The 256682-nt window shown below is 42.8% G+C and overlaps 1 protein-coding gene across 1 annotated transcript; it reads left to right on the forward strand.

Annotated features, from left to right (window-relative positions):
* The first annotated feature begins 13944 nt into the window (after positions 1–13944).
* IGF1 (insulin like growth factor 1) lies at positions 13945–138550 on the forward strand. Its single transcript, XM_088467868.1, has 4 exons — positions 13945–14007; positions 18361–18517; positions 131262–131443; positions 138250–138550. The coding sequence occupies exons 1-4, from the start codon at positions 13945–13947 to the stop codon at positions 138307–138309; spliced, it is 462 nt and encodes a 153-aa protein (XP_088323994.1). The 3' UTR covers positions 138310–138550.
* Positions 138551–256682: the final 118132 nt, after the last annotated feature.

Here is a 256682-nt window from a genome sequence, read left to right on the forward strand (position 1 = left end):
AGTGCCCCAGTTCATATTATGTAACAGCATAGTGCCTTCTAGTTCATATTATACCACATTACAATGAGCAACATTACAGTGCTCTCCAGTTCATACTGTGCTAGACTATAGTGCCCCAGTTCATATTATGTAACAGCATAGTGCCTTCTAGTTCATATTATACCACACTACAATGAGCAACATTACAGTGCTCTCCAGTTCATATTATGCCACATTACAGTGCCCCCTTACCATTATAACATCCACTACACACACCTCTCACTAACAATGGAATGTCTCCACATTCATACTGGGCAACAGGTCGGATCCAATTGCTTAGAAGGCATTCCCAGGAAATTGGTATGCAACTACAGTATATCACCTGGGCCTGGGGTCCCCTAAGCCTTTGGGCCACATAGCAATGACACCTCCTACACCCACTATAGCTACACCCATGGTCAATCCTCACATGTGATTTATGTATATGATGTAGAGAATGAGAAACTGTTAACCTTTTTTGGGTACTGGCGGGAGTGTCACAATCCTGGCTAGTTTTTACCTTTTGAGACTTACCGCTGCCAGCTGCTCCATGGATCTGTGGTTGTAATTCCCCTGGGAGATCTGCTCTGGCTGAATCATGCTGGCTGTGACAACCCTGTGTGTGCAAACTGCTCTCCCGCTCACACTGATTAATCTGGGAGCATTGCTAGTCTTAATTGGAATCACAGGTGTGGTCCTGATTCTCAAGGGCTGCAGAGATGATTACTCCCTCTGCATGTTGTGCCTTGCTCCACTCTGAATGCCACTGCCAGACCACCAGTCTGTATCCACCAATCACTGCCAGACTCTAGGTATATAGATCCTCCTCTAATAGCACTCTGTGCTTGAACATCTTGTTACGTCCTGTGGTGTACTACTTGTGATATAGCTGTACCTCTGTGTACCAGTATGTCCCAGGCTCCTGCTGGTTCCTAGACCAGTGTTATTCGTAAGCCTGCTGCGTTCAGCTATCCATGCTACCATTTCTCACCTACGGCTCCCAGGCTGCTCCAAGTAGCTTCCATGCTGCTAGCTTCTCCACACGGCTCCCAGGCCTCACCAAGTAGCTTCCATGCTACCATCTCTCACCTAAGGCTCCCAGGCCGCTCCAAGTAGCTTCCACACTGCCAACTTCTCCACACGGCTCCCAGGCCGCACCAAGTAGCTTCCACGATACCATCTCTCACCTACGGCTAGCCGGGCCGCTCCAAGTAGCTTCCACGCTGCCATCTTCTCCACACGGCTCCCAGGCTGCACCAGGTAGCTTCCACGCTACCATCTATCACCTACGGCTCCCAGGCCGCTCCAAGTAGCTTCCACACTGCCAGCTTCTCCACACGGCTATCCTGTCTCTCCACGTAGCCACCCAGCTACCAGCATCTACCCACGGCTATCCAGCCACTCCACGTAGCCACCCAGCTACCAGCGTCTACCCACGGCTATCCAGCTGCTCCACGTAGCCACCCAGCTACCAGCGTCTACCCACGGCTATCCAGCCGCTCCGCGTAGCCACCCAGCTACCAGCGTCTACCCACGGCTATCCAGCCACTCCGCGTAGCTCCCCAGCTACCAGCGTCTACCCACAGCTTCCCAAGCCACAACAAGTAGCTTCCACGCTACCATCTGTCTGCAAGCTCATCTGCTGGTACCCCGACCAGCTCAGTCAGCCTACCTGCCGGTCCCAGTCCAGTCCCTCCAAGTTCCTTCTGGTCTCATTCCAGCATCTCAAGTTTCCAATTCCAGTCACTCATCACCAAAGGCAGTTCTCACTGCTACCCACTTCTTACATTAAAAGAGCTATTCATATTACCCATGGTTCCAGTCCAGCCGGCCTCCAGTGATTCCAGTTCATCACCTGATACAGGTAACTCACTAGCACCAACTGTGACAGGGAGTCTGGCAAAGAATATCTTCCTTAGAATAAACAGATGAAATGTTGCCATAAATACCCTCCAAAATTTGTTTCTCTTTAGACAGGAGGAACATGATCGTATTTCTCAATATTATTTTGAGTTTGAATGGCCTAGGAACAGAACCGGTTCTAGACCATGTGGAGCCCAGGGTGACAATTTGCTTTGACACTTCCCCCACCCTACTAAAAATGAGCAATCTAACATGCCGGCTCTCTTTTAACTATATGAGATCAACATTGTCCTGGGTCAGCTGCTATATTGAGCAGTTCTCATAGACCAATTGAGTATTTGGTCTGGTGTCCCACATTACATTGTATCCATTGTGATATACTCAGCAATAAACATTGAGGCATGGCTGCTCTCTCAGCGCTCGTCATGAATGTCCAGCTTATCATGCAGTATGACATCAACTTGACCAACATTCTGGGACAAAGGAGGAAGACTCCTTCCTCCAAACTTTTATATATGGAAGGGCCATGACCTTGACTGGCAGTTAATCAATGACTGCACAAGTGCGGTTGCTCCAGTCTCACAGGCTGTGTTTGAAAAATGACAATTGGGAGCCGATTGGCTGGCACCTTATCACTTTTCCCTCTTCACTTTTCACTTTTCCTAACACTGCTTAGTAAATAGACCCCCTGGTCTGGAAGAAAGCCAATTATCAAGTTTTTGGGTATGTTGCGTATGTACACATCCCCAAGGAGAAGAGACATAAGCTGGACCCCAAATCTGCGAAAAGTGTCATGCTTGGATGCTGCCAAGATAGCAAAAGATAGAGGAAGCTTTTAATCAAGAGATGTTACATTCAAATGGTACAGCACCACTCAATAAGGCTGGAATTTTTGTTGCAGGACAAGTATGTGCCAATGGATATGCCAGCAGCTGGAAACATGCTTGAAAAAAAACTTTGAGCGTGGACATCCAACCACAGAAAAGAACTTCTGCAAGATCAAATAGTGGAAACCCACCCAAAAGATATTATAAGTCTGTCTCTTAAAGATTTCTATGGTCTAAAACAAAGTAGTCCTTTTTGGTACATACTAGATGCTGCACTATAAGAAATTTACTTTGTGCACTTGAAGTCTGATCATTGTCTCTACCACAAATACAGAGTAGAGAAACTCTTTCTGATTGTTGTGTATGTGGATGATCTGCCACTAGCAGGCCAAGAACAGCACATCACAGATGTCAACCAGCTGTTAGGACAAAAATTAAAGATAAAACACTTAGGTCCTGCACACTACTTGCTAGGCTAGAGAATCATTCAATATCTAGAGAAAGGGATCAAATCCATTATTCAGCAAACCTACATTAAAAATATACTCAAAAAGTATGACATGTCAGCAAACCTACATTAAAAATATACTCAAAAAGTATGGCATGTTAGATAAGTATAGCATGGCAATCAATAAGCACTCCCATTGACAAGGTACCAAACTACCTAAAGTCATGTCACCAATGAGCAAAAAGGAAATAGAAAAGCTGCAGCAGAGCTGAGAAGTTATGCAAATGCTGCAGGCGGTGTCTTGAGTAATGAGACACCCATCTCCAGATTCTCAGAACCGCTGCAGGCGTCCAAAGAAGCAGCATCAAAGAAACATCGCGACCATTGGGACAGTGAATCTGCATCCAATGCAATCACTGGCTACGGCACTCCCTCAAAATGGTGATGACATGACTCAATTTTCAACAAAGCTCCCCGTCTCCACCCCCAAATTTTAGCATTTTGTCCATCGAACTGCAAGTTACTTCATAATGCGATCATCATCGCAGCAGTATTGCAACACATGTGCACTGCTTCTATGATGCATGCGCAGTTCTCTAAACATTGGTCATTTGTGACTGAATCTATACTGCATCCACCTATGTATCAGCCGCTCAGTCAACAAAGTGTACATACATACCAAATTATGGAAACGCATGTTTTGTGTGCCCCTGCAGTACATTAGTACTTTACACAAAAAACGATTTTGTCCAACTCTATTTGATCTCCCACATATCCAAAAGCAGCAGTAAAATTATTACATGCACTAGGATAGCAAATAGCTCAATGGGATGGAGAGGCTCTTGAGTCCAGGTTGTTGAAAGATTGTTTTCGGTTTACAATTTCTCTAATCATAACAGAAATGTGGAAAATAATCATTCATATCTACCGTAGATATAATGTGCTTGGTTTTCACTTTCTTGGCCTGGTGTCTGTTGTTCTTATTGAGCTGCCCCACTGCACAGTATTGTTGGCCTAGCACCTTTCGCTTTTCTTAGGTTCTGCAGTCATCTGACTACTGATGTCACATAGGTGCCAGTTTTGAATCTGGTCTGGCTATATAAAACGTGTATTGTGCACTGCTCTCTGACAGCACCCGCATGTTACAGGCCTTTCCACCAGATACAGATAGACAGCAAAGTCGAAATGTCCATGAATGGGGTCCTTGATGAACACTGGGGTCTGGTAATCTGTATGCCTCTGATGGGCCAGTGCTAACATTGATTGACAATTGAGTTATATCTTGAACGTGACATTATCATCAGTATGCTGAATATGATTAAATTGACCTCTCCTCCCGTGATATCTCCACCTGCTATTTTCTTCTGGATGTCCCAGCACCTACTTAACATGTCTGAATCTGAGCTCTTCATCTTCTCATCCTACAGTGTCCTGTCTTCCTATCATTTTACCATCCTTTGACAACATCACCATCTGTTCAATTCCACAAGTCTACTATCTAGGAGTTATCATCCACTCCATAATCTCTTTCAAACTTCAAGTTTAGGCCATATCTCAGTCTTGGATCTTCCACCTTTTAGATGTCTCCAGGATCAGACCCTTCCTCACCCTGGAGGCAAAAAAAAAATCGTCATCCACTCACTTGTCAACTCTCAGCTACATTATTGAAACCTTCTTTTTTCTGATGTTCCAGACTCCTGCCTCTCTACATTCCAATTAAATCATCAACGCTGTTGCTCGATTCATCTTTCTTTCCAATCAAACTACTTTTGCTTCTCCTCTCCAGGCTGGCTTCCTTTCCCTTACAGAACATGGTTCAAACTCCACCAACTCTGTAAGCCTGCTCCCTGATACACTTTAGTACAAGAAGGCAGTGACTTTTCATACTTATTATTTCATGAATGCCCACATGGATTTGCATCACAAAACGGCAACTTCTATGGAGCAATATCTTGTGCCTTCCGATGGGAGAAGCTGGGTGGATTTGAGTGTTATCTAACAATACACCTATTTTAACAGCCACATGCAAATCCTACAGTAGATTTCATTTTACGGGATGAGATTATTAAAGTGATCCATGTTTTCTATAAGGAGTCACAACCTATGTTCTACTCACAAACGGACTTGATTTTATTTTGTCATATATTCTGAGTGGACAGAGATTATGACTATTCCATCAAAGCCATGCACTTTTGACCTTCTATGTCACGTGGGAGTGAACACTTTTTCCCTGTACAATTCAAAGAAAAACATACAAATGTAGAAAAAATATATATATATAATAATGACAGTCCCGGTGTCTCCTCACTCTTAAAATTAATTTAAGACTTTCAATTTAATAAACCTGAGAATTAATATAAACAACAGTATTTCACAAGAAACATGTTAGCATTGAACCTAATGAAGGGAGTGACCCTAGAGAGGTAAAAGGTTGAAGTCTCAAGTCATATTTTAACTGTTTCCACTGACTGTATTTTCAGATGGACATGCAACCTAGCAACCTTCTTTTATTAGGATGGTTCCAAGAACCAGAAAGTGGTGTTAAGTGAACAATGTGTTTGTAGGACAATATCAGATTAGTTTGTAAATGACCGATCATATGTATGATATTGTATCAAAAAAATAATTTGCATGTTGATTAATATTATGTTTTGCTTTCTGCTTACGTTTAACCCATGGGCATAGCCTGAACTTTGTGGGCACCACAACAACATTTTGAAGGTGTCCTCATGCCAATGCTTCTAGAGAGACATTTCTTTACAGCAGTTGTCAATTTTGTGCCCCATAATAGTGCTCTAGTTCATTTTCTGAACCATAGTAGTGCCCTAGTTAATGTTATGCCCCATAGTAGTGCCCACGTTTATTTTATGAACCATAGTATTGCCCTAGTTCATATTATGTCATATTGTAGGTCTGCCAGTACACAGTATGCCACACAGTGCCCCCAATTCACATTATGACATACAGTGTCCCCAGTTCATATTATGCCACATTACACTGAACCCTGTTCAGAATATTCCACACTATAGTACCTCCAGTTCATATTGTGCAACATTAGTGCCCTCAATTTCAAATAATGCCATATTACAGTGCCGTTCATACTGTGCTACACTATAGTGCCCCAGTTCATATTATGTAACAGCATAGTGCCTTCTAGTTCATATTATACCACATTACAATGAGCAACATTACAGTGCTCTCCAGTTCATACTGTGCTAGACTATAGTGCCCCAGTTCATATTATGTAACAGCATAGTGCCTTCTAGTTCATATTATACCACATTACAATGAGCAACATTACAGTGCTCTCCAGTTCATACTGTGCTAGACTATAGTGCCCCAGTTCATATTATGTAACAGCATAGTGCCTTCTAGTTCATATTATACCACACTACAATGAGCAACATTACAGTGCTCTCCAGTTCATATTATGCCACATTACAGTGCCCCCTTACCATTATAACATCCACTACACACACCTCTCACTAACAATGGAATGTCTCCACATTCATACTGGGCAACAGGTCAGATCCAATTGCTTAGAAGGCATTCCCAGGAAATTGGTATGCAACTACAGTATATCACCTGGGCCTGGGGTCCCCTAAGCCTTTGGGCCCCATAGCAATGACACCTCCTACACCCACTATAGCTACACCCATGGTCAATCCTCACATGTGATTTATGTATATGATGTAGAGAATGAGAAACTGTTAACCTTTTTTGGGTACTGGCGGGAGTGTCACAATCCTGGCTAGTTTTTACCTTTTGAGACTTACCGCTGCCAGCTGCTCCATGGATCTGTGGTTGTAATTCCCCTGGGAGATCTGCTCTGGCTGAATCATGCTGGCTGTGACAACCCTGTGTGTGCAAACTGCTCTCCCGCTCACACTGATTAATCTGGGAGCATTGCTAGTCTTAATTGGAATCACAGGTGTGGTCCTGATTCTCAAGGGCTGCAGAGATGATTACTCCCTCTGCATGTTGTGCCTTGCTCCACTCTGAATGCCACTGCCAGACCACCAGTCTGTATCCACCAATCACTGCCAGACTCTAGGTATATAGATCCTCCTCTAATAGCACTCTGTGCTTGAACATCTTGTTACGTCCTGTGGTGTACTACTTGTGATATAGCTGTACCTCTGTGTACCAGTATGTCCCAGGCTCCTGCTGGTTCCTAGACCAGTGTTATTCGTAAGCCTGCTGCGTTCAGCTATCCATGCTACCATTTCTCACCTACGGCTCCCAGGCTGCTCCAAGTAGCTTCCACGCTGCTAGCTTCTCCACACGGCTCCCAGGCCTCACCAAGTAGCTTCCATGCTACCATCTCTCACCTAAGGCTCCCAGGCCGCTCCAAGTAGCTTCCACACTGCCAACTTCTCCACACGGCTCCCAGGCCGCACCAAGTAGCTTCCACGATACCATCTCTCACCTACGGCTAGCCGGGCCGCTCCAAGTAGCTTCCACGCTGCCATCTTCTCCACACGGCTCCCAGGCTGCACCAGGTAGCTTCCACGCTACCATCTCTCACCTACGGCTCCCAGGCCGCTCCAAGTAGCTTCCACACTGCCAGCTTCTCCACACGGCTATCCTGTCTCTCCACGTAGCCACCCAGCTACCAGCATCTACCCACGGCTATCCAGCCACTCCACGTAGCCACCCAGCTACCAGCGTCTACCCACGGCTATCCAGCCGCTCTACGTAGCCACCCAGCTACCAGCGTCTACCCACGGCTATCCAGCCGCTCCACGTAGCCACCCAGCTACCAGCGTCTACCCACGGCTATCCAGCTGCTCCACGTAGCCACCCAGCTACCAGCGTCTACCCACGGCTATCCAGCCGCTCCGCGTAGCCACCCAGCTACCAGCGTCTACCCACGGCTATCCAGCCACTCCGCGTAGCTCCCCAGCTACCAGCGTCTACCCACAGCTTCCCAAGCCACAACAAGTAGCTTCCACGCTACCATCTGTCTGCAAGCTCATCTGCTGGTACCCCGACCAGCTCAGTCAGCCTACCTGCCGGTCCCAGTCCAGTCCCTCCAAGTTCCTTCTGGTCTCATTCCAGCATCTCAAGTTTCCAATTCCAGTCACTCATCACCAAAGGCAGTTCTCACTGCTACCCACTTCTTACATTAAAAGAGCTATTCATATTACCCATGGTTCCAGTCCAGCCGGCCTCCAGTGATTCCAGTTCATCACCTGATACAGGTAACTCACTAGCACCAACTGTGACAGGGAGTCTGGCAAAGAATATCTTCCTTAGAATAAACAGATGAAATGTTGCCATAAATACCCTCCAAAATTTGTTTCTCTTTAGACAGGAGGAACATGATCGTATTTCTCAATATTATTTTGAGTTTGAATGGCCTAGGAACAGAACCGGTTCTAGACCATGTGGAGCCCAGGGTGACAATTTGCTTTGACACTTCCCCCACCCTACTAAAAATGAGCAATCTAACATGCCGGCTCTCTTTTAACTATATGAGATCAACATTGTCCTGGGTCAGCTGCTATATTGAGCAGTTCTCATAGACCAATTGAGTATTTGGTCTGGTGTCCCACATTACATTGTATCCATTGTGATATACTCAGCAATAAACATTGAGGCATGGCTGCTCTCTCAGCGCTCGTCATGAATGTCCAGCTTATCATGCAGTATGACATCAACTTGACCAACATTCTGGGACAAAGGAGGAAGACTCCTTCCTCCAAACTTTTATATATGGAAGGGCCATGACCTTGACTGGCAGTTAATCAATGACTGCACAAGTGCGGTTGCTCCAGTCGCTAGGCTAGACAGTGATGGCGAGGTGACTGCAGCTGCTCTCACAGGCCACAGTGCCCTGGGCAGTAGCCCTGCCAGTCCACCCCTTGAGCCGCCCCTGTCTAGGAACACCAAAATGATGTGATAAGTATAGACGTGAGTGACCGAATGCAAAGAATGAATCACATGCACTGATCCCTTTTAATGTTTTATTGAGCAAAATAAACATAGTTTTCAACAACACTACCTTTTCTTTTGCCTTTATATTCACTTAACACCCTTAGTTACAATTTGCTTATCTCTGTGCTATAATCTCACACTAACTTTTATTAGCCTTGTTTTGTTTCCTTGCTCTTCTATTCACGTACTCTATGGTTGCTTTCTCACTTACACTTTTACTCTGTTCTGTCTAACTTTCACTTTCTCAAACTGAACCTTTTTAGGGGATGGGTATGAAATACAGATGGCTGAATAACCTAACCTCCCCCTGGTGGTGCCTAACTCTAACCCCTCCTTCCCGTACCCTAAACTTAACCCTCCCGGGAGGGGGGGGTACCTGATCCTAACCTCCCACCTGTGGTGCCTAGTTTTAACCCCCCTTCCCACACCCTAAACCTAACCCTCCCGGGGGGTTCCTGATCCTAAGGACCCCCCTGTGGTGCCTAACCCTAACCCCCCCCTCCCTGCTGCCTAACCTTAAACCTCTTCAGGGGGTGCCTAACCCTTATCTCCCCCAGGGGGTCCCTAAACCTAATCCCCCCTCCCGACAGCTGACACCTAACATGCCACACTTACCTTAATTTGGGATGGTGGCTGTTGGGATTTCAGTGCCGGGCCAAAGATAGGTGTCTGGCTTTCAATTATTATTATTTATTATTATTCTTTATTTATATGGCACCACAAGGGTTCCGCAGCGCCTCACAAAGTACATTAACAAATGAGAAAACACATAAAACAGCGACTTGCAGTACAAGACAATATAAAATAAGAACATAGTTTATAAACATTGTTGCAGCGATCATAACACTCAAAAAAGCAGCAGGGTGTCAGCTACCAAGTGTAAAGAGCCCTTGTGGAAAGTTTTGAGTAGATGATTGTATGAGTGAGGGAAGGAAAAGCACATAAGGGAAGAGGTCCCTGCTCGTGAGAGCTTACATTCTATAGGGGGGGGGAGACAGACAGGGGTGACACAGATAGGGTAGACAGTGAAGAAGAAGCATGTAAGCAGCAGGTTAGGATGACAGCTGGAAGGCTTTGAAGTAGTGAGTCTTGAGACCCCGTTTGAAGATTTGTAGAGAGGTGGAGAGTCTGATACGGAGAGGGAGAGAGTTCCAGGGAAGGGAGCAGCACGGGCGAGATCTTGGAGGTAGGAGTGGAAGAAAGTGATCAATAGGCAAGAGAGGTGGGATACATTTGTAGAAAAGGGAGGGAGATTAGTGTGATGTAGATGAAGGTGTGGTAAAGTGATAGGGAGAGGAGGGTGGGTGCTGAGCTTAGTGGTGGGGTAGTAGGACCATTGTGGGAGAGAAAAGAATGAAAGAGGAGTAACAGGAGAGGAGGGGGAGGGAAGCAGAGGGGAGGAATACAGATAGAGGAGGAGAAAGAAGGGGAGGAGACTAGGGGGAAAGGATAGTGGTGGGAACGGGGCAGAATAAAGGATTAGGTAAGCACAGAGTAAAGTTATAATTTGAAGAAAACATGGTCACGGTGTGGATGAGCTAAGAATAGTGTATGTGTGAGAACGACAGTGTTGAAGGTTTTTAAAAAATGCTGGTGAAAGAACACCGTTCGTGAATGCATATGCTTGATGACCAAAGTTGTGTTTTTTTTTATTGAGGGGATTAAATGTGATTTTAAGGGTTTTGAAAAAGAGTAATAAAAAAAAAAAAAGGTCAAAGTTGTGAAGCTAGGCAAAAGCAATGGTAAATCAGACCATATATGCAAGGTTTAGAGTTTACTTTGCATTGGTTAAAATAAGAATTTAGGCCCTCATTCAGAGCGTGCGCTCTGCTCAGAGCGTACGGCTCCATTTTCATGGAGCGTCCTCCTGGACGCTCGTATAGCTGTGGGTCACCACCCACAGGCTATACGAGCGTGCTTTGTGATGGCCGCGATGGTCGAGACCATCGCGACCATCGAAATTGCGAGCCGGAGCCTGCGGTTGAGGTTTTCAACCGCAAGCTCCGGAGTGATTTTGGCTCTATCAGAGCCAAAATCACTCCCACTGACATCACTAGTGATGTCAGTGGGCCGGCTTCTGACGGGAGGCGTTCCCGTGGGAACGCCCCCGTCAGGGAGGCACGCCCCCGGCACGCCCACCAAAGGGGACGTGCTGTCAATCAACATTGACAGCACGCCCCCTTTGATCGGACACAACGAGCGAAGGACTTTCCTTCGCTCGTCGCGTCTGGTGCATGCGCACGACGGAGCTCCCTCCGTCGTGCGCATGCTCAGTGCATAACATCGACCCACTTGCGAGCGGACAGCCGCTCGCGAGTGGGTCTGAATCAGGCCCTTAGTTTTTAGTGAAAAAAGAAGCAGCACAAATAGTAGCAAGTGAGATAATGTCTATGCAATGATCAACCAAGGAGTTCAGTGTTGCATGTCCTGGCAGGCAGCAGATATTTGTTCTGAAGAGAAAGTGAACTCACACTTGATGCTCCATAGGTGTCCATATGCAGTATTGATAGCAGTTTAGTTGTGTTTGATGAAATGTTCTCCTTCTGTTCTCCTTCGGTTTAACGCCGGTGTAACGCTGAAATTTTCCATAAAATCTATTTTGCACTTGTGATTCTGCATTTAGGAGTCTGCTAACTCCATCCAAGGCTAAACAGCCTACTGAATGATATTTAAGTAGAGATGTAGCCAAGTGTTCATCCTAATTAATGACAACCCCCCACTAGCCAGCCAATACAGACCCAGCAATAAAATGGCTTAAACAAACATGTAGCACATACCAAACATTTAGGACTTAAGATCAATCATGTCTACACACAATCTAAAGACTAGAGATAGTCCTTATGACAATTTAGAGACAATAAAATATTATAGGACTACAGCAGACTTCAGACTAATAATTGCTGATTACCTAAATATATAATTCAAATGAAACAGCACATCAGAAGTAATGTTCCGCAGCAGACTTCAGATTAATAATTGCTGATTACCTAAATATATAATTCAAATGAAACAGCACATCATAAGTAATGTTCAACATGTTGGGATTCCGACGGCTGACATCCCGGCCACCGGTAAATTAACTACATCCCCTTTTATACATGTAAGGGCTGACAAACAGTATCACCCTAACGTGTACGAAATCAGGTCAGGATTACGGCCACCCAGATTACCAAGTTCTGGTGTAACGAGGACAGAGCTTACTTAATATTAAACTCATAATTAATATTTTATCACTCTGCCCGTTATACAATACACCCTTGTAGCCAACACCTACATAGAAGTGGCCACAGGACCCCAAATCTCTTTAGTACAATGGAATCGGTATGATTCACCGCCGGACCCATGAGGAGGAAATCCCGATCATAAAAGGTAAGTATATACTAACCTATTTCTACCCCCTAACCCTAACCCTCCCTTAGAGGTGCCTAACCATAACTTTTCCCCCAAGTGCCTAACCCTAATCCCCCCTTCCCCGTCGCCTAAATCTAAGTCCCCCAGGGGTGCCTAATGCTAACCTCCCCTTCCCCTAGCCTAAACCTAACCTCCCGGGGGGAGTGCCTAACCCTAAATCTCCCCCGGGAACCCAAAACCTAAAAAGGCTATCTGCGCTCGGCGCCCAACGTCCCTTCGATGGGGTGCCGGGCGTCGGGCTCCCGGCGTATGTCTAATGACAGGCATCAGCATATCGACGCCTGTCTTTAGACCCTTGCCGGGATATGACAGTCGGGAAGCCGGCTGTTGGGATTAGGTCCGCCGGCTTCCCGACTGCATACCTGTACAATATGTGGCATAAACTATTCAGGCTTTTGAGCAACCTCTATGTAGGGTTAATCTTCTGTACAGTAATCAAAGGTTATCCCCAAACTTAACTGGAAACCATAATGACAATGGACAAAAGTCACAGCATACCGCTATAAAGCTATATAACTCAATGGTTAAACATTGAAATGCAGCTAAATGCTGTACAATATAAATAGAAAAAAAACAGCTGACTTGAGCTTTCATGCACTAACTCAGTTAAGGGATTTGAATGACATCATAGCCTGTGAGCGCATACTGACGACCAGCTGCTATTATTTAAATGATGGTGTTATGTTGTTTTATATACAATGTAGGTTCAATATTTGTCAGGCGTTTATTTTTTCTTGGAAAAAAAATCTTACATTTCTCATGGCAAATAATGTGATTTCATATGGCAACTTATTACAGTAATATTTATAAAAAACAACAAAAAAACCCATCTGTTATCCTATCAAAGAGTTACCATAACATGCTGCATGTTGCAATAAAAATACATTTAAAGTCATCATATTTTCCTCCTGAACTTTTATCACTGTGTATGTCAAACAGCCTGAATTGATTACTTGCAGAATATCACCTACAACATGCAAGCTTCATGGGAAAAAGATGTGAGGGCAGGCGGCAGAATGCAAAGCAGCAGACTCCTTTTTTTTTCTACTATGTCACCAAAGTGCATTCTTTTAAGTAAAAATAAATATGCAGTCCTGAACTGCTAAGGTATGATGATGTTATTTGTCAAGCAGCCCAAAAAAGTCCTCGCTCAGAAACTTGCCAGAAGAGGGAGAGAGAGAGAAAACAACTGTTCTCCCAGCTGTTTCCTGTCTACAGTGTCTGTGTAAATGTAGATAAATGTGAGGATTTTCTGTAAATCCTTCTTCTGTTTGCTAAATCTGACTGTCACTGCTCAAATCAGAGCAGATCCTACGCAATGGAGTAAAGTCCTAATATTCAAATGTGACATAGCACTGAATATCTCTCTGGATTTCTTTTTTTTTCTTGTTATCACAGCTAGCAATCTCATTTGCAGACCCTGTACTTAAAGAAGCCATGGAAAAAAACAACTGTCTCTCAACACAATTATTTAAGTGCTACTTTTGTGATATCTTAAAGGTAACTCCTGTCTTATTTCATCTATTTTTTATTATTATTTCTTAAGAATGAAAAATGTTGCTGTGCCTCTTTTATTTCTGAGAATGCTTAAAGTAGGCACTGATTTTGCCATTAAAAAATGCTGAATATGCATTTTTTTTGCATGTTATCCACAATTGTTCATTTTAATTTTTAGATTTATATATATGTATATATATATATATATATATATATATATATATGTGTGTGTATATATGTTTATATATATATATATATGTGTGTGTATATATATATATATATATATATATATATGTTGCTCATGTACTGTACTGTAAATATTATATAATATATGCTCACTGCTATGGGCAACGTGATTAATTGACAATTAAATGGTTTCCATGGTATTACTGTGCATAGATTGCAATAATTTTGCATGAATATCATGCAATGTGTTACACCTGTGCAGAAGCATTTACTATTTAAATTATGCATACACTGTCTTGGCAGGTGGTCAAAGCTTTTTCCAATTAGTTATCAACTTTATGTCTGGTGCAAACTCTTTTCAAATAGAAACATCTACTGTAGATCTCTCTTTTACAATATTTATGATTTTTGTATTTGTTTCATTTGTGTTCTTTAGTGCTTACACTGTTGCCTGGAAAGCATTTTCACCTGCCTTAAGTGTAAGTGCAAGTTTATGATAGTGAAATAGTTAACAGAACAGTCTCTTAGTACTTGATATTCCCTGAAAGCTGTGAAAATACTTGCAGATGTGTGATTTAACATCATTTTGTAATTATTCACCCTGTTAGTGGATCATTTCTACTGCTCACATTCTAGTGGTTTCAGAGGAGCTGTTTGTTTACTGCAGTGAGTGAAGAGTTCATGTGCTGTATTTTATATTGTAAGGCTTTTATTCAGCACCATTTATATCTTTTGTATTTAAATACATTTATGCATATTTGGTCAGACTGAATTTAGTGACCTTTCTAGCAGTTGCTGGCCAGGCTTCAAGTTTCCTTTCTCAGCATAAAAAAGTTTATAAAAGCTGAAGTTTTATTTTTTACATAGTTGGAATGCACTAATGCCATTGGATCAGCCACTGCAAGTATTCGCTTTAGGCCCTAATCCATAAAACATGTGATCACTGCCCATTTGTAATTTATTTGTTTTAGGCACAAAGAACGCGACAAACATATTGTAGTGATAATTAAAAAAGTCTTTGATGTTGGTTGCCAGATTTTTATATTTTTCTGTGTATTATTCTTTGGTTAGAATCTGAGTTCATAATGTTTAAAGCGAACCTTTCATTTTAGCAAATATTTCCTTTCATTGTGGGGCAAGTAATAGAAAAATCTAGAGACTAATGACCAAAAACGCATGACTTCAAAAGTCTGACATGGTAGAACATGAATGTACTGTTCTAGATTGAGGATGTATAATGAAGAAAATATAGAGTGAACTGTGTAGAGTGTTGAATGTGTAGAGTATAGAATGTGGAAAGTTTAGCTCTAGAATGTGTAGAGTGTAGCATCTGTAGTTTAGAATGTGCACCATGAACAATGCAGAATGTGGAAAGTGTAGTGTATAGAATGTGTAATGTAGAACTTGTAGAATACAGTGTAGAATGAGTAGAGTGTACAATGTGTAGTATGTAAATATGTAATATGTGTATTATACAATCATAGACATAAGCAAAAGCAGGGGAGTTTCTGGTTGCCTGGAAACCCCCCTCCCCAGCCCACACCATGACCACAATAAAAATACCATATAATATTAAAGCTGCATGTTTTTAAGATCCCCTCAGTGTCACAAATGAAATAATTAGCACCACCTGTTGAGCCACTAATGAATACACTTGTGCACCAACTAGTACCCCTTTTCCACCAAAATTCCGGGTATGACCCGGAGTTGGAACAGGGCTCCTATTCGGATCAGACCCAGAATTTAGCCAGCGCAGACTCGGGATATTCCCGAGTTGGTGCCGCTCACACCGCAGTCGGGTCTGCATACACCCGGCTTTTCCGGCATGAAAGTGGATGCTTGGAGATGACGTCATCTCCAAGCGCCACTGAAGCCGGACCAATCGGCCGGCTTACGGCGCACTGCAGGTCATCAAGACACGGAGTGCACCGTACACACAGCAGGGTTTCACGGGCTACGCCCGTGTTAAACCCTGCTAGTTACCTGGGTTGGATTGCCGGGTCACTCGACCCGGTGATCCAACCCTCACCCCTTTTACACCAAGGAGCTGCCTGGGTTAACCATGCAATAACCCGGGTTTTAGCTCCGGTGTAAAAGTGGTATTAGAGATCTGGAAAACATGCATATTTTAAGCTGGTGCACTGATATAGACCATCAATACGGTCAGTTGTTGATACTGTATAATTATTCATTATCCAGTGCATAAGGAGGCCAATGTGTACATATATGTCCAGGGCAGTGTTAGGTACTTTTGATGCTCCCCCAGACTCCCGAACTTGCTCAATGATCTGGAATGGTGCCCACATCTGAAATAAAAACATTCAGCTTAGGCAGGATGGCCCTACTGCCACATTTAATGGCTTACTGTGATCGCTGGTTCTATATATGTCACAATTATTACATACACTATACTTCGTATTATGCATATTGTAGCTGGTTAAGTGCTAATTATGTCCTCTTCATGGACTAGCCACAATCACTCTAAAATCAAGCATATGGAAATCCTGCATTTGCCCCATACAATGTAAAATGTGTAGTATGTAATATGTGTATTATACAATGTAGAGTGGGTGGTGTAACCTGTGGAATGTACAGTTTATGCTGAGTGGGTTTCCTTCACCATGTAGTATAACTCAGACAATTACAGATGGCAGAGCATATGAGGGAGTTAGGCTAAGTCTACACAGTCTTTCTTTCAGACATACAAGAGGGAATAGGAGCAGGTATTATAAGAGTATATAAAATATGTTATAATTTCTCATTCTCTTTCAGACTAAGAAAATGTCAGACATGGCTTTACAGAGACTAACTAGTAGTCCTGAAAGACTATGGTATGCCAAAAACGACACCAAATTTAAGTGCCTTGGTCAATTAGTTCTAATAGTTGTGGTTAATACAGTACATTAGCTGACCCCTCTGCTGGGGTAACTTAGGTTGAATTAAGTAACTTATGTAAATAATAGTACACTTGTAATTAAGGCTATTTGTTTAGCCGAGGACAAGTTTGTGCAACTGGGAAATAATGAAAAAATCAGAGAAAAAAGCATTTAGTACCTGGCAAAATGGGTCATACTTAAAGTTAAAATTCATCTGTTGGGGAAAGGTCATTGCAGTAACAAGTTGCATTGCACATGACACGGTCTTCAATTATTTGCAAAGTTAGAGGCCACCTTCTTCAAGTTTTAGTGCCAGCCAGGTACCAGCCACTCCCAGATAGACAGAAAACTATGTGGAATGCTATTCTGTGTCATACAACATCAGCAGCAGTCAATACACCAGTCTCTCAGGTAGCTGTAAGCCATAATTGTTTTCTGGACCTGTGAAGAGGGCATTCCTGGTATAACCATGGGGAGAATGTAACAGGGAACTGCTGGTATGATTATATATAGATACTGTAAGAATTATACAGTTACTAACTTTCCCTAGTTTCCAGAGGTGCTCCTAGATTGTAAAGAGTTGTCCCTCGAAATCTGTGTTTTCAGGTTGGTCCCTACTGTATTTTTCAACTCTGACTGAGGAGGTTCATCTAGACTGTGAGGAAGTTGATGAGCTTTGGTTCACCTGCTCAGTGGGGAGGTATTTCTGGAAATAATTTTAAGATGTTGCCAACTTTGGAAATTGCTGTTATACTCGTGGCCCTGCTTGTATAATAATACTTTGCCAATGCCGATGTATCATTAGTGGTAAAATGTGAAGGCACTGGTCTAAAATTCATGTGTTTACAACAGTGTTATAAACATGGAAGGGCACAGCTAGTACTATCAAGTACAGAGCATGGCTTCTATAACATGTCAAAACTGCTAGCATAAGCATGAATGGGCACTGGTAATATATTGTAGAAAACTAGCAGTATATGGGGCACCTTTGGTATAACATTGTGTGGGGCACTATCAGTTTTAGAAGAGTCCTCAAGTCTTCTATCCTAAGTAAGCATGAGTTTTTCTCCAGGTTGTCCAATTGTGTTTAAGAGGGAGTTTTTTTTGGTAATTATCTATTATCTTAATTGTTAACCATTTATTAAATAATTATTAATTATTTTACAGCAAAGTATGTGAAATGAGCAAATATTACTCAAGTACAGTATATTGTACAGAATAAAAACTTAGCCACACATCTAACCATTAAGGAAGGTTAATGCTATTATATGTAATTTTTATTATTATTTTGCAGGTTAAAATGCACACGATGACATACATCCATCTCATCTACCTGAGCTTATGTCTACTCACCATAACCCATTCAGCAGCGGCTGGTCAAGAAACACTCTGCGGTGCTGAATTAGTGGATGCCCTTCAGTTTGTGTGTGGAGAGAGGGGCTTCTTTTTCAGTAAGCTATTTTTTCTTATTTTTCTTTACTTTAAATTAAAAGACTACAGTATGTAGGCTAAATAACATAGAAAGCTTAGATGGACCCATTAGGGAAAACATGACTGAGAAGGGCTGCTAAATGTGCCCTGTAGATTGGATTGCTAAGCAGTTTTGTAGTGGGTGACAAGTACAAGTAAGTGGTCCATGGCACCACGACACAAGTCCACTTTTACTATAATGTGATTATGGAAAGTATGCATTAGCAACCCATAGTGTTGCAGAAAGTTGGGCGGTATCTACAGATCATTGCTGCAATGCTTAGCATCTGTCACTGTCAGTTGAGTGCAAGTAATTGAGGGCAGTTTTTAGTAGAGGGGAAGGAGACTGGAAGAGGCCAAGAGCTTTGGAAGCACGGGACATGACCCCATCAATACGTGGCCACACCCCCATCATTATACCAATGAAATGTCCTCATTTTATGATACCTTGATGAATGAATTCAAAATTGGGGTGTATTTAAAAAATGTTTCTATGGCATAAATGTGTTTTAACTCATAGCAACCATTCAGAAATTAAAAGGAAATGTCTGTTGCTATGGGTTACAGACTTGCAGTATGTTTGCAAACATAAAGTTGTTACTGCATATAAGCCTTATTGCTTTCAGGGACATGCATTGCTTTCTTTTACTTTTTATTTTCTGTATATTAAATAAGAGGGTTCCTGGAGCCCTAGCCTTATTGACCCTTAACAATGCACATGCCTTCAGTAAACCGTGTCTGCTGCTCCTTGTTATCATTGCTTTTCCATGCGTGTATATTTTAAAAGAATGCAATAACCAGGGGTTAAAGTGGGCAAGAACGGGGTGTAACTGAGTTCTGTCACCTCCGCCATGTCCCTGCATAGAAGTCCAACAGATAGAGAGCCACTCTGTCTGGCAGTGGACGTTTCCAACTCCTCGGTTTCCAGCTCCATGTTCCTCCTCCTCTGCCAACGGCCACCCCTCCTGTCACTCACTTAGTGGGCCTGCATCCTGGCCGCTCCTCCTGCGGCACTGCGTATACCATCGCCGCTGCTGCATAGTGCACTGAGGAGCTGCGAAGAGGAGCAGGAGTCAGGGCAGGCATGAAGGTGAGCTGCTGCTAGAGGGACATGTGGGGGGGGATAAACTGCTGGAGGAAGAGGAGACACAGGGGCAATGAGCTGATAGTGAGGGACACAGGGGCAGGGAGCTGCTGAAGAGACACAGAGGGATGGTTTTGGAATGAAGACCTGGCAATGGCACTGGTGAGATGCAGGGGGGGGTTGATGCTTATGAAACTCATGAAGATGGTGCTGAAGAGACAGTGGCGGATGGCATTGGAGAGATGCATTGGGGATGAAGCTGGTTAGACACAAGGGGGATGAAGCTGGTGAGATGAAGGGCGCTGATGAGTAGCAAGGGAGGTGGCAATGTAGAGTTGCAGGGAGATAATGCTGGAGAGATGTAGGAGGATGTTATCTCTCCAGTGTAAGAGATATAGATGACATACTGTAGAATATTTTTTTTACTTTTTACCTAACATTGTAGCCTCATTTGATGCCAGGAGTGCTAAAAAAGCATCTTAAATGTATTTCACACTGTCATAGCCCCCAGGCCCCGGGCCATTCAGTTTAAAATTTCCTATACACAACAGTGTGTGTGTTTGTGTGTATAAAGAACAGCTTTCACATTTGTTCTGGCCTCTCAGAGTAGCTCTGCTTAGGGTGTGTGTGGGGGGGGGGGTTCCACCACCTCTCCAGGATCACTTTAAGCCCTGGCAATAACAGTGTGAAACTTTTTAACCACTTGCCTAGCATGGTCACATCAGATGTGTCCACACAAGGACATGTAAACACAGCCACACTTCCACCAGTGTATACCCAGTGGCTGCAGAGAGGAGAAGCCACTCGGAAAATATACCAGCGCTTCTGCCCCCCCTTCCTCCCAAATATGTCCTGATTAGGGATGAATATTGATTACCAGATATATGAGAAATATTCATATACCTGTCCGACACTATTAAATATTTTAGTCTTATTGGCTCATTTGATATATCATCAGGAACACTTTTATTGCTGTTATACTGTATATCGTTCCTGGACCAGAGCCTCCTCCTGCTGGACAGGGTACAGAAGGGAGATCCTAAAAGGATTAACCACCAGTGACTGCAGGAAGGCAGTCTTCCTGTAGCCCATGTTCAGGAGCATTAGGTAAGCTGTGACATTCCTTCTTTCCCCCCGGCAACAAGCACTGCCTGTGGGCGGCTGTGAGAGGCAATCGTGATAGGATCACCCACCAGCCTGGGATGTCTACACTGCAGCAGCCTGCCTCTCCTGCTCCCTCCCACCCACCAAGCCAGCAGTCTTGGGTGATCCTTAGGATTTCACTGTAAAGTTTTTTTTTTTAACTGTATAAAACTATATTTTCCAAAAATGTCCCCAAAATTGTTGAATTTTTGAAAATGATCAAATAATGTTAATAAGAGTTATTTAACTCTTATTTGGTATAATTGTATTACAAATCTGCATATTTGTTAATTAAATTATATTAACTCGGGTTTAAATAGCTATCATTTGCATAATGTTTTAATAAAAATTGGACAAATTTGGGAATATTTTTGGAAAGAATATTAGCCATTTAAGTGGTTAAGGGCTGCCAGAGGTTGGAATGACATGCTACTAGACAGGGATAGGAGAGAGTGGTACGGCTTCATATATGCTTCATATATGCAGTGTAAAATCCTTTCATTGTACAGATGCCAAGGCAATACTCTCCACTATGTAGCCTCTGCTCACCCTTCACTCTGACCTGAAGCCCATAACTCAAAGGATAGACCTTGAATATTCTTTTTTGTTTGCAAGATAAATATGATGTTCACTTATGCATGTAGTAAACATAATTATACTTAATTTATGCTCTTCTTTACCTGATATTTCATTTAAAGCAATGTACTGTACATATCTTTTAGTCTGTTTGATGGCACCTTATCAGCACTTCAGCACTCATGTTCTATTATGATACCACATACTTACTTTTTCCAAGTGCAGCTAGTTTTACTGGAAGATAAAAGTATTTGTGGGCCAAAATGGTGGAGGAATGCAGATGGATTGCAAATGAAATGATAATAATGTTAGAAGCGCACCTTAATGTGTATGCATCACACCACCCCCTTTTATTCCAATCACTAGTGCAAATGGCATTATTATGGTCAAGACTTACACCTATTCCATGCTCGGTGCGCAAGAGATATGACCCTCAACAAATCCCAACTCAGATACGGTACAATTCTAGCTACACGCTCACTACATGCTCACAAGACACCCATGACACTACCACAAGAGCATTCTCTTCCATGAGTCTGCCCAGTTGCTGCCCAGCAATGCCCATTCACGAAAATGGCTGAGATCTGTCTGACCTAGGTCCCCTGCAGATCTGCAAAGATGCATATGTTGGCTACAGCACTTGCACATCAAGTGATGTGTGCTACTTAGAATCAGGTCCTATGTCTATAATGAATCTGATGGCACATGACATACCTTCTGTGTAACCTTTTGAACAGGAAAGCTTCTGAACAAAGCGCAGATATATGATGTGATTAGGACTTAGGAGATCTATTTATAAAGCTTAAAATTACAGTCAATGAAAACATCTTTATTCTAATATTAAAGGGGATTGGTACGGGATGCTGGCGCTCGGGATCTCGGCGGTCAGAATCCCGATGCTGGCATCCCGACAGGGTTAGGATACCGAAACCTGTCAGTAGGTATTCTAACCCTCCCCCTCTACCTACCCTAACCCTCCCTCCCCGGTGCCTGAACCCAACTTTCCCCACTAGTGCCTAAACCATACTTGCCTACCCTCAGGATTTGTCCGGGAGCCTCCCAAAAATCGGTTGCTGCTCCCGGTCCCCCGAAAAGGCAGACAAGCCTCCTGGCAGCTGCTGACCCCTCCCTCCCCCGAGGTTTTAAGAGAAACCTCCACAGCGGGGAAAGCCGATAACACGATTCAGGCTGAATCACGTCATTTTTGCCCCTCCCCTGCTTCACAATGCCGGTAACCTCGACATTGTGTAGCGGGGCCAAAACTACGCGATCACGTGGCAATGCCCCTGCTTCACCCACAAAACTGTCTGGCCACGCCCTGCTGCAATGCCAATCTGGCTGCTCCCTCCCGGAAAGGGCAGCCAGAATGTCGGCAACCCTGGCCTAAACCTAACCTCCCCTCCTAGTGCTTAAACGTAACCTCCACCTCCCCACACCTTGTGCCTAACCCTAACTCTCCCTCTAGTGCCTAACACTCACTTCTTAACTTAGTGTCGGGATCCCGGTGCCGGAAATTCTGAGCGTCGGAATCCCGACAGTCGGATATTGACTGCATCCCCTATTGAAGAAGTGGTTATGGAGATACAGTATCTGCTGCCACTGGCGTCACAAGGGGGGTGCGGGCAGCACCCGGATGTCGCCAACAGAAGGGTGACACCAAAGTGCTGGCTCCCCCTCAGTGACAGTAGCCGGGTGCTGCATTACGTGCGGCACTCGGCTCCTAGCACAGTGAAGGGGCCGGCACTTCACACAGGCTGGTCACCCTCGGTGAGCAAAAAAAACAGGTGTTCGGGGCAGGCCGTGAGGCCACGCCCCCTAATTTGTCAGCGCGCGGACAAACCTGCCGCACCGGGTGCACAGACAGGTAGGGACACCACTGTCTGCTGCGATCCCCCTCTTAATGATCGCAGCATCAGTCCCTATAGAGTTCTAGGGGACTGTGATTAATGCCCCACTTATCAAGCTTCTAAAATTGTAGCTATATTTTTCAGGTCCATAATGAATATTATAATAAATAGGCCCTTATAACATTTTGTCTTAAGTTTATCACAGATATTTGTTTGCCGGGCTCAGGAATCATTCACACATGCATACAATTCCAGATCTAGCCTAAATCCATTCTTTATAATTACATATGAAGATTTTTTTAGCGCCTGATTCAGAGGCGCTCGCTCTGAAGCAGGGCGGGGGGGGGGTTTCAGCCTCCAGGCCACTCGCTAAGGTGTGGGTTACCTCCCACAGCTTTTGCGGGCGGCCCGTGGTAGGGACTCAGCTCTCGCAAGCCCGAGTGGACTTCCTGCTCTAATAGAGCAGGAAGTTCACTACTGACATCACGAGTGATGTCAGTAGGGCCGCTCACAAACGCCAGGCGTTCCTAAGGGAACGCCTGCATTTCAGCAGCCACCCCCCCTCCCCGTCTACAAAATGGGGCGAGCTGTCAATCAACATCGACAGCCGCCCCATCTTGTAGCGAGACCCGTTGCGACGGAGCTGCCGTCGCAGTACGGGTCTTGCGCATGCGCACGCCGGAGGCGGTGCATGCGCAGTCGAGGACAATCGACCCGCTTGCGAGTGCTGTGCGCTCGCAAGCGGGTCTGAATCAGGCCCTTAGATTGGTAAGTGTCCAAATCATACAAATACAAATAAGCATCTTCAAGCACAGCATCTAAATATATATGTAATGTAACAGTACAGATGCATAAAAAAACTAACATGGAAATGATTACCGGTATTAAGATATGTGCATGCTTTGCAACACGCACATCTAAAAAGTGAATATGTGAGAGGGATCTTGGTATTCATAGTCACTGACTCATGGCCACTGTAATTGTAATTTTTCACTATAAACACTGGTGAATTTTCTGGTCCAGAGAGGACTATGAAAAATGTGGCGGCTATATACTTTTAAAGCGGGCTCATAACATAGCCAATAACTTTAAATGTATAGCTGTTTATAGAATTCATTAACATCTGAAAGAAGGTGATAGGTGAAGAGCTGCAGTGTGAAACTACAGAAGTACAATGTGTGTATGTAAGCAATCAGAGATGCAGAATTGGCGTTATTTGGATGGGTTATTTCCTAATCATTATTCATAGGGATCCTTACATACCTGTTTCATGCCTGCTTACAATAATGTATTAAACACAGTGGGCCTGATTCTGAGTCGCACATAAGGGCCTGATTCACATTTGGGAATAAAGGGACTAAGGGCCTGATTCAGACCCGGTTGCTCTGACAGAGCCGCTCGCTCTGAATCAGGGCCGGGTTGTTGTTTTTTTTTAGAACGGCCTCCTGGCCGCTCACATAGCTGTGGGTGACCACCCACAGCTATAGCGAGCGGCCATGATGATGGTCAAGACCATCGCGACCATCGGCTTGCGACGAGAACCTTGTGGTAGGGTCTCATGGCCGCAAGCCCCAGAGAGATTTTGGCTCTAACAAAGCCGGAATCTCTCCACTGACATCACTTGTGATGTCAGTGGGGCCGCCCCCAAACGACAGGCGTTCTCATGGGAATGCCTCCATTTGGGCAGCCACCCACCCGGCCCACCAAAGGGGGCGAGCTGACACTCAACATTGACAGCTCACCCCCTTTGTTGCGAGACCCGGAGCGGGTCTCGTGCATGCGCACGACGGAGCCGGCTCCGTCTTGCGCATGCGCTGTGGGCCACCATCCAACCTGGTTGCGAGCGCTCAGCGCTTGCGACCGGGTCTGAATCAGGCCCTAAGTCAGCATTTCATGCAAGTGCAATGCTGAACACAGATTCCCAATTATCGGGAATCTGCGCGTGGACCCATTCTGTGTGTGTCATTTATGCCTCTGCCTGATTGACATGCAGAGGCATTTAAGGGGCGGTGCAAGGGTGATGCAGTTTCCTGGCCTTGCAAGCCGGCCAGTCTGAGGTCCTGATTCAGCAAGGAATGCACGGATGCAGACGCATGTATCTGGCCGCTGCGTGAATATGCCAATGAATGCATACGCACGGCAATCGCAGCAGAATAAGCAGACGCCCAGGACTACGTAATACCACCCAGGGGTACCGAGAGGGGTGGGGAGCGGGTACAGATTACCCGGGCCCGGGCATCCTGAGGGGCCCATCGCGGCAATGCAAAGCTTTTTTTTTCCGGGAAGGGGGCGTGGTCACACCTCCCTTGATTAGGCCACGCCCCCTGTTACCCGGGCCCACCGCTGCTCTTGGCGGACCTGATACCAACCACTTCCCTTTACTTGTGTCCTCTATACCTGGCAAGACGGCAGAAACATCAGTAACATCGAGAACCAGGGGCAGAACTATGGGAGACAATGGAGGCACCTGCCACCGGGCGCCACCACTTAGGGTGCTTATGGGGGTTATCCTGCAAATTTACTTTAGTAAATAAGTTTAATAGAAACAAATTCACATATTCTATATTAGTGTTTTTGTGTGTAGATAGATACATAGAAGGATAGATAGATAGATAGATAGATAGATAGATAGATAGATAGATAGATAGATAGATAGATAGATAGATAGATAGATAGATAGATAGATAGATAGATAGATATGCACCATATAATTATTTTCCCTGTTTTTTTTAGGGGGGGGTGCACCAAATTATTACTTACCTCTGGGTGTCTGGGGTGAATTTACGCCACTGTCGAGAACCATCAAACCCATACGCACAATAGTGTTTGACCTGACCCTCCCGTAGACATAGCGAGACTTCCTTTGTGCAGCTAGCCGCAAGGGCTTAATTATGCACGCCCCTGAAACCCCGTCCTAACGCACAGGCACGCCTGCGTTTACCTGACCACTGCACCATCACCACCCACAAAAGGCACTTCCTGTCAATCAAATGTCCCTGGGCCTGGGGACTCCCTGCGTACGCATACTCCATCCACTGACCAGTTCACGCACGCACACTGCATTGCATATGCATGCGCAGAGGAAAACCATCGACAGAATGCGTGCGTCTGCATCTGTGCATTCCTTGCTGAATAAGGCCTTGAGTAAGCTGAGACTTACTCAGCTGGCCGGCGCTCCGGCGCCGTCCACCATCGCGACCATCGACCACTGATGGTCGCGATGGCGTTCCCAGCCTGCGACTTCGGTCACAGTGCTGGAATCGCAAACGCAACGGGGGTGTCATACACTTCCTGCTGTATTTGCTTATTTACAATGACGGAACTGCAAAGTTGCCTGCGTGCAGCTTTGCAATTCCGTTCCAACCTGAATCAGCCTCGGAGTAAGAGAGAGCAAGTAACTGTGTAGCTGGACAAACCATGTTGCAATGCAAGGGGTGCAAATGCATACAATATTATTGCATGTGGGGTAAATACTAGCTGCTTTTGCATGCAGCCCACAAATGCTGGACAGCTTTATTTTTACACCGCAATTTAGTTTTCAGTTTGGAGACACCCCTCCCAAATCTAAATCTCTGTACATTTTAAATCTGCCCCACCTGCATTGCAGCCTGGTATTACCAAGAGTCAGACGCATCTACATGACCACACTTCCAGCAGCCCTTCGGCTGCAAGAGCAGACGCCATCACTGGTAATGTCACTTACACCTGGTGCAGAGGATCTGCCTGATAGTGGTTTGAAGTCTGCATATGGTCATCTCATAGTAGGTCGTAGCTGTGTACGCTCCTATGACACTCTCAAAGGACACTTTTCCTATATTTTGTGTGCTTATTGCTGCACTATTACCTCCCAGTAACATCCTTTTATACATCGGTGAGAAGCGACTAAAGATGTGTACAACTCAGAATAGCTCATAGATACTCTAAGCTGTGTCACATGATCAGCTTTCTCAAAATCATGAGATGTGACCACATTTGGGATGGAGTAAATCAGGCCCAGCATGAATATATTTTGGTTCAGAACATGGAGAATATAATGCAACCATACATTGTTGCCCTAAGTGATCTTAAATATCACGTTTTATTCATCAAGCCTAATCTCAAAATTCTTTCCCTAATGCCTTTTACATGCACTTCTCCTCTTCTCTTATAACCACCTATTCCTTTTTCATCCATCTGGGGGATGCCATTACTTCTGTGTTATGCAATAGAGATGTGGAGTCGGGCACTCCCATTCCACTAGAACCTCAGTCTTGTTTTTAGTGCCTTGGAGTAAGGCACTAGCTAGGTCCTAGCTTTTAGTTAGGTTTATTTTCTTTATTTTGATGTTTGGTTTGGGTGCTTAGTTCCTGGCAACAGGCGACAAGCACTAGCAGAGTGGGAGTTAGATAGAATAGAGGTTTGTGTGAACCCTGTATCCCACTCTAAAGACGACCCCTGGGAGAGTCACCAAACTATATTGTCCCTGGGTCTCTCTCCATTCCAGTCACCAGACACACATCTGAGGGGACCGCTTGCAAAAAGGTAAGCTTTATTCATTTTATATGTAAAATATCTTATTGATGTATTTGCTGCCTCCTGGCACGCTGCTTTCAAGCAAAGTGGCCGGGCATGTTATTACTCACATGGCTGCAGCTGTAGGGCCGGCGTGCTTCACACTTCCCCAGGCTTCCACAGCACCCGCCACTTTCAAAAACCCTGATGGTTCCTCCTGAAGGACCGCCAGCTGGGATTAGAAGAGCAGCAACAGGCTGCTGGCTTTTGTGGGAGAGAAAGATAAGTGGGGCGCTGATCAACATAAAGGGTTCAATTTAATAATGACAATTAATTACAACACTCAATATACAATGAAGAAAAAAATAATAAAAATAAAAAAATGCTAAAAATAAGAAAACAAAGATTCTAAAGCATAGTGCATTAATAAATAATAATAATTTTATAAAAATTAAAAATAGAAAATTAATGAATGTGAAATGACATATAATATAACAATTACAAGATAAAAACAGTCAAACAGTATAGAATAAATTTAGCTTGCACCACTACAATATATGGTACTATAATGATAACAATGCTTCAACCTCTGAAGAAATATTTCCAAATGAAGCTGCCTGCAACGCAGCATCAAGAAAAAAAAATACTATAATTATGTATCTGTTTTTGAATAGCTATAGTATCTAGTCATTGAGGTATACTCCCAATGGGAAGGAATATTAAGTAACCTTTTGATGAAGCACAATGTTTTCCAGAAAATGGAATATAAGAAAAAAAAAAATATATATATATATATATATATATTTATATATATACATTGTATTCATACAAAAAACAGTTCCAAGCAAACAGCTATATTTGCTTGTATATAGAAATCCCGAGCAAATATATATAAGAAAACTGTGGATGAATCCAGTTCAGACATTTATAGTGGGTAAGCCCGTAAAGCTTTAAATCTGGGTTTGCCGATATAGGCCCTCATTCAGAGCCACTCGCTAGCGGCAGTACGCTCGTTCCGAGCGATGTTCGCACATCTGCGCATGCGTACGGATCGTTATACGCATGCGCGAACCAGTCAGTGCGGCCGAAATTCATGTGCTCGCAATATAGCGAATGCCTGCTATTTTGAGTGACAGAATGATGCGTATGTGGGTGGTAACAGGGGAAGGTGCTTGAAAACGGGGAGTGGAGATCAGAACGCAGGCGTGCTTAAAGGTCAAAACGGGCGTTTTATGGGTGTGCATAATTAATACAGCAGCATCATTGACCACGTCACTGGGTTATTTTATAGCCAGAACTGCTCGCAAGATTGTGGTAGCAAAAACCAACCACAAGAATAGCGAGCAGTTCATACGCTGGTCGATGTACTCGATTAATCTAATAAATAGCGGACATGACGTATGGTGCGAGCGGCCAGGGGGCGTTTTTAACAAATAAACGAGCGTATGTTTTGCTCGCTCGTTCAGACTTAGAGGTGTGAACAGACTGCAATTTGCGAACGGATCATTTGAATAGCCACCCCTTGTTTTTGAACGAACGACCGCAAATAGCGAACGGCTCTGAATCAGGCCCATAGTTTTCAAGCGACATGCATGTAATTTAAGTGGTTGTCTCACTCAGGGGCATATAAAGCCCCAATGAAAATCCTGTGTGTTGTGCCCGGTACTGTGTAATTGTACAACACAGCCTGCAGTGGTAATTACCAGTCACCATACGCTTTAAAAATATATCGGCAAACCTGAACTGGATTCATCCAAAGTTTTCTTATATATATTTGCTCGGGATTTCTATATACAGCATTAAGCAGCACACCAAATATAGCTGTTTGCTTGGAACTGTTTTTTGTATGCTTCATCAAATGGTTACTTAATATTCCTCTTAATTTTTTCTGTTATCAGAAGCAGTGGTTATAATTAAAAAAAAAAGAAAAAGAAAAATCCCTTCTTTGTCTTTATTTTTTTTCAAACAGTGCTACACTTTTATTCCAGAGGAATTTAGGCAGCTATCTGTATTGGTTAGAGTTGTCTTTCTCTCTCAGTATGGAGAAGCCAGACAAGGATTCCAAAAAACAGGGATCAGTCACTTTTATACTTGTAAAAAATGTGATAAAAAGTTGCCAAAAGGTTGTACGGACCCAGGGTCGCTCTGGAGTTCACAGGGGAATTCATTACCGGGAAGTTCGGCTGAACAGTTAGAGATGCCTGTTTGGGCCAGGTCTATGGCTGAGGTCATTGGTGAATTACATCACTCTCAGACAAATTATATGTTACCCTGTGCTCAAGTTCCCAAGAAGAAGGGGAATTGGATTATGACTGGGAAGACACTTCAAACTAGGAGTGAGACCCCCATTCTGATTCAGGAGTTTCTCTTTTGATAGATGCGGTCAGGGAGATTTTGCATCTACAGGAAACCGCTATTCCAGTAGCTAGTTCAGTTTATTTTTTTTAAGCGTAATAAGAAATGTGTCTGTTTTCCCAGAATTTTCACATTTTGAAAAAATATTAAAAGAAGCCTGATCAAAACCTGATTCCAAATTTCGTATTCCGAAAAAATTTAAGAATCTTTATCCCTTTTCGGAAGAGGATACCAAGCTTTGGGAAATTCCTCCCATGGTGAATCTCCTATTGCTAGGTTGGTCAGGAATACTGTTACTCCCACAGTCTGTGGGGGCGATTCAAATGTTTTTTGGGCGTGCTAATTAATGAGCGCCCACTTTGATATTCAAATGTTCAGGGCGCTCATTAAGTATCGCCCTCTTCACCGACTAAAATGGCTAAACCCGTCTTAATTTCTGGTTAGGGCGCGCTATCTGTGGTTAGCGTGCCCTAACCAGGGTGTTTCAGACACATTTCTGCTCGCGCACTTCTGAGTGTGTGCAGAAATCCCAACGCCGGCAGCTATCATGCCCTGACAGAGCAACAATTGAATTGCTCTATCGGGCGTCTTAAAAAAAAAAAGCAGCCAGCAGAACATTTGAATCGCCCCCAGTGACTAGTGAAGCTTCTTTGCACTGTTGGATGTGGTACGTGCGTTACGCATTTACTTAGATCATACTGCGTCTTTGAGGTTTACGGATTCTCTGTTGGTGTTGATTGATGCACCAAAAAGAGGCTGGCCAGCCAAGAAAGGATCCATCGCCAGATGGGTCACTTCTGCCGTTCAGCAAGCATATTTGTCCTCAAATGTGATGGTTCTGGCCTCCATTCGGGCCCAGTCGACTCGTGCTGTCGGGGCAGGGGCGTTTTAAGAGAGGAGGGGGCCCGTATGCACTCCTCGTGCAGGGCCCCCCCCTCTCTCCCTGGTGGCTGGCAGCTGACTGACGCAGCTGGCCAGCCACCGGAGCATTACTAGACTCCGGCCACTAGAGTGTCCCCGGAGTCTACTGCGCATGCGCAGAATGCGGGAAAAATGGCCGTGGTGGCCATTTTCTGGCGTTCTAAGCATGCGCAGTAGACTCCGGGCACACTCTAGTGCCCGGAGTCTACTGCGCATGCACAGAACACCGGAAAATGGCCGTGGCGGCCATTTTTCCGGTGTTCTGAGCAGCAGTGACATCCGACGCAGGACCTCGGACAGGTAAGTTAAAAAAAAATATGGGTGTAGTGTGTGTGGTGCAGGGTCCCCCTGGACCCGGGGGCCCGTGTGCCCCACACACACTGCACCCATTATAGATACGCCACTGTGTCGTGGTTTCTTGGGCTGTATGGCATGGTGCCTCAGTTGAGCAGCTATGCAAAGCAGCTACCTGGTCATCTGTACACACTTTTACAAAATTTTACAGCTTCCATACATTTGGAGCGAGGGACGCCAGTGTTGGGTGGAAAATTCTTTGAGCGGTCGGTTCCGACGCTCCCCCCCCTTAATTGGTTTACTTTGATATATCCCAGAAGTAATGGCATCCCCCAGATGGATGAAAAAGGAAATTTGATTTTTAATCACCGTAAAATCTCTTCCTTGGAGTCCAGGATCCCTCCTTTGTTTGGTTTCATACCTATTGGTTTCTCAGTTCTTTTGTGGGTATTTCTCAGGCTTTGTTAAACATAGACTGAGGTTCTAGTGGAAGGGGAGGGGTTATATAGGGGGTGGGAGACAGTTTTAATTAGTTAGTGTCCGACTCCACACCTCACTACTCATAGAACAGAAGTAATAGCATCCCCCAGATGGACTCCAAGGAAGAGATGTTACGGTGAGCAAAATTCTTATTTTTTCCTGTGCCACTATCCACCTATAGAATTCCCTACCAGACCTGATCACATTATCCCCCAGCTCCCCACCACCACCACTTTTGTTAAACAGCTTTTAAATCTTTAAATGATCTTTGGAAACTATCACAGTTTTACTTCCTTACAACTTTCACACAATCTGTACATTGCATTACTCTTGGTACTCTTTTCTCAGTTGAGCCCTTTCCTTACTAGATTGTAAGCTATCTCATGGGCAGGACTCTTCCTAACCTTTACAAATGAATAATAATATGTAGCATGGCAGCAGTTTGTCATTAAATTATATTTAATGTGGGTTTATTATGATCATCCAGGGGCGTCGGAAAGGGGGTTATGATGGTGGGGGCAACATACAATTGTTTCGGTGTTAATCGTTTTAGCACAGTCACTGCGTACAAAGAAACAATGGCGGTGACTTTACCATACAACTCTGAATCAGGCCCACAGTACATACTAAGCCTTGGAGAGAGATAAAGTGGATGGATTACAGGTGTTTGAAAAATGACAGTTAGAAACTGATTGGTTGGTACTTTATCTCTCTCCATGGCTTAGTAAATAGACCCAATAATCTTTTATCCTAAACTCTATTTCCCAAACTTTCTGAAATCCAGAAAGAAAGTAAATGACTGTTACTAATGCTACTGTAACACCAAAGAGTTCTAGATCTATAAGATACTTTCTAGTAAAATACTTTTAATTTATAAACATAACAATGCTTCTGAGAATTTTCATGTATGTCACAACTGTTCTTGGAAAATGTAATTGCAATGCAATGATTTTTTTTTTTTTTTGCTGTGAATTTATTTTATCTGTAATCTGACAGTTTACATGGGATGTTTGAAGTATGAATCATACAGCATAGGGTCAAATGAAGGACTCAATCCATTTTGTTTGCTAAAAAATAAAACAGCTGCATATTTATTTATTTAAAAAATGTTTATAAAGGGCCAGCACAGTATTTGGGGATGAGCAAAAAGGGCAGGAGACTGAGGGTCTCATTCAGACCCGCTCGCGAGCGCAGGACGCTCGCAAGCGGGTCAATGGTACCCAAATGCGCATGCGCACGATGGAGGGAGCCCCGTCGTGCGCATGCGCAAGACCCGGATAGCGACAGCCAAGCTGGTGCTCCGGGTCTCGCACCAAAGGGGGCGTACTGTCGATGGTGAGTGACAGCACGCCCCCTTTGGTGGACGTGCCGGGGGCGTGGCTGCCAGACGGAGGCGTTCCCATGGGAACGCCTACCGTCTGGGTCCGGCCCCACTGACATCACTAGTAATGTCAGTGGGAGTGATTTTGGCTCTGATAGAGCCAAAATCACTCCAGGGCTTGCGGCAGCGAGACCCTACCACAGGGTCTCGTCGCAAGCCCGATGGTCGCGATGGTCTTGACCATCGCGACCATCATCATGGACGCTCGCATAAGCTGTGGGTGGTCACCCACAGCTATGCGAGCATCCAAGAGGCCGCTCCATTTTCAGGTAGGAGGGCCCTGATTCAGAGTGAGCGCTCTGGTCAGAGCGTCCGGCTCTGAATCAGGACCTGAGACACCAGAGCCCTTGCCACTGTGTAAGGGATCACAATCACAGGCTGAGACTTGCCCAAAAAAAGGCCTGCATTTGAGTCGCTACTCTCCTTTCCCCGTTGTTGCCCACAAATGGTCCCTGCCTGTCAATCACCTAGTGAATAAATCCTGACTGTGAGCGACAACGGTAATCCATCACAGTAGAAAAATCATCAGCCATTTGTGAAAACATCGCCATTGTGTGCAACTCTGAATAAGGGCCAGAGTGCATTCTGGTACTGCTGGTGAGAAGCATACCAACGCTGTCCTAGGAGTGTAATCTTGGTCTTAGTATGATCGCCTGTACACACAGCACGATGAACAGATATATCTATATTGTCATTCACAGTACACACTGGCTGACGGGCACACAATATATTGGCCGATCAATTGATCAGCCAATATATCTGCCAGTGTGTACCTAGCTTTAGACATAATGACAGGGCCGTAATGAGGGGTGTGCGACCGATGCCACCGTAAGAAGGAGTGCAGAGCCCTGTGGGCGGCCATGCAACTCACTCATGGCCCATGAATCAGGGTGCCTGGAATGGCGTAATGCGCTCAGGGGGCATGGCTGGCACAGGGCGCAAAAGAGCCCCATTACTGTGCTGCATGATGGTCACTTTTTGTTCATGGTTGAAACCACATATAAAAAATGCCAAAAACATATTCTCTAGCCGCATAGCACATTAGAACATATTTGAAAAAGTAGGTTCAAAGATGGTAAACAATTGTACATGAGCTACTCTAGTGTGTTTATAATGCATTACTTAAAAAAAGACAGTGAATAGAAAGGGATCAGATCACATTAGACAAGACTACTTCTGTAGAAGATGTTACTTATTTGTTCCACAAAGGAGCACACTTCTGACACTCCTTGTGAGAGGAGAAGGGCTCAGATCTGCCACCTTCTTGGTTTCTAGTAGTCACAGATCAAAATCTTATCAGTCACAATGAACATATATCTTACAGGTTGTATTCAGGGGCGTATCTATAATGGGTGCAGGGTGTGCGGGGAACATGGGCCACTGGGTCCAGGGGGGCCCCGCACCGCACCGTACACCCTACACCCATAATATTACTTACCTCTCCCACGTTGGCGTGGAGGTCCGGTGCTGTAAATCAACTGTAAAATGGCCGCAGCGGCCATTTTCCCGCCGTTTGCACATGCACAGTACAGGGAAAATGGCCGCCGTGGCCATTTTCCCAGTGACCTGTGCATACACTATAAACTTTGGGCACACTCTAGTGGCCAGAGTCTATAACTCTGGCGCTGGCCGAGCACGGCTCACTGCGCTGCCGGCCGCCGGGCAGAGAGGAGGGGGCCCATGTTGGAGACTGCACACGGGCCCACTCCTCTCTAGAAACGCCCCTGGTTGTATTTCTTCTAAGAAAAGATTAGCCACATTTTCAGAACTGTTCTGTGAGACATTTGCCTCATTTTGCATTTAGCCGTGAAATGTTGCATGTTTTGCCGCCTGAGTTTGTCTTTAAGTGTTTCCAAACCTACCGCAAATACGCCACTCTGCTAATTAATTGAACATCTCATCATACCAGCTCAATTGGTAGACCATATATATTTCAGTATATTCAATTTGAGTCTTGTCGCTTATGGGCGGGATACAGTAAGGTGAGAAATTCAGTCAAACCCCGAAAATGCGGGTTTGACCGCATTTCTCATATGCACCAAGCCCTAGAATGTGATGCACTCTGGGGCTTGGTTGCGGTGGGTAACGCCATCTTCCTGATGGTGTTACCCATAGAAGCCTATGGGCATCTCTCAGCAGAGAGCTATGAGAGGGATCGAAATGGATCCCTCCCAGCACCCCCCACGGCACGTGCCTCCTTCTACGCATGCGCAGAAGGATGCCGGAGGGGCATCTGGGTCATAGACCCGGAAGTCCCTCCATCGCAAAGGGCCGCTCTTACCGACAGAGCAGTCCTTTGTGAGGATCGTCATGCATACCAGCATTACCAGCGCCGTCATGCATGCGATGACCGGCAGAATGCATCACATCGCGAGTGCGATGTGTTATGCATCCCGCCCATAGAGATGTGCGGTTCAGATTTGCTAAAAACACACCTGAACTTTGGGGGTCTGAGTTGAACCGAGTTCCGTCTCAAATCACTTTTGGGTTTCCAAGTAGAATAGAATCCCAGCACAGGTCTTCTCATAAGTTTGGAACTCTGATCTCAAAAACGATTTTTGAGTTTTGGATTGCATGTCAACTGGTCCAAATTACATGATTTTAGCTGTTTTTATAAATTTGAAAGAAATCCAAAACTAAACTAAAACACTTGATCGTGGTTTTACCAAAAGTAAAAAACTGGGGTCCGCATATATCTCTAGTTGCTTAGCACCATCTCATCTAACTAAGCCAAGCCTGGCATTTCCCACACTGACTGAATATAGATCCTGGTTGTGCCGTATTTTCTATGTGCTGACCTCCAGCTAGTAAGTAACCCACACTGCACTATTTTATTTAGTACCTTGTTTGTTATCTGATCCTGGATACTAATACATGATTTTTCTGCATTGAATCTGTGCCATCAAGTTCTTATTCCTCCTCCTATGTATATTATCTGTGTGGTGTCTCAGAGAACAAGTGGGACTACATGGATAAGACCTATGGGTATCTGAGTGCTCCTATAGCTATTCTACTGTAAACTAAGGCAAAGGTAGCAGTTTATAGTAAAATCTCTGCAAGGGATAGTGGGCCTGATTCACATGTGGACGGTATTGCACAGCCTCAAGGAAGCGGCTGTGTACTGTGCAGTACCGTGAACTAAAATGCAAAAGCAGCAGAAGATGTCTGTAGGAAATATGCATTTGTGATCAAAGTGCAGCATCCGTAGATGCTGCTTTAGATCACCATCGCGACCATTGGTGCTGCCCTTGGCCAGGAGGAACACCTCTGCCATATCTAGGAAGATTGTGTCTGAGGACTCATACCCTGGGCTTGGCACGCCAACAAAATGGGTATGACACCGCCACCCAGTTTTGTAGAAAGGTCCCAGTTGCCGCCCCCCAAACACGACATGATGCAGCTAAGAGGGGACTGCAAGTGGTCATGTGCAGACCCCCAAGCATCAGATATGTATGCAAACCATTAGGTTTAAGTACTTATCTGCATCAGGGGCCTGATTCAGCAAGGAACGCACGGATGCAGACACACGCACCCAAGCGCTGCAAGAATATGCTAGTCAATGCACACACACAGAGGCCGCAGCACAAGATGCAGACGCCCAGCCCCATATTAAGCCACTCATCTCCCTTTACTCACAGCCTAATCAGCACGCAAGATAGCGTAAACATCGGTTACATCGAGAACTATAGGACTCATTAGCATAATAGTGGTTGACCTGACCTGCTGCAGGATTTGTCCGCTCCCTGTGTACAGCTTACGGTATTGCTGCGTATGCCGCCGCACTGCCTTAATTATGCATGCCCCTATAATGCTTTATAACGCCTGCGTTCGCCTGACCATCCCACATCACCACCCACAAACGGCACTTCCTGGGACTGCGTTCGCACTGTGTGTAGTCTGCGTACCGTAACCCGATCGTACTGGCTAGTTCGTACACACGCAGTGCAATGCATGCGCAGAGCAAAACCATCGGCGAAGTTTGTGCGTTGTCTCTTTTGCATTCCTTGCTGACTTGTGTACTAGTCACCAGAATTGACATCTGCATAGGTTCTTAGTTACTGTAAACAGGATTTTACATGATATACTGTACAAGTAATCATAACTGGAGTCTGCAAGGTACAGTATACTAACTATCAGAATTGTAGATTACATGGTGGTATACTAATCACCACAATTGGAGCTTTACATGGAATACTACATTCCAGAAATAGAGCTTACTTGGCATACTAATAACTGAGTTATTCGGTTTTACTTGGTTATGTTCGGATCTCAAAAATGGCATTTTATTGGCTATCTGGCTCTCACACATTTTGGATAGCCAATAAGATAAATCCAAACTTGCGCTAATTTGGCAAAATGTACTGAGTAAAAACTGAACCAGTCCTCTCTCTACTAATAACCAGAATTAGAGTTTACATGGTGCAGTATACTACTCACCAGAAAGGGATCTTATATGGGGTAAATATAATAGCCTGCGAACTACAGGCATCGGTGAGTCCCGTTCGTGACTGCCTGATGTTTTAAAGTAACAGTCATTTAAAAGGCAAAACCAGGTTGATTTTGCTTTTTAAATGACTGCTACGTTAAAACATCAGGCTCACATGGCACTCGTCAATGCCTGTAGTCAGCAGGAGGATATTACATATACCCCATGATATACAAATCACCAGAATTAGAGCTTACATTGTATATTAATCACCAAAATTGGTTTGTACATGCAGGGCTGGATTAAGGCTTGTAGTGGCCCCCTCCAAGCCACCTGGAGCCTCCCCCCACCACCACCACCACACCACATGGAGCATATCCACCTCCCCTCCCCCTGATTACTCACATCCCGTAATTTTAGATGTTACAAGTCTTGGTTCAGCACAGTCAGTGCTGCTGCATGCAGAGTGGCTCGGGACACTCTCTGCACTGTATGCAGCAGCACTGACTGTGCTGCTGCATTCAGAACACAGAGTTGCAGCAGCTGAGCCCAAATCCAGGAACAGGAGACGCTGGACACTTGTTCTTGGCAGCGTCACATTGACCCTGTGTGGGTACCCCTCTTTGTCTGGGGACCCCGGGACAACTGCCACTGTCGCTCCCCCCCCCTTAATTCGGCCATGCTTACATGCTATATTAATCACCAGAGTTGGAGCTTACCTGGTATACAAATAACCAAAATTGGAATTAACATGGTATATTAATCTACAGAATTGGAGCTTACATGGTGTAGTATACTACTCACCAGAATTGGAGCTTAAATGGAATTTTTAATCTTCATAATAGGAGCTTACATGGTATATTAATTAGGGATGTGCGCCGACCCCGTGTTTTGGATCTGTATCTCCCTTGGTTTTAGATTTGGATTGGTTTTGCCAAAACCGCCCTTCCGTGTTTTGTTTTTTGGTTTTGGATCTGGATTGTTTCTTTAAAAAAATCATAAAAACAGCTAAAATTACATAAAATGGACCTGTTTTTGTTCCTACAGTATTATTAACCTCAATAATATTTATTTGCACTAGTTTCCAGACAATTTTGACCACCTCATAGCTCACTATATTGTTTTCATGCAGTTTAGGCCCAAAATTTGCACCAGGCTAGCTGGCTGTCTAAGCTAAGCAGCAGCAGTGAGCATCACAAACACATGGCAGTTCAACTTCCAACATGGAACATCAGGAAACAAATGTTTTTATTATTCAAGAGAGGCCTGAGGGAGTTGGAGTTTGTATGTAGTTGAAGGCAGGGAAAGGAAGGGTTGATTGGTAGTAAATTTTATTTAATTTTTTTATTCCGAAGTAAATTTATGAGGAAGAAGCGGAGGGGAGGGGAGGAGGCATTAACAAAAAAATATTTTACTCATTCATATCAGTCCTTGCCCCAGAAGAATCCTTGAGCGCAATACCTGCTGCTGCTGCTGGGAGTGGATTTTCTCATCCCAGAAGGTGACCAGGAAGACTTCCCAACCTGTACAGGGACATTAAAAAAAACATAGTTAGTTAGTGGCCTCCAAGCTGCCACTTACCCAGAACAAAGATATTAAGGGGTAAATTTAATTTACTAAAGTGAGAGAAGTGATGTTGCGCCATAGCAACCAATGAGATTCTACTTAACATCATTTACCTAGCACTTTCTAGAAGATAATAGCTAGAATCTGATTATTTGCTTAGGGCAAGCAACATCACTTCTAAAACTCACTTCTAAAAACTCTCACTTTAGTAAATTAAATTTACCCCGGCCTTACATTGTGTCTTTTTTGAGACTCCTGCGCCTGCTTCTGTGGCTAGGAGTGGATTTTCATCCCAGAAGGGGACCAGGAAGAGTGCTTTCCAAAAACAATTGACTGTTAAATAATCATGTGCAAACCTTCCGAAAAATCATTTCCCAACCTGTACAGGGACATTAAAAAAAACATAGTTAGTGGCCTTCAGTTCAAACTGCCATTGTACCCACTGTCCACTTAACCATAGCAGATATTGTGGACAAGTGGAACAGAGCAGCAAATGCAACATTTAAGATTTAAGGTTTAAGTCTTATGTTGTGTCTTTCTTGAGAATTCTTGAGCGCCATGCCTGCTGCTGGGAGTGAATTTTCATCCCAGAGGGGATGAAGACATTGCTTTTTCTTCCCAACGGACACAGATCTGACGTAAATAACTACTGGCAGGAAAAAAAGGCAATTTGGAGGCCCTCACACAAAACTGCTTTTGCTTTACTTGAGCTGCCCACCTTCAAGTGTGTACTCAGAAAAAGGTTTCAGCACAGCCGGGTACCTTGTCAGTGATCGGCCTGAGACTACATCCCCAAAATGTGGAAAAGATTATGTCTTTTCCGATGTGAACAAGCTCTCCAGTGAAACGCGCATCATCATCAGCCAGCGCCGGTATTGCAGGTCTCATTAGGGTGCCCATGTGACCCGGCCACTGGCGGCTTCACTAGTCTGCATATCGGGAGATTGCTCCCGCACACCCCACCCTTGGTTGCTTACCGCTTCAGGATACTAAGGTATTTCTGCCGGCTCTCTCATCCCGCTCTCCCCGGCGGCTCTGCCCTGCACTGTGGTACACACAACAGGGGGACACCGGAGTTAGTAGGGACAGCAGACACCGGCTCTATGCTCTCCTCTCTTCCATCTCCATTATTTATACTCTGCACTTAGGGGGTCTCTGTCTCCCTCTGCTCCGTCCAATACCATCTGGTAAACGGAGATAGGGGTGAGAGGTCTTCCCTCAATTAAGGCAGAGTTCTGTTATAAATTTATCTATGTTATTTTTTTCAGATTATTTAAATATACCTTTCATAAATTTTAATAGCAGTGCATTGCATACATGTTATTGTTAAATCAATATGTGCTCTCACTATATATATTCAGTGTGTAAAAATTTCAGGGCACAGTTCATTACAAAGTATCTTATGTGGTGATTAATATCACACTGTATACATACTACTGATAAACAACTATGTTACCATTACTGGATGTACTTAATGTGTTACAATTACAGGGCACTGCTTAAAATAAATTTTCTATAAATAGCATGATTCATGTACATGTTAGGGATTAATAACAATTTTTTTGAGAGAGGATTATAATTATTGAGCAGAACTATTCAATATTGTTATTTTATATGAACAATTATTTTCCTTTCTCCTGACAAATTACAAGGGTTAATTATGAGGGTGTGATTGGTCTGCAGCATACTAACCACTTCTATATACGAACTATGACACTGGGAATGTATACTTAACATATATATAAGAATTTTTGTTGGTGATTAAATTATATGTTAAAAGACCTGATAATTGGCAATAATACACATGCTACAAATTGATATAGGACAGATTGTTTCAGTGGTTTAAATATTTCACTTTATTGTTCAAGGTAAAAAATGTATTGAGCCATATATATATTTTTTTCAATATAAAGAATATTTTTTCTTCTTTAATTAATTGTAGTAATATATGTGCGTATATTGTCTGCATATATGTTGTGTTTTGTATGTATAAAATAAGAATTTTTTTAATATATTTAAGTAAAAGTTATATTTTAAACAAAACCAATTTTTCTCATATAAGAGTACACCAACCCAAGGAAAATTCCTTATGTTGAGTCATCTCTATATGATTGGACACTCTACATATAAGTACTTTGTACTTTTCCTATGGTGCACCACCAGCTATATCTAACCAATAGGGGATAACACCCACTAGAATTGATGAATAATCTGGTTATGAAATTATTATAAGTGTTTAATTCAGAGTTAAATTCTATTTGTTCCTGTGAGGATTCTACAAACCCTTCCCCAGTGATGGTAATCACCAGAATAGGAGCTTACATGGTATATTAATCACCAGAATTAAAGCATACTTGGTATACTACTCACCAGATTTGGAGCTTACATGGTATATTAACCACCAGAATAGGCGCTTACATGGTATACTACTCACCAGAATTGGAGCTTACATGGTATATTAATGACGAGAATTTTAGCTTACATGGTATATTAATCACCAGTATAGGAGCTTACATTGTATACTAATCACCAGAATAGGAGCTTACATTGTATACTAATCACCAGAATAGGAGTTTACATTGTATACTAATCACCAGAATAGGAGCTTACATCGTATGCTAATAACCAAAATTAGCTTTTACATGGTATAACAGTCATAAGAATTGGTATCTGGATGGTATACTAGCTCTTGAAATATGATTAGCATCATACATTAACCAGCAAAATCGGTGTCTGAATGGTATACAAATACCAGAATCGGAGCATGTTAGGTACAATATACTATCCAGAACAATTGCTGTCTGCATTATATACCAGTTACCATAATTGGTATCTGCTTGGTATATTAGCCACAATTTTTTTTTTGTCCATGGCATATTATTTCATAGAATGGGCCATTAGCAATTGATTTTCTGTGGCACAGTAGCCTTTAGAATGGGCAAATAATTATATCTTAGCCACTAGTATTTGATTCTCCATGGTACACTAGCTTTTAGTATGGTCAACTGTATAAACATATCTTAGTCACTAGTATTTGATCCTCCATGGTACACTAGGTTTTAGTATGGGAAACTGTATAAATATATAGTAGTATTTGTTTTCGCCTGGTACTGGTACACAAGTCTTTAGAAAGAAGGTAACCATTAGATGCTGGCCACCAGAAAGGGACCTGGTGATTTTTCTTTGTTTAAAATATAAAATAAAAAGGTACACTGCTCCCTCTCCTCCCCCTCACCCCCTTTACAATACCACCTTTACTTACCATCAGGCATATACCTTGCAAAATGTGCATTCATCTTTATTATTACTTATAATGCCACTGTTATAAGTTAACACTAGTTGTATCCTGTGAGTTAAGCATACGGTGTAGAAAGGAACACTATTTTACATATACCCAGTAGATGTATCCATTGGGTGGCTTTTTTGTCAACATCCAGTAAACTGGGCTGATGTACCAGATTAATGTGATGCTAAATTGAGTGGAAAATACTTCACAGAATGATTACTTGACATGATTATTTAAACTACTGTCAGTTTTATTCAGATTTAACGCATTGTTTAGTCTCTCATTGGCAAAAGTCATCTAAAGAAGCACTTGGCAAGCTTTGAAATGATTCTTGGCACAAAGACTAGTTTTACTTTTCCCTAGACCGAAAATACCAAGAAAAACCCTTACATTACTTAACTTCTGGCAATTTACCCTCAGCAATTGGACACAAGCTTCTGCATATGGTCTTATACCCGTTTCTGACACAATTAATTGCTTTGATTAACCGCTTTGGTCGCTGGGTCAAATTATACAGTTGACAGAGACCACACAGTATTTTAATTAAAATCATTTGCCTTTCTGGTCATATACGTATATTTAAGTGACCTGCATAGTCAGTATTTTAGTGGAAAAGGCTCAATATTACACATGTGGGAAGCAAACATTAATAAACTGAACCCAGTGTTACAATTCCCTTTGTACATTCTGTAATTCTGCTGTAATTCATGACATGAAGAAACATATATCAAAAAGACTGAGGCAACAAGAATTAAGTTCTTATTAAGTACTTTCCAAGGAACACTGGAAATAAATTTTAATGTTGTCATTCTTTCCTGGAATGTGAGAACTGTAATGTGCACTGGTATGGAGTGTAACAGACCTGGTGGAGAAAAGCTCATTGCATTGCTGAACTATGATTATACTTAAAGAAAGTAGGACGGGAAAGGCCGGACCTGGTGTATATTGTTTTATGTTAGATTAGAATTGAATTAAAGCTCTGAAAAGCTCTGCTTTCAATTATATCATTAGATTCAGTTCTTTGTGTGTACTTCCATGGAATATAAATATAGATGAGCACTAAACACACTAAACAAATATCTGCATTCTACTGTACTTCTGTTCTAAGTATTACCTTTAGGAATGGACATCAGTGATCATTAGTTAGCCACCAATAGTAAATAGTTTTGCCACCGATGGTTATTTACCACTGGTGAACATTGGCCACAGATAGCAGGCCTGGTTTGCGCATACTCAGTTGGAGGCCATCGATGATTTCCAATGGTTAAAAGTCATCAACCAACAATAGATAACCCGCCATCCCTAATTACCTTCCTCTTTCCAGATAGTTGCAACTCATCCCACAACTGTAGATCAATTATCTAGTGGGATCTGCCTCTGTGTATGAATCAGTTAGTCCACACAGTGTATTTCTGCCAAGCCATGAGTCTCTATATGTTCTGCTAGGGAATCCCATATCTCCTGATGTGACAAATTGCTACAGAAATGTGAGAGAGAGAGAATTATGGACATATTTAGTTATTAATAAACACTAAAGTTACAGTATGTCATGTGTATTCATCAACTCATTAATAAACACATTTTGATATATAGTAATGTTAAATAATTGTTTTACTTACTCTTTAAAGCATTTAAGAAAATTAACTTAAATACATTTGAGCCTGTTTTATAACATGGTATCAAGAGCAGTGATATACTCTTACCCATAGGTACTGCTCACATATATGCCTGATTACTACAGTATGAGGTACAAAACACTGTAGTATGAGGCACAAAACACTGTTTCCCTGCTTCTTTTCCAATATGGTAACTACTGTCCTGCCAACTTTTTAGGTTGGGGAATCAGTGCAAAAGAACAGGCATGACAATTGACAGCAGCCATTTGTCACAGGGCTATGTCCAGTACTTCAACTGTTCTCTTCCTCTAAAACCACATTTTGAATGCTGCACGCACCATGACCAGTGTGAGCGGTATAGCAGGGCTGTGGTGAATGGCACATACTTTCCAGTGCTAGAGGGACAGAGCTGTCATGATAAGTGCAGAAGGACAGAGCCCTCAAATCTGGACAGACCTGTGTAGATCAGGAGAATTGGGAGATATATTATTTTGATTCTAAGTGCTACCTATACCTCAATGAGTCACTAATTTAGAAACCTCTTTATTAGTGTTTTGTGCAAGAAATGTAATTAAAAAAATAAAATATTGTCAGTTTTTTGTTCTATCTTTGAGGAAAGACATTTCTGTGGAAGACAGGGAATTGATTTACAGAGAACCGGACCAGCACATCTCTACTGTAAATCAATTATCTGTCTTCCAAAGAAATGTGTTTACCCAGACAACCGACAACAACCATATTTAGAAGTTCCAAGTAGAACAGAGTCCGAGTTCGGAATCACCTTGGAGTACCGAGTCAAACCAAATCCCGGTTCGGATATTCCTGCGGTACGGAACTCAGATTTAAAAACTAAACTCAGGTTTTAGATTGCATGCTAACAAATCAAAATGCCGTAATTTTAGCTGTTTTTTTAATAAAAAAAAAACATACAGATCTAAAACCAAAACCAAAACACTTGGGGGTGGTTTTGCAAAACTGAAACACAAAGATTGATCCGAATACAAAACCTAAACCAAAACACAGGGTCGGCGCATATTTCTAGTTTACACAGAGCAAGCAGCTCAGTGATTTCTTGTGCTCCCTCCCCACTCCTCTCCCCTTTTTACCTCAAACCAATGTACATGTATTATTTTCAGGGGCATGCATACAGTGGGTGCAAGAGGTGCCATTGCTATGGAGCCAAAGGCTAGAGGCCCACCACTGGGGCCTGACTCCTCAGTACCCAGCTCGCATTAACTTCATTGCAGATCAGCGCGCTATCAACAGGTGGACAGTCTACAAACTCCTCACCACAAAACTATTGTATTCAATACAGTGTGCTGAATGCACTAGATCATGGCTTTTAGCTTGTCGACTGTCTCTTTCTTCCAGCCCTCCATCTATCAGCAGTTTTAGCATATAGAGCAGAAGGGGAAGAAGAAAGCAGTTGAGGTCATGGAGCGCTGTAACCAGGAGCTTGCCAATGTGAACTGGAGGCACTCTAGCATTATGTGAACTGGGGCACTGAGTGGCATTATGTGAACTGGGAGCACTACAATACAGTAATATGAACTGAGAGCACTACAAAGTGGCATAATGTGAACTGCACCACCATAAATCCTTGTGCTGTTACCACCTTCTCATAAAATAAGTGGAAAAAAAAATGTTCTATTCTTTGAATAAAGCATTTTCTATGATCAATGTGTTTATTATGCTTTGTAAATTTATTTTTTTTACATGTTTTTATTTCATTTAACTATGTGGAACTTAGGGCCTGATTCGGACCCGGTCGCAAGCGCTGTGCGCTCGCTACCGGGTCGATGGTGGGCCAGTGATGGTGGGCATGCGCGAGACCCGTATAGCGACGGGCACTCCGTCGCTCTGGGTCTCGCAACAAAGGGAGCAAGCTGTCGATATTGAGTGACAGCTCGCCCCCTTTGGTGGGCGGGCTGGGGGAGTGGCTGCCCAAACTGAGGCGTTCCCATGTGAATGCCTCCGTTTGGGGGCGGCCCCACTGACATCACGAGTGATGTCAGTGGGAGAGATTTTGGCTCTGTTAGAGCCGAAATCTCTCTGGGGCTTGCTGCAATGAAACCCTACCACAAGGGTCTCGTCGCAAGCCCGATGGTCACAATGTTCTTGACCATCACGACCATCTTCCTGGGCACTCGCTATAGCTGTGGGTGGTCACCCACAGCTATGCCAGCGGCCAGGAAGCTGTTCTAAAAAAAAAAGCCCGGCCCTGATTCAGAGCGAGCGCTCTGTCAGAGCGTCCGGCTCTGAATCAGGCCCTTAGAACCCAAGTATGGGGCTTTCAGTCGGGCTGCAAACGTGTGAACCAGCTAGCTTTGTACATATGCGTAATCCCTTCAGACTGGCTTGGGAGATAATTTATTAAAGATCATATAGTGACAGCCAGTAAAAGCAGATACTATTTGTGTATTATCACAGAATTGTACTTACGTACAGAGATTGTGTGACCACTAATACTGTTTCAGTAGCAGCCTCAAAACATTAGCTTGCAAACTCTCTGGCCTTGAGCGAAGGTGTTACTCAGGATACCAAACATCGCAAAGTACTGGAAAATACAATATGTATGCCATTTTATGTAGTTTGAATACAATGATCTAACTATCCTAACAACAGACAGCAGTCAGGTTTCATTGTAACTTATGGACAGAAATGTGTTCTGTTGGATAAGTCAGTGACATATGGGAATAATTATTCTCCAAGTGTTATTAAATGTCAGCTTTTGAGAGCAGATAAAAATTGTATTATAAGAATAAATTGTTCTATCTCACTATGGGGCAGATGTACTAAGCTCTGGAAAGTGATAAATTGGAGAGTGATAAACTAACAACCAAATAGCTCCTGGGTGGGATGTACTCAGCATCGCTTCCGCGATGAGGTACATCCCGTCTGTCTTCGGGTACATACCGCGGTTCATTACAACAGTATGTACCGAGAACTTTGCAAAGGACAGTTTTCCCGATAAAAGCTGTCCTTTGCAATGTTGCCGGGCAGAGGGACTTCCGGGTTTAACACCCAGAAGTCCCTCTGGCGTCCTTCTGCGCATGCACAGAAGGACGCCGGCCGCGGGGGTTCAAGGGAGGAATCCGATCGGATCCCTCCAAGCCTGGAGCGTCCCGATAAGAAGCCCATATGCTTCTATTGGGTAAGGCCACCTGAAGGTGGCGTTACTCATCGGGATGAAGAACCGGAATTCATCGCATTCCATGTGCTTAGGGGCAGAAGTATCAAGTTTACTTTCGTAAAAACTGTTTATGCATTAGATGTCTCAAAAATCGGCCACAAAAATTTTGCCAAGAGTCACATTTTTTTTTTTTTTTGGAAAGTAATATTTTTTTAATGTGCAATTAACAGAACTGTGAGTCTTTAAATACAGTTAGTGGGAAGCATCTCTCATCTCATTCAACTGACATGAGCAACACCCCTTTATCTTTACTGGCCCAGCAAAGCAGTACGTCAGCCCTTGAAGTATTGCTAAGCTGCCTCTGCGAAAGTTCATTGATCGCAGCAATAAAAAATATATGAATGCATATATGAATGCGATGAACGGTGATGAATAAAAAATCTTTGTAATTCACAATCGTTATAAATAGGTCACAAAGGGGGTCTATTCATTATGTTAATTATCGGGATCCCTGCGAATTCATCATTGCTCTGGCGCGGAGATATCATATCTGAAAATCAGCTGTCTCCCCGAACTTAGCACTGCTGAGTGTGACTTGGCAGTGTTAGTGCGTCTGCATAAACTAGAGTGAACAAAAGACCTGGCATCTGGCGGAAGGAGCCAGACAGGGGCGGAGGTATCTGAAAAGATCCCTCTTCGCAACCCAGGACTCCTTCCCAAGGCGAAGGAGCATGTTGCGGAGGCAAATGCCATCTGAAGATGGTGAATGCTCTCGCAGTCAAGCTCCGAATATATTATATTTTCAGACTCTGATAAATATAGGTCCCATACTAGTATATGGGGACAGCGGGCCACATCAGGAGAGAAAGGTAAGCAGGAGGTATATTATATGTGATATCTCCTGAGTTACCTTTATTATGAATGGCACCAAAACTTAATTTCTACTAAAGCAGATGAAAATGTTTATTTTCACCTGCTTTTGTAGAAATTAAGTGATAATGAATAGACACCTACTGTAAGAGAGAAAACTATATGGGTAACATGAATTGGCAGTGAAACAAATGTGTATGTTCCTTAACACATAAAAATGAGTTATTTTAATATCTTTCAAAAAAGTTTTCTAGGAATTGCTCGGAAACCCAATATAGTAATTATACAACTACTTGCAATAAGGTTGGAAAAACGATTGGCATGGAATAAATACTTCTTAGATCCAATTTCTTTATTTTAAAAAATTGACGTAGTTTTGATATAAATTAATTTATCTTGGCCTAGTATTTTGGTACTTTTCCCTCTAAAAACTGTACTTCATGTTAATGCCAAGATAAAGTAAAATATTGCAATTTATGATTCCCTGTATATATAAAAAGACATTTCCATTTTAGCATAATTTCTGATATATTGCTTTTTCTTCTTCTTTAACCAGTCTTTCACAATATTAAATCACTAAAGGCATGATAACTATCAGGGACTTACTAAGAAAGGAGGGGCCCCGAGTGCATTCCCCTTCCGGGCCCCCTCCTCTCCCGCCGGAGGCCGCCACCGAACTGTTAGCACTAGTCTATGCCCCGAGTCTACTGCGCATGCGCAGGACACCGGGAAAATAGCGCAGCAGCTATTTTCCTGGCGAATTCCCTACTGTGCAAAACGGTAGGAAAATGGCTGTGGTGGCAATTTTCCAGATGTTTTGTGTAGCGCTGCTCCGGCCGACATGGGACATCAGAGAGATAAGTATAAAAAGTATCGGTGCAGGGTGCAAGGTGTGGCCCCCTTCCCCGGACCCAGTGGCCCATGTGCACTGCACAGCCTGCATCCATTATAGATATGCCCCTGACAACTATGGTACAAGATATTGATGTGTCAGAATCAGTGCATCACTTGGGGATGTGGGCTGCACCAGGTGACACCATCCGAGGGGATGACACCAAAATAGCAGAGCTGCTCTGCTATTTTTTTGTCACCCCCTCGGATGGTGTCACCGAGCAGCAGTGATGGATGATGCGTGCATACGCGCATCATCCACTGTTCTGGGAGAGGCTGGGGCTGCCCAGCAACTCCTGTAGGGCTGAACAAGCCCCCAGCATGACACAAAGCAGTCACGCCCCCAAAATACTGGTTTGTGACGTTTTGGTGTTCACTAAACCACTGCCAATTTCTTACGTGTGCTTTCGGTGTGCAAAAACTTATCCATGCCGCACCAGTTGTTGCTGCATGTAGCAATGCTACTGGTCAGAATACTATAACAGTGGCCACTTTATCTCAATTATCAGCCTGCCCCCCCCCCTCGAACCATACTGTATTTCATGTAGAAACAGGACATTTTTTGTTAAGTAAATAAACCTAATTTTATGTTTCAAAACTAAGGAACCCCCTAATGGTAGCTCCTCAATATAAGGTTTTAGTTATAGACAACATTTTTTAGAGACTGACACATTTTTTATATGTTACCAATTATTACGATGGTTCCCAAAAGCAGTCTCCATGGATATCTATTGGGACTGTGATAATGGCCATTATTTTAAGATAGCATTAGCCCGTTTTAGCCTATGAGCTACTGTATAGTAAATTCTTTTGGAGATAGATCCAAAGAACCTCTCACCGGTAATCACACATGCAAAGACTGTTGACCATGCATGAACATAGCTGGGCCAGGTCTGGGAAGTAAAGTGATCACTTTACTCTTTAGCTTTTGCCAGAACAGACACTTTTCATAACCCATATCTCAGTGTGACACCCAATGTTAAATTCGAGGGTTGGGTTTGGGATCCCGGCAGTCGGGTTGCTGGGGGTCATAATACCGACAGCAGCATCCTAGCAGTCAGAATCCCGACCCAACTAGGTTAGTGTCCTAACCCTAACCCTCCCCTAACTCTAACCCTTCCCCACACAGCCTAACCCTAACCCTACCCCCCGCAGCTTAACCCTAACCCTTCCCCCTGCAGCCTAATCCTAAAATTCCCCTAGTGCCTAACCCTATCTCCTAACCATAAACCTAACCCTCCCCCTAACCCTAATACTTACCATCTGAATGCTGGCGATCGGGATTCTGGCACCAGGATTCCAACTGCTGCCAGTATTCTGAAAGTCAGCATCCTGACCGCCAGGATGGTAACTAAATTCCGCCCTGCATATGCACTGATCAGGATTGTAACTATTCATGTCTTGCACGCAAGTTTTGTTAAATAGGCCTCAAAATATATGAATCTATGAATAAATAATGTATTATTTATCCCCTTTAAATACATTCAAGTCTTTTTCTGACCCAGCCTGGTATTGTGATACTGGTGGATGGGTATATAAATTGAGAATCTCAGGGATTATGTTGTGGGAAAACTTACTGGAGGGATAACAATGTATCATTGCACCCTTAGCAAATGATTTAGCAAACTTGCTGAATACATTTACAGCCCATAACTCCTTAGTGTCACACTGTTGATTTGAAAATTCAGATACAGATGTATTTATAGACAGATAATAATCCTTGGTCGGAAAGTGTTATTTTTAGTTTAAGTGTGTGTCAACTCTTAGTAACTCTAAGCATGTCACTACTGAGTAAGTGGCAACTTGTTTATTTTTTATGTTATCTTTAGCAATCTTAATATATGATTTTACATCAGTAAACAGGCGGTTTTGCAATTATGCAAATTTTGGCATGGCAGTGTTTCAGTTCCAATCTAATTTTGCCATTTCTACACACTGGGGCTCATTCTGAGTCGGAGGCAAAGTGGCTGTAGTTACCAGCAGCCGTGGAAGCCTGATTTACTACTTTATGGTAATGTCAGTATCCATTCATCTAATACGGGGGTTCATGCGCGTACAAGTGAAAACCAGTGCCAGTCCCATTGATTTTACGCCAGCCACCGTACCCGTCATCATTAGAATCTGCACTTGCATCAGCCCTATGTTAGGTGGAAGAGATCCAGCAAAAACAGGCTTCCATTCCCTGTACTCACAAATAAGACTGGGACGGAGATTTAGGTACTGTACACACCCATGGCACTCACATAAGTCAGCATGGTTACATGTGATTGCTATGCCACCTCCCAGTTCCAACCCCAAAACAGCCAGATCCAGCTAAGTACCAACCAACTCAGAATAGGACGGGCATATGCAAAATGTGTAAACTCACATCTGCGCATGTGCTGTATGCAATGACTGGCTGTTTGTGCATGTGAAGAGAGACCCAGCCTGGGTATATGTAAATTCACATTTTGCAGAATTGCTAATCAATGCATAGGGCTTGAACAATTATGGGCTGCAACTATTAGATAGGTTCATGTCTGTCTGCATGAAGTTTTCCACCGAGAGGTCTGATTTATGGTGCCAGCCGCCCTAGGCTAATGCTCCTATCAATGTTATATTCAGCGGTACAGTTCTGGCTAGCCCCTGGACACACCCTCAATAAACGTAGTTTATATGTGAATGCCCTGTTGCCACCCAGTGTGATACTTGGGGTAATTAGCTTGGTAGACTAGTGTCAGTGGTGCAGTGATTAGGTGCAGAATCAGACTCCACACAAGGCATTCCAGTAAAACAAATGAACATGGTGCTTTACTTCCAGCATAATCAGGAAACAAACAGAAAATAACAAACGCCTAGCCCTTTCTTAGGACACTAGCTTACTTCTTGAACCCTCTCTACAGAAGCAGCTACTCTGCATGAAAGTCTATCACAGTCTCTGAGATTGGTGGTCCTTCCTGCCACATGCAGGACTGGACACTCTCCTCCTGGTTTGGTATAGCTTCCTTAGCTTGTTGGTTGCCGCCTCTCACAGTCTGGCCTGCTTCCTTGCTCAGTCCCAGAGTTGGATAACCTTCCCTGTATCTCAAATGTCTAGGCTCAGGCCTCCTGGCCCTCACTGGCTTGCTAGCACAGTGAGCTCTGTCTGACTGGTCTGCCTCAGTCCTCCCTGGACTGAGTTCACTCGGCAGCCCTTACACCTCTTCCCAGAATCCTTTTCTTCTCTGTGTGGGTGGATCTCTCCTGCCCCACACAGAATATGCTGCTCAGCAGTGCCATCTCTGGTGATACTGCCACATAGTTACTCCTATTCATCCACAAGTGTACTGTAGATGCAATTGAGATGCATATGACTTAAAATACCCCATAGATGCATAGGTTAGGCTACAGAGCATGCATCATGCTACAAATTGCATAATTCATCTGCAAAACATTACAATTCTACATCAGTCCAAAAGTTGTAACTGTCCCATCAGAATCAGGACAATTGTCAGACTCTCTCACTCTCTCATACCTTTTCTTGTAGCTTTCACTAACTGCTGTGAGTTTATTAAGTCTAGTTGCTGCTTTATTGAATCTCTACAGGAGCTGGGCACCACCTGATATGCCTGTCAGACTGTGGTCCGCAGAGGAACCATGGGGAGGGGAGGAAGGGATGGGTGCAGGGTCGGACTTGTCCACAGGGGTACAGGGGAAATTCCCGGTGGGCCCCACAGCCTGAGGGCCCCAACCCCTCCTCTAGGGGTCATGTTCCAGGCTGTACACTGAATTGTACATTGTTACTCTATTAGAGGGTCAGTTACCTTGTGGAGCAGGACCACTGAAAAACATTGGTTCTTGGTTTTCGTCTACAGAAACAACACCAATAATTGCATAATGGTTAGCCAAGCAACTGTGGTGGCTGGCCACACCCCCTCTGGTGGATGATCACACCCCTTAAGCATGGGCCCCTACTACTGCATTCCCCCAGTGGGCCCTTTATGCCCCAGTCCGAAACTGAATGGGTGTGCTCCACGTCTGTAAGCACTAAGATTTGTGGTGTTGAGACAGGAACAACAAATACTTGCTACTCTCAGGGGTATATTTACTATATTGCGGGATTTTAGAAGTGGAGGTGTTGCAACCAATCAGATTCTACTTAACATCTATCTAGCACCTTCTAGAAGATAATAGATGGAATCTGATTGGTTGCTAGTGGCAACATCTCCATTTCTAAAAACCCGCACTTTAGTAAATATACCGCTCAGTCTCTTTGTAGGACCCTGCCAAGATAACAACACCAGATAGATAGAAGTCTGTTTTTCCAGTTGTTGAAATGTTTGGCTAGAAAAACTTGTATGGCAATAAGTATGCACAGAATAATGGAATGGCCATGTTTCACCATTTGCATCACTTGTATATTTCGTCACATTGCCAATCTTGGTTTTTTAATTAAACACTTTAAATGAGATTTAAAAAAAAATTATAATGCATTAATTCTAAACTATTCTTCTGTACAAACTACAGGCCCCCCAACATGATCCCCTCTACTTTGCACCTGAAATTTCAGCTTAATGTGCCTAGGCTGAATTACTTGTTGTGAGAGGTGTGATGCTGGGTACACACTGGCCGATATATTGGTCGATTAATTGATTGGCTAATATATCAGGTGCCCATCAGCCAGTGTGTACCAGTGATATGTCTATGAACGACGTCGTTCAGACATATCGCGTCGGTTGTGTAGCACAGCCGATGGCAGATATCTGTCCATCGTGCTGTGTGTACAGGCAATCAGCCGACCGCCCGTACACTTGCAGCGGCAGCCGCGAGGAGGGGTCGCGACCCGCTGACAGACAGAATATTATAGTTGTTCAATGTGTATGCTAGGTATGTACCCAGCTTTAGATCAGCACTGGTAACCACAATAATAACTTAAGTGAAACATTTGGGAGCAGGGCCTTTTTTACTGGATGAAATCGGCAATGCTTGTTAAGGCTATAACACAGAAGTCAACACAGGAGTTACTCAACCAATTTAAGTTCAAAGCAGGTATCACCTAAAAAAATCTGGTGACTCTGCACATGACAGTAGGCATGTCTCTTCCTATTCACAAGTCCAAGAAAATTCCCATTATGGGCCAGATGCAAAGTTGTGGCACGTATCTTGCGTATTTTTTCTCCGTGTATGTGCAGGAACCTAGTGTACAGCTATGAGTTATGCAGAGTCATACATACTGAGTTTTTCTCCTGCACATGTACTGTACCTGCTACAGCTGGACTGTACCTGGGCTTTCCAACCTCAACAAAGCTGAGAGAGGGCATACGTACATGTAATTATGCCTGTTTTCAAACACATATTTTGAACCAGATGCCAGTGCTCACTAGTGATGATGATGATGATGGCTATGAAACAAGAAATTCAGATAGGGGTGGTCCGGGCGCAGAGATGCATATAACTCTGCATATAGGTGAATATATAAATTAGTTTCATGCATGCAATGTGGGAGCAACTGATCTGCATTCAACTTTGCATCTGTCTCTACTGTATGTCTACATTGAATACTCTGACATGACTCAATAACAGCAAATACAAAGTAAAATTCACTAAAATACAACTTTAACAAACTGCATGTTTTCATGTGCTTTGTGTTGGCAGATGCCTACAAGCTAGTAGGTGTATAGCGGATGTGAACAAGGAGGTTAGTTCACACGTTGATTCCCAGCAGCTGATTTGCAGGACCTAGGTCTTTCAATTTCATTTTTTGTCCTAAAAGTCTCTTTACATTTTCACTGTGACTTTCTTGACCAGATAGTAGCAAATCATCCATGTACACAAATATAGCTTTCCTTCTATCATATTGTTGTATAGTCAATGATCTGTTTCTGATCATTCAAAGTCCATTTCTAGCAACACAGTGTCTAGTCTGATGTACCAACATCTGCCACTTTGTTTTAATGTTGTTACTTAAACTACAGACTATTTAGTATGGTAAACAGTAATGCTGCATACTAATGTCTGTAGTATGACACAAATAAATGCAATTTTAAAGTCTATTGCTATATGTTTTAATCTGACAATTATAGTAGCTTTACTATTTAATTATTTTTATTATTTTAGCTATAATTACTATCTGTTTAGCTACACATCCCGATATAGCCATTGAGGATTACATCATATTTGATTGAGCGCTCGTTGGTTTTTAGCACAATTATGTGATTATTTTGCTCTGATATCCTATGAGGTTAGTGGTGACCTCACCAACAAGTTCTCCCATTATTGCTATCAGTATGGTCATTTGAGCGCGCCTGCCATTTGTACAGTCAGTTTTGCTTTTTCTAAACTTTGTGGCTCTGAGAATGCAATATTTACAATTTCCTCACTATACCTCTTTGGCTTCCCTTTGTTATGTATTGTTGAATTTCTTATTTGCCGTTGGCTTTCAAGGTTTAATGTCTCTTGGTTAGAAATATTGGTATTCACTGGTAGTTCAAGCATTATACATTTCTTAGGCACTTTACAATTTGACTTATGAAATGTGACATCTTGGGATTTAACAAGCATTTTGTTAGCAATGTCCCAAAGTCTATATCCCTGGCTCTCAAGACAAAATTCAATAAAAAATACAGTTTTGCGATTTGTAATCTAACTTGCGCCTTTTTACTTTTGAAATATGTATATAAGCTTTACAACCAATTACTCTTAAGTGACTTAAGTCAGGTTTCTTATCAGACTACGCTTTAATCTGTGTTTTCCCTTTCACTGCAACAGTGGATGCATTGTTCTTTACATAAACCACTGTTTGAACTGCCTCAACCCATAATGTATTTTCAAGGCCAGTATTATTCAGCATTGCACGGGTTGTTTCCACTATAGTACTATTTGCAAGCTCACTTACAGCATTTTGTCCAGTTATTTATAACATGGTTAGCTGATGCATGATCCCATATTTCTCACGAAGTCCAAAAAACTTTTGCTTTTGGTACTCTCCTCCATTTTCAGGTCTTAAAGTCTTTAGTTTGTAACCTGTTTTGAGTTTTTACTAAATTCTTGTAGACCGCAATTTTGTGTATTACTTCACTTTTGCTCTTAGGTAGTACACAGGGGTCATCTTTGTAAATTCGTCTATTCATCTGCTAGTGTCATGAAATACACATGTGGCCACATACATCTGGCCTCCTTGCGCGTTAAACAGGCCTACTAGCTGCGCCATGCTGTGATGCAGGGCATATTTTTGTGTGACTTTTTCCCCTTCAAATGCGTCTTAATCACACAGCAATGTGAATAGGACATGCAAACAGCTTCTGCTTATTCAAATGATATGTGGCATGCCTATATTCTGAGTGCGGCTGCGGGTGTATCTGCCTGCAAAATGCTACGTTACAGTGTCAAAGCCGCTGACACCTTTTTTAATCAGTGGAAGCTGCTTGTGCATCCTATTCACATGTGCCATTAAGACGCATTTAAAAGTTGCATGAAAAGTCGCACGAAAAGATATTCAGCACTAATGAGTCACACGGCACTCACGTGTTATGAGTAATGCGACTTGTAACAAACGGAGGATAGATGTATGTGGACAAATATGTACCTAAATCCACTAAATGATTCATGTTCTATAGGACCACACACAGTACATATGCGTGCACCAAAAATAGTGGTGCCTCAGCTCTAGTTGCTGATTTCAGGAAGGGGCATTGGGTTTGCTTCTGTCCCACTCCGAACGTTCGGAATTGCTTGTTTGAAGTTTTTGTACGTTCTCATATCCTAACTGTCCCAATCGCCTATGCCACAGCTACATAGTTTGACTAGAAACAGCAGCAGCCAATGCTTAACACTGTTAGTATTTAAGACATAGAGTTGCTGACATTGGGTAGCAATAGCTATTATTTTCCTTGTTGTTATTGCGCACACAAAACACTTGCCTCTGAGAAGTTGATTTTGTAGTTTTTCTTCTCAAGTATACTGATGGCGAATAAGTTAGTTCCAAGGTCTGGTACAAATAAACTTATTTAATATTTGTGACTACAGTTTTGCCTTTGATTTTTAGGTTCACTGTAATTGCCCCGATTTTAGATAATGTGAGGACTTTGTCCCAGAGTCCCTTGACTGTGATGGGTTTACATTCACTCAATGAGCTGAACCATTTTTCATTGTAACTAAACTGTCTAGTGACCCCTGAGTCCATATACCAGCAGTCTCTCCTATGATTGTCTGCTATGTTCAAAGCTGACTCGCTTTTGTTATAATGCTTATTTTACATACCACTTTGGTCTTTTAGTCTGCAATTGGAAGCCTTGTGCCCTACTTTGTGGAAAATAAAGCATTTGTCCACAGGTATCCTGGAAATGTAGCAGCTTTGTCCTTACAATATCAGTAGTTAATGCAGTGGTATTTGACTCCAGAGAATCAAATTCTGGAGTCAGGTATAGCCATAGTGACCTCTTCCTTGACTCCAATTGGTGCCAATTGCTTGGTGATGAATAACATCTTATAGATGTATTTATTCATGTCCTTACATTTTCACTTAGTTTAGTCCTGTACAAAGTGCATCTGAAGTTTATTCTCCTCATAAGTCCCTTATCTTCGTAAGCTGTTTGTAGGGCTACCAACATGTCCTTTGCATTTGCCTTCCCATTGATGATGGAAAATACTTGCTGTTTATCAGCTAAGCCAATGGTTCCAAATACTCTATCCACCTCATCAGGATTTGAATTGTCTCCTAGAAAAAGCTCTAGATACAGAGCGAAATGCATCAACGAAGGGGTCAACTATCTCTATACCACTCACGTGAATCCAAGGTATCCTTGCCAAGTCACCACTAAAAGCCAGAGGATTGTTTTTAATACAAGGACTCTCAATGCCCGTGCAGAGGAAAGTTCTCACGGAGAGGTGGACCTGGTAATCAAGGTGTCATTCACAATGCAAATGTGCTGCTTACACTGATGCTGCGGCTTCCTACACTGCCAGAGAACTTGTACCAGGAGTGTGGAGCATGTACTAATAGATCAGCTTGGGACACCCAGTGCGATATGCACACATGCTGACTAAGCCCACTGCACATAAAACTCTGCCCAATACAAACATATAACGGGTAAGAGAACTTATCACTCTGGCTATATTGGCTGGTGAGTGGATTGTTAATATTTGTACATCTATATCTCGGATTGTGAGAGCCTTTTCTTCTATTATAAATGAACATTTAAGGTTCCTTGGACCAATAGGACTAATACTCCATGTAGAAAACATTGAATCATGAGTGGTATTAATAATTGTTAACAATTATTTTTATCAGGATAACTTTTACATTCATACTATTGTAATGTTTCATGTGTTGTTAGCGTGATATGTGTTGATATTAAATATTTATTTTTATTGAGAGAAGCCTTGTTTTGGATATTCATTCTTAGTCAAATAATATTATAATATATCTATAATTATATTTATACAATTTTTCACACCGGTAGCACAGTCCAATACATATACTATATTAGTGAGCTTTCCTGTTTTGGAATCAGACGGTACTGACCCATTGGAATTGCAGCTACACAGGTGGTCAAACCAAGCGCAAGGATAATAGTTGTTAGGTTCTAACATACTATACTTAAGCTGGGCATACACGTCCAGACCGACAGACATTTTATCTTGCACAGTGTATTAGCCTGACATCTGCACTCCGCCCCCGGGGGAGGAGACAATTCCCTGTTCCTTCCATGGGAAGGATACACAGGAAATGTTTCACTGTCAGCCGAAGCTGGGCATACACTTCCCGATGCGGCCGACATTGTACTCTTAAATATCGCATCGGACGGGCATGCTGGACAATCCGGCATGCCCGACCAAGCGATATTATCCCTCGATACAATTATCAGGGCGATCATCGGATATCGGGCGGATCGCCCTGATAATTGTAGCATGTATGACCAGCATTAGAGTAGTTCTCTGAGCCTTTTAATTTTATGAAGCTGATACTTGCGTTTGGAGAATACATTTTCACCTTCAATACAAAGCTGTAATCCTGCTGAACGTGTCTTTCACAGCTGCAGTGCTGTTCCCATAACCTATTGGCAGATGCCTATAACTTGGTAGGTATGTAGCAGATGTGAACAAGGAGGTTAGTCCACACATTGCTTTTGATAAATGGGTTTCAGGCACTTAATAAGATGCAGTGTATATAATACCTTTAGTGTATCTTTGATACTGCACAAACCACTTGAGCTGGTTTGCAGAACACTAAAGCTGAAATAAGTTTGTGCGTATCTTTGCTTTTATAATCATAGAACTATTGCATGTAAAAAACAAACCTTGTATATTGTGTCAAAGTGGACACACAAAGCATCAATCTGTAGTTCTACAGAATAAAGTAACTTTAATAGTGACAAATGCATGCCATTACTTAATGGTTATGTGTGGAAATGTTATAAATTAAAGTTAAACACAGATTTGAAGTCCCAACCAAAGCAAATCACTCTCCAAATTTATGAGCAGAATTCTCAGCTGTGTCAAAAAGTACATTGCAAACCTGTTGTAATTTGCTTGGCAAACATAGTGAGAGTTTTATAGCTATATTTAATCTGGAACTGATAAAACATCAGGACCTGTGGTTTAGGAACACCAAGGGAATAGATTTGCGCTTCAATTTATGACTGAAGTTTTTAATCCTGCTGAGCTTGTTTATGTAGAAGAGATTTAAAGATGCAGGACCAGCTAAAATGTACACTTGGGAGCAAAATGCATTTGTCTTTTGTGGTATTCATGTTGTTGCGTGATGTTATGCAATAGGATCGTGGGAAGTCTTAGTTACTATACCAGCTACCATTTTTAAGGCCTATGCTTTCTAATACAGTAGGCGTATGGTAGGATGGATATTTTTCAATACCTGTTTTTAAGATTGTATGTTTTATAAAACTATTTACATTTATTTCCTTGATACATTCTAGCAGTGTAATCTTAAGGACTCTTTCCACTGATGGTATGTTAGGATAAAAAATAAATCTCTTCCTTTCTGAGAGGTTAATTTTGACTTGGAGCTTGCCTCTCATAGACTAGATCAGATTTTCACAAACTCCGCCATTACAGTCCAGGTTTTAAGGACATACATGTTTGAGGTCAGGTGACTTAAAGGCGGAGATTGGGAAATTCTGCACTAGATATTAACTATTTCTTCCAACTATGTGACAAGTCACAATTTGAGATGTTTTGTCTTGTTTTAGTCATCAATTAGAAGGAAAACAGATTGTTGTTCTTGACCGCTCTGGTTATTATGCCCATTACCATGCCCCAAGACATGGCTATAATATAATTAGTATTACATAGCATCACATCTTGTATCATCAGAACACTTTATAACATGGTTTGAATTTGTTGTGCACAGTGCTGTGCTTTGCTATTAATAACAATAATAATAAATATTATTATTATATGTTTGTAAGTTACCATAGTGCTTTGTATTGGAAGTCAGTCAGTCGGTCAAGCAGTGCATACATAAAACAAGGTGTGAGAGTCCATAGTGTGGAAGTCAGCAAATCTGTAATAAAAGGATGGGTTTTAGAGACGTTGAAGACAAGGGGGTATATTTATAGATTATCAGTTTTTTGTGATTTCACATTCGATTTGCTTTCGGTTTTCATTCGATTTTGCATCTGGAGATTCACTAAAGGCAAAACTGAATGTCAAATTCAACATAAAACCGAATCCCACTCAATTCTCACTCAAAATTGAACATAGGCAAAACATCGGTACTTTTACATAGACCAACATACAAATCCCACATTTACTAATACTTGATTTTGAAAAGGAACACCAAATCGAACTCAAAATCGAACTTCAAATCCCCAAAATAATAGACCTGCTTCATGTTGGCGATTTTAGCATGAGCAGGCATGAATTACACAGATGCATGCACAGTTCAGTGAGATCCGTGCATACTTCTGTGTGTAAAAAGTTTGAAAAGTATTAAAATTAAAAAAAAAAAGCACAACCAGCACCAGGCTTTTCTGAGCCGGTCCTAGTTGTGAAAATATTATGACAAAAAATGTAGGGGTCCCCGATATTTTGCACAACCAGCACTGGGGTCAGTGAGCCGGTCCTGGTTTTGGAAATACGGAGGACAAAAGACATAGGGTTCCCCCATATTTTCCAAAACCAGCACCGGACTCTTTCAAGCGGGGGTGTAATGCCACAGCTGGGGTACCCTTTCTACAGGTCCCCTGGCAAAAGCATTATACCTGACCACTAGTCAGCCTGGGCCGGGGATGCATGGGGACCCTTCCTCCACTGGCTGGTGGGTGCTGGGTTGATTGTGTGTAAAAATAGATTAAATAACATTGTCTTATACAGAAGAACTAGAGGTTCCAGCAAGCCTCCCCTGTATGCTGGTACTTGGAGAACCACAAGTACCAGCATGCAGGGCATTAAGGGCCCCCTGGTACCCCTAGTTCAGCTGCAAAAGAAATATTAAAATAAACACAGGACACACACCATGAAAATAGAACTTTATTACACTGCCACTCACACATACTCATCTACAATCCCGATACACATCCTCATCTCCATGTAGGCATTCACATCTTCCTAAAATAATAAAATGTGAAGTCCTGTCCCACAGGCATAAGTACCGTCCTCTAAGGATGGTAATTCCCAAATGTCAGCTCAGCCGCGGCAATTCACTTAAAAATGTATGGGCTGAGCATTCATTGGCTGAGAGAGGCAAGCCTCCGCTTCTCTCAACCAATGAACGGTTCTCACTATTGAAGTCAATGGCGAGAACCATTCATTGGCTGAGAGAAGCGGAGAGACAGGGATTTCCACATTCACTTTGATTCGATTTCAGGTTAGGTAAATTGAACATAAAACCAAATGCAAAATCGAACTGTGATAAATATACCTCTATAGGAGAGTCTAATTGGTAGTTTCACGAAGTGTTATAAGCGGGTAGCACTGCAGGACAAGAGAACTATTGTAGATGGGAGTAAGAGGTGATTAGCAGAAATGAGGTGTGGGTCAGGGGTAGAGCTGAGAGGTAGAGTATTTTGAGATGAGATTTGAGATGTATTAAGGGGTGTTGTTGAAAGCTATGCAGGTTAGGGGGGAGTCATTTGAATTGGATTCTGGATAATACAAGGAATCAGTGAAGGGTTTTTATTAAAGTGCAGATTGAAAAAGCAAGAGAGGAACGCCAGTCTTGCTGCAATATTTAATATGGATTGATGTGTGGATTGATGGGTGAGGGGCATGCTAGATAGGAGAAGACACTAGTCAAAGGGGAGGTGATGAGAGTGGACAGGAATTTAGTGAGTGCCTGTGCCAGCAAAGTACATTCTCTGTCAATATTTCAAGGGTGGAGGGAACAAGACTCAGGGAGAGGCTGGATGTGAGGAATGAATTAGTGTAACATCCAGGAGGCAGGCTTGGCAGACTTTGGACATTGTGGTGTTAATGAAGGAGATTTGAGCGCAGGCAGTGACTCATATGGCTGTAATATTTTAGCTGAAAAAATTGTAAGGAAATATTTTTTCGCACACACACACACACACACATATATTGTCACCATGTAGATAATGACCTGTGGCAAAGATTCCCCCTTGTACCAGATATGGGGATCAACCTCATTACCATAAGTGTCATAGAAGAAAAAGGATGCAAGGTCAAGTTCACAGAGGGCAAGTGTGTTGAATAAAAGAGGGACTGTGATAGCGACAGCAACTCAGTGCCAGTAACTATAAGTCCTAGACAAAAAAAGTGTTATGCAATGATGTCTTCTGATTCAAGCCAGTCTATGGAGCTATGGCAAAGGTGGCTAGGCCACCTAAGGTATGATAATGTCCAGAAACTCCTCGATGGGATGGTGATGGAAAAAGTCCCTTCCCATAGTCAGTAACCAGAACTGAGGCACCGCTAGTATTGGTGCATACAGACTTGTGTGGTCAGCTGGAGGGGAAATTGATAAGTGGATTCTGATATTTTCTGATATTCTTTGATGACTTCACAGGAATGACACGTTTATTTCATCAAAGCCAAAAGTGAAATAGTAAACAAAATTGCAGACTACAAGAGACTCAAACAGGTCAGAAGCTAAAAATCTTAAGATCTGACAATGGTGGGGGACTACGAAAATAAAAGTGTAGTGGTCTTCCTGAAGAAATATGGCATTGAGCACCAGCTAAACATTGAATACACTTCAGAACAGTATGGTGTCAGTGAGCATGTGGACAGAGCACAGACTATGCTGTGACGCAGACTTAGAAAACAGTCAAACTTCAAACATCTCAGTTTTTGGGTGCATAGCATATGCATACATACCTAAGGAGCAGAAGCATAAGCTGGGTCCCAAGTCAGTGAAATGTATCATGCTTGGATACTGCCAAAAGAGTAAGGGATACAGACCATGGGACATTACGAACAAAAAGCTTAGAAAATCCATGGATGTGGTGTTCCGTGAAACAGTGCCACCTAACATGAAGCTGGGACAAGAATCACAGCACAAATTTGTTATGCTGGAAATGCCAATAGCTGGAAGCATGTTTGAGTTAGAGACTGCCAGCATGGATGTCCAATCACAGTGCAGGAGTTCTGTGAGAAAAAATTAAGGAAAACCTCCTAAGAGATATTATGTAGAGTTTGCAAATATCGCTTTCTGTGAACCTCACAATATCCAAGAGGCAATGTCAAGTAATGACTGTCAGGAATGAAATTCAGCAGTAGATAAAGAAATGGCATAATTAATGACAATGATACATGGACTGAGTCACCTCAATACAGTCAAGAACAAGAGCATCTTTTGTAAAAAGTTAAATGCAGACGGAAAGGATATACACAGAAATTCAGGATTTACTGGTTTGTGGCAAGCTATAGTACATTGCGTTTAGCCATTGCCATATCTGTGAATGATTTATTGATGTACCAATTAGACTTCGATTCAGCTTTCTTAAATGGAGAACTAGCTGAGGAAATTTATATGGAACCTGAGCATTCAAATGTGGATATGTTCCAAAAAGGAAAAGTCTGTTGAAAAAAGCTTTGTATACAGTAGTCTGAGGCAGAGTGATCATTTTTGGTACATTAAGCTAGACACTGTACTAATAGAGTTTTTACATTCAGAGAGTAATCACTGACTATACCGTAAGATAATAGAGCATAAATTGTTCATCATATATGTGGATGATCTGTTGCTAGCAGGTCAACAGAAGCACATAACCAGTGTCAAGTATCTGTTAAAACAGAAAATCAAGTTATAAGACCTAGGGTCTGCACATCACTTGTTAGGCTTGAAAACCTTACAAAACTTGAATACAGGAACTGTCACAATTGATCAACAATTGCTAAGTATGTGATTTCATAAGCAAAACCAGTCAGTACGGCCATTGACAAAAGCACAAAACTAACAAAAGCCATGTCACCAACAAGCGAAGCAGAGATGGAGGATATAAAGAAAGTTCCTTATCAGAGCGCTGTTGGACGTTTAATGTATGCAAGCATTGGAACTCGTCCAGACATCACACATGCTGTGAGCCAATTTGCCATTTACTCTGGGAAACAACATTGGATTGCAGTTAAAATAATCCTAAAATATGTAAAGGGTTCAACTTACTTGAAATTTAAGTTTTCAAAGTCTAGAAATTCTGAATTTAAATCATTTTGTGATGCCGACTGGGTTTCAGATGAGGATAACTGTTGTTCATACATCTGATACCTGTTTGTACTAGCAATCATAGCCATCAGCTGGGCAAGCAGAAAGCAACCCACTATTACCCTATCCACCACTGAGGTGGAGTACATGGCACTTAAAGGAACGGTCAAGGGAACCTTATGCTTAAAGAAATTTTTTAGTTAAGTCTTCTGAGTCAAGATGAGACTATCAACAATGAGTGTGACAACATTGGTGCAATTGATTTGTCCTAGAGCACCAAGCACCATGGACGGTACAAGCACTTTGCTATGAGACATCACTTGATCTGTGAGTTAGTGAAGAGAAATGCTGTTAGTATAACCTTTGTAAGTGAAGATAATGCCACTGATATGTTAACAAAAGGAATGGATGTCACAATTCTTAAATGTGTTCCTGAAAAAATGTGGACTGGAATATGTTTGAAATGTTTCATTGTTTTATTGATTTATTGCAAAACTCCATGTTTCTAGATACAGGTGGACTTTTCTGAGATATGTTCAATTAAAGTGTAATGTTTTATGTGATCAGATACAGCTCTGAGTGAGGGGGGTGTTAGAGAGAGGAGTGCTCTCCTGCACTGTCTCCATCTCCTCTGCCCTACACTCTGGGCACTAGGACCTGGAGTCAGTCAAAGGCGTAACCTCCTACCTGAGATGCCACTTGCATGCACGACCTGGCGCACACCACTGTGTAAGAGTGTCAGAGTACTGCACACACGGGCAGTGATTAGCTCCTCCTACAGTATAATCTGCATTACTGCTGTTGTGGCTACAGCAAGAGACCACCACTGTGTACCGCTGTTATAACTGTGTGTGTTGCCACTGTTACCAATAAACCTGCAAACCTGGTTAAGGACTCTCTGTGTGGACTAACCTCTTTGTCACATTCAGTTGGTTCCTAATGAAAACTCCCAGGTTCTACAACAATAGGTCAGATCAATATATATTAACTTTACTTCAAGTGCTTTGAGGTGCATAATGGTGGTAGTATGAGATGTTTACTTGGACTTCCTGTTTTTAGGTGCCAGGGTGCAAACACCACTGACATTATTCTAGTTCCTACTTCTTGTTAATATCACAGTCTATTGTATTTTCTGATCACTCCTCACATAAGAACAGAAATGGGTTATTTCTGTCCTTTCTCTGAGTTTCTCAATTTATCAGTCTAAAAAGGATTTTTTGCTGTGGGAACATGTATGGCAAACAGCCATAAATCTAAGATCAGCTTTGGTCTGATTTGGTACTAATAACTGCCCTTAAGCTGTAAATGTCTCAGGAGATCCTGACAGAAGAGGTTCTACATCCACTGATAAATGTCTTCAGATAGTGTCCCACTTGCTGACTCTTCATAGCTGTGAGTAGCAATGGGTGTAAGAGCACATCACCGCATGTATTGCTCTTCCCAGCCAGTGCTCAGTTACTAGGCATGCATCAGAGCTGTTAGTAGTTTGTTTTACTATCATGTGATCTCAGCCTTCTGGTTGTGCGGCCATATATTCATTAGAGATTGCTGATTGGCTGCCTGTAGGCCTACTTACATTAGTTGTGTCATGGCCTGTCAGTTTCTAGTTGTTGCTCTTGGTTTTTTTATTTGACCTCTGCCTAGACCTTGACCTTGTTTTGGATTATACTGGCACCCCTACAAGCTACTTGCACACACACATACCACCAGATAGTAAAACCAGAAGTAACCAGAAAATATTACTGCATCAGGTCAACTCTTACCAGTCCATCCTATTGGGTCCCACAGCACTTGGACGTACTGCTTTGTTGTCAATGACCCAGGCCCTTAACAGATATTATTACTTGCAATCCATCAGTGGCTTCTGAATAAGCAAAGATGAGGAGTAAGGGAATTATATAAACCTGTAATTTAGAATATAACTGGCAGCTGGGCTTATGAGGCCAGTCAGTGTACAGTATGTAATATGCTGTATGTGTACACTTGGAGCAAGCAAGAGTACAGTATTAGCAATATAGTCGTCTGGCCCGTACAAAATATTAATGTCTACAGATCATATAAAGGAAATTAGCTGAGACATGCTTTAATGATGGGTTTTATTCCATATGTGGAATTCTTCATCAACAGCTACTTCATGAGCAAATGTTTGCTGCTTATTTTTTATCCACTCTTTTTTCCAAAGGATATATTTTACTTGGCATAGGTGAATTAGTGACTCACAGCATGAAAAGATTCAGCGGAAAGCTACTGAAAATGGATTTTATTCCCTTGAGAGTATACAGCGAAACATGATATTGACATTAAAATGGCTTTTCCTTCATGAGATGCTGAGTACTATCAGTCGATGCTCACATAATGTAACATTCCTTGGTTTTAAACATGTGAACACGTGTGACGTGTACATTGCAGGTGAGAATTCTCAAGCACTGTCACATTTCCTAGTCACTCTTTTATAACCCATCTACCATTTTCATCATCACTTGTATTAGTGCTGTGTTTCCATCCTCACAGTGAGACAGGAAATCCCTATTGTGTCATTCTCCATACTTTCCATCAGTAATGCTGTAGATGGAATTCAACATTAAGACTTTCTGAGCAGCTACACTGGTGTTTTTCCATCTCTCTTCTTGTATGTTTCTTAAAACGTGAATACTGGGCTATGTTTCATTTAAAGGCAAAATATACATAAATAATATATTCTGTTACCTGTAAAAATGGAGATTCTGCTGTACTTTCCGGTATACTTGAAATAACTCATCTAAGCCCTACTCATGGCATCTTTACTAATAACCACATGGAAATTATTCAACCTAAACTCAACAATTGCTTAAATGTTTATATTGTGCACATAACAAATTCTTATAACATTAGATAAAATAAATATATAGGAAGTGTAAATTGATCAAACTTCGCCTCTACAATTTTGCTTCACTAGACCCAACTACAAATGCTATTTTATGGCATCACATCTACTTTTGCTCAAATGCACTCATGTTGTATGTATTTGTAATGACATGGATTCTATTCAAGATGGTGACAATTACAGGGGGTGCAAAAGGGTATCATTTCCAATGGGAGGAATCGGGCAGATGATCAATGATGTTCCTTGTGGAGTGGGGATTAGGCTCATGAGCACAACTCATTTTACACTTCATTGGAATTTAGAGACCTAAAATTGATGGATGTGATTATTTAAATGAGCTCGTTATGTCGAGAAGGAGCATTAGAGGATGTCCCTGTTTTAAGGGTCAGCACCCATTGTTTTCCTCTCCGTTAACCCATCACAATCCATGGATATGTATCATTTTCACAGGTGAAATAGGTTTTATCATTATGAAATAGGTTTGAATTCTATTTATTTTTAGCCAACCATTATGCTGAATAATTTGTTTATTTAAAAAATAAATATTTATTCAATATTCATTCTACCCTATAAAATAAATTGGATAGCCAAATTCCAATAAGGCAAATTAGGCTTCAGAAAGTGAGAAAACTGATAAAATCAACAGCTATAAATAAACTCTGAATTCTAGAACAGTTATAAATAGTGCCATATCTATGTATTAAATGGTTCTTCCCGACCACTGGAATCCTGAAAGAAAGTAGCGAGGTTGGGGGGTGTTAAGGGTTAGGGTTAGACACTAGGGGGAGTGTTATGATTAGGCACTGATGGGGGAGAGTTAGGTATAGGCAGAGGGGGGGGAGGTTAGGGGTAGGGTTAGGGGTTAGATACACTTACCTCGAACCATTGGGATGGTAACCTAGTCGGGATGCCGGCACTGGAAGACAGACGGCACTCCAGAAGCTTGGTGAAAAAAAAGTGTATATTCCATCAACATTCTGGGGCTCGCAGCCCCTTCTTCAGGAAACACATAATCATAGTGATACAAACAGTGAATAAATAAATATCTTACCCTATCAGTGCCCACCAGCAGCTCCTGCCCGAACCCACCATCAGCGTCCGGCTCGTCCACTTCCGGTCCATAGCCAGAGGGTTAGTGGGGAATCTCATAATCCTTCCTTTTAGTTGTTAAATGTAATAAAATCCCTCAGTGCAGTTAATCCCAAGAGACAAGGAAATAATACATAATACATAGGGGGCTCATGCCAAGTTTGGTGTTTACCAGTTTACTAAATGTAAAATATGCAACCTTATACTGTGCATGTCCACAAAAAAATGTCACCCCTACATCCATATGCGGCTTGGTGCATGCACCTATTGATGCTTGGAGAGTCAGGAAGGTGTGTGTAAAGGCAGTCCGAACAAGGGTATATTCACCTAATTGAGATCTGAAGCAGACACGGATGGAGATATATACACACCTATCCGTAGTGTGTCCCTTGTGAGTGACTGATAGCAAATACTCATTGGTAATGATGGTCTAGCTAGCTACATCTGATTGACTGATTGCAGATTGACCTCTGAAGCTGAAAATACTGTCTTTATTCATTGTGACTTTATTAAATAATTTTATGAAGGCATTTCAGAATACAAATTTTTGCTAGTTACATTCATGAGATTATACATACTGTATTATATAGGATTTTTAGTTAAATCAAATCTAATAGGGATTTATTTTTTATTTTTCTCTGTCAAAACAAATGTTAAAAAACTGTTGCACTAATGATTTAGTAGGTTGTAAGTATGTCTACTGTTTGTCTGACGTAATTCTGGTACACGTGTTACTGGTGCTCAGCTGGATCCATCTTTTGATTCCTCCAACTCAGCATGTGGACATAAATACTCTATTTTTATGAGCATCTGACTTGAGCATTTTTGAAATTCATATGCTACCAATTCAGCATCATTCTCATTTTATGTGAAATAATGTTGCAAATTCATACCGTTATTTCCTTACTTACTATACCCTGAGCAGTACAATTATTTTTTGTTTATGCATTCTTTTTTTTTTAAGTGGTTTTATATATGAAGGTTTTTTTAAGTTTCTAGAATTCTTTTTGCACTGCAGAGGGATTCGTGCCACTGTATGATGAATGGATGAACGAATGATGGTCGTATGCGCTTTTTTGAATAGTATTTTTATATTATTTGTAGAGGTATAATGTGGGGTCATTTAAACATGCAATAAGACATGCACAGATATCTTGTTTATACTGTTTATACTGTACAGATTTTCTCACAAGAAAGTCCACTTATCATTAAAATGTGAGAGAGCTACAAAGGGTCTCAAAGAGGTTGAACCAGCATAACATGGAATTTAAGGAAGAGGCAATTGAGCAATCGCTCTGTGATACAAAGATGCTAGAGCTTTGTCACAGCAGATTTGCTGCTTGTATTGTAGCTGGCGTGATTGCACTGTAGCCTTTCAGCTGTTCCTTTCATTTTGCCAGTTGCAGTGTTTGAGCTTTTGTCATGACCGTTTCCTCACACATGTAATCTTTCCCCGCACATTTTTATCCTTACTGCAGCTTTTAAGTATTACAAATATTATTAGTCTTGTCAGCTTTATGACTATAAATTTATATGTCATTATAAAGCATTTTTCATGGTTGGCAAACAAATCATAAAGTAAGCCAAGCATGGACTGTGATGAACATGCATTTTTGCTACAGAACTACAGAGGTCAAATAGGCTACAGTTACTGTTTATTTCTTTCGGGAATTGCGTAACTTTCTTAATATGTCATTGCCCATAAAATGTAATCTAGGGCAATTTCATTATATGTTTCATAGTTTGAAGGTTTCCAGGATTCAAAGAAGTATGAAATGAAACTTTTAATAAATAATCTATAAACAGGTCTATATATACAGCGGGCCGGGCATTTACCAAGTGCAAAATGGCTGTTCCACAGTTGTTCACCCTCTATGCTCCTCTATTTTAATTTAGAATAACACCAGGGCATATAGAGAGAGAATGGACTCTTGAAGTCTAGTGAAAGTTATTAATACAAGTGGTGTGTTTATTCCAATTCATGTATCAACCATATCCTGAAGCGCTTTACAGAGAATATTTATCCTTTCACATCAGTCCCTTCCCCAGTGGAGCTTGCAATCTATATTCCCTACCACATGTACACGCACATACTTACACACTAGGGTTAATTTATGTAGGGAGCCAATTAACCTAACAGTATATTTTTGGCGTGTGGGAGGAAACCCACGCAAGCACAGGGAGAATATACAAACTCCACACGGTTAGGGCCTTATAGGGAAACTAAATAGTTAACTAAACAGCTTGTTTATGTAAGTTCTGTGGCATGTAGTGAGATGCAGTCATCCATCTTATTGCTATAATACCACAATATCCATCTTAACATAGGTTTTCAGAGCAAGTTGAGGAAGAACAGAAGTTTGCACGTGGATGGAGTGAATCATCATCATTGATTATTTGTAAGGGTGCAACGGGTTCCTGAGAGAGTCATAAGTAATAATTACCCCTGCCCCATTGGAGCTTGTCATCTAAATTCCCAACCACACACAGACAGACAGATACACACACGCTAGAGTACATTTTTGGCATATGCCAATTAACCTGCCAGTACTGTATGTTTTTTGACTTTATGAGAGGAAATCAGAGTATCTAGAGGAAATCCACACAAACCTCACGGCTTTCTACAGAAAGTACAGGGCCCCCATACACGGTGAGATTCAAAGTTGATAAGATCAGTTGTACGATTTCCCTTGAAATTCTTCATAAGACGTGGTCAAATGGTGTACGATTGATCAATAAGATCATAGGATAAGATGCATAGAAGTGTATCACATCGTACACAATCAGTTGAGATCTGTGATCCAAATAGACGACGGCGGGGGCGCGCATCGGGGTCGCAGAAGACTCAAAATACAACTATTTGCAAACAATTGGTCTGTCCAACCTGTAGAAACTGCCAAAATTGTGTTAAAAATCGTCCCGTGTATGGCCAGCTTTACTTTACAAAGCAGTGTGCAAGTCAAGATTATTTTAATAAGATAAATATGCGGAAAGGGTGCATTTTTAAGGGTGTACTTAGGGTGTGCTGGGCTGCAGTGGGAGACTGCTGCAGCTGCTGAGCAGCAGCTGCAGCAGTCTCCTATGCCTGTGGGGGAGAGCGATCACACTGATCACTTTCATCCCAGCTTTGTGCTGGGCTGAGGGGCTCACAGCGCACCCTCCCCAGCTCTGCAAAGTGTTGTTTGGGGGGGTTCTTTGCTCAAGGGGGTGTGGCCACACCTCCAACGATTAGGCCATGCCCCCTCTTCACCTGGGCCCGACAGGGCTCTCTACGCCCCTGTCTGTGGTAAAACCAGACTGGAAACACTTGAACTGGAATGTTATGGATTGGAACCGTTCAGATACAGATTACCCAGACCCTTCAACATGACCCATTCCGCCAGATACAAAATGCTCTGCTCCTAGACTTCCTACCACACCTTTAACATCAACTAACTAGTTCAACACAGGTGACAGCAACCATAAATTAGGTGGGAAGTCCAGGAGCGGAGCATTTTGTACTTGGTGGAAGAGGTCATGTTGGAGGTTCTGGGGTTTTCCAAATGCTTGAAAGTGTGGCCAGTCCATGAAGAGAACATAATTCACAAATAGAAATTAACAAGCTATAGTATGCCTCACATAAAGTGCAGTGTACGTAATATTAAGTGAACTGTGCCCTTTTCATTTGCTGACCACAATCTCTCTGAAATCAAGCATTTGAAACCCCCCCACCCCCCTCTAGAAATCCTGTGTCTGCCCATGAAATTGTCACTTGAATCCCCACTAATAGTTTGTGGAAGCTACTCCCAAGAAGAGGTGTGCTCCATGATGTATGTTTAGCAGACTATAGAGAAGTAGCGGTGCACAACACAGGTGTGCACTATTAAAATAGCCTCCAGTGTTTATATGGTATGTTAACAAATAAAAGGTAACAAGCATGGACAGAGTTTCTTTTAAAAACAATTGTGTCATTTTCTGGCTATTGCTGGATTTAAATAATCTATATAATATTCAAATAGTGCCAAAACCACCAGCAATGAATGGGACAGGTAATACATGTAATACATAATCGTCCGCATTCGGCACTTGAAGAGGTCACCGCTCTGCTATTCTTGAGAAGAGAGTGTGGCATTTTTCCAATTTTTTTTATTTTTTTAGTGGAACCGAGCGATGCTTGCACCTGCTGACTAGAACAGACCCTGCACTAAATATGGACCTGATAGCTATGTGTGGCATTTGATTATAGTTATTTCAAATTTACATATATTTGATTGTTTTTTCTGGGCACACTCAGCGAAGTACATTCCAGATTTCCATCATCCTAGGCCTGTCAGTGATGAGAAAGTGTTTAAAATCAATATTGTGCAAGCTAGTCTTTCTTATTGTGTGTGTACACTTCAAGAAAATAAAAAGAGCAAATGCAAAAGTCATTGGTGTGTGTAGCTACTCATTCACGTAGGCAACTGTGTACATTAATGTACTTTAGACTAATTGTGAAACAGCATGATGTCACCTGTGCTCTGTGTGCTAAGTGACAGAATGTTGTGTTTGGTCTGGATTGTCACTAAATTCTGCACGTTTCATGTGTCCTGATTCCCCTTTATAATGATGAAAGCCAGAAAAGCAACAGACAATGGGGCAGATGTATTAAGCTCTGGAAAGTGATAAAGTGGAGAGTGATAAACGAACAACCAATCAGCTCCTAACTGTCATTTTTCAAACACAGCCTGTAACATGACAGGAACGGAGTGGCTGGTCATTTATCATTCTCTACTTTATCACTTTCCAGATCTTAACACACCTGCCCCAATGGGCCTAATTCAGAATGGTAAGCGTATGCCGCCACTGCTGCATCTGTGTACGCAGCTGCTGTATGAAAATATGCAAATGTTGCAAGCGCCGAGGAATGTATTGAGACGCCTACCTGTGGTTCGCAAATCCCAGCATATGCGTACAAAGATGCATCGTCGGTAGCAGATTCTTCGATAATCTGACTTCTGAGTAATAATGTTGGGGCCTCTGCGCACTGGAACGGACTAAAGTGTTCAGGGTGTGCTGCAGATAAAGTCACCCTGACCTTAAGCAAATGAAATAGAAAGGTAACACCGCGCTCTACCCCTTCTGTGTGATGACTAAATAATAAATGAATACAGGATGTGAACTGATATAAACACACTTTTAATTCCAAAAATGTGGGTGAGGTGAGTATAATGAATCAGGGTATACACGTTATAGCAAACTTGTGTTCTCATGTAAACGTGTCTTCACAATTAGTTGTGTTGGTAATCCTATAAAAAAAAGTCTTAGTGTACACTACTACCCAATGCAATAATATGAGATAACATTGGTGGGTGGTAGGTAAAGTTCTGCTTAATAAAAGTCTCTCTGACTAACACCTGTGTGTTCAAGTCTGCCCATGTGAGGTACCTTCACTTCCTTAGTTGAGCAGCGTTCTGCTTTCCTTGGCGTTGTGGTGCACCTCTTCTTTCTTTGATGTTGGCTCTGGTGGGGGGCGGTGGGGGCCCGGTGGCTTCAGCCCGGTCTTATGGTAAACCTAACTCGTGTGGCTACCTCTACCAATAGTGGTGTTCCCTGCGGATCACCTTGTTAAGGTTCACATTGGGGCATCTATCTGTGGAGGTGCCTGGCTCTGGATGTCGTGACCTCCCTCCGGTCCCTATTAGGGGTCCGTGGTAGGTTTCTCCTTCTGGCCCAAGCGGTGCGCCCGCCGTCTGTTCCTGATCGCTTCCGGGTCCCGATCATGTTACCGTGAGTCCTAGCTTCCTCGATGCTGCGCTGCCCGCAGCTGACTGTTCTTAATAGATATGAGATAGCATTGCTCTGGTGGGTAAGTGTCAATGTCCCAACATGTTTCGACCCTTGGGCCTTCCTCTGGGAATGTGACTTCTGAGTAACCCTATGGTGGTCAGAATAGCCAGGTGTACTGAGGCGCTGGAGCCATTTTTCTTGCATACAGGATCGCAGACGCATGATGTGACATACCCCTAATAATCGCGACACTCCTGCATTCTTTGCTGCCACTCCCCGTTACCTCCCCCAAACGCACCCTGACTGTGCATTACACTGCAAGCAAAAAGCCGCTACTATGGTAATTCTGTGATATACACTGTACACCTAAAGATGGGTGATACATAGAATAAAGCAGATGTTAGGCTAAATGTACAGGTTGAATCCGAAAGTAAATGTCCTGACCATAAATAACAAAGAAATGTAAGTTCAAATGGCATTTATTTTTCAACATAGTCTCCATTTAGTTTAATACACTTCACTTCTCCCACCGATGCTCCAACCTCTTGATTCCGTTCAGGAAAAAGTCCGGTGATTGGTCCTCTAACCAGTTCTGTACAGCAGTCATGACATCATCATCAGACACAAAAGTCTTCCCAGTAATGTGTTCTTTGAGCCTTGGAAAGAGGAAGCAGTCACTAGGTGCCAGATCTGGTGAATAGGGGGTAAGGTCAATCAATTCTAATGATGGCTCGTATGTCAGAATGTCCATTTTTCAACTTTTAGTGATATTGTACCGTTTATTATTCAATATCTGCAAGTATAAGAGAAGAATTGTGCTGTAATTTTCCACAGTGTTCTACTAAGACCTCTAGTACATACATACAGAAAATCAATACGGGGCGACATCTGCTACTACATCACCATACAGGCTTTTGGATCCACCCTTGTATATTCACAGTGAAAAATTCAATGATGACAATTATACACATACATTGCTATTTATGTAAAGATAATGAAGGAATACTATACCAGTGTTGGGTGTGGCAGTCAGGGTCCATAACTAGGGTAGTGCGACCAGTGCAACGGCACAGGGCAGGGGGCACTGTTCAGGCCTGTCAATTTTCCTGTTTAATATCATTCTCACTTGTAGCTTCCTCCTCTTTTATCCACAGCATCTCCTGGCTGCTCCAGGAGTACCCCTATCTCTTCCCAGGCCCTTCCCCATGAGGCCATGGTCCTTTTTCAGGTGCACTATCTTATGTCCCTATTTGAAAAATTGGGGGGGCGCCAATGTTCTCTCTGGCACAGGGCAACAAAAAGTCTAGTTACGGCTCTGGTGGCAGTTTTGCATTTAGTTGCACTATTTCTTAGCTAATTCATGATGTTTTTTTACTTTATTACTGGCTTTATTAAATTCACAGTTAAAGCATTTACTTACATGAATCCATGCAAAAACTAGGATGACTATATCATACCCCTAAACAGTTCATATAGTCATTTAGGAGTATTCCAGATTTGCTATAAGAGTATATATTTTTCACATACACAAATTGTACACATCTCAACACACTTTTCAGTACATTATAAAATAATGCTCACTGTATGCAAATTTTGGGTTCCGTATATTTGGTCCATATTCATTATGTCAATGCTCATTATGTCTATCACTAATCCTTAACTCTAACCCCTAAATCTTAGCATAACCCTAACCCTTGCTCTAATGCTAATGTCGATGTTTCATATGTCAATATTCTGTCAATGTCTGCTTTTTCCAGTTATCGACATTCATGATGCCAACATTTTAACCATATCAACATAACTGTCGGTATTCTGATGTTGACCTTATGAATCTGACATTGTTACTGTCACTTTCTATACAAAATGTTGACAATGAAAAGATCTACAATGATTTGGTTGACACCAGAAAGTCAACATAGAAATAAGGTCAACATGACAAAAGGTCGACTCAACATACTGACTGTCACCGGCAAATTTCACTAAGTGAACATCACAAGTATAATATCATACAGCATTGACAAAGCCAAACATACACTTCTTGAAGCCAATGAAAAGTTTTTATATACATTAGACCCAGACAGTTGGGAGAAAAATTTTTTCCTAGCAATCTTTATTAGAGGTAAATTTCACACTATAATTGTAGTTTTGTAGAATACTATTTGCAAATCTTGCTGACTACTACAATTTATTTGACAACACCATGGTTCCAGCCAAGACTTTAAGACAAAATGACTATTCCATCATACAGGAATGTGTAAGAGTGAGTTATTCCAAATAAACTGTATTTAATGGTGCTGATATGATTAACATGTCAAATGCCCTGCAAATCGCATAGTGGATAGTATGTTGAGATCAATGAATTTTAATCGGAATGTTTTACAGGACCCACTGGCAGGAAAGACATCTAAGTATGAAGTTTCATTCCACCATCAGATTCACCACATTTATAATTCATTTAAATCTAATTAGGCCAAGCTATAGACAGTGATGCACTGAGCCAAACCTCTGCTGACTTCAATTGTATAAATATAACTGATCATGGGCACCACTGTATTACAAACACACTAACTGATTTATAAGTCACAAGTGTTTCCATGGAGCAAAGTGTTCAGTAATGGATAAATTGTTTCCAATAATGAAAATGACTTTTATAATAGCTGGAGAATGTTTAATATACAGTATAATGTATTTATACTATGTGTGTAACTATGCAGTAATTTGGGCAAACAACATAATAGAATGAAGGAAGTTTTTTATATGAGGTGATATCTAGGAATGTTTTGCTTTAGTTGACTCTAAAATATATTTCTTGGTAGAAAGCTTTACCCCAGTGTGATGTTAGTTATTGTTTAGTCAGTAAACACAGATAGACTGGGCAAGCAAAATAAAACTATCTTGCCAGAGGAAAAGCACATAGATATGTAGATCCCTATATTTTGAAACAGAAATTTGGAACATGAGGTTTGTTCAGTCCCTAGAACAGGGGTGAACAACCAGTCAGAGACTAAGGGACACAAATATCTAGAAATACCGCACAGAGACATGCCCTTTAAACCTATTCACATGTGACCACCCATCATGACCTCAGAGGGTCTTAAAGGTTCTTTTAATGCCCATCAGAATTCCCCACAAACATTCAGACCTCCAAACATGTTACTAGACCAGTGGTCAGGGAACAGGGGTAAATTACCCCACATGGGGTAAAAATGAAATTCCTGAGGGTAATGGACGGACAGCCGGGCATGCATATGAATCATTCTATAATGATTGATATGCATGCCCGGCTGTGCCGCAGGGAGGCTTTAAGTCGGACGCCCGCTGAAATGTTATTACCAGCGGGCGCCCAGCTCCTTCCCTGCAATGCCGCGTTAGCCAGAGGCTGGAGTTCTCTTCTGAACTCCAGCTTCCGGCTCTCTCCATGCGCACTATGGGAGAGACGTCATGATGTCTCTCCCATAGTTCTGAGGAGCAGCCGGGCGGCAAGGACGGCGGCGGATGCAGGAGCGGGGATTAAGGTAAGTGTTTTTTTTGTACAAGGGGCACTGCTACAGGAGCATTATATGGGGGCACTACTACAGGGGTATTATATGGGGGCACTACTACAGGGGCATTATATGGGGGCATTACAGGGGCATTATATGGGGGCACTATTACAGGGGCATAACTATGGGGGCACTTCTACAGGGGCATAACTATGGGAGCACTACTATATGATTTCCTTCCTTTCAAATCAAAGGGGTAACGTCGGCGTATCTAAATATATTTTGGGGTAAAAGGTAAAAAAGTTCCCTGACCTAGACCTGTACTAGACTTTCCTACTTGCCTCTTACATGCTATCAGGCCTGCCCACATACACTGTTCATGCTCATCAGATGTTTCCAGCCTCCTCACATGACTCCCGACCTCCCTATCTATCCCTAGCCTCCCCACAAAACCCCACATCTTCCCATATGCCACCCACGCATCCCATTGTGTGTCATATTGTACATGACCTTCAGACCTCCCCGAATGATATTAAAGCTGATCACATTCCCTTACATGCTCATCATACCTTCTCACATGCCCCTTAGACTTCTTCATATCCCAATCAGACTTTCCACATGCCCCTTAAAAGAGCATCAGACCTCTCCACATGCCATTAGACATACCCACATGCCCCTTACATGCCCTCAGACCTACCCACATGCCCATCAGATCTCCTTCATATGACCATCAGACATGCTTTTCACAAGTATCCAAATTCCAGACAGTCAGTGGTGGCTTGGCTTTACTGAAGATGTGTATGGAACTCTGAGATCTTCATTTGCCCATTAAAACCAACATAACCAGCACTTTGGAAACACCAAAATTGGAGAGGAAGAGTTAGGCAGAATGAAATGGTATAATTTAAGCACAAAATCATTGTAGTGTGCATATGGGAATTGTTTTGGTTGTATTGGTGTTGCTATGTACCTCACGTACAGATGTGGCCTCATATAGTGTAGCTTTGATCATGCCTAGTGGGCATCTCAGCCACGCCAAGCATCTTTCTCGCTCTAAGTAATTGTGTCTTTTTCACATAAATAAAACAGCTCTGAGCAACAAAACTACTTTGCTAGATTGCACTGATCAATTTGATGTGTGACATTTGTAGATCTATGTGTGAATGAGTCTGAATCTGTATACAAAGTTCTCATGCCAAGTTCCGTTGTGCTTCATCTGCGAATTTGTACGTGCTTAAAACGAACTCCTGTGCATTTAAAGTCGCAGTCCAGTATCTGCAGTTCACTTTCAGTGGTGTTTCGCTGCATCTGCGGTGCAAATAAGGTGCAAACTATAAAGAGAAAAATCAAACATTACACCTCACGGAGCGGTTCAGTCATGACGTATGGTGGATTGACGCTAGGTGTATGAGGATACATCTGTATATGGATGTTGACTGTGCTGATACAGGTTTCAGGTTTTGGATGATTCTGTGACACAGGATATGGTATGTTCTCAGAGCATCAGTTCTTAACCCAGGCAGAGGATGACCACAATATTCTTTTCACTAATTGCTGGACTAAGCACAGTGTGAGTTCTGTATTGTACAAGGAAAAAGGTCTGTTCCTTTGACAGCCCAGAGGAGAGATGAACTACATGTCAGCTGAAGTTATTAACCATTGGTCAAGCCAAATCTAATCTGATTTGTTGTCTCAGTGCAGTATACCCCTGTCCCAGACCATACAGTACCCAGAAGCAAGTGGTTCAAGGGGGATACGTTCAACCATCCCGGCACATGGGTTCTGGCGGTCAGAATGTCGGTGCCAGAAATTCGTCACTTGTCAGAATCCCGGCACTGGCATCCTGACCGTTGGAATCCTGAATGTAAGTGGCGGGGCTAGGGAGAGGGTTAGGGGTTAGATACTGGGGGAGGATTAGGTTTACGGTGCGGGTAGAGGAAGGTTAGGTTTAGGCATTGGGGGGAGGTTAGGTTTAGACACTGGGAAGAGAGGAAGAGGGGGAGGGTTAGCATACCAACCGACAGGCGTCCGTATGCTAACCCTGTCGGGATGCCGGCATCTGGGTTTTGACCGCTGGGAACCAGAACGCTGGCATCCCGTACCCATCCCGTTCAAAGTACCCGTGAAGGAAACTGGTGATGACAGCAACAGGGAGCACTTACATGATAAGTGTCTGGTGGCCAAGTAAAAGTAATAGTAGGAATGATCAGTAATGTCAGGTTACTGACGGAAAGTGAACCTTCAAGTAAATCTACAAATTCAGCAAAATTAGATTTTTTTCTGGATACTAATTATTTAGCATGCAGACTCCTTGTGCTTCACTAGAAGGGGAGTAATATATTAAATAGGGATATTACAGATTCCCCCTTTATACAGCTAGTTCATCTACCAGTACCTTCTGCTCCATTAAAAGCACAAACTAACAAATTAAGTGAACTGCGCTTACAGAGAATGTATACATGATATAACACTTGTTGCAATATGGCAGCACCTGTCTGAATAATGTACCAAGGACAAGGCTTCTCTAAAAAACTTCAGTTTATTACAATCAATACATAAAACTCACTAGCATGACTCACAACACTTAATAAGTATAGTGCACATAAGCTGGCTCTAAATCGCCCAGTTAGTATACTGGTCAAGAGTTGATGTTAACTATATAAGATTAGCATATGTCCAAAATCCACAGTAATTTGTGTTGTTCTTAGTGGATTTATATCTCACCACCAGAGACTTGTACAATTTAGTGCTTGCAAAGCCCGTATCAGAGTGTCCTTACCCTTCTGTAGATTATTCAGTTTTAGTAGCCACAGATGATGGTGGTAAGTGGCTGTTAATCATCTACTGCTGTAGCTCCAGAGTTAGCCACGGTCCTGTACCGGCACATTGATGTATATTAGGTCCGTACTTCAGGGAGACCAGGGTGCAGGGGGTGCAGCGGCCGCTTGCTAGCGCCCGGTCAATCTCTCCGTGGCTGCTTGTTTGTCCGGTCTGCTCAGGGCTTACTTCAATAACCAAAGGTGCAAAGTGATGGGCTTGGGTGGGTTGGATATCTCCCTCTAGTCTAACGATATTAACCCTTGCGTCGACGCGTTTTGCTCCACGTTGTGAGCTTTTTCAAGACAAGGGTTAGTGGCTCCTAATCGTCCTTATAAGCCCAGGGTATAATTGATAAATTCCCCACAGGAGGGGCAGTTTAGTTGATTGCTGGTTACTTTCAGCTGTGTAAACTGGCTCACAAGTCTCTACTTGATAACATGGATATTTATTTCTCATACATTTGATTTATTCAAAGAGACATAGTGATCACAGTTAATCTTTACTCACACACGTGTGAATAAATTCTGCACATACACATATAAGTGAGCAAAGAAATCTTTATCATACATTAAAAACTGTTTTTAAAACTGTTTTAAAATACTCAGAGAAGCCTTGTTAACAGGCATTTCATCCTAATCTCTTTGTAAATAATAATAAATTAAAGAGAGAGGTAGTTGCATAAAAATAATAATAACAATAACATTGTAGGTATTTAGTGCTGTAACTATTATATCTTTATTTTTGTATATTCATATGCAAACAAATAAACACGTAAACACATAAATATGCTTTTCTGCTATAACCAAAGTTATGAACACCTTCCAACCTCTAATAACTAATGTAAACTCAAATAATGCTTGACTAGGTCTCCCATCCTCAGCTTGACCAATGCTTAGCTTTCCAGACCTGACCATTGGTTCTAGGCTGAGTCCCCTTGGGGCTTGATTGGAACAATTCAGAATTGTCCTCCCATACAGATAACATTATGGGTAGAATGTATCGATAAAAGTGAAACCCAACTAAACTAGTCCATCTACATTATGATGTGTTGCTCCTCTTCCATATAACTCCAAATGCTAAATAAGTATGGAAAGGCAAGAAGAAAATGTAATATCAAGCAATACTAGTGGACTATCAACCTTTATGTAGGCCCTGCTTGTGTGCTTTTTCACATTGTGCAGGTTTTTAAAAATGGTCATTGTGGATTTGGGGAGGGAGTGGTGGAGGTGAGGAGGAGGGAAGGGCACATTCCTTACATAACCTGAGTTGCTAGTTTTTACATTAAATAATACATTAATTTAAATAGTTCCATGTGCCCCCTATTTGATTGGAGTACAGAGATTGTGGGAAGATTGTGTTCTTTTACTTGGTATAATAATAAGCTTTGTCATGAGTCCACTTTGGATGGACCACCAGCTCCACAGGTGGTGCAGTCAGTAAAGGTATATCTCAAGATTCTAAAGAGAGCTATATCGTAATTATGTATGTAAGTCAAAAAACTACTACACTGTAAGTTTGCAATATCTGCAGCAGGTAGATAGAACAGCCACCTCTGCAGAGTATATTATCCATAAAGACAAACCACTTACCAGTTCCAGTACTTAAGTTATTCTTTATGAGGTATCTTCCAAGGTATTCATCTTTTGGGTACATGGGAGTGCAAGGTGGCAGATGACCATGAGTTTATTGTTATGGTTTTTCAAGGATTTACAGGGAAGTAATATGGAAACAGGAAAATAATATGACTACAAATGGTTATTCAGTAAATATTTTTCTGAACTTTGCTATTTTAGGCCAAATTAGTAAACCGTCAAAGTTTAACTCTATTTATATTAAAGACCTTATATGCGACAATACCAGTTATATGACCTTAACTTGAACTGACTGGCAACGTTTGCATTCAGGATTTTGCAACACAAATATTAACAGTATTATTTCACAGACTGCCATCCTCATTCCTCGCCAAATGACTGCAGTACATGGTGCAGTATTTAGCAAACAAAAAAAAAACCATTTAACTGCCACTAAATAGGTCTTATGTAAGCACTATGGATATTGGGGTCCTCTACTTGTTTCCCCCTAAAGATTCAATATCCTTATTAGGTTTAATTCTATGTTCGCTTTCAAAACTTTATATGTAGCAAAAGGCATAAAGTATTATGGGTCTATTTACTAAGCTCGCTCTGAATCAGGGCCGTCCTTATCTTTTTTAAGAGCGGCCACTTGGCCGCTCGCATAGCTGTGGGTAACCACCCACAGCTACAGCGAGCGGCCAAAATGACCTTCACGACCATCAGGCTTGCAACGAGACCCTTGCGGTAGGGTCTCTTTGCCGCAAGCCCTGGAGTGCTTTTGGCTCTATCAGAGTTAAAAGCACTCCCACTGACATCACTAGTGATGTCAGTGGGGCCAGCCCCAGACGGTAGGCGTTCCCAGGGGAACGCCTCCGTCTGGGCAGCCATGCCCCCGGCACGCCCACCAAAGGGGGCGTGCTGTCACTCGCCATCGACAGCACGCCCCCTTTGGTGCGAGACCCATAACAATGGCTTGGCCGTCATTATTCGGGTCTCGCGCATGCACGCGACGGAGCCGCCTCTGTCGTGCGCATGCGCACTTGGGCAACATCGACCCGCTTGCGAGCGGGTCTGAATCAGGCCCAGAGTGAAAGTGATAAGGTGCCAGCCACTCAGCTCCTAACTGTCATCTCACAGGCTGTGTTTGAAAAATGACAGTTGGGAGCTGATTGGCTGGCACCTTATCACTTTTCACTCTGTCTCCTAACACTGCTTAGTAAATAGACCCCAGGTGTTAGCTATCGAGGAACTTGGCGACTAATTCCGAGATCGAAAATTGGGGAACCACCGCAGATATCTGCATTTCAGAAGAATGACTACAAAAAGACTTTAATAAATAGGCCCTGCAGATAAACACATGGCTACACTAATAGCTTATTTTCCTTCATCAGCAAAGGAAGAGGGTATGAATTTTACAATCTTGGGCCCCCATTTAGTAACGAGTTTTATCACCAAAACGATTGATAAATTTCACTGTGTATGATAAATGGTGCTCCAGCCAATCAGCTCCCACCTGTCATTTTTCTAACAGCTGACAGTTGGGAGCTGATTGGCTGGAGGACCATTTACCATACACAGTGACATTTATCACTTGTTTTGGTGATAAAACTCGTTACTAAATGGGAGCCTTGGTGTATAACAGATTGAGGCATTGGGCCTAATTCAGAGTTCCACAAAATTCTGTCTGCCTGGACATATGTGACTTAGGGTAATTATGGGTGACCTATTGGTCTCTGGAGAAGTTAGAAGGCATCATTTTAAAAAAGTAATGTCCATTAATCAAATTATGTGAAAGCATCTACCTACGTGACATACACTTGAGAAAGGTACAGTACACAGTAACAAAAATATGTTGTGTGCAAAACGGAGGATCGGTGACCAGCTGTCGGAAACATTACTTTCCAATAATAGGGGTCTATTTACTAAGCAGTGTTAGGAGAAGTGAAAAGTGAAGAGTGATAAGGTGCCAGCCAATCAGCTCACAACTGTCATTTTTCAAACACAGCCTGTGAGATGACAGTTGGGAGCTGATTGGCTGGCACCTTATCACTTTTCACTCTTCACTTTTCACTTCTCCTAACACTGCTTAGTAAATAGACCCCATAGTTTGGGACATTTTTATGTATTAGCAGATTTTATATCTGGATAAGTTGCTATGCAGATTTTAACCTTATTTTAGGTGATACCAGTGAAAAATTATTTGTTTTTAAAAGGATAATATAGCTGACGTTTTTTATGATGAAATGATAGGCTCTTCTGCATATACAACTTTGAAAGGAAGGAGAAGATACATGTATGTTATGTGAGTTTAGTAAGAATAATTATATTTAAATGTCCTTTCAAGGCCATCTGAAATCTATTACTAAGAGATTTTAACATTGGAATTTATAGAACACGTGAAATTCTGTCTTTGCACGAAAAAAAGGAAGTCTTATTATTTTATTATTTGCATTTTGAGATACTACACTGTTATGTTTTTTGTTTTATCACACAAGTTTATGACGTTATAATTAAGAAATTTATGAAAGGAAACTTGTGAATTGATGTAAGTGACAATGCATATTGCACTGTTTCTATATGACTTCTTCACAAAAAAATTGTACATAGGCAAACTCACCAACCGGTTCACATGGCACAGACCAGCATGTGGCTTGAAAGCAGATTGATCATGTTTATTGGTAACGTAGGGGTCTATTTACTAAGCCGTGGATGGAGATAAAGTAACAGCCAATCAGCTCCCAACTGCCATGTCACAGGTTCTTTTTGAAAAATGACAGTTAGGAGCTGATTGGTTGGTACTTTATCTCCATTCACTTTTATGTCCATCCAAGGCTTAGTAAATAGACCCCTATGTCACCAATAAACCTGATCAACACAATTGCTGCTCAACAGTCATTTCGGTCTACAACAAATTTTCATCAGGTGTGTGTGGATAGATAGATAAATAGATAGACACCTTTATTCAGCAGATATACTGTATACATTTTAATATATATATATATATATATATATATTATCATTTAACAGCAGGTACACTCCTAATGCCTGTAGTCTGCCGTGCATGTGTTATCTCTCCAGGATAGCCAGCACAGTTCATACTTGCTTGTTTTGATATGACTGCCAAATGTGAAGCATATTTTAAGAATACATCTATGTGAATTACAGCTTAATATAGTATTTCCACCACCAGAAGGAAAAATATAGCAATACAGTATGTTTGTCATGGAAATTGATAATAAAACAAACAAGTTTGCCTGCTGTCAGCATACATTTGATAATAACCTCTTCATGGCTACATAAACAAGTGGTGTTGGGCGCTGGCATCTCGGTGGGTAGGAAACCAGATTGGGCGTATCGTATGCCATTGAGTTGAAGCACCAGCATGAATTCCATGTTGTATTAGTGGTCCTAGGAGTGGCTGCTTAGACTTGTACTTTTTAAACTAACAAAAGATAATAAGAAAGCAAAGGGATTTGAGAGAAGGGAAAAGAGCCAAGCATTTGACGTATACCAGTAATAAAGTTTAACCACACAAGGAAAAAATCAGATCAGTCTTAGTCAGGGATAAGTTCTTTAATATTTAATTGCAGGGCAACACACTTTAAAAGGGCTTCACAGAACACACAAGCTTTGTGGGCCTGGGCTTTAATCTACAAGTGTTTGTTCTTTGACTGCTACCCAACATGTACTTGAAATTGAATATCAGGCAACAGCAAAAAAATGGGAGGACAGCTTATTTGAGGATTGAAAAAATGACCTTGTGTTTATAGTTAAAGGTATATATGGCTGCCAGAGACACAAAAAGACAAATCCTCTTAAAGCTTTTAACTTTATATTGGAAGTGAAATATAAATTGTTAAAATAATCCTTGATGAATAAATTGTATAGCTTCTTCACAGATAGTTCATTGGCATCAATCCATAACATCTGCAGAGAATCTATGGGTCGGAGCTCGGATTCCTGGCAACAGTGACTCATCTTTTTTTTTCTGCTGTCATAGACAAAAACGTTTTTTTCCCTCTGTTGAACAGCAAAAAAAATGCAATTGCGTCCTTGTTGTATAAAAAGAAATGGCTGTATTACCAAAAAAAGGCAGCGATAACACTGCAATCAGCAAATAATTATAGAAATTTTTAAATTTTACTGTATGTCAGACAACCTTTATTAAGTTACTAAAGAACATTGTAAGGGATTTTTTCTTGTTTGTAAGTAAACAGGTGTTATAAATAATTGTGTACAGAGATTATACATTGGGGCTGGGTATGTGTATATATTCAAGCATGTACTCAGTCGTACGTACCGCAGCTGGGTGTAACCAGGTGGTAACTGGATTTTGGCACATAACTGTAATGTGGACATGTACAGTAGGTGGAATTGTAATCCATTCATAGTTGATTGTATGCAAAGGATAATCTTATTGCAGACGGATGGCTTGCACCAAAGAAAGAACTGATGTAAATGCGTGCTGATAGTGCATATATCTGTTTTCACAAGCTAATAGATTCTAAAGGGACAGTGACCCTACTGGGAATTTCATAGAACGCAATAATATACTTGATTGAATTTATCAAACCTTATGAATTTTTGTACCTTATAAAGAAAGTATAAATATTTCTTGGTATTATATTTGTATGTTTAAGAAGTCTACAAAAAAAGTCTCTAAAACTGTTTTTTAGTTGTAACATTACATTGTTATGACATTTATCCATAGATAGTCTTTGTTATAGCTTTTTATCCCTCAGAAGAATCCTGAGGCTTATTTAGCGTTGGCCATACATTTTTGTTTATGTGTATTATACGTTTTCCTGTACTGCATATGTGCACTAAAATTGTGTATCGTTCAATATTGCCTCCTAACAAAAAGAGGAGGTGGAATAGGAGTGGATAAGCTGAGTATAGTAAGGACATGTTCAGATAATTGCTACACAATCAAATATGGGTGATTCAGCAGATATATGTATTTTAAGTCCTGGAGTAAGAATACATGATGATGATGATGATGGCAGTTCTTCACAGCACTATCTAGCCACTTCTGATTGGCTCATCGCATATTGACCTATCCAGTTTACACTACTTAATTTGTAAAATTATAATAGGCTGTGGATGTCTATTTGCATTAATTAATTGACATTACCATGTGGATTACTGCAGAAAATTACATTCCCTTTTGATTTTTAAATGAGGAAACAAAATATGTTTGTATTTAATTTAATTTGTGTTATGATCAATTTCTAATAACTGTCAAGACAAAATTCTCTCCTGTATATATGACACATCATTATCCTTTGCATAGAAATAAGTTAATGCAACTTTGTTTGATACTAAGGGATCGATCCAATTAGGTGCGAGTCGCAGCCAGAGTAAGCACGGCTTTATGGAGCACTTATGGTACTGCCAGACTCACAGATTTTTGTACATGGCCCCATAGGACTGCAAGCAAAAATGTGCGAGTCCTGTGTGAGATCGGGGCGCGAGGGGGGCAAATTGCGGTGCCATTGCTGGCATTTCTATGCCATTATAATACCAACTTGCCCCCTTCACGGCTAATTGCATTGAGCTCTTCCACTGTTAAGCAGCACCTCCACATCTCTGTGGTATTGTTGGACATAGTATACACACTTGTTACACCTGACGTATGCCTGACTACTTATTTTGAACTTAACTAACATATGCACCATAATACACTGTTTTTCTGTGCATCTATGCACATGCCTATGACTGGAGTTCAGGAGCACCCTCCTGTAGAGATAATCTTATAGTTGTATAGCCAAGAATGCCACACTTTCTCTTTAAATCTGAGAGAATATAAAAATATATGTTCTTTTATTATCCTTTATTTATATGGCGCCACAAAGGTTCTGCAGTGCCTTACACGGTACATAAATGAGTATACAAGAAAAACAGTTATTAGCAGTACAAACAATGCAGGACATGGACATGGTTAATAATCATAGCTGCATAACACAAGCAGCAGGCCCTCAGCAACCAAGTGTTAGGTGCCAATTGGGGAGTTAGGAGTACATGATAGTATCAGTAGGGGAAGGAGTAGCACGTGAGGGACGAGGGCCCTGCTCTCAAGAGCTTACATTCTAAAGGGGAGAGGCAGACAGACAGGGGCAACACAGATGGGGTAGATATGTAGTGAGGAAGGAGCATGGAGTAGTGGGTTAGGATATATGCTGTGGAAAGTGTGTGTTTTAAGATGACCTTATGTTATGTCAAACTTAAGTTGTTCATTCATCTATCTCTATAACAAAAAATAGATTTTATTTATGTGCTATTTACATGAGAAATGTACAAAATAAAGTTGTTGCACTTAAATTTTTGTCTGTTACATTATAGCATCTAAATACATCCTGATAAAGATGCAGCTATTAGGATGTCCCGCCATCCTAATAGTGAATACTTTTGTCCCACCTGTTAGGTGCAATGCCATGCTCCTGTAAATGGGTGCTTCTCACATGCTAGACCCAGGCCCAGGATTTCTCTTGGCTGCTCCGGAGGTGACAGAGAGTGGAGGAACAGGAAAGGTGGGGGAGAGAAGCAGAGGGCTGAAAGGGAGACAGAGAAGAAAGGGGGAACAGCAAGTGGAGGAGACAAGAGGGGTAGGATAGGGGTAGAAAGAGTAGGTAAAGCAGATGATTATGTGGGCACTGAATAAGGGGGGTGCTGGAAGTAAAGGTGTTCATGCTGTGGACGAGGTAATAAGTGAGATGAAAACTGGAGTGGAGGCTGTGCGATATAGAGACAGTATAGGTAAATGTAGTTACATTTTAAAAATATAGGTAAAAGTGATGCCAGGGGCGCTTTAAGAGAAGAGGGGGCCCATGTGCAGACTCAGTGCGGGCCTCCTCCTCTCTCTAGCGATGCCGCGGAGGCCTGCGGTTGCAGTAGATCCTGGCTTAGTGCCAGAATCTACTGCACATGCACAGATCTCCAGAAAAAAAGGCCGCCACCATTTTTCCAGTGATTTTTGCTGCTCTGCAGCTCCGGCACGGCGCTGCAGAGCAGCAGTCTGAAAACAACGGATGGGTAAGTATCAGTGGCGTAACTATAAATTTTGCTCCCCCATGCCAAAAAAGTTTCAGGTGCCCCCCCCCCGCCCAAAGATCAAACACACCCAAAGACTACGTTTAAGGTGTGTGGTTACATGATACAGCAACGTGCCTTACACATTATGACACACTAAGTAATGCCACTTATAACACAGTGTGCCACACCGGAATACCCCTTACAACACAGTATGCCACACCGGAGTGCCCCTTACAACACATTATGCCACACAGCAATGCCCCTTACACATGCCACACAATAATGCCACATATAACACACAATGACATACAGTAAAGCGCTTATAACAAATTTATGCCATGCTGTAATGCCCCTATTTCACATTATGCCACACTGTAATGCCACATACAACAGATTATGCCACATACAACACATTGTGCACACAGTAATGCCAAATACACATATTGCCAAACAGTAATGCCCATTACATCCCACCCTGACAGATCTACTTCACCAACCCTCCTTTCTGCTCCTGCCAGTCCGTCACCTCAGCTCAAGACAGGTTGAACAGTTTTTATGTCCGTGTAGAACCAGATTATTGGGAACATAGTTTATAACCTGTAAACTGTGTATCAGATTAGAGCCCCTTATACAGTGCCCCCTGTAGTTGTGCCCCAAAATGCAATGCCCCCTATACTAGTGCCCCTTATGCAATGCCCCCTATACTAGTGCCCCTTATGCAATGCCCCCTGTAGTAGTGCCCCTTATGCAATGTCCCCTGTAGTAGTGCCCATTATGCAATGTCCCCTGTAGTAGTGCCCATTATGCAATGCCCCCTGTAGTAGTGCCCCTTATGCAATGTCACCTGTAGTAGTGCCCTTTATGCAATGCCCCCTGTAGTAGTGCCCATTATGCAATGCCCCCTGTAGTTGTGCCCCTTATGCAATGTCCCCTGTAGTAGTGCCCATTATGCAGACAGACGCACGCTTGTCGCTGCTGCTTTGAGGACAGTATCATATGCAGTTACAGTAGACTTGTCAGAAATTGTTGGCACGTCCTTCAGTCCGGACCAGATGTCCAAACCGGCCCTTGACTTATGACACAGGCGCACGCTTGGCGCTGCTACTGTGTTGATGCACATGCGACTACATCACACACAAGTCACAAACACATAAAAAAATAGTTTTTTATTTTTTGGAGCACTTTGAGGGTTACACCACCCTTTAACAGACAGACGCACGCTTGTCGCTGCTGCTTTAAGGATGCAGGTGCGGCTACAGCCCACACATTTCACAAAGAGAAAAAAAAATAAGATTTTTTTTATTGTTTGTGGAGCACACTTTGAGGGTGTCACCATCCTTTAACAGACAGACGCACGCTTGTCGCTGCTGCTTTAAGGATGCAGGTGTGGCTACAGCCCACACATTTCACACAGACAGAAAAAAAATAAGAATTTTTTTATTGTTTGTGGAGCGCACTTTGAGGGTTACACCACCCTTTAACAGACAGACGCACGCTTGTCGCTGCTGCTTTGAGGACAGTATCATATGCAGTTACAGTAGACTTGTCAGAAATTGTTGGCACGTCCTTCAGTCCGGACCAGATGTCCAAACCGGCCCTTGACTTATGACACAGGCGCACGCTTGGCGCTACTGTGTTGATGCACATGCGACTACATCGCACACAAGTCACAAACACATAAAAAAAATAGTTTTTTATTTTTTGGAGCACTTTGAGGGTTACACCACCCTTTAACAGACAGACGCACGCTTGTCGCTGCTGCTTTAAGGATGCAGGTGCGGCTACAGCACACACATTTCACAAAGAGAAAAAAAAATAAGAATTTTTTTATTGTTTGTGAAGCGCACCTTGAGGGTTACATCACCCTTTAACAGACAGACGCATGCTTGTCGCTGCTGCTTTGAGGATGCAGGTGCGGCTACAGCCCACACAATTCACAAAGACAGGAAAAAAAAGAATAATTTTTTTATTGTTTGTGGAGCGCACTTTGAGGGTTACACCACCCTTTAACAGACAGACGCACGCTTGTTGCTGCTGCTTTAAGGATGCAGGTGCGGCTACAGCCCACACATTTTACAAAGACAGAAAAAAAAGAAGAATTTTTTTATTGTTTGTGGAGCGCACTTTGAGGGTTACACCACCCTTTAACAGACAGACACACGCTTGTCGCTGCTGCTTTAAGGATGCAGGTGCGGCTACAGCCCACACATTTCACAAAGACAGAAAAAAAAAAGATTTTTTTTATTGTTTGTGGAGCACACTTTGAGGGTGTCACCACCCTTTAACAGACAGATGCACGCTTGTCGCTGCTGCTTTAAGGATGCAGGTGCGGCTACAGCCCACACATTTCACAAAGAGAAAAAAAAAGAAGAATTTTTTTATTGTTTGTGGAGCGCACTTTGAGGGTTACACCACCCTTTAACAGACAGACACACGCTTGTCGCTGCTGCTTTAAGGATGCAGGTGCGGCTACAGCCCACACATTTCACAAAGAGAAAAAAAACGAAGAATTTTTTTATTGTTTGTGGAGCGCACTTTGAGGGTTACATCACCCTTTAGCAGACAGACGCACACTTGTCGCTGCTGCTTTGAGGATGCAGGTGGAATCTAGACGGGATTTGGAACTGGTGCCAGCCAATCAGCTCCCAACTGTCATCTCACAGGCTGTGTTTGAAAAATGACAGTTGGGAGCTGATTGGCTGGCACCTTATCACTTTCTTATCACATTTCACTCTGTCTCCTAACACTGCTTAGTAAATAGACCCCTGTGTCACAAAATATCAGCTGCATTACACTTATTAGCACAGAATTATACACATTGCAGAATTTGAGCTTAAGTGTTCCACCCAGAATTCAGGGGGTCATTCAGACCCACTCGCGAGCGGCAGTACGCTCGCAAGTGGGTCGATGTTCTCCACTGCGCATGCGCACGACGGAGGGAGCTCCGTCATGCGCATGCGCGAGACCCGGCGAGCAAAGGGCTTTCCATCGCTCGGGGTCTCGCACCAAAGGGGGCGTGCTGTCGATGTTGATTGACAGCACGCCCCCTTTGGTGGGCGTGCTGGGGGCGTGCCTGCCAGACGGAGGCATTCCCATGGGAACGCCTAACGTCTGAAGCCGGCCCCACTGACATCACTAGTGATGTCAGTGGGAGTGATTTTGGCTCTGATAGAGCCAAAATCACTCCAGGGCTTGTGGCTGGGAAACCCGACCGCAGGGTTTCCCTCGCAAGTCCGATGGTCGCGATGGTCAAGACCATCGCGACCATCTTTTTGCACGCTCGTATATGCTGTGGGTGGTGACCCACAGCTATACGAGCGTCCAGGAGGACGCTCCATTTTAATGGAGGAGGGCCCTGGTCAGAGCGTCCGGCTCTGAATCAGGCCCTCAGTCCACAGCACAGATCACCATCTCCATCCCAGCTCTAATTCAAAACTTACTAATGTTGTTAAAGTGACCTTTCCACAAAAGTGTAACAAAAGCATAACTATTGTGTCAGCCAATCCCACACCTCTGCAATCAACTGTTTTACTATAATTTTGCCCATCTCTAATCTAATTGGATCTTACTAAAATGTCTGTATTTTGACTCCAGAATCTCCCTTTACATCTACAACTGTAACAAAAAATCTGATATGACCGTCCTATTTTTTGTCATGTGACATTATTTAGGTAGATAAATAGAACAAAATTAGGCAATATCACTGATAAAAATTACACTATTTTACTAAACCGTACGTATAATGAAGCAGCTACACTTAAACAGGGATATTATAATCTGACACAGATACTTGGGGTCACTTCTGAACTAAGGAAAATACATCCCCAAGAAGAATTGCATTCAGTACTAATACAAATATTAGTATGTAATGATCAAATATCTCTCTATCAAGTTTTAACAAAAACATTTTGGACTTCTAATATATTACTAAAAATGAAATAATATAGTAAAGAACAATGAAAAATTACTTACATATAACACAAGCCTTGTGCTCACAAGGATCCTCATTCTTCATCATGTGCACACATTTGTTTATGCACATGCCAGCAGTTCACAGTACGAGAAGGAACACGGGGAGACAGGAGGTTACTGGGAGTCCAGGAGTCCTAATATTCCAGAAGGGTAGGCAACTATGGTTCTCATAGTGCAGTAAATAGCTTCCTCTGCTACAGTGTGTATGCGGCATATGGTTTAATGTGGAAATGTGGTGTCTTTTCATATAGATATTTTTTTAATATTTTTTAGTCTAACTGGGAAATGTATCAAACCTTGAAGAAATATAAAGTGGAGAGAGATAAAGTACCAACCAAACAGCTACTAACTGTAATATTTCAAACAATGCGGAATGGGATTGTATTGCCGGCGGTTCAAATCCCGACAGCGGAGGTAAGTACAGCTAACCCTCCCCCCTCTAACCCTCCTTTAGGGATGCCTAACCCTAACCCCCCCGTTAGTGCCTAAACCTAACCCCCCCTCCCCACACCCTAAACTTAACCCTCTCGGGGGGGGGGCTAAACCTGAGTCCCACTGGGGTGCCCTAAATCTATCCCTCCCCCCAGCAGCTTAAAGGACGGGGGTCCGTACTTACTGCATTCGAGCCCGAATCGGTATCTTGACGCCTGTCATAAATCCCTAGCCGGCATTCCGGCGTCGGGATTGTGACCAGCGACTGCAAGGCCGACGGTCAAATAACTACATCCCAAAACAGCCTGTAAAATGACAATTAGGAGCTGATTGGTTGGTACTTTATATCTCTCCACTTTCTCTCTCTCCAAGGTTTGATACATTTCTCCCCCCAAAAGTGAAACCAACTGCCACCTTCTGAACTGAGGACACCTTGAAAATACTGTATGTTGATGGAAAAGGATTTTCTTTTACGCATCACAGCCCAAATACACCAGTGAGCAGAGACAGCATGGACACAAATGCAAAGCACTGTTGATGTTATTCCAATCAAGACTAATTGGACCACTAAACATAAACTGCAACTCACATTGCACATGACCACCAGCTGTACAATTCAGGGAGGTTTATTTCCATTTTCATGGCCCTTTGCTTTCTATCCTCTCTCTTGCCCTACTCCCTTGTTGTCTACCCCCACTTACAGTAGTTCTGTATTTTATCCTGTCACACGTGCTTAATTTTTTCTACCTGGTTTTTTCTTGGTGCTTCCCCTTTCTCTGGTAGTCAGCAGTTTATTTTCACTAACTAACTGGGATAAGAAGTGCCAGTACAGTACTGAGCTCATGAACACAGTGCCCCAATTCCTCCCTTAGCTGCTCTGTGCCCCACTTCCTCCTGCTACTTCCTGCAGGACTCCTCTCCCAGCCCTGCCCCACTAACGGGCAGTATGATGCCAAAATCATAGACACTGTGCCAACCTGCCACTGTTGTCCAGGAGCCTAGCCTATCTTCTCATTAATATGGGTGGTCTCCAAATATTTTGTGAGTCTCCAAGATATTCCAGGAGGGTAGGCAACTATGATTGAGGTTGCTGCAAAATTGATGATGATAATCATTATTTTATTATTATTGTTATTATCATTTAGTTATATGGATTCACAAGGAGTCTGCAGCACCTTTACAAGGTACATAAACAAACAGTTTCAACAAAACAAGAATGAAGTGACTTACAGTACAAAACATGGCAGGACATGGACAAGGTCATAAACATTGCTGCATCAGCTGTCATAATACCCCAAAAAAGCCGCAGGATGGCAGAACCCAAGGCTTAGGTGTCGCTGTAGGCAGTTGGGTCGAGATGATGGTATAAATGAGGGAGGGAAAAGCACATGAGGGAAGAGGGCCCTGCTCGTGAGAACTTACAGTCTAAAGGGGAGTGGTAGACAGATGTCTATGTTTGATACATAGTTATAAACTTGATATAAAGTTACATGTTTCTTAAGATGTGTGTACAGACATGGAAAAGTAAGTGGTACATATATGCAGACACACTAATTGGCAGTTTTTACATTCATCCACAAACCATCCCTGTTGGTTTTTTCCAGTGACTGCATAAAGTGACCTTGTAATTAAATCCTGCACCTGCTATGTCTGTGCACTACTTTGCCTGACTCACATCACCTATATCTCATCTATAGGGCAAATGCATGTGCAGGTATCATTGGATAAATTAGTTATGAGTAAGTTTATTAAAATAATTTAATCCTTGCTGGTCATGAACCGACATATTTTGTGACACTGCAAAATGTTCAGTGTTAAAAGAAAAAGTAAACTAAGCAGGAAAAATGCTATCTAATTATCTTATCTCAGACCTTGAAAACATAGTTTCCTAGAAAAGTGATTCTGTTATGCAAAGCATTTTTGTTGCCAGGGAAAATTTCTTGGCTGTATTTCACGTCCTACCCTGGAATCTGACCTGGTCCAGAAAATAGTGCTGTGCTTGCGAGGCTTTCGTCCTCTGGAGCATTTGTTTTATCTAGGGAAATACACCTCAATATGTAGCCTCCCATACAAATATTCACATTGTCACCTTTTCATCTCTTCAGATGATTATCTAAATGATACCAGACAGGTTGATGCCATTATCAAATCAATGCCCCCGTTTCTGGTAAAATTCCTAAAGCTGGCCATACACGCGATCCGCCCGATATCCGTGGATCGCCCTGATAATTGTAGCGTGTGTGCGGGCGACCGAGGGTTATATATTGCTCGGTCAGGCATGCCAGATTGTCCAGCATGCCCGTCTGATGCAATATTTATGGGGTAAACTGTTGGCCGCATCGTGCTGTGTATGCCCAGCCGCGGCTGACAGACCGACATTTCATATGTACCTTCCCATGGAAGGAACAGGGAAATGTCTCCTCCCCCAGGGGCAGAACGCGGATGTTGGGCTAATAAACTGTGAGAAATCTTACAGTGTATGCCGCGGACATCTGCGGCTGGCAGGCTGACAGAAAAAATGTCTGTCGGTCTAACAGGCACTTTATCTGGACGTGTATGCCCAGCTTAAGTAAGATCTGATGACAGTACAATATGGACTATACGTGTGTGTGTGTATGTATATATGTATATGTTTATATGTGTATATATATATGTTAAAATATAAAGCAAAGGGGGTGCCTCAAAGTGCATAAAAGTTTATTCTTAAAACATGCAGTTTAAAAGACAGCAACTGCTGACATGTACATTCATACCAAGTGGGCTGGTTACCACTTGGTTCAACACATATCTCCCAGACAATCACCGACACCACCCCTTTCCCCGGGGGTAAGCCGCGCACCACCCGCTACCTACAGAAACTGCAGCATGCCTCTCCACCTCAGGCTGGAGATCGGACGCTGGGGCACATGATCGGAGCACCAGCAAGCCATGGCCTAACGCGTTTCATAATCAACTTCATCAGAGGGCTGGCTTGCATGACGCTAGTAGGATGTTTAATAGCAGGCACATAGCCAATCAGTATTTAGACCATTTGCATAATGCTATACACAGCAAGCTTAATGACTCGATAATAGGCAGAGTGACTCATCATGGTGAGGTGTAGTCCTTTGTCTATAAAACATGACAGACACCTCTAATAGCCAACCATTTTATGGGACGCTGTAAAGATCCCCTACTAGTCGATCCGTGGACAACGTCGATAGTTTTGCATCACACTAAGTGATGCCATCGATTAAACATTCAATAATAGACCAATCTTTCACTAGATACATTATATATATATATATGTGAGAATGTGTGTAGGGACAGCACACAAAAAGCTTTACCTCAAATTAAAATAATTAATAAATAAATAAAATGCAGCTAGTATAGTGATAAAGTCAAGTGGAATTCACTAATCCTTGAATTAACAGTCACTGATCCTTGAATAAAGGCGGCAGCAGTCTTCTTGGGGTTCCGTTTGGCCAATGGTTGGAGTAATTCTAGAAGAGAATTAAAAACACATGCGCCTGATAGTGTAGTATTATTGATTGGTGAGAATAAGTGCTCAAAATAATTGTGCGTACCAGAAGAATAAATCTTTAAAGCTTATCTGAATCTCAGAGGTACAGGGCTTCCCACTGGATGGGGTGGACAGGATATCATCTGCTGGATCACCTTAGATATAGCTCATTCAATCCCAGGGGAAAGGGATGATATAGTGTAGTAATTTTTAACATGAGTAGCTGGACAGGACTACAAAGAACTGTGTACCAGATAATGCTGTATTAAAAGCCTGTAGTAAGTGCTTTCGAACTATCTCCAAGTATCCCTTTTTCCTCAGTAATTCTTGGGAATGTGTGTAGTGAATATACACAGCATGCTGCACACTGGCTTGCTTTACTCGCCACAGGTTTATATTCCCCCTCTATGTCCACGTGGATTGTATATAATAAAGTTACATGCAATCCAAAACCAGAAACTTGGTTTTTAAATCTGAGTTCCTAACTTACATTAAACTCGAGCCAGGAGTTCCACTTGTAACCCCAAAAGTTACCCGGAACTCTGTTCAATTTGCAACCCCAAAGCTTGTGTATATAGAGTTTGTGTGTATATACATATATATATATATATATATATATATATATATATATATAAATATATATATATATATATATATATATACATATAGATTGTGGAAACAGGATGGCACTCCATAGACTGACAAAATAATAGTTTAAAAGCAGTCCTTTAATGACGTTTCGGGGTTTCCCCCTTCCTCAGGGACAACAGTACAAATAAGACTTACACAATACGAATATATAAAGCCAAACAATCACTGAACATCTCACTCACCTGCAGGACCCCAGTGTCTGACTCCACGGAATCGCGCCCAGCACACTCGGCGCCGAGTACGTGACGTCATCAGTCGGGGTCCGTGGACAATGTGATCTGGTTGCTAAGCAACCATAAACAACATGTAATACACAATATTTTTATAATATAAGCTAACACTCATATACAAATCTAGAACACATTAATAATACTACTAAATATACAATAAATGCAACACAAGACAAACATAAAAAACAACGGACACAGCAACAGCAGAAAGAATCAATTTAAATGCAAACAAGCAAGCTTGTAACACTAGTACCCCTAATTAACCATGTCATCACCAAGGGAAATGAATCTCCATTTTAAAGATAACATTGCAATCCCGGGGTCTCATTGAGACCCCTGGGTGCAATGGTATCTAAGATGTGTATCCATCTGCTCTCTTTCTGCATTAAAATTTTGTTTCTATTGCCGCTCCGTACAAGAGGAGGCACATGATCAATAATAATAGCACGGATAGAAGCCACCCCATTCTGAAACTGGGCTCAGTGACGAGCCAAAGGTTGCTCACTACTCCCACTATCCAAGGCCTGTCGTATGGCAGAATGATGCAAAGCCATACGTTCTTTAAATTGTCGCTGAGTTTTACCGACATACGACAGGCCACAGGGACAAGTGAGCATATATATGACATACATAGTGGAACATGTCAAAGCAAAATTAATCTTAAAGCGTTTCCCTGTATGGGGATGGCAAAAATAATTACCAATGGTTAAACCTCTACATGTAACACAGCCCAAGCACCGATGGCAACCTGTACTGGTACTCTAAAAATAGGTAGGCTGTGCTTGTCGATCTAGCCCAGTTATATCTAAACGCATAACATAGTCCCCAATATTCCTACTCCTAGTAAAACTAGGTAGAAGTCTAGACTCATTTAGAGTTGGCAACTCTCTGTCAGAGCTAACTATAGGCCACCATTGTTTAGCCTTTTCTACAAGCAGAGGACTATCAGCGCAATACCTATTGACCCAAGGGATGCACTTATTATCCAATTTTTTCTTTTGATTTTTTGGACAAAGTAATTCATTCCTCGACATATGCAGAACTTTGTATTTAAGTCTAACCAGTTCCTGACGATCATAACCCCAACACATAAATTTCTCGACCACTCCATCAAGAGCAAGTTCAACCTGGGAATTATCAGATACTATGCGTCTTACTCGTAACAATTGTGAATACGGTAAGCCTTTTTGCAAAAGCAGAGGGTGAAAACTATCGTTTCTCAACAAAGTATTTCTGTCCATGCTTTTAGTAAATAGAGAAGTCTAAAAAGACCCTTCATCATAAGATATATGCGCATCAAGAAAATTGACATCAGTAGCATGATAATGCTAAAATGCCCCAAGAACAAGCAGGAACTGAAGACATTTGCAGTAGAGGCCTGGCAGAGCATCACCAGGGATGAAACCCAGCGTCTGGTGATGTCTATGCGTTCCAGACTTCAGGCTGTAATTGCCTTCAAAGGGTTTGCAACAAAGTATTAAAAAGTGAAAGTTAGATTTAGGATTGTTTAGTTTGCCCCATTACTTTTGGCCCCTTAAAAAGTGGGAGGCACATATAGAAACCGTTGTAATTCCTACACCGTTCACCTGATTTGGATGTAATTACCCTCAAATTAAATCTGAAAGTCTGCAGTTAAAGCACATCTTGTTTGTTTAATTTCAAAGCCATTGTGGTGGTGAATAGAGACCAAAATATGAAAATTCTGTCAATGTCCCAATATTTATGGACCTGACTGTATATCAACTGTAATTCTGGGCCAGTCCACATAATTAACAGATCATCTATATAACGGAGGTATAAGGCTACCCCAGCTTTTAGGTGATCATTCACATAAAATAAAGATTGTTCCACTGCATACATAAAGGCGTTGGCATATGATGGGGCCACAGAGGACCCCATCGCACACCCCACCACCTGGAGATAATATCTTCCATCAAAAATGAAATAATTGTGTGTTAAAATTAACCACAATAACTCAACAACAAACTCAATCGATGGACCTTCATAATTAGAATCCTGCAAAAGAATACGTTTAACAGCCTCAACACCTGCATCATGCGGGATGCAGGTGTAGAGGCTTGTAACGTCTGCGGTGCACATAAGTAATGGTACATCCATAATATTCAAATCCTTCAACTTCAAGAGTAACATGCTTGTATCCTTTAGATAAGCAGGCAATCGCTGTATACAAGGATTGAGTATAGAATCCAGGTATACAGCAGAAGGATGAAAAAGGGAGCCCCGGGCGGAGATAATTGGACGCCCTGGGGGATTAACAGGGTCTTTATGGAGTTTGGGCAATACATAAAACAAAGGGGTAATAGGAAATTCAACCATGAGCGAAACCTTTAACTCAGATGTAATAAAACCCTGAGAGACAGCACGCTCTAACAGAGAATCCAACTCTTTCTTATAAATACCAGTAGGGTCAAAACCCAGATTTTCATATGTCAAGGTATCGCTCAACTGTCACTGACATTCATTCCTATATTGCAACACACTTTGTACAACCACCGCTCCCCCCTTATCTGCATTACGGATAATTATATCATTCCTTGAGGATAAGGATTTTAATGCCAATTGTTCCTGTTTAGTTACATTTTTATGGTAATATTTTTTGGGCATGGTAGAATCAATGCCCTGCTGGTCCAAAACACGTGAAAAAGTCCTGATTGAGGCATTTTGTGAAATTGGGTCAAACTTTGACCGTGGCAAGATTTTCTTTAGGGCTTCGGGAATAGTGGATTGTGTGTCAGACACAGGGTTCTGTGGATGTTTTCCAAAGTGATCTTTCAATCTAAGCATCCGATTCAATTTAAACAAGTCCACCTTTCATTGAAAAGTATCCATGTTTGAAGTAGGGACAAAGGACAAACCCTTAGATAAAATGTTAAGTTCATCATTAGATAACGGTAAGCCTGAGAGATTAAATACCAAACTTTCTATCTGCGTGGGGGTCTTTTGCTTGTTCTGCCGTGCATTTTGTCCAGCCCTCCTCATCCTCTTCCCAAAGGGCTTAACCCCATTGACCGAGTTTGTGTCCCCAAAGGGTATGAAACAGTAGTAGAAAGGGACGGTCCTGCCTCAGAGTCACTCTGGGAGGTGCTGAAGCCCTCCAATGTCTTATAATTCGGCCGTATTTTACGTGATTTGAAATAGCCTCTCTGTCTATCATTATGAGGGCTGGTGTTATTAATCCATGAATAGACATGTCTCTGTTCGTAGTCAGACTGTACTTTATGTAACTTCTCCTTTTTGAACAAAATCAAGTCACGCTTATGTTGTCTCCATCAGCATATTATTGGTATCTAGACTAAGGATCAATTTGTGCAAAGACTCAAACTCCGCTATTTTATCTTTCAAACAATTATACTCTCTTGTAGCCTCCTCCACCACCAACAACACTTGCTCTTGATGGAGTGGTCGAGAAATTTATATGTCGGGGTTATGATCGTCAGGAACTGGTTAGACTTAAATACAAAGTTCTGCATATGTTGAGGAATGAATTACTTTGTCCAAAAAATCAAAAGAAAAAATTGGATAATAAGTGCATCCCTTGGGTCAATAGGTATTGCGCTGATAGTCCTCTGCTTGTAAAAAAGGCTAAACAATGGTGGCCTATAGTTAGCTCTGACAGAAAGTTGCTGGCTCTAAATGAGTCTAGACTTCTATCTAGTTTTACTAGGAGTAGGAATATTGGGGACTATGTTATACGTTTAGATATAACTGGGCTAGATCGACAAGCACAGCCTACACATTTTTTGAGTACCAGGACAGGTTGCCATTGGTGCTTGGGCTGTGTTACATGTAGAGGTTTAACCATTGGTAATTCTTTTTGTCATCCCCATACAGGGAAACTCTTTAAGATTAATTTTGCTTTGACATGTTCCACTATGTATGTCATATATATGCTCACTTGTCCCTGTGGCCTGTCTTATGTCGGTAAAACTCAGCGACAATTTAAAGAACGTATGGCTTTGCATCATTCTGCCATACGACAGGCCTTGGATAGTGGGAGTAGTGAGCAACCTTTGGCTCGTCACTGAGCCCAGTTTCAGCATGGGGTGGCTTCTATCCGTGCTATTATTATTGATCATGTGCCTCCTCTTGTACGGAGCGGCAATAGAAACAAAATTTTAATGCAGAAAGAGAGCAGATGGATACACATCTTAGATACCATTGCACCCAGGGGTCTCAATGATACCCTGGGATTGCAATGTTATCTTTTAAAATAGAGATTCATTTCCCTTGGTGATGACATGGTTAATCAGGGGTACTAGTGTTACAAGATTGCTTGTTTGCATTTAAATTGATTCTTTCTGCTGTTGCTGTGTCCATTGTTTTTTATATTTGTCTTGTGTTGCATTTATTGTATATTTAGTATTATTATTAATGTGTTCTAGATTTGTTTATGAGCGTTAGCTTATATTATAAAAATATTGTGTATTACATGTTGTTTATGGTTGCTTAGCAACCAGATCACATTGTCCACTGATCTGCGGGACCCCGACTGATGACGTCACGTACTGGGCGCCGAGTGTGCTGGGCGCGATTCCGTGGAGTCAGACACTGGGGTCCTGCAGGTGAGTGAGATGTTCAGTGATTGTTTGGCTTTATATATTCATATTGTGTATGTCTTATTTGTACTGTTGTCCCTGAGGAAGGGGGAAACCCCGAAACGTCATTAAAGGACTGCTTTTAAACTATTATTTCGTCATTCTATGGAGTACCATCCTGTTTCCACTATCTACATGGAAATAGCACCTTGCACCCCTGGAGAGGCACCCTAGCAAGTATTTCTTTTTTATCCCCTTCATATATATATATATATTAGGGATGTGCGCCGGACCATTTTTGCCGGATTTGGATTAGGTTCTAATTCGTCGTCCGGCTTTGGATTTGGATTTGCCAAACTGCGGTGACTGGCTTTGGATTTGGATTTGGATTTTTTTACAAAAATTGACCAAAAAAAGCTAAAATCACAAATTGGTCTTTTTTTTCTTCCTAGAGTATTATTAACCTCAATAACATTAATTTCCAGTCAATTTAGACCACATCACAGCTTATAATATTGTTTTCAACATTATTGGCCAAAGGTTGCAGTGAGCTGACTGGTTACTAAGCGACAAAGCAGCGGCACAACGACACAGACACCACAGTATAAAGCACATCTATGACACATTGCCACACAGCAGTGGCAGAAATGAAAAGTAGTGCACCCACCCAGTGGGGTACGGCCAGCAGAATCACAGTACTTGTTTACATAGTGGGCTACGGCCCAAGGAGTCACAGTGCACAATCTTATTCACATTACACCGCACATAGGGCCTGATTCACATTACACCATAAACTAATGTCTCTTATTTATGTTACGACACACAGTAGTGCCCCTTTTACACAATGCCCACAGTAGTGACCCTTTTACACAATGCCCACAGTAGTGCCCCTTTTACACAATGCCCACAGTAGCGGTGTCCCTTACACAATGCCCCCAGCAGTGGTGCCCCCTATGAAGTCCCCTTAGTAGTAGGGTCCCCTATGCAGTGCCCCCAGTAGAATGCCCCCCAGTAGTATGCCCCCCATTAGCAGGCCCCCCAGTAGTATGCCCCCCATTAGCATGCCACCCAGTAGTATGCCCCCCATTAGCAGGCCCCCCGAGTAGTATGCCCCCCATTAGCAGCCCCCGCAGTAGTATGGCCCCCCCAGTAGTATGCCCCCCCCAGTAGTAGGCTGCCCCAGTAGCAGGCCCCCCCAGTAGTAGGCTGCCCCAGTAGTAGCCCCCCCCTGTAGTATGGCCCCCCTGTAGTAGTAAGCCCCCCCAGTAGTATGCCCCCCCCAGTAGTATGGCCCCCCCAGTAGTATGGCCCCTCAGTAGTATGGACCCCCAGTAGCAGACTCCCCCCAGTAGTATAGCCCCCCAGTAGTATAGCCCCCCCGTAGCAGGCCCCCCCAGAAGTATGGACCCCCAGTAGCAGACCCCCCCCCAGTAGTGCCCCCGGCCCTTGCAAAAGTAAAAATAAATAAATAAAAACTTACCTGTATCCCCACTCCCGCGCCGTCCGCTCTGCTGTCACACGCTGAGGAGGGAGCCGGAAGACGGAGCTCTTGTGTGAGCTCCAGCCAGCTCCCTCCGTGCAGCAGCCAATGAGAGTCTATGTGACTCTCATTGGCTGGCGGCTGTGTGTTTGTGTCTGTGTAGGGCAGAGCGCTATCACAGTGCTCTGCCCTGCACAATAGGAGCCCTGATGTCGGATTCTCTAGTGAGAATCCGACATCAGGCGGCCACCGTTCGGCCCCGAACGGGGATCCGAGTCAGGCGCTGAACACCCGAACAGGGTTTGGGTGGACTCGGATCCCCAATGTTCGGAGCGGTTCGGATTCTACAGAATCCGAACCGCTCATCTCTAATATATATATATATATATATATAAAATATAGAGAGAGAGAAAGGTAATCCACACTCACATCACTTGAGGAATATTAGGCAGGGTGCTCCACTATAGAACATACCAGTGATGTTCCAATAATATAGTCCAATAAAAGTGGCATAAAAGCCAAAATGAGGGCACTCACCGCTTTCAGATGAATAAACAGACAATATTTATTTTTCAAACATCACCATAGTCGACGTTTCGGCACTGGAGGGTCTTTGTCAAGACAGGTCACAAGGTAACATCAATCCAGCATGGGAACACAGAACATGTTTGGCTTTTATGCCACAATATTGGACTAATATATAATGTACTACTAACTACCACTAGCGATGAAAGTTTACACTGCAGGGCTGTGTAGAGGTGCACTTGCATAAACTGAGCTCAAGAATGGGCACAGAGAGGACCATTGGAGGCAGAGAGATCTTTCTTCATGCTCCTTCCAAGAGTGTTTTTGCATGTGTAATGGGCTCTATATCACTGTCCGGTTGGATTATAGTAGTCACAATTAATTAAGTCCTTAGGCTTTTATATCTATTTCAAACATTGCCAACTCAGATATTAGCATTTGACTCTATCCAATGCCAGCTTTCAGAATTTGCTTGGAATGGCAGGGTCCAAGGAATTAAAGCCTGCATCCAGAAAAAAGAATAATTCCACAAATCTTGATGGAAGCATATCTCTTGAAATGAAAATGTATTAATTTGCCTCATATAGGGGCTGATTCTGAGTCAGAAGCAGGAGCAGTCATATCTTTTGTCGCACCACGTCTGCATCTTTACACTAATGCCACTACCAAGTCCTTCCCTGGTCTAGATATGGGTGTCCGAATGTGCAAAAACTGAGACATGCACTGTCAGCATCCATTCATGCTGAAATACCACTTAGTGCATCTTTAGATGCAGCATAGGTGGCACTATCAACACTTATACCTACCCTATGGCATTTGCATTTTCTCAATCTTTGTAGGGCCTCCTATGTGAGAAGCTATGCGTCTCTACACATCACCGCTGTCAGCGACTAGTATCCAACACTCCCATAAGACGCAAGATGTCCTTGTGTATTTTAGCCACCCCCTTGTTCCAAATACTGTCTCAGAACTATCATACCCCTTGTGCCAGTGTGGAACAACTCAGGATTTCCTTTCAAAACTAATCTTAAGAGCTTCCATAAATTTCCCAAGCTATGTGGGTGGTTCAATAAATAAGGTAATAAGATCTCCCATTGCATACTCGTAGATAAATATACGTATAATCAATAGTATGGCATTGGTACAGATTATTTTTCCACATAGTCCCCATACTTATGTAAGCATTGTTTCAACGGTACACCAAGGGATCTATCCCAGCATAGAAATATCAAGCACCTGGACATGATGGCTTGTTGAACTTTACCATTGGTTATGAATCGTCTTCCACCCAGGTGCTTCTTTAATGGTCCAAATAGATGGAAATCACTTGGTGCCAGGTCATAGCTGTAAAGAAAATGGTCCAGTACCTTCCAATGGTAGCTCCGTAACAACTCACACATGCGGTTGGCTGAGTGTGGTCAAAGGCAGTGAACCAAACCTGCTTCCATGACATGACATTATCACCGTACACCTTGACAAATTGGCAATGAATTTCAGCTGCTAATGTGCCCTTTAGACCCAGATATCTGATTACACTACACACCCCAATGTTTGACCATGTTTCCCCCAGTATCACCATCTTACAACTGATGTTGGGACATAATGACTGATAAGAGATGCAGTCTAATGGCCGTAAGGGGAAGCAGTAATCTATCTGCTCTGGCCTGGCAGGAAAGAATGTAATAGAGAACATTGATAGGTCTTAATGTTAGAGGTCTTGTTAGTTTGTTACCTTACCCTTGTCAAATTTAATTTACAGCAGACTTCAGAGAAGCAGATAACTGTATAGCCTTTTCTTCTCCCCAACAAATAAAATGCACTCTTGCAAGCGTCAAATTAGAAATACTGTAGCAATCTCTTTAGAAGGCCTGTTTACTGCATTTTGTCTGCACCCTAGATTTCCAATATATGGAATGATCTATATAATAGAACTAACCCCCTCCACAAGTAGGATGCTTTTGGAGAAACTAGAGAGATATTCACATAGAGTTCCATATCTATGACCAGTAAATATGATCAGTATTACTACAGCAGTCAGAGTAAAACCAGTAATAAGCCACCAATTAAATGTACAGGTGTAATGTAGTGTAATAAATAACTAGATCGTCATATTGCCAACAGTAATAGTAATGCCACCAAAGTCAAGTTAATAATCACTTTTTTATAGGTGTTATTGGCAAATATATTCTCACAGGTGTTGCATCACTTCAAGTTAATAGAACAATTTTGGACTCTAAGGCCAATAACTAAAATCTTATATTGCTGCTTATCATGGCAGTGTACAATGAAGGATGTATTAAAAACCACCCGCGGGAATAAAGACTTCAAAAAGGAGCCTGTCACTGCAGTGTGTCCATTAATGCAATCACATCGCTACTTGTTTGGGACTCAGCACGACTACACATGTGCGGTCTACTGACCATGCATGCGCAGGTGGTATTTGCCTGGGAGGAATCCTATGAATTCCTCTCTCGGTAGAAAGGAGTGTGGACAAAGGTGGAGGCACAGTAAAACAAGACAAAGTAGATTGTCTTTCAGAAACAGTTATTGAACACTAAGTTTTTCATAATGCTTGTTGGTAACACTACTTGAGCATTTTTGGTGGAGCTTATGGATATACTTGATACAGTGGTCTTGGAAGGGGGCAATATCCAAAAATTAGTTTAAATTTCTTATTAATGCACACACGGTTTTATCCCTACTTATTATCATTTTTCTAAGATCCATAAATCACTAATATCACCTCCTGGCATCCTATTATTTCTGGTGTTGGGTCCCTTTACAGCAATCTCTGAGTTTGTTGACTCTTTTGTGCAAGGTTATGATGTCTCCCTATTGGTCACATATTAGAGACACCAAAAATGTTCTTTTGACCTGTGATGTGTGTTCACTGTACATCAATATTCCACATCATGGTGGTTCAGAAGCAGCAAAACACTATTTGTCTGAAGACCATGACTTGAAGAAGAAAAGACATGAATTTGTTCTGGATTCCATGGCTTGTATTTTGTCTCACAATTATTTTTTATTTGATTCACAGATTTGTATACAGTTACACGGTACTGCCATGGGCACCAAGTTTGTTTCCAGTTTTGCAAACCTGTATATGGGATGCTCTGAAGAATCCTATATCTGGGATGAAACATATGTGGCAAACTTGGTGCTCTATGGCATACACTGATTATCTGATTATGATTTGGGATGGGGATGCTGCTTCTATTTCTGCCTTTGTTAATTTTCTTAATCACAATTAATTTTATCTTAAGTTCACTAGCACTTTTAACACTACAAATATAATTTTTTGGGATATTGATCTGCCTATGATCGATGGTAGGATTTTTAATTATTTAAGCTGTCATCATATCAAATGGAAGGATAATATCCCTAAGGGACAATATCCAAGAAGTACAATTAATTGTTCAGATAACTCAAGTTTTCAGAGACAAGCAGATGTATTAACCTCCGCCTTTTTAGATCAAGGGTACCCGGTTAGTCTGCTGGATAAGTGTGGGTCTGTGGTCAGTATGATTAGTATAGAATCTTTGTTGGGACAGAACTACAAGAGGGGAACAAATACTGTGATGATTAATTATATCTTGCATTTTGTGTCAAAGTACAATGCTTGTTCATATGAAATTAAAATAATTTATATATAAAAATTTCTCTATACTGAAACTTGATAAGACTTTGTTGCCTAGGCTAGGTGAAAGTGTGAAAGTAGCTTCTGAGAAAGCCAAGAACCTCATAAATAGTTTAGCTCCTAGTTTTTTTCAAACATAGTGAAGAAAGTTGGAACTGTAGGAACAGGAATTGGTGGGTTATGTCAGACCTGGTTACCAACAAGAATAAAGGGATGCTTTAAATGTGGGAATAATAACTGTATTATGTGTCAATTTATTAGACATAGAAGACTAGAATTTAATTCCCATTCTTTGGCACTGAAGTTTAACATTGAGCACATTATCAATTGCTCTTTAACCTATGTTATCTACTTGATATGATGTGCTTGTGGAGTACAATATGTCGTTGGAACTGCACAAAGTTTAAACACCTAGAACACAGAACAAATGCCAGGAAGGGTGCTATGAACCATAGTCTGTCTAGTCATGTGTGGAAATAACACAAAAGTGATGAAGGTGCCCTTAGTATACTTGGTATTGAGCAGATTCCAGTTATGCTGAGAGGGGGAGACTTTATAGATGTGAAACTTTTTATATATTTGCATTGGGAACATTGTCCCCTCAATAATTGAATGATTCCATTGAGCTCAATGGTTTTTGCAATTAAGATTATTTTTATTTTACCTCTGACTGTCTGAAATTTATATTGTTGCAATTGTAATCACATATGGTATTGAGATTGATAGTACAGATGACCAAATGCTTCATTTAGAATTTGATTCACAATAATATATATTATAATATAAAAAGGTATGTGTTTACTTCCTTTTATCAATTTCTGGGTTACCAGGCCACAGTGGCTGATAGGCAGGATTGTTGCTGTCGATCCCCCAAACAGCCTTTGATTTAACGGGAATTTTTGGGAGTGATTTACACTCCCTCACTATGCTTTCTGGTTACAACGAGTGGGGGACAATTAGCCTAAATTACTGTAGGTGCATTGCTCCTCCAAGGACTGAATGAGTTTTTCAGTTGAATACTTTCTTTAAATTTGATTTGATTAATGCATATATAGGCAATGAGTACATATTGTAATTGGAATATATTTTTCTTTATACAAATGCATTGGCTATATTAGCTTAAATAAAACAAAATACAAATAAAAGTCAAATAATTTATCTATTTAAAAGAATCTTCCTCTTTCTGACTTTCTAGTCTACTAAGCCGTATTAAATTTGAGCCGAGCCGCGTTAAGTTATTGCGGCCCAGACTTAACGCCGACTTCGCCTCTTTTGTAGGCGTTACAGTATCGCACGCGTGCACGCTTTACCCCGTATTCAATTTGAAAGTACGCGTAAACGGCACCCGACGATACTGTAACAAGCGGAAAGCACTGTCATTTTTGGGGAAATCAGCCTGTCACCCCCCCAAATGATGCTCTGACATGGGGGGTCACTATGGGGGATGCAATCAGGAAGCCGGCTAACATACCAACAGCCGGCTTCCCGACTGTCATATCTCGGCCAGGGTGAAATGACCGGCATCTAGATGTAGACGCCACTCATTTCACCGACGCTGGGAGACCGGCGCCCGGGATCCCGATCAAAGGGATGCCGTGCACCGCAAGCGGACAGCCGCGGGGGGGGAGGGTTAGGTTTAGGGCTCCCAGGGGGGACTTAGGGTTAGGCACACCCCCGGGAGGGGGGATTAGGGTTAGGCACTTGGGGGGAGGTTAGGGTTAGGCACCCCTAAGGGAGGATTAGGCTTAGGGGGGTAGGTTAGGTTAGTTCATACTTACCTGGGGATGATCGGGATTTCCCGCCCTGTCGGGCTGCCGCTGTCGGGATCTGTTCCACTGTCGGTCTGACGCTGCCGGGAATCGAGCTGCCGGCCATGCGGCCGGCGGTATTGCATACCGATTCCCACTATGGTAGCCCCCGATTTGGCTCGCTGAAGGTATTTGGTGTTTCTAAATGGGCTCAATAGCTGCTAAATAGCGTTTTTCTATACCTGATGCAGAAAAGTATTTAGGAGTATTTTTTCCAGAAAATAAGTTATCCCAACAAATTTGGGGTACTTGAAAATGAGGGTCAGCATATTTAAAGTTGAAAAAGTTAACTTGAAAAAATCGTGAAAAATCCACCTGCCGCAAACACCTGCAATTAAAAAAACATCTGAGGCATACTTGGGGACCCCCCCAGAGTCAAGTTTGCTAGTTTTTAACTTTGTACCCCAACACTTTTTTTTTTTCGCCCCCTTTTCAAAGTACATTTTTGGGGTGTCCTTAAGTTTTTTAAAAAACATTTTTGACACAGATTACCTTTGGGGGGCTGTCTGAAGGCTACAGGGGGGTTCCCGAAACGTTGCACCCCAAAACCCCAATTCTGCACTTTTTTCCGCCTGTCATTCATAGGCGAAACTTTACCGCACACACATTGCATTGACTTTCCGCCTAGGCGGAAAGTCTTTCAAATTGAATATGGAGGAAAACCAAAACAGGCGATAATGACGTCATCGGTGGTAACTTGAAGCAGATCCGGACTTAACGCTTCAAATTGAATACGGGCCTAAGGTGGGATTTGAACCCAGGCTGCAGTGGCTGACAGGCAGCAGCACTGCTGTTCAGCCACTGAACAGCATTTGATTAATAAGGGACCATTGGGTGTTATTTATACTTCTCTTCCCACAAATTTAGATTTAAATTTACATTTCTGAATGCTGACAAATAATATGTATACAATTACATTGTTTTATTTATGCCAAAGTTGTATATGGTAGTTATTTGAATTATATGCAAATTGTCTTGGAATATTTTAAGCATATTTTATTTTATATGTATAATTACTAAGATGTGTTCTACTTCTAACACACAAAACACAAGTCCTGATTAATTAATTAACCTATGAAGTGCTGTAAATTTGATTGATGGATTGAGGTTTAAAAGTACCTACACTGGCGACCTCTACTAAGGGCAGCATCCTTCTCAAGCCATTTCCCTGGGGACAAGTTTTGGTTGTCTTCTAAAGCTGATGCTGCATCAGGAGCCATTCTTCTACTACCTACTTAAGATTAGCTACTGGGGCCAGGCTCCAGAATGGTAAATTCCACAATAAAGTAGCTCACATAGAAACCTGTGGGTCTGTTTTTGCAATCGAAAATTGGAGACCCCAGTACATACATTTGGGTGAAACAAAATATTTGCAGGGACCCCTTCCTCTCTGCAAACACCACATATGTTGATTAATAAACAGGCACATTTGTCTTATAATTTCTTACGCCATACTGGCTTAAACTGCCCACTGGCATTAATAAAGGATGCCAAGCTCCACTGAAGCATGTTTTTTTATTTTCAAAACTATATATATATATATATATATATATATATATATATATACATTTTGTATGGACTGTATATGTGTGTGTTAAAAACAAATATACATTTCAAACCTTGTTAATAAAATTAGCTTTAGGGCATGGACTTTTGTTGACAACTTTGATTTGAAAATACCACATGAGCTATAATTATTATACCATGAATACCCAGCAATCAGATTATGCACTTGCAATATTTATGTTCACCGGGAAAGTTTAAACCATGAAGTTTAAAATAATTTTCTCTTAACTGAACATCTGCTCATTGAATAAAAAGAACACAGCCAGTGAGTGACTCATGTATTCTTTAGCTTGGATATCCTTTAAACGTGACCTGTTACTGACCTGATGTAATAAACTTACTGTTTTGTCTGGGATTCTGCTGAAATGCTGATTGCAAATCTGCCTGGAATATGTCCATCTACTGGAATCATTGTTGTTGCTGTAGATTGTTTACATTTTTAAACATTGTACAGGTCAAAGGGCAGTATTTAAGCTTTATTCACACCCACCAGCAGATTGCTAACAGTTACTGATGCACTGACATAGCATGGAACAGTATTAATGGTCCTCATAGCTTTAGGCGCTGGGTTGCAGTTATGGAGGTTTGATTACACTCCGTCTCTAATGGGCTAATTCAGAATTCCATGAAAGATGGCCACATTTGCATTTACATTGCTTGCATGGAACTAAATGCCAAGTTGTGTGCATTTATGTAGCCGCTCCGCCCCTATCCATATGCTTTGTTTCATAGCCGTCATCACTGTGCACTTGCACCAGGCTTAGATCTGGTGCAAGAGATCCATCTGAGCACATACTGATCTCTGCATATATACAACTCTGCCATTCCTTCCAACTACCACCAAGTTTAGCCGCAAGTGAAGCTGCCAATGAGTTGCGCTCAGCTCCAGAGCATAAGCATTGCGAAAATAGATCCATCCACAAAACATTCTTGTATTCTACTCTACGTCATGCCCTACATCTGTACCTACATCTAGTGTATTTAGGGCTCTACTTATAGTTGGCCACATTTGTACCCCATTAATTAACATCTGCAGCTGGTCCTCAGAATACCGACACCAGAATGCCAACACCAGTCAGAATCCCAGCGTCGGCATCCTGACGGTAAGTAGTGAGGTTAGGGGGAAGGTTGGGGTTAGGCACTAGGGGGGAGGGTTCGGTTTAGGCTCTGGGTGGGAGGTTAGGTTTAGGGTGCAGGAAGAGAGGGGTAGGGTTAGGATACTTACCGACAGGTGTTGGTATCCTAACCCTATCGAGATATCGGCGTCAGGATTCTGACCGCCAGTATCCCAAGCGCCAGCATCCTGTACTCAACCCATGACAGAACAGCGTATCTAATAGGAGGCTGTCCCAGCAATGACTTTGTCCCATTGACACTTCTTTAGTCACTTGCATATTACAGGTGACTTCCAGGATCAGAGACGGTATTAGTACCATCAAGTAGCACATGTGCATAATCCAGGCTACCAGGGAGGGAAATGAAGATGTCTCTCTGTCATTACTATAGACTCTCTCTAGAGTATACTCAGGGGTGCCAAGAGGGGGGGGGAGTGGGTACAATTTACCCGGGCCCGAGCTTCCAGAGGGGCCCGGTGGGGGCCCGGGTCCGGCGCCGCCCCCCCCTTCCTCCTCACTATCTCCCAGCACACAGCGTGTGCAGTGGGAGATTGCTGTGGCTGCTGCTTAGCAGCCGCGAGCAACCTCCTATGCCTGAGGGGGGGAGCGATCACACTGATCGCGCCCCCACTGGCTTTGCGCCGGGCTGAGGGGCTCGCAGCGCCCCCCTCCCCGGCGTGCAAATGTATACTTTTTTTTACTTTTTTATTCGAGGGGGCGTGGCCACGCCTCCCGTGATTAGGCCACGCCCCCTCTTTACCAGGGCCCGGCAGCGCTCTCAACGGCCCTGAGTATACTGTATCTCCAACGTTTGGCAAATAGCTAAAAAGTACCTTAATGCAGAAAGACATTTCTGTAACTTTTTGTCTTGCTAAATAGGCACCAAAGGGGCAAAGCTGCAGTGAGTTGTTGGAGTCGAGTTTAAAGGAAAAACGAATGCTGTTGAGTGTCTGTGTGGGTCAAACTGTGGTGCTGCAGCTACTGCGAGCCTACTCAGGAAAGCAATCATTTATAATTTCTATTATTATACTATGCCCATTACTATTATATATATATATGTATTTATATTATATGCAGTAACATATGTATGTATGTGTGTAAGTATATATATATATATATATATATACACTTATATATATCTATGTAATACGTATATAGTGTAGTGGATAATGAAATTAAAAAAGGTTGCTGGATATGATAATATTGGTTAATGACGATGATGGAAGATGATGAGATGTGAAAACGATAGAGTGAGAATGTTAATGCGTTAAAATAATAGGCAACACTAACCACGCCTCTAGTGTGGCATTAGACATACCCACTCTGGTGGAGACCTGAGTTTGGGGGGCCCCTTAAAAATGTTGCTATGGGACCCACAAAGTTCTAGTTATGCTCCTGAATGTGTATATATACAGACATGGAGCATGAGATTTACTGTGTATATAAATACATGGAGCATGAGGATTACTGTGTATATAAATACATGGAGCATGAGATTTACTGTGTATATAAATACATGGAGCATGAGATTTACTGTGTATATAAATACATGGAGCATGAGGATTACTGTGTATAGAAATACATGGAGCATGAGGATTACTGTGTATATAAATACATGGAGCATGAGGATTACTGTGTATAGAAATACATGGAGCATGATGATTACTGTGTATAGAAATACATGGGACATGTGGATTACTGTGTATAGAAATACATGGAGCATGAGGATTACTGTGTATAGAAATACATGGGACATGTGGATTACTGTGTATAGAAATACATGGAGCATGAGGATTACTGTGTATAGAAATACATGGAGCATGAGGATTACTGTGTATAGAAATACATGGAGCATGAGGATTACTGTGTATAGAAATACATGGAGCATGAGGATTACTGTGTATAGAAATACATGGAGCATGTGGATTACTGTGTATAGAAATACATGGGACATGTGGATTACTGTGTATAGAAATACATGGAGCATGAGGATTACTGTGTATAGAAATACATGGAGCATGAGGATTACTGTGTATAGAAAGACATGGAGCATGAGGAATTACTGTGTATAGAAATACATGGAGCATGTGGATTACTGTGTATAGAAATACATGGAGCATGTGGATTACTGTGTATAGAAATACATGGAGCATGTGGATTACTGTGTATAGAAATACATGGAGCATGAGGATTACTGTGTATAGAAATACATGGAGCATGTGGATTACTGTGTATAGAAATACATGGAGCATGAGGATTACTGTGTATAGAAATACATGGAGCATGAGGATTACTGTGTATAGAAATACATGGAGCATGTGGATTACTGTGTATAGAAATACATGGAGCATGAGGATTACTGTGTATAGAAATACATGGAGCATGAGATTTACTGTGTATATAAATACATGGAGCATGAGATTTACTGTGTATAGAAATACATGGAGCATGAGGATTACTGTGTATAGAAATACATGGAGCATGAGGATTACTGTGTATATAAATACATGGAGCATGAGGATTACTGTGTATAGAAATACATGGAGCATGATGATTACTGTGTATAGAAATACATGGGACATGTGGATTACTGTGTATAGAAATACATGGAGCATGAGGATTACTGTGTATAGAAATACATGGGACATGTGGATTACTGTGTATAGAAATACATGGAGCATGAGGATTACTGTGTATAGAAATACATGGAGCATGAGGATTACTGTGTATAGAAATACATGGAGCATGAGGATTACTGTGTATAGAAATACATGGAGCATGAGGATTACTGTGTATAGAAATACATGGAGCATGTGGATTACTGTGTATAGAAATACATGGGACATGTGGATTACTGTGTATAGAAATACATGGAGCATGAGGATTACTGTGTATAGAAATACATGGAGCATGAGGATTACTGTGTATAGAAAGACATGGAGCATGAGGAATTACTGTGTATAGAAATACATGGAGCATGTGGATTACTGTGTATAGAAATACATGGAGCATGTGGATTACTGTGTATAGAAATACATGGAGCATGTGGATTACTGTGTATAGAAATACATGGAGCATGAGGATTACTGTGTATAGAAATACATGGAGCATGTGGATTACTGTGTATAGAAATACATGGAGCATGAGGATTACTGTGTATAGAAATACATGGAGCATGAGGATTACTGTGTATAGAAATACATGGAGCATGTGGATTACTGTGTATAGAAATACATGGAGCATGAGGATTACTGTGTATAGAAATACATGGAGCATGAGGATTACTGTGTATAGAAATACATGGAGCATGTGGATTACTGTGTATAGAAATACATGGAGCATGTGGATTACTGTGTATAGAAATACATGGAGCATGAGGATTACTGTGTATAGAAATACATGGAGCATGTGGATTACTGTGTATAGAAATACATGGAGCATGAGGATTACTGTGTATAGAAATACATGGAGCATGTGGATTACTGTGTATAGAAATACATGGAGCATGAGGATTACTGTGTATAGAAATACATGGAGCATGAGGATTACTGTGTATAGAAATACATGGAGCATGTGGATTACTGTGTATAGAAATACATGGAGCATGGGGATTACTGTGTATAGAAAGAAATACATGGAGCCAGGGCCGGACTGGGACTAAAATAGGCCCTGGCTAAAGCACACAGGCCCACATCACATCAACACCTGGCTTCTGGCATAGACTCCTCCCCTTACTGTACTGACTCCTCCCACTTCTTAGTCTATGCTATTACAAATATAATTAATATTAGAGAAACATACAAGTGTACTTCATTTTCTTTATTAAAATACAAACAACAGAGCTCATCCTGCAGGTGAATCATACATGTACATTGTCAGACATTTGGTTGGTTCTGTTAAGTATGACGTCATGATGCAGACGTGTCTTGCAAAAACTCCACTCGCTGAGAGAGGAGAATTATAAAGTAGGTAAGTATGGGCTACGCCCTTCGTCTTGTCATTGTTGAGCTGCCATATAAAGAGCCCTAACTAGACACTTTTGCTCCCTGGACGTCCTGTCCTTACAAATTAGGGGGTTAGGCACTAGGGGGAGGATTAGGGTTAAGCAGTAAGGGGGGAGGGTTAGGGTTAGGCATCGGGGAGGTTAGGGTCAGGCACTAGAGGGGGAGGTTAGGGTTGGGCACTAGGGGGGGAGGTTAGGGTTAGACACCAAAGAGGGGGGGTTTGGGGTAGGGAGAGGGGGAGAGTTAGCATACTGACCAACAAGTGTTGGTATTTTTTAACCCTTTTGAGATGCCGGCGTTGGGATTCTAACAGCCTGGATCCCGAGCACCAGCAACTCATAAAAATTCCCCCTAAAGACCCAATAATAAAATGTCCTAAATAGATGTTAAAAAAGTTGCTCAGCTTCTCGTTCTGTTTTGTCCTTTTGTAAGCAGATTACTGGTATGGTGTTCTGCAGATCCTATATTTGTGGATTTAACTCAGTTCGTCAGTAGTCAACTCTAATTTACAAAGTCCCTCAAAACAAACAGAAAATAACTCTTTGTAGTGTAAATCACTTAAAAATCTTGAACAATTCCTATAGCAGAGTGTTCAGGATAAAAGGTTGCTTTGTACCGTAAATGGCCTAAACATAGGCAGAGGGTAATATCTGGGAGAGTATAACAGGAGGGAGGGTGACAGAGAGGATAACAGCAGAGAGGATGACAGGAGAGAGAAGTGATGGGGAGATGATGATGGGAAAGGCAGAAGGTCGCAGGGAAGTGATGGGAGAGCCAGTAAGTGACAGGGAGAGGTTGACAGGCAGTGGGCGAGAGGGTAACAGGCAGCAGGTGACAGAGGGAGAGTGACCGGGAGAGGCAGTGGGTGACATATAGGGGGGCACTTGACTGGGTGGGAAGGGGGCAATGAGATGGTGATAAAAGGGAGGAACACTAGGCTAGAGAAGGGGGTACACTGGGCTGAATGCGGGGAAGACACTGGGACTAGACTGGCTGGCTGGGTATTCTTTCTGGAGGCAGTTTGATGGGAGAGGTGGGCTGATTGGTGAGGGAAGGAGGTAGGCGCTGCGATGGGGTGCCAGAGAAATGGTGGGGAACACTGTGCTGGATAGGGTTGACATCTTGTGAATGGGTGGCAGAGGGCAGGATGGGAAGGAGACAGTGAGATAGCGGTGGGAGGGGGAAACACTGGGATGAATGAGGGTGATCCCTTCACTGGACTGGCTGGTGGTTCTAGGTGGGGGCAGTGAGATAGGTGCAATGGGCTGGTTGGGGAGGGATGGGGCAGACACTGGGCTGGCAAGATGAGAGACACTAGGATGGGGGGGTCAGTAATAGTGCTGGACACTGGGTTGGAGAATGGGCAGACACTGACCTGCTGCTGTACAATTTCTGCACACTCGCAGCACTGCATGCTCACACAGCAGCTTCCTAAGAAGCCCTTCATTCCGGCTGCTGCTGGGATCTGGGAGACTGGATCTTGTCAGCGCTGGCATGGCATGAATTTTTAAGAAAATTAAAATAAAAAAAATACATAAAACAATTATTCCACCGGCCCAACACAGTGAAGTCTACCGCTAATCTGCGCCTGACTGTGGCTCACTTTGCACAGGCAAGACTTCACAGAGCCCGGGAGGAGGAGCCGAGCTGGGGAAAGCCAGAGCCGGGCATAACTTAATGGCAGGATGTAGCATGAGACCGGCGCAACAGATCATGGGGACGTTACCTCTCTAGCCCAGCACCGTCCTGCAATACATACCCCACTTACGCTTTACGCCGGCCCCACACCAAGTTGTTACTTATCCAGGCAGCCAGATGCTCTCCCTCTGCCAAACTGCTTGCGACTGTCTGTTGCTGGCACAGTACTTTATGCGTGCGGAGTGGGGACGGGGTGCCTCGGTCTCGCCAGAGAACAGCGGCATCCTCTCTCGTGATTTCAGTTCCTTCATGGGTGGGCCGCTGTCAGCCACCAGCAGGCTGCCTATCTTACAAGTGTGATGCGCTACTGGGTTGATCGGGGCCACATACAACAGGCGGTCCACAGTCTACTCGGCCCTCCGGGAAAATTTTCCTAATAATTTAAACGGCCCATCTGACCCTGTATATATAATATATATATATATATATATATATATATATACATATATATATACTGTGGGGGTTTTTATATATATATATATATATATATATATATATATATACCGTGTGTATATACATATATATGGTGTATAAGCTGTACATATATAAATCCTAACACTATATATTACACTAACACATGCATACATCATACACACCATAGCACAGTATACAGATTCACACACTCACTTTTTGATGTAGCTGATGCTGCAGGTTGCTGATGGGGCGGGCACCTCGCACCATTAGGCCCCGCCCCCTCAGTGCATATTGTCGCGATTTGCAGGGATCTGAGAGGAGGCAGGACTGTTCATAGTGGCCCTATCTGCTCATGCCGCAGGGGGGTTTACTGCTACTGCTCTGGTGAGTGGGCTCTTGCTTGCAGGCTGCTTCATCTTCCTTTTGCTTGGGAACTTAAGGCCTGATTCAGAGCCGTACGCTCTGGCAGAGCGCTCGCTCTGAATCAGGGCCGGCCTTCTGTTTTTTTAGAGCAGCCTCCTGGCCGCTCGCATAGATGTGGGTGACCACCCACAGCTATAGCGAGCGGCCAGGAAGATGGTCGCGATGGTCTCGTTGTGGCAAGCCCTAGAGCGCTTTCAGCTCTAACAGAGCCGAAAGCACTCCCACTGACATCACTTGTGATGTCAATGGGGCCGGCCCCAGACGGTAGGTGTTCTCCTGGGAAAGCCTCCGTCTGGGCAGCCACGCCCCCGGCCCGCCCACCAAACGGGGCGTGCTGTCACTCAACATCGACAGCACGCTCCCTTTGGTACGAGACCCGGAGCGACGGATTGCCCGTCGCTATCCGGGTCTCGCGCATGTGCATGACGGAGCCGGCACTGGGCCACCATCGACCCGCTTGCAAGTGTATAGCGCTCGCGTGCAGGTCTGAATCAGGCCCTTAATGCTCTATGACTCCACCCACAATGGGCGGTTTGAAGTATGAAACATAGCCAGTGAAGCTGCATGACACTGACTGACAGCCAAGACCAGCCACTCTTATTGTGTTATAAACACAATGGGAAGTGACTGCAAACCACTGTGTGACTGGTCCCCTGCCGCTGAGCAGCCTAGAGCTCTGAGAGGCATATTATTATTTGCCCAGCTCGTCTGGGTTTTTCGACGGCTGGACCGGCCCATCTGGTCATCGGCCTTTCTGGCATATGAAAGAACTGCCAGATGGCCAGTCCGGCCCTGCATGGAGCATGAGGATTACTGTGTATATAAATACATGGAGCATGTGGATTACTGTGTATATAAATACATGGAACATGAGGTTTACTGTGTATATAAATCCATGGAGCATGAGGATTACTGTGTATATAAATAATACATGGAGCATGTGGATTACTGTGTATATAAATTAGAGATGTGCGCAGACCCAGTGGCGTAACTAGGGTATTTGGAGCCCAGGGCAAATTTAAAAATGGAGGTCCCCCTCCTATGTGCGTGCACCGAAAAAATGGGCGTGGTCACTTAAAAATGGGGCATGTCAACATGACACACACCCTTTTATCGTCACTCTGAACATTCCTTTCCATATGCACCTTAACCCCAGCAGTTCCCCTTATACAGTACCCCCAATATGCAATGTCCCCAGTTGTGATCCCTCTTATGTAGGCCCATAGTAGTGCCCCTTATACAGTACCCCCAGTAGTGGTCCCCCTTATGCAGCCCCCAATTAGTTCTTCTTATACTAGGACGGGCCAGACCGTGGCTGGCGGCGCCAAAACAAAAAACCTGCGCCGCCTGTCCTACGGCGCCCAGGGCACGTGCCCCGCTCGTCCTGCCCTAGTTACTCTACTGCGCAGACCCCCGTGTTTTGGTTCTAGATCATCATTGTGTTTTGGTGTTTGCAAAACCACCCAGAATTTTGGTTAGGATTGAGTCTTGGTTTTGGATTTCATTAATAATTGGAAAAAAAAATTTTTTAAATCCTGCAACTTAGACATGTTTTGTTCCTTTAGTATTATTAACATCAATAACATTCCTTCCTAGTTATTTCCAGTCAATTTTGACCATCTCACAGTACCTGAAATCACGAGGGAGGGACTTAAATGCAATCCAAAACATGAAGTCTGGTATTTAAATCCGAGTTCCGAAGTGCATAAGGACCCAAGTCAGAACTCTGCTCTACTCGGAACCCCAAAGTGATCCAAACTGTGATTCGATTTGAGTCGGAACCCTTAAGTTCGGGTGTGTTCAGTTTTCATAAGCCAAACCGCTCATCTCTAATATAAATACATGGGTTGAGGTGTATGCACATTTTAATGTTGGAGCTTAAAATGGAACTATGCCTATCACATGCTGTCAAACATGTTATACTATATGAATAATAATTGCTGTCAATAACTTTGTTTCTAGACTCTTGCAGAATATGCAGAAGATACTCTATGAAGTGCAGTTACTGACCAATCACTATATTAACATTGTTAATATTCCTATAAATAATTAGAATTAAATGACACATTGCTGTCACAAATGATTCATGTCCCTCTGTTTATGTACAATATACTGACTGACAAAACATTCCCTGTTAACAACAGACAAAACTCCAGAAGATATTTAGGCAACCAAATTGCAGACTGCTCATTATATACTTGTTACAAAATGTTGCAGCAATCACTAGAATAACATTAACTGCTCCGCGATTTGCATTGTTTTGCCTGATATATGTACCTTGGAGACTGGGGTTAAGTTTAGAAATTTGAGATTGAGACTACTTAAAAAGCGTAAAATACCATATAATTTCTGGGTTCTGTACATAAATTTGTTTCTAATAGCAGTCTAATGTGGAATAATGTAAATCTACTGATTCTTTGTCAGTAAATATTAAAAAAATGAATGCACTATTAGTGTTCACGCCAGACCAGTGACAGGACATTAAGGTTCGTGAACTTACAAAAAGGGGGCGTGTCCTCATGACACGTCCCCAATTCGTGACTTTTGGGGGCCTGTCTAGCACTTACGGAAGTGTCAGGCTTCCCCCAAGCTCTCCCCTCACTGTGAATAGATGCCAAATGCATGGGCACGGCATCTATTCACCCAGCAGTGACCAGAAACTGCAACTTTTCCCACCCACGGGACACTTTAGAACCAAAACACGGGGGTCTGCACACAACCTTTCCCACACCACAGGTGGGGATGGCACAGAGCAAGCTGCTTTATTGGGGCGCTGCAATAAGGGCAAGGCAGATTTTGCCACTTTAAAGTCGTGCAGGGCGCTGGGCCCCGCTAAAACAGCCTAGCGGAAACTCTATGCACAATGTTTGCTGAATGCAAACACACTGGATCTACAAATCACATGACTAGCCCTATTTCTACTCACTAAGGAATTCTAGAACAAAATATGAAATACTACTAAATGTAAGAGACATGCGCATATATTTCTATAGCATATGATAATCAATTTACACATGACGTTTGGCTATTAAGGTAGGTTTCATATGAACGTGTATACTTTCTATTCCGAAGATATTGGTCACAAATACACGGATAAAAAAACATACTCTACCAGGGGATTCTCTTATTTTATTCTCATCCCACTCTCAAGTATCTTCTAGTTATTCAGATAGTAATGCTTCAACTCTTATGCCAACTAAGGCCTCCAATACATGTACTAATAGATACATAAATATACACAGTGAAACAAACTAATTAATAACAACTTTTTTGTCAAAAATCTTATTCGCACATCTCTGTATATTTTAATATTTCTAAATGTTGCTGATTTTATTAAAAAGTTGTGTTTTAATGGAAGAAATAAAAGTTGTATTTTAAATGTTTACTTCTGTTATTATAATGTCTAATATACAGAAATATAGTTTTATGTAACTCTAGTGTATGCCCCCCACAATGCCAAGAATCTAAAATGGTTTGAAGCCTTAAGGCTTTCTGTTATACAGTAGTTCATATCAGTATGTTGTACCATGAATTTTTATGTATTCTTATAGTTTGAATAAGTTGTGATTTTACATGCTTGCTGTGTTTTCTAGGGATTTTTGACCAGTAATATTGTCAATTTGTAAAGTAAAAAAAAAAACACTTTTTTGTTTCCAATCGGCGAATGGCATTTTTTTTATATGCCTGAAATAGAAAAAAATACATGTGATTGCCTTACACACAGTTCATGTGTACATATCTTACAAAATTGACCACAATCCAACTTGGGTCAAGGCGTCAGGACATAGAATAGACTCTCCTGAAACCGGCACTGTACAGCCTAGTCATATTTGCGAGGTATACAGTAGTAAGGGCCGGATTATGGAAAAGGCAGTACAGGTGGCCAACACCAGTGGACAGAGGAGCATGTGCTGAACTCTGAATGGAGGAGATCATCACATGCTTTTCTGACACCTACAGTAGCAGGGTTGTCCATCGATGTTACATCCTTCCCTACATACACAGAAGGCCTCTCCCAGCTGCACCATCACAGTGAGTACAAAACCTAGACCATCTGCTTTCCCGACAGCTCTGCACTGTAATGGTGGCTACAATATATCAGTACACTGTGCGATCTGTAACATGTTATAACTGGAATTTAAGTTTACTGTACATATAGAAAATAAGGAGAATGTGCCTGAATGTTGTGTGATTGCAGAGCCTGTACACGGTTACGGATAGAGTCCAGTCAGTGCAAGGGAAATTGCTGAATACATTAGCAAGTGCAGTAATAGCGCCAGTGGCGTAACTAGGGCAGGGCCCTGGGCGCAGTGGGACCGGCGGCGCGAGGGAGCACCACCAGCCACGGTACAGGTCCGCCCTAGTCAGCCACTGTAGTGCAGACCGCAGTGATGTGTGTGTTTCAGCAGCCAATGAGAGTCAGACAGACTCTCATTGGCTGCTGCACCCACTGTCAGAGCCGGGCAGAAACTCACTCATGAGCTCTGCCTCCCTTCTCCTGCAGTGGTTGATGGGAGAGACATCATGACATCTCTGCCATAGTACCGAGCAGGACTGAGTCGGGGGACGAAGGAGCAGACAGCAGCGGGCGCAGCAGAAACGGGGATTCAGGTATCAAAGTTTTCTGTTTTGTGTATGTCTGTGTGTGTTATGTTTTGGACACTACTGGGGCACTGAATAGGGAGGACCACTACAGGGGGCACTGCATAGGGGGGATCACTACTTCGGCCTGCACGTTGGGTACCAATACTGTGGGCACAGTATAAGGGGCACTAATGGGGGCCTGCATAAGGGGGATCTCTATTGGGGGCACTGTATAAGGGGCACTACTGGAGTGACGAGAAAGGGGTGTGTGTCATGTTGACACACCCCTTGTGGCATGAGACCACGCCCATTTTTCAGTGCGCGCACATGGGGGTGGGCTCCATTTTTCAACTTGCCCTGCACTCCAAATACCCTAGTTAGGCCACTGAATAGCACTGGAATTATCTACTGGGAGAATACACTGACTCCTACCTGCTGCAATAAGACATTAACACTATATAGTACAAGTGCTTGTGCATATATTAGAAAATTTCCCCAATATCACTGTGCACAGACACTAACATCAGTGACCATTGTACACACAGCACTATGAAGCAACTTGATAAAAATCCCCAGAAAACATCACAAAAGACTAGTTTGCCATGCAAACCTAAGGGAAGAAAAAAATAGGACTGATAAAAAAAATGTTTTGCTACAATAAATTCTGCCTTTCTGTTACTGGGTTGCGGGGCTCTACTGTCAAACACACAACTATCTTAAGGACTGCAGGCCTCCTTCTTCTGCTCTCACATTGCCTTTGGAAAAACCCATAGATCGCACTCGAACCACCAATGAGAAAACCATCTATCATCAACCCGTGACTATCGATGATGCAAAATGATGGTGGATTGCCATCCCTAGCCTGAAGGGGACCGGCAATTTGGGCCTGTGCCCCCCTCCTAGCACAATCTTACCCTGATCACCTCTCCCCCGAACATTTCATAAATGATTTCTGTAGCTAACATACTGCCACCACGTACATCCTTGCTCAGCAATCTCCTGGAGTGGACCCCCGGCAGAGTTGGCTGGTAAATAAATGGGGGCAATAATGGATTGCAGTATGGGAGCCCCCTAACTAAAATCTAACTTCGGGCCCAATGGTGTCCTAATCCAGCTCTGATAGTGATGTAGAACAGGTACTGAGTCATAAGGCTTTAGTGTTGGATTCTGAGTCCTTGAAAGCTGGTACTATATGTAGGGAAGCGCAGATATGTGGTGTACTAGTCATTTCTGCTTGCATTGTGCTCTGGGTAGGTTTTATTTGCTTTCTGATGTTTGAATTGGGCAAGTTAATATCAAGATACAACCTCTCCACTACTCTTTCATACAGCCTCTGGTGGGGAACTTGCAGTTTTAATGAAAAGTGATGAGACAATTCTAGAAGAATATGTCACACGGCCATAGGTGTACTTATAATGGGTGCAGGGTGTGGGGTGCACACGGGCTGCTGAGCCCACGCCGCATACCCTGCACTCAGGGCAGACCTACCTGGGTGCAGATTCTGGCACTATGCCAGTGCTTTTGATATCTTATGCACATGCGCCATCTTCCTGAATACTTCTGGAAAGATGGAACCACTAAGGGGGGGGGCATGCAGGGCCAGATTAAAGTTAGTAAGGTACATAGGGCAACTAACTTGTGGGGGCCCCTGTCAATAAAATTATCAATTGGAAATACTGGTGATGTTTTTAAACAGTATAAAGTGTATATACTTCCAGCACCACAAATGAGTTAAACACACTGTAGTGCCCCAAGTTCACATTATGAGACAAAGAAACAACAGTTCACATATGTTACAGTGACCCCCATTCTGGGAATGTAACTTTGTGTGGGGGCCAATCTATGTGTGAGGGGCCCCTGGACGAGTGGCCTGGCTGCCCTGTTGTTAATCTGGCACTGTGGGCATGCCCACAAAAAAAAGGCTTATGTCTATGTCCATGTGCATATCTGGTACTTGTGCCTCCTTACGGTTGTAGAGGTGGAATGGAGGGGGAAGTGTAGATTCAGTAAAATGTTCTGTTCACATCATTGCTGGGGTACAGTAGACCCACCTGTCAGCAACTGAACCAGCTGTGGGTGCCTGAGAACTGGTGCAAATATACACTGATGACGATGGTCGTCAGCACTAGCTAGTCACTTCTGGTTGGCTGAATGAGGATTCACCTCTGAAACTGATAGGTGCTTTCTTCATTAATCATGCATATATTATATGGTTTTGTTGCCATATTTCTTATTGAATTTTCACTACTTTCATTAACACATGAGGAGTAAGATACTGTACCTGCTGCATTATAGAGGCTTTTTATTTTATTTTAATGAAACCTCATATTAAACATTTAGTTACATTAATATTATATACAGTATATCAATATTGAATCGCTAAAAAAGGAAATGTTGAACTTGTTTTATTCTTATTATGACTTGGTTGTGTGTCAGTGTATCTGGGTGTAAGTACCCCTGGCGTAAACCTGGTGCATAGGCTATGGGTGTAGAGCACATTCTACACTACTTTTACATGCAGATTTCTTTTTAAGCAAATGCATCCAACTCTGCATGGGCCACTAATTCTCTATGCATGCTAACTGGGAACATTGCATCTGGAGCACATTACGCTGGATGGTCAGATACAGGTACTGGCATCGAAATCAAAAGAATCAACAGAATTTAAAGTGCACAGGGTTTATCATGACAGCTGAGAAATACATGTATAATAGGAGAGGGAGTCAAAGCAATTCAATAATAGGTCTGGTTTTCCTGGTGACTGGTAAAATGTATTATTATTATTATTATTATTATTATTATTATTATTATTATATATAGTGTAGTGCACCAGTACTGATTAGGGACTGTGTAAAGATTGGCTGCACTCTTCTATCTCCTATACCATCTTTCATATACATCTTGGATCTCCATGATTAAAGCCCATCATTAATCACTATAATAATATTTGTATTTATATAGCGCTATTCTCCAATAGGAGTGGTCTCAAGGCGCCTAACAGATAATGTGAACATAATACATAGGTTTAAATTTAAAAAAATACATGAACATACAGTAATACAGAAGTTTAGATCTGCATGAAATACAGAACCCATAAATATAATACAAAAGTGTGGCAGCCATTTTGGGTCATCAGTTTCCAAGCATTATTCATCCTACCAATGAAGGATCCAGGTGAGGCAGACATTTTAGGTTCAATACATAGGATACACTGGGAAAAATAGGCAATGCCTGGAACTGATGAAACATAATGAGAATATCAGAACCATGCATTGTTCATTCTACTCAATAGAGTACCAGGCGAGGCAGCCATGTTGGGCATAATACAATGTGTCATAAGCAGTACATGGAAATAAGACATACAAGGATAAAATGAACAGTTACTAACACAAGATACCCACTGCAAAAATAGTTGAACGGGTTGTTCATCCTGCCCTTGAAAGTCCCATTTGAGGCAGCCATATAGGATGCACTACATGGGTTACAGTGGGCAGGATGAGCAATTCATAAAGATGTTACTTTCATCGGGAAATTACAGTGAAAATAAAAAACTGTAGGTTGAAGTGGGCAGAAATACTGGGTACATGGGATTGGGAAGAAGGGGCACAGGGGAGGGATGGTAGAGTAGGGAGAGCATAATGCTGCAGTAAGAAGAGACATGCAAAGCAGTCAGTAAATCGCACATAGAATTACAAGATAAAATGGATTAATAACAGAGACACCATATTTCAAAATGTATGAAGACCGAATACAGTAATAATAATAATAATAATAATAATAATAATAATAATAATAGTGCATGATAAGCAACAATGGGCCTGATTCTTCACACAGTTTTTAAAAATGTTAAAAATCTAAAAATCGTATCTCGCATATTTTGGATTGCATTTAAGTTCCTCCCTCATGATTTCAGGTGCTGTGAGGTGGTAAAAATTGACTGGAAATGAATATTATTGATGTTAGTAATTCTATAGGATAAAAAGCTGGTCCAAGTTACATGATTTTAGCTGTTTTTGACAATTTTTTAAATACATTAATAACCAAAACACTTGCAGGTGGTTTTGCCAAAACCAGGGATCCGCGCACATTTCTACTATACAGTGACACAGTTAATGTTAAAATAATGAAACAGTACAAAGGGGAAAGAAGGTGACAAAGTAACTGAGTGACACACATTTATCATTTATGAGCAATAAGAAATAATACAATGGTACTGCAAAATACCAGGATTGCAGTAACATAAAATATTCAGTGTGTTTATCACTAAAGTGCTGATAGTTATGTCTGGTTATACTGTAGTAACTGGAGCATAAAGGTGTCAATTTATTATTCATAGCTAAAAGCATACATTTACAGATTCATTCATGTTTATAAAATATAGTGGCACAATGTGTGCATAGATAACCTCCCTGTCATATAGAATGAACAGCAGCTTAATATTATTCCAATACTGTATGTACAAGGTAAAAGACATACCAAACAAACATAGGATAATGCAAAAGTATAGTCGGTGACAGGGATTTCTGTGCAAGAGATTAATAATAATATGATATGGTGCTAACCAAAGGGAAGCTGTCTCCTGCCTGAATACTGTAATGTTTTAGAGCGCATACCTTACTACTTAATTAATAATTAGCACATTTTCCAAATTTGTAGGTGGACTGGCAGACTAGTAAGTTGTCTCCACACTCCAGGAGCTAAAGGACTGAGCTTACAGCAGTGGGTCCCAAACTTTCTTAAATCACAGCTCCTTAGAGTATCAGTTTTTTTTTTCACGCCACCTTTAGGCCAAATGTTTCTTATTGGGAAATTTAGCAAAAATTATTATCGTAAGTAAATTTGGTTTACCTAAGCTACCGTACAATCCCTTTAAACTGGGACACTCAAAAATTACACTATGGCTGGTTAAAACTAGTTGAAATGCAGGTTTGAAGTGCTCCAAAGCCCTCAGCATTGTATTTTTCTTCTAGATGTTGTTGGGCATTCTTGGAGGGATTTTAATTGTTACTTGGCAAAACTGAAGGCAATCAGGGACATGCGGTCAGGGGAGGCAGAGCCTCCCCTGTCATACTCCCTCCCCTATCATACTCCAGGTTCTGCTCCAGAGTTTTGATATAAAAACTGTGTTTTTAACTTTTTATACATGTGTGCCTCTCCAGCCATTGACCTCATTGCACGTTACTGAAGGCTATATAGTTGCAAAGTAGATACTAAGGGGTAAATTTACTAAAGTGAGAGGTTTTAAAAGTAAAGATGTTGCCCATAGCAACCAATCAGAGTCTAGCTATTATCTTCTAGAAGGTGCTAGTTAAATGTTAAGTAGAATCTGATTGGTTGCTATGGGCAACATCTCCACTTTTAAAACTCTCACTTTAGTCAATATACCTCTAACAGTCTGAAAGGAGAGATGTATCAAACCTTGGAGAGAGATAAAGTGCCAACCAACCAGCTTCTAACTAACATGTTACAGACTGTGCTTGAAACAGTTAGAAGCTAAATGGTTGGTACTTCATTTCTTTCTACTTTATCTCTCTCCAAAGTTTGATGCATCTTCCCCTGAGTGAGACTTAAGATAGAGGTAGTATTGTCTTGATTCATGTTGTATCAAGCCTGCCATGAGTAATTCTTGGCACCGATACTAAGGGAGGATCAGACCAAGCTCATGGGCGAGTGTCAACGCCATGGTGTGAATATCAGGCCCCTCTGTAGTTGCTGTGCTATGGGGAAGTGTTGCCATGCCTCTAAGGGGAGCATGACTGTGACATCTGGGGGCATGTCTGTGACTCTTTAGTAGGGCTGGGCCTGAAGTTTTGTACCCCCCTCTATGTGAAAAAGGTCTGTACCCCCAGCCTGGTATCTATCTCAACTTCACTAATTGGACTAGCACTGATATGATGTGGGCACTCTACCTCCATCAAACCCAATGGGTATGGCTGCTGGCTAAGAGTCCAGCCAGCTGCCTGTATGTATACAAATACACAAAGTAGATTACTACTATAGTTCTCTCTCCAAATGCCAGAATGGCATGTAAAAATGTACAGTAACACAAATCAATTGTAACATTTTACTTTCACTAGATAACTAATATCTACTGTACCATTAACCATTTCCTTGAGTAAATATAATACAGTACTCATCAGTAATAAATTAACAAATTCTCTCCATTCAAACTGTCATTTATAGGATGACCATGGGGTATTTTTACTACGCAGCAATTTTTCAAAGCTACCATTCATTAGCAATTCTGGGTCAGATATAGAAAAGGCAATAATATTAAATGCAAATCTAGGAGTGTTTTGCATTTAATGTTGTTGCCCTTTTAAATCCTGCTCCCAGAACCGCCAACAAGATGCAACTTTTAAAATCCACTGCTTAGTAATTATACCCCCAAGAAATAATCCGCTCACAATGACAAATATAAACCAATTATAAGGGCTTATCTATGCAGCAAAAACATATGTTTCACAGGTAGAGTTTACTCGTGGCAATTCAAATAACTCAGATAATAGGCCTGAATGAGGTGCACACTATGGGGGTCATTCAGACCCGTTCGTGAGTGTCAGTACGCTCGCAAGCCGGTCGATGTTCCTCACTGCGCATGCGCACGACGGAGGGAGCTCCGTCGTGCGCATGCGCGAGACCCGGGGAGCGACGGGCTTTCCATCGCTCCGGGTCTCGCACCAAAGGGGGCGTGCTGTCGATGTTGATTGACAGCACGCCCCCTTTGGTGGGAGTGCCGGGGGCGTGCCTGCCAGACGGAGGCGTTCCCATGGGAACACCTACCGTCTGAAGCCGGCCCCACTGACATCACTAGTGATGTCAGTGGGAGTGATTTTGGCTCTGATAGAGCCAAAATCACTCCAGGGCTTGTGGCAGGGAGACCCTACCGCAGGGTCTCCGTTGCAAGTCCGATGGTCGCGATGGTCAAGACCATCGCGACCATCTTTTTGGCCGCTCGCATATGCTGTGGGTGGTCACCCACAGCTATACGATCGGCCGGGAGGCCGCTCCATTTTCATGGAGGAGGGCCCTGATTCAGAGCGAGCGCTCTGGTCAGAGCGTTCAGCTCTGAATCAGGCCCTATGTCAGCCACAACTGCGTCTTTAGGTGCAGCGCAATAGCATATTTATGCTAATGCCACAACCGAGGGTATTTGTACTGAGACAGCCACCAGCTGTGGCACTAATCCACCACTGTGCATGTTTAAACGCGCCATCGGACGCACATCAGAAATTGCACCAGCCCTATGGAGGCTCCCACACCGCCCACCATTGCCGCCGCCACGCCCCCTGCTGTGCCAACCTAGCCAGAAAGTCGGCAAGTATGAACTAATTTTCCAGGTGATTACAGTTGGAAACAAGTGTGAAAAACATAAGTACAGTACTTTCTGCCTGAGAAACAAGATGGCAGGAGTGTGAAATATTCCATGAACTTTAATTTGCTTCGGATATATGCATTTGAAACCTGATAAAACGTCCATGAAAAAAAAAAAACATTTTGAAATAACATTTGTTATTTGTATCAGATATAAATGAACATTGTCTTCTTTAGTATTTACAGCTTGTTTTCTTCTCCAGGCAAACCAGTAGGGTATGGATACAGCACTCGACGATCACATCACAAGGGAATAGTGGACGAATGCTGCTTCCAAAGCTGTGATCTGAGAAGGCTAGAGATGTACTGTGCTCCTGTCAAGCCAGTGAAATCAGCACGGTCTGTACGTGCTCAGCGTCACACTGATATTCCAAAAGCCCAGAAGGTAATTTAGCATTGCAATTAAACTTGTACACCAGGGATGCAAGAAAAGTATACAGTCATTGATATCTAATATATATGAGTGTTACATATCTATCTATCTATCTATCTGTCTATCTATCTATCTATCTATCTATCTATCTATCTATCTATCTATCTATCTATCTATCTATGTGAGAACAGAGCACTTATACTGTAACAAACTCCACCTGCTATTATATAGATGAATATAATATTCTTTTATTTATATTGTGTGAGCTTATCTGGGTGCCTTTGTCCAAAAGGAACACTTTCCATGAAGTGACTAAACTTCAGTAACTGCTAAACAACCATCCTCTACACTAGGAAAACTCAGGCACACAATTCAAATCTTCACAAAACAAATACTGATTTATTAATCCTAAATAAAACTCGTACAGAAAATGAAATGACATACATAAATAACAATGTGTATCCTTGCTGCTGTGCTTTGATGTTCAGCGTCTGGTTTGGCAGCGACATTGGCAGAACTCCCCACAGGGCAGGTGGGTTAAACAACAGAAGGTACGAATAGCAGGTGACCACCCAAAGTGTCTCCTATTACTATTTCATCATTACTACCCCTGATGAAGTAGTGATACAAGACGCATTGGATGACTTCCTGCCGCTCATACATTCTAGCTTTTACCCTGCCTGCCCTGTGGGGAGTTCCAAGTGAACAACTAGTTTTTCTCTGTGTAGTGCAAGTTAGACATTGAAAGCAAGTGCTTGATGAGTTGCTACAGTTTGAGGTACAATTTGCACCTAATACAGTGCTAGGAAATATGCCCTAGTCATCTACACTGCTGCTTTTGCCTTTGCTTGCTTTCAGTCTGTATACCACCAGTGTAATCTGTGTACCTCCAGCCAGCTGGGTCTCTGCAAGCTGCTGCTCCTATTGCTGCATATGAATTTGACTCATCCACTCTGCAGCATATGGTTATTTGTATCCAGTTTTGTATACCTTCAAGTTTCTGTTCACCACTGGTTCCAGTCCACCCAGTAGGGGTCTCGAGTGCCGCAGCCTCAGGAGGGTTGTCTGAATTGCCTCTCGGTACCCAATGAAGGGGTTCTGAGTGTGCTGCCCAGCCCGAAAAGCGCCACCGTGCTGTCCAGCCCCAATATACAGTTTATATTTCACTATGCTCCTGACTCCGCAGCTTCCATTACAAGTATACAGATACATAACAGTTGCTGTCTAGTTGACACCCAAAAATTCCCTTTTCTTGGACAGTAAAAAACTTCCAATATGCAACTGACCAAAACACCCGGAGACGTATAAAGATGAATATGTGTTCTACAGTGCATGACCAGTTTGCTAAAACTCGCTACTTGCAGCTGCGTTCAGGCCTGCGCCTCATAGCTTTCAAAATTGTGATTTTTTTATGATTGTACCGTAAGCCTACTGTTTTCAGAACACTACCATGGGCTTTAGCAAACACCACTTATAAAAGTTATATCTACAGACAAAACAAGATATTGCACTCTATTAAGATATTTCTTCTAATATAAAATACAATCATTATATACATTACACTTATTATTTTGTATAGTGAAATAAATAGAATAAAAATCATAAATATTTAATTTTCCCACAGCATCTTTAAATATTTAATGATGTCACTCTACAGCACAAGCAAAATTAGAGATACAATTCACCAAATGGTTCAGCCTTGTGCACTGATGTGTAGGGTGGTCACCGATGTGAGAGGTACCCAGTAATCATGATACAGTACTCGCATTATAATATATAGGAAAAGTATGATGATGTAGGCTGACAGAATGTACATGCAGTATAAAACTCTAATAAGAACTTCCTCAATTATTTCACACGTTGAAAAAAAATATGCCATCTGTGGAAATGCCATAATAACATATCCAACTATTTCTTAAGCTATATTTACCTCTTACATACATTATATTCCACCCCAATTCCTATATTAACTTTGAAATGTAACTTCTGCACCTCATGCTATATTATAATATATACCATAACGTCCTTACCAGATAAATAAGATAATGATCCTCCAGTGAGGTATTCTGTGACTATTTACAGCCGCAACACCACAGATGAAGTGTATTTATATAGGGCACAGAGGCTGATTTAGAAGTGGATGGAATTGCAAAGCCGCACACAAGGGGCTTCATACGCACACGCAGGAGGGGTTCTGAGTACATAGAAACCCCCGCTGCCCGTTGCTCCATCTACACGCACCAGCCGCTGCAGGGAGGCATCATTTACCGGGCGCCATCTGAGATTTTGTTACCAGTGGGCGCCCGACTTCTTCCCCGCAGCAGCAGCCGGAAACTGGAGCTCACTCCTGAGCTCCGGCTTCCTGCTCCCGAAGTGAGCACTATGGTAGAGACGTCATGACATCTCTCCCACAGATTCGAGGAGCGGGCGGCCAGATGGATGGCAGCGGATGCAGGAGCGGAGCTTAAGGTAAGTATTGTATTTTTTTTTTAGAGGCACTACCACTGGGAGCACTACTATAGGGTGCATTACCACTGGGGGCACTAGTAATGGGGGCATTACTACTGTGGGCACAACTTCTGGGGGCATTACTATTGAGGGCACTACTACTGTGGGCATTACTACAGGGGGCACTACTACTGGGTTCATTACTAATGGGGGCAGTACTATTGGGGGCATTACTACTGGGAGCATTATTAATGGGGCACTACAAATGGGTGTATTACTACTGGGGGGCACTGCATAGATGGCACTGCATAAGGGGCACCGCTACTGTGGGCACTACATAAGGGGCACCACTACTGGTGGCACTGCATAGGAGGCACTACTATCGGGTACATTGTGTAAGGGGCACCACTGCTGTTAGCATTGTATATGGGGCACTACTACTGTGGGCATTGTGTATAAGGGGCACTAATGTGGGCATTGTGTAAAAGGGGCACAACTGTGTGCCTTAACATGAATAAGGGAATAGTGTGTGGCGTAAATTGTACTGGTAGTTTACATTTTGTACGTACATACTGTTACACATTGTGTATAAGCAAGTTTTATGCCCAGATGCCTTGTTATTTACAGTATATTATTTATAAAACACTTGAATTGCACAATAAAGTGTATGTTGCAGGCTTATTCTGATTAGACATTTTTGTCATTGGTTCTGTAACCAATTATTTGGAAACCCCCCTTTCAAAATCCTGCGGCTGCCACTGGGCTTTGCAATTCCGTCCTGCTAAAATTGTAATGTTGCAGGATGAAGTATCTGAAGTGAAGAGACGCCTCCCCTAACCAAATATGCGTTTCAAGATGTTACAAAAATGTTTCCAGAAATAAAATGTCATAAAACATGTCAAAAATATTGTTTTTCAATTATAAATCTGTGACATTAATTAATGTTTAGCCATCGCAGTGACATTTTTCAGCATTCTTTAGCACAGTGCCGATAAAACCCTGCTGATACAATTGTGAGCAATGGTGAAGGGTAAAGTGAATACCTCTCAATTTAATTATTGCATTTATTAATTTAATTCTAAAAGTATTATAAAACAGGAAGAGAGAATAAATAAGAGTGTTATATGCGCCAGGTGTAAATCAGGCATAGAAGTGTATGTATTACTTATGCCTGCAGATTGGCAGTGTTAGTAGGAAACGGTAAAGTCGCATTATCCCATTTGTACACAATATGTCATCAAAGTGATCAGTGTCTCGACTGTTAAGCTGCATACACACACAACGATATCGTTAAATGATAATCGTTTGAAAAATGTGTTCACTTTCTGAGTCAAACGATGAACGATTATCGTTCACGTTTGTAGTTTGTAGTTCAGTCAGACTTGTCAACTCAACGATTTTCATTAAGGGAATATGCAAAAATCGTTTGTAGTTCAAAAAAATCGTTCATTACACTTTAAAAAATCTGACAGATAATCTGACAGAAAATCGTTCATAAAATCGTTGGTAACAAAATCGTTGTGTGTGTATGCAGCTTTACTGATAAATGCAAAAGTCACATTTCCATGTAAATTGTAACTAATCACATCCATCGTTTACCCCTATTAATATTGGAATAGAAATGTACTGTCTTGCAATATGAAAATTACATAGAAGTAATGTGAATAGACAGCTCTAGTGTGATATAATATAACTATGCCGCTAATAAATTAAGAAGTCTATACACAAACAGCCAATCAGAAGCAACTATCTAGTGCTGCTGACAGTTAAGATCATCACCAACACATATTTTTGCATTAACCCACCAGCAGGGGCGTTTCTAGAGAGGAGGGGCCCGTGTGCAGTCTCCATCACGGGTCCCCTCCTCTACATCCGGCGGCCGGCAGCACACAGAGCAGTGCGTGGCCAGCGCCGCACTTATAGACTCTGGGCACTAGAGTGTGCCCAGAGTCTATAGCGCATGCGCGAGTCACCGGGAGATTGGCCGCCACGCCCATTTTCCCTGTACTGTGCATGCGCAAACGATGGGAGAATGGCCAAGTGCCCATTTTCCAGCTGTTTTTTACAGCGCAGACACCGTGGCCAACGTGGGATTCCGGAGAGGTAAGTATATTATGGGTGCAGGGTGTGCAGCGCGGGCCCGCACACCCTGCACCCATTATAAATACGCCCCTGCCCACCAGTATCAGCACAGATATGCCTCTTAAGAGTCATATTTGGGGCTGCATTCATTTATAATTATGTCACGCTTACTGTAGGTGAACTCAACCTACTGTGCTTAGTTTATGCTTGCCCATCCCATTGCACCTTTCTAGATGTATGGAGAAACAATTATATGATACACAAAAATCTAGATACGGAGGCATACAGATAGTGATTATCTATTACATGACTTTTTGTATTATGCTTTTTTTGATAGTCTAAAAATATGGGAGTTTGCATGTTCTCAGACTCTATTATATTTGGTGAGTTTTGAAAGTGTGAGAGTTTACTGCTAAACTCTCACATTATCTAACGCTCACCCTATTACATTGGTCCCCAGATGTTTTTGCTAATTAATAATTATCTGTAGGCATCTCTTATTATGGATTTAGATGGTTTCAAATCATAATACCGAGTAACTAGCTTAGACCAGCAACTGCAACATTTGTTTGATATGTATGTAAAATGTTTGTTTATGTTTATTTGTATGTACTGTGTGTATCTATGTACTGAAACAAAGTTTATTTATTTTATATGGCACATAATGTACATTGAGGCAGATTGATCAAAGCTTGGAGAGAGAAAGTGAAGAGAGATAAAGGGCTCTATATATCAATATTATATTTATCAATATTATTTTTAATAAAATAATGTGAAAAAGGGTGTTTTCACACCGTCATCACATTATTTTATTATTCCATAAATGTATTAAAGGGCTTTTGAAGCAGTTTTCATGAAAAACTACTCCAAGCCCTTAAATTTTCATATTTTTAGCAAGCAGATCGCATTTTCCATACTTGTAATGGGAAATGCAATCTGCTTCAAATTTACCAAAATTAAATTGTAAAAAAAATACTGAGAGAAGCCCTGTGATAATTAAGTCACCTGGAGCTGGCGTTATTTTGGCTTTCCCCATCACACTGGCCCCTGTTCTGCTCTGGCAGGCAGAGCAGAGCAGGGAGCTGGTGCCTGTGGTCAGCTTTGTGTGTCTAAATATACTGTACTACAAGCTGATCACTGTGAAAAAAAAAAACTTGCTTGCATCTTCTGTGCCTCCAGTGCTTTACAGCACAAGTCAGATGCCGGGGTCACAGTGCAGGAGCCTAGTGATCAACTGACCGGAGGCACAGAGAAGTTCACCGGATCACCGATCACCATGTAGATGCAGGTAAGTGTCAGCTTATTTGGGGGAGAGGGGGGGGTCAAAAAATATCCTGAGAAATGTCTGGAAAGGATTCGCAGGGACAGAGCATTCTCGCACACTCTGTCCCTACATGCAATATTTAATACATCCTTGTGATTCAAATATTGCATTGCGAATCCTGGCGATTTTATCACATCACATTTGCATCTGAAATGCAAATTGGGATAAATAGGACCCAAAGTACCAATCAATCAGCTTCTAATAGTCATGTTACAGACTGTGTTTGAAAAATGACAGAAGCCGATTGGTTGGTACTTTATCTCTCTCGACTATATCTCCCCCATATCATCTTACAAAATTAAGAAAAAAGTAATAGTGCGGCAGTGCTAGTGATGGGTTCTACATTTGAGATAGATTACAATTTAGCTGAAGAAGCTGATCTGACTGCCGACATATCGGGCTGTCCCCACACACGGAGCGATCTGCTGTCTGACCGCTCGATATGTCGGCACCCCCTCCTCCCCGTATATCGCTGCATGGGATTGTACATCGCATCACCAGATTTCTTGTGCAGCATGTAAGATCTGGAGGAGCGATGCACAATCCCCCCGGAGTGCGCACTGGCCGATATAGCCACACACAGAACGATATAGCAGCGATATCATTCCAATCCATCGGATTGGCTGCTATATCGCACTGTGTATGGGGGCCTTGACATACCATAGATTCGGAGCAAAGAAGGTGTACGATAGGAAAGCAATAGATTGGTTCAGATAGGAGACAGCATGGAGACGAGCAGACTTCCCATCTAGGGAGATAGGGGGAAATAAAAGATGTAACATAAGGAGGTGTAATCCGCTCTTTGTGACATGCAACAAATCATTATTACAGCCTTGGCCCTGAGACTATTGGTGAAGTGTATAGTTCATAAGCAGAAATGTCACCGGAATGTTGGAATAGTTGTTAATGTTTTCTACAGTGATGCAGCCTGAGCAGTAATATATTTGTCTCCATATTCTTACAGGAAGTACATTTGAAGAATGCAAGTAGAGGAAATACAGGGAGCCGAAGCTTCAGGATGTAAATAATATTACCACTCACAGTCTTGAAGAATGAATGTGCCATCTGCAGGATACATTACTGAAATGGAACAGAGTCAGATAAAACAGGGAAAGACTTCACTTATCTCAACCAATGGGCATTCTTCATTTGAACAATGCAAATACACATTCCAATATTATGTATTCCAATAGAATCATGTCAACTCACATAGCTGATCTAATAATGTGTAATCTTTCACCTGTTTAATAGCCTGCATCTACTAGAGCTCCAGAAATAAATGGCCTTCTCGATGGCTCCTATTGCACTAAACTTAACCAATGTTTTAAGAGTGCTGGACATATGACCCAGACTTATCTAAGAGAGTTCTTCCTTATATTTGCACTTCTCTTCATGGGCTGTTTATTATCCAGCGTCCGATAACATTGTTTGCCTGGCCTTCTGTATTTGCACAGTTTTCCTTTTCAGTAGCAGCAGCAGCAGCAGCAGAAAATTTTCTTTTTTCCTATCCCAATGTTCATGAATCCCATCAACTATATTCTCATTGTGGGTCAGGTTCATATATTTCACAAAAATGGCTTTGTTTATCATCACCGCTGAATATGTTATGATGCAACAGCTTGTCTATGCTCATAAAAGTCACTGATCTGTCTAGGTAACAAGCTAGTTAATTGTCCAATGGTATATGTTTGTTTTCAATCCATGCAGTACCTGTATATCACTAATGCACATATATCATTTGGTATGTAGAGCTGTAAAATAGTACAATGGTGCTACCGTATGTTGTAGTGAGTGTTGTGTAATGATCTGGTCACAAATATTAACTGGTAAAAGCAAACACATCTCTTGCAAGCAAATATCTGGGCCTTATTACTTGTAAGTGTCTCTTGGCAGGTTGATCAGCTATAGCTTCAACTTGAATTGAACTTGAAAGTAAGAAATGTGAAAAATATATTAACTATTTATCATTGCTGGGTGAGCTAGCCTTTGTGAGAGTCCTTTAATATCACATTATTAGAAAAACTATTGGGAATTGTTTTTGCTTTTTTGTTGCTAGTTTGTTTTTATTAGCAGATAACTGGATTCAGCAGCAATGCAATTGCAATTACGTACGCAGTGGCGTAACTTCATCCCAGGTGCCCGGAGGCAAGATAAATGTTGGTGCCCCCCACCCCCCCCAAATTAAAATGTATCACCCCCCCAGCACCTATGGTAACCCCAGCTGCCGCCAGCCCCTATGCAGTTCATTTTATGCAATGCCCCCAGTAATGGTTCCCCTATGCAGTGCCCTTAGTAGAGGTCCCCTATGCAGTGCCCGCCTATGTAGTGCCCCCCATTAATGGTTCCCCTATGCAGTACCTCTAGTAGTGGTCCCCCTATGCAGTGCCCCAGTAGTAAGGCCCCTGTAGTGGGCCCCTAATAGTAAGGCCCCTGTAGTGCCCCCAATAGTAAGGCCCCTGTAGTGCCCCCATATGATGCCCAGAGTAGTAATGCTGCTGTAGTGCCCCTATAAGATGCCCCCAGTAGTAAGGGCCCGTAATGCCCCCTGTAGTGCCCCCAGTAGTAAGGCCCCTGTAGTGCCCCCAGTAGTAAGCCCCCTGTAATAAGCCCCCAGTAGTAAGCCCCCTGTAGTCCCTCCAGTAGTAAGCCTCATGCCTCAGTGAAAATTGATTGTCTGAATTCTGATTTTGCTACAACTGTCAAAAAAAATGTGTTTCCACTCCGAATAGGCCACTGGTACACTTTACATGTCACAATAGCGAGCATGAAAAATTGTCAGTGTGCGTCATTCCATTGAATGGATGTAACAAACAATAAACCTTTGTGCTGATATGATGAAAAGTTCACTCAACTATTAGCTAAAACACATACAGTTGCAACAGACAAGGGAATTACCATATGTAAGGCTTAATTACAGGGTTGTGCTACTTCCAAAACCACACAATGTATAGAAACTATTTCCCATCAGTTACTATAAATGCTTCTCTTGCCATAGCCCCCTTTATTTTTCCAGATTGAAACGTTATTTTTATCAGTATCCGATATGAAAAAGTGGTTATAATCACTAATTCATAAAAAATGAACACATAGTTCTTCACAAGAGGGTTCTGTCATAGTATTTATATAATTGTTCCAGTCATCTCCCGCTAAAGTCTCTGCACCACTTAGCAGTTTTGTTGTGCTTAATTTGTACAGCAGATGTCAGAAAGGCCGGATCCCTTGAGTCAATTTACGTCAATTCATTGAATCATGACCCTTATTCCATATGTGACTTGAGGAGGCAGAACGTTCAATTTATGGGAAAGGAACTGCCTGCTTTACTTGCATGCTTAAAAGCTATTAAAAGTTAATATTTTTACAGTAAATTAAAATCATTCCATTCCAACAGTTTCTAGTATCACTTTAAACAGGTCTAACAAATATAACTCTCTCCTACATAAAAGGCAAAAAACTATAATTAAATTGAGTATTTATTTGCAACAAAAACAATATGGGAATATTATACTTGTATGCTAAGAGACACTAAATGCATATATAGTAATAGCCGGGATGCCTTCCTAATAATTGTAAAATGCTGCAAAGTAAAAATGCTTTAAAAAATAGAGGTGTTAACAGCTTGATTTTATCAATTAACAAAATGCAAAGTGAATGAACAGAAGATAAAATCTAAATCAAATCAATATTTGTTGTGACCACCCTTTGCCTTCAAAACAGCATCAATTCTTCTAGGTACACTTGCACACAGTTTTTGAACGAACTCGGCAGATAAGTTGTTCCAAACATCTTGTAGGCTTGCTAAAATCCTTCTGTCTCTTCATGTAATTCCAGACAGACCCGATGATGAGATCAGGGCTCTGTGGGTGCCATATAATCAATTCCAGGACTCCTTGTTCTTCTTTATGCTGAAGATAGTTTTGAATGATATTGGCTGTAGGTTTGGGATCATTGTCCTGCTGCAGAATAAATTTGGAGCCAATCAGACACCTCCCTGATGGTATCGCATGATGGATAAGTACCTGCCTGTATTTCTCAGCATTGAGGACACCATTAATCCTGACCAAATCCTCAACTCCCTTTGCTGAAATGCAGCCCCAAACTTGCAAGGAACCTCCACCATGCTTCACTGTTGCCTGCAGACACTCATTATTGTACCACTCTCCAGCCCTTCAGCTTAGCAAACTGCCATCTGTAAGAGCCAATTATTTAAAATATTGACTCATCCGTCTAGAGCACCTGCTGTTATTTTTCTGCACCTCAGTTCCTATGTTTTCATGTATAGTTGAGTCACTTGGCCTTGTCTCCATGTCAGATTTCTGGCTTTTTTGGCTGCAATTCTTCCATAAAGACACTTCTGGTCAGACTTCTCAGAACAGTAGATGGGTGTACCTGGGTCCCACTGGTTTCTGCCAGTTCTGAGCTGACTGCACTGCTGGACATCTTCCAATTTCGAAGGGAAGTAAGCATGAGGTGTCTTTCATCTGATGCACCAAGTTTCCTTGGCCGATCACTGCGTCTATGGTCCTCAACGTTGCCAGTTTCTTTGTGCATCTTCAAAAGAGCTTGAACAGCACATCTTGAAACCCCGGTCTTCTTTGAAATCTTTACCTGGGAGAGACCTTGTTGATGCAGTATAACTACCTTGTGTCTTGTTGCTGTGTTCAGTCTTGCCATGGTGTATGACTTCTGACATGAAACTGTCTTCCACAACCACACCTTTGTAGCAGAGTTTGGCTGTTCCTGACCCAGTTTTAAGCCTCCTACACAGCTGTTTCTGTTTCAATTAATGACTGTTTCGATCTACATATGAAAATGATGATCATTATCACTTGTTTGGTATGATTAATCATACACATGACTATAAGCCTACAAAATCCCTGAATTTGTGCAAGTGCACATAGAAGATGTGATGCTGTTTTGAAGGCAAAGGGTGGTCACACCAAATATTGATTTGATTTAGATATTTAGATTTGTCTTCTGTTCATTCACTTTGCATTTTGTTGATAAAAATAAACCATTAACACTTCTATTATTTAAAGCATTCTTACTTTGCAGCATTTCTTCCACACCTGCCTTAAACTTTTGCACAGTAATCTATATATATATATATATATATATATATACTGTATATATATATATATATATATATATTAGGGATGTGCAGGCTCGGATAGGTTCGAGTTTGCACGTGGAGTTCGGATTTTTCCCTCCAAAAAAACGGAACTCACAACGAGGCAAAACGTCATCTTACATGGACGAACATCATCATTCCTGGTCTTTTGTCCAGGAATGATGATGTTCGTCCATGCAAGATGACGTTTTGCCTCGTTCTGAGTTCCGTTTTTTTGGAGGGAAAAATCCGAACTCCACGTGCAAACTCGAACCTATCCGAGCCTGCACATCCCTAATATATATATATATATATATCAATTATTTGCTCAAAAGAGCTGAAAGAGACCAGCACAGAAAGAAGTCAAATTTTTAGTACAAAAGCATTATCCAATACAGAGCCATAATCTCGCTTTATCTAATGGCTAATGTCACAAAACAAGCTTTCAGCGGCATGATACTTATCATAAGCCCACAGCAGTGCAACCATTTTAAAGATGGCCCCTATAGTGTTGGTTCCTCAAATGTTAATAACTCAGTGTTAAACAATCGCACAAGATTTAATCTTTAAAAGAATGAAACTAAAGAAACAAATTGCACTCAAAATTTTATATAAAAGGTAGCATATAGCAAGTACTCATTGAAGGGCACATTTAGGCCAGCAATATGAATATTTTAAATGTTCTAATTTAAATATGCTGATCATTGTATTTTACAGTAATGGACAGCTAAAAGTAGAAGATGCATGTTAGTGTATATGGTACAAGGAAATTTAGGAAAATACATGTTGTAGATTAACATTACATAAATAAGCAAGGCCAGCCACACCAAAAAGTCTGTTATTTGGTAAAAGTAAATAAAGAGATGGGCCACATTCCCCAGCCAACATCATCACTGGTTTCACTGCTTGCCCCATGTGTCTGTGAAGGTGAGTGCCCTCAACTTTAAGGAAATTAATAAAGAGAGATTTGGGCCACACTATTTTTGAAGGATTCATTTCATATATGAATTTGTAATGCTCACAATATTGTATTTTTTTCCAATATATTGAATTGGAGTCCTTAAAATCTGAGCTTTGTAGTAGTAAATTAGGCAGCATATTTAAGACTTCAGATCTCCTCTATGTATCATTCCATTTTTTTTTACTTTTACACCAATGAAATAGTGGCTTATTAAATATCATATATAAGTCCGTTTGGAACAGGCAAATGTTGGAGATGCAGGGAAACAGCCGTTACTTCCTATTTTGCTACTTCTCACTTCTATTTTTGCATAATTGTGCCTTCTGACTGTGTTTATTACAGGAGTGACTAAATTGCTCTTGATATTTCAGACAGATGCAATAACGTGCCTGTTTTTTCACACAAATGGAAAAAGAAAAAAATATTTTAAGATTGGAAGACTGTAGTTAGCAGAAGTCTGTGCAATGGTTTTATAGGAGACAACAATATTTGTAAAACACCTAAGGGATGGTAATTATAACACAGCCACTACTTTCAATGAGACTCCTTTTGCTTAATCCTAGCATATTTTCAAGTTGATGCATATTAATATGCTCAGATTAACAAATGTTTTTAAAAAGTATTTTAATTAGTAGTTGGTCCTAATGAGATTACCTTGTGGTGAAGGTTACTTTTTTGTAGACTTACACAATTTGATCTATAGAATTTTGCGCAACAAGTCTGTTCAAAAGAACGTTGGAAATGCTAAATTGGGACATAAATGTGTATGTGGGCTTCAAAATAAAATAAGAAGTAGGAGCTATAGAAAAGGGTCTCGGCAGGGTCGAAACAGTACCGCTGTCCAGGGAGCAGAGCCAAGGCGGCTACACTGCAGTTGCCCCATGCCACCTGTATTTGTCATGCAAGTTGCCTGGAACGGCACCATACAGGCTAGTAGGCCTCTATCTACAGAGTCCTGCACTGAACTTGTCTCTGATATAGTCCTGGAGTTCGGTACCAACATTTTTTGTGATTTGTAATTTACTGCCAGTAAGCAGTTTTACAGTGGTCTAATCTGTTTCAGCACAAGTAGCTAGATGACATAGATATTAGTACACCCAAGTAGTGTATGGAAATAACATTTAAATAATTAATTGTCAATTTCAGCTAAAGTTAAATTGTAGGGGGTAACCCGTTTTTAATAAAGCTATATACTGAGTTATGCATAGCAATAAAAATACACTGATATGTAGCAGATTTGCTTTTACCAGTTAGTTTGGCCATGAGTGGTAAAGTGGTGCTATTGTTTTTATTAAATGAAGTACTTGACTAAAATATAAAAAATAAAGCATATAAAATATATTTTTGAAACATAGGAACTGACAATCCTTGTGTAAATAGAAATGCTTATTGAATTGTTTTTTATGTCAATATATTTTGAAAAATACCTTGTGCCATCTGAAATCTAAAAATTGTCATCTTAATTAATGTGTCAGCTGGAACCAAAGGTTCTAGACATTTCAGAAATGTGGTCTTTAATGTCTAATTGCAAGACCAAAAGCTGTGCAACAGACAATTTTGCCTTTGTTGGTAATGTTTATTTTTTTACTTAGTGCTGTCCAAGCTTCCTGCACTTTATAAGATATATTTGGAATATTATGTAATTTTGTGGCAAACTGGTAAAGTGAAGAAAAAATACAGATGCAATCAGTCTTCTGTCGGTTGTCGTGTATAATCCCTTAAATGTCTGGAGAGACCACTACAACAAAGCATTTGTCTTTTGTCCCACTATTAACCGTTGTACACATTGGGTGAGCCTATAGAGTTTAACTGGATTAATGGCCGCCTGATTCAGAGACGGACGCAATGGTGGTTACGTAAACAGATCTAGTGATTGTTTGCCATCGTGCATGCGTATAAGCCGCACTGTGCGTGCGCAGCGATTACATAGTGATTATGGATGCACAGAGGAATCCATCGCAAAGTGAGTGACAGGTTGTTAGCCATTGGGGGTGGTCAGAAAAACGTAGGTGTGTCTGACCGCTTAAATGCCGTTATATGGGTGTACATAACATAGCCCTTGCAATCTTCTACACAGCATGAGAGCTGTCTTCGTGTCAGAAGAGCTGCAGAGTCTGCGGCTGGTCAGACCTGCCACAAGGGCAAGATGGCCTCTCGATGTGTGTCGATGTTACCAATATTTCCGCAGGTAAGTGATGTTGTACGCATATGAGAAGGCAACAGTGGGCCGCCTTAAGCGCGAGTAACTAATTAGCATATTTTTGCAGCTGCGATCGCATTAATGTCCATCTCTGAATCAGGCCCTAAGTTAGATTTCTTACTAAAACATTTACATGTATACTTTGTTGTAAATAATTTGCTTATAACACCATCAGATGACTTTAATTTATTGATTTATAAATTTTCATCTGCAGATGTTACTAAAGGCCTCCATATACGGTGTAATATAGCAGCCAATCCGACGGATTGGAACAATATCGCTACTATATCTTTCTGTGTGTGGCTATGATATCGGCCAGTACATCGCTCCTCCGGATCTTACATGCTGCACAAGAGATCTGGTGATGCGATGTATGATCCCATGCAGCGCTATGCGGGGAGGGGAGGGGGCGGCATATCGAGCGGTTGGCAGTGGATCGCTCCATGTGTGGAGACCGTCTGATATGTCGGCTGTCGGATAGTCCGTCGACTCGCAAGGTGAATATCGCACCGTGTATGGGGCCCTTAAGTACATGGCTTCAACTTTCAGGCATCCTCAAATCATTTGTATCATTAGACAGAGATGTTTATTTTATTTGGCCTGTGATACTGCACAAATCTGTTCTTTTAATGCAAATGTATTCAATACAGAGAGCACACCAGAACTGTATTGTATTCCATGACATTTAAAATAATTTGCTTCAAAGCACAAATGCGAGCTGCAATGAAAAGACAATGTATTAGGTTAAAATGACAAGAGGATGTGCACATATTAATTAATTAAAATCATTTGAAGAGGATTTTTTAAAAGTTTCTTAAACCTACAGTATAATACAAGTTTTGTTCAATAACATCATTAATAATAAACATGACCTTACACAGAGAAGCTACAGTGTGCCACTCCAACCAGCCACCTGACCTTCTATTCTGGTGACAAATAAAAAAATTGGCATGTAAAACCCCATTTTGTGGGACAGTACCCTTCAGGACTGCTGCCCTCATTTAGTTCCGGGAGTACAGTACAGTTTGCGTTTTTCCAGGAAAAAAACTATACGCCCCCTTCCCTTAACCACAATTCTGACTGTGACAAGCCCAACTCATTTCAAGTACAAATATCTCTATTCTTTTATCATCATCAATTATATACAATTACAATAGCATATCATCAGGATTTTTTTTATTTTTATACATATTTCATTTCCATCTTACGCCTGTATTTTCATATCATACAAACACACACATATATTACAGCTTTACAATACTTTGCACAACACAGATCATTTTAGTGCCTTATGACTTTATATGACACTTCAGTACCAGATATGATTTCAGCTCACTTACCCTCTCTTCCATTCCTTCACCTAATCCGCCTATGCCGTGCTACCTAGACAAATATTTATCTTGCTTCCTCTGTAGGAGAAGTCTTACAATTCCTCCTTTCACCAATAAGACTTCCATGTCTTTTTTATTTTTTTTTAAATATATGTTTATTAAGGATCAACACAATATACTGTTTCCAGAATAAAGGTTATACAACAGAATATAAATACAGAGAGAAACAATCAGACATCTAGGTTATATGTATCTCAATCCAAGTGGTACTATGAGATCCATTTTAATAAAATATAAATGGAGAAAAGAACATAGGGGGATTGAAAAGAGGAGAGACGGTGTGGCTAGATCTGTCAAAAAGAAAGAAGAAGAAGAAAAAGAAAGGGGGGAATGGAAAAAGAGAAGAGAGGTAGAGGAATAATTAAGTGAAAGAGGAAAGAGCATTAAAAAAGGACAACCATGGGCCCCATACCTTGTCAAAGACTTAGAAGAGCAATTAAGAATACTGGTCATGAACTCCATACGTTGGCCTAGACAGACTCTACTTATTACTGACTGAAGGGTGGGGGGGACGCATGCTTCCAGTCAGCAGCCAGCTGACAAGTAGCCACCATGGTAATGTGTCTGATTAATTTATTTTGATGATAGGTGGCTGCAGTCTTTTAGAGCTGCGGGACCCATTACAGGCTTCCTACTGCAGACCTGATCTGAGACTTCAGTCCTGACTAGGGATTGACATCAGAAGACCAGAATCGAACCCCTGCAGGGCTTCCAACATCAAATCCAAGTGATGCGATAACTACTAGTCATCGCATTAATTAAAACCATTTGATGGTATGATCATCAATGGTTACTATGGTGTCATGAGCAGAAGCAATCAGAGCATGCGCACATAAGCTGAGCTGTGAATACCGTGTCCGGTATCCACAGCTGCATACAATGATATTATTATTCTAAGGAATCAAATGACTTTTGTGACAGGCCCAGTGGAAAGTTTCCAATTTCCTTTCACTGTTAGCCATTGGATGGGCATTGGAAAACTACATACAATGGCTGGCAACGATCAAAAACCCACAATTTGATGGAAAAAAGTATTTCCATTAGATCAAGAACTTTGATGGTTGCTAACCATCCACTTCCGATGTCCATCTCCTAGTCCTGACCTGCCAACTGACTCTTACTGGGTGCTTTCAAAGTGTATGTAAACTTTTCAGTGCTTATCTAAAGATACAGGAGAAGAGTCTGTTATCAAGGGGGAGTATTTCTTCCATAAATGAGTTTCCTATCTGTATCATGCACAAATTCCAACTATAATAATTGCCCCTTTTAAAAATTATATTGAGGGGACCTGCATGTAATTTGCACAAAACTGTAGTTGTGGCTTAGGATTCAAAAAGCATAGAGTATTGGCTGCCCCTGCAAAGAAATAAATAATAACAATGGGGTACACCAAAGACTCTAAAGGGTACAAAGAAATGTACAAAAGGCTACAAGAATCCATCCTGTTCTAATGCAAATATGAATAGGAAATGTAAGCTCTTGTACATGAAATGCTGTAGGTTTAAAGTTTACATTTTAGAAAAAATAAATGATTCAGAAATCACTACCACAAAGTTAAAAGGATCAAGGTTTTAATCCACTTTCACGAAGAAATGGTCTGTCCACTGATGGCAATACACAATGACAAAGGGAATAATATAACAGCAATTTGCCCTTAGTCAATGCCTGTATGTGAACCAGAGGAATTCATGGCGGAAGAACCAACAGGGTGTTGCTGCTTATATCACCTTCCATAGGGACAGCTCAAGCTCCATCATAGTACGTGAAAATGTACATTTCTATCATACCTACCAATATTTGCACTTGCCAAACCCCAATTTGCCCAGAAACACCCACAATTGTTCAAAATCCTACCCCTTTCACAACCCACAAATCGTGATTGTCACAAAAAATTGGGAAGTATGGCATATTAAGTTTTACATTTATTTTTCATATCAGATTACCTTGTATGTTACATTTCATGGCCATGTAGTAACACTATCGAATAAAGACAAAATGCCTGATTCAGATTTCAGAATAGAGTAACTAATATCCATTTCAAACCAAAATCCAGGGTCTGACCCGGGATTTGGAACACGGTTCCAATATGGCTCAGACCCGGGAAAGGCCCCTTTAACACCGTATCACTGATCCGGGTTATTCCCGGTTCGGGGCAGTTTACATTACACATGGCTGCAGAGGAAAAGTTCTGCCGGCGCTGGGAGATGACATCATCTCCAAGCACCGGAATTCAGCTCTCTCTATGCTGTAAACAGGACACGAGTCAGATAACCCAGCTTACTCATACACACTGCCCCTTAATTCAAGTCCTTCCCATGTCCAACCCTGCAAGCTACCCGGGTTGGATTGCTGGGTCACTGGACCTGGGTGTTTTGCCCTTTCACACCGAGCTGTGACCTGGGTTAACCCAGGTTGAAATGGTGGCGAGAAAGGGGTATAACTGTGCACCTGAACAATGCAAGTGGTGCAAATACATACATTTGTTTTTGCATGTGGGGTAAATACTGGCTGCCCACAAATGCTGGACAGCTTTGTTTTTGCACTGCAATTTAGATTTTAGCTAGGACAAACCCCTCCCAAATCTAAATCTCGCTGAACATTTTACATCTGCCCCACCTGCAGTGCAACATGGTGTTACCAAGGTGCACAGTTATTGCTCTGTCTTACTCTATTCCCGAATCTGAATCAGGCTCATAATCAGTAATAGTAATAGAAAGCATTATTATCAAACTACAATTGTTCAGAGCACCTACTGTATAACAAAGGCGTACAGGTTGGAACATACGGAAGTACTGTGGGGAAAGTATATTCATAACCTACTAATCTCATCTATGGATAACAATATTTGCCAGACATATGCTAAAGAATACAGGACCTCATTCAGAGTCGGTTGTTGCGGCCGCACGGTTGTACGCCACCGATGTCCGCTAAACTGCACATGCGTAAAGTTCGCAGTGCGCGTGCGCAAACTAGCTGCTATGATCAGAAATTTCTCTCTCCTTGAACACAGCCAGGTCGGTAGTTTGAGTGACAGAATGAGGCGTTTGTGGGTGGTAACAGGGTAAGGTGCTTGAAAACGGGGGAGTGGAGATCCGAATGCAGGCGTGCCTAATTATGCGAACGGCGTTATGGGAGTGCATAATTAACAAAGTAGTGTCATGGCACACGTGACATGGGTGATTTGTACACTGACCTGATCGTAGTGCTTAAAAGAGGGTATGGTCAACCTTAAGCTCTACGACCAGTTCCGATGGTTACCGATGGTCTCGATTAATCCTTATATGGCCAGAGATGACATGTAATGCGTACGAGAAGGGGGCCTATTTTTTGTCTTACGGCCGCATCCTCCCCTTGGTCGGCCAGCTAACGATCCGATCTTAAGGACGCAACTTGCGAGTGCATCATTTGCTTATCCGGCCCCTTTTCCCTTACGACCGTGCGGCCACAACGACCGACTCTGAATGAGGTCCACAATCTCGATGAGCCATCACTTAATACACCAAAACTTTTTTTTTAGATGCAATGGTGAAAAAATTTTAACATTACCAAAGATAAAAGCTAAAACACAAATTTGCAAGTTTCAGTTATTGCCTTAACTGTTACTGATGACTGTGCTCTTGCGTTAAGCTAGTTATGTGTCTTTCCGAGCTTTGTTGTTCTATAGTTGCCAGGAAGTGATACCCTGGGGATCAAGGAAGGTTTTTCTATTTTGTATCTCATGTATCCCTGTGTATCTTACTCTTTAAACATATAATAATAATAATAATAATAATAATAATAATAATAATAATAATGTGTACTATTTTTGATCATCTACAGTTTAGCAAACTACAAAAGAATATATCCAAAAATATGCAGATCATAAGTAAAAAGGTGCTTGGTGTGTATGTGCATCAATAAGTTTCCCATATGGTATGCGGTCAGGAAGCTGGCGGTCAAAATGCTGACCACCGGCTTCCTGACAGCGTAATCCCAGCAAGGGATTTAATACAGGTGTCGAAATACTGATGCCTATATTAATCCCGACACCGGCACACTCTGACCCCCGCCATCCTGATCAACCGCGACGTATAAGTAAAACACATAGTCCGAGGATGGGGGAGTTAGGTTTAGGGACCCCTGGGGGGATTTAGGGTTAGGCACCCCCCCGAGGTAGGTTAGGATTAGGCACCCCCCCGGGAGGTTTAGGGTGCGGGTAGGGGGGGTAAGGTTTAGACACCCCTGGGGGGAGGTTAGGGTTAGGCACTAGAGGAGGAGGGTAGGGTTAGGCACCCCCTGGGAGGGTTAGGTTTAGGGTGCGTGTAGGGGGGGTTAGGTTTAGGAGGGTTAGGGGGGGAGAGGGTTAAAAATAGTTAAAATACTCACCCTGTCGGATCTTCACTCTTCTGTCTTCCGGCGTCGGTATTACATCCGCCGGGCTTAGGTCCGGCGGCATGTCATACCGATTCCAACACGCCTTGTTAAATCAACTTTTTAAAATTAATGTCATGTACCTGCTCACTTGACCTACTTATTTTGTAATTAAACAACTCATCGTGGAAGCTTGGAGATAAAGTTTTGCATCATTTTATATGCCTGGCCTATGAGTTTTGAGCTTCAAATTTGTAGTGTGTAGGATTCAAGTGGTATTACATACCCTTTGTTTGTTCGGGTTGCAGGATAAATAAAAATGGTGGACATAGGAATAATAAATGTTTAAAAAAATATTGAAAGCTGATATACTGATATAGAGGGCCAGATTAGGGGCCACTTGGGCCTGGGGCTGAAAATGCTCAAAGGCCTATACTGAGGAGGAGCTGTGACCAGTGCTCTGTGGGTGTGGCCAGTTCCATGCACTAGCAGCTTCACTGTCTAACCAAATAAATAAATATAGAAAATTTTCATAATTTTGAGGGATAAAAAATACAAATAAAATTGTAATACTTATGATTTATGGGCTAGTGTGTGGCCAGCTAGTCAGCTGGTCATCATCATGCTTACATGATGATAGGGCCTATTTTTATGTGGCGGCATGGAACAGTAGCTCCATTGATCTCTTTGTTAATCTGGCCTTGCTTACATACTTAGTTTAAGTGAGTAGAAAGCATATATGTCAAATAAGATATAGATCATACAAGCCAAGGAGCCCTGTTACTGGAAACTGAATTGCGTCTCCCCTTCGTGGCAAAGAGGTGGTTAAAGCATCAAATTAGGCCTCAGGCACATCACATAGTCCATGACAGAGAATAGCTAAGCACTCTGTAAGATTCCATATACGAGGGTAGTTCAATAAATAAGGTAACAAGACCTCTCAGTGCATAAATTTATTTCACTCGTACATATACGTATAATCAATAGTATGACTTTGGTACAGATTATTTTTCCACATACTTGTCTAAGCATTTGTTCCAATGGTACACAAAGGCATCTATCCCGGCATAGAAGAAATCAGTGACAAGAGAGCAGCCTGGCATTATCGTGCAGCAATACAACGCCTGTTTGCACCAACCTAGTTCATTTTCAATGAATTGCCCTCCTCAACCAGCTCAATGAATCTCAATAGCGGTCAGCATTCACAGTATCTCTCTTGGTGAGGAAATCAATAAGAAGCACCTCCTTGTGGGCCCAAAACATGGTCGCCATGACCTTCTTTACTGATGGAGTTGTTTGTAATATCTCTGATGGTGGGGACGATGTGTGTTTCCATGTCATGGATGCTTGCTTCATCTCTGGTGTCACATGATACACCCACGTTTCTGCATCTGTAATAATACTCAGCAGGAACTGCACTCCCTCGTCCTGGTACCATGTCAAGTGCATGAGAGACAAGCCCATAGTGTTGCTTTTGTGAACTTTTGTGAGTTGCTTCAGTACCCAGCATGAACACTTTTTCCTGTACCCCAATTGCTCATGAGCAATGTTGTGCACAGTACTCACTGAGATGTTCAGTTCATCAGCAATATCACTAACTCAAATATGTCTGTCCTCCTGAATCACACCTTCAATGCAGCACAAACTGTCATCTGTGGTGGACGTGCTTGGCCGGGCGGATCACTGCTCATCTTCAACGTCTGTCCTGCCATTATCAAAGGCAGTGCACCAAACCCAAACCTGTCCTTGTGACATGACTTTATCACCGTACACCTCGATAAGTTGGCGATAATTTCAGCTGCTGATGTGCCCTTTAGACGCAGAAATCTGAGCACACTACGCACCTCAATGTTTGACCATGTTCACATCAGCCCTGCCATCTTACAGCTGATGTTGGGACAGTATGACTGATATGAGGCGCAGTCTAATGGCCATGACGAGAAGCAGTGTTCTATCTGCTCTGGCCTGGTGGGAAATTAGAAAAAAAAGAGAACGTTACACACATGAGAAGTCTGTCAAAGCCAGATGATTGGCTGAGACCAGATCTTAAAATTAATATCGAGCGATGCCATTTTAGGTTGCCTCTGATGATGCCATCTTGCGTCGTCAGCATGAAACCATGGTGTGTGATGCTAATATGCTATTATTAGCATTGTGCGATCACATTACCACTGCATACTGTTTAAAATCCTATCATACCCAATACGCATGGATACACATATAAATATATATATTTAAAGACTTCATATATCCAGTGATGACAGACTTGTCTTGTATACATGCCTGTGACAAATAATCAAGAATACACAATTGATACTGTGAGGGTTTACTTCAAATATATACACAGTATGTCTGTGGCAATTGAATTGTAACCCAGACACTGATATGAACAATTGAAGTGTCCTGAATGTGGATTTATAAACAATTGCTAGATGTGTAGCTATTGTTAACAAATGTAGGCCTTGTATCCAATGCTGATGTAGTTAAGTAGAACTAACAGTTGTATTAGGAGAGCCTTTTGTTAAAATTATCAGATTGTTTGCCAAAGCTTGCTCCATTTATGAACAAAACAAAACCAAATTGTCTGTCATTCTTTTAGTTCAGACAGAAGTAAAATAAATAATAATCCGTTTGAGGATATATATGTATAGATATATATAGATATATACCGTAAATATATGTATATATGTATATATATATATATGTGTGTATATATATATATATATATATATACACTTAAACAATCACATGGGTATCCACAATGCGTGCACACATATATATATATATACACTTAAACAATCACATGGGTATCCACAATACGTGCACACATATATATATATATATATACAGTTACATTTGTAAATAGAAACACACACACAGCGCATGTTTGGGCTGTAAAACAAACCCTGCACACAGCGCACCTTTTTTCGCTGCATGAAGACACACAACGCATACTTACATATAATCATAAATATACACGTACTCATAAAAGGTTCCTGCACATTATGGTTTATATTAAAGTTATTAATTATGATGTAAAATACATGTATTTAATATTAATAGTATACAACATGATAGACATGGCATGTTTGGTACTAAACTGACACACTGTTTATTTCCAGATATCTGAACCTATCAGCGAGGGAGTCGCATCTTGCGTTTGATAGTTATGGAATATAGAAAATTATTGGTTAGAATGTATACACTGTAATGTAGTGTCTCTATCTAATTTAAATCAATTAAAGAACAACAATGTAATCTGGAGAATTGGGCATACCCCTAGTGAACTGTCCTATGAACTACAGCGTACTACAAAGACCAAGAGCAAGAACAATGGAATTATGTTTGTCTGTCTACATTGTTGTTATCATGATCTGTTAGGGTATATAGCCTGTGTCCCTGTCCCAGTTAGTAGCCATTCTCTTGGATGACCACAGACCTCTGGATTGATGACTGTAACTGGGACCGGTGCGCTTGCGTAATGTATCGACTATACCTTGTTTATGTATAAAGTTTTGCGCTAATTGTACTTAGATCACAGCGTGTAACTAAATGCTTTTCATGTGAATAATAACTTTTGTGATTTGGAACCACACTCAAAGTCTGGAAAGTGATTATGTCATATGCGTGCACTACGCTAAACAGCGACATTTAGGTATATAGATCATTAGGAATTTATAAGTCTTGTTGCCATACTTATTGAGCCAACCTCATATAAAGTACAATGAACTAGTATGATCAGTCTTAACAAGCATAACATTGAAAAAACAGGTGCAATCTTTCTCAGGAATACAGATGAGATAAAAGAAAATAAAACATATTGTACTGCAAAAAATAGCTGTATCAGCATTTCCTCAGCATTCTAGGAAGGAGACAAACAGGAGAAACAGACACCATCTTGTCACAATACATCTGTGCACAATTCTGCCTGTATGCATTTAGTAATTTCACTCATCACAATCTGCAACAAGTCATGTTGCTGCAACATATATCTCCATTATAACTATTGATATTAATGAAAGTGAAGAAGGAGGTATAGTATAGAAGCAATGATCAATTATAAAAACAAATTAGCAAAAAAATTATGAAGCCAGAGTAGTCCACTTCCCATTGTAGAGTGGGATCAAGCACTTGTAATGTATGTAATTTATCCAAGTCATAAAACATTAATAATGAAATTTTCACATCATTAGGCACATCATTCAGATAACATTAAAGAAAACTGATTTTGGTGCCCCCATATATATTTTGCTGACCAGAAAAACCTCCAAAGAAAAGTTGTCTCCAAAATTCCAAGACCTATAAAAACTTTCAAATATGGAGATCTTCTAGCAACACTCTACTGAGTGCTGCTGCACTCACTCTCAGTGGACAGGTGAATGGGCAGCCAACATGACCAAGACAAACATGATCACCTGAGCCTCAGTGGACCAAGTTGCAGTTTGCCAGTTACCAGATTCCAATTTTGTATTCACAAGATTAATCTATGTCATTAACCTGGTTCAGCTGCATCATTTGCAGTTTTGCACTATATGGTCCTCTAAATCTGGCAATGGAAAATTCTGTGGTGCCCCCAATCCCTTGATACCCCAAGCATATGCTTATTTTGCTTAACAGTTAATCCAGTTCTGATTTTAGATTAGTGAACTGGAGCTGAGTAATAGCAATGCCTGGACATGGTGATGGAAGCTCTATAGTAGCAAGGTCTGAGCACTAACAGATGAAAATCCCAATTTACATGGTTAGACAGCTGTTAGTTATTTAATATCTTCAGCACAGAACAACTGGAATTAGTATTTCTAGTGTCAAAAATAGAATTATTGCACAAAGTGGAGATTATTATTAAATCACACATGAACAGCATAGTGCAACAACTTAAGGGTGGCCATAATGTCTCATATACAAGTGATAGTGGTTTATTGCAGCACCTACAAGAAATGGAGACCACACAGCAAAATGATCTTCTTGTTTTTGATGGTTCCGAGCAGGGGACAGCACTTGTGCAGTAAGGACATGTTTGGGATTTCAGGAATTTACAGAGGGGACGGAGAAACATCACAGGCACCCGACAAAAATGATGCCAGGAGCCAGGTGCTAGCGATTCTCAGATAGTATAAGCTCAGCAAGGAATTTGCAGATGCAATGCAGAATATTTCTAAAGCATGAATGTAGTTGAGTACTGTAGTAATTAGCACCACACAAATTACAAAGAATTGCAGTCACAATGTTTATGGTAAATGCATTTTTTCTTGACATATAATTCCAAGATAAATAAAAAAGAAATATTGCTTAGAGCAGATGTGAAATTTACTGTGTGGGATACAAGTCCCAAAAAGCTTATACCTTCTCTATTGCATGTCAAAAAGAACAACCAAATCTATTGTTCAGAGTCTCGAGAGAGGAACTGACTGTAATACTGAGCCCTACTAGACATGCACAGGGATGAACCCTCTTATTAATTTCATGCTTTAGCGTGAATGAAGTACTGTATTGCATTATATCTCACATAAAGACAACTCCAGTATGTGCTTTACATGAGTATTAGAGTTCTTTACATATAGCAAATTAATGACATTCAATGCAGTGAAAAAATATATAAGTTCAAACATTCATACAGTATCATCTTATATTGTTTATTTGTTTGTTCGTCTGTCTGTGCGGTTATACATTCGGACTCCCCTGCACCAACTGAGATGAAACCAACGCGAGGTGGTCCAGTTGGATCCTGGCAATGTTTTAGGGGGGTTAGGGTCCTGGTTGGACCTCCCGTTGGTGTACGTTGGACAGAACATTGACACGGGGAGCCTGTTCTGGGCCTTCCACTCGATGGATTCAGAGTTTTGGACGAAAACTTCACAGACTGATAACATTGGATCCAAGAAAACATACCAGGGGGTTTAGGTTTTGGATACTATGAATGATACTTAATGGGTACTTCAACTAGTATAATATAAATATCAGGGGAAATCATTAATAGTATCCAAGGGTGTTTTAAGAGAGGAGCAGGCCCGTGTGCAGTCTCTATGTGGGCCCCCTTCTCTCTGGCAACACAGTAGATTCTGGCTTGGTGCCAGAATCTCTTGCGCATGTGCCGGTCTCTGGGAAAATGGCGACCGCGCCTTATTTATGGGGACATCTCTACAGAGCAGCACTCTGGAGACTGATAGGAGGGAAGTATAACTATACATGGGTGCAGGGTATGCGGTGTGTCCTGCACACTTTGCACCTATTATAGATACGCCATTGATAATATATCTGTATAGATTAACAATTTATTGTATCTTGATATTTATATCACAGTATTTGACTTTTTATGGTATGTTGTAGTTTTAATAACTTTTTTAGTATAAAAATAAAATTAATTAATAATGTTATTGTTATAGTTCAGTTGTTAGGCTTCATGAACACAGTTTAACATTTTATGGTACATTTTTACAACACAATACCATTTATTGCTCTTTTTATAGTGTTGTTTTTCGGTAAATAGGAGGAGGGCTGCAGCCTTTGATAGCTGCTGAAGGTAGTGGTTTATTTTATAGGTACTTTCTTGTATACTGGATGCCTGAAAGGTTTTTTACTTTTTTTTACATTTAATTTGTTTCCATCTTTTATAGAGGCTGCAATAATTTCAAAACTTAAGAAAAAAAACAAGCTACTTCAAAATGGAAATGGAGATTTGTATTCATGTTTTTTTTTTTTTTTTAATAAAGGTAAAACTAGTCTTAAAAGTTTTTGATGTCAGTATTTTAAAGAAAAATTGTCTCAACTGGAATCGCTACTATGCCCTTGTTTACACCAAAACCTTGCGTACTTGACAGAGAGGAAAACATGCAACTTTTTAAATTCATTTACAAAACATTTTAAAAGTGTTTTTGAGGGTTATGACTTGTTTTAAGCTGTTTGAGGCATTTGTCAGCATTGCTATTGTCCTATACTTTTAAAAAGTTATACACGGTGCATACAGCTGCCCATACTACTTTTAAGCTGCTTGTCTTCGGTAGAGCTCAGGAGAGAAGGTATTTGGTTCTAGTGGGTAAGCTTAATAACCTTCTTTGAACTCTAGTGACTATATACATGTACTGTATGTCTCCAATCAAAGTCCTCAAGTATATTTTTCCTCCTTTGGATCATAAGCTATCATCATCGAGGAAGGAATAATTAATTTTGGCTTCAATTCAATTCTGGTTCCTGCTATGAATAGATCTTCCTCTGTGGCCCCCTCCTCATAACAGATTGGATGCCCAGAACTCCAAGGCTCATGATAATGCAATATTTTCTTGATTACTTACAAACCTTACTTATTTTAAAAGATAATGAAATAATTCACACAAATACAGATTCTAAAATAAATGACAATGCTTTTACTTAAAGAAAGCTTAATTATACATGTATTTTGCCAGTGCAGACTCACAACAAAAACATAGGTTATATCAGCAGCAGTAGGGAATACTTACAAAATAAATTTGTGACACCCAGTGCAGAATAGCAGCTAGCCAAATTTAACAAACGTACAGCACCAGCACCCCCAGATCCTCGTTGTGTGCTCTCTTCTCTGTTCTCTGACTTCCTTCTCTGGTGAGTTTTATACTATAATTTTGGCTATATCTCCAGTTAACTCAATGGGGAATATTAATTCAATTAATATTCGGACGTGCTAGGCCTTAAATGGTTATGGGTGTCTTAACCATAATATTGACCCTATTCTGTGTTATCTTTTTGTTCCCATATAGAATTGTAATATAATTGCCCCTTTAGCCTTCAGCTGCTTATTGCAGACAAATGCTATCTTGATGTAACGCTTTTTGTTTATAAAATTCCTAAGACTTGCTGTCTACTATTCTGCACACACTCAAACTGACACATTTTAAACTCATAATTCTTATTGCTAACACATTGGATATAGCAGTTTAACCTATACATATCTCTGCAGTTAATAACACCTGCATAAAAATAAACGCTAATATCTATACTTTTTAATACATCATTTAACATACCTTTAGCTAAAATAGTAAACAAAATGGCTGTTGCATCACTTGTTTACTTTAGAGAGAAAGGGAAGGCCTTCTGCAACCTGAGGCCATTCGACAAATGCGGCCTTCTGCAACTCACGCAACTATACAAATATAATATCAATAATTTCTATATGCTCTTAATTGCAATGCAGGAAATAATAAAATACATAAGCATGCATATATTCGTGAATTGTTGAAGAGACATGTACATCCACATATTTCTGTGATATCACTCTCAATGATCTTTCACAATTGCTTCACTTGTATGACTCTTGGAAAGTGCAGGAACACCTTACTAGAGAATATATCAAATCTAGTTAAGGTTACAGATCTTACTAAGCAGCTACAAGAAATTTGAAACCCAGCATAAACAGTCATCGAATGGAGCATTAGGGCCATCAAAGGGGAACTAAACTTAAGCAAACTGCCCATAAACTAAAATGACTGAATAAAAACTTCTATGAAAGGAGATGAACCTGACAAGATTTTAGCTTCCAAACTCAGATCCAGCCAGAACCTTCTAACCATCAAGACATCTTGCTTGTGACCCGCATATTATTAGTAATGAATTTCACAAGTACTACTCCAGTTTATACAATTTTCCCTCTCATCATGATGCTCCCCCTACCCTATCTGAACAATGTATCAATGACTTCTTTGCAGAAGTGGTTTTGCCATGACTCTCTCAAAAAAGTATTACTCACTTTCGAGCTGAAATTAGATTCTAGCTATTATCTTCTAGAAGGTGCTAGTTAAATGTTAAGTAGACTCTGATTGCTCTGTTAAACGGGTCGATCCTGATTGGCCGGCTTCAGTGGCGCTTGGAGATGACATCATATCTAAGCGTCCACTGTCGGGCCGACCAGAATGTAGCAGCACCCACCCTCCCTGCCTCTGGACCGCTTCAGAGTAAGGTAAGGAGGTCACGGAGGGGGAGTGAGAGTAAGAAGCGCTGCTCACCTGCACCGGAGAGCCGGGTCAGTGCTGACCCGGCTCCGATGTGAACAGTGCCGACCTGGGCTATGCCGCAGTGTAAAAAGGGATCTGTCCCAGGTCTGATCCGGGTTGGAAACGTGTTCCAAATCCCGGGTCGACTTTGGTGTAAAAGGGGTATAAATAACTGTTACGCAGAGTCAGATGGGAGGATTGTGATTATGGTAGGATCAGTTGAGGGCATGTACTCTACATCAGCTAATGTTTGTTTCTAATACTGGACAGGTAAGTTTTCTTTGATAACTCTAATGTTATTGTAGAAAGAAGACAGGCCCATCTTAATTGTAGATAAAGAACTTTACCTAATAGCAGATTCCACTACCTGTATATCTCATTATCCATCTTTTGCTAAAGCTCGGAGGAGACTAGACTTAAAACTTACATTAAGAAAGCTATGCTATACCCGCAGACTAGAGGATATTTAGATATACCAGAACCCAATGGGACAAACAAATACTATTATTATTTTCAATTTCATACAAACTATTTCAAGTTAGACTATTTGTTATTGGACAGCAGCCTTTTGAATAAATATTGAAGTAACAAAATGTAATAAAATGCAATCTCCGACCACTCACTACTGATTGCTGACTTATCTGACTTTCTAAATGAACCAATTCACTTTATTGAGGATTGAATGATATTCTGATCAATAGCCCAACTGTGGTAACCAAAATATTGAAAATGAGCCAGACTTTGCACTAAATTAGGCAACTGAAGTATACTCCGTGTACAGTCTAAGTGCACAAGGCTGTTATGACTGGGGTCTTTATTAGTGAGGCTTAACACTTCAAAGAGACAGAGGATTCCAAATTACCCAAATTAAAGGTGATTTTCAGACTTTAGAACTGAGATATAAATCCACTTTAAACCAATAGGAGACTGGCTATGAGGGATGAATTGAACTTGTACATTTCTCTTGTAGTGAGGAACAAGTGCAAAGGAATTGATCAAAGGGGGGCCCCAAACAGTTCAGCCACCCACAGATTGTAACCCCTGGGGCAACACTACCGACTATTGATCAGCCAATATATCTACTGGCCATCGGCCAGTGTGTACAGAAGACATGTCTGTGAACTGCGTCGTTCACAGACATATCGCATTGACTGTGCTGCACAGCCGATGGACAGATATGTCTGCAGACATATCTGTCCATCGGCAATTGCCCGTACACACACAGCGCCAGCTATGGGGAGGGAGGCAGCCATGCTGCCGGATAGATGATGGCCGTTCAGTGTGTATGAATGACCATCATCTAAAGATATATCTGCAGATCACTTGATCTGCAGATATATCTTTCAGATGTGTACCCACCTTAACACAATGATAATTACCTCAGCCTTGCCTTTTGCTCTGAACACTGCCATGGAGACTTCATGATGCTGTGGTCCAGAAATTTAGAGCTACTAAGCTGAGTAGAAGTTTTAGTAAGTCAAGTCCTTCATTTTGCCAGAGGCACCCAGACTCCTAGAAACTTTACTGACTGAAGTACACAAAATTACTACTGTAAAATCTATAAATCTGATTCGTTTCTTGTTTGAAAACGTGACTAGCATAACTCTCTTAGAATAAATCAAGGCAGCAGATGGTATAATAAGAAATGTCTATCACCGACTCCTGCCCCAACGCAGTCATTTCACCTGCTCATCATTGTTCCCGGCACCTGCTGGACCCCATCCTTATTTGGAGTGCTGCTTCCCGCTGGCTTCACCTGCTATGGCTGGGGCTGCTTGCCTGCTCTACACCCTGCTCCTGTATGCCTTCGATTTCTGGCTTAGGTTCTACCCTGTGCTGCATCATTTTTAGAGGCTGCTGATTCCGTGGTGCTGTCCGGCTTCTCTGCACACCTTATCTCCCCTTCTGCATTGGCTGTCTCGCTGGGGGATCTGTGGAGCTAGCGGAGGTGTCCAGTACATGGCGGATCATGGAGGCTGCTGATGAATGCCATTCCCCTGCTTAGTATTAGCTCCTCTGGGATTGCAGAGACATTTGCTCTGCAGTAGGACTCCCATTATGATATTTTCCCCTGCTCGACTTGCTTCACCTTTACTGCGACACCTTCACCATTAAGAGAATTTGAATTGTATTATCCTAAATTTTTGGATTGGTGTCCATTGCAGATGACTGTATTTGGGACACTTCTTTCTAAGGTCTAGACGTCTCCTATTACCAGGGACCGGTCATCCACTTGTAATCTGCAACAGGCTTGTATATTATTTTCATTCTGTCTTTTCTGCACATTTGCATAACTGTGTGCCTTCTGTCGACAAGGATGTGAATGCCCTATTTTATTTTATTTTACTATTAGAAAAGGTCTAGTTCTTTCAAGTTAATATCCTAACATTTCCACTACAGTGACATAAAGCCTTAACTCTTACATATGCTTATATCAGTTTAATTGTTTTTGATACCTTTCTGCTACCATAAACTGCAGTTTACACTGTCACATTTCCTCTCATTGTGTAATATTTCAAGCCTACTGGACAGTGTCCAATCCCCTTCTCTATCGCACCAGGTCACTGGGACATAACAAATGATTTCACTAATCAAGTTATGACAATGCTTCATGTACACTCCTCTTTTGCTACTGAGCTGGCGGAAGCCATTGCCAAGATCCTTCTGCCCCATATTGACAGATGGACAGCACACATCATATTTAAACTAGATGCTATTCTTCCTAAAGAAGAGCCACTGGCAAATTGCGCAATTACAGTTGCTGATGATGACCCCCATGGGCTGGGAGACCCGGGTCATTTCTCCTCAACACATTTCTACTCAGCAGACCAAGATCCTGTCTCCCACAATTCATGAAATTGACATTCTCTACTACCAACATAACCAGGACTATTTTCAACCCATAGAGACCCTGGTATCTCCTGTAGAGTCAGTATGGCCTCATACATTGGGAGTGGATTTATCTAGTGCACTGGATGTAGAAGCTGGTAGACAAGCTCCCCAATTTGAAAGTGTAACATGCATAAGAAACGATGGCCCGATAGCTGTAGATACTCCTGGGTTTAGACCATCTAATTTTTTTATCAATATTAGCTCTTTGCAACTGGCCAACTATAATCCTTGAAGGTACCAGTATGATATTCAGTGCTCCTGTTACCCCAAGCCCCCCACTGTACATTTCATCATTGTTTCAGAGCACCGTTGGCTTTGTGACATGTACACTGCGTAAACACTTTGTTTTCTTGGCCTGTCTATTGGTGAACAATCTCTGCAAGATTCCTCCAACATTGCTATGATAAATGTATTGCTCTGTGTTCCATAGCTTACCTCTGTTGCATCTCACATTCAAATAGGCTGGTCCTGTCTGGCGCTTACATATATATATATAAATATTTTGGTTTGCTACTCTTCCGCTTTCCCCCCCTTTCTCCATCTCCCTCCATGTCTACTTTTTCTATTTTATAAACGTTATTGTTTAGATAGAGACTATTCTTTTGTATGTTACGGTACTATTCTGGCATTGCTATTCTTTAAACATAGAACATAATAGTGAATACTATTCAGATTACTGGTCCAGTATTTTCTCGGTACCACTTTCATTACTTTTATGCAGTGTTTACTTTTGCATATATTACTGATTTATGATATTGCAACAGACTGCAGACCAAATACTTGCTTATAGCATTATCTATCTACATTGACTAGTTGAACAGAGTAACTAATAATGTCTCCTACTAGTTGTTTCTCATATATATACAGTATATATTTCATAATGTTTGGTGTAAGGTTTCAAGGGATGGAGACTGCTACCCAGCAGGTACATCCCACTTTTTTTTGGTCGGAAAAATTAGAAATAGTGGTGGTGAAGCTCAGCGTTATGTGCAGTCATTATTTTGTAGATTTCTCAAGTAGTTTTCCTAATTGTTTCTAGCACTACGTTTTCTTTTTCTCATCTATGATTCTTTTTGTATGATGTGTAACAACATTGTAAAATTTGAATCAATATACCCATGTCAACTTGTTACTTACGTAACTTAAGTAGTATCTACTATTTGTAGACTCTGTAATACCCCTTTCACATCACAAACATAACTCGGGATATTGCCGGGTCGAGGTGCAGGGTGAACCAGCCACACAAAAACAATGCATCGCATTTCGGTGCTTAGTACATATGGAAAATGCGGTAAAACCACCATTTCGGGGGTTTTACCGCATTTTCTCCTTTAGTACATCCTGAACCCAATGTCTCCCCAAATACAAAAAGATAGAACATTTGCATAAGTCTGTGTAACAAAATACAAATAAAATTTGAATACTTATGATTTATGGCCGACCGTTGGCCAGCTAGGAAGCTGGTCATCATCGTGCTGCCATGATGTTGGGCCTATTTATACATGGAGGTTCGGAATTGTAGCTTCATCTGCCCCTTTGTTAAACTGGCCCAGCTCACCCTTTAGTATTTTTCCTAACTTTCACCAATCTGTATCTTCATTCACCTCTTGTACTGTTCAACCTTTTATATTTTTGTGAACTCCAGAGCAGCCAGTCAGAGTTCATGTAGATAAGGTTTTGTCTAGGTGGATAAACTCTAAAACAATTCCGTCTGTACAGAGATATTAACTGAACTCTGCTTGGCTGCAATTTACCATATCTCAGTGGAGATGGAGAGTGCTTTCCATGTATTAGTATAGTACGTGCAGCTTATAATAGTAAAGTACTTATGATGGTTTAGATTTGAAAGTACTGTTTTGTGCACACATGCTCCTGTGGACTTTCACATATTTTCACATTGAGTCAATGACACCAGGGCTGTAACTAGGGTGGTGGCAGGGGGCGCTGTTTGGGCCTTTTAATTTTCTATTTATTATCATTCTCACTTGTAGCTAACTCCTCTTTTATTCGGGATCGGTATGAAATACTGCCGGCTGCATGTCGGGCGGTTCGAATCCCGACGCTGGAAGACCGGTGGTTCTAATCCCGACAGGTAAGTATTTCCTATTCACTAACCAAACCCCCCCAACCCTAACACTGCCTTAGGGGTGCCTAACCCTAACCTCCCTCCCAAGTGCCTAACCCTTACCCCCCTGTAAGTGCCGAAACCTAACCCCCCTTCCCCGCAGCCTAAACCAAAGTCTCCCAGGGGGTGCCTAACCCTAACCTCCCCCTGGGGGTGCCTAACCCTAACCCCCCCTTCCCCTAGCCTAACCCTAACCCTCCCGGGGGGGTGCCTAACACCCCTGGGAGCCCCTAACCTAACCCTCCCCCCCCGCGGCTGTCCGTGCCCGGTTTACCTTCAATCGGGATGCTGGTTGTCGGGCTCCCAGCATAGGAATGACAGGCATTGGGATTTCGACGCCTGTCATTAGACCCTTACCGGGATTAGACAGTTGGGATACCAACGGTCGGCATTTAGCCCGTCGGCATCCCGACTGCATACCCTTTTATCCCCAGCATCTCCTGTCCTCCTCTATCTCTTCCTTGGCCCTTTCCCATGAGGCTATGGCCCTTTTTCTGGTGAACTTCTTATGTCCCTATATAAAAATATATGGGGGGGTGCGCCAATGCTCTTTCTGGCACAGGGCACCAAAAAGTCTAGTTATGGCTCTGAATGACACATTACCACTACCAGCCAAATTTCACTTGGCCTCCAGAACATGCAGTGTGTATTTTGTGTTATTCAGATACTGTTATTTATATTATACACTTGTCATCAGAAACTGTTTTGTGTATTTTACATGAGACAACTGGCTATAAATTGCAAATTTGTCACCAGAGAATATCCCTGTTTTGTGTAGTGATACATCACCAATAAAAAATATTCATTAAAATGCTCTTCGTATTGCATTCTGGTCATTAGAAAGTGTTGTGCATTATTTAATAGTTAGATTGACTGCATAGTATTTGAATTCAATTCTTTGAATTAGCAATTAATTGTTTTATAATTGGCAGTGAATAACTATGTCTACAGTATTCAGCTTTTTGGCATAGTATATTTTATTGCAAAAGTCTTCCTGATATAGCGCACACATTTCCTCAGCAATTTACGTAGAGAATACACAAATAAGGGTAAGGGGGAATGGATATTAAATCCTGTCCTCAAGTGGAAACCTACTTGAAGTTAGTCTCGAGAGAGTTTGATAAGTTCATTAATAATAAAACATTCAGGAAATATAATTTGAGTAAAGAAGAACATAGAGCATTAAAAGAGATACAGGAGTGGGACAACCTTCTGATAAAGGAGGAAATGTCATAATCTGGCCTAAAATTATGTATCTCAATGAAGCCTACAAACAACTAAAGGACGTCTTATGCTATAAAGAATTGATTTTTAATCCTACTCAGTATTATTTAATACTATATAAAGTCCTTATCACCAGGGGCCATAAGGATGGAATCATGACCAAGATGGACTTTAATTATCTTTGGGTAGATTATCCTAAAATGGCAACATTGTATCTATTGACCAAGGTCCATAAAAATTAAAAGGAGCCAACAAGTAGGCCTATCGTATCTGGGATAGAAAGCCTTGGTGCAAAAGCGAATATTTTTATTGATAAACACCTGAGAAAACATTTACTCAACTTCCATCATATCTAAGGGACACCCTGGATGTTCTGGGGAAAATTGAAAATATCAATGTAGGTAGTAATACTATTCTGGCCACCTGTGCTTTTGAAAGCTTGTACGCAAGCATAAACGATGAGAACGAATTAAAGGCTGTAAAATATTTCCTTGACATGGAAAGAGAGAGTGACCATAACTGATTCCTACTTGAGCTATTAAAGTTTCTTCTCACAAAAAACTACTTCACGTTCAATGAAAGACACTACCTGCAAGTGCGGGGCACCGCTATTGGCAGTGCCTGTGCCCCGACGTATGCAAATTTATATCTGGGGTGGTGGGAGCGTGAAGTTGTTTTTAGTGAAGAGAATGTGCAATATACTGATAAAGTATTGTTGTGGCTAAGCTATATAGACGACATCCTCATTGTCTGGGAGGGAAAGCAACAATGTCTCGAGGATTTCATAAAGAAATTGAATGTCAACTCACTGAAAGTAAAATTAACATCTGAAATGGATCCAGTGAAGGTTAACTTCTTGGATTTAACCATACAGATTAGTGAAGATGGTAAACTTGTCACAGATGTCTTCAGAAAAAAGACAGCCACGAACAGTATATTACATTTTCATAGTTCACACCATCCAGCCACTAAGAGGAGTGTACCCAAAGGAGAATACCTAAGGATAAAACAAAACTGCACTGAAGAGAAAGTTTTTGAAAAAGAGCTATGGAGTTAGGAGATAGAGTGAGAGGTTATAGCAACACGACAGTAAGGAAAGCATGTCGTGAAGCAAAGTTAACGAAGAGAGATCTTCTAATATTCCCTAAAAAGAAGGATAAACTGGATGGGCACCAACCCATCTGATTTGTTGGTACGTTTTGTAATCAATGGAGAGAAATTACTGAAGCTTTGCAAAAATATTGGCATGTACTACAAGCTGATGGAGACTTGGTAGAGATCCTGGGTAATAGGGTACAAGTGAGCTGGAGGCGATCTAGAAATTTAAAGGATCAATTAACACATAGTCATTTTGTGAGACAGAAGAAAAATTTAATGATTAAAGGTACACATAAATGTCGCCACTGCAGAGCGTGTCCCTTTATAATGAGAAAAGAATATTTTCAGGACAAATTTGGAAAGAAATGGATGATTAATGATTTTATTAATTGTTCTACTCATGGAGTGATATATTGTTTGGTATGTCCTTGTCATAAGGTATATGAAGGAATGACCAAACGAGAAATGAGAACCAGAGTATTATAACATGCTTACAACATTCAAATTGCCAAGAGAGATAAAGAGAGAGTGAAAACCCTCACCAGTGTGGCTAGACATTTTCTACAATGCCATGCAGGAGATAGTAAGGGCCTTAGGGCCTTTGCAATTGAGAGGGTACAGTTAGGCTTGAGAGGAGGCCACTTGGTACGTGAATTACTAAGGAAAGAAGCAAAGTGGATCTTCATGATGGATAGTATTCACCCTAAGGGCATGAACAAAAATATTAGTTATTCAGTGTTCTTATAGAGGTCTTAACCATAATATATAGATCAGCTATGTTATTATCGAATCGATAATTAACGGAGACGATTTATATGAGTTTATATTAACGCATGTTCAATTTTGAATAATATATTTATATTTATCAATTTTCTTGCACGTAACACAATATTGTATTTATGTATACTATTTCATAAGTAAATTACACAGTTTAGGTTGTTATTATATAATGTATGTATGCATGTTCATGTGTACATATATACCTTTGTAGGTATGTGTGTATATCTAGATGTATGTATACCTATACTAATATACACTTATTTTTATTTTTTATTTTAAATTTTATTTATTGTTTGGATATAGTGATATCACTTGATTTATTAGGTTACCTTCCTCTTTTTCATGGTTCTACACACTATATGAAATTTTGTTTTCACTTTATCACTAGATTTGTTTATATATGGAAGGATTTAAATATACATTTTTCACTTGATTACTGATGAATATAGATTTATATTTATATCTATTTTTTTAGATATAACACTGTAGGTATTCTAATGCAGATATATATTGAGAGTTTTTTATGAGATTTGTGATGTCATTATTTATTACACTCTCTTTTTTTAGAATATAATAGTTTTGGTATTTTTTTCACTATTTATATTTATTTTCTGATCTAGTGATTTGGAATGGGATTATTAAAGGATTTACTATATTACAGATCTTTATGAAACTGTAATATATGGAGGGTTATAATATATGGTTCAATTTGTAATAAATATTTTATAACTTGATCATATACACTGAAATAGCTAATAAGGGTATATTTGTTTCCCATTGGCTAATTTATGTATCAATCATGACTGAGGTAAGATGATAGGTGGATACTGGTATTTAAGGCCAGGTTTGACAGGTACTCTAGTCAGCCTTGTGAGAAAGCACAAGGGAAACACGTGTCTAGGCGTTCTCTGTGCCAGTCCTAAATGTTAATAATACCTGTTGTACCTATAATTTGAATGTTATGATAGAAATTGAAGCTCCACTGAACTGATAGTAATTCTAGCTGTAGCTTTTGCACGGTGCTGCAGAGCCAGTGCAAATAGTGCAGCTTTTACTCTCAGATCAGGAGATATACCAGGCTAACTGAGAGGAGACATGTGCCTATTCTCAAAGCACTGCTGTGTATATTAAGTGAGCCAGCTGAGAAAGATATGCGGCCACTGTAAGCAGCGCTGCCTTATGTGATAACTCGGCTGAATGAGAGAGATATACGGCCAGAGTCAGCAGTGCCGCTTTATATTATACTATTACCCCATGTGTATGAACCAAGCTATTAATTAGTGACGAATGGGAACAAGCACCTGTAAATTAGAGGAATTACTGGCAGGCTGGATACTCTGTAATGATCTGTTTGTTATCCACTATTAAACCAGACTCTTGAGATTGATACAATGTTGCTGTTCTGGAATCAACGTGGTGTTGTGGAAACACAATTACAAACAGAGAAATGGTCTATAATGTGTTACATCATAATATAACACCCTAGTAAGGGGATTCATTTGGTTGATATATTAGATTTGTAAGCACACATGATTATAACTGGATCTCCTCAAATGAGACGTACCCACGTGGGTTAAACTAATTGCTGATACTCTCTATTAAGCAGCCAATAATTTGAGAACATCTCAAACTGTCATTGAATTTAGGAGCATTATAAATGTAATAGGTACACAAAGGGAGTTATTAAGTGTATAAGTCTTAAAGAATGTAAGCTCTTTCGAGCAGGGCCCTCTACCATCTTGTGCTTCTCTCTACTGTAATTTAATTTATCTCTTCCTCCCCACTAGAGCAACTAGCACTTGGCTGCTCATGCGGGCGTTAAGGTCGCTAATATAGAAATGTTTATCCATGTCCTGTATTGTATTGTATTGTATTGCAAGTCAATGGTTACTTTTTTGTCTATGTTCTTTGTAAGGCGCAGCGGAACACTTGTGGCGCCATATAAATAAATGATAATAATAATAATATGTGACAAATATATAGGACTGAGCACACATATTTTAATATGTTCTGTTATATGTAGTATTGTATGTTTTGTATTTTGCTGTGTTTGTTCATCCAAGGGTGTATTTTAAGAATTATAATAAAGGTTATATTTTATTTTTATTATAAGTAATAGTGCACTCATATAGGTATTCTTCCCTTCTCTCCTTTTTTGAAATAATTTACAGAGAATGTTGGGCCATACACCTCAGTCCCTGCACCAGTGGAGCTTACAATCTATATTCCCTACCACATGCTCACACACATACACACTAGGGTTAATTTTTGTTGAGAGCCAATTAACCTACCAGTTTATTTTTTCTGAGTGTGTGTGCCACAGTTACTATGACCAGTCATGGCCCTGGTGTGCCATAGCCATGCCCTTCTAAATTACCATTGACTGGGAGATATGAAGTGGGATAGTGCTGTAGCATTTAGTGTGTTGTAAGGTTGACTGGTGAATGGAGCTACAACAGTTTTCAGTGGATGTACTATCCTGTCTCATAAAATGAATGTCACTGTGTTGGAAGAAAGGTGCTATCTAGCTCAATTGGAATGAAATCGTAAATGTACCTTCTGAGGAAACAATCTCTAATGGTGAAATGCGTGCAGGGATCTCATTGGGCTCGATTCAAATCAGCGCGTGGCTGAATAGCCTTGGGAGGGAGCTCACAGAAATATTCAATTCACTGCGCTGTTTGGTCCAACAGTTGCCAGTTAAGACGGAGAATGCCGCTTCTCGCAACTTAACATTGGTTTTTAGTCGCGGTAACTGGCATTCTCCGACTAAAGTCCCGCCGCGCTAAGCAGGAAAACAACCTTGCGGATGGCACTTTGTCGGATTTCTCCTTGCACACTCAGGGGGTGCGAGAAGAAATCCTTTAGTTGGACCAAACAGAGCAGGGAATTGTATAGCTCTGGGAGCTCCCTCCCGGAGCTATTCAGCATCGCGCTGAATTGAATCGAGCCCACTGTAACAGTTGCATCAACTGTTACATCAACTGTATCCTTCAATTCTATCAACTATCACCTTCATAGCCTTCATAGCTTTCTCAGCTGTCTGGCCACTTACCTTCTTTCAGTTCACAGCTGGGATTACATTGGTCATATGCTCTCACTGGCTAATCCAGAGATTGCGAACGACTCAACAAAACGTTTTCTTTATAGAAACAGTGAGCCTCATATTGAGGTCTACTACCCCCACCCCCATTCATTGTTTGGACAATACCCAATATTCATAGTGACTTTGTGCATACGGACCCCCGGGTGGGAATTTACTCTCGCATTAATTGAACTGTACTCCAAAATAATACTTTGGGCTGTTATTACACATACCCTATGCTGAAATGGTGACAGCAAATGTTGTGTATATGTTTAAGCACTGAAATACTGTGTTTTTTATTTGTAATTCATCGTTAGTTTTGCTACTCCTGGGATTTTACTTTTATACTATTGTTGTTGTCATATTAAGGGGTCTATTTACTAAGCAGTGTTAGGAGATAGAGTGAAAAGTGATAAGGTGCCAGCCAATCAGCTCCCAACTGTCATTTTTCAAACACAGCCTGTAAGATGACAGTTGGGAGCTGATTGGCTGGCACCTTATCACTTTCTTATCATTTTTCACTCTGTCTCCTAACACTGCTTAGTAAATAGACCCCTAAATATGTTTAATGTATGGCTATACTGGTCGTTTTGCTATTTTATAATGCTATATATTGTTTATTATTATTTAATCAATATATTTTATATACACCTAGTCCCAGTACTCCAAGAGTTGCATACTATTTCTTTTCTATAAATGTTGCTGGCTGCCAGTAATAGTGGCACTAAATCAGGGCCAGATTAACAATGGGGCAGATGGAACTACATCTCCAAGCCTCCACATAAAAATAGGCCCATCATCAGCGTGATGATGACTAGGTGCCTAGCTGGTCACACAGTCAGCCCTGAATTATAAGTATTAAAATAATTTTTCTAGTTTTCTCACAAAATTATCAATTTTTTTCTATTTTTATGTATTCAGGAGACAGTGGGGGCTGATTGTGTATGGGGTGTACAGACGCACTTGGCTCTCGTCACACTCACACAGCACTGTTACAGCTCCTCCCCTTCTCAGTATAAACCCCAGGCCCATGTGGCTCTTAATCTGACCCCGTACTGTGTACATAGACTCATAGCCTGAGCGCCCATATCCTCCATTTTTTTTCTATCTTGCTGAATTAACTGTATAACAATTTAGAGGGTCAATTTTAAACATTGTATCAATTACCTGATCAGCTATACAATCCTGATTTTTTACAATCCATTTTACAAATTGTAATAGAAATACTGAATATACTTATTTTCCAATTAAATATATGTTATGCAAATTACATCGTCTTTTTTTATTTCATGTTTTTTGTGAAGATGGCAGATTGATTTCACCCACTTGTGCACAATCTGTACTGACTGGCCACCTGGGGGTGCCTTATGTGCCTTGGGAGGATACCCAGTACATTCTATGGGTTGTAGAGTCACTCAGGCAAAGGGCAGTTATGAAGTACAGCTGAACCTTTATTGTGCAATACAAATACCAAACAAAAAGAGACTTAACAAAATTCACATGCCCTATTCCTTACCCCCTTACACAGAGGTCAGCAGTCACCAGTTCTTTGGGGTCCGGCTATCCTGGCTGCTTGATCCAATTTTCATTCTCTCCACCAATAAGATCCAATACAAGGTCTCCTTGCTCCAGCATGCTCATCAAGCTACAGGAGTCACAGGGCTTGATGCTCTGCAGAAGCGTGAGTGAGTTTCTTAGTCCACTCTAAGACTTGGAGTTCCCTACAATTGACATCTACCTCCTGCTACCAGATCCCCCTTCTTATATGGAGTCAGTGGTCCCCAGAGATTGCAGCTGTTCTAGGTGGGATGATACTGTGATGTCCTTTCTGCACCCCACCACCTCCAGTGCCCCCTGCTGTTATGACTCCAGGCTGTCTAGCTTGCTACAGTCCAGAACAATAGGGACACACTCAATTTTACTAAGGGTCAGCAATTGGATTAACCCATGGCACTACTTTTTCAATGAAACAGACTGCTATCTGATTGGGGCTTCCTGTACCATAGTAGTGCATGTGATTGGGACCCTCCCGTTAATTATCCAAAGCCCACCTGGCAACATTTAAGCAATACAGTGATACAATGTGATGCTTTTGTAAATCGTGGTTGCACAGATGGTTTAACAGTATAATATTTCCTGGTGACCTAACGTGGGGGAGAGGGTGTCTAATGGACTATGGGCCTGATTGACTACATATCGCAATATTGTGTACGCACGCCGTTAAACTGTGATAGCAAGCTAATTCATTTTGATCGCAATGCACAACATAGGGATGCCCACCTTACCTTACACACATCCGTAATGTTTAGCAGAATAGCAAAACCATCGGTACAATCGAGTACCATCGCAGCCTCACGCTCACTAGCACAAGCCCTGACCTTACTCAGAAATTGCTAACAGCCACGCACGTTATGAGACCTCACACTGCGTATGGCATCGCAGTGGATAATTTATGCACGCCCCTGCAACGGCGTTGAAACACACTGGCACACCTGCATTCACCTAACCACCCCTCCATCACTATCCACAAACGGCACTTTCTGTTAATCACTCTGTGATGGGTCTGTGTAGTCACTACGACTCCTGATCGCAAAGGCTAGTTCGCGCACGCACACTGCGATGCATACGCATGTGCAGAACGCAACAAACGGCCGATTGCGTGCATATTAGCAACTGCGTTCCTTGCTGAATCATCCCCTATAGCCATTAGCATACTTACCTACCCTCCCGATTTGGTCGGGAGCCTCCCGAAAATCGTGTGCCGCTCCCGGCCCCCCGGAAAGGTAGGTAAGTCTCCGTCCCCGGCGATCCATCTGGCTCCCCCCGTGAATACAATATTATCCCCGGCAGCGGGGGGCCCAATGACGCGATTCCGTCATCATGGCCCCGCCCCCTGCTTCACACTGCCATTTATCTTGGCATTGTGAAGAGGAAGCAGGGCCGCGATGACGCGATCGCGTTGTCACGCCCATGCCCCACCCCCATTGACTAGTCATGTTCCGGGTCACACCCCCTTTTGATGGGACACGCCCCCCTACTGAGGATGCCCGACAGCTCCCTCCCGGAAGGAGGGAGCTACAAGTCGGCAACTCTGGCCATTAGTGAATGGACCAGACACCTTGCTGTCAGACAAACATCTGTTTGTATCATTTCTAAAAAATTATTATTTTATGGATTACTAATCCACATTCTTGTTTTATATAAAATAGACTACATAGTATATAAGGGGAGAGCTGGGAAAAGCATAGAATTAACAATAGCCAGTTATTGACTATCAGGATTATTTTAGGAGTATCATAGTTAGATATAGACCTGCTGGTGGTGGGCATGGGGCATCTATACTAAATATGACTGATTTGTCTGCTGTGCACAGTTTATGTATTTACTCTTTTCCTTGCTGTACGCATTCATTATTAACACAGCCGCGTATGTAAAATGGATTAAGAACATCCTTTTTACCTTAACACTCAAGCCAACTGTTTAACTCTTCACATACACATTTCATTAATGAACTCTCCTGTAATGCCTGGCAGTAGACCAGTCTTTCAGATGTCCAATGAACCTGGTGGTCCGGGAGCTGTTCCAGGGCATAAATCGCTACATTGCACAGCAGGTAGTGGGGGGGGATAAAAAGTTGACAAGTACTGTTCGATTATGTGACAGGCTGTGCTTGTTTTTTGGTTTTTTTGGGGCAAGATTTTTTTGCTGGAGATCCACACATAAATCTACATATAAATCTAACCCAGAAACCTATGGGTTGGGTATGAAATACCGGCAGTCGGGATGCCTGCTGTCAAAATGCTGACAGCGTCATCCTGATGCTCGGTATCCCGACAGGGGTCGGGTAAGTATATTAACCCTCCCCACCCGCACCCCAACCCTCCTCGTTAGTGCTTAAACCTAACCCTCCCCCATTGATGCCTAAACCTAACCGTCCCCTTTTCGTGCCTAACCCTAACACCCCCAGTGGTACCTAACCCTCCCTCCCTGGGGCACCTTCATTTGGAATGGCGTCTTTTCCGGCGTCAGGATATAGACTGGCGTCGGGATTTAGACACCTATCTTTAATCCCGGGTTGGGCTTCCAACGTTGGTATTTTGACAGCCGACATTTTGTTACATACTAACTACATCCCGTCCCTTATATATAACATTAACAATATACTATTCTAATTAATTAACATTAATTTGCAAATGGTCTAATTATGCACTGAACCTTTACATTTTTTAACCAGATGGTTGGGGAGATGCACGTAGCTTTGCAGAGTGGTAAAGTGGAGGGTGATAAAGTACCAACCAATCGGCTCCTAACTGTCATTTTTCAAACAGTCTGTAACATGGCAGTTAGGAGCTGATTGGTTGGTACTTTTTCACTATCTACTTAATCACTCTCCAAGGCTTATTGCATCACCCACAGTTCTTTCTATTATAAGATCTACTAAAGTTCCATCACTAAGTCCAACTATAAAGCACGTTTCCTAACTTATATATTTACATTTTAATATAGTTATATTTTTTTATTATACTTCAACTTCCAAATTTCTTTTTACACATTGAACATAACTCTAATGCCATGATGAAAATAACACTTACACATGGTCACATTCATTAGGTCAAATAATATGAGCCGATGGCTGTTACAGCAGACCGGCCGCACAAGGGCGCCAGCCCATGGGGGATGCAATGTGACTGCTGCCAGGGCCCTTGACCGATCAAGACTGGCAGGCCTAGTGGCAACCACAGCGCAGCCGATCTGCCAGTTCTAACTTCGGGCCCAAGCAAGGCTCTTCTCGGTGGCTCAGAAGCAGGCTAGTCTCTTCCAGGCGGTTCAGACGCAGCCTGGCCTGTGACCTATGGAGAAGTGGCGGCGTGACATCATAGGTCACACAGTCGCGTAGTCGTCCCATCTGCACGGTGCCCTGTCTCTCTGCAGTGACATTGAGGCTGCAGTCACTGCTGGGTGCCGGTGTCGCCTGCTGCTGAGGGACATGGGAGTCTGGGAGCTCCTGTATCTCCTATGCTACAGACAGGGCAATAAATCTTCTGTGGGGGCTGGGGCGGGAAATAACTATTGTGTGTCTCATTTTTTCTGTGGGGGGCCAATGTGTTTTATACTTTTCCTCTAGAGGAAAATGTGTGTGGTTTTTTTTTTCCCGTGGGGGACAATATGTGTGTTTCTTTTGTCATGGTGGGCAGTGTGTGTGTTTTTTTCTGTGGGGAACAATGTGGGGTTTTTTTTATAATAAAAATAATAAAAGTATTAATTATGGATTTGGGGGGGGGGCTCCAAAACGTTTTGCACTGGGTGCTGCTAGACCTGGTATGAGCAGTAGTTTCTGCATTTTCACTTGCCCTGCCTTGGGGTAGATTTACTAATTGGCGGCTTTAGCAAGATGCTGCATCTCACACACAAAAAATTACATTTATCTCTTAGTCATTAACAAATCTACAACAAAATACCATTAACACAGAACACACCAGCAAAGGTTAAACCCAGAAATAAAAATAATAGATTGATTCAAAATAAAAAAGTCAATAGTGAATAATATTCCCAGTTCTGTTGACCAAATCCAATATAAAGCAGTAGATTATTAAATTGAATATTTTCAAATACTCGTAATACTAAAAAGTTCCAAGCATGTCAGGTGTTTGAACTCTTGTCCTCAGTCCTACTAACCGCCTGTGAAGTCACCACATAATACTGCCAACAATGATTTCTTAGAAAGAAAGTTTGTTTAGTAAGATAAATCACACTAATGTGATTGGGACAGAAGCCTTGGCAATCACATGAGCCCTGTATTTTTCCATTGCAACAGCACAAGGCAGTAATGTCACAGAGTCCTAGCATACCTGGCATTGTATATGTAGTGGTAAAATATGTATCTCATAGGGAGTACCTATAATTATCAATGAATAGTGAAACACTGTGCAATTTACATATTGCAGTTCAGCAAGAACTATATTAAATTGTTTAGAGGTTTATTTATCATTAGAGATGAGCGGTTCGGATTCGAGTTGATCCGAGCTGCAGCTCGGATCTCTTTGTCCGCCTCATATCCCTACTCAGCCAAAACCATGAGATCCCGCTATTGGATCTCGTGGTTTTGGCTAAGGCGACAATTTCAAAAGTCCCATAGAAATCAAAGGGCTGACCGCTGATTGGCTGAGAGAGCCGTCTGTCACGGCTCTCAGCCAATCAGCGCTTCCACATAGGCTTAAATGGGGCAAACAAATTCAAGATGGCGGCCCTCACCACACCAAGGACACCGCCACCCGCAGTGCCGACACCACCTCACCCCAGCACTGCAAACACCGCCAGCAACCCTGCACTGCAGACACCGCTGGCACTTATGTACTCAGAAAACTGCCGGCACTGCTGGCAACCCTGCACTGAGAATACTGCCGGCACTCCTGCACTGCAGACACCACCAGCACTCCAGCATTGAGGACATTGCTGGCTCCCCTGCACTGCAGACAACGACGACACTTCCACACTCAGAACACTGCCGGCACTCCTGCACTCTCAACACTGCAGACACCCCCGCACTGAGAACACCGCCACCATCTCTGAACTGCCGACACTGCCAGCACCCCCGCACTGTTTCCGACCCGCATTATATCCATCCCACAATGTATCCTGCACTATATGCAACCTGCACTGTATGCAACCTGCACTGTATCCGACCCGCACCGTATTCGACCCGCACTGTATCCCGCACTGTATCCCACACCATACTTGTCAACTCTCCCTCATTGTCAGGGAGACTCCCTGAAATAGCAGTAATCTCGCTGAAGAGTCTGTCAATCTCCCTGATTGCACCTTACCCCAAAAAATAGAGATATACACATTCAAATGTGATCATTAGTGTCATTTCCATGCATTGGTTATAAGGCACAATGATCCCTATGGTTACATGCATTTTCTGAAAAGTATTAGTGTATTTTCATCAACAAATAGATCTTACTAACTGCTTTTGGGCTCGTTTACATGTGGATGCAATTAAATTTTATGGCACGCCTGTCAGATGTAGCTGTACTAACATTACACGTCCACTTTACCACCGCGCTCATAGGTGTAAGCGACCGTGCATGCGCACGCTTCGTTCTGCACGTGCGTGAAGTACTCTGTGCGATAGCAATCCGCTTGCTCGCCCAGCAACGACAGCCCAGTGTAATGAGTGACAGGAGAAGCCGTTTGTGGGTGGAAAAAGGGGCAGGACACTAATAACGGGGGAATGAAGGTGCAAACGCAGATGAGCGGGTTCGGATTTCTGACATCTGAACCCCCCCCGAGCCCCCCCAATCCGAGACGGGAACCGAGTCCGGCTTGGGCTTTCCCGCCTGACTCGGAACTGAAATCAAGGCAAAACTTTATCATCCCACCTTCCGGATCTCGCGAGTTTTGGATTCTATAAAAGGTCCCCGCGTCTGCGCCATTTCTCACTCCGGCTGTGGACAGTGAAGAGGGAGGGTTGGAGTTAGGGCTGGCTGGGCTGTGTTGTGTTGTGTTGTGCTCTGCTGCTGTTGTTAATAGGGGCTGTGTCCACTCCTACAAAGTCCATAGGGGCTGGCTGGGCTGTGTTGGCGCTGCTGTTGTCCATAGGGGCTGGCTGGACTGTGTTGTGCTGCTGTTGTCCATAGGGGCTGGCTGGGTTGTGTTGTGCAATCAGTTGTCCATAGGGGCTGTGTCCACTCCAAAAGTCTATAGCGGCTGGCTGGGCTGTGTTGTGCACTGTCCCATAAAGGCTGTAGTCCTAAAAGGGTGCTGTTGTGTTGTCCAGGGGGTGATCTGTCCATCAGGGGTGCTCCACCCAAGTGCAAAAAAACATTTATTCTGTGTTTGTGAATTGTGTGCACTGTAGCCGCACGTGCATCAACAAAGGAGCAGCGCCAAGCGTACGCATGTCATAAGTAAAGGGCCAGCTGGCTCATCTCTTAAAGGGTGGTGTAACCCCCAAAGTGCACTTCAAAAAAATATAAAAAAATCTTCTTTTCTGTGTTGTGAATTGTGTGCGCTGTAGCCGCGCGTGCATCAACAAAGGAGCAGCGCCAAGCGTGCGCCTGTGTCATAAGTCTGTTAAAGGGTGGTGTAACCCCAAAGTTCGCTCCACAAAAATAAAGAATTGTTTTTGTCTGCGTTTGTGTGTGAAATGTATGCGCAGTAGCCGCACGTGCATCAACAAAGGAGCAGCGCCAAAAGCGTGCGCCTGTGTCATAAGTAAAGGGCCGGCTGACTCATATGTTAAAGGGTGGTGTAACCCCCAAAGTGCACTCCAAAAAAAAACAATTCTTCTTTTCTGTGTTGTGAATTGAGTGCCTGATTTAGAGCCGGACGCTCTGACAGAGCACTCACTCTGAATCAGGGCCGGCCTTCTGTTTTTTTCGAACGGCCTCCTGGCAGCTCGCATAGCTGTGGGTGACCACCCACAGCTACAGCGAGTGGCCATGATGATGGTCGTGACAGTCTTGACCATCGCGACCATCGGGATTGCGACGAGACCCTTGTGGTCTCGTTGCCGCAAGCCCCAGAGAGCTTTCGGCTCTAATAGAGCCGAAAGCTCTCCCACTGACATCACTTGGTCTGAATCAGGCCCTGTATGCACTGTAGCCACACGTGCATCAACAAAGGAGCAGTGCCAAGCGTGCGCCTGTGTCATAAGTCTGTTGAAGGGTGGTGTAGCCCCCAAAGTGCACAGCAAAAAAAAATTTAATTCTTCTTTTCTGTGTTGTGAATTGTGTGCGCTGTAGCTGCACGTGCATCGACAAAGGAGCAGTGCCAAATGTGCGCCTGTGTCATAAGTAAAGGGCCGGCTGGCTTGACTGTTAAAGGGTGGTGTAACCCCCAAAATGCACTCCAAAAAAATTAAAAATTCTTCTCTTCTGTGTTTGTGTGCGCCTTAGCCGCACGTATATATCAATATAACATAAATGGAGGACAAAACTTTGTCCGATAAAAATAAAATAGGGAAAGATCAAGAAACACTTCCTCCTAGTGCTGAAGTTGCTGCCATTAGTCATGACATAGACGATAAAATGCCATCAACGTCGTCTGCCAAGGTCGATGCCCAATGTCATAGTAGAGGGCATATAAAATCCCAAATGACAAAGTTCAGGAAAATGACCTTAAAAAAATTTAATTATCTGAGGAGAAACGTAAACTTGCCAATATGCCATTTACGACACGGAGTGGCAAGGAACGGCTAAGATTTTTCCCTATGTTCATGACTAGTGGTTCAGCTTCATATGACAATGGATGCCCTCCTCCCGCCACAAAAATCAAACGAGTTAAGCTGGCAAAAGCACAGCGAAGAACTGTGCGTTCTAAGGAGATATCACAAATCCCCAAGGAGAGTCCAAGTGTGGCGACGGTTGCGATGCCTGACCTTCCCAACACTGGACGGGAAGAGGTGGCTCTTTCCACCATTTGCACGTCCTCTGCAAGTGCTGGAAGGAGCACCCACAGTCCACTTGCTGATATGCAACTTGAAGATGTCACTGTTGAAGTACAACAGGATGAGGATACTTGTGTAACTGGCGCTGAGGAGTAAGTTGGCGAGGAGGATTCTGATGGTGATGTGGTTTGTTTAAATCAGGCTCCGGGGGAGACAGTTGTTGTCCGTGGGAAAAAAAAGCCCATCACGATCATGCCTGGGCAGAAGACCAAACATTCCACCTCTTTGGTCTGGCAACATTTCTATCCAAATCCGGACAACAACTGCCTTGCCATACTGTATGTTCCATATGTAAAGGTGAAACAAGTAGGGGTAGGGACGCTAACCACCTAGGAACATCCTCCCTTATACGTCACCTGCAGCGCGTTCATAAAAAGTTACTGTCAAGTACAGAAACTTTGGCTAAGACCGTAAGCATTCCAGGGACACCTAAATCCCTTTGTCCTGTTGTATCCAAGCGCCTGCAAACCACACCGTCAACTCCCTCGTCAATTTCCTCCTTAGTCAGGATCGGAAGTAGTCCTGCAGGCCATGTCACTGGCAATACTGACTCTCCTATCCGGGATTCCTCCGGAGGATCCTGCATTGCTACGCCTACTGCTGCTGCTGTTGCTGTTGCTGCTGGGAGTCGTTTTTCATCCCAGAGAGGAAGTAGGAACACCACTACTTTTACTAAACAATTGACCCTCCAACAGTCCTTAGCGAGGAGGATGAAGTAGGACAGCAGTCATCCTGAAGCAAAACGGATAACTGAGGCCTTGACTGCTATCTTGGTGTTAGACGTGCATCCGGTATCCGCCATTAGTGCAGTGGGATTTAGACAATTGATGGAGGTAGTGTGTCCCCGGTACCAAATCCTGTCTAGATTCCACTTCACTAGGCAGGCGATACCGAGACTGTACAGTGTCCTCAGTGTCCTAAAAAATGCGGTTGTACCCAATGTCCACTTAACCACAGACATGTGGACAAGTGGAACAGGGTAGACTAAGGACTATATGACTGTGACAGCCCACTGGGTAGATGTATTACCTTACGCAGCAACAACAGCAGCGTCACCAGTAACAGCATCTCAGAAACGCCAGCTCATTCCAAGGCAAGCTACGCTGTGTATCACCGGTTTCAGTAAGAGGCACACCGCTGACAACCTCTTAGAGAAACTGAGGGAAATCATCGCCCAGTGGCTTACCCCACTTAGACTCTCCTGGGGATTTGTGATATATGACGCCACCAATATTGTGCGGGCATTACATCTGGGCAAATTCCAACACGTCCCATGTTTTGCTCACACATTAAATTTGGTGGTGCAGAATTTTCTAAAAACGACAGGGGTGTGCAGGAGATGCTTTGGGTGGGCCCAAAAATTTCTGGCCACTTTCGCCATTCAGCGACTGCGTGCCGAAGACTGGAGCATCAGTAAACACTCTTAAACCTGTCCAGCCATCACCTGAAGAACGAGGTTGTGACGCGGTGGAACTCAACCCTCTATATGCTTCAGAGGATGGAGTAGCAGCAAAAGGCCATTCAAGCCTATACATCCACCTATGACCTAGGCAAAGGAGGGGGTATGCACCTGACTCAAGCGCAGTGGAGAATGATTTCCATGTTGTGCAAGGTTCTCCAGCCCTTAGAACTTGCCACACGTGAAGTCAGTTCAGACACCGCCAGCTTCAGTCAGATCATTCCCCTCATCAGGCTTTTGCAGAAGCAGCTGGAGTAAGTGAAGGAGGAGCTAAGATGGAGCAATTCCACTCGGCATGTGGGACTTGTGGATGAAGCCCTTCATTCGCTTTGCCAGGATTCCAGGGTGGCCAATCTGTTGAAATCAGACCACTACATTTTGGCCACCGTGCTCGATCCTAGGTTTAAAGCCTACGTGGTGTCTCTCTTTCCGGCCAACACAAGCATGCAGAGGTGCAAAGACCTTCTGGTGAAAACACTGGGCCTGATTCAGAGCCGGACGCTATTTGCGCTCGCTCGTTCAGAAAAAGGGGCCGGATATTTAAATAGAGCGCTCGCTCTTTGCAGTCTGTTGATGCCTCTATGTCTGAAAGAGCGAACGAAACATGCACTCGCTATTTTTAAAAAAACACCCCCTGGCCGCTCGCATCCTACGTCATCTCCGCTATTTATTAGATTAATCGAGTACATCGAAAGGCGTATGAACTGCTCGCAGTGCTTGTGGTAGGATTTTCCTACCGCAATCATGCGAGCAGTTCAGGCTAAAAGACAACCAAGTGACGTGGTCGATGATGCTGCTTTGTTAATTATGTACACCCTTAAAACGCCCGTTTTGACAGTTTGGAATGCCTGCGTTCTCCACTCCCCGTTTTCAAGCACCTTCCCCTGTTACCACCCACAAACGCCTCATCCTGTCACTCAAATTAGCAGGCATTCGCTATTTTGCGAGCACACAATTTCCGACTGCAATAACTGGTTCGCGCATGCGTATTACAACCCATACGCATTCGCAGTTGTGTGAACATCGCTCGTAGCGAACGAGCGGCCGCTTACAAGCGGCTCTGAATCAGGCCCACTGTCAGCTGAAGTGAAACGTGCCACGTCAACAGCTCCTTCTTCATTTTCTCCCGCAACTGGGGCTGCCAGGAAACAACTTAGATATCCTAAGCAACCCGCTGGCGGTGATGCAGGGCAGGCAGTACCAAGTTTGGACATCTGGTCTGGACTGAAGGACCTGTCAACAATTTCTGACATGTCTACTGTCACTGCATATGATACTGTCACCATTGACAGAATGATGGAGGATTACATCGGTGACAGCATCCAAGTAGGCATGTCAGACAGTCCATACCTGTACTGGCAGGAAAAAGAGGCAATTTGGAGGCCCCTGTACAAACTGGCTCTATTTTACCTGAGTTGCCCCCCCTCCAGTGTGTACTCCGAAAGTGTTTAGTGCAGCCAGGAACCTTGTCAGCGAAAGTTGTAGGAGGTTGCTTCCACAAAATATGAAGAAGATGATGTACATCAAAATGAATTATCAATTCTTCCACGGAGACCAGCCTCCAAAACGTACAGAGGGACCTGTGGTGGAGGATTCCAGCGGGGATAAATTAATACTCTGTGAGGATGAGGCTGTACACAACACTGAAGAGGGTGAGGAATCCGTGGATGAGGAGGATGAGGATGACAACCTGCCTCCGTAGAGCCAGTTTGTGCAGGGACAGATTAATTGCCAGCTTGTTTTGTGGGGGCCCAAACAAACCAATCATTTCAGGCACAGTCGTGTGGCATGTCCTGTTTATACAACATAAGGGTGGGTGGAAGGGCCCGAGGACAATTCCATCTTGCTCCTCTTTTTTTTCTTTGCATTATGTACTGTTTGGGGCCTAGTTTTTCAAACTGCCATCCTGTCTGCCACTGCAACGTCACTCCTAGATGGGCCACATGTTTGTGCCGCCCACTCGTGTCGCTTAGCATAGTCATCTAGCTACCTTGGTTAAACCTTTTGGACTAAAAACAATATTGTGAGGTGTGATGTGTTCAGAATAGACTGGAAATGAGTGGAAATTAATGTTATTGAGGTTAAGAATAGCATAGGAGCAGAAAAACCCACAAATTCTGTGCTTTTAGCTGTTTTTATGCTTTTTTTTTTTTTTTCCAAAAAATACAAATCCAAAACACAAAACCCAGAACCCAAAACACGGAAGTGTGGTTTTGGCAAAATCAATCCAGATCCAAAACACAAAGAAAGATCCAGATCCAAAACCAAAACACAAAACACGAACAGTGGCTGGTGCACACCCCTAGTATGCACACTTGCACAAGCCCTGACCTTACTCAGAGATTGCTACCAGCCCCGCACGCTATCAGTGTTTTGGCTACTTATAGTCACACACTGGCTAATTTATGCACGCCCCTGCAACGGTGTTGAAACGCACTGGCACACCTGTGTTTGCCCGAACACCCCCCTGTCACCACCAACAACTGGCACTTCCTGTCAATCACTGTGGTCTGGGTCTGCGTAGCCTCAGCGATCGTAGTACCCATCGCAGTTGCTAGTTTGCGCACGCGTGCGTATTAGTATCTGCGTTCCTTGCTGAATCATGCCCCTATGTCTGGAGAAGTGTAATATGAGAGACATTTGATAACTTACACAGAGCGGGATGTACTAAGCATTGTATCGTGTATGCCGTACATCCCGCCACTTATCGGGTACATAACGGTGTTAATAACCTAGTACCTAGAAAGGACAGTTCTCCCGATAAGAGCTGTCCTTTGCGATAGAGGGACTTACGGGTTTATGAATCATAAGTCCCACATTCCTGAGCTTGCTATATATGGGAATGAAGCCAAAACTCAGAAAATTGTTTTTTTGGGGAGTTTTGACTGCATTTCAGGCTTTAGTACATCCCGTCAACTGTGTTATAGTTATTAACTACATCTCATTATTAACTTAGGGGTTTGAATTAGACTTGACAGTAGTCCATTTGATCTTTTCTTAGACCTGACACCCGTTATGCTGACAAATGCTGTAGGGGAGTTAACTTGTAAGCGGAGTATGTTAGGGTTTTGGAGATGCGCGGTAACATGCCATTTAGATATGCATCTAATTTTTCAGAATGTTTCTGGATGCAAATCTTTGCACGTCCCATAGTCATGGTATAATTTTGCATACTGAAGATGGCTGCATCTTTTTGAAATACATATATACAGTACATGCAAGATGTACGTATCTTAAGTATTTTTAGATTTATGCAATTCAGAATACACAACTACAACATTTTGCAGCCATATTTTTACGCATAAATTCAGGACCTCATTCAGAGTCGGTCGAAGCGGCCACTCGGTCGTACGGGAAAAGGGGCCGTATATGCAAATGAATCCCTCGCAAGTTGCGTCCCTAAGTTCGGATCGGTAGCTGGCCGACCAAGGGGAGGAAGCGGCCGGAAGACAAAAAAATACGTCCCCTTCTCGTACGCTTTATACGTCATCTCCAGGCATATAAGGATTAATCGAGACCATCGGGAACCATCGGAACTGGTCATAGAGCTTAAGGTTGACCATACCCTCTCTAAAGCTCTACGATCATGTCAGTGTAAAAACCTCCCATGTCAAATGTGCCATGACGCTACTTTGTTAATTATGCACTCCCATAAAATGCACTATCATAAAACGCCGTTCGCATAATGAGGCACGCCTGCGTTCGGATCTCCACTCCCCCGTTTTCAAGCACCTTCCCCTGTTACCACCCACAAACGCCTCAATCTGTCACTCAAACTACCGACCTGGCTGTGTTCAAGGAGAGAGAAATTTCTGATCATAGCGGCTAGTTTGCACATGGGCATTGCGAACTTTACGCATGCGCAGTATAGCGAACATCGGTGGCGTACGACCATGCGGCCGCTTCGACCGACTCTGAATGAGGTCCTCAGTCTGTATATTTGCAGTATCTCTAAATTAACATTCATAAATTTCCTGTGACCAGGAATGATTTTGTTTGTGTCCTTGCTCCCTGATCACTGCACGTACTGTAAATACAATCTAATGTGGAGAGCAAGACTTTCACAATAGACAGAATTCTGTCTAATCAAGGTGTAATTAGGACACCACCTAGTGGCAGATTAGCCCAAGGAGCAGCAGAGGAGATCAAATAAGGGCTACTCTGCCAGCATGGCTATCTTTGGTAAATCTAGACTACATTGATTTATTAGTGCTAAAAATATAGATGCCATACTGAAGTCTCCTTTTATGAGGTAAAACAGTTTTAGGAATCACTTATGCTGTTAATTTGGGGGTATCAATGAAGTGACAAGTGTGGTTGGTTGAAGATTTCAGTTGGAGAAGTGATTTGTCCTGCAAGAAAACGATACACATACAAGATGTATCCTTAAGTTTATAGTGATTTTACTGAGTCCCTAAGGTAGTGGTAGCCAACCTAGCTGGTGCACAGGTGCAGTCATTACTCACTAACACATTTGAAAAGATCCAAAGGTGGATGGAGCTAATTATTACACTTGTGATTTTGTGAAGAGACCTGCAAAACATGCACTGTTGGTAGCTCTTGAGGACCAGGGTTGGCTACCCCTGCCCTAAGGAAATGGACAGATTAAACCTTCGGGGGGGCCCGGGGCACTTAAAACAGGGGGGCCCATCCCCATTCCTCCAGCTCTCACCCTCTTGTCAGCACCACCCCCACTTGCCATCAACCAGAGGATGGAGAAGGAACCACTACTACAAGCAGCACAAGTACTTTTATCTGTCACTAGTGAGTTTACAGCATAAGTATATCGGAATGTCCTAAGATAATAGGGTTGGGAATCATTCCATCATCATCAGGCCAGTTCAGATCTCTCCTAGTGGCTTCCTTCAAGATTTCCAGGGACAAGTTCCGGGCAGCACAGTGATAGTGCTCGAACGTACGTCCATCCTGCATATCCTGGGGTCACCGACCAGCCAGGTCCGGACCTGGTGTCGGCGCACCCTCCCCCCATCTGTGTTAATGAGCTGGTGACTGCTCCCCCACAACTGCCTGCCTGATGTAACAGGAGCTGCTTGTCACTAACAGTTTCAAACTATAATCATCGCCAGTATTGTGTGACTCCTCACAGATAGACTTACTGGGGGTGGGGCCACATGTACAAAATAATCCTGACAGGCGGTGCATCGGTCCACCAGTCTTCCTGGTGAGCTGGGCCCTACAGCCAATCCACCCCTGACTGTGCAGCAGTGTGCTCTTGACAGGGGTAGGGGGCCCTGTGAGCCACTGTGCCCCCCACGTTTATCCAACTCTGAACAAACTATGGTGAAAAGCTAGGGTCAGGTTGTTGTGTTCTGCCAGGTAGAGCACTGGTTGATCTTGGACATTGCATCAAGGATCTGGGAAGAGAGTGGAGAGGGAGGGAACTGGGATCTGTGCTGTTGCACGCTGACACTGTGCATAGGGGCTGGCTACTGTTGACCATATAGGGGCTGGCTGTTGTCCTGTCCATAGGGACTGGCTGTTATCCTGTCTATAGAGGCTGGCTGGCTGTAGTGCTGTGTTGTCTAAGGGGTGCTCTGTCTTTCAGGGGTGCTCTTCACCCACCCCCAGTGTGAAAAAAAATTATAATAATTTTTGTGTGTGCGTGTTAGCCACACTTGTCATCAGCGCAGGGGTGCTGTGCTGCTGTCTGTTAAGGGGCTGTTGCTTCTTTCAGGGGTTCACCTCAGTGTTAAAAAAAATCATTTTTGTGTGCATAGTGAGTATGGTGGACAGTCACATGACCGGAGAGCAGGATCCACATTCCAGTCTTGTAGCTGCCAGCAGCAGTCATGATGATGATGCAAGGCCATCAACGTCATCTATGAAGGCCGATGTACCAGGGCATAAGTCAGGCCAAAAAGTCAGGCTAAAAAATCAACTTTTACCCTGTTAAAGCAAAAAAAATGTAAAGCTAAGTCAGCTTTAAAAAAACAAAAAATTGGCAATATGCCATTCACTACACAAAAAAAGGATAAGGCATTGGCCTGTATTTATGATGACTTATGGTTCTAGTGATAATTTAAACCCCTCTGCTTGTAGGAGAGGTACAAAAAAATTAAAAATTGTTGAGACGAGTAAAACACCAGAACCAACTGTGTGCTCTGAAAAATCACAAAACCCTGAGGAGAGTCCAAGTGTGTCTGCTGTTGCCATGTATGAGCCTGACCTTCCACCATTTGTGTGCCTTCTGACTTAGAAATCGAGGATGCTTCTGTGGAATTGCACGAGGAGGATGAGGAGGATATTTATCTAGTTGGCGAAGACAACAAGGATGATAAGGATGTTGTTGATGATGAGGATGTTGATGGTGTAAAAACTGTAAATCAGGCAACAGTTGTCCATGGTGGGAAAAATCCCATTGTTGCCATGCCTGGGCAAAGGACCAAAAAATCCACTTCTCATGTGTGGAATCATTTCCACCCAAATCCAGACATCTTTTGCCAAGCCATTTGTGACCATTGTCAAGTAACAGTAGAGGTAAGGACCTTAACCATCTTGGAACCTCCTCCCTGTTACGCCACTTGCAGCACATTCATCAAATCAGAAAGGGTATTGAAACTTTGGGGACAAAAAAAACAAACAACAATCAGTCCAGTGTCACCAAGCTGCTCCCTTCTATCTGGATCCAAGCGCCTGCAATATCCACCACCAACACCTGCATCATCATCAACATCCTCATTCGTGATCGGAAGTAGTCCTGCATCCAATATCATAAGGACTGACTCCTATCCATTCCTCAGAAGGATCCTTGAGCATTACGCCTGCTGCTGCTGTTGCTATAAGTGGATCTTCATCCCAGAAGGGGACCAGGAAGAAGACTACTTTTAGTAGCTCAGAAAGTTCAACCAAACAATTGACTGACACACAGTCCTTTGCATTGGCGAACAAGTATGAAGACAAACACCCAGTTGCACAACGGATTACTGACGCCATAACAGCTGTGCTGGTATTAGATGCGTGTCCAGTGTCTGCCATTAATACAGTGGGTTTTACCCAGTTAATGGAGGTCTTGTCTCCCTGCTACAATGTGCCATCTAAATTCCACTTCCCTAGAATAGCAATTCCCAATCTGTACAAGGGCATTAAAAAAAACATATTAATGTCCTCCAAATTGCCATTGTGCCCACTGTCCACTTAACCACAGATATGTGGACAAGTGGGACAGGGCAAACTAAAGATTACATGACTGTGACAGCCCACTGGGTAGGTGTATTGCCTCCAACAGTGTAAACAGCAGCAGCAACAGCTAACAAATGCCAGCTCATTCAGAGGCAGGTTACTCTGTGTATCACCGGTTTCAGTAAGAGGCATACCACTGAGAACCTCTTAGAGAAATTCAGGGATATTCATTGCAAAATGGCTTACCCCACTTGGACTCTCTTCAGGATTTCTGACAATGGCAGTAATATTGTGCGAGCATTACATGTGGGCGAATTCAATCACATCCCATGTTTTGTTAAAACACAATAAATCTGGTGGTGCAATATTTTTTTTTAAATTACAAGGGGCGTGCAGGAGATGCTTTTGTTGGCCCGAAAGATTTCTGCACATTTTCGACATTCAGCAACCGCGTGTCGAAGATTGCAGCATCAGCAAGAACTGTTGAATTTGCCCTGCCATCAGCTGAGCAAGAGCCAGTATCTAGGTGGAATTCTACCCTCTATATGCTTCAGCGGATGGAGGAGCAGAAAAAGGCCATCCAAGGCTACACTATGGCCTATGACATAGGGAGACGAGCGGGAATGCACCTTAGACAAGCGTAGTGGAGAATAATTTCCATGTTGTACAAGGTTCTCAAACCCTTTGAACTTGCCACATGTGAAGTTAATTCAGACACTGCCAGCTTGAGTCAGGTCATTCCCCTAATCAGACTTTTGAAAAGCAGCTGGAGAAACTGAAGGAGGAGCTGAAACTGAGTGATTCCGCTAAGTGTGTGGGACTTGTAGATCAAGCCCTTCATTCACTTTGACAGAATCCAAGGGTCATCAATCTCTTGAAATCAGATCACTATATTTTGGCGACCATACTTGATACTAGGTTTAAGGTATATCTTGTGTCTTTCTTTCCGACTGACAAAAATCAGAAAAAATGCGAAGAGCTGGTGGTGAAAAAATTGTCAGCTCAAGCAGAACGTGACACAGCAGCATCTCCTCCTTCAGTTTCAACAGCTGCCAGGAAAAAACTAAATTTTCCTAAGAGACCCACTGCTGGTGGTGATGCAGATCAGTCAGCAAAATCTAGTGACATCTGGTTGGTTCTGAAAGAACTGCCTATAATGAGTGACATGTATACTGTGACTTTGTCTGATATGGTCACCATTCAGAGAATGGTGGATGACTATTTTATAGATAGCATCCAAATAGGCACGTCAGACAGTCCGTTTCACTACTGGCAGGAAAAAGAGGCAATTTGGAGTCCCTTACACAAACTGGCTTTGCTGTACTTCAGTTGCCCACCCTCCAGTGTGTACTCTGAAAGAGTTTTTCAGCCCAGCCGGGAACCTTGTCAGTGATCGTCATAGGAGGTTACTTCCCCAAAATGTGGAAAAGATGATGTTCATCAAAATGAATTACAAATTCCACGAGGAAGACCTTTACCAGCACTTAAGTCCAAAAAAGACATTAGCGTCTGACTCTGTAATGGTGGATTACAGCGGGGACGAATTCATATTGTGTGAAGAAGAGGAGGATGCACACACTGATGGGGATGATGATGACGACATCTAATCTAATGTATTGTAAAGCCAGTTTGTGTATGGGATCATTGCCACCAATGTCCATTGGGCATTGGCAGCTTGTTTTGTGGGGGGTCCAAACAAATCAATCATTTCAGCCACAAGTGGCAGTCCCTGTTGTGATTGGTTTGTTAAACTGTGAATGTGCTGTTTCATATATACAACATAAGGGTTGGTTGGAGGGCCCAAGTACATTCCATCTTGCACCTTTTTCCTTTCCATTATGTGCTGGTTGGGGCATTGCTGTCTGACATTTTAATGTTATGGTTTATGAATGTCCATAAATTGTAATGGCCACAGACAGCATCTCCTGCATTCCCCTTTCATTTTTTTTATAGAATATTCTGAACCAATTGCTGCTTGTTGTGTCAACCCGAGGGCACAAGTCGCACAACAGTGACATTCAGCCAAGGGTTCTCAGTCCTTAAGGCTGCTACATGGCCCAAAGGCTGCATCCTGCTTCACGGCCCAAAGGCCAGCTGTCGTCACTCCTCACCAGCCCTCAGGGCTGTAAGCCACAACTTGCCAAGAGTTCTAGGCCTCAAGGCTGTTGCAGGACTAATCATAGCTCTGTATTCCACTAGTACTGAGACCGGAGGCTGCATCAACAATTAACTATCAATTATCAATTTTTCAGCCAGGGGCTGCACCAATTATCAATTCTTCAGCCAGGGGCTGCACCAATTATTAATTATTCAGCCAGGGGCTGCACCAATTATCAATTCTTCAGCCAACCAGGGGCTGCACCACCAATTATCAATTCTTCAGCCAACCAGGGGCTGCACCACCAATTATTAAATCTTCAGCCAGGGGCTGCACCAATTATCAATTCTTCAGCAAGGGGCTGTGCCAATTATCAATTCTTCAGCCAGCCAGGGGCTGCACCAATTATCATCTCTTCAGCCAGGAGCTGCACCAATTATCAATTCTTCAGCCAGGGGCTGCACCAATTATCAATTCTTCAGCCAGGGGCTGCACCAATTATTAATTCTTCAGTCAGGGGCTGCACCAATTATCAATTATTCAGCCTGGGGCTGCACCAATTATCAATTTTTCAGCCAGGGGCTGCACCAATTATCAATTTTTCAGCCAGGGGCTGCACCAAATATCAATTCCTCAGCCAGGGGCTGCACCAATTATCATTTCAGGCAGGGGCTGCACCAATTATCTATTCAGCCAGGGGCTGCACCAATTATCAATTCTTCAGCCAGGCGCTGCACCACCAATTATCAATTCTTCAGCAAGGGGCTGCACCACCAATTATCAATTCTTCAGCAAGGGGCTGCACCAATTATTAATTCTTCAGCCAGGGGCTGCACCAATTATCAATTATTCAGCCATGGGCTGCACCAATTATCAATTCAGCCAGGGGCTGCACCAATTATCAACTCAGCCAGGGGCTGCACCAATGATTAATTCTTCAGCCTGGGGCTGTGCCAATTATCAATTCTTCAGCCAGCCAGGGGCTGCACCAATTATCATCTCTACAGCAAGGAGCTGCACCAATTATCAATTATTCAGCCATGGGCTGCACCAATTATCAATTCTTCAGCCAAGGGCTGCACCAATTATTAATTCTTCAGCCAGGGGCTGCACCAATTATCAATTATTCAGCCAGGGGCTGCACCAATTATCAATTTTTCAGCCAGGGGCTGCACCAATTATCAATTCCTCAGCCAGGGGCTGCACCAATTATCATTTCAGGCAGGGGCTGCACCAATCATCAATTCTTCAGCCAGGGGCTACACCAATTATCTATTCTTCAGCCAGGGGCTGCACCAATTATCAATTCTTCAGCCAGGCGCTGCACCACCAATTATCAATTCTTCAGCCAGGGGCTGCACCAATTATCTATTCTTCAGCCAGTCAGGGGCTTCACCAATTATCAATTCTTCAGCCATGGGTTTCACCAATTATCAATTCTTCAGCCAGGGGCTGCACCAATTATCAATTCTTCAGCCAGGGGCTGCACCAATTATCAATTCTTCAGCCAACCAGGGGCTGCACCACCAATTATTAAATCTTCAGCCAGGGGCTGCACCAATTATCAATTCTTCAGCAAGGGGCTGCGCCAATTATCAATTCTTCAGCCAGCCAGGGGCTGCACCAATTATCATCTCTTCAGCCAGGAGCTGCACCAATTATCAATTCTTCAGCCAGGGGCTGCACCAATTATCAATTCTTCAGCCAGGGGCTGCACCAATTATCAATTCTTCAGCCAACCAGGGGCTGCACCACCAATTATTAAATCTTCAGCCAGGGGCTGCACCAATTATCAATTCTTCAGCAAGGGGCTGCGCCAATTATCAATTCTTCAGCCAGCCAGGGGCTGCACCAATTATCATCTCTTCAGCCAGGAGCTGCACCAATTATCAATTCTTCAGCCAGGGGCTGCACCAATTATCAATTCTTCAGCCAGGGGCTGCACCAATTATCAATTCTTCAGCCAGGGGCTGCACCAATTATCAATTCTTCAGCCAGGGGCTGCACCAATTATCAATTCTTCAGCCAACCAGGGGCAGCACCACCAATTATTAAATCTTCAGCCAGGGGCTGCACCAATTATCAATTCTTCAGCAAGGGGCTGCGCCAATTATCAATTCTTCAGCCAGCCAGGGGCTGCACCAATTATCATCTCTTCAGCCAGGAGCTGCACCAATTATCAATTATTCAGCCATGGGCTGCACCAATTATCAATTCAGCCAGGGGCTGCACCAATTATCAACTCAGCCAGGGGCTGCACCAATGATTAATTCTTCAGCCTGGGGCTGCGCCAATTATCAATTCTTCAGCCAGCCAGGGGCTGCATCAATTATCATCTCTACAGCCAGGAGCTGCACCAATTATCAATTCTTCAGCCATGGGCTGCACCAATTATCAATTCTTCAGCCAGGGGCTGCACCAATTATCAATTATTCAGCCAGGGGCTGCACCAATTATCAATTTTTCAGCCAGGGGCTGCAACAATTATCAATTCTTCAGCCAGGGGCTGCACCAATTATTAATTCTTCAGCAAGGGGCTGCACCAATTATCAATTCAGCCAGGGGCTGCACCAATTATCAATTCTTCAGCCAACCAGGGGCTGCACCACCAATTATCAATTCTTCAGCCAACCAGGGGCTGCACCACCAATTATTAAATCTTCAGCCAGGGGCTGCACCAATTATCAATTCTTCAGCAAGGGGCTGTGCCAATTATCAATTCTTCAGCCAGCCAGGGGCTGCACCAATTATCATCTCTTCAGCCAGGAGCTGCACCAATTATCAATTCTTCAGCCAGGGGCTGCACCAATTATCAATTCTTCAGCCAGGGGCTGCACCAATTATTAATTCTTCAGTCAGGGGCTGCACCAATTATCAATTATTCAGCCTGGGGCTGCACCAATTATCAATTTTTCAGCCAGGGGCTGCACCAATTATCAATTTTTCAGCCAGGGGCTGCACCAATTATCAATTCCTCAGCCAGGGGCTGCACCAATTATCATTTCAGGCAGGGGCTGCACCAATTATCTATTCAGCCAGGGGCTGCACCAATTATCAATTCTTCAGCCAGGCGCTGCACCACCAATTATCAATTCTTCAGCAAGGGGCTGCACCACCAATTATCAATTCTTCAGCAAGGGGCTGCACCAATTATTAATTCTTCAGCCAGGGGCTGCACCAATTATCAATTATTCAGCCATGGGCTGCACCAATTATCAATTCAGCCAGGGGCTGCACCAATTATCAACTCAGCCAGGGGCTGCACCAATGATTAATTCTTCAGCCTGGGGCTGCGCCAATTATCAATTCTTCAGCCAGCCAGGGGCTGCACCAATTATCATCTCTACAGCAAGGAGCTGCACCAATTATCAATTCTTCAGCCATGGGCTGCACCAATTATCAATTCTTCAGCCAAGGGCTACACCAATTATTAATTCTTCAGCCAGGGGCTGCACCAATTATCAATTATTCAGCCAGGGGCTGCACCAATTATCAATTTTTCAGCCAGGGGCTGCACCAATTATCAATTCCTCAGCCAGGGGCTGCACCAATTATCATTTCAGGCAGGGGCTGCACCAATCATCAATTCTTCAGCCAGGGGCTACACCAATTATCTATTCTTCAGCCAGGGGCTGCACCAATTATCAATTCTTCAGCCAGGCGCTGCACCACCAATTATCAATTCTTCAGCCAGGGGCTGCACCAATTATCTATTCTTCAGCCAGTCAGGGGCTTCACCAATTATCAATTCTTCAGCCATGGGTTTCACCAATTATCAATTCTTCAGCCAGGGGCTGCACCAATTATCAATTCTTCAGCCAGGGGCTGCACCAATTATCAATTCTTCAGCCAACCAGGGGCTGCACCACCAATTATTAAATCTTCAGCCAGGGGCTGCACCAATTATCAATTCTTCAGCAAGGGGCTGCGCCAATTATCAATTCTTCAGCCAGCCAGGGGCTGCACCAATTATCATCTCTTCAGCCAGGAGCTGCACCAATTATCAATTCTTCAGCCAGGGGCTGCACCAATTATCAATTCTTCAGCCAACCAGGGGCTGCACCACCAATTATTAAATCTTCAGCCAGGGGCTGCACCAATTATCAATTCTTCAGCAAGGGGCTGCGCCAATTATCAATTCTTCAGCCAGCCAGGGGCTGCACCAATTATCATCTCTTCAGCCAAGAGCTGCACCAATTATCAATTCTTCAGCCAGGGGCTGCACCAATTATCAATTCTTCAGCCAGGGGCTGCACCAATTATCAATTCTTCAGCCAGGGGCTGCACCAATTATCAATTCTTCAGCCAGGGGCTGCACCAATTATCAATTCTTCAGCCAACCAGGGGCAGCACCACCAATTATTAATTCTTCAGCCAGGGGCTGCACCAATTATCAATTCTTCAGCAAGGGGCTGCGCCAATTATCAATTCTTCAGCCAGCCAGGGGCTGCACCAATTATCATCTCTTCAGCCAGGAGCTGCACCAATTATCAATTATTCAGCCATGGGCTGCACCAATTATCAATTCAGCCAGGGGCTGCACCAATTATCAACTCAGCCAGGGGCTGCACCAATGATTAATTCTTCAGCCTGGGGCTGCGCCAATTATCAATTCTTCAGCCAGCCAGGGGCTGCATCAATTATCATCTCTACAGCCAGGAGCTGCACCAATTATCAATTCTTCAGCCATGGGCTGCACCAATTATCAATTCTTCAGCCAGGGGCTGCACCAATTATCAATTATTCAGCCAGGGGCTGCACCAATTATCAATTTTTCAGCCAGGGGCTGCACCAATGATTAATTCTTCAGCCTGGGGCTGCAACAATTATCAATTCTTCAGCCAGGGGCTGCGCCACCAATTATCAAATTATCAACAACCAGGGGATGCACCAATTATCAATTTATCAACCAGCCAGGGGCTGCACCAATTATCAAATCTTCAGCCAACTAGGGGCTGCACCAATCATCAATTCTTCAGCCAGGGGCTACACCAATTATCTATTCTTCAGCCAGGGGCTGCACCAATTATCAATTCAGCCAGGGGCTGTACCAATTATCAATTCAGCCAGGGGCTGCACCAACTATCAATTCTTCAGCCAGGGGCTGCACCAATTATCAATTCTTCAGCCAGGGGTTGTACCAATTATCAATTCTTCAGCCAGGGGCTGTACCAATTATCAATTCTTCAGCCAGGCGCTGCGCCACCAATTATCAATTCTTCAGCCAGGGGCTGCACCAATTATTAATTCTTCAGTCAAGGGCTGCACCAATTGTCAGTTCCTCAGCCAGGGGCTGCACCACCAACTATCAATTCTTCAGCCAGGGGCTGCACCAATTATTTATTCTTTAGCCAGGGGCTGGACCAATTATTATTTAGCCAGGGACTGCACCAATTATCAATTCATCCAGGGGCTGCACCAATTATCCATTCAGCCATGGGCTGCACCAATTATCCATTCAGCCAGGGGCTGCACCAATTATCCATTCAGCCAGTGGCTGCACCAATTATCAATTCTTCAGCCAGGGGCTGCACCACCAATTATCAATTCTTCAGCCAGGGGCTGCAACAATGATTCATTCTTCAGCCAGGGGCTGCACCAATTATCAATTCTTTAGCCAGGGGCTGCACCACCAATTATCAATTCTTCAGCCAGGGGCTGCACCAATTATCAATTCTTCAGCCAGTCAGGGGCTTCACCAATTATCAATTCTTCAGCCATGGGCTTCACCAATTATCAATTCTTCAGCCAGGGGCTGCACCAATTATCAATTCTTCAGCCAGGGGCTGCACCAATTATCAATTCTTCAGCCAACCAGGGGCTGCACCACCAATTATTAAATCTTCAGCCAGGGGCTGCACCAATAATCAATTCTTCAGCAAGGGGCTGCGCCAATTATCAATTCTTCAGCCAGCCAGGGGCTGCACCAATTATCATCTCTTCAGCCAGGAGCTGCACCAATTATCAATTCTTCAGCCAGGGGCTGCACCAATTATCAATTCTTCAGCCAGGGGCTGCACCAATTATTAATTCTTCAGTCAGGGGCTGCACCAATTATCAATTATTCAGCCAGGGGCTGCACCAATTATCAATTTTTCAGCCAGGGGCTGCACCAATTATCAATTTTTCAGCCAGGGGCTGCACCAATTATCAATTCCTCAGCCAGGGGCTGCACCAATTATCATTTCAGGCAGGGGCTGCACCAATTATCAATTCAGCCAGGGGCTGCACCACCAATTATCAATTCTTCAGCCAGGCGCTGCACCACCAATTATCAATTCTTCAGCAAGGGGCTGCACCACCAATTATCAATTCTTCAGCCAGGGGCTGCACCAATTATTAATTCTTCAGCCAGGGGCTGCACCAATTATCAATTCAGCCAGGGGCTGCACCAATTATCAACTCAGCCAGGGGCTGCACCAATGATTAATTCTTCAGCCTGGGGCTGCGCCAATTATCAATTCTTCAGCCAGCCAGGGGCTGCCCCAATTATCATCTCTACAGCCAGGAGCTGCACCAATTATCAATTCTTCAGCCATGGGCTGCACCAATTATCAATTCTTCAGCCAGGGGCTGCACCAATTATTAATTCTTCAGCCAGGGGCTGCACCAATTATCAATTATTCAGCCAGGGGCTGCACCAATTATCAATTTTTCAGCCAGGGGCTGCACCAATGATTAATTCTTCAGCCTGGGGCTGCACCAATTATCAATTCTTCAGCCAGGGGCTGTGCCACCAATTATCAAATTATCAACAACCAGGGGATGCACCAATTATCAATTTATCAACCAGCCAGGGGCTGCACCAATTATCAAATCTTCAGCCAACTAGGGGCTGCACCAATCATCAATTCTTCAGCCAGGGGCTACACCAATTATCTATTCTTCAGCCAGGGGCTGCACCAATTATCAATTCAGCCAGGGGCTGTACCAATTATCAATTCAGCCAGGGGCTGCACCAACTATCAATTCTTCAGCCAGGGGCTGCACCAATTATCAATTCTTCAGCCAGGGGTTGTACCAATTATCAATTCTTCAGCCAGGGGCTGTACCAATTATCAATTCTTCTGCCAGGCGCTGCGCCACCAATTATCAATTCTTCAGCCAGGGGCTGCACCAATTATTAATTCTTCAGTCAAGGGCTGCACCAATTGTCAGTTCCTCAGCCAGGGGCTGCACCACCTATCAATTCTTCAGCCAGGGGCTGCACCAATTATCAATTCCTCAGCCAGGGGCTGCACCAATTATCATTTCAGGCAGGGGCTGCACCAATTATCAATTCAGCCAGGGGCTGCACCAATTATCAATTCTTCAGCCAGGCGCTGCACCACCAATTATCAATTCTTCAGCAAGGGGCTGCACCACCAATTATCAATTATTCAGTCAGGGGCTGCACCAATTATTACTTCTTCAGCCAGGGGCTGCCCCAATTATCAATTATTCAGTCGGGGGCTGCACCAATGATTAATTCTTCAGCCAGGGGCTACATCAATTATCAATTCTTCAGCCAGGGGCTGCACCAATTATCAATTCTTCAGCCTGGGGCTGCACCAATTATTAATTCTTCAGCCAGGGGCTGCACCAATTATTAATTCTGAAATCCTCAAGGGGTATCCCAACCATCAACTTTGCACAGTCCTCAACTCTATTTGTCACTTAGTTTTGAGCCAGCTAGCTGGATGCAACCTTTTGGCTCTGAACTAGATTAAAAAAATCAAGATTGTGAGCTGTGAGGTGGTTAAAATTGACTGGAAACGAGTGGAAATAATCACTATTGAGGTTAAAAATACTGTAGGAACAAAAAAAGGCAAATTTTATGTCATTTTAGCTGTTTTTATGATTTTTTAAGAAACAATCCAGATCCAAAACCAAAACCGAAAAACAAAACGCGGAGGTGAGGTTTTGGCAAAACCCATCCAGATCCAAAACCAGGGGAGATCCAGATCCAAAACCAAAACATGGGGTCAGTGCACATCTCTACTTAGAACAGAGGTTTGCTCCCTCATGCTGGCCTGGATTGTTTTGTGCCTGTCCTCAATGGCTGCAGACTGTTGGTCCACTGCCACCCTAAGCCCATAGATGACTTAGGCAAGGGTGGCAGTGGTGGATGGGAGTGTTACAGATGATGAAGGTTGTCCCCCCCCCCCTTCCGACTGCAGTCTTTCAGACTCAACATCTCCTAAAAATAAAACATTTGGAATTGATACCTAAAGAGACAGATACAGAGACAGGGCTTTAAAAAAACTTACCAGACACAGCATGTGGTGTATCTTTGGCAGGCAACACCAGATGTAATAGGTCTGCATCTGCCAACAACCTCCGTTCCAAGGTAACCAAAAGTTTTAAATCTTTTCGTTTCAATTGCAAGATCTGAGGTAGGGGACACCCTGGCTCTTTTTGGTGCTTGATCCGGGATTTTATCTTTGTCTGAAGTCGGCTGCAAAGGTCACTCCATCTAATAGGTGTTTTGGGGAGATTTATTAAAATTATTTTCTTTGTATGTTAAAAGTTGACTGTTTAACATTTATAACACCACATATTTTTTTTATTATATTAAAATTAGGAACAAAACACTGTTATTTTTTAAATTTACACATGAGACTTATGTGTTTTTTTGTTTTTTTTGGGGGGGTATTATATTGTTGTTTAAAAATTCTTACCTTTTCCACAGTTATGTTGTTGTATAATCCTGGAAGTGCTCAGAATTTATTCTGTTGCAAATTTCAAGCCAGATCTGTCCATGAGCTATAAGTGGAACATTGGTCCCACTATAAAATCTGGTAAGTGCCTCTTGTATAAACATATTAGTTACCCTCCCACTAATACTTAGATCTTGTATCTTGCCATCTGATGATGCAGAATCATCATCTTCTGTTGGGACATACATATTTCGAGGTGATTTGTTTGGAGGATGTGGAGGAGAAACATCTGGTGTAACCACAGCCACAGTATCACCATTAGAGATGAGTGGGTTCAGTTCCCTGAGAACCAAACCCACCCGAACTTTGGGGATCCAAGGCAGATCCAAGTCGACTCGGATTTTCCCGCCTGACTCAGATCTGAAAATGAGGCAAAACGTCATCATCCCACTGTCGGATTCTCATGGGTTTTGGATTATATAAAGGTCCTGCGATCACCGCCATTTTTCATTCCGGGTGTGGAGAGTGAAGATGGAGGGAGCTGGGACCTGTGCTGTGCTGTTGTTATTAATTGCACGCTGATGCTGTGCATAGGGTCTGGCTCTGTTGTCGTATCCATAGGCTGGCTGGTGTTGTCCTGTCCATAGGGGCTGGCTGTTGTTCTGTCCATAGGGGCTGGCTGGCTGTAGTACTCTGTTGTCCAGGGGGTGCTCTGTCCTTCAGGGGTGCTCTTCACCCACCCCCTCAAAAAATTAGTGTTAGCCACACTTGTCATCAGTGCAGGGGTGCTGTGTTGCTGTCTGTTAAGGGGCTGTTGCCTCTTTCAGGGGTTCACCCCAGTGTTAAAAAAATATATACATTAAAAAAAAAGTGTGTGGCGTGTTAGCCACACCTGTCATTGGCGTAGCTGCGCAGGGGTGCTGTGCTGCTGTCTGTCAAGGGCTGCTGCAAAAAAAATAAAAAAAACATTTTTTTTGTGTGCATGTTAGCCACACCTGGCTGTCACTGTCATCGGCGTAGTTGCGCAGGGGTGCTATACTGCTGTCTGTCAAGGGCTGCTGCCCAAAAAATAAAAACATTTTTTTTTGTGTGCATGTTAGCCACACCTGGCTGTGACTGTCATCTGCGTAGCTGTGCAAGGGTGCTGTGCTGCTGTCTGTCAAGGGCTGCTGCCCCAAAAATAAAAAAAACTATTTTTTTTGTGTGCATGTTAGCCACACCTGTAATCGGCGTAGCTGCACAGGGGTGCTGTGCTGCTGTCTGTCAAGTGGCTGCTGGCCCAAAAATAAAAAATAAACTATTTGTTTGTGTGCGTGTTAGCCACACCTGTCATCGGCATAGGTGCGCAGGGGTGCTGTGCTCTTGTCTGTCAAGTGGCTGCTACCCAAAAAAATAAATAAACAATATTTTTTGTATGCATGTTAACCACACCTGTCATCAGCGTAGGTGCGCAGGGGTGCTGTGCTGCTGTCTGTCAAGGGGCTGCTGCCTCTTTCAGGGGTTCACCCCCAGTGTGAAAAAAATCAAACATTTTTTTTCTGTGTGCGTGTTAGCCACACCATTAGTGAAAATATAAAAACACTTTTTTTTTATTTTTTTATTTTAATGAATATTTTTATTGCATTTTGTAAACAAAACCAGTAATAAAAAAATCTCTTTTTTTAAAAAAAAACAAACATGAATATTTCAATGAAAACTTTTTTTTTTTAAGTTATTGGGTTACAAAAAGTTTTTTTTGTTATCTTAGGATAACATTTCTGCTATGTTTAACAGCTTATAAAGTAATATGCTCTAAAAAAACTAAAGCCTATATTTACAAACCTATATAGAGTGGACATCCTAAATTCTAAAACTGTTCTATTCAAAAAAGTAAACAAAAGCAAAGATTATAAGGGGTAAATTTACCAAGCTTCGAGTTTGTGTGAGTCTGCAAACATATGTGAGTTTAGGCATTTTTTTCATCTCGCAAATTTACTAAAGACAAACTCGAGTGAGTTTGGAAGTGAGTTCTCTTTTTTCACTGTTAAAACTCATGTGAGATTGCAAACTAGATAAAACTTACCATCGATCAAAATAGGAAGTACTTTACATGAAAAAGAAGCAACTCGCAAATTTACTAATCGAGTTTCCAATCTCATGTGAGATTGTAGCAAACTCACTATGAAATAAAAGTTTTAAACACTCACCTCCTGAGCTGCGAGTTTGGCAGAAACATACACAGATCAGTGTGATTTGTGTATGTCTCAGCCTGTATACCTAATATAAAGTGTTTTTGTTTTTAAAAAAATGACATAGGGTCCCCCCCTAAAGCATAACCAGCCCTGGACTTGCCAGCCAGCCCTGGTTCCTAAAATTATGGGGAACAAAATGAATAGGGTTCCACCGTAATTTAAGAACCAGCACCAGGCAGCAGGGCCTGACATGGTTTTAAATATAGGGAGAAAAAAAATGGCGTGAGGTTCCCCGTATATTTAAAACCAGCTTCAGACCCTTTCTAGCGGGGGACTGATGCCACAGCCAGGGGAGCCTTTCACTGGGCCCCCCAGCTGCAGCATCAGCCCAGGCCAGGGATCTCTGGGGAGTTGGGACCCCTCCAATAAAGGGGTCCCCCTCTCCAGGGCACCCCTGTCCTAGGCTGATAACTTCATGTAAATAAATAAATAGAAAAGTGTCACAGTGCAATCAGAATGAAGATTGGTCCGTTAATCCTTATATCATATCATGTAGAAATGATAAAAGCCATCCAATTGTAACATATATATATATATATATTTTTATATATATATATATATATATATATATATATAGGATGGAGAAGAAATACCATATGGGAATGGTGGTGTGTGAGAAAATAAGTATCCAAGGCATCCAATTAGGCCATTCATCGACAGACCACCAGACTTAGCCCAAAAATGAGTCCTTTGGAAGTCCAGGTACCACAGCACGGCATGGAGCACTGCTCTTCTCCATCATATATATATATATATATATATATAAATATATGTGTGTTACAATTGGATGGCTTTTATCATTTCTACATGATATGATATAAGGATTAATCTTCATTCTGATTGCACTTTGACACTTTTCTATTTATTTATTTACATGAAGTGATGCACTGTGACACTTTATTTCATGTTAAATTGAGGGTTTTATTATAATAAAAATTGTTTACATCTTTCCATTCATCAGCGCAATTGTATCCATTTTATTTTATTCTATCATTTTGTTCCCCATCATTTTAGGAACCATGACTGGCTGGCAAGTCCGGGGTTGGTTATGCTTTTGGGGGGGAACCCTATGTCATTTTTTATCTAACATTTAACACTTTTTTTACAGGTTCATTACACAAGCAGCCTTCACATATTTCACTGATATGTGCAGACTGCTTGCTCGGGTGAGTTTTGCTAAGAAAAAACACTGCAGTCTCGAGTAAGTAATCTCATCTAAATGCTCATCTAAACTCTCCTTAAACTCTCCTCTAAACTCTCCTCTAAACATGCAATTTCGGGTAAAAAACTCGATCTGCTTCACCATCAAAAAACTCACTTTCAGCTAAATTCACTTCTTAGTAAATTTGCAAGTTTTAAAAGGGAGAACTCTCCCAAGTTTTGGCGAAGCAAAGTGAGTTTAAAAACTAAAAAACTCGACCAAACTCGGTTCTTAGTAAATGTACCCCTAAGTCTAGTGTGTTATAGTGTGTTATGATGTTAGAATGTAGAAGGCCAAAAATTGGATGGACCACACATGGCTGATTGATCAACCATGGCGACTGGATTAGTGTCATAAGGAAGAGGAGGCTGCAAACTGGGTGTCATGTTATGAGTTGGCCATGTTGCTGTTAAGGGATTAGGCTGGTTATCAGTGGACACATTATTATAGTTGTTGTTATTCTGGGTTGCCATCTCCTGAAGGGTGTTTACCAACAGACAGAGACTACTTATCAGCTCAGGCATAGACACTCCCTGAGGAATAGAGCTCTGCTCTCTGGAGGGAAGCCAAATAGGTGGGAGCCACTGTTCCAACATCTGAAGCTCTTCTCTTTCCACATCATCTATTATAGATTTTAAAAAAATGCCATCAGGGACATCTAGCTCCTCTTTCTGTACCCTGCTCACCCTTTTTGGACAGGAAGTCCAGGATGGATGGTTTGGAAGAAGAAGGCCTATCAACAGATGTGGATGGTCATTGTCAAGACCTGGTCCCCCAGTAGTATAGTCTGGGAGGTATTGGTTGGCATGCAGGCAGCAGAATAACAAAGGCCTCCATGTTGTCTGTGCTCACTATTCTGTATTTCAGTTTGAGATTCAGGTAGGAATAAAGTTGGCTACAGAACACAGAATCACTGGATGTCTTAGTGCATTGAGGTCAGATACGATCCATGAGTTTCCAGACAGATTCCGGACAGATGAATCCTTTGCTTGTGATAATCTTTGGTAATTCCTTGCAAAGATTATGTTATTGCCAGACACTTTGAAGGCTGTAACTTTGAACTGCTTTATAGAAAACATGTGAATGAAACCTTTCCACACTGTAGAACATGATGGAGAAATCCGTTGAAGTTCAGCACCCAAAGCATCTTTTTTCGTGTTCTCTGAGGCCTCTCCTGACTGTGAAGAAAGATTCTCCACACTGTAGTCTTCCATTGTGACTTTTAATGGTGATTTCAATGTTGTCCACTGGTTGAGATCCATCTCATCTGAGGGTTGGGTTTTCCCCATGCAAATGAGACAATTCACATCCAGAAGGTGACTCTTATGTTTAGCCCTGGTGTCAGTCTCTCTTTTTCCAGAATTTGCGCAATCTTGGGGCTACCATGATGAATCAGACAGATCCTCCAGGGTAAACATCTGATCTGGTGTTGTATCTATTTCTATTACACCTTTGTGTGTGAGTTTAGTCATCTGCCATTTGTGGTGGAGCTCTTTTTCTGCTTTCTCAATGATCTCCAGACACAACGTAAAACTTAAACCTTAAACTGAAATGTTGCATTTAATGCTCTTTTCCGCTTGTTCACATATTTAAGTAATATGGTTAAGTGAACAGTGGGAGTTCAGCAATTTGAAGGCCGCTAACTCTGTTTTTTTTTAATGTCCCTGAACAGGTTGGGAAATTTCTTTACAGAAGGTTTGCAAAGGATTATTTAAGTCAATTGTTTTTCTTTTTGGAAAGCACGCTTCCTGGTCCCCTTCTGGGATGAAAAAAATCCACTCCCAGCAAGCAGGCATGGCGCTCAAGAATTCCCAAGAAAGACACAACATAAGACTTAAACCTTAAATCTGAAATGTTGCAGTTAATGCTCTGTTCCGCTTGTTCACATATCTGATATGGTTAAGTGGACAGTGGGAACAACGGCAGTTTGAACTAAGGCCACTAAAACTAACTCTGTTTTTTTTAATGTCCCTGTACAGGTTGGGAAACGCCTTTACAGAAGATTTAAGTCAATTGTTTTTAAAAGCACTCTTCCTGGTCCCCTTCTGGTATGAAAATCCACTCCTAGCCACAGAAGCAGGAGCAGGATTCTCAAGAAAGACACAACGTAAAGCCTTAAATCAGGGGTAGCCAACCTCAGTCCTCGAGAGCTTACATTTTCCAGATGACCTAGCTGGTGCACAGGTGTATTCATTACTCACCAACACATTTAGAAAGAACCACAGGTGGAGTTAATTATTACAGTTGTGATTCTGTGAGGAGACCTGGAAAACATGCACTCTTGGTAGCTCTCAAGGACCAGGGTTGACTACCCCTGACTTAAATCATAGATCATACACTTGAGGCCACTAACTATGTTTATTTTTATGTCCCTGTACAGATTGGGAAATGCTTTTTCACGTGGAAAGCACTACTAGAAGTCTTCCTGGTCCCCTTCTGGGATGAGAAAATCAACTGCCAGCAGCAGCAGCAGCCATGCTCAAGGATTCTTCTATGGCAAGGACTGATGTGAATGTATCACATTTTTTTGTAAATGCTCCCTCCCCTCCTCCCTCATAAATTTTCTTCGGAATCAAAAAATGTAATTCAATTTACATCCAAACAAATTAACCCTTCCTGTCCCTGCCCTGCTTCCATCTACATACATACTCCAACTCTCTCAGGCCTCTCTTGAATAATAAAAGTGTTTCCTGATGTGCCATGTGTTTGTGCCGCCCACTGTTGCCACTTAGCTTAGTCAGCCAGCTAGCTTGGTGCAAATTTTGGGCCTAAACTGGATGAAAACAATATAGTGAGCTATGAGGTGGTCAAAATTTACTGGAAACGAGTGGAAATAAATGTTATTGAGGTTAATAATACTGTAGGAACAAAAACAGGCCCATTTTATGTTATTTTAGCTGTTTTTATGATTTTTTTAAACAAAAAAATCCAGATCCAAAAACAAAAAACAAACACGTTTGTGAGGTTTTGGCAAAACCAATCCAGATCCAAAGCCAGGGGGGGTCCAAAACCAAAACACGGGAGTCAGTTCACATCTCTACTTTTTTTGTTGTTTTGGTATTAATGCCGAGACAACAATCACAAAGCATTACTTTGTGGTATTTATAACAAAAGCTTCTAGTTCACATATTTTAATTTTCAATTAGAAAACAAAAACTTTTTGGATAAGTACAAGGTATAATTTTTGTGGGTAGTGCATAGAAAAAAATTACTGACGTTGATGTTGGAATGTGACTAAGCCCAGAAAGTGGCAAGATAGGCTCAGCATAGGAGAAAACCATCAGCAGTGAAGGGATTAATATTTGTAAGGTTATTTTCATGCTTCTTTCAGATTCTTGTAGTCACAACCTCCTGAAAAGGGATAAGCGAAGCTCTGGTAAAATCTGCCGCAAATTGAGTCTTGCTGTGGAACAAGCTGTTTTGCAGAAGTCTATGACTGTGGTAGGACAATAGTGCAGGTTTATAGAAGTGGAGATGTTGCCCATAGCAATCAATCAGATTCTACTTATTTATTTATCACCATTTACAAGGTAATAGCTCGAATCGGGTTGCTATGGGCAACATCTGCACTTATATAAATCCGCACTTTAGTAAATATACCCCTATGAGTTCATCTTGAGATGCCTCAGATTTAGCATTTGGGCATAAATATACTATATTTACGTGTGGTCTAACTGTACAGTATCTACAAAAAGTTACCCTGGAATGTTTATTATTAGAAGTTGCTATGTGCTTACTGACATGTTCAGTAATTCCTGCGTAAGCAATTTTCAGTACTTTACTCTTAGGAAATTAATATTTACCCAGTTTGCTCTGTTTTCTCCGTAATTCGGCATTGCTGACCACCTTAACTTTCTTCTGTTGGTGTTAATTTTTTTTTAAGCTGAGTCATAACACTGGTATCTGTCTGGACGTGTTTGTGTGTTTGTTAGATATTAATGATGACTGTGCAATGAACAGTTCAGCAAACAGCTATTTATAAAATGATAATGTCTACACAACATACTCTTTGACAGATGCTAAAATAAGTAAGTGAAACACTAAAAAAAACTGCTTATTAATCTCGGTTTCACTGCCATGCATTTCTGTAGTTGATTGTTGATTATATTAAGACCAATATTAAGAATAATCAGGAAAAATATCTCATGTTAATCTACAATGTCATCATTTAAATATACCTTCACATTTAACCCTTATTAGTATACTATATTTGGAGTTATAAGTTATCTAGACAGCACTGAAGTAATCCCCTCCTGACATTTAACCCCATAGTCACCAAAAAAAAGGGAGAAACCAATGGACAGTTTGTATTAATTGTATAAACTCTACTAAAAAATAACAGTTAAAATCTGATTAGAAGTTTTTAAAGTGGACCTGTACACCAGTTTTCGTAAATTTATCCAATTTTATTATCCATATCCAAAAGCCCTTAATCAACAGAACTCACCCGGGTAGGAACTCAAGCTAGCATGACAAGTTATTGCAGCTGCTGCGATGGGGGCTCACAAGTGTGGAAACACCTAAAGGCCCTCATACATCTGCGATGGATCGTCGCGATATAGTGATCCTGCAACCCGGCATTGCAGGATCACTGAATCCAACATGTTGGATTTCACAGATATGCCAATCACAATCAATAAATGACGTGATTGGCAGATCGGTGAAATTTAATATGTAGAATTTCACCGATCCTGCGACGGATCGCGAAACATCGATGGCCGCCGGCCGGCATTTCCAATCGTGACGATCCATCGCAGATGTATGGGAACCTTAACATATGCTTTTTTGGGAGGATCATTTGAATACTAACAATGACTATTTTTTTCTATATTAGTGCAAAAAGCCCTTTTGCCCTGTGACATTTTGCCTACAGTAGCTTCAAAACTGGACTTCCAGGGTTTCACCAGAGATAAGCTTCCCCATGCTAAGCCTGTTTAACAAGCATCACATCTCAAGATGGGATAACAGAAGACTATGAATGAAAGTGTTTTAGTTTTTTAATATAGCATTTTTATTAGTGATCATTATTTATTAAATATTTTTTTTGAAATATTTGAATCTTTATTTTACAGCTGCCTCATTGATCAACTTTACTGTATTACCTTACCACAGATGTTTTTCCCTAGTATAATAGAATAGGGGATAAACAAGGATATGTTTTGCTGTAAGTGGCTCCTACAAAGTCCAAAAATCTTAGTTTCTAATAGGTATAACAAGTTGCTTTTTGTACTTCTACACCTTTCTTCACTTCTATCATTACAGTTTTCTGGTACATTTAGAAATGTCTTGAAAAAGTCCTGACTAAGTATAGGACGAAACGTGTTGACCAGTGCCTTCCCGGAGATTCTGAACAGATGCATAACCAATAGTGCAAGCTATTCCAACATCAGTCCGGGAACTGTCTTGCAGACAAGGACGTAACAACGGCAACCTAGAGGCAATTCGTCTGACTGCTGGAGAAGCTGGAGTACTAATTGCCCAGCAAGCCCTGTCCGACTCACAGTCAGCAGCTGCTGCCGCTTTTACCATCGATGTGTCTGTGACAGGAGGAATTGGAGGACTAATTGCCCAGCAAGCCCTGTCCGTAACGCCTCCAGCGGCATATTGCCGTTCACTTTTATCAACCGCACACGATCCTGGCCGGTGCCGGAGAACTTATCACCCAACAAGCCCGGTCTGTTTACAATCAGTGGTTACCACCGTCTCCAGCCTTATTGATGGGCATACCAAGGTTGGATTATTGCTTGCCATGACTTTTTACATCTACCTACAGTACCGTATGTATATTAGTAGCGTGGCCACGCATATCATAGCTATATACATTGGTTGTACAGAAACCAGTTATTACTCATTATTTTCATGATCTAGTGCTGGGACGTCAGCATCTATTTATTCAATCAAACTGTTACATGCTTACCAATCCAACAGTAACATTAGTTACTAAATATACAGCCACAATAAATTGTATCATCTGATATACATATATTTCTGTTTTTATAACACGTGTCTTATTCTCTATTAAACTAAGAATTTATGTTTTAACATTTCTCCTGTGCATTTCATCAGAAAGCTAACATTTATTACTTTATATAGATAATTGGTATTAATCTCCACCTTGTGCAGTAACTACATGGTTTTTCTTTTTGGTTGTTTGCTCATTTAGAAACAAAATTACATAAGGAGGTAAACTGCACAGCACAGCAATTTAACTGGCTTGAGGTAAGTAGGCACAAAGCATATCGGTATACGGATAGAAGATTGACAATGTAAACGTCAACAGTCAATATGTCAACACTAGATGATCGACATGTAATAAGTTAACAGGGCCAAAAGGTCGACAGGTTCAAATGGTCGACACACAACAATGTCCGGCACATAATTTTTTAATGGTTTTTCGACATTTTTAAGGTAGGGGGTTAGATATAGGTACTTGGGGGAAGGTTAGGGTTAGGTGCTGGAGGGGATGGTTAGGTTTAAGAACTCTGGGTTAGGTTACTGTTAGACATCTGGGAGGGAGTTAGGGTAGGGTACACACTGACAGATATATCTGTCCAATCTGTCTGGTGGAAAGGAAAATCTGGTCCGTCTTCCAGGGTTTTGGAGCAAATTTCTATTGGTATTTGCTCCCATACATTACCAGATTTTACTTCCCACCAGGCATCAGGGGGTGGTTAGGATTAGGGTTGAATTACAAAAAAAGTGTTGCAACTACCAGCAGTGGTATCTGTTGTAGGTCTGCTATTAGTGCTGAGCAAAATTTAGGTACAAGCAAAGTAGACTCTGTGCCATCACTTGTTTGTGTAGTACTGCTGAAGGAAGCAGGACAAGAAGGGTAAGACACCGCGGATGGCAGATTATTGTTTACTGGACTAATTTGCAGCATAGGTGGAATTTTCAATGAAGGAACTAAAATCTTTGAATGTATCAAGGTGACCACACCATGTGCTACTATGACAGTGCCAAGGTTGCATTAGAACTAGGGATGAGCGGGTTCAGATTTCTGAAATGAGAATCCCCCCGATCCGAGCCAGATCTGAGTCAGGTTCCATTTTTCCCACCTGGTTCAGATCTGAAATTGAGGCAAAATGTCATCATCCCGCGGTTGGATTCTCACAGGTTTTGGCTCCTATAAAAGGTCCCCACATTGGCGCCATTTTTCACTTCTGCTGTGGACAGTGAAGAGGGAGGGTGGGAGTTTGCTGTGCTGGTACTGCTGTTATCCATAGGGGCTGTGTCCACTCCAAAGTCCATAGGGGCTGGTTGGGCTGCGTTGTGCAGTGTCCCATAAAGGCTGTAGTCCTAAAGGGGTGCTGTAGTGTTGTCAAGGGGGTGCTCTGTCCATCAGGGGTGCTCCCGCCAAGTGCAAAAAAAAAATTTTGTTTCTGCTTGTATGCGCAGTAGCCGCACATGTATCAACAAAAAAGTGTGTGCCTGTGTCATAAGTAAAGGGCCGGCTGGCTCGTCTGTTGAAGGGTGGTGTAACCCCCAAAGTGCCTCAAAAAAAAAAAATTCTGTATTTGTGACTTGTGTGTTCTGTAGCTGCACGTGCATCAACAGAGTAGCACCAAGTTTGCGCCTGTGTCATAAGTCAAGTGCCAGCTGGCTCATCTGTTGAAGGGTGGTGTAACCCTCAAAGTGCCAGAAAAAAATAAAAAGAATATTTTTTTTGCATGTTTGTGACTTGTGTGCAGTGTCCTATAAAGGCTGTAGTCCTAAAGAGGTGCTGTAGTGTTGTCCAGGGGGTGCTCCCCCCAAGTGCAAAAAAATATCTATTGTTTTTCTGTTTGTGTGCGCTGTAGCCGCAAGTGCATCAACAAACTAGCAGCGCCAAGCGTGCACCTGTGTCATAAATGGCTGGCTCGTCTGTTGAAGGGTGGTGTAACCCCCAAAGTGCTCCAAAAATTAAAAAATAAATCTTTTTCTGTGTTTGTGTGTGCCTTAGTTGCACGTATATCAATATCACATAAATGGAGGACACAATTTGTCCGATAAATATAAAATAGGGAAAGATCAAAAACCACTTCCTCCAAGTGGTGAAGCTGCTGCCACTAGTCATGACATAGACGATAAAATGCCATCAACGTCGTCTGCCAAGGCCAATGCCCAATGTCATAGTAGAGGGCATTTAAAATCCCAAATATCAAAGTTCAGGAAAATCACCTTAAAAATTCAATTTAAATCGTCTGAGGAGAAACGTAAACTTGCCAATATGCCATTTACGACACGCAGTGGCAAGGAACGGCTAAGGTCCTTCCCTATGTTCATGACTAGTGGTTCAGCTTCACATGACGATGGAAGCCCTCCTCCCGCTAGTAAAATGAAATGAGTTAAGCTGGCAAAAGCACAGCAAAGAACTGTGCGTTCTAATTCTAAGAAGATATCACAAATCCCCATAGAGAGTCCAAGTGTGGCGACAGTTGCGATGCCTGACCTTCCCAACACTGGACGGGAGGAGGTGGCTCTTTCCACCATTTGCACGCCCTCTGCAAGTGCTGGAAGGAGCACCCACAGTCCACTTGCTGATATTCAAAATGAAGATGTCACTGTTGAAGTACAACAGGATGAGGATATTGGTGTAACTGGCGCTGAGGAGGAAGTTGACAAGGCGGATTCTGATGGTGATGTGGTTTGTTTAAATCAGGCACCGGGGGAGACAGTTGTTGTCCGTGGGATGAAAGAATCCCATCACGGTCATGCCTGGGCAGAAGACCAAACATGTCACCTCTTTGGTCTGGAAATATTTCTATCCAAATCCGGACAACAACTGTCTTGCCATATGTACCGTATGTAAAGGTGGAATAAGTAGGGGTAGGGACGTTAACCACCTAGGAACATCCTCCCTTATACATCACCTGCAGCGCGTTCATAAAAAGTTACTGTCAAGTTCAAAAACTGTGGCTAAGACCGTAAGCAGTCCAGGGACACCTGAATCCCTTTGTCCTGTTGTATCCAAGCGCCTGCAAACCACACCGTCAACTCCCTCCTCGTCAATTTCCTCCTCAGTCAGGATCGGAAGTAGTCCTGCAGGCCATGTCACTAGCATGACTGACTCTCCTATCCGGGATTCCTCCGGAGGATCCTGCATTGCTACGCCTCCTGCTGCCGCTGCTGCTATTACTGCTGGGAGTCGTTCATCATCCCAGAGAGGAAGTAGGAACACCACTACTTCTTTTACTAAGCAATTGACCCTCCAACAGCAAGGAGAACAGGGGCAGAACTATGGGAGACAATGGAGGCGCCTGTCGCCGGGCTCCAGCTTTGAAGGGTCACCTTGTCCACAACATATTCACCCCACTTAGGGCTGTAACCCAGAGTGTAGCACCACAGCCGCCCAATATATGGCACCCCTTCCAGGCACCTTAGAAGCCACCATACACTAGTGGAGAGCTCCATGTCAGACCATCAGCTGCTGCCTTAGTCTATCTATAGCCTGTCTGCATGCGAATTGCTACATTACAGTGTCAGCGGCTGTGACAGGGGGGGCACCAAATTATAACTTGCCTCCGGGCGTCTTGGATGAACATACGACACTGGAGGAGAATGAAGTATGACAGCAGTCATCCTGTTGCAAAGCGGATAACTGAGGACTTGACAGCTGTGTTGGTGTTAGACGTGCGTCCAGTATCCGCCATTAGTGCAGTGGGATTTAGACAAATGATGGAGGTAGTGTGCCCACGGTACCAAATCCCGTCTAGATTCCACTTCACTAGGCAGGCGATACCGAGAATGTACAGAGACTTCAGAAAAAGTGTCCTCAGTGTCCTAAAAAATGCGGTTGTACCCAATGTCCACTTAACCACGGACAAGTGGAACTGGGCAGACTAAGGACTATATGACTGTAACAGCCCACTGGGTAGATGTATTGCCTTACACAACAACAACAGCAGCATCATCAGTAGCAGCATCTCAGAAACGCTAGCTCGTTCCAAGGCAGGCTACGCTGTGTATAACCAGTTTCAGTAAGAGGCACACCGCCGACAACCTCTTAGAGAAACTGAGGGAAATCATTGCCCAATGGCTTAACCCACTTAGACTCTCCTGGGGATTTGTGATATCTGACAATGCCACCAATATTGTGCGGGCATTACATCTGGGCAAATTCCAGCACGTCCCATGTTTTGCTCACACAATAAATTTGGTGGTGCAGAATTTTCTGAAAAACAACAAGGGCATGCAGGAGACTCTTTGGGTGGTCCAAAAAATTTCTGCCCACTTTTGCCACTCAGCGACTGCGTGCCATAGACTGGAGCACCAGCAAACACTCTTGAAGCTGCCCTGCCATCACCTGAAGCAAGAGGTTGTGATGCGGTGGAACTCAATCCTCTATATGCTTCAGAAGATGGAGGAGCAGCAAAAGGCCATTCAAGCCTATACATCCACCTATGACATAGGCAAAGAAAGGGGTATGCACCTGACTCAAGTGCAGTGGAGAATGATTTCCGTGTTGTGCACGGTTCTCCAGCCCTTCGAACTTGCCACACGTGAAGTCAGTTCAGACACCGCCTGCTTGAGTCAGGTCATTCCCCTCATCAGGCTTTTGCAGAATCAGCTGGAGAAAATGAAGGAGGAGCTAAGACAGAGCGATTCCGCTCGGTATGTGGGACTTGTGGATGAAGCCCTTCATTCGCTTTGCCAGGATTCGAGGGTGGTCAATCTGTTGAAATGAGACCACTACATTTTGGCCACCGTGCTCGATCCTAGGTTTAAAGCCTACGTGGTGTCTCTCTTTCCGGCCGACACAAGCCTGCTGAGGTGCAAAGACCTGCTGGTGAAAACACTGTCAGCTGAAGCGGAACGTGTCATGTTAACAGCTCCTTCTTCATTTTTGTCCCGCAACTGGGGCTGCCAGGAAACAACTTAGGTATCCTAAGCAACCTGCTGGCGGTGATGCAGGTCAGACAGGACCAAGTTTGGACATGTGGTCCGGACTGAAGGACCTACCAACAATTTCTGACATGTCTACTGTCAATGCATATGATACTGACACCATTGACAGAATGGTGGAGGATTACATAGGTGACAGCATCCAAGTAGGCATGTCAGACAGTCCGTACCTGTACAGGCAAGAAAAAGAGACAACTTGGAGGCCCCTGTACGAGTTGCCCCCCTCCAGTGTGTACTCCGAAAGAGTGTTTAGTGCAGCCGGAAACCTTGTCAGCGAAAGGCGTAGGAGCTTGCATCCATAAAATGTGGAGATAATGTTCATCAAAATTAATTATCAATTCTTCCAGGGAGACCAGCCTCCAGAAAGTACAGAGGGACCTGTGGTGGTGGATTCCAGCAGGGACGAATTAATACTCTGTGAGGATGAGAATGTACACAACACTGAAGAGGGTGAGGAATCGATGGATGAGGAGGATGAGGATGACATCTTGCCTCCGTAGAGCCAGTTTGTGCAGGCACAGATTAATTGCCAGCTTGTTTTGTGGGGGCCCAAACGAACCAATCATTTCAGCCACAGTCGTGTGGCAGACCCTGGCGCTGAAATGATTGGTTTGTTAAAGTGTGCATGTCCTGTTTATACAACATAAGGGTGGGTGGGAGGGCCCAAGGACAATTCCATCTTGCGCCTCTTTTTTTTTCTTTGCATTATGTACTGTTTGGGGCCTAGTTTTTCAAACTGCCATCCTGTCTGCCACTGCAGTGTCACTCCTAGATGGGCCACGTGTTTGTGCCGCCCACTTGTGTCGCTTAGCATAGTTATCCAGCTACCTCAGTGCAACCTTTTGGCCTAAAAACAATATTGTGAGGTGCACAGAATAGACTGGAAATGAGTGGAAATTAATGTTATTGAGTTAATAATAGCATAGGAACAGAAAAACTTTTTTTGTGGAAAAAACTTTTTCCCAAAAAAATATAGATCCAAAACAAAAACCCAGAACCCAAAACACGGAAGTGTGGTTTTGGCAAAACCAATCCAGATAAAAAAGACGAAGAAAGATCCAGATCCAAAACCAAAATCACAAAACACGAAAAGTGGCCGGTGTACACCCCTAATTAGAACCTACTGTCTCCCTCCTGGCCCCTTGTGGAGTAGCAGCAGTTCAGCCACTAAAACCATGCTGTTGGCACTCTGCAAGTTAAATAAATATCCCTTCAAAGGCACATCAGTATACCGAAGCGCATATATATGTATGTATGTGTGTGTATGTGTGTGTGTGTGTGTGTGTGTGTGTGTGTGTGTGTGTGTGTGTGTGTGTGTGTGTGTGTGTGTGTGTGTGTGTGTGTGTGTGTGTGTGTGTGTGTATAATCGCTTTTGGTGACAAATATGTTCTGTGTGTTACAATATGGGGTATGTCAACATGACACACTCCCCCTTTCTTGTCACTCTGGGAACATTCTGTTCCATTCCATATGCACCTTAATGCCCCCAGTAGTAGTGCCTCTCTTGCAATGCCCACTATAGTAGCGCTCCTTATGCAATGTCCCCAGTAACAGTGCCCCATGTAGTAGTGCCCCAGTAGAGCCCCTTATACAGTGCCCCCAGTAGGGCACCCTTATACAGTGCCCCCAGTAGTTCCCTTTATACAGTCCCCCCAGTAGTGGTCCCCAGTAGTCCCCTTATACAGTACCCTCCCGTATGTCCCATATACAGTACCCCCCCAATAGTGGTCCCTCTTATGCATGCCCCCAGTAGTGGTCCCTCTTATGCAGGCCCCCAGTAGTGCCCCTTATATAGTGCCCCCCAGGGGCATATCTATGATGGATACAGTGTGTGCGAGGCACACGGGCCCCCTGAGTCCAGGGGGGCCCCACACTGTACAACCTGCACTCATATTATTTTAAACTCACCTGTCCGTGGTCCCTTGTCGGGTGTCAGCGCTGCTCAGAACACCGGAAAATGTCCGCCAAAGCCATTTAACGGTGTTCTGCGCATGCGCAGTAGACTCCAGGCACATTCTAGTGCCCAGAGTCTACTGCGCATGCATAGAACGCTGGAAACTGGCCACCACTCTGGTGTACTGCTCATGCGCAGTAGACTCCAGGAACACTTTGGTGCCCGGAGTTTACTCTTGCTTCGGTGGCTGGCCAGCTGCGTCAGTCGGCTGCCGGCCACCGGGGAGAGAGGATGGGGCCCCGCACGGGTAGTGCACACAGGTCCCCTCCTCTCTTAAGATGCCCCTGGTGCCCCCAGTAGTGGTCCCCCTTATGCAGGTCCAAAGTAGTGCCCTTTATTCAGTACCCCCAGTATGCAATGCCCCCAGCAGTGGTCCCTCTTATGCAGGCCCCCAGTAATGCCCATTATACAGTGCCCCCAGGGGCATATCTATGATGGATACAGTGTGTGCGAGGCACACGGGCCCCCTGAGTCCAGGGGGGCCCCACACTGTACAACCTGCACTCATATTATTTTAAACTCACCTGTCCGTGGTCCCTTGTCGGGTGTCAGCGCTGCTCAGAACACCGGAAAATGTCCGCCAAAGCCATTTAACGGTGTTCTGCGCATGCGCAGTAGACTCCAGGCACATTCTAGTGCCCAGAGTCTACTGCGCATGCATAGAACGCTGGAAACTGGCCACCACTCTGGTGTACTGCTCATGCGCAGTAGACTCCAGGAACACTTTGGTGCCCGGAGTTTACTCTTGCTTCGGTGGCTGGCCAGCTGCGTCAGTCGGCTGCCGGCCACCGGGGAGAGAGGATGGGGCCCCGCACGGGTAGTGCACACAGGTCCCCTCCTCTCTTAAGATGCCCCTGGTGCCCCCAGTAGTGGTCCCCCTTATGCAGGTCCAAAGTAGTGCCCTTTATTCAGTACCCCCAGTATGCAATGCCCCCAGCAGTGGTCCCTCTTATGCAGGCCCCCAGTAATGCCCATTATACAGTGCCCCCAGTAGTGATCTCTCCATACAGTGCCCCTTATAGCCAGTAGTGCCCCATACATAACACACACACACAGACATACAATACATACACAATACACTTACCTGAATCCCTGCTCCTGCTGCGCCCACCGCTGTCCGCTCCTCCATCCTCCTGCTCGGTACTATGGGAGAGACGGCGATGTGTGTGGTACTGTGTACTGTAGTGCGGACACTCACTGCGGTCCGCACTACACTGACTTCACTGCCAGACCTGGACCGTGCCCCCCCCTACGCACTGTAGGCCCCACGGCACGAGCCCCGGATGATCTGCCCTATTTACGCCACTGCACATTTTCATTCCACTTCGGAGACCTCTAATGTTGGAGGGTTTGTTACTTGGACAAAATAAATACTTGTTTAACTTTACTGAGTTCAATTTCATAAATATGATTGGAAGCTGCAATGGCAGTCAGAATAAGCTGCATACAGTAGGTGTTTTAATTCAATTATACACTACAATTTTCCATTTGCTAAAGCTGTAGGATCACAGAAACCAAAATATATTACTGCTGAGTCATATATTCCACACAATATAAGATTTTTTGTATTAAGAACAAAGTTTCTTGTTCAACTTAATTTCCTAGTGTAGCTTCCTGTACATTGTAGTTTTAGGCTCTATGTGGTAAATTTACTAAGCTTGACTTAATTAACCAAGCTATTTTAGTTGACTGCAACTAACATACATCCATATAAACCATAGCTGAAGCCAAAACATCATTAAGCATTAGCAAAATTCATACCACAAATACATACTTTTATTTGTTTGATTGTAACGTACAGTATGTTGTTGTTTTAAATGTAGAAATGTGTTATGTTTTCTTCTTCATGAGCATTGGTCTGTGTCGGTACAAGTTACAGATAAACATTATAGCCATTAAAGTACACAAGTGACAGTGATATACACATCAGTGAAAATAGTCTTATATTTGGTTACTAGTGAAGCTCTATTTGGTCAGTTGGACTGTTGTGTCACATGACGCATTTTTCAAGTGGGGATGTAGTTAATAGATCGGCGCACGCAATTCTGCCGGTCTAAATTCTGACACTACCTGCCCGACACAGGACTTAAAATAGGCATCGAAATATCGATGCCTATCTTAATCCCAACAACGGAAGACCGCCCCCCCGCAATCCCGATCTTCATGTGCCGTGTAAGTATAACACTTAGCCCAGGGGTGGGGGGGTTAGGTTTAGGGAACCCCGGAGGGGACTTAGGGTTAGGCTCCCCCCCCCCGGAAAGGTTAGGGATAATCTAGGGCAGGGGTGGGGAACCTTTTTTCTGCCGAGGGCCATCTTGATATATATATATATATATATAACATTATTTGCAGGCCCGCTGCAGGCCATGCCCTCTCCGTGTGATGTCACACGGGACAGGGCCACAATCGCCAGCAATGCCCAGAGCATCCTGAGGATGCTCTAGGGAGCTATAAAGGCAGCGGTGTGACCATCTGAAGCATCCTAAGGATGCTCCAGGCTGCACTGCTGCATAGAATCTGGCTACAGGGTGCCATTCTAGGCACACTGCTAGCCAGATGAGGCTAGCAGAGAAAAGCTCTGAGGGTCAGACCAAATGATTCTGCAGGCCTTATACGGCCTCTGGGCCTGAGATTCCCCATCCCTGGGCTAGGGGAAGGGGGGTTAGGGTCAGGAACCACCGGGGGGAGGTTAGGGTTAGGCACGCCCCCCCAGGAGGGTTAGGGTGCGGGGAAGGGGGTTTAGGTTTAGGCACCCCTGGGGGAAGGTTAGGGTTAGGCACTAGGGGGAGAGGTTAGGATTAGGCACCCCTAAGGGAGGGTTAGGGGGGGGAGAGGGGAGGGTTAGGATACTTACCACCGGGCGTCGGGATCTCCTACTGTCAGCCTTCCACTGTCTGGATTTGAATTGGCGGTTGTTGAGCCATTGGTATTTCAATCCCATTCCTTTCAAGAGTATTGTGAACTCATAGTGTCTATGCTGTGTTATGCTTCTCAGTAGTTTCCTGTCTGACATGCCTGTGTCTGCTTTTGCTATCTGTCTGAGCTCTGGAACCCATTCATCTGCAGCCTGTTCCTGATGTACGCTGTAAACTGGGACTTTTGTTTATCTGCCTGCCCACTGCTGAGTCACATCTGTATATAGTTTTGGGATTTCTCTGCCTGTGGTGACTGTATTTTGTATTTATTTTTGTACTTTCCTGCCTTCAAGGGCTTTGAATACCCTGCCTTCCTGCATGCTTTATATACTTTCTATGCACCTGTATCCCGGCCACAGGGGAGTTCCCATGCTTGCTCCTTGTGAATATGTTTCACTCTGCTCCCTGCATTGTGGACATTATGCTTCTGCAAGCTCATATAGCTCAGACTATGCCTCTTTTGCCAGAACTCCTCCTGAAAATGTCTGCACTCCTCCAGGCTGTTTCCACTTCTGCAATTCCAGGACTGCCAATAGGAGACTGCACCCCAAAAGGGGATTTCCAGTGACACTTATTCTCAGGGTGTCTCCACTCCTTGTGTCATGGCAGCCTCCAACACTGCACATCTGATTACTGGGAGTGCCAAGTACTCTAGTGCTCCTTGTGCTCTCCTTGCTGAGGTGCTTTTTACAGGTATAATCAGCTGTGTTTATATTGTGCCAGTCCTGATCACTTCTGGTCCCCTCAGTAGGCTCAATATTAGCTAGGGAAAGCCAGGACAGAGTTTCCATCTATCTGTAAAAGAACTTGCATTTGACAGCCCCAATGGGCCTCTAGTGCCACAGCCCCAGGAGGGGTCCCTAGTGACAGTGAGGACTCCGGTCTGCCAGTCCCAGTGTGGGACTTCTGTCTACCAGTCCCAGTGAGGGACTCCAGCCTGCCAGTTCCTGAGAGGGTACCATCCCTCCAGCCAGCCACTAATCTGAGTGCTGTTGTGCTGACCACTAATCTAAGTGCCACCGTACTAGCCATTAATCTGAGGGCCTGATTCAGACCCGCTCGCGAGCGAAGGACGCTCGCAAGTGGGTCGATGGTGCCTGAATGCGCATGCGCACGATGGAGGGAGCTCCATCGTGCGCATGCGCGAGACCCGGCGAGCGACGAGGAATACGTCGCTAGGGGTCTCGCACCAAAGGGGGCGTGCTGTTGATGGTGACTGACAGCACGCCCCCTTTGGTTGGTGTGCCGGGGGCGTGGCTGCCAAACGGAGGCGTTCCTACCGTCTGGGTCCGGCCCCACTGACATCACTAGTGATGTCAGTGGGAGTGATTTTGGCTCTGATAGAGCCAAAATCACTAGAGGGCTTGCGGTCACCGAGACCCTACCACAGGGTCTCGTCGCAAGCCCGATGGTCGCGATGGTCTTGACCATCGCGGCCATCATCATGGACGCTCGCATAAGCTGTGGGTGGTAACCCACAGCTATGCGAGCATCCAAGAGCCGGCTCCATTTTTAGGGAGGAGGGCCCTGATTCAGAGCGAGCGCTCTGGTCAGAGGGTTTGGCTCTGAATCAGGTCCTGAGTGCCTCTGTGCTGGCCACTAATCTGAGTGCTACCATGCCAGCCGCTAATCTGAGCATCATGTTGCCTGAGAGGCCTGAGAGATATCCACTGCCTTGCCAGAGGTCTAAGAGGTTCCCACCACCTTACCACAGGACCAAGAGGTGCAGCATCCACCCCTACATCAGGGCCTTGGGCTCAATTGAACTTGAAAAAGTGTTTTGTTTCCTGGGGTGATGGGGTAGCAATTTGTTCACTTTTGCCAAGGGCACCAAGACCTAGTTACAGCATTGCCTCTAAGTTTCCTGTTTGTTTATTATGCATATGTTTTTTTATATATTGTATTACTGTGTTTATGCTTTCTAGTGTAATAAATTGTTGTTGGCACTAAACCTCACTGAATACTAGGTTGTAATTCAGCGCTGCGTTTTACTACTTCCATTACAATTCAACAAGTTCTTAAAGATATACTGGACAATTGCTAAGCTGTGGTACAGTATTACTAATGAGGCCAGCTGGCTGTTCAATGAGAGCAGCACAGGCGAAGAACCTTAACTACAGAGACAGCATCACTGCACACTACAGAAATGTATCTTTATTAGAAACAGCAAGTAATCACGTTGTGATTGGGACATATCAAGCTGTGTTTGTTTTTCAATACAAGCAGTTCTACTCTACATACGGTACCTGTGCATCCTGGATGCTTGCAGTCATGAATGGCCGTCATATGCTTATTTGGAGGCTTGTCTCATTCTGTGTGCTGATTGACGTTAGCCATTTTAAATAGCTGCCTCCAGAATGACATCCGCTGATGTTATTGTTGAGAGAAAGCCCTGTCCTGTCTCTGTATGGTGGTACTAGGACCCCGGACTGCCAGAGGCACGACCACCAACCTTGTGCACTACTGCACATGCATGGCCATACCCCGCTTCTTCAGCTCCATCCTTCATAGTGAGTGGACATGCAACGGAGTCTCCATAATGGAGAGAGATGGTATTACAGGTACCAGAAACTCTGCATGTTCCAGAGCAGCATCACCACTATATCGCTGTATATAAGCCAGTGTGTGTATAATCCACTACCTCCTCTGTACACCACCTGCACTGACCCATACATTTCTGGCTAGATCTGGTATATAAATTATATGTGTATTGTCTACCTGTTGCACATACCTGCTGCATTAACCCTGTGTCATTCTGCATAACTGTTCTAGCTGGTTAATAAACCAAATACCTGGTTAAGTTATCTATTGCGTGAACTGACTGACCTCCATCACACAACTATGCCTGCTGGTCACTTTTGGTGCTATATCCTGCATTCCTCATCTGGTACCATGGGGTGGTACTTGTAAGTCCATCACTTCTTTTAACTAGTTTTGCATCTTCAGTGAAACTGCACTTGATAAACTTTGACTGACTAGAGTTTAAGTCCTGGGGACAACTAAATACCAGCAAACACATAGCATTTCATGGGAATGGGGATTGCTATAGGTTAATGTCCCATCAAGTTCGGTATTGATAATTTATCAGTTTAACAGACATCAACATACACAAAATTTGAACAAATGAGTCTGGAACAGAGAGCTTCCACATACTGCACATCACTACAAGAGTATATCCAGCTACTTTATTTCTTTGCAGGCAAATTCAAGAACAGTGAGTGTCATTTTTACAAATAGAAGGGTCATGCTATTTGAGTGTGCAAGGCCAAAGCCAAACAAAAGAAGCAGAGGGACCAAGTAGTAAGTAAAGGCACAAGGAACTGCCATGGGAGCCAGGTTTGCCCCTGAACTTTGCCAACCTCTAGATTAGACTGTTCTACAAGCGATACAATTGATGTGACCCATTCAGACCAAATACTGCTTTCAATGGCAAATACATAGTTGATTTATTTTTTGGATGGCGATGACACTATTTTTTAGCTTTCTTAATTAAAACAATTTTGATCTCATAAGCTCACAGTTTTTCACAGATTATTTATATCATGCAGTTGGATAATGGTGGCAGCTTTGTTGATGAATCTTATACCAAAAATGCTGATTTGAATAGTTAATGAAGGGAGTAGCCATCTTACTTAACATTCCTAAGGGGTATTTCCTTAGGATTCAGAGAAATTCCTCCAAGTATGAAGCCTTATAGAGAGACTCTCTATCTTTATGCAATGCATTTATATGTCAAGGCTATCTAAAAAGCCTCCTGGAGGTGACCCTTAAAGAGCCTTCTGAATTTAATTATCTCATTCTATCTCCCCCAACAATTGATCCATACACTTCTCACTTTTTCTTCTATCTCCTTCTCCCCCCTTTCTCTATCTTCCCCACTCCAACCCTTTCTCACCACCTCTCCTTTTTTGTTCCCCCACTCCATCACCGCCCCCTCTGTTTCTCCATCACCACCCCCTCACTGCTTCCTGTAACATCACTGACACTGGTGGGAGTGGGTCACAGGTCATACCAACTGTCATTACATGCCAATGTAATTGCATCATTTTTATCAGCAGTCAAGTTTATTATATAGATTCATACGCAAACACATATCTTACACCACATGGAGATGTCTTTCATCTTTGCCATGTTGTGTCACACTCATGAATTTCATTTATACATTGAAGCATGCAGTCCACCTATGAGAATTGCTGATTTTTACCATGTAATTTGCATTTTGCATACAGTAATTTACAGTAAATCAAAAAACAACCATAGATAGAATAAAGTTAAAATAATCATATGGAGAACTGCATGACTGTCATGATACATACACTGCAGGATCTAGTCTGGTGAGTCCTATGTTACGAGTTACTGTAAGTATATCAATAGAAAAGAGAAAAGGAAGACTCCTTTGTTATTCACTCTTATTGTGTATATCAATGTTAAAATATAAGTTATATTATAATATCTAACAACATATACTATATATAAATATTAGTATCCGAAAAAAAACAATCAATGTGAAGTTAAAATTGAGTTAATTAATTGACTGTTCCAGTCTAGCCTATATGTCGTGGGCAGGGAGCTGTCCTCCGATTTGTATAGACTCAAAACAGTCAAAGAAGAGAGAAAGAGAAGAAGTAATTTTTCTACTGTGTAGCCCCAGATAAGCTTATTAAAAGGAGAAATTGTCTTCAATCAGCAATCACATAATACAGATGTCCGTGAAAGATTACATTTTGCCTCATTCTGCGAACTTGGTGGGCAGATCAGAGCTATGCTCAACTCTAATTTAAAGTACCTATTAGTGGTGTATTGTGATAATTAAGTGAATTATCCAGTTATAATCCTCATATTAATAATAGTTTAGAACTTTTTCAGCACATTTGCATTAGATTCATGTATCCCAAACCTTAAATAAAGCCAATGTTTCTCAGCACATATGTTTAACAAGCAGCATACATGATTTAATTTTTTTGTCAGTCAGCAACTTGGTGATCACTTGATGGCAAAGAAAGAATGAGGGTGACAAGGATGGGCGGGGCAGGTATGGTGGGCAGTGATTGTGCTAGAAATGTGTGTGTTAAGAAGAGGGGCATCCCAAAGGTTCTTTGTACATTTCTGTTCATTATATGACATGTGACTCAGCAATCTGTAAATTATTAATAGAATTAAAAAAATAAGGTTAACAGAACAACTCAGTGTCTTTTGTTAGTAACCTGTTAGGCTACATGCAAAAGCAGCCAGTATTTACCCTTCATGCAAAAATAATACATGAACTTGTATGGTTTGTCCAGGTGCGAAGTTATTTGCTCTTTTTTACTGTATTCTCAACTCTGAATCAGCCCCAAGTATGGAGTCATTTTATTATACATCAGACAGTTTCGGAAAACATAAAGAATTATAGGAATAAATAAATCAATGCAATCATAAGTAGAGAAGACTTTCAGATATTTAGCCCTAGTCACTAGTGCTTCACGTTTGATGTGCTCCACACACTTTGTTTAATACACAAATGATGGGGTTACATGAATAATACATGGTGAGTCATGACTAGGTCCAGAGGTGTGAAAGGTAAGAGCTATCAGTACCATATCACTTTTTAATTTACAGATAGGTACTCTGCTAAGAAAATAATTTAAAGTGCCAGCTCCACCTAGTGTCAAAGTGACATAATTACAATTTTTTATTTTAATCCATAAAGGAAATAAGGGAAAAGGTCAAAAAGAAATGTAAATGTTGTGTTTTCTCCACTTAATAGACATCTTTAGTTGTGTGGCAATGTTGTTATGTTCTACAGAAGCTTTATTCTCAAAAATGGAGCTTGAAAATATATTTAATTAAGGACTGTAAATAAGTCACAATTTTATTGAAGGCAAATATATACTTTTTTATTTCAGACAAATGTAAAACATGGTTGCCAAAGAATTAAACAATGTGGTGCAGACTGTTAAAAGAACAAGATCAGTGAGGGCTGATTCTGAGGTGCATGTAATGCTGTTACAATGTTGGACACCTCCAGTGATCAGAAGTGCTACGTGAAAATCTGCCCATATTCAACTGCATTGAGTCCTATGCTTTTATGTGACAGCACCAGCCTCCAGCCACAGTGGCACTTAAGGTGCCTACACACTTGGCGATCTGCACACGATCCCACGATGTGTACGATTTTCTTTGAAACTCCTCTCCAGGAAGCTCTGCACATGATTTGGTGTTTAAAGTGTCCAATTTACAAACGATCTATCGTGCATCCAGACTTTTTCCAGTGCATTGTGTCCCAGACTGGCAGATCTGCCCTACAGCACGGCAGATCTGAAGATGCGATGTGCGACCAGCAGGGACGCACATCGCATCGTGAACGTGTGTGGGGACTCACGATTTGGGCATATTTTACACGATCTGTTGTTCCGATGCGTCGGAATCGGCCAGATCAGGTAAAATATCTCCAAGTGTGTAGGCACTATTACACACCTACCCCTTTGTTTTGTGCAGAAGATGCGACTGAACATGTTTTTTATGTGAAAAATGCCAACCGGGGACGTCCCCATACCCATTAAGCAGGTGCCCAGCATGCTATATTCATGTCCCCTGTCCTAAATCAGCCAATGTTGGCAGGTATGTGTATACTCAATATTGTGTCCAAATCAGTGGTGTAACTTCATCCCAGGTGCCTGGAGGCAAGATGAATGTTGGCGCCCCCCCCAAATTAAAATGTACCACCCCCCCAGCACCTATGCCAGCCCCAGCTGCCGCCGCCCCCCCTATGCAGTTCCTTTTATACAATGCCCCCAGTAGTAGTCCCCCTATGCAGTGCCCGCCTATGTAGTGCCCCCCAGTAATGGTCCCCCTATGCAGTGCCTCCAGTAGTGAGCCCCCTGTAGTTGCCCCCAGTAGTTTCCCCATGTAGTGAGCCCCCAGTAGTTGCCCCCTGTAGTTGCCTCCAGTAGTGAGCCACCCCCCCATGCACACACACACACAAAAAAAACCAAACAAACACTTACCTCCAGTGCTGCTGCCGTCCATCCCCAGCGTCCGCTCCACTGCGGGACCCGGAAGACGGAGCTCACTCCTGAGCTCCGTCCCCGGCGTCCGCTCCTCGGCACTATGGGAGTGACGTCACGATGTCCATATATCCAGGGATTTATCTTCCCCAACTCCCATGGAAATACCACCATCATAATGGTAGTTGATTTCTTCTCCAAGGCGGCCCACTTCATGTCCTTAAAAAAAATTGCCATGAACATTCCAACTCCCCCAGAATTTCAAGAAAAAGATCCTTAGGAGATTGCCTCTTACTGTGTGGTCCACTTTTTGGCTACGTTTTGGAGTACTTTGTATGAGAGGCTGGGAATTTCACTCCACTTCTATTTCAGGTATCATCCCTAGTCAAATGGACAGATGGAGCATACTAAACAATCTCTTGAACAGTTTCTATGATGCTTTCTCTCGGAACCCCAGGACAACTCTTTTAGATCATCCACTTTTGGCATGGGAGTATTTCTATTTTATCTTAGTCACTGTATCCACAGTGTGGTCAATCCATTTTCCTAGGCCCCTTCTAGCGTTCCTTCTGCTGACAAGCATGGGCAGATTCTCCAGAGACTGTGGAAGGGGCTGCAGGAGATACTGAAGATTGTAAGGGCTAATCAATAAAATATGTACAGACCAGAGGGGACGGGCTACAACCAGTGCTCGAAGTGTGCCATATAAAACAGTATGTCATGTCGGCACTTCACTTCTGCAATAGGCGCTGGGACAGTCACTCTCCCAGTGTTGGTCAACAAGTGGCTGCCTGTTTAATCTTGGATCAGGCGGCAGATTGATTTTGGTGCCGACTGCGAGCTGTCATTGGCTTGCGCCCGGCTCTAAGTTCAATATGCCGCCGAGGAGTGTGGGGAAGGGAGCGGCACCGATCAGCGGAGCATGGCTTGGTGTGTGCTGGGAGGTGAGCTGGAGGGTGAGCCAGGAGATGTGCTGGGAGGTGAGCTGGGAGGTGTGCTATGAGCTGTGAGGGGAGGTATGCTGTGAGGTGTGAGGGGAGATGAGCTGGGAGGTGTGCTATGAGGTGTAAGGGGAGGTGAGCTGTGAGATGTGCTGGGAGGTGTGGAGGTGAGCTGGGAGGTATTCTGTAAGTAAAGCCTCCCTGATATCTCCATACCCTCCACTTCAAAATTTCTACTTCGACCACTGGCTACAACAGTATTTATTTACTCACTGAATGATAAAGTTTGACTCTCCACATTCACACTTGAAGATGCCCTCATTCAAACTTGGGCCTAAATGCATTTGTTTGTACCTGCTAAGCAGGAAGGCAAATAAAGTAGCTTAAAGGCTATTTCTACCACCTTTTTTCCAGATTCAGACAGTACTTCATGTCTCCTTTTCGGAACCTTTGGTGATGAACTTGTTACCAAGATAAAAAATGGTTCCTTTTCTCACAGTAGAGGTAGGTCAAGAAGAATTCATCTCCCATTGTCCAGTCCATCACTGACTCCTGGAGAGGCATGCATTACCAGGTGCAATAGAAGGGTTCAGTCCTGAGGACCGGTCTTGGATTTAGTAAAGTGATGTACATGCACCCAATCTGCACCCTGAATTTCCAGGCCTCTTCATGCCAAGCCTAGAGTTTCACATTTGGAGTCTTCTCCTAAATGGGGAGTGAGGTCACACTGTGGATCTGCCACAATACCAGCTACAGATGGCAGTGCTTTGTCAACAATAACAACTACACATTTTATTTCACTTAAAGCATTTAGCGCTTTGCTAAATTCAATTTAATAAGGACCAAGAGACCTCGTCTCTGTGCATCCTTTGTAAGACCCTGAATCCTACAAACTTTACCCAGTCAAAGTAAGAATTTTGTTTCAGTGCTGATGACTCAATATTTTTTGTTTTCTACTTTCGTTTTGTCATTCACATCACAGCCTCTCAGGAGAAAGTGGCTTGGCCGGACATTGGGCCTGATTGAGAGATAGACGCTAATGCGATCGCAGCTGCAATTTTGCATGCAACGCAGCTGCAAAAATATGCTAATGTCTGCAAAGATCACCCGAGCATAAAGACGCCGACTGCTGCCTTCTAACCTGCGTGCGACAAAGCATACCTGCGTAAATATCGGTACCATCATCGCACATTGGCGGGCATCTTGTCCTTGTGGAATGTCTGACCAGCTGCAGACTCAGGAGCTCTCCTCTCACACAGAGGGCTCTCATGCTGCGCATGCATTCGCAGTGGCTAATTTATGCATGCCCATGTAACAGCATTTAAAAGATCAGCCTGCATTTTTCTGACCACCCCCCGTCGCCACCCCCAAACGCTAACTACCTGTCAATCACTGTGCAATGTATTCCAATGTGCATCTGTAATCACAATGTGAACGTTGCGCAGGTGCAGTATGGTTTATATGCATGCGCAATGGCAAACAATTGATCTGAGTGAAAATCGCATTAGCTTCCATCTCTGAATCAGGCCCTGTGTTTGGCTCTAATAGCTAAACTAGCCAAGTGGTTCTCTCCTGGGAGCAATGCAGCAAAACATGTAAAAAGGAATCAGGTTAGCAAAGACTGATGCAGAAACACAATGCAAAAGATAACAATTCTAACCCCAAAATGCTTCCAAATACATACATAACAAATAAAACATAATATTGTGTCACTAAAAAAAAATAAAACAGGAAACTTATTGAAGAACATAAAAATAAAGATGCTCTTTATTATTATTATTTTACTAAACCAGAACATAGTTCAGAGTAACAATAACCAATGGCATCCACTCAATAATTGATAGACCATTATTTCTTATGGGTCAATTCCACAAGATTGGTGGAAAGTAGATGTAGTATCGATCTTTCCAAAGTGAACAATGTAATTTTAGATATTCTAAAGGATGATATTTTAAAATATATTGTAGCAAATAATTTGCTAACACAGGCCCTGAATCAGCAAGGAACGCAGTTGTGTATACGCACGCAACCAGTCAATTAATTTGCAGTGCGCATGCTTATGCATTGCAGTACGTATGCGCGGACCAGACGCTGCGATCAGAACTGCATACGCAGAGGCTACGCAGACGAACGACAAAGTGATTGACAGGAAGTGCCATTTGTGGGTGGTGACGGGGGGGTGGCCGTGCAAACGCAGGCATTTCAACGCCGTTGCAGGGGCATGCATAAATTATCCACTGCAATACTAGACGCCTCCTGAGTACTCATAGCGTGCGCAGAAGTTAGCAATTCCTGAGTGAGGTCTAGGCTTCCTTAACTCTGCGTCTGGGTCTGATGTTACCGATTGTTTGGCTAGTGTATGGGTGTGAGTAAGGAGAAGTGGACGTCCTTATGTCAGGGTGCGTCCGCAATGCGAATGCAAACATTTAAATAGCACTGCTGATATTAGCAATGCAGTTGTGTGCGTATAAGCAGAATAGCGATCCATGCTGAATCAGGCCCACAGTGTCAGTATAGTCTTTATGAAGCAGATAAGGAGGGGAGGCGGAGATTGGGGATTCTGCACTGCTGGCTAATAAGGCTGTCCATTCTATGTAGCAGATGGCCCTTTTGCACTAATAAGCAGCATAGCCAATAAACATGCACGCACGAAACTAGGGACCTGATTCAGAGACGGATACAATGCCAATATCTACTCAGAATGAGCAATTGTTTGTTAATGTGCATAGTGATCACCGCACTGTATACATGCAGTAATTACGTTCGCATAGAGAACCATTCGCACTAGCTGTGAGTGACAGGTAGTCAGCGTTTGGGGGTGGTAACGGGAGGGTGGTCTGTCCCAGCTAAGAGATAAATGAAATATGCCTAGTATTATCGTTAAGCTGTAACACAGCACCCATAAACTGATCAAACAATGCATGGAATCACATGCTTATGTGTGAGTGCACTGCATGCAGACCTATTTGTAAATCTGATACATTTATGTCTCTATTTGCTCTTGGTTTTTAAGCTACTAATACGGCTTTTATACATAAATTCCGGGTCTGATCCAGAGGTTGGAACAGGGTTCCAAACCGGATCAGACCTGGAATTCAGCCGGCGCCGACCCAGGAAATTCCAGAGTTAGCGCCATTCACATCAGAGCCGGGTCTGCAGTGATCCGGCTTTTCCGACATGCAGCGCGCTCCAGGTCATCATGACCCGGATTGCGCCGTTTACACTGCAGGGTTTCACGGGACATTCCCGTGTTAAACCCTGCAAGTTACCTGGGTTGGATTGCTGGGTCACTCAACCCGGGAATCCAACCCTGTCCTCTTTTACACCAAGGAGCTACCTGGGTTTTAGCTCTGGTGTAAAACGGGGTATTACTTACCTGCAGCCTCCAGGCTAATGTAGATACCATACCTATGGGGTTCTTATTAGTAAGTAACAATACATTTGGGTTGGAATAAGTATGATGTTTACATATCAAGTTTAATAAATATGTAGCATTTTCCACCACAATTAGATCTTGTAAGAGTGGAAGCGTATTTGTGAGTGTAGTGAGTGGGAAGGTCTGCAAGGTCTGTGGTACAATGTCGGACTGGAGCATGAATGGCCCACTAGGGGAATGTAGTGGTAGGGGCCCATTCTTAATGGTTGTAGCCAGCCACCACAGACACTTGGCTAACCAATAAGCAAATCTTGTTGTAGTTTCTATAGAAAAGAGCCAAGCAATGTATGATTTGAGGTCTGGAACCTGACATCTAGAAGAGGGGGTGAGCCCCCAGGCAGTGGGACCCACCAGGGATTTGCCCTGTACCCCTGTGGGCCAATCCAACCCTGCTGTGGTATGTGTTATGTTTGTCTGTCTTGTCCAGGCTTTACATTACTTTGAGAAATATAGTTATTACTGATAAATACATCTATGCAGTACACAGTTTTAGGCCATACATATGGTATTGGACCAGATAATTATAATTTCTTATCACCGCAATAAGAAATTATGTACCTTCGACATGTATTGTGTATCGATTCCTACCTATCTATACACTCTAAAATTGTCGCTGTTTTGCGTTATGAGTCGCACAAGAAATAATTGCTTTCAGACTTTGATTGTGGTTCCAAAGCACAAAAAGTTATTATTCACCATAAAAACAGATAGTTACATGCTGTGATCTAAATACAATTAGTGCAAACAAATTATACAGACACAAGGTACAGTCGTTACATACGCACGCGCTTTGGGTCCAGATCCCGTCATCAAAGCTGAAACCTCCGTCAACAGCAAAGCAAGAAGACTAGCATCTAGTTTCAGAGAGCCTGCATAATATACTCTTACAGGGATAGGCAATACAATAGAACAGTTTGGCATGATTCCATTGGTTCTTCTTCCTGGTTCTTCTGTTACAGTACAGTTCATAGGTCAATTCGTATGGTCACATTCCAGCCTCCAACAGCTATTTGTGTCCATTTTCCCACTGCATAACAAATTAGACTGGCTGCATTACAGGATACATTTTAATGCCTAACTCTCTATGATCCATAATTTGCAGACACGTTGCGATTTCTTCACCAATGGAACCGGAAATCTGCAAAGACACAGTGGTTTAGAATGACACCAAACACGGTCTGCTTATCATGCACTAAACCTTAGATATCATATAACATGTATTTCACAACATTACTGATAATGAATCTTGGGAGATCATGGGAAATATGAGGGGATGCACTAATCCTATAAAGGAAGTCTTGAAGGGGAATAGGGACTTACATTATTTAAGATGTTTTAAAATAAAATTTTAATAACACATTTCATGCATGTCTAAATCTTATACATCATCTGATGGTACCTTCTAGTTCAGGGTTGTAATGCAGTCCTACATTTACCTCAGTATTCATATTGTTACTTCTAACCACCATCAAAATTTCATTTTTTTTGTTTACCTTATCTTTACATTTTCCACATTTCAACACAGTAGGAACACACCTGACACATATTCCAATTACTATGATGACAATCAATATGAGGGTCAGGAGTTTACCTATACTAGCAACCATTTCCTGAACCCACTCTCCTAGACTGCAGAACCATATCACTGGATTCAGCCATGAAACCCATTCCTCTAATTTCTCCTCTACTTCAGCCACTGAAGCATTATGGTTCTTCAGAAATTCCCATTTCAGCTGCAGAATTTCGTCCATCTTCCAGTCTATCACCTCCTTGGGATCACCAGTATTATTTGTAATATATGTGCAACACTTTACACCAAATTGGGTGGCCAAAGTTATGCAATACCCTCCAGTGACAGCTGTTAAATAATTTAACACTAGTCTATGTTCCACGAGTTCTTTCTTGTAAGCTTGCAACTCCCTACCTGTATTCCTAAATGTGTCATCATACATCTCAGTGATATTCTCTATTAATTTAGCAAGGTCTTGGATATATCTAAAATTTAGTGTACCCCGAGCGATCCTGGTGGGATCCAATGCTACTAAAACTTGAAAGCCAGTTGTTTCATTAATTAACTGTGTGGCTTTATGTACGTCGCCAGGTATCATATTTCTTTTGTCTCTGTGTTCATACTGTGTGTGAAGATATGGTGATGGTGTGTTTTTATGAATACCAAGCATTTCACCATGTGTTAGGGTCATAACCTCTGGGACTACTCTTCCCAGATAACACAAACCTTCGGAACTCAGAGAGAACCACTTATACGCTTTCCTTCCACATATAAAATATACATTATCGGGAAGAACATAAGGGATAGTAAACATCAGTATTGTCACACACATTTCCCTAGCAAGTGATCCTACTTCAGGTTCTCCCATTTGACTCATTTAAGTTTCTGGTTGTAATATCTTTGGCACAATATCCTTCTGGCACCCTACCAACCATTTCTTTGGTGGGACTCAGTGTATATTTATACCGGAAGTGTCTTCCACCAGACCTAATTGTGTGTAACAGTTCACAATTCATAGGCTCATGATCAGCTCTTAGTGAGAAGGTCATCGTCTGGTTATTCCCCGTCACCTCCCAACTTCCTGGTTCTTTGGAGTTGGTGATGTTCAAACATAAAAGTGATTTATCTACTTATGAAATTTTCCATCCAGTGCATGCCCTCTTTGTAATTCTAAAATCTCAGAGACATTTAATGGAAATGGTATTAACCCTACATTATGCTGTCCTTGGGGCATGTGAGAGCACACCCAACAGTTGGTTTGGTTTAAAACTTTGCCCACCATAGTATGATAATCCTCTAAAGGATACCCACCCCAATACTGGTTATACTTAGGTTGGCACTGTTGGATGCATCTCTCATCGACTACGGACCCACAGAACTCACACATACAATAATCTTCAGATGATAGACCTTCACACTGTCTCCGTGTGTCCAGAATAGCAGATCTCTTAACAATTATACAGTACAATTATAAACAATTGTACTGGGTTTGTTCAGATACTCCCCCGGTTGGTTTAGCACTCCTTCTCCCGTCTCTATTCCATTGATATCACCATCAGCTCCTCTCTCCGTCCACTGTCCTCCATCACAGAAACCAGAGATCCCGAAACAACCCAAGATAATGAGAACTCTGGGAGAAAACACAAAGATAACCACAGCAGACCAATCCATTGCTGAAAACACTGATCTACAAATTTCTTTAGCTCAGGTATCTCACTGTAACCTTTAACCTTCCCGAAACAGACTCGCAATTGACAGGTCTACATTATCTGTCTCGATTCCGCCTTGTTTCTCCACTGGTTGGTTGACCTTCTTACAGTGAGTGGAATGGACCCAGGTATCTCTCTCCGCCACCTTCAATGAAGTTGTACTTGTTAGCAAAACCTGATACGGACCTTCCCACCGATCTGTCAAACAACCTGAATGCAACAAATTTCTGATCATAACAAATTCTCCAGGTTCAAAATCATGACAGTTTGTTTCACGCATATCATGTGACAACAATTTCAGTTTCTGCTGTTGCTGTTTTAACTGTTTACTCATTGTTATAAGATACCTTACAGTTACCTCGTTGTTACTTTTCAAATCTTCCTGTGGACTTATAATCAAATGAGGTTGTCTACCAAACAGTATTTCAAAGGGGGACAGATTGAGAGCGGGTCTAGGAGTTGTCCTGATACTGTGGAGGACAAGTGGTAGTGCTTCTGGCCAACCCAGTCCAGTTTCCACCATGATTTTACTTAATTTAATTTTAGTACCGTTCATCCTCTCCACCTTGGCACTGGCTTGCGGTCGGGAGGGGGTGTGAAGTCTACTATTAATACCCATCAACTTACACATGTTTTGGAAAACATCACCTGTGAAATGAGTACCCCTATCACTTTCAATAATTCTAGGGATACCGTATCTGCATACAAACTCCTGAACAATCTTCTTAGCAGTAAAGGCAGCAGTATTAGTGGCAGCTGGGTATGCCTCAACCCAATTAGAAAACACATCAGTGCACACCAATACATACTTGAGATTCCTACAAGGTGGTAATTGGATTAAATCAATTTGTATTACCTGAAAAGGTCCATCGGTCGTAGGAATGTGGGATGGTTCGGTAGGGATTGTTTTCCCAATGGTGATGGAGGAAGCAGGGTAGTCCAGTGGGAGCTAGGAGCTGACAGGCAGACTGGCAGACAGCGAGTTCACAGGAACAGGAAAGCACAGAGAACTCCCTCTCAGCTAGGCTGGGATAGACGTTGCACTGGCAAAAAAGGAAGGCACTGACCCTTCCTAAATACCCCATGCCGTGCTGTTACTGGCCGGAGAGAACATGTGACTCACCAGGATTGGCCAGCCGCATCACATGGCCAGAAGGCAAGATGGCGGCACCCATGCCAAACGGAATGGAGACGCCGCCAGGCCTTACCAGCGCAGAGTGACAACAGGCCCGCACAACAACGCGCGCAGCCAAAGCTCCCCGCCAGACAGCAGCTCCGCCACCAGACAGCCCGCGCCACAATGACCTCACAGGTAACACTCGCCTAGCGCCATGCTGAAATACCCTGGCCGTGACAGTACCCCCCCCTTTTGGGGTGGCCTCAGGACACTCACCAGGCTTCTCCGGATGGGCAGAATGGAATCTCCTGATGAGCGTGGGAGCGTGGACATCACGAGCATCGGTCCAGCAACGTTCCTCTGGACCGTAACCTTTCCAGTCCAGCAAATACTGCAGATGACCTCTGCGTAGACGAGAGTCCAAGATCTGGGCGACCTCAAACTCAACTCCTCTCTCCGTCTGGACTCGAGGAGAAGCAGGTAGAGCACAATGGAATTTGTTCAGGACCAGGGGCTTCAATAAGGAAATATGGAAGGAATTAGGGATTTTTAGGTATGGGGGTAACTGTAGACGATAGGCCACTGGATTAATGACTTCTGTTATGGAGAAGGGACCGATGAAGCGTGGTGCAAATTTCATAGAAGGAACCCTCAGACGAAGATTCCGGGTGGATAACCAGACCTGGCTTCCAACTTGCATGCGTGGAACTATTGTACGCTTCTTATCATCCTGGGTCTTATAGCGAGAGGATGCCTTCAACAAATCAGACCGTACTTGAGTCCAGATGGCAGCAAAATTCCGCACCGTGTCCTCCACGGCCGGAACATCGAATACAGGCAGGCTTCGGAATTCGGGAACACGAGGATGAAGGCCATATACAACCTGAAATGGCGTTTGGTTAGTTGACGAGTGGTAGGAAGCATTATGTGCAAACTCAGCCCACGGCAGCAAGGCAGCCCAATTGTCCTGGGAAGATGACATAAAAATTCTTAAGAAAGTCTCTAGATCTTGATAAACTCTCTCGGTGGAGCCGTTGCTTTGCGGATGGTAGGCCGTGGAAAAGTTTAACTTCACTTGAAGAACAGAACACAAAGCCCTCCAGAGTTTTGCAGTAAACTGCACACCACAGTCAGAGACAATTTCAGCAGGAAGGCCATGTAGACGAAATATGTGTTGGACAAACAACTGTGCCAGGTCAGGGGCAGAAGGTAACTTCCTCAACGGTATATAGTGGACCATCTTGGAAAATCGGTCTATTACAACCCAGATAGTGTTGAAACCTTGAGAGACTGGCAGGTCTGTGACGAAATCCATGGAGAGATGCGTCCATGGACGTGATGGAGTAGGTAATGGAAGCAATTCCCCAGCTGGAGCTTGTCGTAATGATTTATGCTGGGCACAGGAGGAGCAGGAAGAGATAAACTCCATTATATCTGCCTTCATAGAAGGCCACCAATAGTGTCTTTTCAGGAACTCCAAGGTCTTCCAAGTGCCTGAGTGCCCTGCGAAGCGAGAGGAATGTGCCCAAGTGAGAAGCTGCTTCCTTAATTCCGGGGCCACAAATGATTTTCCCGTAGGAGGCTGAATTTGTAATGCGGCGAAAACTCTAGATTCCAAGACAGGGGTATTGCTTTGATTTTCAGATTGATCATCACAGAGGAGAGATCTCGATAGGGCATCAGCCTTCTGATTAAGTGCTCCAGATCGGAAGGTCAGGGTGAACTGAAACCTGGCAAAGAATATTGCCCAGCGGGCCAAACGAGGACTCACACATTGGAGGTTTTTGAGAAATAGGAGATTTCTATGGTCCGTAAATACAGTAAATGGAAACTTGGCGCCTTCTAGCAAATATCTCCATTCCTTCAACGCCAACTTTACAGCTAATAGTTCTTGCTCACCTATGGCGTAGTTCCTTTCGGCAGGAGAGAATTTTTTAGAAAAGAACCCACACGGATGGACTCGGTCGTCCTCATAACGTTGAGACAAGACCGCTCCCACAGCTTCAGATGATGCGTCTACTTCCAACAAAAAAGGCCTGTCCAGATCTGGTTGCCGAAGAACTGGTGCTGAGATAAAGGCCTGTTTTAGAAGATGAAAGGCAGACTCTGCCTCAGGTGACCATTGGGCAGGATTAGCACCTTTGCGGGTCAAGGCTGTAATGGGAGCCAGCAGTGTAGAAAATCCCTTAATGAAGCGTCTATAATAACTGGCGAATCCCAACAATCTCTGGATGGCCTTCAGTGTCTGAGGTCGGGTCCAATCCAGAATTGCTTGTACCTTCTTGGGGTCCATTTCTAAACTGGAGCCAGATATTACATAGCCGAGAAAAGGTACACTGGGCACTCCAAAGACGCATTTCTCCAGTTTGCAGTAAAGGTGGTTTTCTCTCAAACGGGTCAGAACTTCTTTAACATGTTCTTGATGTTTAGCCACCGAGGGTGAAAAAATCAGTATGTCATCCAGATAGACAACAACCGAAACATATAACAGATCCCGGAAAATCTCATTAACGAAACTTTGGAAGACAGCAGGGGCGTTACACAATCCAAAAGGCATTACTAAATACTTGAAATGTCCATCTCTGGTATTAAAAGCGGTCTTCCATTCATCGCCAGCTCGGATACGAATGAGGTTGTAAGCCCCTCTTAGATCTAATTTAGAAAAAATGACAGAGCCCTTGACCCTATCAAACAACTCAGTAATCAGGGGAAGAGGGTATCGATTCTTTACAGTAATGTCATTAAGGCCTCGATAATCGATACATGGTCTTAGACCACCGTCCTTCTTGCCAACGAAGAAAAACCCAGCTCCAGCAGGTGAAGTAGAGGGGCGAATGAACCCCTTTGCCAGGTTGTCCCGGATGTACTCGGTCATGGCTTGAGTCTCAGGCAAGGATAGCGGATAGGTACGACCACGAGGTGGTATCTTATCAGGTATCAATTCAATTGGACAGTCCCATTCCCTATGAGGGGGTAAGATATTTGCTTGTTGTTCAGAGAAAACATCGGCGAACATCTGATATTCCTTGGGAATGGCAGAAGAAACTAATGGAACTGTCTTTCAAACAGGTCGAATTTTTGGAAGACAGGATTTCTGACAGTCCATACCCCATGACAGAATCTGCATAGAACTCCAATCAATCCTGGGATTATGTTGACGTAACCAGGGTAGACCAAGAACAATTTCTTGAGAGGCCTCTGATATCACCAGGAATTTTAAGGACTCAGAATGAAGTGCCCCAATTCGGACCAATACTGGTTGAGTCTCTTTGGTGACTATCCAGTTAGTTAGAGGGCGTCCATCTATAGAGGTCAGAGAGATGGCATGGTTGAGAGACAAACAAGGAATCTGAAATTTATCTATGAAACTAGACGTTCTGAAATTTCCGGCTGCTCCCGAGTCGAGTAGAGCAGTAGCAAAGACAGGTTTGGGTTTAAGATCCAAGGCTAGGGTAATCGTGAAATCTTTAATTTTTGGAGACGGGTTCATAACTCCTAACTTGATGTCTCCAGGGTCAGTTAGGATTTGGCATTTCCCGGTTTACGGGGGCAGGAGATCAGCAGGTGACCGGACTCTCCGCAGTACAGACAGAGGTTCTTTTGCATTCTTCTCTGACGTTCTTCTTTGGAGAGGTGTGTATGATTCACCTGCATAGGCTCCTCTTCAGTAGGAGAAGGAATGGGACGGATAGGAATGGAGGGGGTAAATGACCTTTGCCGATCAGTTCAGCCTGACGTTCCCTGAAGCATAGGTCAACTTTGATATACAACGAAATCTTGTCGTTCAGATTAGTAGGAAGCTCTCGTGTGACTAGATCATCCTTTAGTCGGTCTGACAACCCATGCCAGAAGGTCGAGGTGAGGGCTTCCTCATTCCATTTGAGCTCTGATGCTAAAATTTGAAATTGCACGGCATATTGACTGACAGGACGGACCCCTTGTCTCAGTGTCATGATGTTTGATGATGCTGATACAGTACGCCCAGGTTCATCGAAAATCCTCCTGAAGGATGACACAAAGCCTGCATAATTATCCAGCGCTCCCAGAGTGGGGAAGCCCATTCTAAGGCCTGGCCGGATAACAGAGAGACTATATAAGCCACTTTAGTTCTTGCAGTTAGAAAGTTGTCAGGCTGCAGGGTAAAATGTATGTCACACTGATTTAGGAATCCTCGGCAGAGTTTAGGATTGCCGTCAAATTTATTTGGTAAAGGAAGATGTAAGCGGGGAGATGATCTGCCTCCTGTATTCCCAGACGCTGATGCGGATGTAGCTGCTGGTACTTCAGGGGTAGAAAAGGAAGTTTGCAAACTATCCTGTTGCTTGGACATCTCTTGCAGAAATTGAGCCATCTGATGCTGCATGTTTTCCAGATTTTCTAAACGACCAGAAATGCACCTGAACAAATCCACTCCTGACTCCTGATCCGTGGCCGGCTCCATAGGGCCAGTGCAAACTGTGATGTTCTGGGTTGTTTGTGGAGCCGGGGTGGTAGCAGGAGCGATCACAGAAGCAGATTTGAAAATAAAACTAGGATTTTAATAAGTGCTTGAGTAAACATATAATGGCAGTAAATAAAAGTCCAGGAATATATAAATGTGCACAAGAGTTCTGTGGTGGGAGTAAAAGGGTTAATGTCCAAGTAGAAATAATTAGAGCTGTCCAGGTGTGCAGGTAGTGAAACTGAAAATAAACAAGCCAGGTATACAGGTAGTGAACTGAAGCGCAGGATGTCAGCAGGCTCAGGCACTCAGGTATGGGCAAGGGTGATGGAGGAAGCAGGGTAGTCCAGTGGGAGCTAGGAGCTGACAGGCAGACTGGCAGACAGCGAGTTCACAGGAACAGGAAAGCACAGAGAACTCCCTCTCAGCTAGGCTGGGATACACGTTGCACTGGCAAAGAAGGAAGGCACTGACCCTTCCTAAATACCCCATGCCGTGCTGTTACTGGCTGGAGGGAACATGTGACTCACCAGGATTGGCCAGCCGCATCACATGGCCAGAAGGCAAGATGGCGGCACCCATGCCAAACGGAATGGAGACGCCGCCAGGCCTTACCAGCGCAGAGTGACAACAGGCCCGCACAACAACGCGTGCAGCCAAAGCCCCCCGCCAGACACCAGCTCCGCCACCAGACAGCCCGCGCCACAATGACCTCACAGGTAACACTCGCCTAGCGCCATGCTGAAATACCCTGGCCGTGACAGATACATTAACCTTTGGGGAGTGTCCAACATATCCCTCACCTCGTGCGCAACTCTCTCTGGGATATCTAGAAATATACCATCAGGGGTACAATATATGACACATCCCATCTTACATAACAAATCCCTTCCCAATAGGTTAGTAGGAGCCGCTGCTGCCAGGAGAAAAGAATGCCTGGTATGCAATGGCCCGATAGTAGCCTCTGTGGATTTGGTTGAAGGATAATGTTGCACTTTACCCATTACACCCATTGCTGGTACTGTATCGCTGGTCACCTGTAAATTAGCTTGAGATTTTATCACTGATCTAGTCGCCCCTGTGTCTACAAGAAAAGGATATTTAGTACCAGCTACATCAACCATCACCACCAGTCCATTTTACCACTGCATACCAAATTAGACTGGCTGCATTACAGGATACATTTTAATGCCTAACTCTCTATGATCCATAATTTGCAGACACATGTTGCGATTTCTTCATCGATGGAACCGGAAATCTGCAAAGACACAGTGGATTAGAATGACACCAAACACAGCCTGCTTATCATGCACTAAACCTTAAATATCAAATAACATGTATTTCACAACATTACTGATAATGAATAAAACCTTAAATATTAACCTTAATGCTAGGGAACCTTTTTATGTAAGTGTGCAGTGTGTAAGTATTGGGGTATTAAGAAAAGATGCTAGTTAGCGTTGTGCGACTATGTATTTTGTGGAGTACACCGTGGTACATGTTTTGCAGGGTTGATCATATTATATGTTTTAGTAACTGTATTTATATAATGAGGACTTTTAACATCTTTCTATTGCATGGGAATCGCACGACGTTAAATAATAGCATCGCCATATGTACTTATAATGGGTGAGATTCGCTAAAATGGCGCTAGGCGGCCAGTCGCAAAATGGCGTCTTGTTGCCATTCGCAAAATGGTGTCGTGCAGATTTAATTTTAAACAGATTCTGTCTCAGCCAATTATCCGACTTTGACATGTGAAACCCTGGTTAAGGGTTAAAAGAAATATTGTATTAATGACAATATTTTGAGGTAAAATATAAAATATATATATTTGATTTACAGTATGTACAAGTTGTGAGGTAAAACTACAGTATGTACAGTATGCAGATATATGTTAATTTATTTGACTGTATTGTTTGTTGAGGTGACTTGTGTATAAGTTGATGTACGTTTGTTTGACATGTATGTAACACACAAGTAATAGGGTAATAAAATGGGTGCTGGTAACAGAAACTTGCTTGAAGAAGCTTGATGTTCTCTTAATTTTTCTAGACACGAAGTTCCTGACACACCCAAGGCAGAGAGGCAAAGATCTCTCCAACAATATACAGACAATAAGGCCTCACAGAATTTGGGGACACTATCGAATATTAAATTATGTTTCTTTATTAATAAATTCCTGGCCATTGTTTGTCTGCTAATAGAAACCTAAAAAGTTCTGCCAGGTTTTCTTTCAATAAATTTATTACTAACTCATAGGTGCAACACAACCACAAGACCAATATTGAAGGAATGTAAACATGTAAGAACCCTTTCTTAACACTATGTTCAAAAAATATATATATATTAAAAATAAATAAAACACATTAGATACCTAAGAATTCAATAAATATGTAAAATATGCTACAGTATTCAGATCCATAAATAGCTGTAACCATCACAAGTTAGTATAGAAATCATAAATAAAATTTAGTTATTTTCAAGAGTCTCGTTAGTAAACCCATACATCTGTATATTTGCAAGTGTAATCAGTTCGGTACCGGACTTGGGGTGGTGCACATATTGTCTTCTTTATGCTGCGGCCGCTCATTAGATTCTGTTTGCCAAACGTTTTCCTGTAGCGTAAACAGTCCCTCATGTAAACAGGGCCTCCTAGTGTGTAGGTAAGTATTAGGCCTGATTACTGCTGATTTGCACCCAGTGAGTACGTTACTGCTCAGCTCTGCGATTTCACCACTCTGGTCAATGCGCCTGTCTCTTCTCTGCTCTTTATATTTACTTCTGCTGCTGTCTCTTACTGCATGTAGCACTCTCTCTCTGTGTCTCCTGCCTGACATCGGCACACACACTGCCTCACCTCCTACCTCACACCTCTCCTGCACCAACTGCCACTTGCCTACAACAGTCACTTCTCACACCAGCCGACACAGCCCATGTGATGCCCTCCTGACCTCTTGAGCAGGCGCAGAGGCTGCTGGGAATTGTAGTCAGCGGTCTGTTTGTGTAATGACATGCGCATAAACTTTAGCAAGATACTCCTCGTCATAAGTAATCCCTTGCATAGCGGGGTATTACATGTATATAATGTGTATTGATGCCCTCTTGGAGTGAGGATGTGCCCCAGTGTATGGGATACACATACACAGGGACATAGAGAGTCTGGGCGGGCCCAGGTGAAGGGGGCGTGACCTAATCGCAGAAGGCGTGGCCACACCCCCTTGATCTAAAGAAGATGTGACTCAGACACATGCACAGACATACATCAGAACTGTGCCCACCTATCATTATGGTATTTGTTACATCTAGGGGTGTTTGGGACTTGACATCTCACATTTGAAATTTCAGCTATACATGACCTCATTTGGACTTACTTTCTTTTACATTAAATTAGAATAATTTGTGTATTTGTGCCTTTTTAAACCTAACTATATTTCATTTTTCTGATGGAATTTACAAATACCTAATCTGCCCTCTAGCATGGACACCCCCTTCCCACCAACTCCATGTACAGTGTATCTCATCTCTGTCACCCCTTGGCTATCATCATCATCACTATCCCCCTACCTTCCTTCTTCTCATCTCTTAGTGCTGTTCCCCTCACTCCCCTGTGTGCCTGTCTCTTATCTCTGTCTCCTTTTACCCCTAGTCTCCCTGTCTCTCATCCATATCACCCTCAAATCCCCCCATTTCTTATTTCTGTCCCCAATCCCTCCCTATGCTCAGGCACACTGGACTGTTTCCTCCTGTCAGCATCTGTAGCCAGTACCCCACCTGTGGACCATGTGGTGCTGGCTGTAGGTGCTGACAGGAGGGGAACATACCTGTCCTAATGGCACTGAGTGGAGAAGACAAGAGTGAGGCTGTGTCTAGAGATCTGTCAGCCAGTGATGGGAGAAAGGGTCTCCCTGCAGCCAAGCACACTCTGTAGGTAAATATATAAAAGATTCTATATATGCAAGTTTGTGTGCGCATTTAAATATTTGTGCCATTTTCTTTTCTTTTGGAACCCCTCCTCTAGAACTGCCTACCCCTGTGTCCCAGGCACACAGTCAGCGGTCGCTCTGTTTTTTTTTTTGGCAGAGTTAAGATACTAAGGGGGAGATTTAATAAAGTTTGGAAAGAGATAAAATTGGAGCTAAATAGCACCAACCAATTAGTAGCTCCTGTCACTTTACAAGCGGTGTTTGAAAAATGACAGGAGCTGATTAGTTGGTGCTATTATATCTCTCTCCAAGCTTTATTAAATCTCCCCCTAAGGCACCTATTTAACCGCTTAGCGCTCAGGTTATACCACCCTTTCTGGATTTAACAAACAGCAGTACTTACTGCTGTCTGTCAAGCATCGCTCTCGCCATCTATTAGTTGGAGAGAGCGATGCACTCCCATTCGTTGGCAATGAAGATCCGGCGGTGCCTTTCCGGCTTCAGCGAAGCTTTCCAGGCACTGCCGGGTCCCGGAGTCATGCACATGCGCAGATGGACCATCGCACATTACACCGGCTTCTGGCGCTGGCAGCGTTATGCTGCCAGCAGCCCAGCGGAGGACCTCACAGAGGAGGAGGACTTCGCGGGACCTCGCTGGAGGGGTAAGTATTGGTATATACCAGTGGACTTTTCATTTGTATCACAGTGATACTAAACGAAAATTTCCGCCGTTATTTTCCATCGTTCTTAAATATGGGCCTAACCCTCACATCTTTAAAGCTGGGCATACATTCTACAATTATAGAGGCAATCCGCGGATCGCTCTGATAATTGCAGCGTGTGTGCGGGCGACCGAGGGTTAAATATTGCTCGGTCGGGGCATGCCGGATCGACCAGCATGCCAGTCTGATGCGATATTTGTGAGTTAAAATGTTGGCCGCATCGGGCAGTGTATGCCCAGCCGCGGCCGACAGACATTTCCTGTTCCTTCCCATGGAAGGAACAGGGAAATGTCTCCTCCCCCGGGGGCGGAGTGCAGATGTCGGGCTAATACACTGTGAGATATCTCACAATGTATGCTGCCGACATCAGCGGGCTTACAGGCTGCCAGATAAAATGTCTGTCAGTCTGACAGACATTTTATCTGGCCGTGTATGCCCAGCATAAGGAGTATTTTTATCCAAAGAGGAGTATATCATTATCGGTATTTAAACTTAATGGTGTTTTGCAATATGATGTTGAAAACTCACCAGTTAAGCACTGAAGCATGCAGAGATCTCAGCAGACACACTCTCTGAAATGCACATCACTGACTGACTCCAGCTGAGATCTGGCATGAAGAGGGAGAGATATAGGATTTTTGGAGTGTGAGAGATGCGTCCCATCATTTACAGTAGCTGAAGCTCTTGAAAAACTCCCAGCTGTGTAGAGCTTCGGGGACCTGGAGGTCTTGTAAAATCTCCTGCTGGTTTGTAGTGAGAACATATCTTCTTCATCATCTACAGCTGCTGGAGCTCTTGTAAAACCACTTGCTGGGTTGTAGTGTGGTTGAGATCATACTTGCCTACTTTTAAATTCTCCTCTCTAGGAGAAGCCCAGAGAGGAGATGCAGCAGACTACTTCAGGGGGTGGGACAGGCTCTCACATCATCAGGCTCCACCCCCATTGGCAAAATGCAGCGAATCGTGGGTCCAAGGGGAGGGGACAGAGCTGAAATGACGCGATTCGAGTAATTTTAGCTTTGTCCGCTCTGTGCGGACCAATGATTCCCGGTATTATCTCCCCATCCTGCCCACTTTACTAAAAAGTGGGCAGGATGTGGGCAATACACCCACTCTTGCAGGGGTCTACTCAAAAAAATGTGAGTCTCCTGCGCTTTCTGGTAGAGTAGCTAAGTATGGTTAAGACCTCCACCCCACCATCTATGACTCCTAGAGACGCATTAATGTGATTTTGACATACAGTAAAAAATGCTAATATCTCTAGAGAAATGAGCACGCATGACATATACTGTATGTGGTTACAAGTGCACTTTAAGGAGATGAAAAAACAAGCTATATTCAGATTAATACTTCCAAGAAATCCAAGAGCTAACAGGAAACGGTGAATTAAATTAGTTTTGCGCTAGACTATACAAAATTGAATTGTTCTAAAAGAAAAGGCTACTCTTATAGCTGTTATGATGCATCTTGATAAAATTATACAAATCTATATTAATCCAGTCATTCGTATTGAATTTATTACAAAATAACAAGGAAAAGATGTACTTTTAAATCAAGACAGCTGCAAAGTATTGCTCAGACTCAACCAAGAAAATTACACTTTTTTCTCATAATTCTAATAATTAGAACATTTTTTTCTAGCAATAGATAGTTGAAAGTGTAGATCAGATCATGAAGGGATGTGTCATACTGTATGTATATGTACATATTAATCAGAATGTAAAAGACAATAGGCCTGATTCATTACTGATCACAACTGCGATTATGCACGCAATTGGCAGATTGTTGCGTTCTGCGCATTCATCGCAGTGCGCGTAGACTTCACTGCGCAGTGACTACGCAGACCCATCCCAGAGTTATTGACAGGAAGTGACCATTTGGGTGTGGTGACGGGGGGTGGCCGGCAAAACGCAGGCGTTCCAGTGTGTTTGAATGCTGTTACAGGGGCTTGCATAAATTAGCCACTGCGATGCCATACACAGCTTGGGCTTTCACTGCGTGCGACGAGTTTAGCAATTTCTGAGTGAAATAAGACCTTGTGCAAGTGTGTGAGGCTCCGATGGTACTCGATGTTACCTATGGCTTTGCAGACTTGCAAAGTATTACAGATGTATATACTTTAAGGTAAAGTGGGCATCCTTATGTTTGGCTGCGACGGCATTGCGATTTTTTTATCAATAATAAGTTTTATTGAAAATTTTTTTGATAGGGGTACAGAAAAAGGAACAGGTGAAAAAAAGAAATAAAAAAGGGGTACAGAACACAAATGTCAATATACATAATGTGAAACTGATACAATCTACTATATAAAAGCAAAAATTTGTCCTTCTGCCTTTCTATAGAAAAACCACAGTTTACAAGCCAAGATTGTGAAATTTTACATACGAGTGTATTAAAACACGGCCGAGGCAACTAAAAAAAATGTAAATCATTACATTACTGTTAATGCATTATTTAAAAAACACAATTTTTGCTGGACGCTCATTGTGGGGACTTACACTCAGTACTGCCATCTGCTGCCTCCAGTGGTGATATTTAAGAACTTTCTTATCTCTACTATCTACTAAATAAAAGCAAAAATTTGTCCTTCTGTCTTTCTATACAAATCCACAGTTTACAAACCACGATCATGAAATTTTACATACGAGCGTATTAAAACACGGCGGAGGCAACTAAAAAAAATTTAAATCAAAATTAATTACTGTTCATTTTTAATTAATGAAAAAACACAATTTTTGCATAGCATTCGCCCTCTAAAGGTCAGGTACGGAATTACAAAAGGATTTAGCTTATCTACTATTTTTTCTTTTCTATCTTCTCTACTATATCAAAGCGAAAATTTGTCCTTCTGTACTTCTGTCTTTCTATACAAATCCACAGTTTACATATCAGCGTATTAAAACATGGCAGAGGCAACTACATTGAAATTAAATTACTGTTAATTTTTAATTAATTAAAAAACACAATTTTGGCTGTACGCTCATTGTGGGGCCTCACGGAATATGAGTAGGGCCTCGGAGCAAGCGTTTTCTGTTGTCATGAACTTATTATAGAAGAGAGCTTTAGCCGGCTTTCCCAGCATTCTCAGCTGTCTGACTATATCAAATTACGCAATAACATTGACTTCTTTATTCGAACTGTGTCACAATGATGACTTTGCAAGGACCCTGCTGTATTGTGAGCTGCCAAGATATTACACATGGAATGCTTCTGGAAAAGTTTTTATGCGCAGAAAACAGGGAGTCGCTGTAGATGGTCATCCTGGTATCAGAGCAACAGAAGCTCTTGGCCGTGTTTACACTGTACATCCAACACATTTTGAATGCTTCTATCTCCGAAGTTTGCTTTACACCGTTACAGGTCCTACTTCCTTCGAAGACCTTAGGACTGTTGATGGGGAAGTTTGTCACACTTTTCGTGAGGCCTGCCTAAGGACAGGTTTTTTGGAGGATGATGTGTAAACAAACATTCTAAAAATCCCAGGCAACGCTGGGTACTCCAGCTAGTACACAATAAATTACAAGACAATAAGCTCTAACACACAAACAGTTGTCTCCAAAATACAACAGTTATAGATACATATCAGTTGGAGATGGGAGATTCATTCAAACTAAATTGTAACGGCTGTGACAAGGATGATTTAGATAAGAGCTGTGCCCTCTCCATCTGTATCACATTCATGCCAGGCTCTCCCTATCACCAATGGAGAGGAAGCAGAAATAGAATCTGTGCCATATTCTGTCTCCATCAAAAAACGAAAATGAATTTTATGAAACACTTTAATAATCAGGGGCGTGGGGAGGGTAAAAGCCGCTTCCAACATTGAGCCAATGCAGCCCGAGCCGCAATACAAATATGACCAAGTACATAAAAACATTAGCATATTTTTGCAGTGAGACTGCGTACGTAATCGCAGTTGCGATCGTAATGAATATATTAATTCTAAGAAGCCTTGGGATTATATAAAAGATATGAGGGTGCAGGATAAATTCTTCTTATGGGGTCTTGCAAAGTAACACTACAACGATATCACTGATAACTTTGTAATTATTTTGACATTATTAATTACCAATAAAGTAAATATTATTCATATGAGCTGATGCATTGACAGTTCATGTGTGTTATCATTTCAGCAATTAAGCTGCTCTTTCCTATAACTGTTCCGCTGATGTATGAGCATGCATTTTAATTAATATTGGCTCATTTAAAAGGCACCCAAATCTATTTTTTCTATTTTTTTACTTGTAGGTGAAAGTCAATGTGTAAATATCTACACTATTTGTACCTTCTTTCCATCTAAATGGCAGTTTGATAACAGAAAGCAATGGCATTTGCCATAGGGTGGGAGTACTGTACAACTGAGCTAGCACAATATAGCAGGAAGAGGTCAATAGCAAATTATAGCAGCATTGTATGAAAACATCGGCAATTATGCAACTGCCAAATAATTGTGAGAACATAGCATGAGCAGGATCAAAATAATAAGCTTTTCCGGAGAAGAGAGGCAAAACAATGGAGTTGGGGTCCCCAATGTAAAAATAAATCATATGGACAAGAAACTAGACTTGCTTATAAAGAGGACAAAAAGGGAACAAAGATGGGACAAAACTGGTGACTGAGGGAGGTTTTAATATATCAAAACATGATAACATCAGAACAGAGGATCTGACAGCCCATCTAAATGTGAATATGCTGAAGACCCCCAATGATATCCATTGGGGACCCAGGTGGGAAAGTGCAACGAGTCCAGAACAGGATAGATAGAAGGACGGACAGGGAAGAGGAGCATAGACATTACCAAATTCTGCTCACCAGATCATATCCAGGGAAAGAGTTGGCTAGAAAGCCCTATGTGAGGGGGAAGGTAGTTCAGAAGCTGAAAAGGATTGTGACATGGAAACTATGGGGAGGTAACCCCCAGCAAAGTCCCAAGTGCATGAAAAATGCCTACTAACATAGGCAACAATAAGAAAAGTTAAGTTAATGAAGCCTTAGGGAAGGGGAAGGACAGGAGCTGAAGGGCCCTTAATATTGCTGAAGAACAAACTGATTTGAGATGTGTGCAACCACAATAAAACAAGATAGGTGTAGAAGGCAGAAAACCCAATCAGGTTAGATCGCAAATAGAAACTGAAGATACTAGTGCATGATCACACTCACCCTCACTCCAGCATAATGGAGGGACGTTTCAACGCCTAATGCATAAAGCAGTAGAATTGGAGGGAGAGAGGGGAAGGTTAACCCAGACAAAAGACAAAGGAAACTAGACTTAGAGGATAACACTAGGAAAGCAAACACATAGTAATCAACAACATATATAACAATAATGCCAACAAACAAGTCAAGCAAGCCTAATGGTATGGCAGCAAAGGCAATGCAGTGAACCAGGAGTCATTGGCAGAGAAGCCCAGAGACCCCCCCTTAAAGAAGGAGAAAACAGTAGTAACAACATAAGTTGCCCCAGTACAAAGAAGTGTGACTGTGTGTCTCAGATATAAGTAGGCAGTGATGTTGAAGTCACCAACATCACCTGACGTGTTTCATCACCATGACTTTGTCAAAGGTACAGTATATGAATCAGACTTTTCTGCCAAACTGGAGGACTCATGCACACACATACGGACTGTGGTAATTATACTTTATATTTCCCCATTGTATGCCATAATTCATTTGAATCAGTTGAAATATTTATATTGTCCTTAATATGCATTTGCAAAACTACTTAAGATTTGAATACTATACTCCTGCATTTATCAGTGAGTTTAGCACACTTTGGACATATTTCATCACTGTAATATGTTTTATCGTTTTAAAATGTGCATTTTTGTATGAATTTACATATGGTTTACAAGGTTATTTTTTATTACCACATGTTCATCCAGCACTGCTATTTGCATATATATATATAACAAGAGATATGGTAAGAACTTACCTTTGTTATCTCTGTTTCTACGAAGTCCATAGGGTCCACAGGGTGACCTTGGGGTATAGCTGGATCCTGGATCCTCGGGCACCACGGAGTTAAAGCTTTCAGCTGCTCCCAGGATGCACTTGGGTCCAACCTCCCCTATACCCCACCCCCGAGCCACAGGCACCTCAGTTGGTAAGCAGCCCAGGCCGGAGGAGGAGACGAAACAGAGAGAAGGAAGACTGGAACACACAAGAACCATACGCACAGAAATGGGAGACGGAAAACCAGTGACCAGTCACAGAGCCCATATGAAGCCAGGTGCATCAGGGCGGGTGCCCTGTGGACCCTATGGACTTCGTAGAAACAGAGATAACAAAGATAAGTTCTTACCATATCTCTTGTTTTCTACTTCAGGGTCCATAGGGGTCCACAGGGTGACCTTGGGGATGTCCCAAAGCAGTCCAACTAAGGGCGGGGACGCTCCTGTGCTGATAGGAGAACCCGGCGCCCAAAGGATGCATCCTGAGAGGCAAAGGTGTCAAACGCATAGAACCTCAAAAAGGTCTGAATGGAAGACCAGGTGGCCGCCTTACAGAGCTGAACAGCAGAGGCGCCACGGCTAGCAGCCCAAGAAGGGCCCACAGACCGAGTGGAATGAGCCTTAACAGAGGCTGGAACAGGTAAACCCTCCTGCATATAAGCCTCAATAATAACAGAACGAAGCCAACGGGCTAGAGTCTGTTTGTTGGCAGGCCAACCCCTCTTGTGAAAACCAAAGAGGATAAACAAAGAATCCGACTTCCTCACAGAACTAGTCCGGTCCACATAAACCTGGAGTGCACGGACAACGTCTAAGGAAGCCTCCCCAGCCGAAAGATCAGGCGACTGAAAGGCTGGTACAACAATTTCCTGATTAATGTGGAACCTGGAAACCACCTTAGGCAGGAACTCAGGACGAGTGCGAAGCACCGCTCTGTCCTGATGAAAAATCAGAAAAGGGGGACGACAAGAAAGCGCCCCCAAATCTGAAACCCTCCTGGCAGAAGCAATTGCCAAGAGGAAAACAGTTTTAAAAGTTAGCCACTTGAGCTCCACTGACTCCAAGGGCTCAAAAGGCGGACCCTGTAAGGCCCGAAGAACCACCGCCAAATCCCACGGGGCCACAGGTGGCACAAAGGGAGGCTGGATTCTCAAAACTCCCTGGAAAAAGGTGTGTACGTCCGGCATAGCAGCGATCCTGCGCTGGAACCACACCGACAGAGCAGACACGTGCACCTTCAGCGAGGAAAGACGTAATCCTAAGTCCAAACCCGACTGAAGGAAAGCCAGAATACGCGAAACCCGGAACACCTGGGGATCATAGTTTCTGGCCTCGCACCACTGAAAGAAAGTGTGCCACACTCTGTGATAGATCCTCGCGGAAGCAGGCTTGCGCGCCCTCAGCATGGTGGTAATAACGGAGCCAGAAAAGCCCCGAGACCTCAGGACGGCTGTCTCAAGAGCCACGCCGTCAAAGATAGTCGACCCAGATCCGGGTGAAGACAGGGCCCCTGAGACAACAGGTCCCGCCGTTGAGGTAGGAGGTACGGAGCGTCGATGGACAGGCTCCACAGATCGGAGTACCACGGCCTTCTGGGCCACGCTGGGGCCACCAGGATCAGTGTGCCTCCGTCCTGTTTGAACTTGCGCAGGACCCGAGGCAGCAGAGATATCAGAGGGAACAAGTAAGCCAGTTGAAACAGCCATTTCACCGACAGCGCGTCTATCAGACTTGCGCCTGCGTCCCTTGTCCTTGACCCGTACACGGGCAGCTTGTGATTGTGACGGGACGCCATCAGGTCCAGCTCTGGCAGCCCCCACTTGTCCACGAGTAGTTGGAATACCTCTGGATGAAGCGACCATTCCCCGGGATGCACGTCGTAACGGCTGAGGAAGTCTGCCTCCCAATTGAGGACTCCTGGGATGAAAACTGCCGAGAGAGCTGGAAGATAGCGCTCCGCCCAAGCCAGGACGCGGGACACCTCCGACATCGCAGCTCGACTGCGAGTCCCTCCCTGGTGATTGATGTACGCCACCGTGGTGGCGTTGTCTGACTGCACCTGAACGGCCCTTCCGTGAAGAGCGGTGCCGGACAACTGCAGGGCTCTGTATACTGCCCGCAGTTCCAGGATGTTGATGGGAAGAAGCGATTCCTCCGCCGACCAACGACCCTGAAGTGACAAGGAGCCTGTCACCGCCCCCCAACCCCGGAGACTGGCATCTGTCGTGAGCAGAACCCATTCCGGGATCCAAAAGGGGCGCCCCTCTAGGAGATGAGCCGTCTGCAGCCACCAGGCTAGGGACAGGCGCACCTCCGAGGACAACACCAGCATCTGAGAGCGGATCCTGTGTGGCAATCCGTTCCATTCCGAAAGAATCAGCCCCTGCAGGGGCCTGGAATGGAACTGGGCAAACTCCACCATGTCAAATGCCGACACCATGGACCCCAAAACTCTCATCGCTGAGTGCACCGACACTCTGCCACTGCTCAGACAACTGTGAATCCGCAGCTGTAAGGAGGAGACCTTCTCTGGAGTCAGAAAAATCCGTTGCTGACGAGAGTCCAGCAGAGCCCCCAAATGAACCATCCGCTGTGATGGGATGAGGGAGGACTTCTTCCAGTTGATCAACCAGCCGTGCGCCTGTAGACAAGCGACCGTCAGGTGGAGATGCTGGATCAGTACCTCCGGGGAGCTTGCCAGCAAGAGGAGGTCATCTAGATATGGTAGCAACCGTATTCCCTGGCTCCGAAGATGAGCCGCCATGACCGCCATCACCTTGGTAAATACCCTTGGTGCCGTGGAGAGACCAAAGGGTAGAGCCCTGAATTGGTAGTGGTTGTGGAGAATAGCAAACCGCAGAAACCGTTGGTGCGATGTTGCTATAGGCACATGGAGGTAGGCGTCCTGGATATCCAGGGAGAACATATAGTCCCCTGGTTCCATCGCCAGAATGATGGAACGCAAAGTTTCCATCCTGAATTTGGGAACCCTGAGAAACCTGTTCAGGTACTTCAAATTGAGGATGGGGCGATGAGAGCCATTGCGTTTCTGCACCAGAAACAGCGTAGAGTAATACCCCATCCCACGTTGAGACTGTGGCACGGGTATAATGACCCCCGCCGTCAGCAAGGCCTCTATGGCTTCCTGAACCTGCAAGGCCTTGGTTTTGTCCTGAGAAGGACTTGTGCAAAAAAACTGGCCAGGCGGCCTGTGCCGAAAAGACAGGGCGTACCCGTGGGAGACCACTTCTCGCACCCAGGCATCCGTGGTGGTATTGTGCCAGCACTGGGCGAATTGAAGAAGTCGGCCTCCCACTCTGGGGTCCCCCAGAGGGAGGCCCGTCCCATCACGCAGAAGGCTTATCTTCTTGCTTGGAAGAAGGGCGCCTAGCACTCCAGGCTTGCTTCTTTGGCTTTGAGGCGGTCTTGGGTGCGGACTGCCTCGGGAAGGACTGACCCTTTGCCTTGCCCTGAACCCAAAAGGAACGAAAGGCCGAGCTCCGGACCTTAGCAGGTGTAGTAGCTGAAGGGAGGAAGGCTGACTTGGATTTTGCCAGGGTATCTACTATTTTGTCCAGGTCCAGGACCAAATAGTAATTCTCCATTAAAAGGTAAGGCCTCCAAGCCTTTCTTTGAATCCGCGTCTGCTCTCAAAGACCGCAACCACAAGGATCTACGAGCAGACACTGCTGCCGCCGAAACCCTAGAGGTCAACAGGCTAGCATCCAACGATGCTTCTCCAATGTAGGAGGCGGCATCTCTCATCTGTCCTAACAATGCCCTCTGGACTTCCGGAGCTTCATCCGTAAACGTGTCCTCCAAGGCGTTGGCCCACCCCTCAATGACCTTGGCCACCCAGGAGATGGCCATGGACGGCCGGGCTACAGCCCCTGAGAGAGAATAAATAGACTTTAGACAAGTCTCCACCTTCCTGTCCGTAGGATCCTTCAGTGAGGATATAGACGGCAATGGCAAAGTAGCACTCCTGATGAGGCGTGTTACATGGGAATCGACTGCAGGCGGAGTTTCCCATTTCTTACAATGCGCTTCCGGGAATGGATAATTGGACGCCAAGCGTTTCTGTGGCAGGAAAAGCTTACTGGGTGTCTGCCAGGCCACCACCATGTGATCAGTCAACTGATCAGACAAGGGGAACGCTGCAGAAGTAACCTTAGCTTTTTTAAAACTAGGATACCTCGACTTGGGAGCGGGTGCCTCATCCTCAATCAGAAGAATGGCCCGCACCGCCTTAACCAGAGCCCGCACATTGATGGAAGACTTAGTGTCTACCTCCTGGACTGAGGCATCTGAGGCTGAGTCATCCTGCACCTCACCATCATCCGAGGACCCCTCAGAATCCGAAAGATGCGCAGCCTGTGCCATGACTGAGCGTTTAGATGCCCTGGAGGGCACGTCACTGCGCAACATCGACTGAAAAGCCGAAGATGCTGCCGCCAAATCTTGGACAGTGTGGGAAATCGCATCCACCCAGGGTGGAGGAGCTGCCACAGGAGCCTGAAACGGCACCACAGCCTGCTGTGCCACAGGGGTGGACTGCATATACATTGGCAACCCCCGCATAGGGACCAACAGGCTGAGACCCCGGGGGAGTCTGCAATAATTGTGGGACACCCGGGGAATGGGGGATGGCAGGCAGGGGCAACGCCCTAGTAGGGGCAGCAGTCGGGACCGACAGACGGTTCGCGATGGACACCAGCACCTGGGAAAACATCGCCCATGGTGGCTCCTGCGACATGGGAGGTTTAGACATACCAGGGAGCGCCTGGCACCGTCCGCACAGGCCGTCCTGTGACAAATCCTCCCTATCCACTCCTGCAGAACAGCGCCTGCAGGAAGAAAACGTGCGCACTCACCAATATGGGACTGTGTAGCACACAACTGTATGTGACGGACCTCACAAATACATGATTTATATAGGCGAGGTCTGTAGAAACACCCTTCCCCCGCACACCTGTAGGGCTTGTAGGAGAAGGAAAGGGATAGGTATAGGCTGACAGTAAGTAGAAAAAAGACACAGACAGGCAGCACTAGCAAAAGTCACATACCATGCAGGAAGATATACTCACTGTACCTTTCCACTACAATCAACCTCCCAGATTCAGTGTCTGGGAGGGCTATAGTGCTGTGTACACTGTCCTTGTCGGGGGAGAGGTACACAGGGGGACCGGTCCGCGTGCTCCCTGAAGATCTGCGCTGCCACTTGAAGAAAATGGCCGCTGGAGACCTCAGAGGAGGAGTGGCCCGAGTAGCTGCAGCTCAGCGACGCCAGACTACGAGCTGAAAGGCGCGCTGAGCTGAGGGGAGGAGCCGCTAGACAGGGAAGGCTTCCTCCCCTGGCTAGCATATTTAACCCCCGGGTTGCCGGCATCCCGCTTGCCGCATAATTTACCCTGGTGGTCTAGTGGTCTGGCGGGGTATTCCTCCGCTGGAGGGGGGGCCCGCCGCCACCACTAGCGCCCCCGGTCTGTCCCCTAGACCGGGGGCATGGGACTGCATTTACAAGGAACCCGCGCACCGCCGCTAATCAGCGGTGCGCGGCTTACCTTAATCTCCCCGGCGTCTTCCGGCAGCAGTCCCGGGGGAAGCCAGAGTCCGGCTAGTACAGACTCTGGCTTCCCCCGCCGCGATCCCCAGTTCAGTGCTGGCGTCGCGGCCCCAGCAGGGAGAAGGAGCGGCAGCGTGGGCGTCTGTACAGACAGCCCATTGCTGCCGCTCTGGAGAAAAAAACTATAGTAAAAAAAATTAAACTAAGTTAAAATAAAAAGCTTTAGGGGGCTGCTCCTACAGCCCCCCCCCCCCCCCCGCAGGGTGACCCGACTCCGGCCGGGCACCATCTTAAACTGAGGTGCCCGTGGCTCTGGGTATAGGGGAGGTTGGACCCAAGTGCATCCTGGGAGCAGCTGAAAGCTTTAACTCCGTGGTGCCCGAGGATCCAGCTATACCCCAAGGTCACCCTGTGGACCCCTATGGACCCTGAAGTAGAAATATATATATATATATATATATATATATATATATAGATATATTTGAAAAAACAGGGCTGGATTGGCCATCTGGCAAATGCCTGCAGGGCTGAAGACCTGTGGGCCATGCCAGCCTGAAAGCCTGGCCGAGCAGGAGAGCGATGGGGGCATCCCGGGTGGGGCTGATCTACAGCCCCAAGTCTGTCCCTGTTGAAGAGCTTGATAATCCTCTGTAGCAGCGGAGTCTGGCTGTACCATAAATGTGGCATATAGCTGCACTTACTTAGTCAGGCCTAATTGAATTGAGTGTCTTGTATCAGTGCTATAGCAACAGGGTGCTTCAATACAAGGATTAAGAGAATCTTAGTTAAATAGTGAATCAATCATAGAATGAATACCATAGAATACACTTAGAGACACACATGTGCATAGATCTGTTTTTCTTTAAAGGTATTCAATGCTATTGTACAGCATAGGCTTAGCAAAATTGAATACAACCTGCTGCTGGCTTATATGAAAATATGTTTCA

The sequence above is a fragment of the Taudactylus pleione genome, unplaced genomic scaffold (genome assembly GCF_031769625.1).
Source record: "Taudactylus pleione unplaced genomic scaffold, aTauple2 ptg000077l, whole genome shotgun sequence".
Taxonomy (NCBI): domain Eukaryota; kingdom Metazoa; phylum Chordata; class Amphibia; order Anura; family Myobatrachidae; genus Taudactylus; species Taudactylus pleione.

Bases quoted from the DNA above. Each gene is read 5' to 3' on its own strand.
- IGF1 (XM_088467868.1), top strand. From the start codon at position 13,945: ATGGAAAAAAACAACTGTCTCTCAACACAATTATTTAAGTGCTACTTT. The intron at 14,008-18,360 runs GTAACTCCTGTC...ATTATTTTGCAG, and splicing joins ACTTTTGTGATATCTTAAAG to GTTAAAATGCACACGATGAC. The intron at 18,518-131,261 runs GTAAGCTATTTT...TTTCTTCTCCAG, and splicing joins AGAGAGGGGCTTCTTTTTCA to GCAAACCAGTAGGGTATGGA.